At 51.3% G+C, this 271592-nt stretch overlaps 3 protein-coding genes, 1 long non-coding RNA gene and 2 other non-coding genes across 36 annotated transcripts; 4 read left to right on the top strand and 2 right to left on the bottom strand.

Moving 5' to 3' along the window:
- Nucleotides 1–1915: 1915 nt before the first annotated feature.
- Nucleotides 1916–14411, bottom strand: LOC132345352 (uncharacterized). The gene is made up of 4 exons (XR_009494670.1): nucleotides 14250–14411; nucleotides 11510–11704; nucleotides 10516–10774; nucleotides 1916–3161 (listed from the first exon to the last, which is right to left on the bottom strand). It is a non-coding gene; the product is annotated as an uncharacterized lncRNA (long non-coding RNA).
- Nucleotides 14412–37018: 22607 nt separating this feature from the next.
- Nucleotides 37019–194024, top strand: MICAL3 (microtubule associated monooxygenase, calponin and LIM domain containing 3). Of its 14 annotated transcripts, none has more exons than XM_059887146.1 (38): nucleotides 37019–37506; nucleotides 117846–118183; nucleotides 119551–119758; nucleotides 122027–122143; nucleotides 122552–122653; nucleotides 123167–123322; nucleotides 124236–124336; nucleotides 126336–126593; nucleotides 126852–126967; nucleotides 127989–128115; nucleotides 128927–129023; nucleotides 131121–131268; nucleotides 133154–133350; nucleotides 134465–134577; nucleotides 134664–134726; nucleotides 135151–135324; nucleotides 136705–136788; nucleotides 139331–139429; nucleotides 141059–141115; nucleotides 143091–143198; nucleotides 145358–145465; nucleotides 145913–146099; nucleotides 149392–149480; nucleotides 150179–150266; nucleotides 162286–162481; nucleotides 164458–164702; nucleotides 167657–167794; nucleotides 171565–171678; nucleotides 172096–172233; nucleotides 172319–172401; nucleotides 173152–174856; nucleotides 175243–175337; nucleotides 175993–176103; nucleotides 177587–177680; nucleotides 189229–189294; nucleotides 191196–191295; nucleotides 191438–191511; nucleotides 191600–194024. In XM_059887146.1, the coding sequence occupies exons 2-38, from the start codon at nucleotides 117920–117922 to the stop codon at nucleotides 191782–191784; spliced, it is 6405 nt and encodes a 2134-aa protein (XP_059743129.1). In that variant the 5' UTR covers nucleotides 37019–37506; nucleotides 117846–117919; the 3' UTR covers nucleotides 191785–194024. The 14 variants fall into 14 exon arrangements, with proteins under 14 accessions (XP_059743129.1, XP_059743130.1, XP_059743131.1 ...); XM_059887147.1 differs by lacking the exon at nucleotides 37019–37506 and adding an exon at nucleotides 37804–37886; XM_059887148.1 differs by lacking the exon at nucleotides 37019–37506 and adding an exon at nucleotides 38438–38743.
- A 4970-nt stretch (nucleotides 194025–198994) lies between these two features.
- On the top strand, nucleotides 198995–219991 carry BID (BH3 interacting domain death agonist). 8 transcript variants are annotated; one of them, XM_059886270.1, is made up of 7 exons: nucleotides 199099–199167; nucleotides 200049–200141; nucleotides 211141–211198; nucleotides 213011–213215; nucleotides 214385–214524; nucleotides 214976–215188; nucleotides 216220–216665. In XM_059886270.1, the coding sequence occupies exons 3-7, from the start codon at nucleotides 211187–211189 to the stop codon at nucleotides 216229–216231; spliced, it is 582 nt and encodes a 193-aa protein (XP_059742253.1). In that variant the 5' UTR covers nucleotides 199099–199167; nucleotides 200049–200141; nucleotides 211141–211186; the 3' UTR covers nucleotides 216232–216665. The 8 variants fall into 8 exon arrangements, with proteins under 8 accessions (XP_059742251.1, XP_059742250.1, XP_059742249.1 ...); XM_024991595.2 differs by lacking the exon at nucleotides 200049–200141 and having other exon boundaries at nucleotides 199099–199317; nucleotides 216223–219991; XM_005207316.5 differs by lacking the exon at nucleotides 200049–200141.
- Nucleotides 218143–218214, top strand: TRNAS-GGA (transfer RNA serine (anticodon GGA)). Its single transcript has one exon. It is a non-coding gene; the product is annotated as a tRNA-Ser (tRNA).
- Nucleotide 219992: 1 nt separating the features above from the next.
- BCL2L13 (BCL2 like 13) lies at nucleotides 219993–271125 on the bottom strand. Of its 11 annotated transcripts, XM_059886748.1 has the most exons (8): nucleotides 270996–271125; nucleotides 262618–262788; nucleotides 244914–245021; nucleotides 241946–242102; nucleotides 238317–238386; nucleotides 233446–233589; nucleotides 221871–222080; nucleotides 219993–221329 (listed from the first exon to the last, which is right to left on the bottom strand). In XM_059886748.1, the coding sequence occupies exons 2-8, from the start codon at nucleotides 262736–262738 to the stop codon at nucleotides 221279–221281; spliced, it is 861 nt and encodes a 286-aa protein (XP_059742731.1). In that variant the 5' UTR covers nucleotides 262739–262788; nucleotides 270996–271125; the 3' UTR covers nucleotides 219993–221278. The 11 variants fall into 11 exon arrangements, 10 of the variants coding, with proteins under 10 accessions (XP_059742731.1, NP_001421905.1, NP_001421902.1 ...); NM_001434976.1 differs by having other exon boundaries at nucleotides 219993–222080; nucleotides 270907–271125; NM_001434973.1 differs by having other exon boundaries at nucleotides 219993–222080.
- On the top strand, nucleotides 266215–266286 carry TRNAE-UUC (transfer RNA glutamic acid (anticodon UUC)). The gene has a single exon. It is a non-coding gene; the product is annotated as a tRNA-Glu (tRNA).
- Nucleotides 271126–271592: the final 467 nt, after the last annotated feature.

Below are 271592 nucleotides of genomic sequence, written 5' to 3'. Positions count from 1 at the left end.
GTGTGCCGCCTCCGCCGGTCCCCCGTCAAGCTCACGGTCAGTCCACAGTGGGACTCCGAACCTCGTGCCAAACGGAGATCTCGTGAAAAACAGAGCCGTACGGTGTGTGATGCAGTTTGCAATAAAGCCCTGAGACAGAGCACGTATTCCTTACGTTATGGCTGTAATAGTAATTATTAAGTGGTTGTACGCAGACACAAGTTACATTTATTACTGCGCTTCACTCAGGTTTTTCGGGGCCTCTCAAGTTTGTACTAAACCCTAGGTTTTCCAGTTCCTACCCTGAGGTCTCCTGAAGGGACTCCTCTTTGATTACATGAGACGGGCCAGGCCAGGAGCAAAGTCAGCACCTGATCGCGTCAGCGTCCCCTTCTCTGGTCACCAGCCTGGGTCCTCATCTCTACATGAAGTCCTCCCAGAAGGCTGAGGCAGAAGCATCAGATCCTTCAGACTCTGCGGATGAGGAGTATAGAGCCATAACCATATAAGGCCATAAAGCCGGGACTTCACTCACTCCGCATATACCTAGCACCCTCTAAGTGCCAGGCCTTCTTCTAAAGGCTGAAGACAGAACGTGAACACAGGAGACAAATATCTGCCTCTGTGGAGCTTCCATATAGTGAAAGGACGCAAAATTAAAAATAAGTAGTATGTCAGATGGTGATAAATGCTAAGGACAAATAAAATAGGAGAACTTGAGAGTGACAAGACTGATGACACCTAACCTTGTTTCTAATAGTAAATCCGGGGCAGGAGAAGAGCAGAGAGACAACCTGTGCTCAGACTGGCCCCTGTTGGTGGGGTCACTGCCCTTGGGACCAACATGTACTCAGTGTCTGCCCTAAATCCCTCTTCATCTCCAGGCAGTATTCATTCCCACGTGGTAAAATCCAGAGGCAAACAGGCCTCTGGGAAGTGTGGATCGGTTCAAGGCTGAAGTTACCAGGATGTGTTATCAGTTATGCCTGAGGTCTCACAGCAGATAATGAAGATCAGTAGAAATAACATAATTATTGGACTTCAAACAACCAAACAAAAAAACCTGTTTCTCAGAGCTGGTTTTAGACGTCGTCTTCAGGGAAGCAGTAGTAGCGTCAAGAAACAGATGTGATCAGGCCTGGGCTAGTTGCGACTAGCACAATCAAACCTTGGCTTCAGGAGTGCCACCTGAAAAAGGCCCTTTTCTTAATCCCTAAGGAGAAGGCTCTTGCTATGCCCAGGCCTCTCCAGGAGACGGCAGCACAGCCTTAAAAGAAGCTGACCTGCCAGTAGGTAGGTCTGTGGCTGCCAGAATGAGGTCAACGTATTTAAGGAAGTGGAAGCTTGCAAAAAATAATTTAAAAATAGGATTGTGTTCTATTTCTGTGTTTCATCCAATCTCTGACTGTGCAGGGCCACACAGTGGTCTGTCATCACATACCTTTAGCACTGCTGTGCCCACCAACTGATCCCTGAACACCAGCTCTGTGATACTCCCTAGCTCCATCTGAATGTATCCAGAACTTCTCAAGCTAAGATACAGCAATCCTAATTTATTCCACCTGAAGTAGAGTGAACAGATGTCTTAACGACTTGGGGCTCATGAGTCAAGAGCTTTGAAACCACCTCGGGACTTCACTGGTGGCCCAGTGGTTAAGAATCCACCTGTCAGTGTAGGAGATGTGGGTTCAGTTCCCGGTCTGGGAAGATTCCATACACTGTGGAGCAGCTAAGCCCAGTGGCCCAGTCACAATTACTGAGCCCACGTGCTGCAGCTACTGAAGCCTATACACCCTAGGCCCAGTGCTCTGCAACAAACACCCAGGGCAGCCATAAAGAAGTAAGTAAATATATTTAAAAATAAATAAACCACCTAGCCTCCCCTTGGGATAAATGAGTAGAAACAAGGCAGTTCTCTCAATCTGTAAGGCCTGAGCCGTGTCAGTATTTGTATTGGTGGAATCCTTTTGGGAAAACTAGTAGAGTAAATGAGACAGAAAAACCCACATGATAGCCATCCCCCAGCCCACCCAAGCTCTGGGACCTGCTGCTCTCCCTTCTGCTTGTAGAGTGCTCAGTGTATCTTGCCTGAGCAGGGTCCTGAGGGTGTCGATTTGCTCTTTGCTCATCTGCTCTGAGCAGGTGATGAGTCCGTGTTTCTGTAGCAGAAAGGGCTCTGGTCTAGGAGTTGAGCTATGCCATCTAGAATCCTGGGGACCTCTGCAAAGTCAGATGAGTCCTCTGACTTTCAGTTTTCTCATTTGAGGACATTGACACCAACACCTGCCATGTGGGGTGGTTGTGAGGATCAGAAGAGGTCATATGACAGCCCCAGGAATGCTTTAAATCACTGGAATAGTTCAGGCCAAACAAGGTGAGATGATACACTGGGAGGTGGGTAAGGAGGAGAAAGAATCCAATTCCTTCTTAGAGTTCTGTAATCTTAACTTTCTGACACGGAATCTGACTCTTGACTCTTCCTTACAAAGGTCAGTTGCCAACCTCTGGAGCCAGCCCAGCCTGTCTGCCCTTTCCAAGCTGGCTCTTTTGTGACAAGAGACAGCATCCACACAGCTGCCCCTCTGGGCTTATCTCCTCCAGTCAGAGCCCCTCAGTACAGGGACGTCAGTGGTAAGGCTCTGCAAGCAGTAGAATCACGCCTGGTGTGGACTTTGGCCAGAAGCAAGCTGAAGAGATAAATATTGGCAGGGCGGAGGTGATGTTTTTCCAGGGTGGTCAAGGGCTCCAGACCTTCGTCAGTGAGATGGCATTTTTATGGCTCCTTTTTTAAAGCCTGGACTTGGAGTTCAGGGCAGAACTGAACTGGGCTGGCTCCTCCCCTCCATGTAGACGCAGCAGAGCCCTCACTCTGCCTCTGCGTCCAAGGCCTGCTCCTTGTCCTCCTCCTTGTCCTGTGCAGCACCTTACAACATAGTGACAATGGCTGCTACAAGTACTGTGCATCCACCTCCTCTTAATCACCAGCAACCCTGGGACCAGAGTCCTGCTGTCACCCCCACGTTGCAGATGAAGAGGCCAAGGCAACAGGTAGTCACACAGGAGTGCAGAGCGGGGCTGGGACTTCAACAGGGCAGTGTGGCTCAAGCCTTTCTTGTAAGCTGATACATGATTCTGGTTCTGCAAGGTGCTCTCACTCATCCTGTGCGAGCTTGACGGCAAAACTCTGAGCAAAACAACACAGATATATTAGTGTTCCTAATGCTACGTGGGAAAGTAAAGCTCAGAAACTGTCTAAGTTCAGAATTCATGGTTTCAGCGACAAAGCTGGGGTAGTCACTGGAGATTTATCACCAGAGCCTGTGCCAGGACATTCTCCAGATGGCCAGAAACTTCTCCTCCTCTGCTCTCAAGGGGACCGGTACTACCCCCAGCCTCTGCCCCGGGCAGACCTGCCATCCAATTTCCACATGTTCCCACCCACCCTAGGAGCCAGAGGGTACACCTGAGCAAATCCTCATGATGCCAGACCAGGTGTGATGTGAAGTGAGTAACGGATGCTCCCTGGGTACTGGTCAGCCCTGTTCCGTCATGAAGGCGGAAAGACACTGGGCCCTTCGGAATTTGTCCTGCTTCCATGCAATTCAAGCTGATCGCTCCTCTCTTAAAACTCCCCACTGTGCTTTGCTCTTTTCATGCCTCTCTTGTGGGTCCTTCCCAACATCCATGTTTTCTTGTAGTTATTTGTGTCATTCCCCTACTCAACCATGCCCTTCCTGAGGACAGGACAGGGCCCCCCATCTCAGGATCCCTGGGCATCCGGCGTGGTGCAAAGTGCTAGGTGTGGGCTGCTCCAAGGGACCCACCTGCCCTGAGCTGTCCTGCATCATTTGGTCTTGATTTCCAGGTATGCCCGCTGGTGAACACTGTGAAAGATTGGAAGCTGAGGAGATCGTGTGCCAATGCAGCCCCCCAGAAAGGAGAGACGCATAGTATTTCCAGATCCTGGGGCCCCCACCTGCCTTCTTGTCTGTGCTTTCTTCCTTGTTTCCTAGGAAATAATCTAATAAACTCAGTCACCCCAAGCGATAGAATTTCAGGATTGAACAGGGCCTTGTACTGGAGCTGAACTGAGGCTGGGGAGGGGAGGCGACAGCCACTGTCCCCCACCTGAAGGCCACAGAACCCCTGCCCCATTCCATGCCAGAGAGGAAGGACCTCGCCCTGCCTTAAAACGTTTCCTCACCAGCCCAGCTACTCCCAAGCTTTGGGGTAGGTCGCAGCATCCAGAGCTGCTATTCATGCCCAGATCCTGGCTAAGAAGAGCCACCCCTGTCCCAGGGCTCCCTTCCTCCCCTCCCGGAACAGCTCTGGTTCCCAAAAACCTATGGTTTCCTGTACCGGGCCGACCCTGGGAGGGGAAAACTGATGGAAGGGCTCTCAACATAGTTTAATATTCTAGGAAGTTGTGTATTTATCTGAGATAATGATACAATTGTTACCGATCAATAGATTTTATTTACTAGAGAAATATTCCAAAACAGGATTGATGCAGGGGCAATTAAAGTAGTCTTTGGGGACTTCCCAGGCGGTGCAGTGGATAAGAATCTGCCTGCCAACACAGAGCATACAGGTTCAATCCTGGGTCTGGGAAGATCCCACATGCCACAGAGCAGTTAAGCCCATGAGCCGCAACTACTGAAGCCCACTCGCCCAGAGCCAGTGCTTTCAACAACAGAAACCATTGCACGGCAAACCCACAACAAAGAGCAGCCCTTGCTCTCCACAACTTGAGAAAGCCCTTGCAAAGCAATAAAGACCCAGGGCAGCCAAAAATTAAAGTTTTTAAAAGTGGTGTCTTGTATTTAAAAGCCTAGGAACCACTGACAGAATCTGTATGTCCCAAGTTATTTCGGGAAGTTATTTCCCTAAATGAAACTTGATGTCAGCAAGTCCTGATTCAGGTATATGGGTAGTGGGGGAGGATGTCCAGAAATCATCATTTCACACCTGGCCCAGGTGAGGGCAGTAGAACGGAGAGGGAAGTTGAGAAGCTCGAAGAAGCAGAGAACAGCCCTCTGAGCCCTGGCAACCTCAGTCAGTCCTAAAATTGGGTTTCTTACTCAGCCAACCACAGCAAGTAAAACAAACATTTGCCCAACATTGTCCCATGGGTCTAGGGCCTAAAAGTAATAACTAGAAAATAAACAAGGGGAACTACAGTTGCCCTTTGCATTGGCTTAATTATTCTATTTTTTTGGGCTCCAAAATCACTGCAGATGGTGACTGCAGCCATGAAATTAAAAGACGCTTGTTGCTTGGAAGAAAAGTTATGACCAACCTGCTGCTGCTGCTGCTAAGTCGTTTTAGTCGTATCCGACTGTGCGACCCCATAGACGGCAGCCCACCAGGCTCCCCCATCCCTGGGATTCTCCAGGCAAGAACACTGGAGTGGGTTGCCATTTCCTTCTCCAGTGCATGAAAGTGAAAAGTGAAAGTGAAGTCGCTCAGTCGTGTCTGACTCTTTGAGACCCCATGGACTGCAACCTACCAGGCTCCTCCATCCATGGGATTTTCTAGGCAAGAGTACTGGAGTGGGGTGCCATCGCCTTCTCCGATGACCAACCTAGACAGCATATTAAAAAGAAGAGACATTACTTTGCCAACAAAGGTCTGTCTAGGCAAAGCTTTGGTTTTTCCAGTAGTCATGTATGGATGTGAGAGTTGGACTATAAAGCTGAGCTCTGAAGTACTGATGCTTTTGAACTGTGGTGTTGAGTAAGACTCTTGAGAGTCCCTTGGACAACAAGAAGATCAAACCAGTCAATCCTAAAGGAAATCAGTCCTGAATATTCATTGGAAGAACTGATGCTGAAGCTGAAACTCCAATACTTTGGCCATGTGATGGGAAGAGCTGACTCATTAGAAAAGACCCTGATGCTGAGAAAGATTGAAGGCAGGAGGAGAAGGGGACAACAGAGGATGAGATGATTGGATGGCATCACTGAATCAATGGACATGAGTTTAAGCAAGCTCTAGGAATTGGTCGTGGACAGGGAAGCCTGGCGTTCTGCCATGGGTTGGCAAAGAGCTGGATACAACTGAGCGATTGAACTGAACGGAACTCAAGCTGATTGTTCTATATCTGCTCTTTCAACTGCTTTTGTTAAAATGATGCACACACGGGGGCTTCCCAGGTGGCCCAGTGGTAAAGACTCTACCTGCCAATGCAGGAGACATGGGTTCAGTCCCTGATCTGGGATGATCCAACAGGCTGCGGAGTCACCTGGGCATGTCCAACTCTTTGTAACCCCACGTGTTACTGAGTCCAAGCTCGCTGTGCTTGCTATATGACAGGCCAATGAATCTGAGAGACAAGGTGTTGAGGCAAGGAAAGGACTTTAGTTGGAAAGCCAGCTGACTGAGAAGACAGTAGGGTAGTGCCTCAAAATAGCCATCTTGTCAGGATCTGGTTGCCAAGTTCTTTTGTAGAGTCAGAGGGAAAGAAACAATGAGGAGCTAGAGTCAGAAGGCAGCATAGAGAGGGAGAGGCGGTGGGAGCGTAAAGAGAAAGGGTATTCAGTCTTGCAAAACATTTCCAAGGGAAGGGTCAGCCTTTGGAAAGGAGTGTTCATCTCTTCTGTTCACAGGTGGGCAGGGACAAACTCTCTCTTTTTGAGCTGAACAAAGGTACTTTAGTTTACAATCAAGCAGAGAGGCACGGTCCTCTGAGGCAAGCTATTAAGTATGATTATAATAACAAAAGCAACAAAAAGCAAGTCAAAGAGTTTCCAACATGGAGTCAGAGTTGGCTTCATCTCTGTAACATATGGACTGTAGCCCTCCAGGCTCCCCTGTCCAAGGGATTATCTTGGCAAGAATTCTGGAGTGGGTTGTCATTTCCTCCTCCAGGGGATCGTCCCCACCCAGGGAATGAACCCTCATCTCCTGCGGCTCCTGCATTCAGGCGGATTCTTTACCACTGAGCCATCTGGGAAGTCCAACTAAGCCCAGGTGGAGTAGCGTCCACTTGCCACAACTAGAGAAAAACCCATGCAGCAACAAAGACCCAGTACCACCCAAAACAGTTATTCTTAAAAGTGATACATACACAGAGTAAAAATAATCCAAACAAGACTAAAAAGTATGAGAATCATCTGAAATCCCACCACCTGTAAGTGAAAACTTCCAACTCTTTGATGACCACCCTCCATAAACACACACATGTGTTCATGTATGGTTAGATGTGATCGTGCCGCCCCATGAGCTAGCGTGCTGTGTGTTACAGGAGTCCTTGTTACTCTTCGAGAGGACATTGTTACTACTCACATGTAAAACAAGAAATAAATAATCCTGCTGACAGTTTACACGCTTGCACTTCTTTGTACTAGAAAGCAATTGTACCTCCTTGATGCCACGGAAACTTGAGGCTGGGAGGAGACCTCCGAGGAGTCCAGAGCCCTTCTCTGGACTAATCACTCCTCGTCATTAAGCTGTAAAGTGTAGTACTATACAGCTTGGTAAGCACCTTTACGTTACTTTGTTATCACAAAATGAGGTGATGAGAAGTGAGACCGGTAATCACAGTGCGATGAGAGTGTGTTAAGAGTCAGGACTCTGTGTATGCAAGGCACTAACAACAGTCACAGCGGTGTTTACTGAGAAGCTCTGTGCCAGGCTCTGTGCAAGGTCCTCACATGGTCTCATTATCCCCATCTAGAGAGAATTCGCCTGAGGATCAGAGAAGTCACATGTCCACAGCAGACCCTGGCGGGATTCTAGTCCAGACGTGCCTGGCTCGAGCCTCCCCTTGGGCAGCGTTTGACAAAACTCTGACCTCGGTGTCATCTCCTCTTCACGAAGGAGGGAACCAAGGCTGGGGTGAGCCACTTGCCTCAAATCCCAGGGCCAGGATTCTAGCCATTTGCTCTAAGCTGCTGCCTCCCTGATGGGATCAGTCCCTTTCCTGGGCAGAAGAGGTCTTCTCTCAAGTCTCTGGAGAAGGGGTTCTTATCAAGATCTTTCAGGGACTTCCCTGGTGGTCCAGTGGTTAGGGCTCTGCAGTGGTCGGGGAACTAAGATTCTACAATCCAAGTGGTACAACCAAAAAAACCCAAAAAACCTTTAAAAACTCCTTACTGCTGCATTGAAACCTCTGTCCCTTCTTCAGAGGGAGCAAAGGTCGGCCTCGTGCAGAGAGGCAGGGAGACTGGACTCGCCACCACGCTCAGGCAGCAGTCTTGATCAGAGAGCAGGCCCAACCCATCCCTCTGTGGTGACTTTCCTGTGCTTTCAGAGCAGGGCACAGATGTCTATCTCCTCCGCTCCTTTCAGAGAGGAGAGAGAGCGAGAGCATTTATTCTCGGGGATATGAAACTACAAATGATGAGACAAAGTGTATTGAGATGCAGGGCTGGGCGGGTGGAAGGCTCATACAAGGAATTAAATTGCATCTTTTTGGCGTGTAGGCAAAGGGTTGGTTTGTGGAGGGAATTGGGCAATCAAAATTAGTGTTTTCGTCTTTAAAGACAACAATTTTTATTTATAAAGCATTCCTTGCTGGCATGAGCTCAAAGCACTTACTGAATGCTGGCTAATTACCCCTCCCAACAAACAATCTGGCAGTTAGGGAAAGAGATAATTATCTGAGTTTACAGGTGGGGAGATGGAACCACAACAGAAACCATCCCCAGAGACCTGAGACCAGAAGGTGAGCCTCCGCATGGCACCTTGCTGAGAAGGGACAGCCCACTCCCTGGCCAGCACTCGTGTGGAAACTACAGCTCCCGGCAGACACCGAGAGGGGACGGCCGTGCCCCTGGTGCCCGTTCCAGATCCCCAAATATGGAGAAGGACTGGGTTGGGGAGGAGGAACCAAATGTTCCCCCTTGAGAGAGGGAGAGAGGGGGAGGATGAGGTAACTTTGGAATATTTAACTCCATCACCTAATCGTCTGCCTGGGCTTGAAACACAGCAGGCAAAGCCATGGCCTCGGTAAATCCCTCCAGATCTCCCCATAGCTCAGCAGAGTCCTGTTTCCTCCTACAATTAGGTGCGCGCTGTTCTAGGAGGTCAGAACCCCTTCTCTGAGTCCAGTCAGCTTGGGAGGCGATGCTGGCAGCACTGGGAAAGGAATCTGAGTGGAGGAAGCTCTGCTGCCCCGGAGTGACATTCCAGGGACTGGGCTGACCGCCTGAGTCCAAGATGAGCCGGGAGGAGGAGGGTTACTCCTTTCCTGCCCCAGAGGCAGTCGAGCCTGCCTGGTGGGAAAGGCATGAAAGGACTCTTTCCCGTTCTGTCCACAAACATTTCTAAAAGCAAGCCCGCAGGAGGACTTGGGCTGGACACTGGGCAGGATGCTACGATGGGGGAGGGCAGCCACACGAGGGGATGGTGCCAGGCAGCGTATTATTTACTGCTGGGTTACATCCAGTACTGTCACCCACCACCCGCCACGTGCCAGGCACTCGGAATCTGATGGGGAGGACCGCAAAAGCAAAGCCTCTGCTCTTGCAGATTTACGTTCTGGGAGCTCTGGTTGTCTGGGGGACAAGTCCTCTGAGCAGAGGGAACAGCAGGTGCAGGGTCTTGAGATGGACTTGGTGAGGCTGAAAGGGACCAGGTGAAGGCAAGAGCAGGAAGAAACAAGTCCAAGAACCAGGCCAGGTCGAGTCACGCCTGAAGAGCTAAGGATGAGAAGCATGCACTTCATTCCAGTCCTAACAGAGCTGTTGTTTTTGAGCAGTGGTTTGATGTCATGTGATGTAAAGAGCCAGATGAGGGAACAGACTTCCAAAAGAGTTTGGGGAGGCGAGGAGAGGTGTCCCTGAGTTGGGTGACAGGGAAGAATTCCGGGCAGAGGAGGGAGCTGAGTGTCAGTGGGCAAATGGGAGAACTCTCAGTTGCTGGCAAACTGATGTGCTCGGATCATCACCCTGTCACAGGTATGGTCATGGTGAGGTTGTAGGGAAGGAGACTTCCGGTCTCCATGTCCCAAGGTTCTGGAGCTCAGTGATGTGGAGTCTATCCACAAGGTTTGAAACTGTGTAACCCACAGTTACGGGGGACTTGAACCCAGGATCTTTTAACTGAGGTTGCACCTGGTCTTGGGACTTAAGGAAGCTCAGGTTCTTGATGTCTTACCATGGAAAGAATTTAGTAAGAGACAAGCTGCTAGGTAAGAAGTGGATTATTTAGAGAGAAACACACTCCACAGAGTGTGGGCCATCTCAGAAAGCAAGAGCAGCGCCCGGGTACATAGGTTTCATAAAAGTGAAGTGAAGTGAAATCGCTTAGTCGTGTCCGACTCTTTGAGACCCCATGGACAGTAGCCTGCACCAGGCTCCTCCATCCATAGGATTTTCTAGGCAAGAGTACTGAAGTGGGTTGCCATTTCCTTCTCCATAGGTTTCATAGGGCTGGGTAATTTCATATGCTAATGGGTGGGAGGGGTATTCAGCTCTTTTGGGCAAGGGGAGGGGATTCCAGGAATTGGGCCATGGGCCCACTTGCTGACGTTTTACGGTTGGTCTGGGAACTGTCATGGCGCCCCTTGCTGATATATTAAGATGAACTTACTCTGAGGCTCAAGGTCTAGTGGAATTCTCATCCAGCATCTTGGGCCTCATTGGTTCTGTCCATTTCCGTCATGTCCTGTGGCTGTGTCATTCTTCCAAAGGTTGTTCCCTGCCCGTTTTCCTCCCGTGTCAGCTTCAGAGTCCAGTCCAGGACATGGTCTCCTCCAGGGACCAGCATCTTCCTCTAAAAGGCTCTTTGCTTTGAAGGCTTTTGAGTCCCACGTTGAAACTGAGGTGACTCCCGAGAGCACTCTTTACACCTGAAAGGCACCCCCATCGAATGACACAAACCGCAGGGGGACGGTGCCCTCAGGGCCGTGCCCAGCAGAGGGGCTGGTCCAAGTTCCGGAGGAGAGAGCGTGGGAAAGTCAATACATGGTGCTTAGGGGCTTCTTGTACCTCTAACACCACAGCCTGTGAGCGGCTGCAGAGAAAGCAGAGGAAAGGGTGTGCAGGATGTGAGAGAGGTGGGGTGGAGGATGGAAGAGAGAGGGGCTGAAAGAGGAGGCCAGAGAGAAGTGTGAGAAGGGAGGAGAGCACGAGAGTGGGGAGCGGGGGTGGGGGTCTGCTGTGGTCCCAGGAGCTGGGACCGCCCTCCTCCTTATGGACCTGGTGCAGCGTTGCAGGTCTATGGGCCTCAGGATGGCAGCTGGCTGTGAGCCACACTCTGCCCCAGGGGGCTCATGAAGACCCTGCCCCCAAGACAGTCAGTCGGCCCAACCACCAGTTTCTGGAAAGCAGGACAAGCTGTACACCTACAGTGAGCACCTCAGAGGAGACTCATCCCAACCGTTCCCTTTCTACTGGAGTCTGAGGGAACCCTGGTAGATCAGGATGTGCTCAAAGCATGTGGCAGTCCCAGCCAGCCCGTGGCAGCAGGCAGCAGGGCGCCTGTCCGATCAGGGGCAGCAGGATGTCCAGCAGCTTCCCTAGGGAGGAATGTCGGATCATTTTATTCAAAGATAGGATGAAGCGGTCATACAGAAGTTGCTCACCTGCTGGGATGTGGGAGACCCGGCAGGTCCATCGTGAGCGTGGATCCCAGCCACATCTCCTCCAGCCTGTCCCCTGCCTCCCAGCCACATGGTCATTGCGCGTGGATCAGGGCTGCCCCTTATTTCCTGCCCTGAGTGCAGCCTGCATCCAGGTTGAGCCAATCTGCAGGCCCTGCCCCGCCCAGCGGATGCCAACTGTCAAGAAGAGTGAAGAAATCCTGACTTCAGTGTGGTGGTCTCAGTATATGGTAAGAAGCCTTGACCTTCTCCAGGGGACCCCAACCTCTGGAATCTAATGCCTGACGATCTGAGGTGAAGCTTGTGTAATAATAGTAGAAATAAAGTGCACAATGCATGTAATGCACTTAAACCTTCCCCCGTCCCCCCACCTCCACTCTGTTCAGGGAAAAATTGTCTTCCAGGAAACCAGTGCTTGGTGTCAGAAAGGTTGAGGACCTCTGCGTCCAAGCTGTCTGAGTGGAGAAGCTCTGCCCTCTGCCGCACGATGGCCCAGCTGCCTCTGAACTGGAGCTCTGGGACCAGGTGCAGCAATGTTGGGGCCTTCGGTCCCTGGACACACGGACCTCACTGGAGACTCCTGACTGCCAGGTGGGTCCATCCCCTCTGCCGGAAGCAGCCTGCCACCACCTGTGGGACCCCGCCCTGCCCACCTCCTCAGCCTCAGCTCTCACAGCCAGCGCCAAGACGGCTTCCTGAACAACCCTGCTCTCACCAACCTGGGCCTTGAGCAGCTATCCCCTCTTCTTGCGGGCCCTTTCTTTCTCCTGGACAGGCTCACCCCCGGGGTTCAGCACAGTTGTCACCTCCTCGGGGAAGAGTTCCCTGAATCCCTCTACCTCCCCAACCCCAGCCTCACGTAGATTCAGCAGACTTGCCTGTACTGTATTGGACTGACTTGCCTGTACTGTATCAGACTGACAAGCCATCTGTTCACTTCTGTGAGTCCCCCACAGAAACAATTAACTCCAGGGTAGAGAGCCAGGTTGGTTTTTTCCTTTCTGTATTTCCAACTCCAAAGCCAGTGAGGTGGTCGTGTTTGTTAAATGAATTAGTGGCCGTGGTCCATTGGCCTAATGAGTGAGGTCAAATAAAGAACTAAGGAAGAGGACTTCCGTGGTGGTCCAGTGGCTGGGATTCTGCTCCCAATGTGGGGCCCGGGTTCGATCTCTGGTCAGGGAACCGGATAAGATACCACATGCCGCCATTAAGACCTGGCACAGCCAAATAAGTACTTTTTAAAAAAGAAGTAAGGCAGGATCTCCGTTTTCTAGGCCAACTAACACTTCACCTTCTGGAAACTTGACTTCACCCACACTCTCAGGGCTCCCTCTGCCTTCCCCGGCCCCACCCAGTCGTCACCCCCACGTCTTGCCACTCTCTACCCTGAGGCTCCCCTTCCGGGCCTGTTTGGCTGAGAAAATACTAGTGACCTTCCGGATTACCAAAAAGAGGGCACCTGTGTCCATGGATGTTGGCCTTCCTTTTCCCTTCTCCCAGGTGAGGAGAGTGTTGACGGCTGGCACCGCATGTCTGTTGGACATGGCAAATCATGTCCGTTGGGCCTTGTCCGTGTCCACCCCAGATCCCCCTGAACCAAGGAGGGGCTACAAAACCTCAGAGATGGTCTAGGGGCGAGAAATAAACCCTGTTTGAGAAATAAGATTTGTGCAAGCAAAGCACAGGGGTTGAGAAGATCAGCATTTAGAGGGAGCGGGGGAACTCGGGCCAGTCCTGCCCTGAAGAGCTCTTGCAGGCAGGGTGGGGGGTGGTCAAAGAAGTTAGCTTCCACACAAGCGCCTCCTTGATGTGCTCAAGGTTTTCATAGACTTTCACAGCAGGAGTGTCTGTGTGGGGTCAGGGTTAGGGGTGAGTGCAAGACCCTGGGAAGCCCTTCCTGCCCTGGAATTCCACCCTCAGGGCTGGCTGTGGGCTTCCTGGGATCCAAGTTCCATTCATTGGAGCTATTTTTGGTCTGTGCGGTCAGTTGGCCAGTCTGAGGAGGCTGGGGCAGCTCCCTCTGAAGGAGGTGAGTCACTGGGACAGGATGCCCTGAGGCATACTGCGAGCCCCCAGGATCCCAGAACAAGGGCCCCCAGTGTTCTGGCTGCCCTGGGTTCAGAGGTAACCTCTGCAGGGCCTTCAGCAGAGAGCGGGCAGGGAGGACCCACAGATGAAACGGCAGAGGCTATGAACTCCTTCTCCCCTTCCTGAGGCCAGACCATGACCCAAGCTTAACCGCGTCAGCCATCCTACTGATTGCTTATTGGTGTCCCATTTGACTGAGGCCCAGAAAGTTTAAGAAACTTGCCTGAGGTTGCCAGATAGCATGTGCCAGAGTCAAAATTCAAACTGTAAACATTGACACCAAAGCTTCTGCACCACGCACTCCATGTCTGGGAGCCCCTCCCAGAGGGACGGAGCCAGTGACCCCGGGGAAGGCAGGGGACGGATGGGGGAGGACCGAGGTCTCAGTGCCCAGCAGTCACACTGTGTGGCATCCAGAGGCCTCTGAGCACCCTCACACAAAGCCCAGTTGTCCTTTCTTCCAACCCCATCCCAGGGTCGGGTCATCTACAGGTCATCCCACAGGGCCAGCACTCAGAAGCCTGGCAAGAGGAGAGTCTGGACTGGAGAGGTGACCCAAGGTGGTGGACAGAGCCCCAGTCTGGGTCAGGGTGTTCAGATTCTTCCTCTGGTTGATGTAGGACAAGTCACTCACCTTCTGATCTTTAGCTCCTTTATCAAGGAAAGGGACTGGGGTGGGAGAGAGGAATTAGGATAAGTGAATGCCCACTGGGCTGACCTCACTAAGTTACAAAGAGGAAATGGAATCACTGATGTAATAGAACCTTGAATAAATAAGGCACCATATATAGTCATGTTATAAAAGTCCCAAGTTCTTATCTAGTTGACTCTCCAGCTCAGAGTGTTTTGTAGCTATTTTTTGGTGCTCAACGGTTCAGCCCAAGTCCTGAGGCGTCCTGGTTTCTCTGTGACTCTCACTGGCCCAATCACCCAAGATCATCAAACCCTTGACTGGTTCTATACTGACATGGACAACCTCAGTTCCACTTCCTGAAAAGTGAAAGAGCCCAGCTTTTTCTCATCGCCAGACCTTTGCAGAGTCCATGTCCTCAACTTGGAGTCCTTGGTCTGGTCACACCGCCCTCCCCCACCCCGCCCCCGCCGCACATCCTCAGGGCACACTCAGAGGCAACTGCGTCTTGTTCACATGGCATCTTCATAGCTGATGGCACACAGTGGTGCTCAGTGAACCTCAGGGATACATGAACTTCCCTCTGATTTCTCTCCCATCCCATTGACGTTTTCATTGCTATGGAGACGGTGATCTTTCTGATCTCATCCTTTGGGAACTTAATAGAGATTAGCTAATTAATAAGGCGGGAGGGGTGAAGCTCTCCTGGCACTTAGTGTAGAACAGGAATGGCGGGGAGACTGGGGTGGAACCCGGGGGCCTTCTCTGAGCATCGCCATAGCCAGCTGCCGCAGCCCTACCCAAATATACCATGGAAGGCCTGACCTTTGATGTCCGTTGCTCTGGGACACTCCTCTCTTCTCTTGGCAGGCACTCCCCGGCATCCATCCTAGAGGCTGACCCCTGTCTCCCCTGGAGATGCTCCCTCAGGGGACCCTTCCTGCAGCTGTGCAACAGCTGCACCTCTGGAAGCCCTGCAGGGCCCAGAGGCCACAGTCACCTGCTGTCAAAGTCCCGCCTTCCCGATCCCAGATGAGATGGGCGGGGTGGGGTGTGAAGAGGGGCAGTTTACTCCACCAGCACCCTCTCCCAGGGGATAGAAAAGTGGAGTGGAATGGCCACTGGCTGTGAATAAACCAGAGCAAAAACCCATGCCAGCTGGCAACCATTGGAAGAAAAGCAGCAAATTCATGAATTACCCTATTTACACCAGAAATAAACTAATAGTTGGGACTTTTGCTGGATGGATTGTGCCGGAAATAAAGGCCAATCATGAAGACAAATGGGTGAAGCTGGTTTCCTCCTGGCCTCCGGCGTTGGCGGCTCTGGCACTGAGCTCCTAGTGCTCCCTCCACGGAGCCGTGCTGGCGTCAGCATCAGACAGACCAACTGTTCACAGACCCGGGATCACAGCTGGTTAGCGTGTCACGAGACTGACTTGGAGCATTGTGACTAGAATCTTTATATTTAAGAAACAGAATAGAAACAAAATATCAGTATTTCACATGTAGGAAGGGTAGTTTGGGGGTAAAATGTTTATTAGTCTGTGTATTATTATAAATGATATATGCTAAAAATATAACATTTCAGTAACATAATACACACGTGTTCTAGGTCATGACACCAAATAAACTTTTTATTATGGACCATGGGGACTTCCCTGGTGGCCCAGTGGTTAAGACTTTACCTTTCAGCGCAGATGGTATGGGTTCAACCCTTGGTCAGGAACTAAGATTCCACATGATACATGGTGAAAAAAACCCCAACAAAACAACCATAACATAAAACAGAAGCAATATTGCATTATGGATCATGATTGAAAATTTCCAAGAGATAAGAGTATATTCAAAGGAATGCTATTCAGCCTTAAAAGGAAAGGAAAGTGTGAGGCAGGCTACAGCGTGGATGGACTTGGAGGACATCGTGCTCAGTGAAATGAGCCAGTGACAAAGGGCAGACACCGTGCGACTCCACTTATGTGAGGAGCTGAAATGGTCACATTCAGACAGGCTGAAGGCAGAGAGGTGGTCACCAGGGTCCCTGTGGGGGCGGGGGCTGGGGAGTCTGTGTTCAGTGGGGACACAGTTTCAGTTCTGAAGATGAGGCATCCCGTCGACAGCCACGGCCACGAGGGCAACAGCATACTCAGGGTTCTCAGTACACCTCCAATGACGACGCGGGCAGATATTAGGTTTTGTGTGTTTCGTCTTTTTTAAGATGCTGTAGGGGAAAAGCCCCTGATGCTGGGTAAGATTGCAGGCAGGAGGAAAAGGGAATGACAGAGGATGAGATGGTTGGATGGCATCACTGACTCAATGGAGATGAGTTTGAGTAAACTCCAGGAGTTGGTGATAGACAGGGAGGCTTGGCGTGCTGTGGTCCATGGGGTCGCGAAGAGTTGGACACGACCGAGCGACTGAACTGAACTGAATCGAGGGGAAGCCTCCTGGGTTGTCGCTGTTGGAGGCTGTCACCCCACTCTCTTTCAGCTCCCTTTCTCAAGGGCCATCCCCAGGAACTGGTCACCACTGTTGCGCCTCCGCCTCTGGCTTTCTGTTCTCTGATTCCTGCTGCGCCGACGCCCCCACCTCTTCGCATTGCCCCTGGCCCCCAGCTCTTTCCTTCTGCGCGGCTGCACCACCTCTGTCCTGGGAGCCCTGCCCCCTCCACACTCCCCTCGGCTGCACCTGGAGTGAAGTGTCCGCGTTTCTTTTGAAGCCCCCAGTGGCCTCTGTTCCTCTAGAGGGGAAGCCCTTAGCCAGGCAGACTAGCCCGCTGGACGTGGCTTGTGGCTACCTTCACCCCCTGCAACTGTCCTTTAAGTGTACTTGCAGTTCCCCAAATTCACCCAGCTTTCATCTGCTCTGAGTCTTGGCCTGGGTCTCCCCCTCCTCACTCTTGTATGTGGGCCTAACTCCTATTGCCCAAGCCTGGACTGGCACCCAGCCCCTCTGGGACGTGTCCCTCCCTCTGCCCTCTGGGGAGATCCTGGGCACCGTTGGCCTGATGAGAGCTCTCGCCATGCTGCACCCCCACTCCACCTCCTGCCTGTACCCTGTTGTGTCCCATCACTAACTGCCCCCCAGCAGGCACTCTTTGAGCTGAGGGGTGATGGGGTAGACAGATAGGAGGACGTTCGAATGGATGGATTTCACAGGTTTTGAGATTCAAACCTGGAAATCAGTATCAGTCAACACTGACAGCTGGAAATACCTTTGATCAAGGCCTAATGAACAGTTTATCCAAATTAATAACAGTTGCTATATTTGTGTAGCATTGAACATTCTTTAGAACACTGTCATTTTTTCTCTTGACACTCTTAACAACTTAAGTAAGAAGGAAGGCCTTTGTCATCACATGTGACCCTGTGAGGAGGCTGTGGGTTATCTGAGGTCAGCAGGTCAGTAAACGACAGAGTCTAGGACAGGACTCACATTCCTCCCACTCATTCATCAGGATGCCTTAACCATCAGAAATGAAAATAGTCAGAGTAACTGGCCCTAAAATCAGGACATTTCAGAAAACAGGGAGGGTACATTTTCTGGCTTCCACAGGATCTTACTAAGGTCCTAATCCACATGTACTTAGTAATCACAGTCCAGCTCCACTCTCGAAACCATTCCTGCTGTGTCTTGCCTTTCCTACATTTACAGAAAAAGAAACAAAACCAAGCCCTCTAAGGACCAATGTCTAACGATGTACGTGGCTTTTCCCCTTGTATTCACTCTACATCTCTGCTTTGCGAAATCAAGCCTGGTTTCTTATATTTGATCCTCAGCAGTGAGAATGTTATTTATACCCCATCTATATCCAAAACCTCGTCCAAGGTAAGGAGCAATGGCTACGCTTTGCTGGAGCAGCCGTGAAGAGATACCCAAGGCCCAAGGTAAGAGAAACCCAAGTAAGACGGTAGGTGTTGCAAGAGAGCATCAGAGGGCAAACACACTGAAACCATACTCACAGAAAACTAGTCAATCTAATCACACTAGGACCACAGCCTTGTCTAACTCAATGAAACTAAGCCATGCCCGTGGGGCAACCCAAGATGGGCAGGTCATGGTGGAGAGATTTGACAGAATGTGGTCCACTGGAGAAGGGAATGGCAAACCACTTCAGTAGTCTTGCCTTGAGAACCCCATGAACAGTATGAACAGGCGAAATGATAGGATACTGAAAGAAAAACTCCCCAGGTCAGTAGGTGCCCAATATGCTACTGGAGATCAGTGGAGAAATAACTCCAGAAAGAATGAAGGGATGGAGCCAAAGCAAAAATAATACCCAGCTGTGGATGTGACTGGTGATAGAAGCAAGGTCCGATGCTGTAAAGAGCAATATTTCATAGGAACCTGGAATGTCAGGTCCATGAATCAAGGCAAATTGGAAGTGGTCAAACAAGAGATGGCAAGAGTGAATGTCGACATTCTAGGAATCAGCGAACTGAAATGGACTGGAATGGGTGAATTTAACTCAGATGACCATTATATCTACTACTGCGGGCAGGAATCCCTCAAAAGAAATGGAGTGGCCATCATGGTCAACAAAAGAGTCCGAAATGCAGTACTTGGATGCAATCTCAAAAATGACAGAATGATCTCTGTTCGTTTCCAAGGCAAACCATTCAATATCACAGTAATCCAAGTCTATGCCCCAACCAGTAACGCTGAAGAAGCTGAAGTTGAACTGTTCTATGAAGACCTACAAGACCTTTTCGAACTAACACCCAAAAAAGATGTCCTTTTCATTATAGGGGACTGGGATGCAAAAGTAGGAAGTCAAGAAACTCCTGGAGTAACAGGCAAATTTGGCCTCGGAATACAGAATGAAGCAGGGCAAAGACTAATAGAGTTTTGCCAAGAAAATGTACTGGTCATAACAAACACCCTCTTCCAACAACACAAGAGAAGACTCTATACATGGACATCACCAGATGGTCAACACCAAAATCAGATTGATTATATTCTTTGCAGCCAAAGATGGAGAAGCTCTATACAGTCAGCAAAAACAAGACCAGGAGCTGACTGTGGCTCAGACCATGAACTCCTTATTGCCAAATTCAGACTTAAATTGAAGAAAGTAGGGAAAACCACTAGACCATTCAGGTATGACCTAAATCAAACCCCTTATGATTATACAGTGGAAGTGAGAAATAGATTTAAGGGCCTAGATCTGATAGATAGAGTGCCTGATGAACTATGGAATGAGGTTTGTGACATTGTACAGGAGACAGGGATCAAGACCATTCCCATAGAAAAGAAATGCAAAAAAGCAAAATGGCTGTCTGGGGAGGGCTTACAAATAGCTGTGAAAAGAAGAGAAGCGAAAAGCAAAGGAGAAAAGGAAAGATACAAACATCTGAATGCAGAGTTCCAAAGAATAGCAAGAAGAGATAAGAAAGCCTTCTTCAGCAATCAATGCAAAGAAATAGAGGAAAACAACAGAATGGGAAAGACTAGGGATCTCTTCAAGAAAATCAGAGATACCAAAGGAACATTTCATGCAAAGATGAGCTTGATAAAGGACAGAAATGGTATGGACCTAACAGAAGCAGAAGATATTAAGAAGAGATGACAAGAATACACAGAAGAACTGTACAAAAAAGATCTTCATGACCCAGATAATCACGATGGTGTGACCGCTGACCTAGAGCCAGACATCCTGGAATGTGAAGTCAAGTGGGCCTTAGGAAGCATCACTATGAACAAAGCTAGTGGAGGTGATGGAATTCCAGTTGAGCTATTCCAAATCCTGAAAGATGATGCTGTGAAAGTGCTGCACTCAATATGCCAGAAAATTTGGAAAACTCAGCAGTGGCCACAGGACTGGAAAAGGTCAGTTTTCATTCCAATCCCAAAGAAAGGCAATGCCAAAGAATGCTCAAACTACCACACAATTGCACTCATCTCACACGCTAGTAAAGTAATGCTCAAAATTCTCCAAGCCAGGTTTCAGCAATATGTGAACCGTGAACTTCCTGATGATCAAGCTGGTTTTAGAAAAGGCAGAGGAACCAGAGATCAAATTGCCAACATATGCTGGATCATGGAAAAAGCAAGAGAGTTCCAGAAAAACATCTATTTCTGCTTTATTGACTATGCCAAAGCCTTTGACTGTGTGGATCACAATAAACTGTGGAAAATTCTTCAAGAGATGGGAATACCAGACCACCTGATCTGCCTCTTGAGAAATTTGTATGCAGGTCAGGAAGCAACAGTTAGAACTGGACATGGAACAACAGACTGGTTCCAAATAGGAAAAGGAGTTCATCAAGGCTGTATATTGTCACCCTGTTTATTTAACTTCTATGCAGAGTACATCATGAGAAACGCTGGACTGGAAGAAACACAAGCTGGAATCAAGATTGCCGGGGGAAATATCAATAACCTCAGATATGCAGATGACACCACCCTTATGGCAGAAAGTGAAGAGGAACTCAAAAGCCTCTTGATGAAAGTGAAAGTGGAGAGTGAAAAAGTTGGCTTAAAGCTCAACATTCAGAAAACAAAGATCATGGCATCCGGTCCCACCACTTCATGGGAAATAGATGGGGAAACAGTGGAAACAGTGTCAGACTTTATTTTTCTGGGCTCCAAAATCACTACAGATGGTGACTGCAGCCATGAAATTAAAAGACACTTACTCCTTGGAAGGAAAGTTATGACCAACCTAGATAGCATATTGAAAAGCAGAGCCATTACTTTGCCAACAAAGGTTCGTCTAGTCAAGGCTATGGTTTTTCCTGTGGTCATGTATGGATGTGAGAGTTGGACTGTGAAGAAGGCTGAGCGCCGAAGAATTGATGCTTTTGAACTGTGGTGTTGGAGAAGACTCTTGAGAGTCCCTTGGACTGCAAGGAGATTCAACCAGTCCATTCTGAAGGAGATCAGCCCTGGGATTTCTTTGGAAGGAATGATGCTAAAGCTGAAACTCCAGTACTTTGGCCACCTCATGTGAAGAGTTGACTCATTGGAAAAGACTCTGATGCTGGGAGGGATTGGGCGCAGGAGAAGGGGACGACAGAGGATGAGATGGCTGGCTGGCATCACTGACTCGATGGATGTGAGTCTGAGTGAACTCCGGGAGTTGCTGATGGACAGGGAGGCCTGGCGTGCTGCGATTCATGGGGTCGCAAAGAGTCGGACACGACTGAGTGACTGATCTGATCTGATCTCCAAAAAGGTAGACAAAAGAGAAGAGTTAATTACTTGTCCCCACAAAATAACCTCTTTCTCTGCCCTTCCTAGTCCAAGGTTAACAGTTCTAACTGCATTCTGCAAAGGATCTGTTTTCCAGTCATTTTATTTGTTCTTATGCAGACCCTATCTAATTGTTCCCAGTCTCTTTCTTACTTTTAAAGCCAACACTTGACATAGGTCACTAGTAAGATTCTAGTTAAAGCCAAGAACTGCGGGAGGGTGACTTTGAGGAAGTCGGGCTAATTCAGGGAATCTCAGGGACATAAATCCAGCTATCGTGCACATGTGGCAAGGTCTGCACAGGGTGAAAGAAAGAGGCTGCGAAAAGCCCTGCCTCTTGCTGCACACGCACCGCCACCCTCCCCTTCCCACGCACACAAGCACCGCCGCTGCCCTCCCATCTAACCCGGTTAGTTAAGTCTTGCAAAATAAAAGTGACCAAATCCAGAAGCTCTGATTTTAGGGACACTGAGAAGGCCTCGATCTAGGTGATCACAAGCTCTGGAATTTTCAGAATTTTCTTGACTTCAGAAAGACCATTAAAAGATCCTAGAAGTTGCACCATTTCTTTATTTCTCCTTTTTTTTTTTTTTTTGAACTGGCTATATTTTATTTATTATTTTTTAATTGGCATGTAATTGCTTTACAATGTCGTGCTGTACAACTCGAATCAACTGTATGCGTACACATATCATATCCCTCTTGAGCCTCCCTCCTGGGCAACCCATCTGCCTGTAGGTCATCACAGAGCACCAGGCTGAGCTCCGTGTGCTCTACAGCAGCTTCCCCCCAGCTATGGTACACGTGGTTATGTACACACGCCAATGCTACTTTCTCAACTCGTCCCACCCCCACCTTCCCCAGCTGTGTCCACAAGTCCATTCTCCACATCTGGTCTCTTCCTGCCCTGCAAACAGGTTCGTCAGTACCATTGTTCTAGATTTCATACATATGCATTAATATACACTCTATGTTTTTCTCTTTCTGACATTTCACTCCGTATGCCAGACTCTAGGTTCATCCCGTTCACTACAAATGACCCAGTTTTGTTCCTTTTTATGGCTGAAGCTATGTTTCTATTTCTAAAGCGTACCCAAGAAGAAGCTTCCTACATATAAAATTGATTATAAACAAGATCTTTTGGCAGGCAGTTTGTCCAAATTTTTTTTTAACTTAAAAAGCTAGTCAATAAATAAATCCAAGTTTCTCAGAAAGCAGCCTCCTCCTGCTTGGCCCAGGCTACAATTCCATGACTAGATCTTCATGGCTTTTTATCGGAAGTCATTGTTGGGGCTATCAGTAAGCAAATATCCCTATGAGCAGAGAAGGCAATGGCACCCCACTCCAGTACTCCTGCCTGGAAAATCCCATGGACAGAGGACCCTGGTAGGCTGCAGTCCATGGGGTGGCTAAGAGTTGGACACGACTGAGCAACTTCACTTTCACTTTTCACTTTCATGCATTGGAGAAGGAAATGGCAACCCACTCCAGTGTTCTTGCCTGGAGAACCCCAGGGACGGGTGGGCTGCCGTCTCTGGGGTCGCACAGAGTCAGGCATGACTGAAGTGACTTAGCAGCAGCAGCAGCAGCAGCATCCCTATGAGAGATGCTGTTTTAAACTTTTATCAGACATAAATTAGAGGGAATGTGTTTTAGATTCTTTGCTGAAAGACAAGTTTTGATCATGAGAGGGGAAGGCAAGAGCTAAGAGTGAGATGATGTTGTTCAACCTCTGTGTCTTTAAACACTTAAAAGTGAAGTGAAGTAAGTCGCTCAGTCGTGTCCGACTCTTTGCGACCCCGTGGACTGTAGCCCACCAGGCTGCTCCGTCCATGGGATTCTCCAGGCAAGAATACTGGAGTGAGTTGCCATTTCCTTCTCCAGGGGATCTTCCTGACCCAGGGATCGAACTTAGGTCTCCTGCATTGCAGGCAGACGCTTTAACCTCTGAGCCACCAGGGAAGCAAAGAGTGTTTTTAAATACCTTTTTCCTGATCATCACTCCCCCGAAGAAAAGTGCCATAGATACACTGGATACCTGTTTGCATGCCGTATGATCATCAGGGTTCTATACGTAAAAATAATGAGGTCTTGGGATTTCCCTGGTGGGCTAGCGGTTAAGAATTTGCCTTCCAGTGCAGGGGACACAGGTTCAATCCCTGATTGGGGAACTAAAAAATCCCACAAATCAGATCCTAACCGGAGAAGCAGTCCCACTTCTTAAAGGCAACATGGCCTGCGAGCGGGGACATGGGGAAGGCACCATTCCGCCCAACAGGACTAACACACCTTTAGCTAAGAAGTTGTGGAACCAGAGTTAAGCTCTGAGGGCAGATCTGTTGGCCGAACTGTCTGCCCTCTGCATCCCTGTCAGTAGGGCAGGCTCCAGGCTGCACAGGAATCCCCTAACCCCCCACCCTCTCCACTCCCAGGGTCTTGTCTCGTTCTCCTGGCCCTGACAGGACCCAGGGTAAATGGGCCCCTGAGCAAGCCAGAACGTTGCTGGCACGTAGATCTCCAAGCGGCAGAGGGTGCGTGTCCACAGGGCTGCAGGGGCGGGCTGCGCTTCCCACCCAGTGGGGCTGAAGGGAGGCCCGTCGCCAGGAAACATGTGACTGGCAGAACCGGGAAAGGAGAACCAAGTTTTCCTCCCGAAGGCACTGAGATAACTGCTAGGAGAAACCATCACCAAGTGCTCATCCATAGCCAATGGTGTCTATTTTTTTTTAAAATTAATTCTAGTTACTGTCTTGGTAACTGGAAATTCCAAACTGTTTGATTTTAAAAGAGACCCACAGATGAAAGCTGAGAAGCAAAACAGAGGAATTAGAAATCCAAGGCAGCAAAGAGCAGCAGATAAAAAGCCGCCCCCCACAGATACAGATCTGGATGGAAAGAAAGCGAACAAGATAATGCCAGCTAGGGTTGTCCAAGGAAACAAGGAAAGGTTCTATAAATACAACCAGAAAAAAATATTTGTCTTAGCTGATGAGATCATCATCACACATGGCTCATGATAGAGATCTTTTGTTGCTCCCTTAATTGAAGCTTGGAGGAGAACAAAAATGAGGCAGAAATCAGACTACTGGCCACAGGGTCTGGGTTCCAGTGAGCCAGCCCACTTTTAATGAAACGCAGCTGGAGTCATGAAGCTGTGATGCTGTGGAGCTGGGCTGTGGCCTGTGTTTTCTCTGAAGTGCTGGCCCCTACTCTTGGCACCCACCCTCGTCCCCAGCCATAAGGGGGCTGGTGGCTTAACCACACCCAGCAAATGGGGTCCACACAGGAGGAAGCAGGGGGCCATGGAAGCAGGCCTAGCGGCGAGAAGGACTTCCCAGGGACCCCCTTCCTCTCTGGAGGGATCATCGTGGGGGCAGGAATGGGAAGGGGGCTGGAGTCCTCCCCCGATGTCTGCCCCTACTAGGGGCCAAGCCACATTCCAGGCTGGGGACCGCAGTGAACGGACAGGTCCCTTCCTGGAGGAACTTCTGTTTGGAGTGGTGGTGGGAGATGGGGCAGCTGGAGACAGACAAAGAACGAATATGCCAGAGGATTTCACGTGCTCATAAGTGCTCTGAGTCACACATAAAACCAGGCAGAGTGACTGGAGGGGCTGGTTGGCTCAGCACGTTTGAGGAGGTGTTGGAGGAGATGTTGCCACCCGGAGACTGAGGAGGCACAGAGCCCCGGGAGGAGCGTGTTCAGGAAGGGAAAGTACTGAGCACGTTGAGAGGAAGGCCAGTAGGTGGGCGGGACCCTGTGGACCACAGGAGAGTGGGAGATGCCCAGGGAGTAGACGGGCCAGTTAAGCAGGGCTTGGCAGGATGCGGACAGATATAGATCTGGAGTCTGGAGACATCTTTAAGGGGAAGAGCGACATGATGCAGTATCTGTTTTAGAAAGAGCACTCAGGCTTCCATGGAGGACGGAGCAGGCCAAAGGGGCCGAGGTTGGAGACAGGAAGAGAGGCAGGGGTTGTGGTCTGAGGCAGAGAGAGGATGGTGGTTTAGATCTGGTGGAGGCGGTGCACTAGTTAGCTGTGGTCCATTGTGAAATGCATTTTGAAGGTGAAATGGAGAATAGGATTCACAGAGAAAGCAGAATTAAGGATAACTCTTTGCTTTTGTCCTGAGTGACTTGGTAAATAGTGGTTTTCCTTCAGTGGTTTGAATAAGACAAGGAAATCAATTGCTTTGGAGTGGGAAGCAATCCAGTGCATTAAGTCTGAGATGCCTGCTCTTTTTTTTTTTAATTTGTTTATTTTACCATGCCAGGTGTTAGTTGCCGCATGTGGGATCTAGTTTCCGGACCAGGGATCGAACCCAGGCTCCCTGCATTGGGAGTTTGGAGTTTTAGCCACTGGACGACCAGGGAAGTCCCCGGACTTCTGGATTTTTGTTAGGTTTTTTTTGGGGGGGGGGTGGAGTGAATGTGTCTTCTGAAACAAGAAGTTTCCTTCCATCTTAATTGGCTTCAGTCTTCCTAATACCATGTGGGATAGCACATTGAGAGAGATTCTGGTGGGAAGATAACCAGGAAGGTCACGCTGAAAGGCAGCCACAGCTTCCTCCCTAGCGGTGGGGCCACATTCTTCCTGCTCTTGTGCCAGGGAACAGTCTGTCTTGTTATCAATAATTGTTAGCCTTGTCCAACTCTGAGGCCAGACTTTCACCGAGGCCCTTGGGACCTTCCCCAGCTAAAGGGTTCCACGAGCCTCTGCTGTCTCCAGTAACCAGCAGACTAAGGAGGGGCCAGAGAGACTTGTGGCTGAACCCCAAAGACATGTTCCTCGTCGTAGTTCCAGGCAGAAGGAGCCAAGACTTGATCTGCGCTGGCAAAGTTATTTTTTAAACTGGAATTGCTGGTAAGGCTGCTTCCCTAAAAGGCAGCCCCAGTCCTGGCTCCTGCTGCCCTTCCTGGAGCCGTGGCTCTCTGCCATCGCGTGCTGTCATGGTTTCTCCAGACTCCCCTTCCGGTCCACTCCCCCGTCTCAGTCCCTTACCTCCCAACTCGGCTACCCGCAGCCCCTCCAGAAGAAAACGGAATGTTTGGGAGGTTTCCCCAGTGATGCTCAGCTACACACGGTACAGCCCACAACCCACATCTCCAGACCCCAGGCTGGTACAGGGTTTCCTGGACTCACTTCCCAAAAGGCCGCCTCAGTACCTGCCACCCTGCGGTCCAGCCTTATCTCGGCTCCTTGTCACTGCTCTGTCTGATCTGTTAAGTCAGACCAATGTGGCTGCCCTGCGCGTGTCCTCTTAGTGTTTGTGGCCCATTCAAAGTACAGATGTTTGTCACAGCCTACAAGAAAGACAGGTTCACGGGGACCCAGGTCTCATTTGCCCAGATTTGTGAACTGGAAGGAGAGAGGCCCGTGAGGGTTCCGTAGGTCTGCATGTGGGGTCCCACCTGTGCAGCCATACCTGGCCACCGGCCTCACTCGAGACACCGCCTCCCTCGCGTTCTCTGTCGGCACCCTTGAGGTGACGGCCCAAGACAAGGGGTGGCAGTGAAAAAGAAGAGTGGATTTAAAAACCCTAGAAAACATGAAGCAATGAAATGCCTGGAATATGAAGGAGGATAGGAAGGGGTTCCATTAAAGGCGTAATAAGATGGACCCGGTTGGAAGGTTGAGAAGGCAGGTGAGTGGGAGGAGATGGGGGGATGTTGCGGGGGTGGGGGATGAGCAGGTGGGAGCAGCCTGATCTGAGACATATGGTGACCACCTGGCTCGTGAATGGAGGGCCTAGAACCCATCTGTTTGCCTTGGACAGAAGCAGCGAATCTCCTTAGGAAAAGAATGGGTTCTAGGAGGGTCAAGGGACATGACTAGAGACTAACAATTTATCACCTCCCTTTTGATCAGGAGGATTAAACATCAGGTTTGTGCTCTTATGCGTGTGTGTGGGCTCAGCTGTGTCCGATTCTTTGCAACCCCATGTGCTGTAGCCTGCCAGGCTCCTCCGTCCATGGGATTCTTCAGGCAAGAGTACTGGAGTGGGTTGCCATTTCCTTCTCCAGGGGATCTTTCTGACCCAGGGATTGAACCCACATCTCTTGAATCTCCTCCATTGGCAGGCGGATTCTTTACCATGGAGCCACCTGGAAGCCCTGTGCTCTTTGTATTACTTAACGCTGAAATCAGTGTTCTCTGCTGGAAAGCACTGTCAGGGTTAATCAAGACATTTTGGGAAGACCGCGGGGTCTCCTGAGCACCTCTGTGAGGGCCCAGCAGAGTGACTAATCTCCTGAAAAAGAGTCTCCATCTTAAAAAAAAATCATTTTTAGTGTATTTGTTGGCTGTGCTAGTCTCTGTTCCTGTGCACAAGCTTTCTCTAGCTGCAGCAAGCAGGAATTACTCTTTGCTGTGCTGCACAAGCTTCTCTTGCTGGGGAGCACAGGCTCTAGGTGTTCAGGCTTCAGTAGCTGCAGCACTCGGGCTCAGTAGTTACGGCTCTCGGGCTCTAGAGCTCAGGCTAAGTAGTTATGGTGCACAGGCTTAGTTTCTCTGTGGCATGTGGAATCTTCCTGGACCAGGACCTGTGTCCCCTACCCTGGCAGGAGGATTCCTGTCCACTGCACCACCAGGGAAGTCCCCATTAGTTACTTTTTAAACCCCATTTTATCCTTGAGAGAGAGAGAAGGTAGGAGTTTTTTTTTGTTTTTTGTTTTTTTAAATCAAGGCTCAGGAAAGTTAAAACGTCTGTTTAAGGTAATATGTGAATTGTGTGTAGTGGGTCTGAAGTCATCGAAGCAGAGGTCTTGGTGTAGGACCTGAGGCAGAAAGGAGGGACAGGTGGAGGGCTGATCTGGAGAAGCGAGGAGAGGGAGGAGATGGGTCTACTTTCTCCTGGAGTCCTGCTGGCAGAACCCAGCCCAGGGGCAGGAGTGGCATCGCACAGAGGAGGGGCACGAGCTGTGCTGGCAGCCTGGTCTGAGCTGTGCTGAGCTGGCCCTGCGCTCTGTCATCGGAGCTCCCTAAACATCCACCTCCCCACCCCAGCTCCCCAGGAATCCCCCCTGCCCAGCTAGAGCAGCCCTTGGACCTTCCAGGGAGAGACAGAGGAGCGGCCTGTTTCCCGGGACTGGCGCTTCAGTCCCGGGGTGGGGGCTGGGCGGTCCCCGGTGGAGAGTGACATTGGATGCAGTCTCACGACTGTTCATGTGTCGCCGTGGGGACTGGGGCTCCTGGCAGCTGGCGTGGCTGTGCCTGTGGCCTTTGTTTCCCTGCCCTCCTCCTGGTGCCGTCAGAAGCTGCAGTGCTGTGCTTGCAGGGTCACGTGCTGGTCTTTGCACAGCTGTTGGGAGGAGAGTGCGGGAGAGACTGAGAGACGGCCTGTTCTGTTCCTGCGTCTGCAAGCTTAAGAGAGTCTACCCGCTCCGCTCACTCTTCTGAGCAATCTCTTTCTGACCCTTCCCCTGGTTAAGCAGCAAACCCTTCTCACTCCAATTCTGGACTCTTCACACTCAAGCCAGCCTCTGCCCTTTGCACAGGGGCTTCCAACCACATCCTTGAGCATGCACACACACACACACACACACACGTGTACATGCGCGCGTGCGGGCGCGCACACACACACACACGCACGCACACACACTCACCCCTGGCCTTTTCTGCACCATTGTAAAGTTTCAGCGCCTTTGTGCATACTGCCCTTTCTTCAGTGTGAGTTCATGCGCTCCATTCTCCTCTTATTCACTAAGGCTGCACTTTCTCCTCTGCAGAGTTACCTGCTGCCATCAGACTTAACACAATTTTTTTCTTTTTTTTAAAGATTTATTTATTTATTTGGCTGTACTGGTCTTAGTTGTGGCATGGGTGATCTATGGAGCCCGGCCCCTTGCATGCGGAGCGTGGAGTCTTAGCGACTGAACCACCAGCGAAGTCCCCTTATAACAAGCTGTTTTTCTTTTGCTGCTTTTAAAATTCTCTCCTTTTAATTTTGATAACCTAGCAATACATGCATTCCTTGTTCTATTGTGCTCCACTTAATTGTACTTCACAGATACTGTGGTTTTTACAGATTGATGATGTGTGTGGCAACTCTGCCCTGAGCAAGTCTGTTGGCAGTTTTCCCAACAGCACTTTCTCACTTGGTGTCTCTGTTACATTTTGCCAATTCTCACAATAATTTAAACTTTTTAATTATATTTGTTATGGTGACCTAGGGTACTATTGTAACTGTTTGGGGCACCCGTGTAAGACTACGAACTTGATCAATAAATGCTGTGGGTGTTCTGACTGCTCCACTAACTGCTCCTCTCCCTTCCTCTCCTCGGTCTTCCTGTTCCCTGAACAGAACAGTATTGAGTGTAGGCTAATTAATAACCCTATAAAGGCCTACTAGTGTTCAAGTGAAAGGAAAGGTCACTCGTCTCACTTTAACTCAAAAGTTAAAAATGATTAAGCTTAGTGAGGAAGGCATGCCGAAAGCTGAGATGGGGGTACCTTCCTGGTGGTCCAATAGTTAAGATTCCACACTTCCACTGCAGGGGGCGTGGGTTCAACCCCTGGTGGGGCACCACAATCCCACATGCCATGTAGCATGAACAAAACGAAAAAAAAAGAAAGCAAGAAAACTGAGACACGATACGCTGAGAGCTGGGCCCCTTGCACCAGGTAGCCAAGTTGTTTTCTTGTTTGCTTTGTTTGCTCTGGGTCTCTGTTGCTGTGTGCAAGCGTTCTCTAGTTGCAGCAAGCAGGGGCTACTCTTTCTCGTGGTGCTTGGGCTTCTCACTGTGGTGGCTTCTATGGTTTCACAGCACAGGCTCTAGGGTTTGGGCTTCAGTGGTTGCTGCATGCAGGCTCAGCAGTTGTGATTCGTGAGCTATAGAGCACAGGCTCAGTAGCTGTGGTGCACGGACTTAGTTGCTCCGAGGCACATGGAATCTTCCTGGACCAGGGATCCAACCTGTGTCCCCTGCACTGACAGCAAATTCTTATCCCCTGCACTACCAGGGAAGTCCTAGCCAAGTTGTGAATGCAAAGAAGTTCTTAGAGGAAATTGAAAGTGCAAGTCCAGTGAACACACAAATGATAAGTAAGGAAAACACTTGATATGATATCTGCTTATATGGAGAAAGTCTGAGTGGTCTGGATAGAAGATGAAAGCAGCCACAACATTCCCTTAATAAAACTCTAATCCACAGAAAAGCTTTAACACTCTGAATGGTGAGAGAGATGAGGAAGCTGCGGAAGAAAAGTTTGAAGCTGGCAGAGGTTGGTCCATGAGGCTTAAGGAAAGAAGCCATTTCCATAACATAAAAGTGCAGCGTGAAGCAGCAAGTGCTAATGTAGAAGCTGCAGCAACTTAGCCAGAAGATCCAGCTTAGATCATTCATGAAAGTGGTTACACTAAACAGCAGATTTTCAGTGTAGATGAGATAGCCTCTACTGGGAGAAAATGCCATCTGGGACTTTCACAGCAAGCAAGAAGTCAGTGCCTGGCTTCAAAGCCTCAAGGACAGGCTGATTCTCTCTCTCTCTTTTTTTTCAGACTGATTCTCTTCTTGGGGCTGTTGTGGCTGGTGACTTGAAGCCAATGCTCATTTACAATCCAAAAATCCTAGGGCCCCTAAGAGCACATACTCTGCCTGTGCTCTACAAATGGAACAACTAAGCCTGGCTGACAGCACTTCTGTTTACTGCATGGTTCAACTAATATTTTAAATCCTCTGCGGAGACCTACTGCTCAGAAAAAGAGATTCCTTCCAAAAATATTACTGCTCAGTGACAAGGAACCTGGTCACCAGGAGCTCTGATGGAGATAGATGTACAATGAGATGAATGCTGTTTTCCTGCCTGCTAACACAATATCCATCCTACAGCCCATGGATCAAGGTGTAATCTTGACTTTCAAGTCTCATTATTTAAGAAATACATTTCAGGACTTTCCTGTAGTCCAGTGGCTAAGACTCCACACTCCCAATGCAGGGACAGGGAACTAGGTCCCACATGCCTCAACTAAAAGATCCTGCATGCCACAATGAAAATCGAAGACCCTGCATGCCATAACTAAGATCTGGAGCAGCCAAATACATATAAATAAATACTTAAAAAAGAAAACCCAAAACCTTCCCCCCCAAAATCATAGAGAAGTTCGGTGTTTTTGAACATAAGCCATCTGTTCTCCATGTTGGGCTCTGCAATAAACATCCCTCTGCTTCAAACTCCGATCTTTCTATTTGCCCTCACTGTGCACATGAACTTTGTTTGGTAACAGCAACAGCAGCATCCTTACTGCTGGAACTCTTGTCCCGGACACAAAGGCATTGGGATGCATAAAGGATGGTTTCTGATACCTAAAATGTAGGCTTCTTTTCTGTGAGCCAGTGTTGCCTGCTTGGGAGTCTGAATGGAAACACGGGGGCTGTGGATACTGAAGAGATCCCAAGTCCACCAGTGAGCTGCTTCCAAGGTCGTTGCAGTCAAGGTCCAGAGTAGAGGTGACCAGGGTTTTCTGAGCAGCCCAGGGCAGGGAGCCCAGTGGGTAGGGAGGCTTGTCAGCGGGTCAGCATCCACTGTGCTTCTCGCTAGGTGATGGTCAGCTCTGTGGGGGGCTGGCCCCCTCCAGCCCACCCTAAAGTCTGTCAGGATCCAGCCCCTGACCACGACGAGTACACAGGTACGTGTTTCTTTCCTACCCGTTGTGTGCCCTGCAGGTCTGCGCCGTGCCACCCGCCCCCCCACCCCGACCCTCAGTGCCTGCTGCTCCTGCCTGCCTGGGGCAGAACGTGGACTAGAAAGTGAGAGAAAATCAAAGCTCACCGTTGTTTACTGTTCACACTGTTCTGGTCAAAACTTGAGTAGAGGAACAAACTACTTAAACTATCATTTTTAACTGCAATAAACAGCATTTTATACGACCCTTGACAGTTCCAGAGATTACAGTTTACAAAATGTTTTCATGTGTGCTGTTATTTGATCCTCACGTGCTCCTGTGTGAAGGAAACATGTTTCCATTCCCATTCGACAGATAACGAAATTTGTGCTTTGGAGAAACTCATTGATTTGCTCAGGGCCATGCAGTTAATAGGTAATCTGGCTGGAACTCAAATCCAGACCTTCTCAGTTTAGGTCTAAAGACATTTTTGAAGTAACCTGGGTGAAGTAACCTGTTCAATGGGGCTTCTCTGGTAAAGAGAAGTTTAGATGGTAAAGAATCTTCCCGCAATGCAGGAGACCCAGGTTCAATCCCTGGGCCGGGAAAATTCCCCTGGAGAAAAGGAATGGCTACCCACTCCAGTACTCTTGCCTGGAGAATCCCATGGACAGAGGAAGCCATGGGTCCTTGCACTTCCTGCCACCCTGTAACAGAGCAGATGCTCTCTGCGTGACCCCTGAAATCCAGCCTCCATCTGGCCTTTGTCTCAGCAGATTTGACAGAGTCCACGGGGGAGCCTGGCTGCTCCCAGGCCCGCAGGCCCATGGTGTCCAGGTGGGAAGAGTATTGACTTGCTTGCTTGTTGCTTCAAGCCTGGGAGCCTCCTACAGAGAACATTCACGGGCATGAGATTCATATGACTCCAGACAGTGTGCTTGGTGCCAGTGACTCGGCTGGGCTGAGTGGAAGAAAGGGCTGACTCTTGGCTGTGTGGGAAACTTCACAGGAGGGCGTGCCTCCTGTGGGCACGCCCTCAGTGTCTTCTTGCCCTTGGGCTTAGCTGAGTCTACCAGGAGCAGAAGCAGGAGATGCCCAGCACAGACCTGCTCCTGCCGACCCAGGCCTGGAAGCCACACCCAGGGCTTGATCTGGCCCTGTTCCACTGGACCTGAGACAGCCTGAGACAGTGGGATCAGGAGGTTCCTATTAAGTGTCTACCTACAGGTCACAGGTGGAGAGCGACCCAGGCCTTCAGGGTCTGCAGTACCTGCCCAGGTGGTTGTAATGATCCCAGGACAGTGGGAGAGATGGAGGTGAAGGGACGAGTTGTGCTGACAATCACCCAAAGAAAAGTCTATGAAAAAGTCTATTTACTCTTTCTTTCTTTTTTTTTTCTTTTAGCTTCACTGGGTCTTCATTGCTGTGTCTGGGGGATTCTCTAGTTGTGGTACATGGGCTTAGCTACCCTGCGGCATGTAGGATGTAGGATCAAACCCACATCTCCTGCATTGGAAGGCAGATTCTCAACCACTGGACCACCAGGGAAGTCCCCCTGCTGATTTTAAAATAAAATATAGACCATCTGGCATTTTTAGGAAAAATGGAGAAGGAATGGCTAAGTGGCATGAAAGCCCTCCAAGCAGAGGTGAGTAATCCCTCCAAGCAGAGGTGAGTCACTCCTAGGAGCTCAGTCTTGTGTCTTTCATTCCAAAGCCCTGAGCCAAGCAGAGCTGGGGGCAGGCTGGAGAGCAGCCCTCCCAGGAAGCTGGGTGGGGAGGGAAACACAGGGCCACCTCAGCGCCTGTCTCCAGGGAAGAGAGGAGCCTGGAAAGAGGAGGGCAGAGAACACAGCACCAGCAGTCTTTTCACCAAGAAAACCTCACTTTGGATCTTGGTCCCAGGGTGACTTGATTAAGGACATACAGATACCTGCCGAGGGGCAGGGGGTATGTGGTTGGGAGCACAGACCTAGAGCCGGAATGCTAAGGTCGCCGTGGGGCTTATGACCTTGAGTAGGTCCCTGAGCCTGTGTGCCTCCATTTCCTCACCTGGAAAAAGAGCTGAGAAGTAAGTAACTGCTTAACAGCAGTGGCAGGATGAGCACCTAACAGGGGACTTGTGTTCTAAGCAGGAGAAATAGCGGTGTTGGTTCTTGTTACTACTGGGCATGACCACAGCTCCAGAGGGAAGCAGGCCTGTGTGTGGAGCAGCTGTGCTCTGCAGCACAGACACACTGAGGATGGAAACCTGCTCAGAAGACATGAGCAGGGACCAGTGGGCGCCACCACGGCAGCCTGGGGCCCACTACAGCCAGGTCCAGCCTCCCTTCCACCCTCCCCGGAGAAGTATCATGTGAGTTCAGAGCCACGGCTGAGAGCCTGACCAGGACACTGCTTCTACCAGGCCCCAGGGAGAAAGCATCATAGTCCATCTTTAAGAAAAGTGAAAAACAGGGGCTTCCCCGATGGCTCAGTGGTAAAGAATCCACCTACTAATGTAGGAGACATGGGTTTGATCCTTGGTCTGGGAAGATCGCACGTGCCATAGAGCAACTAGGCCCGAGCGCCCTAGAGCCCATGTAGCATATCAACAAGAGAAGCCACCGAAATGAGAAGCCTGAGAACTGCAAGGACAGAGCAGCCTCAGGTTGCCGCGACTAGAGAAAAACCCCTTGCAGCATTGAAGACCCATTACAGCCAATAAATAAATAATTTTGAAAAAAAGAAAATAAAACAAACAAACAAAAAAAGGGATTTCCCTGGTGGCCTAGTGGTTAGGATTCTGGGCTTTCACTGCTGTGACCCAGGTTCAATCCCTGGCTAGGGAACTGAAATTTCACAAGCCTCACAGTGTGGTGAAAAAAAGTAAGTCAAGTCAATTAGAACACACTAAGCACCAACTCTGTATAAAATGTTCCCATGCATGTTATTGAAGGGGAGGGCATAAAGGCAGGGAGGGGCCTTCCCTGGGGGTGGCTAAGACTACGAGCTCCCAATGCAGGGGCCCAGGGTTCAATCCTGGGTCAGGGGACTAGATCCCACGTCACAAGTATGAGATCCTGCATGCTACAACGAAGACCCAGTGCAGCTGAATAAATAAATGTTAAAAAGTTTTAATAAAAGTTAAATAAAATGAAGGGAAGAACTTGTTCCTGTCGTTCAGGGCTTCTTAGTCCCAGTGGGAAGTTGAGGCCAGTGGAGTGTGGGCATCCCCTTCCTGAACAGTGAGAACCAATAACATCACACTTGCCTCTATTTGCCCAGACTAGGAGCAAACATGGGCTTTCCCGGTAGCTCAGCTGGTAAAGAATCTGCCTGCGATGCAGGAGACTTGGGTTTGAACCCTGTGTTGGGAAGATCCCCTAGAGAAGGGAACGGCTACCTACACCAGTATTCTGGCCTGGAGAATTTCATGGACTGTATAGTCCAGGGGTTGCAAAGAGTCTGACATGACTGAGCGACTTTCACTGGAACAAATTTTGCTTTTCATTTAGTGCCTGAATTCTGTAGCAACTCACTTTTTCCTAGAGATCCTCCTGGATTCAATTTTTTCATTAAAATTTTTGTTTTTTTAAAAAAATATGCATTCTAATAGTACGAACCATTCTGAATTGTTTTGGGAGTCAAAGAGTCAAAAGCACTAAAAACATTATCTACTGGAGTGAAATAGCAGTACAAGAAAAACAGACACTGACAGGTCACAGAATCTTTGATTTGAAAGGGAACTGGAAGTCACAGAGTCAACGTTTCCCAAAGCAGGTGTCTGGTGCCACCCACATCAATTTGGGCCATACATGTGGAGGATGGCCTTGGAGAATGAAGGGTATCCTCCTCCAAGCTCTTGGCTGCACGGACCCTGCATTTTCCTGAGCTCACTTGCGGATCACCCTGTTGTGAGCCAGCAGTGATGGGAAATCCTCAGACTGAGCAGAGAGCTGGCTCCACTGACCTGCGTCTCTAGTGGCCCTGCTCCTGCCCTATGGAGGGCCACATTCCTCTCCTTCCTGGGACAGTCCATCAGAGATTTGACAGCAGAGGTCTCCAAGCTAAACTGGCACAGCTGCTGGGCCCCTCATCCCTGGGAGCAGAGCTCAGGCCCTCTCCATCTTCTGGTGGATGGACTCCAGTGTCCACGGTGTACCACATGGACGGCCCCAGTTGTGTGGGCAGCACCAGGAACCGCAGATGGGTCCCTATCTCTCTGCTCCTGTGGCTCCTGAGGCTGCAGAGCTGTTGGAGCAGCTGTTGCCTAGCCGGGGGCCTTTACTTTCATAAATAAGTGAATGAAAGGTGGGATTCTAGATATTCTAGGAAGTTTTCCCCAACTTGGGCCAACCCCAGATGGCCTCCTGCCTTCAACTGTGTGTCAGTTCTGTGTGTCAGAGAGGACTGGGTGGGAATTCCAGCTTTACCTTGATCTGCCTGTGTAGGTTACACAAGTAAGTAAATTCTTTGTGTTCTTATGTTCTTAGCTCATAAAACAGTGATGTAAAATCTCACAGGCTGACCCAAGGATTAAACGAAATAACCCACGAATAGCCTAGGCACAATGTCAGAGCTCCATAAAAGTGTGTTTCCTTCCCTTATTTTGGAACTGGAGCAAAACACCTGCAGATTGAGGTAGAGCAGACACGGAGGCAGAGTGCTGAGACGAAGAAAGGACTCTGGGTGCTAAGTTGGAACACCTCTGAGCCACACAGGGATCCTGGAGCTCAGGCAACTCACATTAATGGTTGTGGACAACAGAAGAGCCAAGGTGGCAGGGAGGGAGACTGCACCCACGGTCCAGTGGTCGAGAATCCGCCCTCCAAAGCAGGTGACACAGGTTCCATCCCTGGTTGGGGAACAAAGATCCCACAGGCTGAGGGGCAACTAAGCCAGGGCTGGCAGTTCCGAAGACCCAGTGAAGCCAAAAGATAAAATAAATATTAAATAGGACACTTGTGCCCCAGAATACTATGCAGACCTTAAAAGGCCTGAGGTGTTAACATAATCTGATAGAAGGTGGTATTACCAAAAAAAAAGGAAAAAGAGGTAGGGACGGTGGGATTATCAGGCAGCAACAGAGACACTCAGGAGTCGCGGGGCTCTTGGAGGCATCAGCCCTGTCCTGAGGGTGCTGCTGGAGTCGCTCTGCTCTCCGCCACTCAGCTTGATGTATGTCTTACTGAAGCCAACGATCCTTGAAGACGCGATCATCGCTAAGGCTTCTTTCTGCTCCGATTATAATAGGCAAATGCTGAGGAATTTATTCCGAGCTCTCCAGCCTTCCATCTGCCTTCCTTAGGGCTTGGCAGATTGCTTTCCAGTCCGCGGGCCGCTGCAGTCCAGTGCTCGTGCAGAGTGAGGCCGGGTCCGGACCCCAGCAGAGGCGCAGGTCGCTGAGCAGCCCAGCGTCCGGGGTCTCCGACTGGAAGAGCCGGAGAAGAGCCAGCATTTCCACGGAACCGAGAGGACTGAGGTGGGGCTGGGGAGGGGGCGAGGGAGGAGGCCAGGAGGACGGGGAAGGGAGGGTCTGTTTGCGGGTGGAGGGGACGTTCTGAGGGTGCGGCCCGGGAAGCCCCACCACCGCAGACCTGGCCCGGCCCCGCAGAGGCCGGGAGGGCCCGGGGCGCCTCTCTGTGTCACCTTTCGGGCTGCGCCTGGTTTCCATAGCGACCGCGGAGCCGGGCGCAGAGGAGGCTGCGGCAGGACCGGGCCTCCTCCTCGCGCCGCGCGAGTCGCGCTCTCCGGCCGCCGGAGCCGGGCGTGGACTGGGCCTGGGGCCGGCGGGGCGCGCTCAGCACGCGAGCGGCCGGAGCACCTGCGCGCGCCGAGGACCGCCGGCCCGAGGGCCCGCGGGTGAGTGCCGCCCCGTCCTCTCCTGGGCGGGTCTCCGCACCACACGGTCAAGCGCTGTTTGGACTGCTGCTGCGTTCAAAAGTCACACCTTTAAATCGCTTGTGGCTGGGAAGGCTTTTCGTTTCTGACATCTTGGTATTATTATCTCGTCTCCTAAACGCGCCCTTAGCGCAGCTGCGCCGTCTCGGAGCCTCCATTACCGATAGCGCCCCACCGCGCGGGTCCCCGCAAACGCCCCCCCACCGCAACCTACACGAGAGCCGGCGGGGCTAGGGCTCCCAGCCGCCTCCGCGCAAACAGCGGCTGCCGGATGCCCTTGCCGGCGCTGGGGGTAGCGCGTCCATCACCTCCGCAGCGAGGCCGTGCCCCCTCCCCCGACCGCGGAGTCTCCTTCCGGCCAGCGGAGGCCGCGCGCTCAAGCCCGGAGCCCCGGGCTGGACCCGGCGCGCGTGACCGCACCGGGGGCCGCGGTGGCTGCCGCGCAGGTGTTTCTCTCGGATAGCTCTGACAAAGGGTGTGAAGTTCAGCTGCTCCGGAAGCGAGGCAGGGGCCGAATGCCTTCCTGGAGACTGGCTTTGTTTAGAATCCAAGGATTGTGATTCCATGGTAAAATATCCTCTGGATGTAAAGCCCTCTCCTTGTCTGCTCATCCGTCCCCATCATCCCATCCCCCCACCCCCAAAGTTCTTCTAATTGGTCTGTTACTGTGATCAACGGTTTAGAGGTTTCGCTGTTATAAAGGTTCCTTTCGAGAGAGGGGTGAAGTCTTGCTAAATGAGAGATCAACAGAAGGCTGCACCTTTGGGAGCGGTTCTCAACCCGGCCTGCATGTTGGAACACCTGGGGAGCTTTAAAAGGTACTGATGCCTGGCTGTGGTCATTTTGTAATATATAGAGATACCGAATCACTATGTGGTGCACCAGGAGCTAAGATAGTGCTGTAGGTCAATTATACTTCAATTTGTTTTTTTTTAAATATATATATTTTCAATTTTATGTGTTTATTTTTGGCTGTGCTGGGTCTTCGTTGCTGCATGGGCTTTTTTCTAGTTGGGAAGAGCCGGGTATTCTCTAGCCGTGGGGCGCAGGCTTCTCATTGCAGTGGCTTCTCTTGTTGCAGAGCTCAGGCCCTAGGGCATATGGGCTTCAGTAGTTGCAGATCCCCTGTTCTAGAGCACAGGCTCAATAGCTGTGGCACACGGCCTTAGTTAATCTTTTGCATGTGGGATCTTCCTGGGTCAAGGATCCAAACGCTGTCCCCTGCATTGACAGGCGGGTTCTCTACCACTGAGCCACCAGGGAAGCCCAGGAATATTTTTTATATATTGATTTATTGCTGAGTGGTGCAGCTGAGAGACATGGTGTTAGTTCCCCAACCAGAGATCGACTCTGTGCCCCCTGCGTTGGGAGCACAGCATCTAAACCACTGCACTGCCAGGGAATTCCCAGTAAAATAAAATAAAATATTGATGCCTGGGTCCCATCTCCAGAGATTTTGGCTTAATTAGTCTGAGACACAGCCAATTTTTGTAAGCTCCAGGGTGATTCTAACGAGCTAAGTTTGCAGCCCACCATTCTGCTCAATCGGGATGGTGTTTTCCCAGGTGAGCTTGGTTATGGCTTTCTCTCTCCTGTGAGCAGCTGTCTAGGGCAGGTGTGTGACTGCTGCGCCAGTCCACATGCTCAAGCCCCTCAGAGAGGCTCAGGGTGAAGGTGCCGTTTCAGAGGAAGGAGGAAGCATCTCTCTGAGAACAGGTCTCCTCACTAAATGAAATGCTCTGATTTGTATTCCAGGGAAAGCGGGGGAAGAGAAGCATGCTTTTGCAAGTCCGCAGGCTGAGAGCTGTGTCCTCTTGTAGGTGATGGACTTCCTGTTAGTAGTTGTCAGGGTCACGTGTAGATCTCCCCCCTGCTGCGAGGAGGCTGGACACTTAGAAAGAAGGATGGACACCACAATTAGGAATGTGGTAGCCACTCTGAAGAAGGGAGAAGCAACTTAAGAACACCTAAGAGTTAGAAATTCTTATCTTTCTCAGGCCTGAAACCCTTCAGCATAGCTTGAACTCCTCCTGAATTTGAGGGATTTCCCTGAATATCTAAGGGCCAGGGTCACCTCTTCTCTGCAGTTACTACTGCCCACAGGAGAGCCCACCTGTCGGAACAGGTTTTTCCAGTGCTTTCGGTCTAAGGACACCTCATGAATATTCATAAGTGCTATGAAGGGGGTGGAAGGCAAGTTTGAGTTTGCAATGCCTAAGGTGCTCAAGGAAATTAGGTAAGGCCGGAAGGTTCTGATCATGAGACATTAGAAATGTAGACACACTAGAAAGCATAATTTACTGACCTGGAGCCAGAACTCCACCAGTCAACAGCTTCTCAAGGTGCTTGCTGTAGTTTTGGCTGATAGAGATTGGTTATGGTCTCCCTGATGGCTTGGCATAAAAGTACTGTCTCTTCTGAGACCCCTGGCAAGGCTTGGTCATTCCCCTCATCCATAGGCAAGAGAATTAGGACCTGTCTAAAGGTCATACAGCCACCTGATGTGGATCACTGTGGGAGTGGCTGGGAGACGGGTGTCCCCAGGATGACCTCAGCTCTCCCACATTCCTGCCTGGACTCACCCTCCAGCATCCCTGGGTGCTGACCTAGAGGGGCCTCTTCCCAGTGCCTGCCTGGTCCACGAAGCACTCTCATGTCTCTTTCTGGAGTGATCTGACCTCCTGAGACAATGCCTTTGCTTACCCAGCCTGGGCCTCCTTCTGGTTCCCCCGTAATCACTTGGCACGGCCAGGGTGTGGGCATAATTCACCCGCTGCTCTAGCCTCTTGGTTGGACTGGAGATGCTCTGGGCTAGTCCACATGAAGGATGGCCCCCAGGGGTTTCTGTGACCTCAGGCCCAAATGCCCTTTCCCAACATGACACCACAGAGCTGCCACATCTCAGGGAAAGGCCAGGCAAACCCTGGGAAGGCAGCTAGCCCCCGGATGGCCACTTGCGACAGCGACAGCACGTCTTAGTCCTCACTGCCACCTGCTTGTCCATGACCACCAATATCTAGTCTCTGAAAATGGGCGATTTATTTCACAGGCCTCTGGGGGCAGGTGTCCAGTTGATTTGGCTTAATCCATGTGTATCAGTTCATTGGAGGGGATAACAGAGACTGCAGTGTGAAATGAAACCCTGTTTTACATTTTTTTCAGACTGTGGATTATGACTCATTAGTGGGTCATGAAATCAGTTTGGTGGTTCATGGCCAGCATTTTAGAAAGAAATAACGAGGGACTTCCCTGATGGTCTGGTAGCTAAGAGTCCACGCTCCCAGTGCAGGAGGCCTGGGTTTAATCCCTGGTCAGGGAGCTAGATCCCATATGCCACAACTAAGAGTTCTCACACTGCAACTAAAGATTCAGCATGCTGCAACTAAGACCTGGTGCAGCCAAGTAAATAAGTAAATAATGATTTTTTTTAAAGAAAGAAATAAGAAATGTATTCAGATGAGTAAATGAATAAGAAAAAATACACAGATAATGTTCCTCACTGACAGTAATCAAAAGTGAAGATCATAGCAACTCTGCTTTACTTCTTGCTGATGGAAGTAACAATTAAAAACATAGCCTCTAATGCTACTAAGGGTGCTGTAAAATTGTGCTTTTTACTGTGGGTTGCATGTAAATTGGTAAAATTTGGGAGGAATGCAACATGATACTAGGAAAAGCTATAAAAGTACTATACCCAGGAATTTTTCCCAAGGAAGTTATTTAATAAAGATTTTAAAAATTCTAAATACATTAAAGATATCCTTGACTGTGTTAGTTATAATAGAAAAAAAATAGAAATAACTAAAATGTTCCCACATTAGAGGAACAGTTTAAAAATTTTGTGGTGTATCCGTATAATGGAATATTTTGTGTTTCAGTGAACGCTTACATCCAGACACATACAGAGAGAAATAGGGAAAGACTTATAAAATGAAAAAGAATATAAACTAGCAAGCACACCATGTTTGTAACTTTAAATAATCTGTGTATCTGTGGAAGACAAATGCCTATGTGCAAGTTGCTAAAGTGATGGGTCATAGTTTTAAAAATTCATTTGCTGTTGGGTATAAACCTTTCAAGACTGGAAGGAATCAATGTAAAGGAGAAGAAAAGAAATCCCAGAAATTATCTGGGTATTTGTTTTCTTGGCCCTAGAAACCAGAAAAATCACAAGGATCAAAATTACGTTGAATAACTTCATGCTGTGTGGATTTTTTTTACTCGTTGTAAGCTGGTGTCAATTTTGGTAAATTCCTTGCTTATGGCGGATAGTTTGTGAATAGCTGTTGACTGATCTTTACACATATGTGTGTGTGTATATATATATATTTATAATTTAATTATTTATTTGGCTGCGCTGGGTCTTCGTTGCTTCTTGGGGCTACTCTCTGGTTGCGGTGTACAGGCTTCTCCTTGCAGCGGCTTCTCTCGTTGTGGAGCACAGACTCTAGGGTGAGTGGGTTTCAATAGTTGTGGCTCCCACGCTCTGGAGCACTGGCTCAATAGCTGTGGCACGTGGGCTTAGTTGCTTTATGATCTTCCGAGATCAGGGATCGAACCCTTGTTTCCTGCATTGGCAGATGGATTCTTTACCACTGAGCCACCAGGGAAACTCTGGTTGATCTTTTAGTTATATGTGCTATAATCACAGTCCTGGGAAAACTTTAATTTGTCTCTAAAGAAGCATCAGAAATCTTAGTGGAAATAGCACTCTGTCTTTAACTGTATTTTCTAAGGGAACTTTAATTTTTCCAGCGTAGGGAATACAACTTTGGGAACTTTCCCCCCATTCAAACAGTTATAAGAACAGTTTAAATAAGTCACAGCCCTGAAGGGGTAAGATGTGTGATGGACAGAGGTCTGGGGAAACTTTGTTAGAAATCTGCCCAACGTGGACGTGTAAATGATTTATTTGAATTGGGACAGAGAGTAGGGAAAGAGGGGAAGCAGGGATCAGGCGGGTTCCAAACCAGAAATTTGGGACACCTGTTCTGTGGAATTTTCAGACCAGCTGGCCTGGGGTCACCTTGCCTCTGAGTTTGCGGTGTAACCTCAATGTAAACATTTAGTGTCTCTGTGTTTCCATCATCCTCAAGAGGAATGAAAACTCTTGCTCTCTTCTTTCCAAAGGCATATTCGGTGGAAGGTTTAGGTTTTATGCATATTTATGTGCCCCTTGCACTCCTTCCTGGAGGGTGTCTGCGTTTTCTTTTCTTTTTCCTGCATTCTCTGATAGGCCTTTCAGGAACAGAACACCAGGACATGGGAGGGGGATAGAGATGTAGGGGAGAGCCCCAAAGGGCAAGAGAAGAGAGAGACACAGAGAACATTGTACTTGGGTAGACTCAGAAGGCCAATATCAACTCTCAATAACTCTGTGAAGTATTACTTTCTCCGTTTTTCTGATTTGGAGAGGATTCCTGCTATTCAGAGACACTGATGTGATCAGAATTTTTCTGCAGAGACCAGGGAAGTGGGCTCGTTTTAGTCTCATGATGAAACCCGCACTCCTGTCGTGCCTCTGAGTCAGATGACTTGGGTTCACGTTCGAGTGCGGCACTCGTGAGCTCTGGGTCCCTGGGCAAGTCTTTTAACTTCTGTGAAGCTCAACTACCTTACATTAAAATAGGGATAATAATGACAAATGAGGTTGTTATGAGGGTTAGAACTTATACCTTTTGGGGGTTTTTGGTTTCCAGTAATGGAAGTAGGCTTTAGGGCTAACTTTGGGGAAGGGTGAGGACATTTACTGGAAGAATAGGAATTAGTTCACACAATGGAATGAAAAGTAAACAGGCAGGCCTCGGGAAGGATGAGAACCCAGGCAGCTAAGGGGCCCGAGAAAGCAGACAGACACTGGTTTCCTTCTTTAGTGACTCGCGACTGGATGAATCAGCTTCGGTTATTTTCAGTGTGTGTGTCTCTGCTCAACACTCAAATTCCAGGGGGAGAAGTCAGCCTGCCTGGCCTGGGCTGCCTCCAGAGCAGGGCACCTGATCACATGGCCACCCACAAAAGAGGTTGTAGGTGCCGTTACCCCACAAGAGGCCCTGGACGCTGGGCTGGCAAGAGCCACAGACGTCCACCCGGAGCCCTCCTGTGGGACGGCAGGCCCGGACCTGCGCACCATGGGGCCTCAGTGCTTTCCACGCACGTTAGGCTGGGACACCCTGGAAGGCGGTGTCGAACAGCACCCTGGGTGGACCCTCAAGTGCTCCTGCAGGAGGTTGGCCCACCACCCGGTAGAGCTGAGGCATTAACCCCCGGGGCAGCTCTGCCCTGCCCGGTCCCAGCTCAAGGTCCAGGCAGGTGGGCAGGGGAGTGGTCAGGTGTCACCTGTCCCTACTCTTTCCTCAGGGCTTTCATGGTCAGGAAGTAAACATCTCCAGGAAATCAGGGTAACTTCTCCTCTAAATAAGGTTAGGGGTGTCTGGCCCAAGTGGCCCAAACTATTTACAGGCTTCTCCTCGGCAGTTCTGCTGTAACAATCTCCGAGGGCACCATGCTGACATGTCTAGGCTGGGCTTCAGAGCAGGTGAGCTTTGGCTAAAGACCTGTGCTTGTGGGGGGATCAGGACCCAGAGACCATAAGTCTAGAGGAAATATGGGGCGATATGGATGCTTTCAGAGAAGGCAATGGCACCCCACTCCAGGACTCTTGCCTGGAAAATCCCATGGACGGAGGAGCCTGGTAGGCTGCAGTCCATGGGGTGGCTAAGAGTCGGACACGATTAAAGCGACTTAGCAGCAGCATGGATGCTTTTCTCATTAACTTTCCCTTTTTTGGGGGAGACTATTATGTTAAAATACAAAAGGAGGTTCCATAGTCTATTTTCTCCCAAAATGAAAGAGCACAAATAAGCCAAAGAAGGTAATTTCAAAGACTCCCCATCCCATCCCTCTCTTCACTGAGATGTTAGCATGTTCGTCTTTTCCCTCTTGAATTCCCTTTCTTCCTAACCCACCAACCTGCCTCCCCCTGGGGCAGTGAGATGGTCCTTGGGGAGGAACTCTGCGTGTTCTTTGCATGTGGGAACCAAGACAAGTTAAAAAGTTTCAACTCTTAAAACACTTCTCTCTCTCTCTCTCTCTCTCTGAGGGGCCACTCAGCCCCTTCTCCATAAAACCTCCCCTGACGTCTTGAATGGGCCCTTCTCAGTCTCACAAGATAATACTTCCTACCTGGCAATGATCCTTTCCTATCTGAACCCAATTGTCAGCTCCTTGAGGGCAGATCCTATGTCCTGTTTTTTTTTTTTTTAAACATTTATTTATTTATTCGGTTGTGCTGGGTCTTGGTTGAAGTGTGTGGGATCTAGTTACCTGACCAGGGGTTGAACCCAGGCCTTCTGCATTGGGAGCACAGAGTCTTAGCCCCTGGACCGCCAAGGAAGTCCTAAGACTGGCTTGTTTTCAAATCAGTCTTCAGTGTAGAAGAGAAGCAGGACATCAAGCTTTTCAGACCCTCTTGTCTTCAGTAGGTCCACATGACAGCGGAGGTTGCCCAGGAATCAAATTGTACCACACCCTCCTGTTCTTCCCCCTTGACTCTCATCCTACAGGTAGATGGCGGGCTTCTGAGTCCGTCCAAGGCAACCTGGAATCCTCAGGCTCCACTCATCCTACAGGTAGATGGCGGGCTTCTGAGTCCGTCCAAGGCAACCTGGAATCCTCAGGCTCCACGTAGCTTGGTTTTTCCTTGATGGTCCTTGCATTAGAACACTCTTGGGGTCATGATGAACTGAACTAGTGGCAGTGACGTTGAGAACAATTGAATTGAATGGACTGAGTTCCTACGGCACCACAGAATCCATCCACAGGCAGTGTTTCGGTCAGCATTCTTGGCTCGTGACAGAAAGCTGGCCAAAACTGGTTTAAGTTTTGTAAAGAAAGAGGGAAGGTATTGTTTCACACACAGGCTTCCCAAGAGACTTGAATCAGGGCTCACAGATTTGACCTGACGTAGCTCCCCACTCCGCCGTCTATGGGGTCGCACAGAGTCGGACACGACTGAAGCGACTTAGCAGCAGCAGCTCCCCTCTCACTTTTTCAACTACTCTCCTTCTGGTGCAGGTTCAACCTCATGGCTCAGGATGGCTGCTAGCAGCTCCCAGAGCTTCTTGCATCCCACATCAAGTCCAGAGCGGGGTTGGACTCAATCCTGACCAAACACAGCTGGGAGTTGGGGAGGGATAAGTTCTTCAGTGGGAAATTAGGATACTAACAGCTGGAGGGGAGAAGAGGCTGTGGAGAAAGCCACAAGACAAAAACAAAGCCAAGGGACCAGAAAGTTAGGCAGGAATTGAGAGTCATATTGGGTGGCTTGGCCACTCGATATGGAGGATGGCTCGTTGTGGACTCGCCCCATCACAGAACTGGGTGTTGTTGAAGAAATGCAAATGATTTTCGTATTAGCCAGTACTAAATATAACTCAGAGGACTCATCTCCTTTTATAGCTAAAAAAGTTTCTATGTAAGGACTTGTTACCCTTTTCAAAATTGTAATTTAGGGCATATGTGCTCTATTGAGCCATCTGTTCCACTACCTTCTTTACTGGTTCAGGTGCCATGGCCCTGAGCTTGTCTCATCATTTGAGCAGATTTTACTCTTGATTTCTCTATCTGTTCTCAGGGATTCTGGAGAAGAGTGGTTGAATGGAGAGAAAAGGAATCACTCATTTCACTATTCAATTCAGGGGACTTGGAAGCAAGGATACATATTTATTACCTTGATGGGTTAAACATACACCATAATAATCAAAACAACAAGATATTGTTTTTCATCTGTCAAATGGCAAGGATTACAAAAGAGATGTCCAGGATTGGCGAGGGTTCAGAGAAATAGCCACATCTTAGATGGCTGGTGAGGATAGAACTGCTGTAAACTTTCTGAAAGGCCACTGGCAATATGTGTGAGACATTTAAAAAATGTGCATACGTTTTGACCAAGCAATTCCATTTCTAGAAATATATGCAGGACAGTGAGGGAGACACAGATGTAAGGAACAGACGTTTGGACTCCGTGGGAGAGGGCGAGGGTGGGATGATTTGGGAGAGTGCCATTGAAACATGTATATTACCATAAAATGGATGACCAGTGCAGGTTGCATGCATGAGGTGGGACACTCAAAGTGGGGGATCTGGGGTAGCCCAGGGGATGGGGTGGGGAGTGAGGTGGGAGTGGGGTTCAGGACGGGGGAGACGTGTGCACCTGTGGCTGATTTGTGTTGATGTGTGGCAGGGACTACTGCAATATTGTAAAGTGATTAGCCTCTATTTAAAATAAATTAAAAAAGAAAGAAAAAAAAAGTGCATAAATTTTGACCAAACAATTCTATTTCTAGAAATATTAGGAAATAATCGTAAAATATATAAACATTTACATATATGGATAATCCTTGAAGTTACATATAATAATGAAGAATTGAAAATAATCTTAATGCCTAAAAACAGAATTAAATAACTTATGGTATAGCCATATGATGCAACCATTTAAAATCATCTTTTAGAATAATCTACATGGCATGGGAAAATTCCTGGTCTTGTTAAGGAGAAAGTATTAATAGATTACAAAGCAGTTTGATCAATTTTTATTTAAAAAAAGATATACGCAGGGGGCCTTCCCTGGCAGTCCAGTGGTTAAGACTGCAGGGGGCATGGGTTGGACCCCTGGTTGGGGGCAGGGGAGATATATACAAAAAAGAAAATACACATGTACACACAAAAAAAGTATAGGAAAAAACATATATCAAAATTGTAACACTGATATGCTGGTAAGAGGAATGGCTAGATTTTATTATTTTTGTAATTTTCCCTATTAAACATTTTAAAATGATGGACATGTATTACTTTGGAAATTAGGAATTTTCCTTTTCTTAAAAGTGAGACAGACCACACCACAATTCTTTCAATGGCCACAGTATGGATGGACATCATCCTGCCTTCTGTTTGGTTCACGTACAGGTATTCCTGGGTGCCTTCAATCTCTCCACCTTCCTCCCCAACACAGGCCCTGTCCCCAAACCCCACCCCATGCTCCTCCTGCCCTGGGGCAGGAGCCATCTAATGCCAGCTTGTATGTTTAGCTGGGGATAGAGTCCTGGCACCTGCTGATCTGATCCATTCCTCACCAAGGGGGTCTGATGTTTTCCACACTCATCTAATCAGTAGGTGCAGGCTTCCTGGACGATCCATCAGGATTACCTCAAACAGGTGCCCAAGAAATACCTGGATGCATAAATAAAACACCCAGATAAGCAGAGACGTTTTAGAGCTCTCTGGGGATGGGACAAGACAGAGGCACTATGGGAGTGAAAATTAACTGGATGGGTAAGGGCTGGATCAGGCAGACAGCAACTTGGAAATACTGACTCCAGGGTGGCCATGCTCAGCCTTCTCAATTGATATCTAAAGTTTACTGGTTTCCACGCCATTTTGCTGGCCTGCCCATCCCTGTGACGGTTTCAGCAGTTTAAAAAGAATGAAATCATTAGCCCAGCTTATTTTTTCAAGCTGTGGCACCACTGTCAGTGGAGCAGGATAGTTCACTCAATGGCAAATCAGGAAGTTCCCCGAATTAGAGTCAGCAACCCCACACAGGGAAGCCCCTTTGTCACGGGCATGGGTTGATTCTGTCTCCAGGCACCATAGGGAGTGGGGCGCAGTTTTTGTTGCCCTTTTCTGTGGAATTTGCCAGATGTGTCAAAGACATAATCTCATTGACAACATATGAACAATAAGCCAGTAAAGTGAAGTAGAAGGTGTTTCTCCCAGTTTACGTAAGTCCACTGAGAGCACTTGCTGTACCAGGCTTCTCTGTTGCATGGTGTGGGTTTTTTGTTGTTGTTGATGTTGCTATTTTGTATTTCTTCCCCTATTGCTTATAAGGTTCTCTACTTGCTACATATGAAAAGTCTGTGTTCACTTAGGGAGCAGGGGTTGCAGGGGCCAGTCCACAACTTGGAAAACTAAATGCCTTATTCAACAGCGTTGTTACAGGAGGCAAGTGCATCAGTTCGCTTGCAGCTTTGCCTGTAACAGACTGCTCCTAACCTTCCTGACGTGACTGAGGCTGAAATATTACAGGTCCAGGGATCAATGTAAAACACGATACAGGTGCATCACATTCTCTTTTGTATGGAATGCAGTTGGTTCTGAAGAAACAGGAGATAGCCTTGCGTTGTGGGGGATGCGAAGGTAGGCACTGTAGTTAGACCTCCACTGTGTGTGCCTTGCGCAAGTCAACTTCTCTAAGCCTGTCTGAGGCTGAAATGAGGTGATACATGCAAAGCACTTCCAAACAGTACCCAGCGTATTGGAAGCATTTATTAATGCTAAATGTAAGCAGAAGGAGCTGCTGCTGTAAATGAAGGAGAGAGGTAAATGTGTCAATAAAAATTGCATAGTATAGGGCAGAAAATCAGGGTTTGCGGAACACAGAGTAGAAGTAGGAACTCTATAAGCCAGAATCTTCTGTTCATCAGACTGGGAAGGCTTCATGGAGGAACTGGACTTTCTCGAACTCTGCCTAATAGTTGGAAGATGAGTTGTCTGGGTGGGGAGTGGAGCTACTAAGGGTACCCCAGACACCTGATACAACTTGGAAGAGGGTTGAGGGGTGTAGGGAGGTTGAAAAGTTTTGGGACTTCCCTGGTGGTCCAGTGGTTAAGGCTTCAGGCTCCCAATGCAAGGGGCCTGGGTTCTATCCTAGCCAGGGAGCTAGACTCCATGTGCAGCAACTTAAGAAAGATCCCTGGTGCTGCAGCTAAGACCTGGCACAGTCAAATTAAAGAGTTCTGAAAAAAGAAAGTGGACTTGTCAGGAGGGTTGTTACCAAAGTGCAGGCCTGCTGCCCGTGTAAACCTCTAAAACAGAGTAGGTGGGACCCTTTCAGGATGCTTTCAAGTCTTGAATTTGACAGGCAGGGAGACTGAGAGCTCACTGTCCTTGTAGAGTTAAATGGCTGCCACAGACTTGAGGTAGTGACCAGCATTTTGGCAATTCTGATGAGGCCTGACCAGCAAGACCTGTTGCTGAAGCCAGGGGCTCTGGACAGTTCAACACGCAAACGAATTATTAACTGAGGTGTTGTCTGATTATGTGGAGAAAGAGAGAAGATGAGGAGGTGACTCTCAGTAGAGTCAAATTAGAGTAGAAATTATTGGGCAAAGTGTGGCCCTCCACATATGAAAAGAACGCTCTGCTTTCAGAGAGGGAGTCAGAAAGGATATTGACTTTGTCTTCACAAAAGCTGGGGTTAATACTGTCTGAACAAAGGAACTGGTGTCAACTTTCAATCAAAGTTCTTTAGCTGATGTCCCAAATTGAAGAACATATGTAAATATTGCTAATCACAAGCCAAGGATTATAGACTTGCAAAGTATGAGAAGGACTACGAGAGATCAATTCTACTCCAATATCCTTATTGGATTAGATGAGACAACTGACAACCGGACGGCGGAAAGGCACACGCAGATATCTTCTTCAGTTCTCTCCATATTTTCTTTTCGTTCTCTTAACTCCAAAATTTGAGAATCCCCAATCTCTTTGTTTCCTGTCTGGATTGGATCAGATAGAAAATTCCAGTTGTGTTGTGCGGCGGCTACAGAGCGCAACAAATAACGTGCCCTTTAATCGCATCCTCTCTCCTCCCTTTCTGGCCGGCTTTGATGTGCCCACCATGCTTTTCCATTGGTCATTTCGTGCGGTTCCTCGCCCCCGTCCAAGGTTCTCAACCAATCAGCTTCTCCCTGGTCCCTCGGGGCGGGCTTTGAGGAATATACCACTGAACCTGCGGGGGGAGTGGAGAGAAGGAAGGGTGTGGAGGCGGCCCTCTCTTTTACCTTCTGCATAGAACCATGAGCTTCTGGCAAAGTCTGAGCCAGCGGGTCGCGCCGGCGGCCCTGGGGACGGGCGGCAGAGCGGGTTCCGGAGGCGCGCTGAGGTCAGCGCCCCGAGGCCGGGGTCCGGTGGTCGCGCCCCAGGGGCCACAGCCCCGCCCTCCCATGTGCCCGCCCCACCCGGCGGCAGCGCCGCTACCACAGCAGCAGCCGCGGTGCTGCTCGCGCGGGACGCCGACTGCTGAGGGGGCGGCTGCGGGGCTGAGGCGCCGGCCCGAGTGGGAGTCGCCACGGGGCTAGGCCGCCGGACGCCACGGCCGAGGGTCTGGACTGTGGGCTGCGGCCGGGACGCTGGCGCAGCGCGGCATGAGGCGGAGGTGAGACGGGCTCCGGACCTGGCCCGGGACCCGCGCGGGCCGGGCGCCTCCCTCTGGCCGCCGCTGCAGCCCCGGAGCGGACGGCAGGCCCGGGTCTGGGGCCGCGGGCGGCGGGCGGGAGGCTGGACGTGCTTGCCAGGAGCGCCGCCGAGGCCGGGCACGAGGGGACCCGCGAGCGGACGCGCAGCTGAGGAGCCGCGCCGGAGAAGGAGGGCGCGGCGGGACCTCGACTCCCTCATTCCTGCGGTGGCCCTCCGTCCCCTCAGGTCCCCATGTGTCTCCCCTTCCCCCGTGTCCCGCATCTCCCCTCTCCCCCCATGTTCTTTGTCCTCTTGTCTCCTTGTGCTCCCATTCCCCCGTGTCCCCCCCCCCCCAACTCCCCCGTGCCCCCCAACCCCCGGGTGCCCCCATCCCCCATGTGCCCCCTGTCCCCGTGTCCCCCGTCCCCTGAGGCTCACGGACCGCCCTAGTCTTCCGACTCCCCGCAGACTCACTTGAAGGAAGGCGTCTGCAGCCCCGCACACAGCCTGTGAGCTCTAAGGTGGCGGCTGTTTACCGCAGGCATCGGTTACGGTGACATCAGTGCTTAGTGCTGAGAAATGCAAGCCAGTTGTGAGCAGTGTTTTCCTCGAGGCTTACACCTTCTCATTTTCTGGGACGTGGATGGGGAGATGGCGTTTAAACTTGGCGAGTCCCATCTGACAGTCTGCCTGGGAGACAGCCGTTTGGATCGTACCCCGGGGGTGCGGGTGAGGTGCGATGGGTTTTGCAGTGAGCACAACCTTCCGCGTCTGCGCTGGGCTGGCGGGGAGGCCCTGCCCTCCTTACCTGGCCACGCAGATGGCAGCTCCTGGTGCTGGCTCTCCTCCGAGCACCTCTGTAAAGGGCCCTCCAGAGGCTTGTATACATGTCTTACTTCATTGTCAAGTGGACTTGGTCAGAAACTTGGCTCAGGTTGTTGTGGCTCTAGAGTGAATTCTCCTTGTGTTCTAGGATTTTAAATTGTTTTTATTTTTTGGATAGGATACTAAACACCATGGCTTAATTCCAGAATTATAGGGAAAACAGGGTTTAGATGGTCCTCTTGCAAAGAATCTTCAGGAACTTAGACCTGGTTCCTAGCTAAGCTGCCTTTTTGTGTTCACGATGCTAGCCTTTGAAATGTCTAGAACTTGACTGCTAGATTTCGAGGTCCCCCCACCCCATACCTTATGGTTCAGGTGATCATGGTGTTTCTAGGTGTGGGGCAGAAAATGGGCTCTAGAGTAATGTGTACCAAATATTCTGTGCAAGTATACCTAGCACATAGTAAGTGTTTAATAACCATAAGTAATTTTTTTTTCTTTCCTGTTTGAGTTTGGGAGACCTGTGGATGATGAAATTGGATACAGCTTTGTTTGCATGCTCCCTTTTTAAGTTAAGACTAACCCTCCAACCCCCGATTCTTCTTCCCATCCCAACCTCTAGCTCTCACACCAAAATTTTTATGGTCCGTTAAAAATGAAACTCAGACCTCTGAACCTTGAAGTAAATATCAAACAAGAAACAATTGAGCTCTTCCTTCCAGCTCACATGTGCTTTTTTTTTTTTTCAGAAAGGATGGTACATACCATAGATGAGATCTTACTCAGCACAGGAGAATAAAGGGTCAGAGTGGACCCTTTCTTGGGTCTGTTGAAAATTCCTGTGGGTAAGGATTTTGGTTGCTGTTGGTTTAACCTGTCCAGGTGGAACCATAAGCCTTTCCTAATTTCTGTTGGCACTGGCATCTAAGAAATGGCCTGGGTGGATGACACCTGACCAGCAAACAGGGCACACTCCTAGATTTGATGGGCTGTACCTCTGAACTGGGCTTTGCAGGGAGCAGCCATGTACCCCCCTCCTACTGTACCAGGCTCATTATGACCAGATTAAAAGGCTATCAGAACTAATGTTCTTGAAAGCCTGAGTAACATCAGTGGTTTATGTATGTCCTGTTATACTGGATGTGACGTTTCAGTAATAATCATACTCTGGATTTCCTTACTGCTTTTCTTTGAGAAAGTGAAAGCTTTTTTATCGCCTGTTATCTCACTGATTCTTTTTTGTCTGAGGTCATCAGGTTTAGTGCAGTATATTATTTCCCACTTTATGGATAAAGAAATGGGGGGGACATTATTTGCTCTAAGTTGTGAGTTGATGGCTAAGTTGGACTTCGATTTTTCCTTCCTATAGAATTTCACTAATACTTTCATAAGGGAAAAAACCCTCTTTTTTTGAAACATGGAAGACTTAAAGATACCAAACCATTATGCTTTTCAGATTACTAGACAGCTGAGAATAGTTGACATTTGTTGGGTGCTTATGTGTGCCAGGCGCTTCACGTACATCACCTCATTTGTTCCCCATGACAGTCTATAAGGTAGGACATGTTATTTTCCCTGGTTTTACAGTTGATGAACTAGGGTTTGGTGAGATGGAGGTCAAGGCAGTGACAAGGCAGGTCAGGCCTCAAAGCTGGGCTGATTCTGAAGTGTGTGCTTCTAACCTCCCTGGGTGTTAGTGGAGACAGGGAGCAGACAGCAGAGCCCCTGACACCTGTTGTCGCTGCTTGCCTGGCTCTGATGGGCTGTGCTTGTACAGGGGTTTCATTTTTCATTGAAGTAGAATAGTGGAAAAGATTCTGGACTATTCCTGGGCCAGAAGCATTCTTTAGCCAGGTCATTACTTAAGAAAAAAATAAGAGTTGAAAAAATATCTGTATTTGGAGAGTGTGAAATGTTTTATGAGGCCAGATGGGGAACATAGAAAGGGAGACAATTGAAATGGTTTGTGGACGAAAGAAATGTGTGATATTCTAACCCAGGTAACTCCTTTAGTACCCAGGCTTTTAAACTTAAGCTGCAGGTTGAAATTGTAAACCTGGAGGCCTGGCACTTGGGCTAAAATCTGTGCAGTAAATAGACTCTCAGTTTCTACTTTAGGTGGCAGAGTTGAAAATCTGACTCCTTTTTGGTTTCTAACTTCTACAAATAATGTGGTACACTGGGCGTGTGGGGATATTGTTCAGAAATTTACCTAAACTCTCTCTGGGCTTTCCCTTGCCTCCACGCACTCTTCTGTCACCTTTGGTTCCACTCTTCAGAATTCAGCTCTGATTCTGTGGAGTGGCTGGTGGAGGGGACAGAACAACATCTCTTCCCTCTGGGGCTCAGCTGCACATGACTTGCTGTTTTCTTGGTGTGGGCTTTAACTGTCTTCTGGTGTTAAGGCTTATTATGATAATCAAGAAACTGGGGAGGGAGGACAGGGAAACTGTTGCCCTAAAAACTCTGCAGTTCATTCACTTTTTGTCAACGTCAGTCTTCACAGAGAAGAAAAAAATCACCACAATTAAAAAAAAAAGGAATAAAGTGGTAATAATCAGATTAAAGAAGGGAGAAGTAGGATTGTTGGTTTGAACACTGGAGGAAGGTGGAAGAGGAAAGGCAGGCGTGTCTGCTAAGTGGTCAGTCCTCAGAGGTGCCTCCTCACTGTGGAGAGGAGGAAAGAGCAGGCGTGTGTGTGTGTGTGTGTGTGTGTGTGTGTTTGGCTGAAGGCCAGGAGGGGGTCTTCTTGTGTTAGGCCGGTCTACAGAGGTCTGTTTAACCGTATATCCAGGGATGGATCTGGTCTGGTGGACTCTGGAAGGAGGGGAGCAGCATTCCATCAGGCGGTTGACTAGTAGCTTTTATTGATTTTTCCTTACTATCTTGAAACAGCTAACTACACAAAAGGCAGCGTGGAACTTTGGTTGGTCTGGCTTCGTCCTGTCTCTTCCCCTGCCTCTTTTCTGTTGCTACACGTCAGCATTGGAGCTTGAAGACGGGCAGAGCAGCCCAGAGGTAGGACCAGGGGTGGACGATACTTCTCTACCTGTCACCCCCTGGGTTGTGACAACACACCGCCGCAGGCTGTCCCGGCCTACAAAATGCCCACTTATGAAGGCCCCAGCGACACCCCTCCCTGCCTTCCCTCACTTTACCCCCTCCAGCTGCCTTGTGATTGAGTCGTTGGGGTTTGTGAGTGGGAGAGGAGGAGAAGTGGGTAAGCAGTGTCTCGATGGTGGTCTCTGCAGGAGCGCATGGAGGAGGGTGGCTGTCTGCTGGGCCTGTTCTGAGCGGCTGCTCGGTGGGGGCGGCACACTCAGTCCTCATGGCACCCCTGTCTCCTGCACGAGGGCCCTGAGGCGGACAGCTCAGTGATGGCCCCGTTGGGAACAGTGGGCTCAGCTTCAAACTCAGGCGTTCAGGTCCAGAGCTGTGCTGTCACTGACCAGTCAAAGGCGACTGACTGGGGTGGACTCACCTCCGTTCTGGTGGCCACCCTTTCTCTCTTCCAACCATCCCTGCACTGTTTCACATTGTCCTTCTCTTCACTTTTGCATTATCTGCTTGAAGTGGTCTATGAGAGGTGCATTTAGATTAAACTGACGTATTCCATCAAAACGGGCAGAGTTGGAGGAGATAACTTTGAAGCATCCAGAGGGGAACACCTGTGGGTGCCCCAGAAGGTGCACTTAGCACAGTGTAGGGTCTTCAGGCACCTCGGGCTGGGCCATGGGATCTGGAAAGAGTGTTGATTACAAGTCTGCTCCCTGAAAAGCTCAGGAAACCTGTCCCCTTCCCTCCTGTACTTTTTTGCCTAGCGTGGGTTTCTGATTCCTAAAACCAAGAACTCACGCAAACCCTATCATTGTCCTAGCTCAACTACTTTATGGATGATTTTTATTTTATTCTGTTTTTAAATGAACTAGTGTGGGATCCTAACCACTGTTTGGAACAGAACCTTTTACCCAGTTTGGTCATCTGGTCAGAGTCATTTGTTTCCCTATGAAAAACGAATAGGAAGTATTTGAACTCGTGACATGGACCTGTTTCAGTTTGTTTCCAAAGCAGAGAGGCTCGTCTCAAAACCAGACTTGCATAGGTAGGGGAAAAAACAACCTTCTGCCTTTGGCATTTTAAGCACCTTTCAGTTCAGTTCAGTTCAGTCGCTCAGTCGTGTCCGACTCTTTGCGACCCCACGAATCGCAGCACGCCAGGCTTCCCTGTCCATTACCAACTCCCAGAGTTCACTCAGACTCATGTCCATCGAGTCAGTGATGCCATCCATACCATAGGCAATTATATAGGATCAGCTATCACTCAGTGAGTCTTACTGTGGGCCAGACACTGCCGAGTACCTGTGAGCACACACCACTTCTAGTCTCCTGCTTCCCATTCAGGAAACTTCCAGAGAGGCTGAGGTCCAGAACCATAGATACTCTGCGGAGGCTGGATGACTGCAGATCCTGTGCATTTAATCACCTTGCTGTGAGGTGATGTGTGGAGGGAGCAAAAAGAAGAGGAAGCAAGGAAGAAAAGGACAGTAAAGGGCAGGGGAGAGAGATTGGTGAGATGGCAGCATGTCTGGGCCTCCAGGGCTCACTGGACTCTGTGTGCCTCAGTGGGCTGAGCATACCCAGAGATGCTGCTGCCTGGACCACCCTCAGGGAGCCTGGGGACAGAGGACCCAGAATCTGAGAGCTTTGAATTCATGCTGGGGCTTCTTCTTAGCATGTGATTATGGAGCAACTACTATATGTAAGGTGAGTGCTGGACAATAAGATGCTGTTTGCCTGCAAGCAGCCTGGGGCGGGGGTGGGGGTAAGGGTGGAGGTGGGGGTGGGGAGAGTAGGCACAGATGCAGAAAACTATAACGTGTTGTGATTCGCAACTGCACTGGCCAGAGAGCCCTGAACATGGAGTGGTAAGAAAATTTATATTATCAGGCAAAGTATTTTTTTCTCCATTTGGTTTTGTTAATTTTGTGCAGGTCAGATTGAGAATTTCTAGAATTTACCCCCATGGCTATTGTTTCAGTAATGTTTGTATATTTGCAGACAGAGGATCTCTTTGCTGCTGCTCTCTGAGGTCCAACTAGGCAGCTTGGTTGCAGGAAAGGCCGGGCCCACCTCCTCTTCCTGCCAGCTGCCCTTCAGCTCAATGCCACTGCCATTTGTGGCCTGTGCTGCTTGCCTTGGAGGTACCAGGCTCCAGGCTGCCATTTCCCTGGTGCTCTGATGGGTGGGAGCAAACCTGAGCAGGAGGCGCTTAACCAATGCTTTGGGAATTAGATCAGGCCACGTTATCGAACCTCGGAACTCCGTGGTTACCTTGTGCTGGTACCCGCCAGCTCTCCCACTCCTTTCTTGAGTATCTCTGTCATATGCTGTATTTGGAAGCTGATCTATCATGGAAAAGGCCTGTGAGGACTTCTTGCTGGATATGCTCAGTGAGATAGGGTTTTTGCTTATGTTTAATCTTTTATTTAATAAGACCTTTGGATCATGTATCAGAAATGTATCAGATAGAAATTGCTACCTCTCCTGGAAATGGTTAAGCATCTTCCCCTTTGCTCCCTGCTATGTTACTTGAGTTGGCTCCATTTGGTAATAACATTTAGGACTCTTTCACATGTTGCTAACGAAACTCCCTGTGTCCAGGACCAGTGACCTCAGAGAAGGGTCCATTAGCTTAAAAATATCCTTGCTTCAAGCAAAGTTGGTGTATGAAAATGTGGAGTGACCTCCAAAGTATAATTGTGTGTGTCTGTATTTCTTGAATTCTCCATAGGATAGGAGTTTTGCAACCGAATCCCTTCTTGGGGAATTCAGAACTTTGCTTTTCTGTATCAGCTTCTCCTGTGAGTCTCCTCTTCCACTCTTGGTGGAAGTGGCTCCCCGTCATCTTTACCTGCCTTGCCCTCTCCATGCCCCACATAGGTGCAGCCTTAGAGCTGTACTCGGTCCTGGGCCCTGCCTCTGCGGGCCTCCAGGCGCTGTCCTGGCTGTGGTCAGGGCGTGTCCTGGCGGCGCCTGGCCAGCCAGCCTCTCCCCATGCAGTATTCATTGGCACCCCGGGGCCATGGACGGTCTGCCCCTGTGCTGCCTCCTTTGCTCTGGATGCAGTTGCTCTCCTGTGCTTGTTTCCAGGCTGCTTCTGCAGGCTTTTATGAAGCCCAGATGCGTGGGCATAGGTACCAGCCAGGCAGGAAAACCCAGGGTAGGGTAGAGGTTATTCCCTGGTAGGACATAAAGGAGGGTAAGGGGTTTGGCTTAAAACCTTGCTTGTGTTGAGCTATGGAAAAGGTGGGAAGGGAACTAATTTATCAGGAGCGTGCTTTATCAGTACACTGTATGATAAGACGTCCTTTAGGCCTTACAAGAGTCTTTCATATATGATGCCCACCCAACTAACTGGTTAGGAGCCATGAGGCTCAGTGAGGTTAGTTGGCTTGCCTGAGATCTCTTAGCTGGTGAAGGGTGGTGCCAGATTAGATTAAAACTCAGAATGTGGGATTGAGTCTCTCTTTTTTTGGTTCATGCCTGTGCTTCATGATCTTCTAGCTCCGCTTCATTACACCTAGCTTTCAGGGATTGCCTGAATAATCTTACCTGAGAAAGAAATCCAAAGGAAGAGGAAAAGAAAGGAGTGACATTTTCCTGGATTCCATGTCTCTGTAAAGGAAAAAATGTTGCCACCATTCCAGTTCTACAAGGATCAAGGCATTAGTCACTGCAGTTGCCCCCTGACAGTGCAGCCTGAGAGGAATTCACAGTGGAGAAAAACCAGCATTCTGTGCTTCGGGCATGCTGGGCCCTGGATAGAGAAGATAGCTTGGATACTGAGGGAGAATTTCAGTGAGCCCAGATTCCTGCATCCTCTTGTACGTAGAAAAGCACTAAAATCATTAACTTGAGATGTCTGTTCTTTGTGAGTAGTAGTAATCTTTTTATGCTTGACTACATGTTTTTCTCAGCAAAAACGTTCATACATATCCTGGCTCCTTCCTTTCTCCTTTGGAGCAGTCCCTCTGAGCTATCTGAGAGGCTGTCCCCCGGGCTACAGTCCTCAGAAAGGTTCCCAGGTGACCGTGACACACACCCTCTCTCTCACAAACAAACTCACTCTCACACACATGCCTTCTCTCTCCACATACACTCTCTTGCACACATACTTGCACACACATATCTTCTCTCTCACACACACAGATACACATTCTCTCTCATACACACACACACACACACACCCCTTTTTCTGTCATATACACCCTCTCTCTCTCTCACATACTCTCACACACACTATACCTCACACACATACCTTCTCTTTCCATACACACATATACACTCTCATACACACACCCCTTTTTCTCTCATATACACCCTTTCTCACACACACTCTCACACACATACCTTCTCTCTCACACACACTTGTACACATACCCTCTCTCACATACATATCTTCTCTCTCACACACACACACCTTTCTCTTACACACACACTCCCTTTCTGTCTCATTACATCCTTTCACGCACATACTATCACACACATACCTTCTCTTTCACACAAACTCTCGTGCACACACACAACCCTTTCTCTTACATACTCTCTCTCACACACACACACACACCCTTTCTGTCTCATTACACCCTCTCACACACTATCTCTCACACACATACCTTATCTCTCACACAAACTCACACACATACTCTCTCGCGCACACACACACCTCTTTCTTTCTTATATACACCTTGTCTCTCACGCACAATCTCTCATACTCATACCTACTCTCTCTCACACACATACACCCTCTCTCACACATCCCCTCTCTCTGCCACACACTATCTCTCTCATTCACACTCACACACACCCTCTCAGAGACACACCCCCCAAATCACACACACACCCTCTTTCTCTCTCTGTCTCTCACACACACACCCCCCAAAATGTATAGCAGTAAGGAACTTGAACTCTGGAACTCCTTGTGCATCATGTACTAGGGTATGTGACCTTGTATGTCTATTTTAACCCCCGTGGGCCTCAGTGTCTCCGTCTGTGCGATGACATGACAGTCGTCTGTGCTTGGTGCGGCTGTGAGCACTGAGAATCCTGCTGACACTTGGTAAGCCGCCGCGAATGCCATGACAGTCGTCTGTGCTTGGTGCGGCTGTGAGCGCTGAGAATCCTGCCGACACTTGGTAAGCCGCCGTGAATGCCACGCGTGGAGCTGGTGCTGCGGCTGACTGAAGGGGCTGTCTCGGGTGAAGTTGGCTGGCCCCACACTTACCTGTGTGAAGCGCCCGATGCAGCCCAGCCGTACTCTCAGTCTCAGTGTCCCCTGCTGCATCCTTGGCTCTGCCTTGCTTTTCCTGTTAGCACCTCTTTGGACTTCCTGGTAATTTGTTCATGACTTTGTCATCTGCTGGGCCCCTTCTCTGCATGTTGTCCTGCACTGGGTACCAGGCAGGCCCAAGTTCCAGGGGCATTCGACGTCCCTGCTTCAGAAGAGACGGCTGGGTGAAGGGAGAAGAACAGCAGTGAGGTGCCAGTCGGCACGGGCAGATTCCTCCAACCTTTGGGGAGGACGAGCGCAGGCACTTGCCATTGAGCTCTTATGCGCGCAGCGCTGGTGTAGATGCTTCGCATGCCTCCTCAGCTGTTCATTCCAGATGCTGCTCTCGCCCCTGCTCCTCAGATGAAAACAGACACCCAGGTATCTTGGCCAAGGGCACACAAGTGAGAGGAGGCTGGCATTTGGACCCTCGTCTGCTGACGCGTGGGCCTGTGTGGGCTGCGTCTCAGGCCCCGTGCGGTGCAGGGGTGCCTGGAGAGAGAGAGAATGCAGTGCGCCAGGTGCTCGGCAGCGAGGAGGCCTGCCTGGCAGAGTCGGAGCTGAGCTCAATGTGTATGGGCCTTGGGGCCCCGTTTGGTTTGGGTGTTGGGAGATGAGTGAGACGTGTTCCTTGGCCTCTGGAATCTTCTGTAGCTGTGGAGACAGACACACAAATAGATGCTTGCAGTGTAGTGTGGTGGGAACTGTGATGAGGGTAAGTATAGGGTGCTGGGGAGCAGAGGAGAGGAAACTGGGAGACGCTCTTTCCCAGGGTCTTAAGAGGCAAGTTAACGGTGAGTGTGCCATTGAAGGCAATAAGAATTTTCTTTTGTTTGTTCCTTTTTTTAAAAAATTTTTGTTGGCATATAGTTGACTTACGATGTTGTGTTAGTTTCTGCTGTACAGCAAAGTGAGTCAGTTACACACATATATATATATCCACTTTTTTATTTTAGATTGTTTTCCCATTAGGCCATTACAGAGTACTGAGTAGAGTTTCCTGTGCTATACATAGTAAGTCCTTATTTAGTTATCTATTTTATATATATTAGCGTGTGTATGTCAATCCTGATCTCCCATTTATCCCTCCATACCTTCCCCCTGGTAACCATAAGATTGTTTTCTACATCTTTAACTCTGTTTCTTTTTTGTGAATAAGTTCATTTGTACCTGGATTTTTAGATTCCACGTATAAGCAATATCAGATGATATTTGTCTTCCTGCGTCTGACTTTACTCAGTATGACAAAGAGGAGTTTTCTGAAAGGCAGAGGACAGTGTGAGCAAAAAGGCATGGCACTGTGGGCTCTTCTTATTCAAAGCAGGTTTGTTCACCTGGTCTGATGAACGCCAGGAAGCGCTGGTGTTTATGATCAGTTAGTTCATCAGAGGCTTGTGGACACAGAGAAGCAGCACAGAAGCTGTGTTTTGTGTTGATTAACCTGATGGAGTGGGGCAAGGTGAAAGTTGGCCAAGACCAGCTACTGGAGAAGTTGGCAGGTTTTTCTCTGTAAGGGCCAGAAAGTAAATATTTTCTGTGTCACTGGGCCATAGGATAGCTGATGCATCATGCGGCTGCTGTTATAGGTAGGAAAGCAGATAATTGGTAAATGAATGGGTGTGGCTGTGTGCCAGTAAAGCTTTTATGCCCCACCCCCAAGTTTGAGTTCACATGTCACAAAATAGTTATCTGTCGCTTTTTTTCTCCAACCATTAAAAAAATGTAAAAGTCCTTCACTTGTAGGTTGGATTTGGCCCACAGGTCATGGTAATAATTCAGGTGTGAATGACCAATTAGAACAGGATGTTGGCGATGGAGATAGGCAGGGACTTGATGCCAGAGACATTTTGGGAAGGAGACCCTGATTAGAGGGAGGAGATGAGGAGAGGGGAGACACCCAGGTAGCACGGTAGTGTCAGGTTTCATGTCTTCCCAGCCCCTCTTCTGGTGAAGCTGGTCTTACTTTCCACGCACCCTGGTGGCTTCCCTGGTGGCTCAGATGGTAAAGCATCTGCCTGTAATGCAGGTTCCATCCCTGGGTCGGGAAGAGCCCCTGGAGAAGAAAATGGCAACCCACTCCAGCATTCTTGCCTGGAGAATCCCATGGTCGGAGGAGCCTGACAGGTTACAATCCACGGGGTCGCAAAGAGTCAGACGCAACTAAGCGACTTCACTTTTTCCATGCGCCAAAAGTACGGCTTGATTCTGGAGAAAAACCCCAGAGACAGCGAGCCCTCGTGCTGTCAGCACCGAGTTGCTCTAACGCCTCCACGTGAAGTCACTGTGCTGCACAGCTGTGCTGCCTGGGCCTCCAGGGGCCTCACTGGGTCAGTGTGCCCACCTGTTTGTCGGGGCACAGGAAAAGTTTAGCTTTTGGATAACGTGATGTAATTTCAGACTTACAGAGAAATGGTAAGAGCAGTACTGGCAGCTGCTTTGTATCTGTTCCCTAATCTGTTTGTTAATGAGATTTTATTACTTAGCCTTTGTCCCGTTTGCTGTGTCATTCTCCCTCTACTGACCCAGGTTCCCATCCCACTCTGCCGTTAGTGGCTGTGGCGTCCTGGGCCTGTGTCTTCGTCCTCTAGGCCTCAGACTGTCCTCCCTAGCAGAGCCCTCAGTAGGACTGGGTGAATAATACACACTGAGTGCCAAACGCGCTGTCGCCCGGCTGGCAGCAGATGGTCGGGAGTGTTAGTTCCTTTCCTTCCTCAGTCCCCCTGGAAGCAGTGAGTCAGTGAAGGAAGCAGTCGGCAGGGAGGAGCAGGGGAAATCCTGAGTCCAGGTGTAGAGAGGGACAAAAACAAGACATCAGAGATGTGACCGTGAGAAGGAGCTCTTATTATCAAACTTTGACACTAAGATGAGGGTTTAGGGTTTTTTTTTTTTTTTTTTGTAATCTTATGTTGATATAATTTCAGAAAAGGCAAGAATGGTACAAGGAGCTCTTGTTCCAGAAGCACCCATTGTCTTTTGTCCCATTTGCTTTTTCATATTTTTTCCTTCTCTTTTTATAAACTAGGGACATCAAGCCCTAAATACTTGAGTGTTTGTTTTGTAGGAACAGAGATACTCTCTCAAATTGTGATAGGGAGCCTGAGGTTCTGAAATAGGGATGTGGCATGGTGTGAAGATACTTGGGGAGGATGGGCTGAAGGCCAGGGCCCTGTGGGTATGCAGTTTGGAATAATTTTCGCTGCAGGGTGATGAGAGCAAACTGACCAGAAATGGGAGGGATGCAGACCCAGGAGACTTAGGACAAGGGAGAGGGTGGGGGGAACCGTGCTGCTTTCTGGGGAGGAGAGCAGCACGCATAGCTGAAAAAGTACATTTAGCTTTAGTTTATACTTGGGAAAATGAAATGGCTCTCTCCCCTTTTATTCACAGTACAGTCTGTGGAAGGCAGAGGCCCACCAGCTGCTGGCCAGTGGGGCTGGAGTCTGTCTGCTGCATCTTTGGAGCAACAGTTCTTCAGGCTTTGTCACGAAGCTGGTCGGTAGAGAGGAGGGTTCAGGTTAGGGTGCGGGTGAGGTCTGATGGAGACCAAGGAGTCCTTAGTGACAGGCAGATGGTGGTAAGCGGGGAGGATGGGGGGCCAAAACCACTCTTGGGAAGGCAGCTGGGCAGGACCCACAGGGAACCGGGCAGAGACATGCAGACCAGAGACAGTTGAGAGGGAGGGAGAGGACCAAACTGAGCTCCAGGAACCTGGATCAGTGGGTGCTTGTTTGGCTCAGTTTTTTCCAGTGTGAGAGCCAGAACTTTAAGAGAGCTTTAAGGAATGCCCTGTGAACAGTGCCACCCAGGATGCTAAACCAGGTCAGACTGAGGGGTTTAAAATTAGCCTCCCACTGCTGAGTGTGTTCTGAAAGAAATACCTCAGGGAGAATAAATGTATCGAAAAAGGTGTCATAGATTTGAGCTTATGTGAAAAAGTGTACTCATTCAGTCACGTCTGACCCTTTGCGACTCCACGGACTGCAGCCCACGAGTCTCCTCTGTCCATGGAGTTCTCCAGCAAGAATATTGGAGTGGGTAGCCATTCCCTTCTCCAGGGGATCTTTCTGACTCAGGGATCGAACCCTTATAATAAGGATTAAAAGATCCGCCCCCTGCCCTTTGTGAAAGTGTGTTAGAGGGAAGATTGTGTTGGTCTCTCTGGCTTTCAAAATTCCCAGCTCTGGGAAAACCTTGTCATAGGAAAGTCTTGATTCTCTCTGGAGTCTTAGGGGTGAAGTTACCGCAGGATTATACTTTGTTTCCACAGACATGCATGAGCATCTTTTGTGTACTAAACACCGGGAGTGTAGGAGTGAACCATGGCCTGCCAGAGCTTGCTCATACCTTGTGGTTAAATTTTCAGAAATTTTGCAAGTTGGTTGTTAAATACAGCTGTTGTTAAAAATTAATTTTATAAGCTTAAAGTTAAATAAATTGTATTGGAAACAAGGGTAATATATTCTCAAAGTTCATTCCTTCCTCATTATTTTAGCGTGAACTATGCTCTCAGGACTCTTGCCCACATATGGTGGAAATACTGTATAATTACAAACTATGGTACATCTCCTCCCAGCTCTGTATTCAGAGATGTCAAGTCCAGAGCTTGAACTTGGCCATGGTGGGTGTATTTATACCATAGAAACCAACAGACTCTACACATTGGGGCTTGATTTGTTGTTTTGTTCATTGTCTAAGAAAGTGATGGAAAAATGTTAATATTTTGCATTTTTAAACTTAAAACTGTTTTGTGTCCATATCCAGTATATTGTGAATAGCACAAAAAAATTGAGGAAATAATTCTTTTAGTATTTGAAAAGCTAGGGTCCAGTTCAGAGAGAAGTTGCTTATGTCATGTTTGATACAGCTTTTTTTTTGCTATTAAGTGCAGCACATAGGAGCCTAGTTCCCCAACCAGGGCGAAATTGCCCCCCTGCAGAGGAAGCATGAAGTCTTCTCCACTGGACTGCCAGGGGAGTCCTGATATATATCTTTCTTGTCCCGTTTTGTTTTACTCCTTAAGGTAAATGATGATAACCAACATTGACTTATCTATCAGTTGAATCTATGGATTGGCCATCAGTTCACTTCAGTTCAGTTCAGTCACTCAGTTGCGTCCGACTCTTTGCAACCCCATGGGCTGCAGCATGCCAGGCTTCCCTGTCTATCACCAACTCCTGGAGCCTGCTCAAACTCTTGGCCTTTGAGTCGGTGATGCCTTCCAACCATCTTATCTCTATTGTCCCCTTCTCCTGCCTTCAATCTTGGCAGCATCAGGGTCTTTTCCAATGAGTCAGTTCTTTGCATCAGGTGGCCAAAGTACTGGAGCTTCAGCGTCAGTTCTTCCAATGAATATTCAGGATTGACTTTAGGATTGACTGGTTTGATCTCCTTGCAGTCCAAGGGACTCTCAAGAGTCTTTTCCAACACCATAGTTCAAAAGCATCAGTTCTTCAGTGCTCAGCTTTCTTTATGGTCCAACTCTCACATCCATACATGATTATTGGAAAAACCATAGCTTTGACTAGATGGACCTTTGTTGGTAAAGTAATGTTTCTGCTTTTTAATATGCTGTGTAGGTTGGTCATAGCTTTTCTTCCAAGGAGCAAGTGTCCTTTAATTTCATGGCTGCAATCACCATATGCAGTGATTTTGGAGCCCAGAAAAATAAAGTCTGTCACTGTTTCCCTTGTTTCCCCATCTATTTTCCATGAATTGATGGGACTGGATGCCATGATCTTTGTTTTTTGAATGTTGCGTTTTAAGCCAGCTTTTTCACTCTCCTCTTTCACTTTCATCAAGAGGCTGTTTAGTTCCTTTTCACTTTCTGCCATAAGGACCTTTCTGTGGATTGGCCATAGATATGAATTAAACAAACAAACAAAAACTTTGAGAATCAGTTGACTATATGGACTAAAGAGCATTATGTATTTTATACTTTATTACTTATTACTATGGGCTTCCCCGTGGCTCCGTCAGTAAAGAGTCTGCCTGCAATGTGGGAGACCCGGGTTCAACCCCTGGGTCAGGAAGTTCCCCTGGAGAAGGAAATGGCAACCCACTCCAGTATTCTTGCCTGGAGAATCCCATGGACAGAGGAGTCTGGCAGGCTACAGTCCATGGGGTCACAAGAGTCGGACACGACTTAGTGACTAAACCACCACCACCACTTCTTACTATATATATATTACTATTATATATTTTCTACTCTATTACTTATTACCATATATTTATTAATATTATGTATTTTATTGCTATTATACGTTATACAACTTTATATCAGTAAATTTTAGAATAAATGTACGTGCATATAAATAACACAAAAATGGTTTAGAGAATGGGTTGTTAGGCATTTACCTGCACAACACCATGGTGAGTTAAACACTGCTTTCACGGAGTTCACAGTTTAGTACAGACAAGCCATAAATCACAGACGTGCTTAAATGTGCAAAGGGCCTGGAGGAAGGCCCAGGGCAGGGCCTGGGAAACTGTGACGAGGTGCTTAGTCTGGCCAGAGCTGTAGGCTGGGGAGTGGAGGGGCCTGACCAGAGGGGCCAGCTGCTGTGGAGCCAGGGAGGACTGTGAGGGCTTAGAGGGTGCTCAACGATGGGAAGGAAGCAGGCGGGGCTTTTGGAAAGAAAGGTGGGCGTGGACCAGGTGGCCGCCTGCTGCAGGTCATGTGAAGGTCGTGTTAGCAGTCAAGGATCCTGCTTTTAGGCCGATTGGCCGCTTAGCTGCTACAGGCATGTAAAGGTGACTCCCTGTTTGGCTTTAGAAAATAGGTATTAATAATGTTTTTGTGAAGTTGATACTTAAATTTAACATGTACAAATTATCTATTTCCTGTGTGCAAGACTTTGTGCTAACGGTTTTCAAGGAGACATAAATTGTTAACGTTGTCCTTGTCCATTAGGAATGTGTTCTATGGGAATGTGTTATATGGTAGGAGAGCCAGATATATGTACAGTGAACTGTAACATAAGGTGACTTTGAACAAGTGCTGTGCAGAAAGCAGTTCATTCTTGTTGTGGAGCAGGAATGCCATATAGACAAAGCTGGGAAGTTGTTTTCAGTAATCTGGGGAACCCTGGAAGAGTGTCCCTGCATTTGACCAAAAGCCCTTACTGTCTTTATTTCCTGATTTATCCCCATTGTCTAGGGATAAATGCCCTGAAGTCTTTGATTATTTCATGAATGCTGATTCTGCTTGTATAACCAGACTGCTGGAGGGGTGGGGATGGGGGTGGGGGCTCTTCCTCGTGGTACCTGACCAATAGCTCATGTGCTTTCAAATATATATATATATATTCTATATTCACCAGTAAGGCATCCTAGATTTAGGGGTTTAGAAGAGACTTTAGACAGAAACTATCAGCCTGATGTTTAGGGGTGTGCTGGGCTGGGAGAAGGAGCTGGAGCAGACTCGCTGTCTCCCCTAGGCTGAGGCCAGCTCACAGAGGTCCCTCAGTGTGGTGGCGGAATTCCTCTAATGAAATCTTCGGTGAAAAGACTCAGCGCTCCTGTTCTCTTTATTTTAACATTTGCTTAGTACCTACTGTGTGCCAGAGCCTGTGTTACTTGTGAGAATACAAGGACACAAAAGACACGGTACTGCTCCAAGCCGTTTTATTATGTAAGTCACGCACCACAGAGTTCATTCATTTAAAGTGTGAGTTCAGTGGTTTTAAGTATATCCTCAGAGTTGTACAACCATCACTACAGTTAATTTTGGAACATGTCTATCATCCTGTAAAGAAACTCTGTACCCATGGCAGTAACTCTCTTCTCTCCAGTCTCTCTCCTCTGAGCCATAGGCAATCACTAGGCTACTTTCTGTCTCTCTAGATTTGTTACTGTGGACATTTCATATAAATGAAGTCATACAATATGTGGTTTTCTGTGCCTAGATTTTTTTCACTCAGCATCATGTTTCAGAGTTCATCCATGTTGTAGCCTGTATCAGAATTTCATTTCCTCTTATGGCCAAATAATATTCCATTTTATGGATCTACTGCATTTTCCTTGGAGAAGGCAATGGCACCCCATTCCAGTACTCTTGCCTGGAAAATCCCATGGACAGAGGAGCCTGGTGGGCTGCAGTCCGTGAGGTTGCGAAGAGTCGGACACGACTGAGTGACTTCACTTTCACTTTTCACTTTCATGCACTGGAGAAGGAAATGGCAACCCACTCCAGTGTTCTTGCCTGGAGAATCCCAGGGACGGGGGAGCCTGGTGGGCTGCCGTCTATGGGGTCGCACAGAGTCGGACACGACTAAAGTGACTTAGCCGCAGCAGCATTTTCCTTATCCATTCAACAGTTGATAGACATTTGGCTTCTGGCTGTTTTGAATAATGTCATGATGAACGTTCATGTACAAGTTTCTGAGCGGGTGTGTGTCTTCACTTCTCTTGTATGTATACGTACCTCGGAGTGGAATTGCTGGGTCACGTGATAACTGTGTCTAACATTTTGAGGAGCTGCAGAACTTTTCCAGCGTGGCTGCACTGTTTTCCACTCCCAGCCTCATTGTCCGAGGATTCAAGCTCCTTCACATCCTTGCTACCTCTTGCAGTTATCCTTTGGTTCCAGCCATCCTAGTGGGTGTGAAGGAGTAGCTCAATGTGGTTTTGATGGGCATTTTTGAAATAGTTAATGACGTTGAGCAGCTTTTTGTGTGCTTATCGACCATTTGTGTATCTTTGGAGAAATATCTCTTAAAATCCTTTGCCCATTACAAAATTTGGGTTACTTTTTTATTTATCAGGTTGTAAGACTTCTTTATATATTCTGGATATGAGTTTCTAATGAGATAGATGGTTTGCAAACATTTTATCCTACTCTTGGGTTGTCCTTTCTTGATAGTTTTGAAATATAAAAGTTGTTAATTGATGAGTCAAATTTGCAGTCAGGTCTTGAGTAAACTCAGATTTACATGACAAATTTCTATGCGTTTAGGTGTTCCTGTTTTATTTGACAGGTTTCTACAGCTGAGTAGTCTATAACCAGTTTCATAGCCGTTACTAATCAGACTTTCTTCCCATGGACAGAGGAGCCTGGCGTGCTGCAGTCCGTGGGGTCGCAAAGAGTTGGACATGACTGAGGGGCTAAGCATAGCACTTCTTATGTTGGTGACTTTGTTTTAGTTTTTAGAAACTTAAAATCTTATGAAAGCAAAGACTAAAGCATACAGGCTCTTCATAGCATTTTACTAATCATGTTGCTGATAAAAACAGCCATAAGCTGATGGCTCTTAAACACAACAGTGGGGACCAGGCTTCTGGGAGTAGCTTAAGGTTGAACACAGTATACTGAAGTTGTATTTAAGCACAAGGCAGGAAAGTAGAGCAGTGTCCCTTCCCACTGTAACCTTAACTCTCTTGTGCTATCTAATGAGATTTTCAGCTCTATTTACTCTAGTGTAAGACATAGAATTTAATAACTAGAGGTGTATCTGGGTTATGTAGGTAAGTTACCGTAATGAAAAATGTGAACTGTCTCCTACCCTGCTCCTGCAAGATATTTTAGCAGTCCTTCTCCCAGTGTTGCTCAGACAAGACCGAAAAGAAGTAGGCGTCTGACTTCCGTGTCAGTGTTGTGTTGGCTGAACCACGTGCCCCCTACGGCCTGCAGCAGTAAGGAGTATGTCCCCTGTGAGCCAGCCAGCTCAGGAGATGGGCTGTTCCTCGTCCAAGATCACATTCCCAGTCGGTGGGAATGCTGGGGTCTCTTTGGGGAGATATACTTGGGATTACTTGCATATGTGGTATTCCAGTGCCTCATTTGTTCTGTATCCCTTTCTTAATTGGATATTTCCATTTCTAAGTTGGGCTAAATGAATGTGGCTTTTTTTTTCCTTTGCATATAATCTGAACAAGTAGGTATAAACCATGTAGCTGGGGTCTGGAGGGAGTATGGAGCATAGGAACAGGCCTGTGATGGAGAGGAGACCTGGGTAAAGACAGTGGAGAAGGGAGAAGTCCTGTCTGTCCAAATGCAGGACAGTTGTGGGGTTTATGAAATAGGGTGGGAATCAAGTAGCTTGTGATGAATCACAAGCTGGAATCGATTTTGCTGGGAGAAATATCAGTAACCTCTGATATGCAGATGATACCACTCTAATGGCAGAAAGTGAAGAGGAACTAAGGAGCGTCTTAATGAGGGTGAAAGAGGAGAGTGAAAAAGCTGGCTGGAAACTCAACATTAAAAAAACTAAGATCATGACATCTGGTCCCATCACTTCATGGCAAATAGAAGGGGGAAAGTGGAAGCTGTGACAGATTTTATTTTCTTGGGCTCCAAAATCACTGCAGACAGTGATTGCAGCCATGAAATTAAGAGATGCTTGCTCCTTGGAAGAAAGCTATGACAAACCTAGGCAGCATACTAAGAAGCAGAGACATCACCTGTTGACAAAGGTCTATATAGTCAAAGTGATGATTTTTCCAGTAGTGTATGAATGTGAGAGTTGGATCATAAAGAAGCTGAGCACTGAAGAATTGATGCTTTGGTACTGTGGTACTGGAGAATATCTTGAGAGTCTCTTGGACTGCAACAAGATCAAACTAGTCAATCCTAAAAGAAGTCAACCCTGAATATTCATTGGAAGGATGGATGCTAAAGCTCTAATACTTTGGCAACCTGATGCAAAGAGCTGAGTCATTGGAAAAGACCCTGATGCTAGGAAGGATTGAGGGCAGGAGAAGAGGGCGACAGAGGATGAGATAGTTGGATGGCATCACCAACTCAATGGACATGAGTTTGAGCAAACTCCAGAAGACAGCAGAGGGCAGAGGAGCCTGGCATCCTGCAGTCCATGGAGTCGCATAGAGTTGGACGCCACTTAGTGACTGAAAAACAGCAGTAACAAGTAATGTGTGAGGCAGTTTGAAATTCCCAGGCTCGTTTGCTGGTGTCACCTGTGAGGCATTCTAGTGCCTGGATGCCTTAATAGCAAGTGTACTTGTGAATGAAGCCTAGTCCCGCATTCCCACTTTCAGCAGAGCTACCTGTGATCAGTAGGTGATGGTTGTATCTTGGATTGTTTCTGGCCTTTCTCTTCTGTAGAAGAGAACCCTCCACATGGTTCTGCGATCACTGGATCAACCTGAGACTGGCAGTTCTTTCATGGAAGTCACCCTTGGGTTGTTTTTGGAAGGTCTTTGCCTGCTTTGTTCTTGATGAGGCAGGTGCTTGAAGATGGCTGCGGTGTGGTCACATGTCGGGCTGCAGAGTCAAGTGGCTTGGGTTTACTTCCGTCTTTACCAGTTAGCACTGTGTGACCTCAAGTACATTACTGTCCTATTTCTTCACCCAAAGCCTGAATGATAACATCTGTGTCATAGGGTGATTGTAAGGATCAGTGAAATCTCGTGTGGAGTTCTTCACAGAGTCAGCACATGCTAGAGTCAGCCACAGTTATTGCTGCTGTTCTGGTTGCTGAAGCAACCACATCATTAGTTTAGACCCAGCTCTTGTAAGTGAAGTGGGTCATCAGGTTGGGTGTGAGAAGAAATAGCAACACTTCAGTGATTCGCATGTGCTGAGCTCCTGTGTGTTAGGGCCTCAGTGTGGCTTTTACCTGCCTTAGTCCGGTCATCTCTCATGACATCATGGAGGGCTGTGCTCGGGTCAGACAGCCGCTGGGAGCGGAGCCCTAATGCTTTTCTTGTCTGTGGCCGCCTTGGCAGCCACAGGAACAGGCCAGTCATCCTTTGCCCGGAGCCTGTAGTTTCAGCTGCTCACATATGACGTCACCTGAAGAGAGGAACGATTTCCAGGATGTCAGCTTTCTAGGGGTGTGTCTTTTCTGTCGTGATGATTGAATGGTGAGAAGAACCTCAGGAACCCTGTCCTTTGAAAAGGCCCCTGATCACCAGGTGCCTGTTGGTCTTCTGTCCACCCACAGGCAGGTACCCGCAGCCTGTACTGACCCCAGGCTGCGGGGTGAGGGTAGAAGGGGAACTGGGGCACTTCCTCCACTGTCATGATACAGGCTGCTTCAGAATGCCGGCAGGGCATTGGGTGGCCTATTGGTGGCCGTGCCTCTCTGAGGAAGGAACATGTGCTCAGTTACATTTTCTCTAGAGATGAGGCCCTTGTCAGGGGAATAGCATGCAGGAATCTTCTCCCATTCTGTGGGTTATCTTCGCACCGTTTTGATGGTGTCCTTTGAAGCTGACATTACCTTGCTGCCCTGGTCCCACCCTGTCTCCCAGTTGGTTAGGTTTTGCAGGTGTGGGATGCGCAGGCCTAGGAGGGAAGGGGCGCAACCCCTCCCCTGAGCACCCTCTCCCCCGTCCCTCTCAAGGTCACCCAACCCAGAGAAGAGCTGAGTGGGCACAGGGTCACGGTGGAGCTCCGCCTCAAAGAATCTGGAGAATCTGGGCCTGCAGCCTGGTGTGGCCTTGCAGGTGACCTCGGAGCAGTGGCCCAGGACCGCGGCAGGTACCGCTGGTGGCCTGTGGCCGCAGGCTGAGCACTGAACACGGTCGGGCGGGCGCTTCACATTTGGCCTGGCTTGCCAAAGACTCCACGGCCGGCGGCTCAGGTTACAGTTGCTGTGGGAACTGTGACCTTTGAATTTCCTGGCTTATGCATGGAATTTCAGTTGCATAATTCTACAACAATTTGGATTTTTTCCTCTTCTCACTCTCCTTCTTGGCATTTGATTTTTTTTTTATCCCAGTGAATGAGATCCATCGCTCTCTGCCTTCCTGTCTCCTCCTGAGGCAGACAGTCTCACTCACATTCCTGTCCCTGCAGCTCGCCCGGAGTGTGCCAGGCAGGAGACCGGCTGGTGCAAGGCTGTGGGAACCTTCCTGTTGTTCCCTGCAAGGCCCCCGGGGGTGGGCTGGCTGGGCTGGCTGGACTGCTGTCCAGGTGTCCAGGGTGTCCAGCTGTGCCCTGGAGGTTACCCCGTCTGTGTGCCCGGAACGTCCTCCCAGCTGGCGCCGCTGAATTCTCCCAAGCTTCAGTTTCCACTTGGAGTCCTGCCTTCTCTGGGAGACCTGTTGTTACTACTGAGGCCTAAAATTGCTCCCTTCCAGGGACCGACATGCGACCTGAATGTTTCACTGGGCATTTAATCAGATGCTGTGGTCTGGTTTTTTTTTCTTTTCTAGAAGATTCTTGAGGGCCAAGATTTTAAGTGATTGCATTGCCTGTTAAACGGTCAGTGGTTTATAAAGAAGTGTGTGCGCTTTTAGTGTCTGCCATGAGGAAGGCATTGGGCCAAGAACTCAGAGGGACACAGGAAGAAGCAAGGTCCTTAAATCCACTTTCCTCAAGAGGCCAAGCCTGGCTGTCCGTGACGTGGTCTTGCCTGTCCTGCCATCCTGCTCGTCCTCTCTGGGGAGCTCCAAACCCGGGGTTCCTGGGGGGCCGCGCACCTGCGCCTCTCGGCCCCTGCAGAGAGCTCCTACCCTCCCTCAGCTCCCTCCTCTAGTCTCAGGCGACATAGCGCCCCACCACCTGACCCCCAGCCCAGGGGGCCTTCTGGTATTTCCTCTTCCCTTCTCTGTTCTCTCCCCCCACAGGCCTCCTTACACTGTGTAAGTACGAACTCGTTCGTGTGCTGACATTTTATCCTGACAGTTGTGTCCACCACCGCATTCCCTTCTCTGGGGCGTGGGAGACGTTTTGTTCACTTCTGTGCTCAGACCCAGCACGATGCCTGCTGTTTGTAGACTCACAGTCAACGCTGAACAATTGCGTATTCATATAGAAAGAGTGTGAAGTGACTGGCCGGTGATCCCGCAGCTTTTACTGCTCTGGTTGGCTTGCAGTAGACAGGCTTGTGGAAGCACCCGGTGCCCTCTCTTGAGATAAAAATGGATCTCAGGATATCTGCTGTGACCTCAGCACAATGCATGAGCTTTTTTCTTCCTTTCCTTTTCCTTCTGTTTCCCCCTCTCCTGTATTCCTTCTTTGGTTTGTTTTAGAGATAATTCAAGGCCCCTTGGGCTCTTGATTTGTGCTGTGGGTGAGGCAGGACTGTGACTCTGTTCTTTGTCATTCTAGATGCCTGTTTTGGCACCTGTGGGATACTCAGTTTTCCCTAAAATCTCAGAATCCTTTTTGAGAAGCAACCTGTGTTCCTGGCCAGGACAGCAAGGAGCAGGGGTGCTTTGAGTCTTGGTGCTCTGCTGATTCCCCTCCAGCAAACTGGTATGGGTGTGTGGGCCCTTCGTAATCTTTTAGAGTGGACACGGCTTTCTTAGGTGCTTGAGATGTCTGTGACTTGCTGGGAAAATGTTTAAATAAAGAACCTGAAGAGCCTGGTCAAGTAGTGTCTCCAAAGTACTTGATGGAAGAAAGAGGCGCCGTGTAAACTCAGAGTGTAGTTGCTAATCGGACTTTGGTTTGGTCCTCTTTTCTGCCCTGGGTTTCCTTCTGTTGGCGCTCAGGCTCCCAGGATCCACAGCGGAAAGTCCCTGGGTTGGTTCTCCCACCCCCCTGGCACAGTGGCCTGGGTGGCACAGAACCGCTGCTCTGAGGGCCTGGCGTTGGTGTGCTGGGCAGCTGTGTGACAGGGCGCTGGTCCCGTGGCACCTCCAGCTGCTTTTCATGGGGAGGGGCGGCTCTCCTGCTCATTGTCTGGTGGACTAGGGCCTAGTTCTGTGTCCTTGAGGGGTAGTTCACCGGCGTGGAGCCCACCTGGGGGGGTCTCCATCCCCCACCTCAGGCCACACTGGTCGGAGCCCCCTTTTGGGGGACAGATAGAGAAGCTTCTGCAATCAGAACTGTGTTCTTCACTACAGTGGCATGTTGTCTTGTTTTTAAGTTTTAGTTTTCACTTCTGAAAAAGCATCTGATTTCTATAGTAATATCATGTATACATTTTTTTTAAATCCAAATTTTAAAAACAGGCCAAATTCAGAACAGAATTTGGTAATTTTCCCGTCCCTGCCTTGTCCTGTGTCCCATCGTCTCTCCCGAGATGTCCTGTCCCCTAATGCCTGTCGTATTCCTGGTGCACCATAGATGTTTTCATAGTCCTTACACTGGGGGTGGTGGGAAGAGGCTCCCAGTGCTGTCCTGTAAACCGTGTAATTTATCAGTGTTCACACAAACATAGAACACTACTTGTGTGTCTTATCATTCCTGTTTTATCTTGTCCTCTATTTCAGCTCCACACCCGACTCTGAAGCAGCACACGGACTGTTATGAAATGATCTGGAAGAAAGTAAAACATATTCTTAAGATGATTGAATTTAACTCAGTTTTTTGGTAGGGAGAGATTTTATTTATAAAGCTTTTAAAAACTAGTCATTTTCGCAAAAATTTTGCAGCATGAGACCTTTTGATTTGTGATTAATAAAATACACAATTAATGGATAAAATAGTTTAAGAATTTACCCAAAACGTTGAATTCATAGTTTGATCCTTAGGTGTTTTCTGCTTTGCCGTCCCATGCTAGTCTGCATGCCTCGTGCCTTTTGAGCTCCTTGACTCTTCCTTCCGTAAATTTCTGCTTGAGGGACACTGGGCTCGGTCTTACCTTCGCACTGGTGTGGTCGTGAGAGCGTGGTGTTATTTGCTTCTGGGACACTGTGCTCACTTCATGATGATTACTTATTTTAGCCTCACTTCAAAACCCTTCTTTCCCTGTGAGGCAGGCGGTGCTGGTCTCTGTTTTACAGCAGAGACTGGGCTTAGGAGCCTGCCCTCACTAACCAGACCCAGTGAGGGGTGGGTCCCAGGTTCAAGTCCAGACCCATGGACTCTGGAGCCCGTGCTCTTTGCACGGGAGCTCCTGGCATCTGCCCTGCTTGTGTCTTGAGCAGATGTGTCCCTTCCGGATGGCAGGTTGACTCTGTGCCCAGGTTATGACCACCTCCTCCCTCCCCTCAGTGGGCCGCTGAGAAGGCTTCAGGCTGGGCCACTGCTCACATTCCCATCCCTCCGCCCAGCTTCATCCCATCCATCCTCCACTATCTCTTATTCATTATAATATTTAAATGTTTGTTGTAATTAAGTTAGCTAAATTTTCATTGATTTGAATCTGTTAGAAGTTTGTCATCTAGTCTCTACCAGCTTCTGAACTGTTATCAGTAAATTTCTTTGAGTGATTCCCCATGCGTTGGGCAGAGATTGTGTGTGTGTGTGTTTACTGTCCATTGGCCAGGCTTGTGAATGTGTTGAGTAGATTCATCACACATCAGAGCTTGAGTTAATGACGTATATATGTTCTGCTTTTTTGCAGCGCACATAGATGCTGTAGTGATTAACAAAATACAAATTCATTGAAAAATGTTAAGAGTAGATTGTTTTTATTGTTAGGCATTTTTTTCAATCAACAAGGTGTTGTAAGGAATACCTTATATCACATAATGATCAGAAGTAATAGTTGATGGTAAAAGGAGTCATCACAACTGAAAAAAGCTGGGAACCCCAGCCGTACCATTTGTTTAGCAGTTATGTACTTGCTTGTGTTTTTAGTTATTTTATGCGTTAACTGCTTAGCTAGATTGTAAGCCCTGTGAGTGGGGGCCTTTGCTTACGCTCCCGTGTCCCCCTTGGAGTGCTTACACAGTCAGTACCCAGGAGGTGTTTACCAACTTGATTTCATCCTTGGATCCTATTTTTCCTGTTCCACTCTACTATTTTACTTCCTTGAGTTCCCTCTTTCTCTTGTCTAGTTCTAACAAGTAACCCCTAACCTTCACTAATCGTCCGTCAGTGGATTGACGCTGCTTGTCACACTCCAGCTGCACTCTCAGCAGGTCTTAGGCCAGGCTCTGGCCTGATGTGTTATCGTTGAAGCAATTATTTATGGAGCATTTTTGCCAGCATTGTGGAAAACAGTGTCAAGATGCAGTCTCTCATTTACTTCTTAGAAGTACTCTGAAGGAGGTTCTGTTCGCACCTGCATTTTATAGGCGCCTGACTGGGGATTGGACAGCTGGGCAGGGGCAGTCAGGATCCAGTCTCAGCCTGACTCCCAAGCCTGTGCCTTCTGGTGGCTGTGCCTCCTGAGGCCCTGCACGGTTGGCTGTTCCCCTAAGGAATTTTCCATTGGACAGACAGAAACAATGGCAAACAGTGCTGCTTGGATGTGAATAAGTGTGAAATTGTTTGAAAATGCGAAGGCGCTCAGAGGCGGAGGAGCTCAGGCAGGACTCAAGGAGGCGAGGGGGTCTGAGATATGGAAGAGAGAAGGGCACCGGCGAGTTCAGGTGCCAGGAACCACCGAACCACATCCGAGTGAGTGGGCGGTGCTGCGGGGAAGGGCCGGGGTGGCCAAACTGGAGGGCTGGGCTTCTCGGGGAGAGTGGGAGATGAGATTGGGTAAGTCTTGCCACACTGGAGATACCATGGGAAATAATAAGCACATCTGTGGGTCGTGAGCAGGATATGACAGAGTAGGTTCTGTTTAAGAGCCATGGGGTGGACAGCAGACAGCAGATTGCCTATGGCTCGATGGTTCGTCATTCTTCCCTACTGGTATTATGCCCTCAGGACCAGTGTTACCTCTCTGGTCCTAGGAACTGCTGTCTCTACAGACGTCCTGTGTTGGTTGGTCAGACTGCCCTGGACTGTGGGGAAGTGGAGAATGTAGACCTTGGGGGTTCAGAGACCCAGAGCGGACTCCTGACCCTGTAGCTTACAAGCTGGACAGATTATTTGATGGCCCTTCTTCATTCTTTTTCCCCATCTGTAATTTGCAGATGATAGTGATGACTCAAAGGGCTGTTTCGGGATGAAGATGCTAGCAGATATAAGGACAGAGGCTGTTCAGCTGGAGGTTCCAGACTTCCTGGGGTTAAGCGCCAGCTGTATCACTTACTGTTTGACTTTGGGCAAGTTACTTAACCTCTCTGTGTTTCCTTTTTCTCATCTGTAAAATCAGCCTGATACTTGTACCTACCTCACAAGGAGAATTAAATGAGGAAAGATAGATAATTGGCTCTGAGATGTGCCTGGGCATGTGGTAATGTGATTAATAAATTGCAGCTGCTATTTTCAGTAGTATCATTACCACCGTCATCACAGTATTAATACTTGGTTTGGAGTGGTACTTTCTTTGAGGCAGGAGACCAAAACATAAAGCCTCCCTAATATATGGTAAGAAACTGGCTCTGATCACTGGGTAAAAGTGATGTCACTTCAGAGCTTCCCTTAAACACTGAAATTATAACCATCTGGTGCCAGTTTAAGGATCTTTTAGAGATCCCAGGTATTACTGAAATCCTTTAAAAAAGTTAGTCATCGTTTTCTTTTTCTTCTGAGAGAAGGAAGGATTTATGATTACTTTCAGCGGGTAAGTGATAATCCTGGAAATTTTGCCAGAGCAATGTCTCAGTTGCTGTTTTCTGATACAGGACTCTTGCAATCACATTTCTTAGGCACAGAAATACTGCCCTTCTTTTTTAAATAAAAAGGAGGAGGGAGGGAAAGGAGAGATGAGGATGCCTGGGTTTCCTCTGGCCGCGGTTTCCTCCGACATTGGAAGACTAGCTGCCACAGGGTGGGAGATGCTCGCCTGTGCGGGCGAGGTCAGCTGTGCTGGGTTTGGTGTGCCTTGGTGGCGCAGAGGCCCCACCGCGAGCCCCGCATCTGCTCTGTGCTGCTGCAGTCCAGGGCTTCTGCTTAGGGCCATTCCCTCCACTCCACCCAGACCTCGACTAGCCGTGTTTAGTATTAGCAGAGCAGGTAAAACTGCCTGCCTTCTGGCCGCTTTGAAAACCCCCAAGCCCTGTTCTTGAACCAGCGATTGTGTCCGAGTCTTTATCTGTGTGGAGCAATTCTTTCTTATCCTTTAATTTTTTTTTTTAAACAAAACTCAAATTGTTGGACTTTGTTCTTTATGGATGAAGTGAGAGTTGCTTTCTGAGGACTGGTTCATACCAGAAACCAGCTGCTTTTAGGTTGCTGAGGATCTTTAAAGGCGCAGTTTATTTGTGGATCCACGTTCCCTGCCCATGGAACCTGGTGTCTGCAGGATTCCGGTGTAGGCTGCGATAGCACTGAGGTGGGTGATGGCTGGCAGAGGTGTGTGAGTCTGGTTTTAAGACTTTAATCTCAGTAGGGTCAGAGTCTTGTGGAGCTAATCCCTTCGACTCCCCCGCCCACCTTCCCCCCCCGACCCCCGCAACCCATTACAGTCCGTAATAAGTATGGACATGTGCCATGTGCAGAGCTGGTGAACACAACCCAGATGCATGCATGAGCCACACGGGCAGATGATCAAATAGAAGGCGCCTCATTTGGGGACAGCGATGTCTTCCGTGGAGCCGTACCCTCCATTAGCAGTCACATTGTGCGTCGCCAGAAGACTGGGCTTGTGCGTGTTTCGCTGCAGTTGTGCAAGAGGGACTTGGCAGAAGGATGTGGCGGGAGGACAGCCTGTCAGAGGAGGGCTAGGTGCTGTCAACCAGAGTGAAGGCCACAGACTGTTCTTCCTCCATCCTTGCCCTCCTTGAGTCTCTCTGGGGCTGCGGAGGAGGCTGGTGTTTTGGCTTCTTCGTTCTTGTTAGGGCACAGGGTTGCAGCTCCAGCGGTCATACCATTTTGAATGTACTCCACGTATAGTGTCCTGTGGTTGGGGCTAGGAAATATGCCTCCACCTGCCTGGGGACGTGTAGAAGGAGTCTCTGCTAGCGTCTTAGTCGTCCTTGTTGTTGTGCTGAAGAGTCTCTGAGGGGCTCAGAATTGCAATTGCCCTGTGTTGTAAATGCAGCAAGAGAGGGGCCACGTCCTTGCGATACACCCCGAGGTATCTGACCCCCAGCTGGGTGCTCAATTGTCTGAAGCTGGAGCATCTGACCTTGAAGGCTTATGTTCAGCCTGTGGCGTTTTTGGGGTTTGGGTTAGGATGAGAGATGACAGAAGACATTATCAGGCCCCTAGTGCGTGTGGCTGTGTCTTCAACGAGGCCCAAAGTGCCAGCTTTGTCATGACCCTTGAGGCTTTGGGGGCGCTTTGAGGGTGAAAGGGGGCTCAGATGAGCAAAAGCCTCCCTCAGCACCAGGTGTCAGAGGTCTTCCGGCCCCACCTCCTCAGACTCTTGCAGAGGGAAGGTGAGCTTGGCAGTGGCAGGGTGAGGAACAGTGATGGAGGCCCATCGCGTGGTAACAACAACCTTGCTTTACTGCTTGGAAGATGGGGATTTTCAGATCTTTTCATCCAAACTTATGCAAAACACAGGGGAGCAAAAATACTGATAATTCCATGAAGGATTAAAGATGGCTGTCCTTTCATCTCATGCGTGTGTGTCCCTAACCAAGGCATCTTAAACGTTCTGTTTTTAGGGAAGTTGTAGATAAAGTTAAGCCACTGACTGGGGTATAAAGTATTTGTCAGCCTTCCCACCCTTGAACAGGTTGCAGGTAATGAAGTCAGCAGTTGGTTTGTATACCTGCTATAGCTAATCTGCTTTGTTATTTCTTTGTTCAAATTGTCTTTGGAAATTGCTCATGTCCAGCGTCTAAAACTATACCTGCACAGTTGGCACTCAGTATTGTAAGAACGTTTCCTTTTAAAATTGCGCTTCCCATTGCTGTCATTCTAGTCTATTCTCCCTTCATTTCATGCTCAAGTGCTTGTTCAGGCCTCCTGGACATTACCTGGCTGCAGTTCCATCCTCCGTGGTACCACTCTCCTGTCTGTGGCCAGCCCGTTCAAAGGCTGGGCTGCCCTGCAAGGCCCCAGTCAGCTCTTCTACCTGGCTGTGAATGTCCACAGGCGGTTGTCACCTTGCTCCCAGCCCCCTGCATGTGCTGGGCAGAATCCTGCCTCCAGTCTTGTCTGTGCCTCCTCTGTGTCTTCTCACCCAAACCCCAGTCATCCTCGCCCCGGTTGCCTGGCCCCCAGTACAGGAAGACAGTATTCGCTTGTTTGCTGTAGTGCCTGTGGTTATTTCTTCCATAATTGGATTGTAAGCTTCTGGAGGGTAAGAATACTATCTTTCTGCATGTCTCTCCCAGGGATTGTTGTCTGTTGGCCACTTCGTGAGCAGTCAGCAAACACTTCATTGACACATTTAGCACGACTTACAGTCATTGACCTAGAAAATAATCAGTAAGAAGCACTTTCCTACTTTTGCCCCATTTTGAATTCTTTTTTTCTGTAGGTCTTACTGTCTCAGGCTGAATGTTCAGGACATAGCTTATATGGGTTTGGCTAGGAAAAGAAACCCCAAACAGTATACTTCTAAACCTGAATCTCATGGAAATGCCAAATACTCTTTTGCTCTTTGGAAAGTTGGGTGGAAGAGGAGAGGGCTAGGTCTTGATGGGTGATTTGGTGATGGTGGTGGTGGCAAGCGTGTGTGGGGACGGGAGGCCTTCCCTTGAACAAGAGATGCTTTTGAATGGCTGAGGGCAGGCACAGCTCTAGGGTAGGTTTGGGGTGCAGACCTTCCAGCCTCTCTTGTTTTCCCTTTCTTATCTCCTGTTCTTCCACCTCCACCCCCAAGTCTGGGCCACCTCCTGCCATGTTGGAGATGATGTTGCCTCCTTAGGTGGCACAAAGTATGGGGAAGAAACTCTAGCAGTTGGTGAACGTGCTAAGAATGTAGACCTTTTTTTATCAAGAGCTGCACTGAGCTGTTCTGGACCTGTTCAGCATTGATAAGGGAGCAGATTCTTTGGCTGTGAGACTGTGTGCCCATCCACTTAGCGAAGGGTCATGGGGCCTAGAGTGTTGGAAGTGAAGTAGGGGTCAGGGTGAGAGGCTGGATCTGAAGGTACATACCCCTGACCCTGGTCAGATCTGGAGTGTGGGAGAGAACCCGCTTCCCTGGGGCAGACACAGCTGCACAGTGCGAATGGCCCAGGGATTACTCCATCTGCCATCAGTGGGACCCAACAGGAAGAAAGTTTGTGTTTGTTCTTCATTTATCTTTTTACCTCCTCAGGCAAAAACTCTTTGGGTCATCCTCTCTTATGCTCATCCCTCACACTTTATCCATTAGCATATTCTGTCTACTCCACTTGTGTATTTTGATCCAGAATCTTCCTACGGTCTGCAGTGATAGTTCTTTAGCCAAGTCACGGTCATGCATTCCCTCGGTTTTTGTAGTTAGCCTCCTTTCCCTCCTCCAAACTGCTTTCCCTGCTTCTTCCCGTGTGCCCCAGGTGTCTGTCACAGCCAGAGTGGTCCTGGTCCCGGACCAGCCGGGTGACAGCAGCAGCTGCCGCAGCCAGCATGGCCCACTCCCGCACTGCATTTTCCTCCGTGGCGCGTGCTTCCCTCTGATACGTGGGGTTTGCCTGCATGCTCCCTCCCCAGGATGAAAGCTACTTGAGGACAGGGGTATCTCTTTTGTTCGCTCTGGTCCCGGTGCCACGCACACGGGGCGCGAACAGCAAATACGGGTTGGCTTCATTCATGTCTATTTGTTCTGCACGCATCGTGTTCAAGGAACTAGGCTCTGGGGCCCACAGTGTGTGCACACGGGTTCAATCCCAGGGTCCGGAAGTTCCCCTCGAGGAGGAAATGGCAACCCACTCCAGTACTCTTGCCTGGGAAATCCCATGGACAGGAGCCTGGCAGTCTGCAGTCCATGGGGTTGCAGAGTTGAACAGGATGCGCACCCACTAACGCACAACAAACGGTGAATGCCCTTTTGCATGCAGAGTACTCTTCTAGGCATTGGGACACTAGTTGCTCTTGAAGGCAGGGAAGGTGTCCTGAGTTTTTTCATCTGCATGTCAAATGACTCTATTTCCTGTAACCTTTCCTTATAAGGTCTGTCTTACATAAAGTTCGTCTTTTTTTTTTTCTTTCTGTACCCTTTCCAGTTTTTTTTCCTCCCTTAATTGTTTGTTTTTCTGCCCTAGAAGGATTCTGTCCCTACTCGGGGGAATTTATTTCCTTAACCTACTTAATGTTTGACATGAAAAAATCCTCCTGCCTTCTCCTCCCCTCTGCAAAGGGTAGGCAGTCACTGTAAATCACACGTTCTGCAAAACAGGCCCCAAGGCCACCCACCACCGCCTGAGCCCCATTCTCTGGCCTGTTCTGGCCCTGCCGATTGCAGTGTGGCCGTAGTACGGTCTTTCTCACTCTTGGACAGTTCAACTTGATCTTGGCTCTGGGGCAGAGAAGTGCGTCTGCTCCTGCTTTAGCAGAAGAGGGTGAGGTTGGGCCAACAGGGGCGACACTTTGCGGGGAGGACAGTTCCGTTTCCTTCTTCCATAACTGCCTCCAGCCCTGTTGTCCCTGTCAGCCGTTTGCATTTTGGGGACAGAGCAGCACATGAACTGAGCACCACCCCGAGGAAGGCTGTGTGCTAGTTGGTGAGTTAACGAAAGGGTTCGAGGTTTGCTGGCTCTGTGATGGTGAGGCTTTTCTGCAGAAGGTGGTAGGAGATAAGCTGGCCTGAAAGCATTAGAAGTTGGTGGTCATGGGGTTTGCAATATTTTAATTGCTGAGGAATATCTATAGGTTAATATCACCCAAGAGATCAAATCCATGCCCCCTCACTGGGTCAGTTTCTTCTGAGAGTTCAGTTATGGGTGATGTGGAATATTTGGTTTCTTGAGGATGAAGCTTCCTTCCTCTAAACTCCAAGAAAAGCTCTGCTCCTTTTTCAGTAGCAGGGCTTCCACTTAGGAACGTCCAGCCAAGGTTGCTCTGTGTAAGCAGACCCCAGTCAGAGTCTGTCCTGTCTCCATGCAGGACCGTGCACCATTCTGTCTCCTTCAGAGCTTCCCTTAGTATATAAAGGTCAGTGCAGAATAGGGCCTGAACGTGTAAGAAGGTTTTCTCCATTACGTAGAGAAGCTCGGAGGTGGGAGGCTCAGCCAGTAGCCATTTCCATGGTCATCAGGATGGCTCCTTCTGTCTGAAAAGAGAGAAGTTCTGGCCCGCTTAGCTGCAGCATGTGGTCCACCCCGTGGATTGCCAGGTGAGAGTGTAACGGACTTAACTCCACTGCCCTGACACGTGATCGCCTTCCTCTAGGTTACCATGTCTGGTCAGACATGGCTGCCAGAGCTCCAGCCATCATCTTTCTGTTTCTAGGAAAAACACAAAAGGGAGGAAATGGAGAGAAAGACAAAAAGGTGCTCTTCTTTGAGATGGAGAAGCTCCAGGTGAGAAGCTCCCCAAAAGCAGTCTTTCTGGAAGGCTCACATACTTCTGCCCACGTCTTGTTGGCCAGCACGTGGAACACACGGTCACAGCAGCTTCGAGGAGGGCTGGGAAGCGGGGTTTTGTAACGTTGCTGGCCCTGGTGGAGCTGGGGGTCTGTTGCTCAGCAAGAAGTCCTGCTGTGGTGAGCGCGTGTGTCTGACCTCTTTGCTGGAGCTGGTGTGTCTGACGAGTGTGCCCTGCTCCCTGCGGGTCCACCCCCTCCTGCCCTGCCTCCCACGTGCGTAGAGACGGTCACGGATTCTTTCTCTGGGTACTAACTGCCGTCCTTGCGTCTCTCCTTCCAGTTGAATGATAATCCAGGTGCGGGAGTCAGTTGGCAGCGCGGTGGGTGGAGGGGTGTGTTGTTTCTGAGGTGACGTCTTCGTTGGCAGCAGGGGCAGGGAAGGCAGGCCTGCGCACACCTGGGGGGCTGCTCCTCTCACATCTTGTGCTCTCCTCCCCTCCCTAACCCCTGTTTGTTCAGAAGTTGTGATCCTGATGTGTGCCCCCCCGGCTTTGCTGCTTCACTCACTGCTATAGGACCTTGGTCCTATAGTGGTTTGGGGACCTCGGAAGAGAGAGTGCAGTGTCTGTCAGGGTGCAGTGTTGGGACCTTGGACGAGTGGGTGTGATTTCGGGACCTCGGATGAGAGGGTGCGGTGTCACTAGGGTGAGAAGCTGACGTGTGTCCCTCTGCAGCTGTGTCTCCTGGGAGGTCAGCAGTGCAGAGGACACACGCAGGAGTCAGTTTCCTGCTCGTTCCTTCCCCTTTTGCACGTACCCATTCACAAACACCACCTAATGGTCCAGGATTTTGGCTTAGGACTATATGTCTGAAATTCCTAGGTTCTCTGCACATATGTCCTTAGGAAACCTGGATCCTGTGCTCAGCTCAGTGAGTTAATTGGGGCTCTCTCAGATCTTCTTCCAGTTTGAATTTTCAGCAGCTCTGAGATGCCAGCTGGGGGCCCTTCGGGCAGGAGCTGTTTCTCCCTCCCACCCCAGCTGAAGTTGTCCGGCAAGTTGTCCTGATTCCTTGAGCTGTGGCGCGAGTTTCCGTGGAGCTGTCGGGAGAATTGTGCGGCTCAGCTTAGGAAATGGTGGTCTTAGCAGCTTGATAAAGTGCTAATTTGTAAAAACCCTGTGAGTATGTTAGGGCCGCTGGTGGGGGATCCGTGTGGGAGTGGTGGGAGGCAGTCCTGGCTCTTGGCTGCAGCGGGCTGTCGGCTGGGAGCCTTTTCAGACGACGTCTGTCTCTCGCGCTGCACTGGCTTCTCCCAGGGGTCGGGGTGGGGGGTGCCTGCTGTCTGGCTGTGCTGATGTCCACCTCCTCGGGACAGAAGGCGCTCCCTGTGGAGAAGGGACGTGTGGGCACTGGTCTCATGGGAACAGGAGGGCAGAGAGGCTGTTGGGGGCGGGGCAGACACACATGATGCGGGTTAGGCTGGAGCAGGTCCCAGGCCAGCGCTCTGATACTCTGCCTCTCTTTTCTCCCTCCGACCAGGGAGTTTGAGGAGTGGGGCGGGAGAGAGGAGATGATTATATTAATAGCTGAGCCACCATTTACCGAGAGCTTCCTGTGTGCTAGGCATTCTGAGTGGCTAAACACATTGTCATTTAATCCTTAACAAAAATCCTGTGATGGGGGTTTTGAATTTCCGAGAGGTTGAGACTTAAGTAACAGAACCAGGCAGGATTGGAATCTAACTCTGTTTGACTCATAGTCTGTGCCCTTAATCATGTCGTATAGATGCCACTTCTTCCTGTTGTTCACTCGACAAGTGTCTGAGTGCCTCTAGGTTCCAAGCATGGTTCTAGGTGCTGCAAGCCAAACAGATAAAACTCCTTCCCCTTGTGGAGCTTGTATTACAGCAGGAGGTGAGTTCCCACCTCCTTTCACAGTCAGTTTCCTGACACAGCATTTTGTCTAAACACTGTACTTCTTTGGTACTGCTGCTGCTGCTGCTGCTGCTGCTAAGTCGATTCAGTCGTGTCTGACTCTATGCGACCTCATAGACGACAGCCCACCAGGCTCCCCCGTCCCTGGGATTCTCCAGGCAAGAACACTGGAGTGGATTGCCATTTCCTTCTCCAGTGCATAAAAGTGAAAAGTGAAAGTGAAGTCACTCAGTCGTGTCCAACTCTTAGCGACCCCATGGATTACAGCCTACCAGGCTCCTCCGTCCATAGAATTTTCCAGGCAAGAGTACTGGAGTGGGGTGCCATTACCACTCTCTGCTGCTGCTGCTGCTAAGTCACTTCAGTCATGTCTGACTCTGTGCGACCCCGCAGATGGCAGCCCACCAGGCTCCTCTGTCCATAGGATTTTCCAGGCAAGAATACTGGAGTAGGGTGCCATCGCCTTCCCCGCTTCTTTGGCACAGTGTTCTTTAAATGACTCTTCTTTTTCTCAACACTGAAACTAGGGGTTTCTTGTTTGTTGGATATTGGAATATTGATCCCTACCACCCCCTGCTCCTGCGTCATAGTAATTACAGGGACAGCTAAGATATAGTGCCTCATCAGAGGCCTGGTGGCTCCTCGGGAGGTCACGCATCCCTGGGGTCTGGCCTGTCATGTCCCTTCTTTCCTGGGGAGGGGTATTCTTGGCTTGTGTAGAGTTGCTTTATGTCCCCTCCTTCTCTACTTGTCCTTGAGAGTTAGCTTCAGAGAGGCTCTTGTGTGCGGTTTATTTTAGCTAGCTAAGTTCCTGTTTTCTTCTGCTGGAGTCTGAGTCAGGCCTTGTGGATGTATGAGAAATTTAACTGGATGTATTTGTCTGCCTTCAGACCTGATGCCCAGGAAAGAGCAGGGAAGATGTCAGAAGACTGCTTTCCACTGAGAACGGTGCACTCACGAGGTCTCTTGAATGGAAGTGTTTGAATTTGACGTTGCCGTCAACTTCCTGATGTAAGGCTGGCAGGCAGAGTCCCCACCAGCACTGCTGTCTTCTGAGGCCTTTATCGAGTATTTGCTGTGTGTCTGGCCTTGTAAGAGGCACTTTATGTATGTCCCAGCCTTAAGGAAACAGAGGCTAAGAAGCTCCCCCAGGGTCACATGGATGGGGTGGGACAGAGTTGGGTTGAATGAGGCTTCTTGGTCTTGTGCAGGCCCGAAGGGCAGTACCTTCTGCTTGCTGGGGGCTCTGCCGGGACCCTGGGTGTGCCCCTGCTTTGCAGGATGTGCCAGCTCATGTGCAGGCTCCTCTCTTCACAGCAAATCATGGAAGCTCAGGGGGTTTTGGTAGACTGACTGACTGGTGGTTTGATTTTTTTTTCCCTCTATTTCCACTCCTCCCTCTGTTTCCCCCACATGGATCCAGGGTAGATTAATTCTGCTTTCTCCGTTCTAGAGCTGGGCAGACTTTAAAGGCTAGGAGAGCGGAGAGTGGCGGGGGATTGGAGGAGGCTGCTGGGCAGGTGGAGCTGCCCACCTGCTCCAGAGCTTTCTCATCTAGACGCTGGGGCTCGGTGATACTTTAAGGAAATGAGGATGCACGATTGTCTGAAGGGTCTGCAAGGAGGGGTGCTGGCCTAAGCTTCCACCGCTCTGGATGTGGGGACTGGCTGCCACCAGGAGGTCTAATCACGAAGCTAGTCTGGGCCTGTCTACAGAAAAGGAAGCTGCCTCCTGTGTGCATGGCTGGGGTGACCCATGTAGCCATCGGATCAGCTCCGCAGTGCTTGGCACTGAGGCTGTTGGGTGGCCACGCCAGTGCCGTCCCGGGGCGTGACTGCAGGGCACCTTTAGGAGGGCCCAGAACATTGAACCTCTAGTGGCGAATTAGGAGATGGCTCTCTCATTCTCCCACACCGAAAGATGTTTGACTTCATGACAACCTTGAGCCGTGGCTTTCATTCGTCCAAAGTCATGTATTTGGTGTTTGACCTTGACCAATAAGTCTGTGGTTTCTTCTTTGTGCTTTGAGTTTTTCCTTTGGTGAAAAGGATATTAAATACCAGATAGGGATGGTGGGGTGCTGACAAGAGAGGAGGAGTGTCGTAAAGGGCCTCTGATTTCTCAGACACTCTAAGAGAAGAATTGTGTTCAGCTTACAAAGCATTTCCCAGACATTGCTGAAATTGATGAGCACTGTAGGGTGGGTAGGGCTCGGGTTGTGGCTTCCACTTTGAAATTGTCCAGGTGGGTTGAGAGCGGCTGTGTTACTTATTAAACAAGCCCTGTGTCACAGCCCTGTTCCCGAAGGGGAGCGCAGCTCTCACTGGGCCACCCTGCCTCTCCAGAGTGTGCATGCTGTCAGGACGCCCGGTGACCTCTCCTGCATCTGGGCACTCACGTCTGTTTGCTGAGGACCTTACTGGGCACGCAGAGCCACTCGGTCTGAGACGGCAGAGGAAGTGACCCAGCCGGGAAGTGGGGCCACGTCAGCAGATGGCACAGTTGGAGCCCACTATCCTGGCTCTTCTTCTGGGAAGCCCTTCTTTTAGGAGGCTGACACAGGGTGGAGCTGACAGTGGGATTTCCTTTCCTGTTCATTATGGGATGAAAGTGTTTAAAAATGTCTCATGAACATTCTTTGGCTGGTGGCTGGGTGTGTGCCCAAGTTCGTGGCCGTAAACCTCAGTCACCAAGTAGCTGAGTGGCTGGGCCCATCTTCTGTGGATGTGGTCACGGGTGTTGCCCTTCACTGGACCAGCACACTGAAGTCACTCCCTGCCGCGAACTTACTCTCAGGCCACTCAGGGCTCTTCCAGAGAGTTGTCTCATAATCCCTGTCACCTCAGTGGTCAGGCAGTTTAGGAATAGTTTTATCTTTTTTACACAGACAGCTGTCCTCTGAATGACCTGTGTTTCACAATTCTCCTTTGCCTGAATTTTTTTTTGCTGCATTTAAAATGCTATTTTCTCTCATCCCAACACTGTATTGCAAACTTCTCCAATTCTCCTCATTCCTCTGAGTCTAAAGGCTGTTTCTGCTTCACCTCTTTACCTTTCCAGAGCACTGCAGCCCAACTCACCCTTCAGAATTCTTTGGCCCCTTGCTGATAGGGAGCTTGTTCAGAGCTGTGGCGTCTGAACCTGCGTTGACGGTTCCTGGGTGGTGGGCGTGTGCAGAGGAGCGCCTGCTCGCAGGCCTCTGGTCGTGTTCGTCACCGTGTGTTAATAGTAACCATCTCGCTCTTTCTTCCTCCCCTTTACAAATTTATCTTGTTTTCTCTTGGCAGTATCTGATGCGATCGTAGCACAGAGCGGGCACTACTCAGTGCCTGTGGGTGGACTGGTTAGTCGCTCTTCGTTTAAGAGATTGTCAGCATGTAGGAGATTGTATGAGGGGTGACGTGCACGCTCATAAAAATGTGCTGCTCCAGGAGCAAGAGGACCAAGAGGGCTCACGGTGAGTCTGCATCGCCACGTGGGTGACGCCTGTGCGAGGGCACAGGCGCTGGAGCCACCCGGCCTCCGGACGTGGGTGACGCCTGTGCGAGGGCACAGGCACTGGAGCCACCGGCCTCTGGAGACAGGCTCCCAGCCTCACCTGTGTGACCTTGGTGATCCTCTCAAACCCGAGTTTAATGGTCTGATCTCTAAAGTGAGGGCGGAGTCACGCTTTTAGCGCTATTCTGAAGATAAGAGGAGATAATGTAGGTGAAGCATGCCCCAGCGTCTGGCGCATATGCTCAGTATGTGGAGCCAGAAGGTCCAGAGTAAATTGCTGATGGACTTGCCAGTCACTGTAAGTTCTGAAGCTGCTTGCCGACCTCTGAGTGGTCTCCTGTTCTGCAAAAGGACTGGAATGGAGACAGCTCTCCAAGGATCATGTTCCATCTGCCCCCTTGTTGTCTTGTGGTTTCCAGGATGTGCCCTAACCTCTGGGGACACGGTTCCTGTCTTGTGTATTCAGTGTCCCCCAAAACACCACTCTCAGGGAGGTGCCTGGCTGAGGTGTGAGGTTTGGGGGGAGCAGCTGCCTTGGAGCACTGTGTTCCCATGGCCCCCACCACCCAGGGTTTACACTGCTGCAGACGCATGGGCAGAACTCCTGAATGGTGCAACCTGACCTAAAGGGCTGCCCTGGGAACTCTCAGAAATGCAGTGAGACAGTCAGCACAGTTGTGACTCACAGTGGACTGTCCTTCCCCAAGCTCTTACACTTTCTCTGGTCAGGGATGGGCAGGGGGACTTGGCAGGTTACAGAAGATTTCTAATTCTAGGGCAGGTGGTGGGAGGGGAGAGGGGTGGCACAGGCCTCGGGGGCTCGGCTTTGGGACCTGCTGTGATGCAGTGCATACGGTACTCAGAGTCGGAGCAGAGGCTAAAGGACCTGGAGACCCGGGTCTGTCTGCTGGTGGCCGCGGGCTGTCTGCACCTCGAGAGGCAGGGTGTAAGTACATGTGTGGGTGAATTCACAGATGTCAGTCTCTCTGAAGATGGAAATCACTGAGTTTATCAGCTAGACTGTCATTTCTAGGCTCTTTTTTAAAAAAGTGATCTCATTTCTTCTTCCTCCACTTTTAAATTGAAGTATAGTTAATTTACAGTGTTGTGTTACTTGTGCTCAGCGAAGTGACTCAGCCAAACCCACACATACACACACTTTTTTTCTGATTCTTTTCCTCATTTTCTTTACTCTTGCTTTAAAATAAAATAGAGGATTTACCTTGTCTTATGCATTGGATCTATTTCACCTGCTTCGTTTGAACCTTGTTCCGAGTCATGTTAAAAAATTTAACTTTTGAGGGATTGAGACTTCTTCCTATACTTGTAATTTACAATGACAGGTCAGTGGAAAACCAGAATTAGCAGAATTCACTCTTCAGTAGAGGTTGGCAGTTCTGTGACAGTTACAGGGATGAGATAGCACGAGGTCTCGTGAAAAGAGGCATGTCCTGGAGTTTAGAGGGAGGCAGGTGTCCGCCTCTTTCCTGTGTTCCCCACGTGGTGAAGCTAGAAGGCTGACCGTCTCAGGGGAGCTGTGGTCATGCCCATGGGCAGGCATGGTCACTGCAGGGTGAGGAGCTGTCTTGTCTGGTTCAGCCCGCCAAGAGGGCTTGTGGGCTGCAGGATTACTATGCCTGAGAGACAGAGAAGACAGGCGTCCAGGCCCGCTGCGTGGCCCAGAGCAGTGCTCCGGTCCTAGACGGGCGAGGACAACCTTTCGTATAGTGTGTCTGTTCTCAAGAGACAAGATTGTCTTGGTTTATTCAGGTGGTTCCGATGTAATCACAAGGGTCCTTATAAAAAAGCAGAAAGGTCAGTCAAAAGATATGACAATGCAGATGAATCTGTCTATCAAACAGAAATAGAATCAGGGACATAGAGAACAGACTGATGGCTGCCAAGGGGGAAGGGGGTGGGAGAGGTTTGGGTTGAGAATTTGGGAGTAGCAGATGCAAACTGGTATATGTAGAATCAATAAAACAATAAAGTCCTACTGTACAGCATGGGGAACTGTATTCAATATCCAGTGATAAACCATAATGGAAAATAATATGAAAAGGAATATACGTATATGTTGTATAGATGTACAGTCAGTTTGCTGTGCAGTACTAATTAACACCACACTGTAATTCAACTATTTTTCTTTAGTTGCTAAAGACTCTTTGTGACCCCGTGGACTGTAGCCTGCCAGGCACCTCTGTCCATGGGATTTCCCAGGCAAGAACACTGGAGTAGGTTGCCACCCACTTTTCTTTGTGATTTAAAAAAACGTCTTCCCTCCTGCTCCTCCACCAGGCTCCTCTGTCCACCTCTTTGCTGTCTGACGTGTGTGGGGGAAGCTCCAGGGCTCCCACACCATCCCGCTTGGTATGAGTGCCCTTTGCCCTGGCAGAGCTGTTCGCAGGAGGGCAGAGGGAGGAGCGCTCCCTTGGGAAGAGGGCAGGAAGGACCAGAGGTTAAAAATAGGCAGCTTCTAAGAACCAGTTTACTGCTGCCTCAGCTCAGATGTGGTCCTCTTGTGATAACTGGGCTCGAAGCAGAGTGTTGCTTTTGGAACAAAGGAGAGAAAGTAAATCAACCCTCATAAAAAGGAAGAAAGAAACAGACATCACCACAAAATGTAGGCTTTTAGTCTGTGTCCCAGATAAGAGGAACGCTCCCAAATTGCCTGGGGGTTTTAGATGCTGTCCCCTGGTGATTCTGGGTGTGTGCGTGTGAATGTATGTGCGTGTGTCCACGAGTGTGACACTCAGATGGTTCCTTGTGTCAGGTGCTGAGATGTTCCGGGACTGTGGGTAGGTGTCCCACAGAAGCTCTTCCCGAGAGATTCTTGACATGTGTGTCCCATTTACAAGGAGCTCTTGTGGCCCTAAGTGGAAGGATTTACAAGGAGCTCTTGTGGCCCTAAGTGGAAGGATTTCCCTTAGTCTTGTCTGTGCAATAAGTACCCAGCCTGGACCCTCGCTCACACGGGAGGCGTACCAGCTGCAGAGCCAGGGTCAAAGCCAGTGGTGCCAGCTCTTGTAATACGATAGATAAGCTGCCTCATTCCCCTTTTTGTTCAAAGAGTTCCCCCCCACCAAACTACAGAAAACCGAATCTTCCGTGCCTGCAGGCGCTAGAGCAGATGGAAGTGGCGCTGCTGTGTGAGAGCCGGTGAGGGTCCCACTTCCTCTCACCACTCCCAGGGTGGCCAGAGGAGCTTCCAAGGCAGACCTGTGGCCTGAGATGCCACCTGCCCCCGTTCCTCTACACCTGCGGCTGCTTCTTCCTTCTCGCCGGCAGCACCTTCTTTAATGGGAAGGACTTTCTGTCTTGTCTAGATCCTGACAACTTCATAAGGGTATTGCTGTGTGTCCCTCTGACCTGAGAAAGTCGTGCTGTCTCCAAAGTTGCCCCTGGCCGTGACCCTGCCCTGGCATGGCTCATGGCCAGACCTTCCCCTGTCCCGAGGGGCAGCGAGGAACTTGCTGGGTGCTTGGCTTTTATGACTTACGTCATCCCTTTATCTTGGTCAGTCAGTTAAGTGTGGCCTCTTCTTTTGTCTCTGTGGTCTCTGATGTGGGTGGGCGGGGCTGGAACGGTATTCTTGGTTGGGTGGGGAAGCATGTGGTGGGCTTGTTGGGAGGGGGGCCACTGCTCTCTGAGCCCCTCTTCCCCTTGAGCAGAGGGGGGGGTCCACATTACCCTCGACATCCAAGCCTCAAGGAGTAGCTTGTCGGGTAGAAGGGAACAGTTTCTTCTGCTGATCTTCTTTGCTTTCTTGGGGAGTTGTGGGGTATAAATGACAGAGGACAGGTGACTGTCCTGCCTGGGGGCTCACTGCGTGCTGCAGGGTGTGCCTCTGGGTGGGCTGGGGCCAGGGAGTCCTCTGAATGTCCGTTTCGTGTCCCTCAGTGGGTGAGGGACAGGGAAACACAGCGTGGTTCTCAGACCTAGGCTGTCAGCTCCACTCCACAGCTCCTGGCTGTCGGCCCCAGGGAAGCCTCTCGGGGAGAGGAGAGGGCAGGGCATCCTGGGGAGGGGAGCAGGGGAGTTCTGGCCCGACTAATGTCAGAGCACATACTGATGAAAGTGAAAGTCGCTCAGTCGTGTCCGACCCTTTGCAACCCCATGGACTATACAGTCCAGGGAATTCTCCAGCCCAGCATACTGGAGTTGGGTAGCTTTTCCCTTCTCCAGGGGATCTTCCCAACCCAGGGATCGAACCCAGGTGTCCCTCATTGCAGGTGGATTCTTTACCAGCTAAGCCACAAGGGAAGCCCATGTGCTGATGGGCTTACCCTTTAGTCTGAATTTTTCATCTAGTCATGCTGTTTAAAAAGAAAGGAGAGTCCCAGTGCTCTGAGATGTTTATGTTTCCTGGCCTCTGGTGTGTGTGTATCGTTTATATCGACGTGTAGCGGCTCGGAGGGAGCAGTGACACTGTCAGCAGTGAGCCATGCGAGATCCAGCAGCCTGTTTCCCCTGACGTGTGCGGCCGCCCTGTTTCATTGAAAAATGTGTCTTGAAACACCTGCCTCGCGCCTTCTCACAAATCGGTATGTGTATGGGTGCAGTATCCGCCTCTGGAAACCCGGTCGCTTCGGCCTTTAATCCGGGTGAGGGCTTGTCTGGCTGTACTCAGCACTCCCATGGTGGGTGCCCAGGAGAGCTGTTGGCACGGACCATCGCTGGGGCGGACTTGCATGGAATGTGGCCCTGGTGCCACCCGCAAAGCAGAGGCTGGGTCGGCTGCTCTCCCTGCCTCGATGTCATTGTTTGGGACTTAATGTAATAATTTGCTCAAATAGGCAGAGAGGGCACATTCGCCAGGCTGCGCGGCTGTAGACAATGTTTGCTCTGTTAGTTTGCTCCTTATCCCCACTCTCGGAGCCCTGTGTCCTCTGCCACCCCCATCTCCTCGCATATTCTAACCTTGGCTAAACGGCTTCATTCATGAGCTGGACAGTATTTTCTGGGACGAAAATGGACTGAAAATAACCAAGTATCAAGAACCAGCCGTGATGCACAGGTCAAAACTGTTTAGTCTCTGGATAGAGATTTTTTAATTAATGTCTGGACAACCAAAGTATTTTCTTTTTTATTCCACGTTCCCTTCACTACTTTGGAACCCTATTTGAAAACATGCACACGCGTGTGCACTCAGGTTAAAAGGGGGGGCTAAAAAAGCAGACACTTTTCTAACCCTCTGGCTGTGTTCCTGGCAGCGGCCCTGGGAAGATTGCATCCAGCGCCTCACAGACAAAGGCGTCCACTTTCCATCCTGGCCCAGGTACAGGGTCCTATGTGGGCTGTGCTAGTACCTAGGGAAGTGGGGGGGTTCTTTGTTTTTTCCATAAAAAAGGTTTCCCCCGTTCTTCTCACTTTCTGTGTAACGAACACAGGGTAAAAGAAAGCCATCTCTCACACCTGCACTGCCTTCTGCGGTTTGACAGTCTTCTGCAGTTCGCAGTGGTTGGTTCCGTAGACAGAACCTGACCTTCTCGCCATTGATGGGTGGCTGATGTCATGGCACAAAGCTCGGACTGCCTGTTCTCGCGGTGGGACGGGCCCCCAGAAGGCAGACTGTGGAGCTCTGGCTCTTCTGTCGCTTCTAGTTCATGCTCTCAGAGGGAAGAGAAAGAGGTCGGGGCCGAACCGAGGCTGCAGACAGCTCTGATTTACTCCGAAGGCTCAGCCCAGGCCCGGAGTAGGGAGCCTCCTTGTGCCTGGAAAGAGCCTTTGTTTTTCGTGAGCGCACAAGAGTACTTTCTGCACTGAAGGGGTTTTGTTCTTTCTGCCTTAATCTTCTCTGATAAAAGAAGGATAGAGGCATTTTCAAGGAACCTATTCTAGTGGCCCAAGAAAGCGTAGGAAGAAGAGTTAATTTCAGGAGAATACACAAGAATTGGAAAAATTTCACTTGGTTCCTCATAGAGATTAGGGACTCTTGCTGTCAACATGCTTTCGTCATAGAGGTAAAACTTAGCTAGATCGCCAGCTCTGTAGTGTGCATTAAGGGGATGGTGCAGCCCCAGAGTGTCACCTCTGGTTTAAAGACCCCGGGGAGCAAAGGTTACTTGTGACTTTACTCTTAGGGGCCTGATGGGGCGGGCCTTCCCTTGGACCTTCTGGCCTGCTGTGGTGCAGGTGGGCTGCTGGGCTTCCAGCAGAGTGGGCCCAGCTTGTCAGGACTGCTTTAGTGAACACTGGGCTAGGCTCGCCTCATACTGGCCAGAAGGGAGGATTGATGGAACTACAGGGCACTCGCCACGTCCAGCTGCTCCGGGTGTCTGGGTGCAGAGGCCAGGCTCCCTCAGGGTTCTCTGCAGCCAATGGCTCCGGTGAACGGAGCCTCTGAGTGAAGCTCTCCTTTCCGTCAGGGGTCCGTTGCTGCCTGTCCCTGAGCATCGGAAAGCCTGTCTTAAGAGATTTTTCATATGATCACAGCCAAAGAACCCAAAAAGTTACTTCAGGACACATTTTTTTCCAATCCATTTTTTTCCCTTCAGACTCACGGTCAGACATGAATTAACACCGACCTTAATGACTGTTTTCACGAAGCTTGACCGGAAAGGGCTCACCGCTCTGATAAGAGGGACAGGACTGGACTGGAGTCTCTGCCAAGCCACAGAGCAGGAGTGCTGGTTGGGATGCCCGGCCTCGTCGGGCCACGTGGAAATTAGTCCTTCAGGAAATTGCAGCACGTACCCCTGGGTCTGCCTCACGGGGCTCAGACCATGAGTGTGTGCGGTGGGGTCCGAGGCTCCCGGTGTCTTTCCAGTGGGTGTCTCTTGTTTCCACGTTGCCTTGAGGGACGTGCCTGTCCACAGGCAGTAGTGATGGGACTGTTTGCGTTAGAGGAGCACGGCTGCTCTAATGTAATATGAAGATGGGATCCTGGCATCCCGAGTCCCTCTCCAGCCGGGAAGGGCCTCCGTTTCTAAGTGTGGAAATGACTGTCCAATGCCACCTTTCAGAGCTGCATAGACAGGAGGCTGGGTCTGTTCTTTAGTTTTTGTTTGGTTCTTCACAAGGTGTACGGAGTGAGTCAGAGCCCTTCCCCTGGCTGAGCCCACTGTCCACGATCCAGACAGCGCTCGTGAGCCTCGGTTGGCAGGGATGCACGGCCGTCCTTCTCCCTGCTACCCCTCTGTGTACCCCCCTTTCGTGTGGACGCTGCTCCTCGCCAGGTGTGTGGGCTTCAGCCAGTGCAGCCCTCCCCTGCTCTGGGAGCCACACTGCCGTACGCGGTGGCCAGGGCCAGGGCAGGAGGCGCCTCCGTTCAGAATCATGGGCTCCAGTGCCTGTGTGGGTGTGTCTTTGTCCTGTGTTACTGGTTGCCCATCCAAAGCCGGGGCACTGGTGGGGAGAACAGTCCACTTACCTTACAAATGAGAAGTAGCCCCACCCTCTGCTCGGCTTCGACTCAGGTCTTTCAGATTCTGGTCATCAGAGCACTGTCTTAGACCAAGGAACTCAAACCTCTCGACACCCAGATCTTCTGTGCAAAATTGTACTTGGCACCAGAGTTCAGCACAGTTATCTGCCGGATGTAATGTTGGCAAGGGCAGCGTCGTAAAGGAGCCCTGCTCGGTCCCAGGTCTGTTCCTTAGAAGTGCGCGGAGCTGCTGGTGTAGAGCTGAGTCTGCTGATCTCGGTGGTGTGTTAGTGATAAGTCAGATACGGAGCATCCGAGGCTCAGAATGCTGGCCTTTCCCATCGGGTGTTTGGTCTCCTGTGGACACGTTAGAGTCCTTTGGGAAGAGGTGGGGTAACGTGGGCTTTAGAGTGAGGCACTCCTGTGTTTAGATGTTGTCATTTTCAGCTTCCGAGCTGGCAGGCTCCTGACTGTCTGAGGCTGAGTTTTCTCGTGTACACAGTGAGATCATAAGAGTTCTTTGTGGGACCGTGTGAGGACCACGTGTAAAGATTGTTGTGACGTGCCAGTGCCATGGCTGGCACATGGGGAAGTTCAGTGAATGGTGATAGTTACTACAGTCAATAAGAGATGGCCAAAAAGTCTCTCGAACCTTCTCCTTCCAAAACAGGGAGTGATTGTAGAGTCTTGCATTTAGTTTAAAATGTAGTTGCTATAAGTGTTTACAAGAGGGGAAAGAACAGTGCTGGTTTTTTTTAAGTGGCTTGTTGGGTTCCTTGATGTCTTGACCACTTACAGTCCTGGGAATGAGATCTGGCGTGGTCCTTGCCCCTAGGGACTCACAGATCTGGGGATGGTCATGTAAACCGGCTCCTGGAGTGTAATTAAACCTGCGGGCACCGTGTAGACGTCCCTGTGGTGCATCTTTACCTCTTAACCATAGTCATCCTTTTTTTTTTCCTCCCTGTTTTGGACTGAACTTGTCTTTTTACAATAAGTGTGGGACTGAAGTAGATGTGGGAAAGCTAGACTTTGGCGTTTTCCCACTTAAAATAATATCCTTAGCGGATTGATGGGTCCTTGGAAGAAGTAGTCAAAGAGTTCCTAACTTAAAAGTGATGGTGAAAGGAAGTGGAAGGGAGGCAATGGAGGGAAATTAATCACGGTGCCGCTGATAGCTCATATGTGACTAGGGACAGGTGGTGACATGCACTCAGACTTGTGTGAGAAAGTAGACGACTTGTGTGGAAATGCCTTGTGAAATGTGAAGTGGAGAGAGTCTGGAATGGACATTGTCCACTCTGGAGGAAGGCTGTGTTAAGAACTCCAGAGGGGAGCTTGTAGTGGTGGGGGCGGGGGGCTCCAAGCTGTTCTCTCCTGTCTGTCGACTCTGCTGTGACTCACTTGCTCAGAGACGCTCCCATGACCAGCCTGTCTCAGGTCCCTTCCTGTTAGTCACCATAACCTGTGCCTTTCCTTCCTGGCAGTCATATTTTGTAATTATCGTTGACCCTTGAACGATGTGGGGGTTAATCTGCGTATAATTTGTATTTGGCTCTCCGATCTGTGACTCCTCTGCATCTCCAGGTTCTTACTGTTTTGTTTTGTTTTTCTCTTGCCGTGCCATGCAGCATATGGATGGGGCTTCCCAGGTGCACCGGTGGTAAAGAACCCGCCTGCCAGTGCGGGAGATGTAAGAGATGTGGGTTCGATCTCTGAGTGGGGAAGATCCCCTGGAGGAGGGCATGGCAACCCACTCCAGTATTCTGGCCTGGAGAATACCATGGACAGAGGAGCCTGGCGGGCTACAGTCCATAGGGTTGCAAAGAGTTGGACACAACTGAAGCGACTTAGCATGCATGCATGCAGCGTATGAGGTCTTTAGTTCCCCAACCAGGGCTCAAACCCCCGCCCCCTGGAGTGGACGCACAGTGTCTTACTCACTGAACTGCTAGGAAGTCCTAGCATCTGTGGGTTTGCCCGTCCACAGGCTGTGTAGCTCTGCAGTATTTACTGTTCTCAAGCATTACGTGTAAGTGGGCCCATGCAGTTCAGACCTGCACTATGAAGGTGTCAGCTGTATGTGCTTGTTTTCTTACTTGTTTATTGTCTGTATCCTCCAGCAGACAAGGGCAGGCTTGCATTAATTCAGTTCACTTCAGTCAGTCATGTCCGACTCTTTGCGACCCCAGGGACTGTAGCATGCCAGGCTTCCCTGTCCATCACCAACTCCCAGAGCTTGCTCAAACTCAATGTCCATCGAGTCAGTGATGCCATCTAATCATCTCATCCTTCGTCATCCCCTTCTCCTCCTGCCCTCAATCTTTCCCAGCATCAGGGTCTTTTCCAGTGAGTCAGCTCTTCATATCAGGTGGCCAAAGTATTGGAGTTTCAGCTTCAACATCAGTCCTTCCATTGAACACCCAGGGCTGATCTCCTTTAGGGTGGACTGGTTGGATGTCCTTGCTGTCTAAGGGACTCTCAAGAGTCTTCTGCAACACCACAGTTCAAAAACATAAGTTCTTCAGTGCTCAGCTTTTTTTTTATGGTCCAACTCTCAAATCCATACATGACTACTGGAAAAACTGTAGCTTTGACTAAACAGACCTTTGTTGGCAAAGTAATGTCTCTGCTTTTTAATATGCTATCTAGGTTGGTCATAACTTTTCTTCCAAGGAGCAAGTGTCTTTTAATTTCATGGCGGTAGTCACCATCTGCAGTGATTTTGGAGTTCCCCAAAATAAAGTCTGTCACAGTTTCCATTGTTTCCCCATCTATTTGCCATGAAGTGATGGGACCGGATGCCATGATCTTAGTTTTCTGAATGTTGAGTTTTAAGCCACCTTTTTCACTCTCCTCTTTCATGTTCATCAAGAGGCTCTTTAGTTCTTCGCTTTCTGCCATTTAGCTGGTGTCATCTGCATATCTGAGGTTATTGATAGTTCTCCTGGCAATCTTGATTCCAGCTTGTGCTTCATCCAGCCTGGCAGGCATGCATGTGTATGCACTAAGTTGCTTCAGTCATGTCCTACTCTTTACGACCCTATGGACTGTAGCCCACCAAGCTCCTCTGTCCCTGGGATCCTCCAGACAAGAACACTGGGGTGGGTTGCCATATCCTCCTCCAGGGGATCTTCCCCACCCAGGGATCAAAGCCGCATCTCTTATGTCTTCTGCATTGTCAGGCGGGTTCTTTACCACGAGAGCCACCTGGGAAGCCCACAGGGACAGTCACCGTATTTTTATTCACCTTCGTAATTTCAAAGCCAAGTATCAGACCTGATATATACCACTCATTCAATAAACGATTTGCTGAATGGAGTTGGTTGGTCGGTTTAGTCGCTAAGTTATGTCCGCCTCTTGCGATCCCATGGACTGTAGCCCGCCAGGCTCCTCTGTCCATTGGATTTTCCAGGCAAGAATACTAGAGTGGATTGCCATTTCCTTCTCCAGGGGATCTTCCTGACAGAGAAACTGAACCTGGGTCTCCTGCATTGCAGGCAGATTCTTTACTGACTGAGCTATGAGGGAGTAAAAGTCAGCAAAACGTGTGGGTCTTCTAGAAAACAGTGAGTCTGGGGACTGACTCTTGTGTGGTACCCCAGGCCGCTGTAGCAGCACCTCGTGTGGTTCTGGACAGGCTGGACTGCTGCCTTGTCTCTGCACCCCCTGTCCCCATGCCTTCCCGCCCATTTGAGACCCCGGGTGCACAGGGACTGTGCTGAGTCTCCCCTTCAAAAGGGAAGCCCCCTCTGGACCTTGGAACTTGGTGCTAGGCCGTCGGCAGCTGCCAGGCAGGGAGCACATGTTCTGTTGGTGTCCAGAAACACACCCCTAGGCTCTGGGCGCACCCGGCGGGCTGCCCTGGGTCTTGGCCAGCAATGCTGCTTCAGGTCCTTCACTGTTGTGAGGGGTGCAGTGCAGATTCCAGTGGCGTGTGCTGCCCAGAGTCTGTTCTCTCAGGACATGGGCAAAAAGGTCCTGGTTTTGTTTGTTTCTTGACTTTTTTTTTTAATGGTGGTATGACGGGGGAGAAGGCTAAGTGCTGAAGAATTGATGCTTTTGAACTGTGGTGTTGGAGAAGACTCTTGAGAGTCCCTTGGACTGCAAGGAGATCCAACCAGTCCATTCTGAAGGAGATCAGCCCTGGGATTTCTAGGGAAGGAATGATGCTAAAGCTGAAACTCCAGTACTTTGGCCACCTCATGAGAAGAGTTGACTCATTGGAAAAGACTCTGATGCTGGGAGGGATTGGGGGCAGGAGGAGAAGGGGACAGTAGAGGATGAGATGGCTAGATGGCATCACTGACTCAATGGACGTGAGTCTGAATGAACCCTGGGAGTTGGTGATGGACAGGGAGGCCTGGCGTGCTGCGATTCATGGGGTCACCAAGAGTCGGACATGACTGAGTGACTGAACTGAACTGAACTGAATGATGGGGGAGCCTGGTGGGCTGCCGTCTATGGGGTCGCACAGAGTCGGACACAACTGAAGCAACTTAGCAGCGGCAGCAGCAGCAACGTATGTTCTTAAAGTGCACAAATCTTAAGTATTACAAGTCCTGTGTGTACACACATACACACACACACACACACACACAGATGTGTATGTATATATACACCTCTGCATGTGTCCGTCGCTCAGCTGGGAGCCGATCAGTATAAAATCTGGGAGACAGGGATTTCTTACAGAAGTCGGACCTTCCCCACCATGGGAAGTGTTGGGGCAGTGATGGTCCAGATGAGGGGTTGGAGGTCACAGGGGAGTCCCTCTTCAGTCTGCCCAAGTCATCAGTCTGGGTGGACAGGTCAGAGCTCCTGGAGACCTGCTGTCCAGTGGGGCTCACCGGGGTCTGGTGCTGGCGGGGCCTGCTGTTGGGCAGCAGGGTCAGCGGCGAGAAGGGAGAGCTGGGTGGAATGGAGGGAGAGCGAGGATGAGCTGGAACCCCGGCGCCTCTGTCTCTGTTCATCTGCACATCCGACTGTTGAGACCTTCGGAAAGGTGTGGCCTCCAAACCTTGTACGAGTTGCATTTCTGACCAGTTCTAACTCAGAGCTCTGGGGGTTCTGGGAAACATAGTTCCCAGCTGAACCAAACTGACACAGTGCTGCCTGGCCACCCATGTGACACCGTCCAGATCAGGGTCCCACTGGCGCCCCTTGCCCCTTCCCTGACAGTGACTCCACCCCACCAGCCCCAGCCATTATTCTTGATGGACTTCTTCAACTCCATAGATTTGGGGGCTTTTGTTTTTGATTTTTTGGCTGTGGCTTGTGGCTCTTAGTTCCCTGACCAGGGATTGAACCTGGGCCCTTGGCAGGGAAGCACAGGGTCCTAACCAGTGGACTGCCAGGGAGCTGCCTCGCCCGTAGATGTGACTTGTGTTTGTCCTTGGTCTCTACAGAGAGGAGCCTGGTACTGTGTTCGCTCCTGTGCCCGTCTGCCTTCTCGTGCTCTCCGTTGGTCTGTGCTCGGCGTCCGCGTTGCTGCGTGAGGCGGTAGTTCATAGTAGTATTCCGTTGCTGCTGCTTATTTCTCATTTTGTATTTGGGTGACTTGCGTTTTAGAGTATTGTGAACTATAATGCTATATACAATAAATGCGTGTGTCTGTGTAATGCCATAAGCATTGTTGTACTTGTCTTTGGGTTAATATAGACATAGATTTCTTTCAGAAGTATTCCCAGGAATAGAATGTCTGAGTTTTATGGTAGAGTTTCTTCAACTTCCGAAACTACTACTGAGCAGTTTTCCAAAGTGGTTGTAGGTTGACACGCTGGTTGTTGAGCTTATATTCTGAGTGTCTAGTTGTTGGTCATTCTAATGAGTGGGCAGCGGTTTCTCACTGTGGTTCTGACTGAATTTTATTGATGACTAATAATATTGGGTACCTGTTCAGATGCTTTTTGGCAATTTGGATGTCCTTTGTGAAGTACCTAGTCAGGTATTTTGGTTGTTTTTCATTGAGTATCTGCTGGTTTCTTATGGGTTTGTATAAATCCTTTAAATATTCTGAATATGAGGCTTTTCTTCATTACAAGTAACCCTTTGGCTTTAAGGAAGTGTGTTCCTTCTTAAACTGGAAACAGATCAGGGTCCAGGCATGTTTGAGAAAGGAAGCCTTTGGGAAAAATGTGGTTATTTGTTGCTCCTTTCTTGGGGAACTAATATGTTGTAGGTTTGGATGTTAGCAGCTCACGTCACTTGTGGTTTTAAAAATAAAATATTGGACGCACAAGTATTTCTACGGCTTTTTAAAAATGGAACTTATCTTGAACACTCAAAATATGTACTCATAAACCAAAAATCCATTCCATAGGGATCTGCATACTTGTCGTGGCTCTGACACTCTGCTAAATTCTGGTGGTAGAAACCTGAGAGGAACTTGCTACCTCCAGGAGCGCCGGGTGGGAGCAGGGGAAAGGGGTGTGCCCAGAGAAGTGAGGAGCGAAGGTGTCCAGAGGGCCTCAGACGGGACGTGGAGCCGAAGCCGTCATGGGTGGTGAGTGGCCTCACGGCTGTGGTGGGCCTTGTGCAGAGACGACCCGAGGGGGTTGGCTGTGTGTGTGCGATGGGGAAGCATGTCCTTGACCATGAACCACGCTGCACAGGGAGGAGTGAGGCGGCTTCCTGAAGCAGCAGATAGATAGATAGAGATAGGTGTGTGTTGGCAGTGGAGAGTAGGCTGCTACTAGCAGCTAAGGAGTTCAGTGTGTCAGTGAAATGATGAGCTTTGCTTAGAAAGACCACTTTGGAAGAAACACGACATGCAAATTGGATTACAGAGTTGTGGTGGGGTCTACAAACTCATACACCCATGTCCATAGCAACATTATTGACAATCAGAAAGTGGACACGACCCAGGTGTCCCATTCGTGGATGAGCACACACATGCAATGTGTAATTAGTGGAACAGTTTTCAGGCGTGTTAAACAGCGCCAATCAGCATTGGAAACATTGTGCTCAGCGAGACAAGCCAGGCATAGGAGGACAGATGCTGCATGACTCTGCTTTTCTGAGTCGCCTAGAGCGGGCAAACTGGCAGCAACGGCAGTGGGCACTGCCTCCCATTCAGCAGCCCAGCACCTGTTGGAACAGGTTCATCTTCAGACTGGGAAGTTATTAAAACACCGCGAGATTGATGGAAATGTTCTTCTAAAACTGCTGTGGCAATGGTTGCATAGTTTGGTGAATTTACTAAAAAACCATTGAATCATACACTTAAAACAGATGACTCTTATGGTGTGTAAGTTATACGTCAGAGTTGTCTAGAGAACCACTCCCTCCGGCCCTGAGCGCTGCACCACGCCTGCCTGGGTGTGCTCTCGTGGGCAGTGGGGGCCCGCACAGAGCTCTTACGGCTCTCTGCCAAGCCCCGCAGGTTGTGAGTGAGGAACTGGCACAGCCTGGGCTCTGCCTTGGCTCCTCTGATCTGGCTGTGCCAGGGCGTCCAGCCCCTGACCTGGCTGGAGCATCCAGCCAGGGAGCAAGCCCCACCCGTCTGTTTCTTGCGCGGGGCTGAAAGGGAGGCGCCTAGAGGCCTGTGACCCAGTTAGTCCTTTATGTGGATCCCATTACTTTTCCCCCTCTAGCTGTTTGGCCATTTTATTGCTCTGTTATCACTTGATTTCAGGGTGAACAGGAATTTTAGTGAAACTCAAATCTTACAGTATGACTGTTTCTCAGCGGTTCCATTTGAAGGGTCATCGGGAGAGGTGGCTATCTATATTCTCTCACTGCTTATCATCTCCTGCCTTCTTTTCCAAATTCCCCAGCTGATTGAAAAGGAGGTAAACAGATTTCCCTGCCTTCAGCGTAGTGTCACTCTGTGCATTTGGACTGCAGCACACGAAGCGGGCGTGGTTCACCACCTGACTGTTACTAACTTCCTCTTCAGGAGCCGGACACTTCTGGACGGCAGAGACCTGGCCCACCTGTTGTATTGTCAGCGCCTGTTGTTAAAAAATACACTTGCTGTTAGACGGGATCGTGGCCTCAGTGTGAACAGGCGGGTTGAATCGCCCCACAGGAAGTAGGCAGTGAGCACAAAGAGAGGCTGCCCTTGGCCGGGCGTCGGGTGGTCATCCTCGTGTAACAGTTACTGCATCCTGCTTTGCTCATGCTGTGATACGAGAAGACTCTGGGGCTTCTGGTCAGATGTCTGAGACAGAAGGCTGCTTAGTTAAGGCCCTTTGCAAGGTCTTTGTGTCTGATGTCCAGTCTCTGCCTCAGATGTGTAATTAGTGGAACAGATACAGTCCCTTTTCCCTACCCACAGGGAGTGTTATTTCTGAAGGTGAAATACGCAGTTGGTACCCAAAAGGGGGAACCTCAGAGTGAGATGCTCCCAGATGACCTGGTCATGCTCGGCATCGAGTGGTCCTGTCTCAGCTGAGGTACTCAGGTCCCCCAGCTTGCAAGAGGGCTTCCTGGAGGCAGGCCCGCCTCAGCCACAGGGGGTGAGAGGGTTGGGCAGTAGATCATGCCTACTGCCACCCCTAGGGAACACTTGGTACAGCACGTCAAGTCCCAGTGACTCAGCCAGTGAGAGCTTGGGCACGGGTCTCAGAAAATCTGGCTGTGGTCAGGGAACAGCATGTCACCCGAAGCTTGCCGCTGCTGGACCAGAGCAGGATGCTGAAGGCGGCCGTCCCCCCACGGCCGTGGGGTGCTGCTGGTGTTTAGGACGTGGGCAGATGTGGAGCAGAGCCTTCAGGCCCTAGGGGGGCCTCGTTGCCTAATGTTGTTGGTGCTGAACTAAGTGAAGATTAATTAGTCCTCTGTGGAGAAACCTTGGTTAAGTGTTGGCCTTGAGCCCAGAGTAGTTGGAATTTTGGAGCCCGAAGGTCTCATGGCAGTTGATTTTTGGCAATTTGTCTTTGGGAGAAAAGAAACTCAAGTCTTGGCTATACTTCAGCATCCACCGCCCCCCCCCCCCAACTAGACAGGAAGGGGGTCATCCCTAGGGCAGGGGTGGCGTAAGTAAGGAGGAGTTGTGGGCTGTGCCCTTTCAGGAGCCTGCCAGAGTACAGCTTGAGTTCACAATATTCCTTAAGCGTAAGGAAATGAAGTTTGTTGTTACCTCCCCCCGACCTTTTCTGTTTTTTTTCTAACCAGATGGACTCTTTCTCTCCTGAAGGGGTTGGGCTGTAGCTGCAGGAGTGATTGTCGATGGTCAGAGCTCAGTGGAGTCAGTAGGATGAGAGGGCTGCTTTGAGGAGTGTCCGATCCAGAGAAGATTGTGTTTTGCTGGGGAATTATGCCTTAGCCCCATGCCCCACCCCACCCCCACGTTTTTAAAGATTTTTTTTTTTTTTATTGTGGGACCAGTTTTAAAGTCTTTATTGAATTTCTTACAATATTGCTTCTGTTTTCTGTTTTGGTTTTTTGCCCACGAGACATGTGGGATGTGGGATCTTTGCTCCCTGACCAGGGATTGAACCTGTACCCACCCCCTGCATTGGAAGGTGCAGTCTTAACCACTGGGCCACCAGGAACATCCCAGTCCCATGCCCTCTTAAGCTAATTGGGAAGGGAAAGTATATTCTGTAGAACTGGTTTATGATTAGCCCTCATGGTTAATTTCTGCTTTGGAAACAGCTGAGAGGAGCGGCTAGTCGCACTCTCTCCCGAGGCCCGGAGCTGAGGCAGATCGGGTCATTTTGCCTGGTGTGTGGGTGGAGGTGAAGAGGTTGTCATCGACATGTGAGAGATCTTTTTCCTCCTTTACCTGCTGGCCTCCTGAAACAGCTCTGTCAATCGCACTCCTGTTTTACAACCAGTCTTAACACCTGCTTTATCGCCTCCTTCCTTCCGTGTTTCCGTCTCCAAGAACCATGTGGGTAGCCGGTGAGTCTTCTCCTTTAGACCGTCTAGCCCCCGGGGAGCTTAGACATCACCGTGTTGGTGACCAGGGACACTGTAGTATCTGAAGAAGCTGTAAATGAGGTCCTAAAACGTCGACTGAAAACAAAAGTCCTTTTCTTCATTGAGAACTGTCCAGAGCTGCCTCAGGTACTCCCTTTGGCCACTTCCGAGTCCTGCTCTCCGCCCCTTAAGTCAATAACAAGTTAGTAACAGACGGATCGTCACGTGTCCTTTTTCTCCTTTCTGGATTCTGTGACAGTAGACTCTGTGGCCCACATGAGCCTCTCATTCTCTCTCTCCTCCTTCCCATTGCCACATGTGCTGAGTGCAAAACAGAAATGAGTGCCTCTTCCTGCCAGCTAGCACCCCTGAGCTGCCGGGAGGCAGACCTGGGCTTTACCCCAGAGCAGTGGGGAGTGTGGAGGGGAGGAGGGGCGGCCCAGGTGAGCAGGAGCACGGGGGTGGAGGGCAGGGTGTGACGGCCGTGCTGCGTGGGGGAAACACACGACTGCACGTGGGGCTCCGCGCATGTGCGTCCAGGGCGGCTGAGGACGGCGGTCTGTGTGTGGGTGGGAGGACGCGAGGTGGCTGCTAGACCTCTGGGGCCTTGGGAACCTTGCTGAGGCTTTGGATTACTTCCTGGAAACAGTGGGCTAGTGGGGGATGTAGCAGATCACATTTAAGGGAAGAGATCACATTTTTTCTTTGAAAAGTGCGCTCAGCACTCCTGTAGGGAGTTTAAGATTGAGAGGCAGTTGTAATGGTCCAAGCTGGAGACCACAGGTGTTCCACCAGAATACAGATAGGGAGGTCCTAGAGAGTTCGAATCAACAGGTCTTTGCTCTGAGGTGATTGGATTAAGGGGTGGACACAGAGCAGGGTCTGAAATGACCCCCAGTCTTCGTTGGCGGGTGGACAGTGGTGGCATCTGAGCGCGTAGGGGGAGAGGGCCGGGGAAGATTGGCGGGTGGACGGTGGTGGCATCTGAGCGCATAGGGGGAGAGAGCCGGGGAAGAGAGCAGTGTCCCGTGTGCACTGCTTAGTCGGGGACCCCATGGAGTGTCTGCATGAAGATGTCCAGTAGCGTTTGGCTGTCAGGAGCAAGGTCAGCAAAGATAGAAGTGTTGTGGGGGGGTCGTCCAGTTTATGAAGAGAGGGGGGCAGCCGGAACAGCTGTAGCCGTGTGAGGGAGCTGAGGAGTGTGAGACCAGTTAGTGGCTGAGAGCAGGAGGCCGAGCCAGGGAGAGGAGGGTTTCCAGGAAGAGTTCCAGAAAGCGAATGAGTGAGATAAGGACTGAAGTGTCAGCCTTTCACGCCGCCCTTGGTGGAGTGATGGAGACAGAAGCCAGACTGAGAGGCAGGGGAACGTGACAGGGCTCTCCAGGGGGTCCAGCGATGGGGACAGGCGGGTAGAGGGGAGTTAGGAGGACGGGGAGGCAGCAGAAGGGAGGGGCCCCAGTTGGAGATGTGCACGGGGAGGAGGTGTGGGAAGGCGGGAGTGGGGAGTACGGGCGGGCGCACAGAACGTGAATGACCTGACGCCCTGAGCTGTACACGTAAGGATGCCCCAGACGTTCGATCGTAGATGGGGCCAGCTTCAGAAGAGAACGCAAGGCCCCTGACTGGCGGGACATCCCGAGGGGCGCGAGGACAGCGAGTGCAGGTGGAGAGGCAAAGGCGCTGTCTCTGCCCCTGAAGGCGGGGTGCCGAGAGTGGGCAGGTGGGCGCGGATGGGGGCCTGAATCCAGCCAGCCTTGCCCCCACCCAGGCTGGGTCCCGGCTCAGTGTGGGCCGCGTCAGTGTGCGCTGCCGGCTTGTCTTCCTCCTGCAGCTCAGAGGAGCCGCCTCCCCACCCCACTCCTGAAGCTGTGGTGTCAGGTGTCTAGCTGTCTGTTGGTGCCCCCCACCTTCTCCACTCATCCCTGGGCACCTTGTCACAAGCTGGTGGGCGGTGCTGCTCCCCCTTGTCGTCAGCCCCAAGTGAGGGCTGCAGACACCCTGGCTTATGACAGCAGCATGGATTTCTGAGGCAGATTTCACACACACACACACACACACACACACACACACACACACAACTTGGATCTGGAAAGCTTGTAGGTCCTTCACTTTATCTTTTGGGGCAGGTGGGCTGGAGCTGCCATGTAGCATTTCCTGACACTGATAAATTCTTCTCTGGAACCAGATTCTTTGATGGGGGCGGGGGGACAGTTACTCTGAAACTGTTTGGCTGTGAAAACAAAGCTGCCTCCAGGTCTTGGCTCCTCTCCTGCTGGGTGGGGCCCGTGTGAGCAGGTGTGGCCTTGGAGAAGGCCTGGGTCCCCTAGTAGGACCCCTCATAGGACTCCAGGTGTGCATGTTCCTGCTCTCAACCTGGTGGCTCTGAGCGCATTTTCATTTGATTCCTCTTCATCTCATGTCCCAGCAGAGTTCTGCCTGAACCCCAATGCCACCCGTCCGTGCACTAATCTGAGAGGTACTTGTGTGCTGCTCTGAGTCAGAAATGGGTTCTGGGTGCGACGGTGCAGCAGGGAGCAAAGGGCAAAAGTCCTTGTTCTCACAGAGTTCACATTCTAGAGAGGAGGACCGGCAGTAAATAGCATTTACAGTACGTCGGATTGCGGTGAGTGCTTCAGGGGGAAGCAAAGATGAGCCGGTGCGGGTCAGGGAGGGCCACACCAAGGAGGCAACACCCGAATAGCAGCCTGGGGTGGTGAAGGTGCGGCACACACGTGCCAGCCTTTCAGAGAACGGGCGCCCCGTGTGGAGCGAGGTTTTCCTCTGTTCCCACCATGTTTCTAGGACCTGACACAGTGCTCGGCACGCAGCGGCTGCTCAGTAGTGTGTTCTGCATGTACAACTGGACCTGGGGGACAGTATTTCAGATGAGGGGACACTGAGGGCTTGCAGGCAGCAAGGAGGCCCGTGTGGCTGAGGGGCCGAGCATGGGGGCCACAGGAGGAGAAGCGAGAGGGTGAGGTCAGGGGTGTGGGCTCCCGGGACCTTCTCGGGGGATCCGTGAGCTGAGAACTCTCACGGTAACACTAGGCTGGAGGGGCTTGTCTGCTCACTAGCTTATGGTGGGGTTTTCTAGAGCTGCGTGATATACGCAGCAGATGGAGGGTGCAGGAAGCAGGTGTGAGAGCCCAGTTGTCTTAAGTCAGATGTTGTCACTCTAATCGCTAAATTTTTGTTTTGGAAAATATTTTATGAAAGAGAATCTTAATTGTGTTACTGTGTTTTAGTTCAGTCTCTCAGTCGTGTCTGGCTCTTTGCGACCCCATGGACTGCAGCACGCCAGGCTTCCCTGTCTGTCACCAACTCTCAGAGCTTGCTCAAACTCATGACCATTTAGTCAGTGGTGCCATCCAACCATCTCATCCTCTGTCATCCCCTTCTCCTCCTGCCTTCAATCTTTCCCAGCATTGGTCTTTTCCAATGAGTCAGTTCTTCGCATCAGGTGGGCAAAGTATTGGAGCTTCCGCTTCAGCATCAGTCCTTCCAATAAATATTCAGCACTGATTTCCTTTAGGATGGACTGGTTGGATCTTCTTGCAGTCCAAGGGACTCTAAAGTATTCTCTAACACCACAGTTCAAAAGCATCACTTTTTCGGCACTCAGCTTTCTGTATAGTCTAACTCTCACGTCCATACATGACTACTGGAAAAACCATAGCTTTGCCTAGACGGACCTTCATTGGTAAAGTAATGTCTCTGCTTTTTACATGCTGTCTAGGTTGGTCATAACTTTTCTTACAAGGAGCAAGAGTCTTTTAATTTCATGGTTGCAATCACACTGCAATTTGCAGTGATTTTGGAGCCCCCCAAAATAAAGTCTATCAGTTTCCATTGTTTCCCCATCTATTTGCCATGAAGTGATGGGACTAGATGCCATGTGGGCCATTGTAAAAATGTTGGCTTTAATGCTGCTTTGGGAGCTTTGTCCATGTAGGGGGAGGGGTCCTGAAGGGGTCTCCGGGCAGCCCCGCTGCCATCCTTGTGGGGTTGTCATGTCCCTTTGGGCTGCCACAGGGCCTCGAATCAGCAGAGCCTCTTGAGCAGCTGCCCTGTGCCTGGAGCCTGGTGCACGGGGCTGAGCTCCAAGGAGCGGGGCCAGCCTGTGTACAGGTAGACAGCTTTTGGCTGTGCTTTTCCACAGCCTCAGTGAGCGTCTCTGTCTCTTTCCTCACCTGCCCACCTGGATCCTCATGGCCCTCAGACTCTTGGTCTCTGTCCCACAGCTCTGGACTCTTGGTAGTGACTAGGCTGAGGTTCCCCTCCTGTCCTGCCGTGAGTCCCTACGCCAGCCCGAGTAGTGCTGGGTGACTCACAGGTGCTGTGTGGTCCATCACTCCCTGCGAGGTGCCGCTGCAGGATGCAGGCTGGGGAGCAGAAACTCGGAGTCCCTGTGACACCAGAGCACCCTGGCCTTTATTGACTGAAGGGCTCCGTCTCAAAGAGGCAATACGGTGATACATTGTAAGAAGAATCCTGGTTGTGTATCCTTGCTCACGTCACCTGAAGCTGCCTTTCTGGAGGCTCTATGCCTGGCGGCCGTGCATTGTTCTGACGGCACTGTTTCTCTAGCTGTGCCTCGAGTGGTTCTTCCTTCATGGCAGCTCGGGTCTTGGGCTCTAGGGCCGGAACCTGGCCGCACTGCTCTCCTGCTGTGTGACTCTTAAGTGTCTTTAAGCAGCACTTTCCTGTCTGCAAAACGCAGGTGGTAGATTGCAGTGGAGGCTGAGATGCTGTCTGGATCTGACCTCTAGTAACTCCTCAGCATTGGCCGCTTTCACGACAGTCCTTGTATCTTCCATGTGAACGTCGGAGTTTGGCAGGAACTTGCTGGCAGGCCTTCTCCTCCAGCCCCTCCTGCCCAGTGCCCTGGTCACACCCTCTGGGACAGGCAGGGGTGGGCGGCGGGCACAAAGGAGGCTTCACCACATTCTTCTTTCTTTCAAAAGACAGAGCGGTCTTGAGTTCTCTCATTCTGTTATGTGAGTAGCCACTTACTTAGCTTAATGTAACCTTTTGTGAATGGGATTATCAACTACTAGTTAATAGTAACACTTCTGTCATTTACTGGGTCTGGCTGTGTACCCAGCAGTGCTAACATTTTGCATTCATTACCTCAATTCCTGCAAAAAACCCTTTGATTCATTGAACATTGCCTTCATTTTGCAGGTGAAGATAACTTCCTGAGATCCCGGGCCTGGGGCTAGTGTTCTTTTTGATTCTTTGTTTTTCTGGGTTGTCTGGGGGCAGGCATCTGCATTTGCATTGGCATCAGCTGTTATGTTTACTGGTGTTTGGTTCTGACTTGGACTTTCTTTCTAGTATTTGCTTGGGGTGACAAAGGGCAGGGGTCATTTCTTTTTAAAGTTCAGTTTTATATATATTTTATTTTTTGATCCTTCAGTATTTTATTTTTGTGATCTCTCTCTATATATATTTACAGAAATGTTTGATTGACATGTGGCTGACCTGTGCTGTAGAGCGCAGTGACTCAGTTGTACACATAGATACTCTTCCTGTGTTTTCTCTTCCCTCGTGGTCTATCACAAGGTACTGAGTGTGTTCCCTGTGCCATACAGTAGGACCTTATTGTTTGTCTGCTCTGAGTATAATGGTTTGCATTTACCAGCCCCAAATTCCTTGCCTATCCCTCTCCCTCCCCGCTTCCCCCTGTCAACCACGGGTCTGTTCTCTACGAGCAGAAGTCCTTTCTGACTCATTGGTCAACTGTGTAGGTGTTTTTCCTGAAGAAATAGATTGCTATTGAAGAAAGTAAAATAAAAGGTTTTGAGAAAACACAGTATTGGGGATGAGTGTTGTTCAGAATTGGAGACTTAGAGGAGAACCCAGAGGTCATGGTCCAGGCTCTTCCTGGCCCCCTCTAGAGAGGGCTGTTTCATAGCCAGAATAAAGTGGTCTGAGGGCCCATAGCAGAGTGCTGCATTCATAGTTGCTCTTCCGGCCCAGCCGTCTGCTCTTGCATAGCCCTCACGTTAGATAGAAGTTTTCTCTGTCACCTCCATCCACTTCTCCGCCTCCTCCTCCCCAGCCACGCAGGGACCCCAGACAGATGCCCTTGTCAACTCCACAGACACTAGAGTGTTTCTGCTGGAGCTGCAGAGACTCAGTCCCTGCCCTGAGCCGGTGGGGTGGGGGTGGGGATGCTCAGTCACGTGCTTGCGGAATTAGGACTGGTGGGCAGGACTAAAGATCAGAACCAGGGAATGGGGAGGGCCACCTGGAGGCTTCTGTGTCCTCAGCATCCTGCCAAGTGTTCATCTGATGCTAAATAGGATGGAAAGTCAGAGAACAGGGAATGGAGCGAAGTCAGGAACAAGGATCATGAAAAGGTCTGCTTTCCTTCTTGTGTTGTGAGCTGCTTCCTGGGAACCAGAGAACCTTATCCCAGGGCCGTGAGGGATGAGAGGGCTTTGGGACCAGAGCTGGGAAGCAGTTGGGGTGACAAAGAGCTTCATTTCCAGATGGTCTGATTTAGTTAGCCGCCCCAGGCAAGGGACTCAGTGTCCCCATCCACAGATGATGGTGATGGCCTGGGCGGTCCTTTTTAGAGAGACTGATCAAGAACGCAAGGCGTTTGGCCACCTTGGTCCTTGTTTCCGCAAACACGAAGAAATCTCTGTAAGTTTCCTCCTAATGACATTCTAAAACAAGCCTTCCTGTTTGCCTGCCTTCTAAGGTCTGTTCAGACAAGCAGCGCCTCTGAGTGCACTAGGAAGGGAGCATTTCATAGATTCCTTCGTACGAGTCAGCTTTGCACACATGCTGGTATATTAGTGGTGGAGAAGCTCAGGAGAAATTTAACCAAACTTGGCTCTGATTTTTTATCCTTGAAGTATAACTGTCATTTTGTTGTTTTGATTCTCTTTCCTTTTTCTATCTTTAAAAATAAATCTCCTCCACCCCTCAAGTAACCACCCATCTATTCTAAGAGCCAGAGATTGAGTGTTCTCAAACCAGCCCTGAGTCAGTGACAGCCTCTTGCTCTTATAAATAGAAACATAGACTCTGTTCCCGCGTGTTCTTCATAGGCTGTCTCTCCAGCACTTTCCTTTCCACAGCCAAGGAATGTGCTTCTGAGTCAGCAGTCAGCTGCCGAGGTTGGAGCACTCAAGGCAACGCCAGCGGCAGAAACCGCACCGCCGCGGGAGACTGGGCCTCCCTTACTCCTCCAACCTCCCTCCTCAGACTCCTCACTTTCCTTGTTCCTTCCTTCCACACCTTGGCTTTTCAACCCCCTGGATTTCTGGCACCTTCCGGCTAGGTTTCCAGGTCTGTAGGTTCCTGCGATCACGACTGTTGGTTTTCCCAGGCTGCTAGGATGTACACAGCCATGGGTGGTTCAGGAGAGGCTGGGGGAGCACGACCTGGGTTTGACCTTAAGGAATGAGGGCATGGGGGCGATGGTGGAGGGCCTTCTGTCTGCCCAGCGGCCGTCAGCGTGGACCAGCGCTGGGCAGTGCCCAGGCCGCACGCGACGTCCCGCCAGCAGAGCTGCAGAACAGGCACTGGAGTGTCTCTGCTGTGGCCTCTTGGCTTGTTGAGGAGGAAAGCTGAGGCAGCCCGAGGGAATTGATCTTGTGTAGTCTTACCTCGGGCGGCTGTCACACTGTCCCAGGAGCCACCTTTCCTCCACTTATCTGCTGTCATTAGTGACCTGGGGTGAACTCCCGTGGATGGGCACTTCTCCGCGTGTGCCTCCGACTGGAGCCTGTTCATTTGAAAGCGCTTTGCATCAGCAGAGGGGGTGGGGCGGCAGGTGTTAATGAAGGAGTTTGTGTGTGGTGAGGTTTGAGGAAATGGGCAGCTCTTTGGAGGTATTTATTTCAAACATACAGCCAGCCAGGGAGTGTTGGCCCATTCTTCAGAGTTCTTTGAAAGTAGATGCCGAGACTTCGGGAGAGGGAGAGGCTTTTAGAAATGCATGTTGCAGGATCTTGAGTGTGTTGAGGTCAGCTGAAACACAGAGGTCCCTCGGGCTCCTTGCTCATCCTGGCAGGGAGTGGAAGGCGGCTCCTGCTCTTTAGGAACAAAGAAAAATCATCCTCTTTCTTGACGAGAGGCGGGACGAGAGGTGGGGCGATTGGAGTTGGTGCGGTCAGTGCTTTCCAGACACTGTGGCTGGAGGAGTGCCAGTCACCTGTGAACACAGGTAGGCAGGCAGGGGCCGGATCACGGGAGCCCTCTGCTGCCTCAGGAATGGAGCAGATACAGCTGCAGAGGTCCCGCCCCGCCCGGGGCAGGAGGCAAGGAGGGCGCCCACGGAGCACACACCCTGCCACCTTGGTTTCTAGTCGCTGGCTGGCTGTTCCCCTTTCCTCCACCTCTGGACAAACACATCTGGTTTTTTCTGCCACTTAAAAACTTTGACCACCTGACATTTCTAAGATGACCACTGGCTTGTAAGAAAAATAATGGATTCTTGAGAAATTTTAACGTATTTCTCTTGCTGCGTTCTGCTATCTAGAATAAGCTTGCTTTGGGGAGACTGAAGGTTAGTTCCAGTTCCATTTCTCGCTGAACTCTTGGCCCTGGGGGTGCTGGGAAAGGCTGTGTTTTTAGCAGTGTGTATAGGAGGTTGTTGAGTTAGTGATGTATTTGAGATGAGAAGCAGATCAGCGTGTGTCAGGTAAAGAATTACCACCTTTGGTCTCCACAGAACAGGTCACGGCATCTGGGCCCATCGCTTAATGGCACGTAGATGGGGAAACAGTGGAAGCAGTGATGAACTTTATTTTGTTGGGCTCCAAAATCACTGCAGACGGTGACTGCAGCCACGAAATTAAAAGACACTTGCTCCTTGAAAGAAAAGCTATGTCAAACCTAGATAATGTATTAAAAAGCAGAGACATTACTTTGCTGACAAATGTCTGTATAGTCAAAGCTGTGGCTTTTTCAGTAGTCATGTACGGATGTAAGAGTTGGACCAAAAAGAAGGCTTAGCATGAAAGAATTGATGCTTTTGAACTGTGGTGTTGGAGAAGACTCTTGAGAGTCCTTGGACAGCAAGGAGATCCAACCAATCCATCCTAAAGGAAATCAACCTTGAATATTCATCGGAAGGACTGAAGCTGAAGTTCCAATACTTTGGCCACTTGATGTGAAGAACTGACTCATTGGAATAGACCCTGATGCTGGGAAAGATTGAACGCAGGAGGAGAAGGGGATGACAGAGGATAAGATGGTTGGATGGCATCACCGACTCAATGGACATGAGTTTGAGCAAGCTCCGGGAGATGGCAATGGACAGGGAGGCCTGGCGTGCTGCAGTCCATGGGGTCACAAAGAGTCAGACACGACTGAGCGACTGAGCAGCAGCAACAACGAGAACATGAGGACTGTTGTGTTTGGTGACGAGGGAAACCCTGGAAATGGCAGTTCCTTGTATCTAGAGTAAACCGCCCACACCCTCAGTTGATCTGGTTTAACTTTGTAATACATGGCAAGGTGTGGGGAGAAGCAGAGTGTTACTAATCCTTTCCAAGGGGCTTCTCACCTCCTGAGAGCTTTAGGACGGAAGGCGGGTCTCTTCTGTGGCGCTGCTTCTGGACGGAGCTGGGAGGCAGGCAGGTGGCATCTCAGCAGACAGTTGGTGGCTCCCTTCGCCCTCGGCTGCCTTGCTGGGTAGTGGGTCACTCCCGCTTCTACAGAGCTGAGCTCCGGTGAGGCCCTGTGTCTCGCTCAGTGGGAGGCGGGGACGCACCGGGTGGCCGCTCACCTGGAGCCCCAGCAGTGAGCCCTGTGGCGGGAGGGCTCCTCTCACCTCCTTACTCGCTCAGGGGAGAGTGGGGCTGAGGGAGGCAGCAGTGTCCTTGGGGTGTCTGCACGTGGACCCTGGGCCACGCCGCTGCTCGTCCTGTTGGCCTGCCCTGCTCCTCTGCTGCCCCACTACCCTGGCCCTTGGCCCCTTGCCTCCCAGCTCTCACAGTACTTCTAGGTGGTGATGGTGCATGAACGTGGTCCTCTGAGACCTCCCCACACCCTCCCCTGCGTCTGTACCGTGTCCACTTACCCGCCCCCAACCCACCCCGTGCCTCTGTATCTCTCCAGACAGCCGTCTGTGCTGCTGCCCCTTCCGTCCGCGAGTCTCAGATCTCAGGGGTGGAAGGGGCGGCAGCACAGACGGGTGGCCGGAGCCCTGGGCCGTCCTCTTGCCAGGACTCTCTGTGCAATCTGGCCAGCCTCGAGTGGGCGGCTCCCACCTGGACACCGGGCCCCCTGGGCCTCAGCCTTGGCCGACTGGCCAGTGTGCCCCTCCACCAAGGCAGGTCAGATGTACCAGGGTCAGAGGGGAGCTCGCCGCGCCCCCTGCCCCAGATGAGTGTTTCTCTTTGTCACGCCTTGGCCTGGTGTCAGCATTCACTGAGTCCTTTCCTCTGTAAGTCTCCCTTGCAGGCCTTCCACTTTCCTTCCTCTCCATGTCCTGCACTTCTCCCCTGCTGGCTGACACTTGCTCCTCCTGGAAAGCTCAGCTGTTGTCCCTCAGAGGCCCATCTTGGGTGAGGACCCTTTCCCTGTGACGGGGCCTCTGCCCGTGTCCCCAGCCCCGTGCCTCTCTCTCTGATGCTCAGTGTAGTGCAAGCCTGTCTCACCTGCTCAGCTGTGATGTCCCTGACAGCAGCGGTCTTGCTCCTCTCCATTCCCTGGGCCTCAGATGGTTCCTGGCGTGTGGAGGGCAGGCCGCGTGTTACATTGTCGAACAAATGACTGCTGCACTTGGAAACTGTCTCCTAGAAGATGTTTCTAGATACCGACCGGGATGTGCTAACCAGCCCTTTTTCTTTATTAGGTTAACGTGACGGCATCAGGCGGGTCCACAGCCCTCCCCCTGCCCCACCTGTCCAGGGCGCTGAGAGTGGGGACATGGAGGAGAGTAAGAACGAGGCCACGAATCGGGCCCACGTCCTCTTTGACCGCTTCGTGCAGGCCACCACCTGCAAGGGGACCCTCAAGGCCTTCCAAGAGCTCTGTGACCACCTGGAACTGAAGCCTAAGGACCATCGCTCCTTTTATCACAAGCTCAAGTCCAAGCTTAACTACTGGAAAGCCAAGGCCCTCTGGGCAAAGCTGGACAAGCGGGGCAGCCACAAAGACTACAAGAAGGGAAAGGTGTGCACGAACACCAAGGTAGGGCCTGGGACTCGCTGGAGAGGGAGAGGGCATTGGGTGGAGGTAGCCTATGAGGCCAGGTGGGGTCATCTACTGCCTGGAGGGGTATCGGGCTGAGCCTGCGTGCCGGTCCTCTGCCTGTGTTCATTCGACCGTTCCTCCTGCCCCGCTCTTACCCCTGAACTGACACAGGAACATGGGCGTCTCAGCTGCTGAGAACTACCCTGCAGTCAAATGATACGGGGGCTGTTTGATTTTGCTGCCACTCTGGCTGACTCTCATGCTGTTAGAGGACGCAGGCCACTGAGCACAGAGGTAGCCAGGCCCTGTTGGGGTCCTGTCTGCCTGGGTGGCCTGGTGCTTGGCAGAGCAACCTCTGGACTCAGTGTCTGGTAAGGTGTGCAGAGTATTGGCCAACTTGGGGATTTCCCACAGGCTTCAGACATCCTTTCATCCATTTTCCAGAGGCCTGTGTTGATAAGCAAGGGCTTTATAAACCAAAGAATTTCTTTTGCTTGCTTCACAATCTAGAGAAATCTTAGGCAAAGACCGAAGATGTCCACTCAAGTGTGCTGTAGGAGGCGTGGGGAGTGGAGAAGGATAACACATTCTGTGTTTTCCTCATTATGTAAGAGCCCTTTCTGTGAGAAGCTAGAAAAGCTAGCTTTTGCAGAAGTTGGAGATGATGTTAGGACTGCTGTTACTATTTCATGAGCCTTAACTTGCCCTGTGTGGGTTTGTATTTGGGTAGGTATTCATACACAGAATTCAAGTAATTCAAAGGCATACTTTTATGAGTGTGCTCTAGAGTTTTATTAAGAATGAGGAGAATCTGAAGCCAGAGGCAGTGCCTGTCTCTCCTCTGGACATGCATGTGAACTAGTTCAGTGTCAGCCAGAGTCCTTCTCTAGAACATGGATCTTCAAGAACTCTCTTCAGCACAGGAAGCTCTGACTCCTGAGGATTACCTCCTGGGAGTCTTTCAAGCGGTAGGTCCATCCAGGACCCAGGCTTGCTTGGCTGTGTGTTTAGTGATCTGTGTCTCCTCAAGCAGACGGAGATCTGCTTGACTTACAAGCCTTCCAAAAGGTTTTCTCCTGTTGATGAGAGATGACATGTGAGTTTCATCCTGTGTTGATGTCATGGCCCAGGTAAAGATCTGCAGGTGCCCTGTCTGAGTTTCTGTCCAGTAGTGAAAGTCAAGTCTTCCTCCATCCAGAGCGCTCACAGCTTCTCTCTGAAGCCATTGTGGGCGCTCCACTCTGACCCAGATGGGAGTGAAGGTTTCTTGGTAATGGGGAGAATAGCCCTGTGGGAGTTTTAGGGAATGGTAGTCATGAGATCAAGAGTGCTGCCTTTGCCCTGAAAGCAGCCATGTCTTTCAGTGTCTCATCATTGGAGCCGGCCCCTGCGGTCTCCGCACAGCCATCGATTTGTCCTTGCTGGGAGCTAAGGTGGTCGTCATTGAGAAGCGAGACGCCTTCTCCCGCAACAACGTCTTGCACCTCTGGCCGTTCACCATACATGACCTGCGAGGTCTGGGTGCCAAGAAGTTCTACGGCAAGTTCTGTGCTGGGGCCATCGACCACATCAGTAAGTAAGATCAGCACTCCTATGGAATCCTGCCTCTGCCCACTTCTCAGGGGACAATGGCAGGCAGATTCTAGAAGCTGGTGGGCCCTGTCATCGTTCGTGTCTGTTGTGTAGAGAGCACACTCAACTTGGAGTTGGAGTACCTGCCCTCCAGGGGTTCTGTAACCTGAGATTCTTAAGTGCCAATGTGTCTCCTGCAAAATGAGTTTAGCTTAAGGAGCTCTAAGATCCTGGGCTCTTACTGAGCACTGGCAGTGGGCGGGATGGGTGCTGGGGCGAGTCCAGGAAACAGACCTCCAGTGTGGGCTTTGACCCTCTGGTGGTTCATAGTCCAGAGGGAGAGGCCCGAGGTGTGGGCTCGCTGTGACACACTGCTGTGGGTGCCTCCTGACGAGAGGGCACATGCTCTGGGGGTGGCCCTGGGTATCAGAAGGACGAACTCCTGGTCTGGCTGTGAGTGGCCAGTCGATAGTGGGATTCCTTCGTTGGGTGGTTCTTGTGAGGTCTGCAGCATGCAGGGCTCCTGCTGGACTCTGGTCCCCTCCAGGCTCGGCCTGGGCCCGTGCTTGAGTCAGTAGACATTAATGCAGACACTGCTTTTGTTTTCATGCTGATCTGAAAAGTGGTTCAGAACAGACTGTCTACTTTATGAGGCTGAAGTCTTGTCTGTTGATTGTCACTGGTGGTTTCAGGGGGGCCTTATCAAGGAGCTGCTGTTCGGAGCTCTTCAGGTGTGTCCTGTAAACATCGGCTTCAAAGCAATTGCGCCAGTTTATCACCTGCTGGCCGACAGAGGCCACGTTCCACTGGTAGCAGAAGCGCTCTGTCGGTTGGGCTGTACGGTATAAAGCATCTTGGAACTCAGCTGTGTACAGCTATAGCGTGTGCCAGCAGAGGATTTAAGGAGCCTGGGAGTGTGACTCGGAAGGGTGGGCGGGGAAGGAAGTAACTGAGATGACCTCAAGGAGGGTTAGCATGTTTCCTAGCACGTTGTCACAGCCTGCCGGCATCTTGGTCTTAGCAGAGGGCAGGGTCGTCACATCAGTGGACTTGTCTGCCTTGTGCGTGGCAGGGTTTGTCATAGAGCCCGGACCCGCTCTCAGTCCCGGGCTGCTGCCGTGCCTGGCACCTGGGAGGCACCCACTGGATGCTGAACAGATGCGTAACTCACTGTGACCAGGAGCACGATTCCTATCATTCTGAGCCTTGGTTCCTACACCTGTGGACCAGCGGTGGGAGGGGGACAGTAAGAGACTGAGGTTGGATGGAAGGTGCCCTTTTCAGCGTGTATGGATGTGTGGCCATCAGTGAGGTACGAGGTGAGAAAAGCCGTGGGCAGTTCAGGAGGCAGTGCAGCCCTTTGTGTCCAGTGGGAGGTGCCCCTGGGGCCCATCTTTCATCTTCTGTGGTGAATCCTGTCAGCGTCACAGGTTCTGCTCAGTCACTGTGACTCTGAACCCATCAGGGAGGATGTGGGGCTCTGAGCACATCAGGGAGGTTGAGGGGCTCTGAGCCCATCAGGGAGGATTGGGGGACTCTGAGCACATCAGGGAGGATGGAGGAGCTCTGAGCACATCAGGGAGGATGGGGAGCTCTGAGCACATCAGGGAGGATGGGGAAGGGCTCTGAGTACATCAGGGAGGATGGAGGGGCTCTGAGCACACCAGGGAGGATGGGGAGGGGCTCTGAGCCCATCAGGGAGGATGGGGAGGGGCTCTGAGCCCATCAGGGAGGATGGGGAGGGGCTCTGAGCCCATCAGGGAGGATGGGGAAGGGCTCTGAGCACATCAGGGAGGATGGAGGGGCTCTGAGCACATCAGGGAGGATGGGGAGGGGCTCTGAGCCCATCAGGGAGGATGGGGAGGGGCTCTGAGCACATCAGGGAAGATGGGGAGGGGCTCTGAGCACATCAGGGAGGATGGGGAAGGGCTCTGAGCACATCAGGGAGGATGAGGAGGAGCTCTGAGCACATCAGGGAGGATTGGGGAGGGAGCACGTCTCCTGCTGTCTCAGTGCTCTCCTGTGCTGGGAATACCTAACCCAAGAGGTGGGCATGGCCCCATGTGTGTCTCTGGAACATCTGCACTGAGTTGTATTTGCCCTGGGAAAGGAAAGACGCTACAGGCATGGCTGGGAAAAGCCTGCTGCCGGTGACTTTAAGCAGCCGAGTAAACTCTGCGTGCATGGGTGGGTGGGGGAACTGGGGTAGTGATGCTGACTGTCTGCCCCGCTGAGGACCCTCACTTGTGCAATCTTCTGCCCACTCAGGTATCCGTCAGCTTCAGCTAATACTTTTGAAAGTAGCCTTGATCCTAGGCATTGAGATCCACGTCAATGTGGAATTCCGAGGACTTGTGGAGCCTCCCGAGGATCAAGAAAATGAACGTGAGTGTACAAATAAGGAGGGAAAGGGGCTGGAAGGAGTGAGAAAGATTCGATCTATGGGGGAGATGACAGGCGTCTCGGGTAGTTTTCAGAGCTGGTTAAAGGGCTTCTCCGTTTGTACAGCCTCTGGAGGAACTTTGACTTAATGAGGAGGCCCTGACATAGTATGAGACATGCCGGGTGCTTGGATCCGTTACAGAAGGTCATGTGCTGGGGGACGTTCCTTTGTGAGCCTTCCTCAAAGCTTCTTTCTTTCTTTGGTTTGTGCCCCATGCTTTTACGCCTGCTATGTTTGACATGGGATTTTGTGCCATCTGCACACCTGGATATCTAGAGATCTGGGTGTATGAATATCTCAGGTGTATGAATGGGTCTGGTGACGACCTTCATTCTGACTTTGGTCCACAGGAATAGGTTGGCGGGCCCTGGTGCACCCCAAAACGCACCCTGTGTCAGAATATGAGTTTGAAGTGATCATCGGCGGGGATGGCCGCAGGAATACCTTGGAAGGTACTGGGCAGTCTCCTCCTCCTGCTGGTTCACAGCCAGGGAAGGGTTGCCCTCCCCAAGCCCCGTAAGAGCTTGTGTCCTCAGAGTCCCCACTCCTGAGACCTCTCCTCTGGTCCGTGCCTGTGCTGGTGGATGGCAGGCCCCACCAGCTGGCTCTCAGGCACTTCTCTGGGTGCAGGGAGACAGGCTCTCATGAGCCGGGTGCACTGCAGATCTAGACCTGACTTATTCAAGCAGATGGAGCCTCACACTGAGTGCTTCTCTGGCCCGTCGGATTTTGAGGCGTGTGTTAGCTGTGGGTGACTTTGACATCTTGCTGGATTGGGAAGGCTTTGGGAGGTAGACACCTTACTTCCAGACAGAGGAGAGCTGCCCTCAATTTCCCGTGATTCCCACCCCCAACACTCTTCCATGTCCCCATCAGAACCCCTCCTATTTCTCCTGTTTGACGTGAACTTCCTGCTTCTCTGGCCAGCTTTTGTCACCTCTGAAAATTTCTTCCCCACTTCCCAGGATTTCGTCGGAAAGAATTCCGTGGCAAATTGGCCATTGCCATTACAGCGAATTTTATTAACCGAAATACAACAGCAGAAGCCAAAGTGGAAGAAATCAGTGGTGTGGCTTTTATATTCAACCAAAAATTTTTCCAGGAACTGAGGGAAGCCACAGGTTGGTGTTAATACTTCCACGGCGGAAGGAAAGACTCTGAACACCGCTCTGGTCCTCGTCTGGGGGGCTGGCGGGGCGGGGTTCGTTGCTCCTGCTGCTGTGCTGTGGCCTCTGCCCTTTCTGCACTGCTGTGCTTCGCTCTGAGCGTTGTGCCGTTCATGCCTCTGTCTCCTGCTCTGCTGTCTTTTGTGCTCATCGCTGTGGCTGGGCTGCTCCTCCTGCTTGAACCCCTTCCCCTGCCTGGCGCTCAGTCACTGTGGGTGGGGAGCCCTGGTTTGTTGAGAAGCAGACTGTAGGTGTTGAGTGTGTTTTCTTTTTCCTGAGTTCATTTGCTTCTGAAGTAAACCACGTGCCAGATAAAAACGAGGCTGTTGTATGGTAGCTTGTGAATAGATTCACTTGGACATTCACTGCAACAAAAATGTGTGACAAATTGCAGTTAGCTGTTTTCTAGAACACAGTTTCTTACCATTGCATCTAATTTTTTAGGTTAATAGAGTTAAAGAGCCAGTAGCGCACTCTCTGCTTCCAGCATCTGGTTGTCTATCTTGCTCGTGAGCGTCTAGGAGATTCCCCCGTTGCTTTGATGAGTATCAAAGAGGCTTAACCTGAGAACTGACTCAGACCCTCTTCCTCAGGGTTAACCTCTCCCTTCTTCCCATCCTCACGTTTCTGCTTCCTGTTGATGGCTGTTGTTGGGATAACAGGGTGTCAGGTAAATGCAGAGCAGTGTGAGGATGGCCAGGCTTCCCCCTCTTTTTGTGAACAAACGGGCAGGGTGTGAAGATCGGGCTCAGACACCTGTTTTCTCTTTCCTGCCTGGGGTTCCAGGACCCCGGTCTCTGTGGACTGATAGCAGTCATCCCCCCACTTCTCAGCAGACCCTCACGTGTGAGTCTGTCCTCTGTCGCAGGGATCGACCTGGAGAACATTGTCTACTACAAAGATGACACACACTACTTCGTTATGACTGCCAAGAAGCAGAGCTTACTGGACAAAGGGGTGATACTGCATGTGAGTCACGGATTTCTTTTAGACCTCTTTTTATGTATCAGGTCATGTGATTACCAAGATAAAGAATTTTATTGTCTGATCAGTTTTTCTTGCAAAGTCATTAAAACGAGTACCTCACTCATCTTCTGCTGATGTTTTGTATTTTGTAATCCTCTGATGTTTTTTAGTTTAACACTTTAAAAAATCTCATTTTGGAAAATATCAAGTGTGAACAAAAGTGGAGAGACTTGGGTAATGAACCCCCGTGTGCCTCTTATCCAGCTTCACAGGGATCAGCACGCGGCCAGCACTGCCTACTCCCCACTCCTGCGTGGGGCTGTGCAGAGCAATCTCAGGTAGCATTTTGTGCATAAATATTCAGTGTAATTTTAGTGCTTAGGTTTGTGGCTTATGGTACATTCCCATGTGGCTGATTATTGGTTGGTTAATAGGTCGTCCTTTGGGAGAGGGTTGTAGAGCGAAGGGGCTTATAGAGGGAAGGGAATTTGGTGTTTCTGGGATCTGGTTACAGAGGCCCAGGGAACAGAGCCTCAGTCAGGCTTTATTTGGACCTCTTTGTGGCCTGACAGTGAGGACTCTTGTTCACCTGGAGTCAGGGCCAGCTAAGCCTTTTTTCCAGATGACTAATTGTGTGACATTCCCTGAGACGATGACCTGGAAATGGAATCAGAGAGCCACAGGTGGATGGTTCCTCCAGAGATGGTTCCTCAGGAGAGTTTCTTAAGTCTTGCTTGGTCTGGCTGGTCTGGGTTTGAGAATTACTATTGCTGTGCTGACGTGCTGACCGAGGCCCCTGCGGTCCCAGCACAGACTTGCGGCTGAGTGTCAGGGCGTCCCAGGTCTGCAGGGTGGTGATGCGTTGACACTGCCGCTTTGCCTTGGGCAGCGCTGGGGAGCAGGGAGCTTGCCCGAAGCAGTCTCCTCCTCGGGGGCCTCCTGTCTGTGTCTCAGCCCCGTGGCCTTTGTGTGAGTCAGGAGAAGGGAGCAGAGCAGTGGATGCAGCCCGTGCCGCTGGAGTATATCCAGGGTGGGATATACTCAGTTGAATGTTTCATCGGGAAGAGATACTCATGAGCCTGCTGGTGCGCCTTGGGGCCAAGCTAAGACTTGACATCTACCGTCCTCTCAGGACTGGTAATCAGTTGACATTATGTTGGAACAATCTAGATTGGCGCAACCTGATGTACTTTTCCTATTTGTTTTTTTTGTTTTTTTTTAGCACACAGGGTGTGTGCCACTGAATCCTGAGCCCATGGTGGCTACTCACTAAGTATTGAACAAACCAACTTGAGTGTGCATGTTTGCCCTTTCCATCTTGTCTGGGCAGCTGGAGGTGCCCTCAGAGACACTTGGGGAGCTCTGGTCGCCCTTGAGGAGGAGGCCTGGTCGGTGTGCAGGAACCTCCAGAGCAGAGGAGTTTCTCAGTCCTCTCTGTGGAGAGCCCTTTTTCTCTCATCATTTTTCTTTGTTGGTGGATTACTGTGGGGCCTTCCAGAATCCTGTGTATTGTTTGGAAAGCTTCTGTTCCATCCTCAGTGTATCTCTTGCCGGTTCCCTGGGCTGCTGGTGCCCCCACCTTCTTATCCGTCGGGCATGGAAGCTTTTGGGTTCTTCCTTTGGGGTCGATGGGAGACTCAGGTTGAGTGTCCTGTGTCGTCCAGTTGCTGTCAGAAGAGGATGCTTGCTGATAGCAGCCTTAACTGGGGATGCTTTTCAGTTTACAAGGCGCCATCCCATGAGCCATTGTATTTGGTGTTCAGAGCAGCTCCGTGAGGTGGAGTGGATTAGACTGCACAAGTAGTGACTTGTTCTAAGAACGATGGAAAAGCAGGGACTCTGTTTCTAGGTGGCAAAACCTGTGTTCCTTTAGAAACAAGCCCCCCTCCCTTCCCGAATTTGTGTGGAGGACTTATTTATTGGAACAGGAAGCCACTCTCGGGGCGGGGAAGGTGGTGTGGCCGTGGCCTTCCCTTGAGCCTCCCCCCGTCTCTGGAGACAGGACTACGCTGACACGGAGCTCTTGCTCTCCCGGGAGAATGTGGACCAGGAGGCCCTGCTGAGCTACGCCCGGGAGGCAGCCGACTTCTCCACCCAGCAGCAGCTGCCGTCGCTGGACTTCGCCATCAACCACTACGGGCAGCCTGACGTGGCCATGTTCGACTTCACGTGCATGTATGCCTCCGAGAATGCGGCCCTGGTGCGGGAGCACAACGGGCACCAGCTGCTGGTGGCTCTGGTGGGGGACAGCCTCCTGGAGGTGAGAGTGGGTGTTGGGGGCGGCATGACTAGGAACATGGGGTCCCAGGCTGGGAGCGTCTGTGTCATCCTGCCGTGTAGAGTCCAACCTAGGGGCTCAGAGCCTGCTGAGTTAGGTTTAGGACCTGCCAGGTTGTTGGGGGGAAGGGCAATATGTCCTGCTAGAACGTCCTCTCAGGTCCAAAGGCTTTCTTTGCTCAGGAGTTTAGTTTCCCTCTATTAAAAGGTAATTAATTCTCTGTTTTCTATCTCCTTCTAGCCTTTTTGGCCAATGGGAACAGGAATAGCCCGGGGCTTTCTGGCTGCTATGGACTCAGCCTGGATGGTGCGTAGCTGGTCTCTGGGGACAAGCCCCTTGGAAGTCCTGGCAGAGAGGTAACCGCAGGGCCCCTCCGTGATGAGATGGAGCGTCAGTTGTAGGCTGGGCTCAGGTTTCTCCTCCTTAATTGATGATATATTCTTATTTAGGAGAAGAAAGGTAAGATAGGTATTCATAAAATCATAGACACCTACCGGTTATCTCAGGGATGTTCTCCTGTCACTCTCCAAAGCAAACTCTTCCAAGCGGTGTCTGAATCTTTGTGTAACACTGCTGGGTGTTCTCTGATTCCTCTGTGACAGTTATGTAAACAGGGGTATGAAAATCCTGTGTCAAGTCCTTCTTGTCTTTGAACTAGAGAGACTTATACTAATGAAATCAGTGTGGTAGCTGGGGATGTCCTAACTTAGAACTAATTAAAGATGCCTTTGAATTCAAAGGGAAACACCAAACTACTTGTAAACATTTCTCAAATGTCAGATATTTTGAAGCAGATAATTGCAAATGAGCTAAGACCTGGGATTTGCATGCTGATAAAGAACAGGTGCCTTGACCAGAACTAGAGGAAGAGGATATGCTGGGTGAAATTCGGGGTTCATATCATTTTAAGTCTGTTACATAAGGTCCTCTGGGGTCACAGTTACCTAAGGGGTCACAGCCAGGAAATGGCAGTCCTTCGAGGGTGGGACACCTGGTCTCAGGGGTCACGAGAGTGTGGAGAGAAGCTGGACACGTGGGCGGGGTGTGTGGGAGGGGGCCTTTGCAAGTGGCAAGTTTTTTTCATCAGTGACTTTCTTAAAAATTTGGTGAACTTGCCAAAACAGAGCACAGTAGTAAATTAGATTCAGGCTTTGCTCCCGCCCACAGCAGTGTGCTTGCCCTTCTTTCTGGGGCGTAGCAGGCTGGGGCCTGTGGGATCCTGGAGGTGGAGGGGATGGGAAGCAGGGCTGATGTGGAGGTGGGGGAACCCCATCCAGGAGGAAGGCTGGCCCTGCCCTGGGCTCTCAGAACATAGAAATATCATCAGAGGTGTTTCTGTTGCTGTCACTGCTCTGAGCGTATTGTTCGTTGTTGCAGGGAAAGCATTTATAGGTTGCTGCCTCAGACCACCCCTGAGAACGTGAGCAAGAACTTCAGCCAGTACAGCATCGACCCGGTCACCAGATACCCCAACGTGAATGTCAACTTTCTCCGGCCGAGTCAGGTGAGAGTCCCTGGCCAGTCGGGCATGACCTGGCCACTGTCAGGCCCAGTCAGACCATGTGGATACGAGCATACACAGCCTTCCTTAAGAACCAAGTGACGTCTCCCTGAGTTGGCTGAGAAGGCGTTTTCCATCAGCAGATGGAGCCCCCAGGGAGGCGGGTGTGCAGTGACGAGCAGGGCACAGCCCTGGCACCCTGGGCAGGGCGTGTGGTGCACACCTGCCTCACTGCCACCAGTCACTGTGCCCGGGCCCTCCCCTCCCCTGCCCTTGTCTCCTTGTCTGCGCCATGGAGACCACCGCCCCAGCTCCCCGGGTCTTTGTGCTGCAGACCGACTGGTCCCTTGAGAGGACTTGGGAAGATAAGACTCTGCAAGTGAAAAATACTGTCGTCCAGTTCAGAATGTCTGAAGCCTTGTTATTGCACCAAGAGTGACATTTCACAAAACACAGTAATTCCAAAGAGTCCAACAACGTTGGGAAAGCAGCTCATTCAAGATATCTGTGTCCTAGACTGTACACTGGGCCTCTGTGTTTAGGGGTGAAACCTGCTGTTACTGGGCAGGAGTCATGGCCCAGCAGAGACTAAGCAAGCCCCTCCTGCCATGGCCAGGTGTCTGTCTGTCACAGGTCCTCACAGCGCGCATGTTTGTGTGTGTGACCCGCTGCGTCCCGGAAGGGGTGAAGGCTGGCGTTACCCCTTCTGACCACACATTGCCCAGGTTTTCACTGTGGGCATTCTGTTCTCAGGTGGGCCTTGGTTCCTTGGTGTGTGATTTCCCTTCTTCACGACTTATAACCTTCCTGCCAGGTGCGCCATCTGTATGATACTGGAGACACAAAAGACGTTCATTTGGAGATGGAGAACCTTGTGAATTCCCGAACCACCCCAAAGCTGGCCCGCAATGGTGAGTCCCGGTTCGGCCTTTCAGCCAACTCGGCGTGTTCTGTGTGAAGGCTGGGCTGTGGTGTGCACAGTGCTCGTCAGCACTGGACGGGACGGGACGTGACTGCTCTGCCCTGTGATACACAAGTCAGCCCCACAGCCAGGAAATAACAGTGCTTCAGGGCTGGGAAACCTGGTCTCAGAGGTCACGAGGGAGTGGAGAGAAACTGGATACATGCTGTTGAGAGGGCGGGGTGTGTGTGCGGGGGCCTTTGAGTGCACATGCCAGCCCAGGTTTGCGGGGAAGGTCTTATCGGAGAAGCCATGGCCTCGAAGCTGAGGACCACGAGCCTGCAGGACACGATGGTCGAGGCAGAGCCCGTGCTGTACTTTGTGTCTGGTGAGGCCTCTGAAGAGTTCCTCGGGAGGAGAGTGACTGGTCACTGCAGGTGAGCCAGGCGGAGGAGGGCACCGGGCCGAGTGGGTAGTTAGGGCTGCATCCATGTCAGGCTCACTGGCCTGACGTTGAGGCCGTGGATGAGAAGGGAGACTGTGTCCAGTCTAACCGTGCCCGTCAGTGAAGGATGTGCCTTGCCATCTGAACTTGGGTTTCTGTGTCTGAAATGGGGGTGCCTATCGTGCCTCACTCCGGCTATGAGGACCTGGGGGCGTGGTGAGGTGTTCACTGCAACACTTGGTGTACAGCGGGGTGTCAAGAGTGGTAGCCGGGAGTATTAAGGAGCCAGAAGCACTGAAGAGCCTGAATAAGGAAGTGGGGCTGAAGGTTCTGTTCTGAGGTTTGAGTTCTGTCGTGGGCATCTTGAAGTTGACGTGCTGTTGGAATATCAAGATCATCTTCCTTGAAAGCAGAGAATGTGTCTTGTTTGGCTGCCCCATATGGCTTGTGGGACCTTAATTCCCCGACCAGGGATTGAACCCGTGCCCTTGTCAGTGAAAGCAAGGCATCCTGACCTCTGGACGCCAGGGAATCCCCTGGAGAATGTGTCTTTGTTCACTGCCGTTCTGGAGCCTGAACTATTGAGGTTGTCCAGTACACACTGGGCCGATGGACATAGACTTGGGAAACGCCTGAATGAAGTTAGTCTAGGAGCCAGGAGATCAGACGAGGATGCCAGCAGCGCTTCTCTGTGTCGTTTCAGGATTTGTTTCCCCGAAAGACTTAAAACAGGGTTTTCAGAAATGCGGTTTTTATCTTATGTTCACAAAGCACTTAGTGATCAGTACAAGGTTAAATATTTTCAGCTGCCTAAGGTAAGGAACAGACTTTTTTGGACACAATAGGAGTTACCAGATTCTTCTAAATGCTCTACGTCAGGACTCTTCTGATGCAGTTACAAAAAACGGATTTTTATAATGGCTTTTCATATTTTAGGAGACACATCAGTGACTGGAAAATGTCCCCGGATGTGTGTTGTCTCTGTGTCGAGTGTTTCAGGGCATGACGGCTTGTCTTGCTGAGGGCTCAGCCTGCCGCTCTGGGGTCCTTGGCTCCGCCTGTGTGATCCTGCGGAGTTGCTTTTACCTGGAAAGTACAGGACCGAACCTTTCTTCTTGGGTCCTCCAAGTGTTGATTTGGAGGGAAGGCGTTTCCTCCCCCAGCTGCTGCCAGCTCTCCAGGGAGATCTCAGGGCCGCTGGTGTGAGGGTGTCAGCAGGTGGTCATTCCCTCCACAACCCTGTCCTGGAGAACCGCCGGGACCCTGGGCTTCAGTGTGCTTGGGTCCAGGTCACCCACGGGTAGTCTGTCATCTGGGGCATGGATGTTGACCTCAGAGTCTGTATAAATTGGGAGTTTCTTGCCTACCTAAAACTTCACGGGAATTCCCTGGGGGTTCCATGGTTAGGACTCTGCGTTCTTACTGCTGTGGGCCCGGGTTCAGTCAGCCCCTGTTGAGGAACTAAGATCCCATAAGCCACACTGTGTAGCCAAAAAAAAAAAAAAAAAATTATGTAATACCAGTTAAATAGCTTCTTACTTTTGAAAACCAGTGACAGCTATTTTGTCCCTGCCTTCAATATGTTTTCAGACTGGTTATGTGATTCTCTGTCAAGGCTCCCAGGTGACCACACCTCCAATAATAACGTTGTTGTTGTTCTAGAGTCTGTGGCTCGTTCCAGCAAGCTGCTGGGTTGGTGCCAGCGGCAGACCGATGGCTATGCTGGGGTGAATGTGACGGACCTCACCATGTCGTGGAAGAGTGGCCTGGCCCTGTGTGCCATCATACACAGATACCGCCCTGACCTGATGTGAGTCCAGGCTCGGCCTCATCCGTATTCCCCGCGCTCAGGTGGCCTTTTCCTAGAACGGGACACGTCGCGCAGTGCTTCCTCTGCAGCTTGTGACTGGTCTTGATGTAGCCGTGTTTAAAGCTCTGTCTCTCGGGCGCTCTGTGGCTCGGCCCAGTAGTGGCCAACTGAGTGTATAAGTCTCCATACTTGCGAAGTGGACCCCCTGAGCCTGCTAACATCCCATGAAGGGAAGCCCTGTTTCCTGGCCCCAGCTGAGCTCTGCATGCAGCCAGCTCTCTGTCCAGTGCTGCTGGTCACGAGGAGAGTCTGGCTGGGTGGGACCTGAAGCACGTGTGTCCCTCCTGGCAGAGCACCTGCTCCGTTCACGGGGCTTGCCCGCATTGTCTCTGTCTCCTGCACTTTATGCGAGTGTCAAGCTCGTGACACTCAGGTGGCCTTACCTCCCTGTGTGGTGCCATTTCCTCTCTTGGGCGTCCTGTGCTCATCAAACGCAGACTAGCGCAGCAGGACGACCCAGGTCAGCTGGTGCCTGATGCACCCAGCTGCCCCTGCAGGCGGTCCTTAACCATGGAAGCCAAGCAGAAAGATCCAGAAGCGAGCAGAGCACGTGGGATTATCTTGACTGACTGTGTCCTTTCATCATTAGGTCCACTTACGGGCCCATTTTTGTGTCTGTTTTATTTTAAATGATTACCGAAGGAATCCTGAAAGACCTAGTTCCCATTTATGCTAATAAAGCAGCCTCACCTGGTATTTAGAAATGGGGATTTCTGATTTGCTTGGATAAAGTAAGTGACCTCTGGTGCCCGGTCCCTGGCTCATGTAGAGGCAGATATAAAGCGAGTGGAAGTCACCTAGTCACCCTCTCTGGGGGGCAGCTTGGGGACAACTGTGGTAATGGCACGGGAGTGCTGCAACGAGGACCAGGCGAGTCACTTCTGCTCCAGAGCGAGAGCAGGACAGAGGGCCGGGGTCACAAGCGCCAGAGGGAGCCTGGCCGGTGCATGGGGCCGCACTTCTGATGGACGGACCGAAGGGGCTCCAGGGGCCTGGGGATTTCCTCCTGATGCACACAAAGCCCGGAGTCGTTAACTTGGCACTGTTCAGGCTGTAGTGACTTCACTCAGGATGAGGCCTCCACAGTTTAATAGGCTTAATATACAGAGTAAAGGAATTTAGCAAGTGAAAAAGTTACACAAGTGAGTAGGTTAACATAAAATAAGGCCTTCTCGGTTAGTCTGAAGTCCCTAATGAAGGAAGCTATCAGTCTTTACTTGACTGAATAGCAGGAAGCCTGAAACCCAGTGGGAAATGTTCGTTAATCTAAGTACTTAGGGAAACTCAGGGACCTTGCAATGAAATAACCTTTTGAGGAAAGTTTTGGAATTTCCCTGTGAGCAGAAGGCCGAGTATGATTCACTAGAGCCGACCTAGTCTATCAACAGCTTGTCAGCTCTGTGGATGTGGGGGTGATGGCTCCAGGCTTTTTAAACACAGCCTCATCCAAACAGGACCTGTTCCCTGTTGAGCCCGAGGTTACTACACGCAGACCACGTGCAGGTGCAGGGGAAACATAAGAAAAACAGCTCCTCTCCTTGAGCCTACATTTTAGTAAGAAGTTTACATTACTGGAGAAATGTTTTGTTTTCCAACTTTTCCCTCTTGTCTTTTGTGGGTAGATCTTTAATCTGGAGTTCTTCCTGAGGGTGATTTGATTTTATTAGTAAGAGGAAGCAAGCTGAGAAGTGAGATAGGTTTGCTGTCCAATTTCACTGAGGTCCTAAACTTGGGCTTTTTAATGACTACTCCATGATACACTGTGTTCTGGTCTGGGGCTCTGTCAAGCATGGTCTTGACATGTCTTCTTCATCTTATTCCTCAGAGATTTTGACTCTTTGGATGAGCAGAATGTGGAGAAGAATAACCAGCTGGCCTTCGACATTGCTGAGAAAGAGCTGGGCATTTCTCCCATCATGACAGGCAGAGAGATGGCCTCAGTAGGGGAGCCGGACAAGCTATCCATGGTTATGTACCTGACCCAGTTCTACGAGATGTTCAAGGACTCCCTCCCCTCCCGAGGTGAGGGTCCCCGGGGCTGCTGGATGGGTCCCTGTGCCCCCTCTTCCATCAGACCCGCTTCTCTGCGGGTGTTGGCAGGCCCTCCTTCTGACCCTTTTTGCTCAGCACACCTGCGAATGTTGAATCCTTGAGCATTCCTGTTCCCGCGTCGTTCAGTGCTTGGAACGACGTCTGTTCCCTTGAAACTCTGTCTTGCTCTTGGCTTCTGTGATCCTGGACCACACTTGCCTCGTTCTCGTTCCTCTGTGACTGTTCTTTTTCTGGCTGCTCTTCCTTCTCCTGCTTTTTAGTGTTTCCAGAAGTCTTCCCTTGGCCCTCAGGCTGCCGGGAGGCAGATGAAGTAAGCGTCGTAGTGCTTACGCATGCTGACCGCGGTGCCTGGCCTGGTTTGCACCCCGTTGCCTCCCCTGTTCAACTGGAGGCAAGTCGCTAAACCTCCCTGTGCCTCAGTTTCCCCTTCTATAAAATGGGGGCAACGTGTAGATAATTAGATTGTGAAATGCTGAGAAGAATGTTTGGCGAATGGAAGCACTTACATAAATGTTAGTTATTTCAATTATTATCTCAGCGTTACTGTTGTCACTAATAAAACGTTGGAATCCAGAGATTTGAGGTGCCATTCTCCAGCGTCTTCTAGCCATGTACTTGTAGACCTCTGAGGCTTTTTCTTGTTAGCGATACAGTTCTTGCGACAGAAATCCACAAGTCTAACATCAGTATGCCCGTCAGGGAGAGCCCCCCTCCGTGTGAAGCTAAGTACAGCTGTCTGCACACCCCAGAACGATGGCTTGGCTTGCACCTTGTCTTCCCCACGTCTCTCCCATTCTATCTCTGCTTGAACTTTTTATCCTCAAAGTGAGGCTTTGGCACTCTGCTGTGACCCACACGCACAGGCAGATTGCAGTTTTTGAAAAGCAGAAGCGGAGGGTTTTGTGACTGAAATTGATCGGAGCAAGTATTGGTCCTGTTTGTGTGCATGGAGAAGAGAAGGTCTCGCGTGCAGGCCTCTGTGTGCGTTTTCTCGGGCGTTCTTGCTAGGTTCAGAGCGCCCTGGCCCTCCTGCGGGGAGGCGCCCTCGGGGCTGTCCTTGAACACTGCTGATTTCTGCCCTCAGACGCCTCAGACCTGAATGCGGAGGAGAGGGCTGTCCTAATAGCCAGCACCAAGTCCCCCATCTCCTTCCTGAGCAAACTCGGGCAGACTATTTCTCGGAAGCGCTCCCCCAAGGTAAGCGGATGGGATTTCCTCCAGCTGCAGAGCTAGAGGTGAGGTGCAGAGTGAAGGAACGTGGTTTCCCTCTGTTCTTGGTGCAGGACAAGAAGGAAAAAGACTTGGATGGTGCTGGGAAGAGGAGAAAGACCAGCCAGTCAGAGGAGGTGAGAGAAATGCCTGGGATTTGCTGGAGCAACTGTAGTATGCCTCTTCCTGGCTTAATCCCCCAATGTCCGAGTTGGTATTGCTGGATCTTTCCAGTTCATCCACGTGAGGAGGGTGGGCATGGATGTTTCCTGTGGCCTTGTGCCTCTGTTCTCTGGAGAGTATTCCCGGAGCACACTCGTGTGCATGTAGCCTTCCTTTCTCTGTGGGGTCACACACATGGTGAAGGGCAAGGGGCCTTCCCGGGATGTGGCCACACCAGCAAAAGCCGGAGCGCCTCTTCATTGCTGCCCCCGCCCTGAGTCCATCTTGAGATGAGAACCGCAAGGAGCGCTCTAACCTTGAGACCAGCCATCGCGCCAGGCCCGGGGGGGCAGGGGGGCTGCTCTGACACAGGCGGCTCTCGGGGCCCATGTTCCTCAGGAGGACACGCCCCGGGGCCACAGAGGAGCAAGGCCCACCCTGGTGAGCACGCTGACCGACCGGAGGATGGACGTGGCCCTCGGCAACCAGAACAAAGTGAAGTACATGGCAACCCAGCTGCTGGCCAAGTTTGAGGAGAACGCGCCTCCACAGTCTGTGGGTGTGAGGAGACAGGTAGGCCCCACTCACCCGCCAGGACCTGGTCTGACCTCAGAGGAGGGGGCTGGTGAGATGGGGAATGTCCCAGACCCCCCGAGGGCTCTGGACTCGAGGCGGCGTCTGTGTGGGGAGGGACAAGGGTTATTGCGTCACCAGGCAGGTCTCAGGTGTCTGTGACAGACGCCCACCCGGGCCCTTTGCAGTGTGGTGGGATCTCAGTCTCTGCACGTAGGTGTGTGTGCACACGCATACATATATGAGTAATAAACCAGCGCTTGCCCTGATCAACCTCAGTCACAGAAACCTCTGCTTCTGCTTATTGAGGAAAATGCTGAAAAGAATAACGTTGGTAATTAAGGCCCCTATAGTGTTACTGATGTTTTGCCGTGTCTCTTTCGGGTCTTTCCTCAGTGCGTCTTCGTTTCCATAGTTGAGGTCATTGTTGTACACTTTTCTGTTCTGCTTTCTTCCCGTAACTTTGGGCAATATTTCCATGTTCTGAACTCCTTACGAGTCTCTTCCAAAGTGTGCACTCTACACCTTTCTTAACCCTTCTTCTGGTGCTGAGTGTTGACTTGTTTCTCATCGCTGATGATAAGCATGGAGGTGAACACTCTGCTGACAGAGCTGCCTTATTAGACTGTCCTTGGCGAGGTCAAGAGTGGGCGTGTTGTCAAGACACTCTGTGGACTGACCTCACTCCCCCGAGTCCTGCTGAGGGCTGGCCGGCGATGTCTGTCCCGTCTCGTCTCTCCTCTTGCTCGTCCAGAAGTCACTCTGGCTTCTCATGAGAGGAGGTGCTGGCATAGTGCGGTCCACACCGAAAGCTTCTTCCCAGACCCCTGGTGCTTAAGCGCGCGTCTCCTCTTCACCTCCTCCACGTCATCAGCCCCTGTTCCTGTGGACCAGGCCGGGCCCACCACCTGAACGTCTTCTCACGCCTGGTGCTCGCTCAGATCCTCACGCCTCAGGCGTCCGTGCTGAGGAGCCTGCAGCCCAGGCCCCGTCCCACCTCGGGAACATGGGATGCTGTCTGCCAGAGGAAGTTTGTCCTCGAGATGCACGCCTCATTTTCCAAGTGGCAGTTAGTGGTTTAGGCTCAGAGCAGTGAGCTTGGGAAAAGGATACTCAGAATTACAGCTCTGTCTGTCTACTCCTTTGCATTTGTTTTTGACCTAGTTGAGGGTTTGTTTTTTTTTCACAAGTGTAACCTACATATTTTTCTTTATAACTGTAACTTTGTAGAATTAATTCTCTGAGCCCTTCTTCAGTTCTTAGATGTGTGTCTGTCTGCTGTGAGGGTTATCTTTGTGTCTTCTACCTTAATGTGTGTTTTTTTTGTTTTTTTTTTTTCTCCATGTGGTGTCCCTCCCCACACTGGCCTGTGTGTCACAGCCGACACAGGAGCGTGGGGTCAGCCAGCCGTCCAGCTGCCTGCCCGAGCAGGGTCGCTCTGCTCCCACCCCCCAGTGGAAACAGGTAAAGGAACTGCCCGGGCCCAGGCCTTCCCACCCGCTCCTCCTCTGAGCCAGCTGGGTGGAGGCCTCACTGGAGCCCCGGGTAGGGATCTGTGCGCATTTGAGTAGACTCCAGGAAGATCTAACAGAGAGTACGGACAGTATCAGGCGTCCCTAATAGCTCAGTTGGTAAAGAATCTGCCTGCAATGCAGGAGACCCTGGTTTGATCCCTGGGTCGGGAAGATCTGCTGGAGAAGGGATACGTGACCCACTCCAGTATTATTTGGCTTCCCTTTTGGCTCAGCTAGTAAAGAATCCGCCTGCAATTTGAGAGAACTGGGTTCGATCCCTGGGTTGGGGAGATCCCCTGGAGAAGGGAAAGGCTACCCACTCCAGTATTCTGGCCTGGAGAATTCCATGGACTGTATAGTCCATGGGGTCACAAAGAGTCAGACACAACTGAGCAGCTTTCACTTTCACTAAGAGTATCACATGACCTCTATAACCCCTTCGGTTTTGGGAATCCAGTGAGCAGGCTGAGCTGTTTGTTTAGTGTTGAAACCAGCTGGGACTGCGTGGTGAGGTTCCAGAGTCTTTGGGGTTTTGCTCTTATAACCTTTAAACCCAAGTTGACCTTTAGCTGACTCATGTCTGCATGACCCCTGGAGGACCATCCTGAGTTTGGGGCTCGGGGCAGTGGGCCTTTCCTGTTAAACAGGAAAATGTTATCCAGGTAATAGTTTCAAACTATGGTTTGTTTTCCTTGTTTCAAACCATGGACATGGATCTGTAGGCTTTATTGGTGTTTTTGCTACATTTAGAATATCCTTTTTAGAAATTTTCACTGAAATCTCTGCAGAATCTCCTGTAGAGCGACTTCTACATGGTAGAGTGGGGCAGAGAGAGAGGAGGTGGCGCCTGGCAGTCACAGGAAGCCCGCCGGCCACGGGAGGCCTCTGCTCCGTCCCTCCTGCGTCAGGAGTGCGGCCTGGGTGTGCTGACTCGTGGTTCGGAATCACTGAGGACTGGGGTTCTGAGCGGTGGTCGCTGTGTGGCCATGGTGCCCTCCTGTGCTGGGAAGTGCTGGGGGGTGGTGAGTTAGGTTTAGTTTAATGACTTTTAGGGCAGATTGTTTCTTTGTTAACCTTTCTTTTAAGAATATGCACAAAAGGCAGGCCTGTGAGGCTGAAATGGAAGCTTCTGAGCAGAGTCCAGACTCACCACAAAGCCAAGCTGCCTCTTCATGTGCCTGGGGAAGGGTGGTCTTCTGAGAAAAACTCGTTAGCAATTGATTTCTGTTTTACTGACTTACCCTTCGCCTTGAGTAGACCCTTTGATTTAAAGATCAGTCTTTAATGGAGGATCTCTGAAAGGGAAGATGAGCTACTTTGCCAGGTTCTTACACTCGTCACAGAGGTGGCCTGAGACAGGAGTCTCTGGGTGAAGAGATGGCCTTGAGTGGCACATCCTGGAGCGGTCCAGGGCAGGGACTCCGCCAGGCTGCAGGGGCGCCTGGAGCCTCAGCCCGTGCGGGTGCTGCCTGCACACATCCGGGTGGTCTGTGGTCGCGGTCAGTGGAGTTGAGTACGTACTGCCAGCTTCTCAAGGCAGAACAGAACCCTTACAGTGAAGTCTGGTCTGGGAAGGGGCAGCGGAGATGCGGGTTAGAAGGCGCAGGCGGGTCTCTGCAGCGTCAGACCTGTGCTGTGTGTTGTGTGAAGCAGAACTGTCAGCCTCCCCGCTGTGGGGGCCGGGACCCCAGTTCATGCCCTCATGGATGCATCGCGTCCCGGATGACACATCCCCAGCACTGACTGGGGGGTGTCACGAGCCTTACACCTAGTCCCTGAGGGAGAGAACACTGCCAGGCGCCACACAAATGGGGACACGGGAGGACTCCTTTGGGGGGTTGGGGGTGCAGACAGGAGTGGTGTCCCTGCCTCCCCGCTCCCAGGCTTTGCAAGCAACACCCCACACGTCGGTCTGGGCGAGAGGAAGCTGAGGCCCCTCTGACCTAGGAAGCTGGTGGTTTGTTAAGCACCAAAGGGTCCTACGCTAGAGACAGCCCCCCAGGAAGTGGACGCCGTGGAAAGGGGCATCTGGGGAAGTGGTCTGCGGACACTGCAGTGTCAGTTGGCAGAGGTGCTCTTTTTGTCTCCTGTCTCCTGCTCTTTCCTGTGTTTCCTTGGTCATCTCCCAGAACCTTTCGAGTGTGAGTGAGGGTATGTCCTGGGCCCCTCTCTTCTGCCCCCAACTTTCTTGATAAACCAACAAAGAAGAATGTGGTCCAGGTCTGTGGGATTTAGAAAGTGCTGCACTGTAGGTCCTGAGCCCACAGCGGCTGCACGAGACTCAGATCTGCAGACAGTGCGCCTCCAACCAGAGGCTGACGGCAGGCGGGGCGGGCGCTCCCTGAAGACACGGGTTTGTGCTGACGGAGGCACCGGGTCGGGGAGGGGTCTCAGGATGCCTTTGGCAGGAGCCTCTCGTCCTTCCAGAACCAGCCTCAATGTGGCCGTCTTTTCACCTGTGTTCTCTCTGTTTGTGTCTGTTGGTGTAAAAGCGACGGGACAAGGAGCGTTCTCGGACCTGCCCCAAAAAAGTGATCACCCTCTCTCCTCCCCCTACTCCGCCTCCCTGTCGGGCACATGGCGGCCAGCAGGTGACCCCCTCTGCATGCTCTGCCTCCTGTGTGCCTGCCTGCCTGTGTGGGTGGCTAGGGTGGAGACCAAGTCAGAGTCCCCCTGTTTCCGTGGTGACCGGTACTGGTGCACCTCAGGGTAGCAATTGTACGGTCAAACCCTGGGTGGTTTAATCTAGTCCTGTATCATAAGAAGATGACTGTGCAGCTGTAAACTAAACTTTAAACTACACTGACCCAGACACAAGGTCTGACAGCCTGCGCACACTTTCATGCAGCCCTGCTGGAGTCAGCCATGTTGGTCTTGCTGCCCAGGGAGACTCAGTTCAGGTGGACTTTGGAAGCTTTTGGACTTTGGAAGCTTTTTCTAAGGCTTCACTTTATGAGTTTGGTTCCTTTGGATTTTGCGAGCCTGCCTCCTGTTTACCTGGCTTTTGCCAACAAATGGCTGCCCTTCCATCCACCCCTCTCGCTCTCCAGGCAGACACTGGAGAACTGCTTCATGGCAAGTGGGCCACACATGTGTTTGTGGCCAGCACGCCCACTGAAAGTGCGTTACAGAACAGTGTTTTTGACTTGTGTTGCACGTCCCTGTAAAATAAAACAGTGATTTTAAAGAAAGGCAGGATCTATGGAAAGACATTTCCTTAGCTATGGTAGCCTGTTCAGGAGGTGACCCTCTGCTGTGTCTGATGAGCAGGCCCAGCCGATGTCCCTGGGTCTGGACCCTGAGCCCTTGTGGGGCTGTGACTGCCCTGGGCCCTGTCCGTGTCAGAGAACAACCACAGGCGTTTCCTGTGAGCCAGGCAGAGTTCTGAGCGCTTTCCTGTGTCGTCTCAGTCTCTTCTCACAATAAACCTATAAGGCAGGTCCCGTTAGCGTCAACCTCTTATAGCTGAGGAGACAAAGGCGGAGGGTCAGGAGGCCAGGTCACGCAGTGAACAGTGATCTAAGAGCTGAGCCCGAGTGTGTGACTCTGGAGCCTGAGTCCTGGCCTCATCCAGCCCTCAGGGACCCACTTGCTCATGGGCTCCAGAGAAACTTGGAAGCTTTGGGTCAGTTTTGCACAGGCACAGGGCCATACAGTGAATCCTGGGTTATCCAGAGTGACCAGAGGCCTCCACAGCCCCATGAGTGCTCCTCAGGACAGCAGGGGCCTGTGTACCGGGCCTGTCCTTCCGTGCACAGCTCTTTGTTCTCTTCACCCTGTCCTGTGATCCTGTTCAGGGACCATGCCCCACCCTGGAGTTTCCTGTGGACTGTTGTCATGGTCATTTACTCCAGCCGATTTCCACCTCCCCACCTTTCCTTCCTAATGTCTTGTTGTGGAAAGCTTCGCCCCTCTAACCTGCCTCTCCTGTTAACCTCCCATTGAACGCCTGGCCGTGTGCTGCTCTGTGGAAGAAACGTGTCTGCTCCACCTTTGTACTAACCGTAGCCCTTTATCCATGTGGCTGGCTTGTAGGAGGACAGCTGTGCTGGGAGTTGTCCTTGGGTGATGGGGGTTTGAAGTGGATGGGGTTGTGGTTGCTGGGGGCAGCAGGCCGCAGGATGTGTGTTGAAATGAACTCTGACTCTGTTGCACTGTCACTCAGTAGGTCCAGATAGAGAGTTTGGATGGAGCTTAAGTTTCTGCTTTGTTGCCAACAGACACACAGGGATTTTGATGCCGACAGCCGTGGCAAGCAGAGCCCCCAGCACGAAAGGGTAAAAGCATGCCCATGGCATGGGACGCTGGCAGCCACACAGACGCGGCACGCTAGGGCGGGGGGCAGGGGGGAGGTGGGCGTGGCCCCTGGCCCTTGCTTTTTGCACTCTGGTCACCCAGCCAAGAGCCAGAACTCTTTGCTAGCAGTGATGACCCATGGGAATAGCATTCCTGGAGAGCATCTGTCCACTCCAGAAAAGAACCCTCAGATGTGTGCTTCTATGAAAGGCCTCTTCCTCCTGCCCTCAGCCCCCTTTCCCACCCATAAATACGTGCCTTTGACTCCAGGGCAAGGGTCAGGTTCCAGAAGCAGGAGGAATTTGCTTGGCTCTTCCGCGAGCCTGGGATCTCGAGGTAGAAATCCCGAGGAAGCCAGAGCTCTTACCAGCGTGGGGAATTTTCAAGGATGAAGAGGACAGGGCAGGGAAGGAAGGTGACAGCGGAGTCTGTGATGCGGAGCTGTCGATCCTCTGTCTGAGAAACTAGGGGGCAGACCGCCAGTCACACCTGGCCATCGAATAATCTGAGGAGTAGCAGAGATGCCCGTGTAAAAAGCCTGCTGACTTTATGGAACGGTCTTGGTTGTCGTTACCCTTTAATTGATCCCTGAGTGGATGCCTCTCTGCAGCCAGAGCGAGAACCAGCTCTCGCTGTTCATTTCATGTGGGCCTTCTCCTCTTTTTTTGGCTTCCCTCTGCCTTTGCTCTCTGAGAAGTGTGCTCGTGACTGAGCAGTAGTTCGGCTCCCCCGGGCCCATCAGGAAAGTAGCAGTAGCTCTGTGTCTCGTACTGTCACCAGGGCAACGGGAGCAGGTCCCTGGGGCAGGAGGCGGGGCTGGGTGGCCTTTCCACGTCACCCGTGTGACCATGGCCTCTCTGCATGTGCCCAGCCTCTTTCATCCTTCTTCCCAGGCTGGTTCCTCTCAAGAAGAAGTCTCAGCCTTTTCACTGAACAGGGCCAAACCCTCTGCTTTGGGGAATGCATATTTGAGGGGGGGTCACGATGATTTTGATTGAAGCAGAGCCTTAGCAGGAACAGAGGGAAGAGTGGTGAATGAGAGGAGAGACTGGACAGAGCAGCAGCTAGAAGCTTGGGGCTGCGGGGCGCAGGGGAAAACGGTCAGGTTGGCAGGAAGCTCCTTTTATCATCCCGGGGCCAGTTTCCAGGTTCCTCAGTGCAGGGTTCCCGTCCAGATGCTCTCGAGGGTCACTGCTTATGTCCCTGCCAGACTGTTCCTCCACCACCCCCATCCAGCTGTGCATTCGCCTGCTTCTCTACTGTCCAGGGAGTTTGGTCTTTTCTATCTGAGCCTCTAAAGCAGAGGCTGATGACACTCTCCATCACCCCATCACACCTGAAGCTTTGCAGTTAGTGTGAGCTGAAGTAGGGGAGCTCAGAGCCGAGCGGTGCCTCTTCCCTGCACCCCGCAGGTATCTCAGCCCAAACCTGCAGGAAACGAAGCAGTTACTGCTTGCTGAGTTCTCAGCCCCTTCTCGCTGGGGCCCGGAGAATCTGGCTGCTGGGTCCCCTAGCTCCACGTGCTGCATGGGGACTGCAGAGGGTTGGGGGCTGGCTCCAGGGTCAGCTTGGCTTCTCTCAGCCCCACCAGAAGAAGGAGGAGCCACTTTCCCGGCTTTTATGTACAAAGAGCGAGCTTCAGTGCAGATCTGCTGTCCCTGTGGTCCCCTCCACATCAGGCTTGCAGAGTGCTGTGCTGGTGGAATCCCCTCTGCCCAAGAGAGATTCCAGCTCAGGCCATGAAGGGCTCGGCAGGTTGCACAGGACGTGTGGGCTGGACACCGCCTGGAATGAGCCATTGCTGCTTCTGGAACTGAGTGTTTTTGTTTTTGTTTTTGTTTTACTGCATTTGTAATCCAGATGGGTCTGAAACTGCCAAGTTGCTTGTGTTCAGGACAGTGTGTGACTTTTCATTTCACATTTCCTTTGGTTTTTTCTCCATCTTGTATCTTATAGCCAGAGCCTGAGCCTTCTCGTCGATTTTTGGTCGATCAGTGGGAGCTTTCTCTAAGCCTCCGCTCTGCCAGCCGCCCCGCTTCCCCCTCTTCCGACTCCCTCCGACAGGTAGCTCGGCCCAGTCGGGCAAAGCTGCTTCCTCTCCAGCCTCCACTCTCTTCTCCCACACAGACGTCCTTCCTGTCTCCTTAGGGACCCAGCTGTGTGTGTTCGTCATGCATGTGAAGGTGGTAGGCGTCCAGCTGAGTTCAGGTGGCTGCTCGCTTCACTGCAGCAAGTTCTGTCCACTTTGGCCCACATTCGCCATGTTCCAACCACACCAGTTAGTGATAGAGCGTTTTTAACTCCACGTGCCTTCCTATTAATGCATTATAAAATAAGAACTGTAGTGTAATTAAATCTCCTAAAGGGAGTGGTGGCTACCCAGTATTCCAGGTGCCTCTTGAACTGTAATCATGTGAGGAATGAGCCCTGCTGGGTCCTGCGATGGAGCTGACCCAGACGTGCAGGGTTTGCAGACAGGTGGCAGGGCCTTCGGCCTGTTCTGTCTGTCCCTGTTCCTGAGCTGCTGGCAGACTGTGCAGAATGGAGTGCATGTGTGGTGGCCACAGCGTCAGTCCAGAGATAGCTACATCGCAACAGTTTCTTGAGAGTCGGGAGAGGAAAACCGTCTGCTGTTCATGCTCAAAAACAGAGAACTGAAGGTGGCAGGTGCTTTTGTGCCAGGCAGCCCTGGGCTGCGCTTGCTGAGGGTGCTGGTTTCTGATGGGAGCACAGGGTCCCGGCTGAGCCGGGATGACCCCGAACTTGCTCCGTGTCACAGCCTTCAGCGTGGTGTCTGGTCTGTGCGCTCACTCGTCTGCTGCAGGGGATGTGCTGTTCTCTGCCCCTGGGGTTAGCTTGGCTGCACCTGAGTGTCTGTCTGTTCCAGGCTTGCGCTTCCCTCACGTCTCTATCTAAAGAGGGCTTCGATCCAAGAAGCACTTGTGTTTCTCGACCACCGATGGGTATGAGCTGTGAGTTAATGAGCAAATGGCACTAATCTTTGGAAATCTCCCTATTTTAAATTGAAAATATAATTGAGCCCTCAGCTCCAGCTGAACCTTGGGAACTGCTTGATGCGCCACTGCTGTCCTCGTAGTCCATGGAGCGTTTCCCCGGAGCGTTCCTCTGGTCCTCACCCCAGCCGGGATGTGCTGGTGCTCAGGCTGGTGGTTCCCTCCCATATGGCCGCCTGCCGGGGTTGCTGGCATCCCCAGCCCTCCTGCATGTTGTGGGTGCAGAATGAGAGAGAGGGCTCCTCAGGCCTGCAGACACATGGCTGCTGAGAGTGTCACACACAGGCTGCAGGCGAGGCTTGGGCCTCACTCCCTGCAGATGAGCTCAAAGCAGGGTTTCCACAAGAAGGCTTGCCATTGAAATGCGTAGTTTTCTCCTGTGACTTCTTCAGCTTTGTTGGAAAAAGGATTGAGGTGGTTGGATTTTTTTCTTTTATCTTGTTTCAACTTAATGAAGGACCCCTCCTGGATGGAAGCACATCTGGCTTCCACAGCAGCCCTGCAGACTCCTGCAGCGGCTTCAGCAGTGGCCTGGCCGGCCTGGACAGCTTTGGCCTCAGGGCCCAGGGGAGCACAGAACTCTCCATGGGACAACGGGCAGAGGAAGGTCCTTCCTGGTAAAGCCAGGGCCTCTGATGCCCAGCACAGAGGCTCTGAGTGCAGCAGTTACCAGTGAGGAGGGACGTCATCCCCGGGGACACACGTTACCCAGGCGGAGAGTTGGCCTTGCTGTCTTTCTGTCAGGAAATGAGGAAGCAGCACCCCAAGCCCTCTCCCAGGCCAGGGATGTGCCCGCTGTCTGGTGCCTGCTGTCTACGAGGTTGGGCGGGGTGGGGGGGTCCCCTCGAGTTCTTCGTATGCAATTTGAGCCACTGGGCCGTAGGCCCTTCCCACTGCTGTCTGCTCACATCCACCGTCCTCTCGCCTGCGCGTCGCCTTCACTTCATCCAGAGACGTGAGAGAGGCCAGGTTCTCCCTCCTGAATTTCGCTGTCCCTGCAGCCACTGCCCCCGCCTGTGCTGGCACCAGCGTGTAGACATTGACACCTTGTCCCCTGCTCGTGGGCACTGTGTTGGCATGTTTGTTGCTGCACCTTGTGTTCATTTTATACCTTTCAAACATCCCCCCCCCCGCCATCTTCTTAATTTATTTATTTATTTCCTTCTCATTTTCCTTCTTTCTGGTCATTTTACAATCTCCAACCAATAGAAGTATATAAAGATGTACACGGGCGGAGTGAGCTCATTGGCTGAGCAGATAGCCAATCAGCTTCAAAGGAAAGAACAACCCAAAACCCTTCTAGACAAGAAGGAACTGGTAAGATACGCTAAGGGCACTGTCTGTCTGGATAAGGCAGCTCTGGAGAGCACGCCTGCTTCGCTCTAAGTAGCTCTAGTGACATACGCAGCCACTATGTGCCATGTGGTGTGGTTTTTTTTTTTTTCTGAGGTGTCTGTATTTTGCAACTGACCTTTCAGGACTGAAATTGTTGTTTAGAATGTTGTGTGAACGGCATACACAGAATCTCCTAGTGAGTGCTCTAGGGTCCAGGAGCCTGTGTCCATGGAGAACCACAGGAGCACCTTCAGATCAGAGTCTGTTGAAAGAACTTGGTTTGATCGCTAATAAATGGCAGAGAACAGACTCTGTGCCGAGTGCTGGGTGGGCACGAGGCTCTGGTCCCCAGGCTGAGCCGCTTAGTGAGGGTCGTGCACCCGGGGAGTGCTAGGAGACCTCTCCCTGACCTGTGCCTCTGTCCCCCAGGGCTCCATAAAGAAGGAGTTCCCGCAGAACTTGGGAGGCAGCGACACCTGCTATTTCTGCCAGAAGCGGGTCTATGTGATGGAGCGGCTGAGCGCCGAGGGCAAGTTCTTCCACCGGAGCTGCTTCAAGTGCGAGCACTGCGCCACCACCCTGCGCCTGTCGGCCTATGCCTACGCCCTCGAGGACGGTGAGCTCCCTGCGCCGGAGGTGCACCCGGACACGGCCCCCACTGCTCGCTCACACAGATGCTTTTCTTTCTGCCTCTCGTGAGCATTCCCACCCCGTCCACAGAGTCACCAGGCAGTGTCACAGATGACTTGGTGACCATGGAGAAGAGAAGGGCATGTGTTTACCTAAACGCCTGCCCTGGCTTCACAGATAACGTGCTCTCCTACCTCACGGCAGGATCTTAAGATGAAAAGGGCCCAAGGAGAATAAGTCTTTTTATCTTTGCTTTAGAGAAGAAGAATCACAGTCTCAAAAAGCCACGTTTCTTGCCTGAGGTCAGTGGCAGCACATTGAAACTGCGTCCTTGGCTGCTGTTCTCGGACTTTGGTTCCCGAAGGTGCCCGAGTTGTGCGCATGGTCACCCGTTCTCTCTTGCATCCGCATCTCTGTGGAACTGAGAACACGTGGCACAGGCCTTCATCTGGTTTACTGTGCTGGTCAAGCCCTGGCCTTTTGCGGTGTTTGTTGATTTCATAGTGGGATGACCTTGACGAGGCAGAAGGTGGAGGATTATGCAAACTGGTAACAAAGCCTAATGGAGAGGGTGTCTGCCACCTGAAAAACCTTGGGGTTAACTGCAAACAGTCACCCAAGACATTGATGATTTCTACACCCGTTCCTACAGGACCCCAGAGGGACTTTGTGAGAGGCCATCTTACTGATCCAACAGTGATGAAAAGACACAGGTGAACAGGAGGGGGAGTGAATCCTTGTGGGGTGGCCCTCACACAGGCGGGGGCCGCCCTGCAGTGAGGAGATAGTCCCTCATCCAGGCTCTTTGAATAGTGATGAGAGGAGCTGAGGAAAGCTGGTCCCTGTTGTGGCCCCTGGTCCTCTGGTTACACGAATGGAAAGCGAGGGCAGGGGTGCAGCTCTCCGTACCGCACACACTGGGTCTTCAGAGAACGCCTTTGATCTCCCTGATGGGCTTGGTGAATGAAGCCCGCCCCGTGTTTCTGTCTGTGAGGTTTGCCTGGAAGGATCTCTCCAGGTCCAGAGAATTGATCCACAAGTATTTTTGCCCCTAGATTCTGTGCCACACCTGGAGACACATTCTCTTGTGGGGTGGATGGAGTGTAAGCAGGCTGGGTCCTGCGTGGGGTGCCCTGGCAGCATTCAGTGTGAGAACGGCTGTGGGCTCCAGGGCATAGTGCAGACTCTGACTTTGGACAGTGCAGAGGAGGAGGGAGCCGTGACGCTCAGGGTGTCAGGAAGCACCTCACCTGTCCTGGGTGGACTCTGGAGAGCGGTGGGTGAGGCTTCCTTGCCTTCCTGGAATAAATCCCACTTGATAATGGTGTCTGATCCTTTCAAAGTGCTGTTCAATTTGGTTTGCTAATATTTTGTGGATAATTTTTGCACCAGTGTTCATCAGGGATATTGGTCCATAGTTTTCTCCCAGTCTCCTTATCTGGCTTTTGGTATGAGGTTGATGGTGGTCTCATGAATGAGTTGGGAGTAAGTCGTCTGGATGCATTTGAGAAGGCTTGTTGTTAGTTCTTTAAATGTTTGATAGAATTCACCAGTGAAACCATCCAGTCTGGGGCTTTTCTGTTTTGCGAGAATTTTAATCCCTGATTCAATCTCCTTACTCAGTACTGGTCAGTTCAGGTTTTCTGTTTCTTTATGACTAAGATTTGATAAATTATGTTTCTAGGAATTTATTCATTTATTCTAGGTTATCTAGATTGACAAATAGTTGTTTTTAGGAGCGTCTTAGGATCCTTTGTATTTCTGTGGTGTCACTTGTAATGTCTCCTTTTATTTCTGATTTTATGTATTTGAGTCTTCTCTTTGTTTTTCTGAATTAGTCTGATGTCAGTTTTATCTTTAGAACAATCAGTTTCATTGATCTTTCCTATCATATTCTTGTTAGGTCCTCTTATTTTTAACTTCAAGAATAGGAAAGTTAATTTGTTAAAGGAGCCGCTCTCTCCAAATGAGAAAGATGAGTGGGATTACTCCAGTTTCAACAGTTTCTCTAACAGGGTCTGTCCTTTAATTTTCAAAACCTTGACTATAAGTGGGAGTAAAGAAAGGGTTGAGGAAAAAACGCCCCTCTGTGACTGAATTCCACTACGAGTGTCATGGGAAAAGCCAGGGTTGGCATCAGTCAAGCTTGTGATCCCACACGCAGCAGGACACACGCGTTACGCAGCAGGACACGCGTTACGCAGCAGGACATGTGTTATGCAGCAGGACATGTGTTATGCAGCAGGACACACGCGTTACGCAGCAGGACACACGTTATGAAGCAGGACACGCGTGTTACGCAGCAGGACACACGCGTTACACAGCAGGACACACGCGTTACGCAGCAGGACACGCGTTACGCGGCAGGACACACGCGTTACGCAGCAGGACATGTGTTATGCAGCAGGACACACGCGTTACGCAGCAGGACACACGTGTTATGCAGTAGGACACGTTATGCAATAGGATACACATGTTACACAGAAGGACACGTGTTATGCAGCAGGACACACATGTTATGCAGCAGGACACACGCGTTATGCAGCAGGACACGTGTTATGAAGCAGGACACACGTGTTACGCAGTAGGACACGTTATGCAACAGGACACACGTGTTATGCAGCAGGACACACATGTTACGCAGCGGGACACAAGGTTACACCAGGACCCAGGCAGCCCAGGTGGGCACAGCTGAGCACTGGGAAACACTACTGGACCCTGAGGATGCCGTGTGCACGCTGATGCTCTTTATTAGGCTTAATTCTGTTTTGTTCTAGTCACAGTCGATTGTAGGGTTTTTTGGTTTGTTTTGCGTTGTCTTTAATGCTGATCTGACCCACTAAGGATCTGAGCTGCAATCTGACCAGCGCCAAGTCGCACATGGCTGCCAGAGGGCCGCGGCAGAGCTGATGTTCGGTGCTGCCCCGCCCGTGGCAGCCTTCATGCCTCCAGCACTTGTGTTCACTCTCGGTTCCCCCAGAAATGCTCCTCCAGCCCTTCATGTGACCACATCTTTGTTCTGCACACACAGCCACTTTGTTTGCTGGCCCCGCTGTACAGGCTGCAGTCTCTGCTCTGGGCCCTGATTGGGTGATGGCTCCGTGGCCTCCACACATCCGGGCACAGGGAAGAGGAGGGCCTGGCCTCCCTGGACGAGAACCCTGGCTTGGGCAAGGTCGGGCTGGGGCGATGGGGACGCATGTGCCAAGACCAGCGGTCAAGTCCGGCATTTCAGAGACTTGCTCACTACCTCTTCCCCTGCTCCCTGATGCCTGCAGGTAAATTCTACTGCAAGCCACACTACTGTTACCGGCTGTCTGGCCCTGCACAGAGGAAGAGACCGGCAGGGGTGCCTCTGTCTGGAAAGGTAACAGGGCTGGGCTGCAGGGGTGGGGGCACCAGGTGACCGTCCAGTGTGGTGGCAGCTCAGGCATGGCCAACAGGCCCTGAGTGACCACTGAGCAGCCCTTCCTGTGAGTGGGAGGGTCTGAGAAGTGGTCTTGGTCTGATTTGGGGAGGGGCAGCATGTCAGGACTCATCGAATGTTGGGTTTCACTATGGAAGTGTTCTTGCCAGCACCTGAGCTACATTGGGAAGAGCGTGTCCACCCCTCCCTTCTGTTTGTTCTGTATAAAAAAGCCTTTTGCCTTGAAAGCTGCACCTTTCCTGAGAGGAGGACGCTGGAAAAGGACTTGGCTTGAAATAAATGTTCTGCAGCCAACTCCTTTAACTTTGTTTATTCTAGGGACCACTCATCTAAGAACTTTATTTTAAAAAACCGAGTGTAGTCAGCTCCCTGCTTATCTTTTCAAGTGAGCTTGGTATCCTCTCAGATGGGGTGTCCCTGTGTGTGTCGGCAGCTGACCATTGCTTCCTAGAGGGCCTCTGGGATGGCAGAGAGCCCACGGGAAGGGCCAGGCACCTCTGGACCGTGACTCCTGCGATCCCCATGATATGTATCCTGGCACGTCTCTGGGTTGCCTGGTGACAACAGCCAGCCGACCACAGCCAGGTGTCACTGTCTCTTGAGACGTGGTGCCTCACTCAGTCATCTTCCTCTCCTAGGAGGCCCGGGGACCCCTGCAGGACAGCCCCGCCGCAGACGCCAGTGGACGGCCCAGCACCAGTGCCAGCCCTGCCGAGAGAAGCCCAGGTAGCCTCACTTCCTTGTTTGGCTGGGTGGCGCGTCACTCGCTCGGCCTCTGCGACAAGGCCAAGGGGATGAGCCAGCACCTCCAGTGCAGCATTTCATCGATTGGGCATCAGGCGGCCCAGAACCCTCCGGACTCCTTTTTCATGTGCCAGCTGCTTGCATTCGGAGTCCCCTTCCTCTATGGGCTGTCGGAGGTGCTGGTGCAGATCCGAGGGGAGTTTCACTGGCCCACTGTGAGTCAGTAGGGCACCATCAGGTCAGCGGCATCGCCCACACTTCGTGCCGTCTGTTCCAAGTCTCAGAGTTTTATTGCCGGGCCCTGGGACCTGCCCACATCCATCAGACACCTGGGGGCCAAGCCCAGGCCTGTCCAGAGAAGAGGAGTTCAGAACTGGCTACTTTTAGCACTGACCCACGTGACGAGCCAGGGCGGCAGGGCCTTCCCGTAGTCCCTCGTGGTGGGCTCCTCAGGCCCAGCGTGGAACTGTGAGAAGGTCCCAGGGTTTGCACACAGGCCCACCTGCACTGGATCTCTTCTGTCCCCTTCGCCGCCCTGGTGTCTGGGGCAGCTGCTGCTGCTCTCCCCACATCTGTGACCGCTAAAGGACAGGCCCTGGCTGGTTCCACTTTAACATCTTCCTGCATCAGGAGGCGAGTGCCACCACCCCCACTTCTGAAAACACTTTTATTCTGATCTTGGAATGCAGGAAGAGAAGGGCTCACGGAACCAGCTTTGTTGTGAAAAATAGTGTTTTTTTCCTTAAAGCCACTTCTCCCTACTCTCTGCCAAAGCAGCCTGTGTGGTGTGTCCACAGTCCCACACTGTGGGTGGTCCTGGGGACCTGTGCAGCCCCGCCTGGTCACAGGCCAGCTCATTGCAGCCGGCAGGAGAGGAAGTCATCAGGGCCCTGCTCTCACCTGTCACAGGTGTCCTCCCGTCCACAGAAATCACCCTGTGGAAAGGACAGGTTATGGGCTAGATGGAGAGGAGCTGGGCGTAGGATTCCCAAAGGGAGGAGGGACAGGGTGGTTCTCTTGGTCCTCAGATGGGAGGCTGGGAGTGCTGCTCCTCTGACCGCGCTTCGCAACTGCCTGAGCCCCGGGGGTGGGACGTAGGCGAGCTCAGCTCTGCTGCTGCGTGTGGCTCTCTCTGATCCGGGCAAGTCTGCAGGTGCCCTGCAGGTTGGACCAACATTTTATAGCCATGTTTAAGCCACGAAGGACTTGCTACCCCTTAAACCCCTTATAATCCATCTTTCTCATGAGGTGCTGAGGGCCCGAGTCAGGGAGGGGCTGGCAGAGACGGGGACGTGTGCCTTTGAGCAGGTGAGCACCACCTGGGGCTCAGCACATAGCCAGGGCGCTCAGCCTCTCGCGAACATCTGCAGAGGAGTGAAGCCAGCAGAGGTCAGGCCGTTCCTGGTCACGCACTTGATCTGGTTCAGTTTGCTGTCCGACTGTCTGCTTTGGAAGCGTGGTGGGCTTTAGGATTTTAGGAGCTGTGGAGAGAAAAGGGTTCCGTAGAGAAGAGGAACCTTCTTTGAAGTAGGGATAGAAGATGAGAGCTGGGCGTGTGACTAAATCAAAGGCTTGTGGGCCCTCTTGATTTTGAGGGAGATGCACCTCTCCCAGCACGCGGGTTCAGGATGTGAGCCTTGGTTGGCGGTACCCTGTGGGCAGCAGTGAGCCAGTGCCCAGAGCACTGGGGTCCAGTGGGTAGCTGTCTTTGGAGACCTGGGCTTTCAGAAAGACAGCTCTGAGTGTGGACACGCCCCAAGACACCAGCACTTCCCCTCCACAGGAGAGGAGCAGTACATGGGTCCCCGTTACACATGGCATGACATTGATTTCTTCTGCTCCTTTAATAGAAAAAATCCCAAACTAAAGTTTTGGTTAACTGGAACCTTGATTTGAAAAGATTCAGAAAAATTCAGGTGTTGGAGGGCTTCAGAATGTGTGCTGTGGACGGCAGTTGTCAGGCCAGGTCCTGGCACGTGCCCTGGGCTGCACTCTGAGCAGGAGTGAGTAGTGCGTGGAGCATGGCTCACACCCGGGTCCCCATTCCCCGGGAGGTGGGGCCAGGGGAGCCGTGACTGGTCGGCTGTTGTGCATCTGCCCCCTTTAGTCTGGGGCATTTCCCTCCTTTCCCTTGTGTTCGCCTCTTCCACCACAATTACTGCTGTTGCCAAAAATACAAACACAGCCCGTGAGTTAGAACCTAGTCCAACGTCCTCTGTCTCTGGCAGCCTGGCCTGCGGCTGCTACCTGCTTTAGCATCTTCGTATGTGATGTGCTTTTGATGTAGAAACCCTCTTTTCTATTCTCAGTCTGTAACTAGTTTGTCTCAAGCTTCTTACACTGGCTGCTGCAGGTTCGTGGGCCTGGCACAGGTTTCCTTACCCTGACCTCAGAGCACCTGCCCATAGGAAACATTTGGAGAACAGGTAGAGAAAGAAAGAAAACCCCAGATGGTACGTTTTCCCCTTGAATACAAGACCCTCAGTTGCGGGTTTTGAGGCCCTTTCTTCATCCAGAGGACTGCCCTTTACACCTCGTATGGTGGGGAACCAGAACTGAAGTGTACAGGTGGGGGTCATGGGGATCAGAAACGCTGTCCTTCCAGTCCCTGCGACAGACATGGGACGGGAGGAAGGCTTCGTTGTCTGTCATGTTACGGAAAGATGATCTTAACACACAAGGCTGTCTGGCTGGGCGCTGCCTGCCCCCATCCCTAGACAGGCCCGCGTGGCACTCGGGTTCTGTGGTGGGCCTGCCGAGTGAGCACTGGGAGACCAGGTGTTACTGCACCAGCCGGGACGGTTGCACGGTAGGACGCCTCTGACCCATCCTGGGTTCCTGCCATCAGGAGGGGGTTATTACCAGATCTCCCACTGCTTCCCAAGTCTGCTTCCATTTCTGGAAAACCTGTTAGTGAGGCAGAGACTTCTGCATCCAGCTTCCCTGCCCAGTCCCGAGAGTCGTAGCAAATGTGATGTATGCACGTTTACATATATACACATACGTGCTTATACTGCTCTAGCTTCGTGTGTATAAGTACACGTTTACATATTGTGCCCTGAGTAATAATCACAATCCTAGTGGAGCTGTTTCTAAAGCTTCTCTTTCCTTAGTTCTGGTTTACCTGGGGACCTAGCCTATCTTAGTGTTCCGGTCGGGGTTTGGAGGGAGCAGAGAAGCCAGGCTCCTGGTGGAGGTGGAGACTGCAGGGTGAGTGTCTCAGAAAGCAAGCAGAGCATACTTCCAGCACCAGAGACCAGGGGCACAGGGCTCTCTTTCAGGGGCCCTGAGGACCGCTTCGCTTCCAAGGCATGTCTGACTCCCTGGGCCTGTTACTGCAGCTTCCTGCTGTCTCTTGGTGTTTAGTGTGTCTGTAGACAGTGGAATCCTGTAGTCTCTCCTGACAGTGGCCTCAGCGTGGCCTTGAAGGCCTGACCAGTGAGTTAAGGGGTTCCACACCCCACTTTTCCTGAGCCGTTAAGCAGCAGTGGGTCTCCAGGCATGGTACGGAGGCCAGAGCTGTGTCAGGGATGCCCGCGTTTCTACCTCCGGCCTGCCTTCTGTGAAGCTTCATGCTTGCCTTTAATCTGTGCTGTTGTGAGTTTTGGTGTGTTTCTTTGTGAGCTGTTTTTATTTAATTGTGTAACTTTGTTTTTTCCGTGAAACTTTGTTTTCTGTGAAACTAAGGTGTTGTGCTTCTAATTTTTTTTTTTTTAACAAATGTTACCGTTCTTATTTAAGAGAATAAATTCCAAACAATCTTCAGGTTTCTGAGTATTTCTTTTCCTCCCCTTTCTCCTGATTGGAGGGTGGGAAGGGCCCACTCAGGCAGGTCTCAGGAGTAGGCTTGACAACGCTGTGCCTCAGGACGCTCGCTCCGGGGCCAGGTCGGGGGAGAGTGTAGGTGTATTAAAAGGGCGTTTATACCTGAAGTAAAAGGTCCCTGTCAATGGAAAGGCCCCTGTTCTGGGGGTGGGGGAGCGTGGTGGAAGACGTTTGCTTGCTTCGTGGAGGAAGATGCCACCTGTGCCCCCCATCCAGTCAGCCTGCATGAAGGCCCTGGGGGGCAGGCAGGTGAGGAACAGAAACTCCCCCCGAGCCAGCGTCTGCTGGGGCCCCAGGCCGCTGTCCTCCTAACGAGCCGGTGCCAGGCCCAGGAGCACGTAGGCACCTCTCCTCTGCTGGAGGCTCTCAGGCGACAGGGGTGGTCCAGGTCTGTCCTCCCGACTCTGTTTCTTTTTGTGACGTGGACCCTGAGCCGGGGGACTGGTTCTGCCTGACCGCTGGAGCCTGGAGGGCTGAGCCTCCAAGACCCTGTCACATTTGCAGTGACCTTGGCGGTGCAGCCCGTGGAGCCGGGCTCAGCCAGTGTGGGTGCTGAATCGGGCCCCGAGAGGGCACCGCAGTGGGGCGAGGGGCACTGAGCACCCCGTCTGCACAGCTGTGCTCTAGGAGACGGGGTCTGGTATGAAGAGCCTCTCCCCTCCACCCTTGGGTGCCCGCATGGCTGCAGCACCTTGCTGGGTCCAGAATTCTTCTTGCTCTTTCTCAGAAATCAGTCAGTCGGGTCTGTCCTGGCCTCTGCAAAATACTGGGAGAGAAAGAGTGGGTGAAGACCCTGGAGAATTCCCTTTGGGTCTCAGTTTCTTCCCGAAACTTCTTGAAACCCAGCCTCCCCTGACCGGTCCATTCTCCGGGAGGGCTCTTGTGTGCAGACGGGGGGACACGGGACAGACCCTGGGTTTCATCCTGCCCTTGAGGGACACACTGGAGACAAGCCCGCACACAGCCTTTCTGGGGTGTAGTGACTTGCACAGGGCTTTGGGAAAACTCGTGCCTAGACCCTAGGCTCTTTTGTAGAGCTCTGCAACTTCCCCAAGACTCCCGAACCAGGGCTCACCTTGCACCTCAAGGTCCAGCCCTGCACCCAGTGAGTGCGGGCCTGGAGACCATCCCAAGGACCTGCAGGGATGAAGGCGTGGCACTGGGTCATGCCTCCTGCTCCACAGGTCCCCTGGGGGCAAGGCTTTGCTCCAACCCCGAAGGCGTGGCACTCGGCCGTGCCTCCTGCTCCACAGGTCCTCTGGGGTAAGGGTGCGGGCAAGGCTTTGCTCCAAAAAAGACAGTGATTGAGAGGGCAAGTCTCCCCCTCTCCCACCCACCCACCCCCTAACGCAAGCCGAACAAACTTGATCTCGCCCTTGATGATGTCCACAGGTGAGGTCAGAGTGCCCCCATCACTCACAGACACCTGTTGTTGGTGCAGAGGGCAGTTTGGGGATGCCTTCCGGGGCTGCTGGGCTGTGCAGGTGATGAGCAGGATCTCTGTTACCTCTCGCGTGTCCACCTCTCTCTCTGTCCTCGCCAGCTCACTGTGGACTGTACGTTGACCGCATGAGCCTGTCCCTGGTGTGTGCCTTGCGTTGCTCTTCTATGCTTGTGTAAGGTGTCAGGGTTATTTCCACCGTGCCACTGCTGTTTCACACTGTCCTCGCCTGGAACTCTGGCTCTTTGGTAGTTGTTTTGTGTTAAGGGGCCCCGGTCTCCAGAAGAGCTCAGGCCCTCCGCTCAGGGACCTGCTTGTCTTGAGTTCCTGCACCTGCGGTCCCGGTGTGCCTGAGCCTCCATCACAGCCAACTCCCTGAGAAAACTTGGCCCCACCAGGGGCCCTGTAGACCCAGGCTGCCAGGCGAGGCCCGGAGCGCTGGGAGGACCTGGGCCTCAGACACGTGACAGCATCGGGGCTGTTTCCATGCAGAGGCCCAAATAAGCGTGTGTCATTCAGCTCTCGTGTTCTTCCACGGTGGTGAACCCGCACATCCTTGGAGGTGAGTTCCCGAGAGGGCGACCCTCCTGGGATTAGGTGGCTTCTCCTGTAAGTGTGAGTCGGGGGACCTGAGGGCAAAGAGCCTGAGACCCCGAAGGGGAACAGTACGGCTGAGGTGGTCCCAGCACGGCTACAGCAGCCTGTTTACTCTTGTGTCCCTGTTTTCTAGAACCGAGTCAGGATCTAGAAGAATCTCCAGGTAGGAGAGACCTGTTGTGAAATTTCCCTCCCAGCATTTGCCATCAACAGACTTCTCTGGGTCAGTAGATTCTTCCTTTAAAAGAGAAGGTTTTACCCTTGGTTCGGTCTCCCATGGGTCACTCTGCACCAGCTCCCTGCCTGTCTTCAGTGAGGCAGAGCTTTCTTGGGGGCCTCAGTACAGCTGGAGGCCCAGCCCCAGGGGGGAGCGGGTGCAGGTGTGGGCAGCCAGCCCCAGCGTAGGCTGGAGCCCTGGAGCCGCAGGGCTCGGTGGCTGCCGCGAGCTGATGGCCGTGCTCCCTGCGGCTGCAGACACCATGCCAAGGGCTGTGATGTTTACAGCCAGGATGGCCCACGTCTGCCCTGGAGTCCCCGTCAGATAAAAACAGAGTGAAGCTTGGCGCGTCAGGCTTCCCCAGTGACTGTACCGGTCAACCTGCTGTTGGAGCTGGTGTCACAGAAACTCAGAGCACAATTCAGGAGGACTTGTAATGTTGATGCAGCAGTCATGCAGCACTTCCGTGTGCCAGGTGCTGTCCAGACGCAGCACTCCCCTGTTGCTGCAAGGAAGGCAGCATTTTGCAGACTGGATCGAGGCCACGTAACCGACCCGGGCAGAGCCGGTGGAGTCTGCACCCAGGACACAGTGCCACCTCGGCACTGCCTGGCCTCCAGCCTCAGCTCGTCTGCTGGGGAGAAGGAAGAGCTGCGTGTCGGCTCCGCAGAGATGACTCGTTAAAAGACATTCCTGAGCGCCCTCTGTCATCCGTGAGCGTGTGTTTGGTTATTCCCAGGAAATACATGTTTAGCTTTTTAGCAGTGACCCCCACCCCCTGGCTGGGGATGTGCCTTTGCAAAGAGAGTGGATTCGAGAGCCAAGGGTATTCATCCCGGGTGTGTGCAGGGGGTGGCCAGAAGAGACTAGGCAGGAGAGCAGTGGCGTTGAGCCAGCTCCTGTTTTCTCCGTATCAGCTCTCTTTGATGAATTCTAATGAAACCAAGCCTGAAGTCGTGTCAGTGAGAATAGACCCGGACAGCCTCTCCCCGTGGCCCTCCGTGGAGACTCTCCTGCCTGTCAGTCCCAAAGAGACGGGCTTGTGTTCAGGGGGATGATCAATGCTGCTCCCTGAGCCCCGGTTTCTTCTCAAGGGTGGTGGAGCTGATATACCGCTTTACAGTTCTCAGCAGTGGCCCGGCCTGGCCCTGGGTGGGGTTGGCTGAAGGAGAGGGAGAGACGGGGTCTGCCTGATTCTGTACTGACAGTTGGAGCAGAATCATCAGGACAGGAAACACTGACCTCCTTACCTGTCTTGAGTTTGGGCCCCTCCGGACTCCACTCACATCAAATGACCCTGAAACCCGGCTGAGCTGGGAGCGTGCATCATTGCCATCTGGGCTTTGCCGTGTCGGGTCAGCTCAGGTTGGCACACGAGCACTCAGAGGCCCGAGCATATTGGGCCCAGCTGCAGGCAGGCGTGCTGCGACGGGCCTTGCAAGCCCGCAGAGGATGTTTTGGGAAATGGAAAAATGAAGAGAGCTGGGCACACAGTAAATGAAGCATTGTTTTTCCACATCGTGTCTCCAAGTCTGGTTTTCTCCCTGGGCTAGTGAGCGGACGTCCTGATGTACCTGTGGGCTTCTGTTCCCCAGGCCCCATGCTGGAGGGCCAGGCGGGTCTGTGGGCAGCCCTTGTGTAGACGGTAGGGATGGACAGTTCCTGTGAGCCGGGCCATACCGGAGGACTGGGAAGGGTGGGGTGCTGTGCCCAGCGCGTGGGCTTGTGCGCCTGGTGTGGCCCTTCCCAGGGGTGGGAGGGCTCCACGCACTGCCCTCTGGGGTCAGGATGCCTCACCTGAGCAGCAGAGGGGAATGTCTGAGCTCACCGCTCCGTCCTAACGACCTTGCCTGTCGGGCTGCGGTCCAGCGTCTGGTCGGCGGCTGGCCCCTCGAGCACGAGGTTGGAGACAGTCCCTTGTGACTTCCAGGCAGCGCTCCGGGCTCGGTGCTATTGATGTCTGGGTAGATACTTCTGTGCTGCGTGTTGTCGGCTGTTTGTAGAATCCATGGATGTCAGGACCCCTTCCCAGGTTGTGATGTTGCCAGATGACCCCAAAAGAGAAGGTCATCTGGTTGACAACCACCGTTGTAGCCTAGAGTCAGAAGTGAGCACAGGGTGCATGCGTGAAATCAGCTTCCACAAGGTCGTTCCCTGTGGGAGACCAGGCGGAGGGCGTGTGAGAACCAAGGCAGTGACGCAGGGTCTCCACCCGGGCAGGCTGTCAGCCCACCACCCCGTGTGCGAGCAGGCGCTGCAGACACTGTCAGATGTTGAGGACACCTTCTGGAACAGAGGTCCAGAGGTCTTTCATGACCCGCAGTGGACCGCCCTGCACCCTGGAACACGGTCATCAAAGAACAGAGCCGGGCTAGGGAACACGTGCAGAGAAGACACTGACTTGGGCTCCAGCCCTGCGGCCTGTCACCCTACCGTCTCTGGCCAATGGTCTCTCTGAGGTTCAGCTTTTCCATCTAATGAAGTTAGAAAACGTGGACAAAAGGTTCCCTGCTCCCCTTACCTCACAAGGCTGTTGTCAGGAACAAATAAGCTAGAACACGTGGAAGCTGGTTGATCTGACAGGATTTGGGGACAATCAGCAATGATTGTTGGCGGGGCTTCCAGAAAATGCTGGGGTCATCAGAGTAAGCGTGAGTTCAGGTTGTTTCTGCTGACTGGGCGATGCATCCTGCAGGGCGAGGACCGCACGGCGCACTGGGCTGTGTTCCCAGACGGCAGAGGTTTGGAGCAACAGAACAGTGAGAAGGGCCTGCTTGTCTGGGCCTGGGAGCTGGCTGGCATAGCACGTTAAGTCCCTGCAGGGCTTGGCTAAATTTGGCCTTGCTTTTTTCTCAGCCTGCATGGATAGGCTGTGAGGTCACCTGCTGACTCTGTGACCACCAGAGGCTCTTCACTATAGCAACGAAAGGAAAGCAGTCACAGATGGAGTTTAGTGAAGCTGAATTTCAGCACCCACGTGAGAGTCAGAGGAACAGCAGAGTCACAGCTTCTCAGGAATGGGGCTTGGGCTGCACTCACGGGGACTGGGGGTGGTCTGGCTCCACCCACAGCCTGTGCCCCAGGGCCTTCTGTGCCGCCTCCCAGCCCCTGCAGGATGGAGTCCGCACTGGACGGTGCCTCGTGGTGCCCAGCTGGCCGCTGGGAAGGGCTTTGTGCTCGCTCCCGTCAGCCTCACAGGGCCCCTGACCAGTCTCCAGGCCGGTCGGCAGACGAGAGCCCGTGTTTCCGACGGTGGCGGTGGGTCTGCTGCTGGAACTTGGCTCATTTCCAGAAACAAATCTTGGGCTACCTGGGGGGAGGGAGATGTTGTCTTCAACAGGAGCCTGCTGCAGAGCAGAGGGCCTTTCGTGGAAGGTGGGGGTGGGGGTGGGCAGGTTTGTCCCTGTGATGGCTGGATTACGGGCAGTTTCTTAAAAAATGTGCCCAGGGGAACAGACGACTGGAAGTGCTCCGCATCAGAGGGTGCTCTCCTCCCCAAGTCCCCATCCCCGTTTGAGGTGTTCTCAGGGGGTAGTTGGCGTGATAAAGATGCACTTGAGCCCTGGGGGCCTGCAGAGGGTGCCCAAGGCAGGGAGAGGAGAGAGGCCTGGGCCGGGCTGACCTATGGGGCCATCCTTCTCTTTACCTGCTGCGTATGTGATTAGCTACACGAGTGGCTTGGTGGACAGATCGCTTCCCTTGGAGAGATTGCTTTCCTTGGAGAGATCGCTTCCCTTGGAGAGATTGCTTCCCTTGGACAGATCACAGGGGCTTTCCTGTTTTGTGGGTGGCCCCTGTGACACCCGTGTGTGCACAGGTGTGTGGAGGTGGGTGGCCAGGTGGGGAGGCAAGAGTTTCAGCTAGAGCTCGGCTGTCAGGGACTAAAGAGCACCAGCCAGCCCCAGTGTGCTCATCACAGCTGCAGCTTCCCACAGGCTGATGCAGCAGGTGGTTGGGCCAGGCCAGGGTTCACCTGTGGGGTGTTCCAGCACAGGAAAGACGTGTTAGCTAGAGAGCTACACGGAGCCCTGGGACGGTCTTTTAGTGGACACCAGGGTATGTGCCTTAGAGAGAGTGACATGTGCCAGGATTCCCACGTGCCTGAAAAGCACCCATGGGAGATGCTGCAATAATAGCAGCAAAAGGAATTTAACTAGAAAACTAACATGAAAGCAAAAGTTCCCTGGGATCCTGCAGCCAGGGCGCATAGGGCAGGCTGTCCCCTCCCACCGGGTGGGTCTCCTGGGACCGCTCTGATTCATCCCTGTCGAGTTTCCCCTGCTCGGTCCCTCTGTTGCTGCTCACTCCTGGCAGTTCAGTGTCTCCCCCTTGCAGCCACACATTCTTTTCTCTGTGCCTCACGTAAGCATACGGTCACCCCGGATGGACAGGTAGACAGTTGGTCTGTGAGGAGCGGTTATCAGTCCTGTCCTTCAATCTTTCCTCAAGTTCTGAGCTTCTCTGGAAGACCACCTGTCCCCCGAGACTGGCAGTGTGCCTTCACCAGCCAAACCCAGTGTCATTCTGTAGAGCCTGGGGTGTCACAGAAGCTGGGCGCCTGCCTTGGCAGGGTGCGAGCCCCATGGCCTGCCTGCCTCCACCCGGGGTCCCTTTGCTGTGCTCTCCCTTGGCTTTCTGTGTGCAGTAACTGCTATTTGCAGTCCAGGGCAAATGGATACAGGAGACCCATACAACTCAGCAGTGAAAAGGTTGCTGGACCTCAAGATGTATCCCCTAGCTCCCGTGCAGAGTGCTGCCGTGTGCATGGCGAACGTAGTAGAGGAGGGCAGTGTACACGGGCACGGGGATGGCCCCTGTGCGCGTGCACGCGCGTGTATGTGTGTGTGAATATAATCCCCTTCACATGCACAGTAACCCTGGGCACGGGGCTGTCCTCATTGAGGATCAGGAAATGCACTCTCCGTGTCGTGTGATTTTCCTAAGATCTTTCAGCCAGTCGCTGGCGGGGTCCAGTGTCTCGGTGGGTCTGTGTGACTGCATCCACACGCAGCGTCTTGTCACAGTGGGCAGAGGCAAGAGTGGTCGGGGGCCTCTTTTGCCCGAGCGTGGGGTCACAAGGTGTGTCAGGGCGTGTGAGGACGGGGGTGGGGTGGAGGGGGCGTGGCGGCGACTTTGGACGTCTGAGCCCTTCAGAGTCCACGTGCCCAGCGCAGTCCTCAGAGCTCTTCACAAAGGAATGCTACAATCTAGAAAGCACTGCCGTGGGCCTCCCAGAGCAGCAGCCGACCCAGGCAAGGTCGTTAGTGATCTTCAGACCGTGGACGCAGGGGTGCTGGGAACAGGCAGTCCAGGGTGTCCACACATAACTGCACAAATCTGCTTATTAATTCCAAAGGGGAAAGGTCCCTCTACAACACAGAGCTGACAAGCACCAGCTCAAGCAAGCTGTCTAGCTGGCATCACCAGGAATGAGGGGGCCTGACTGTTCTGTGTGGGTGTGGTTGCCCATGCCGGGGGATCCCACGGAACAAAGAGCCTTTACCATGAATCTCAACATGAGACAGATAAGTGCGCGGTCACACCGCAGCACAGCTTCTCTGGACCCCCCATAGACCAGCCAGATGCAGCGCTCGAACCTCAGCGGGATCCTGGACCAAGGGGTGGGGGCAGTGGGAGGACTCTCCCCTCAACAGGCTGCTTTCCCTCAGGTCCGGCCTGGCCTCTCCCCCCACCCAGTGTCCACTGCTCCCCAGGCTTTCCTGCAGGGAAGATGGGGGCTCTTCTGCACGCCCCCACGCACACCAGCCTCCTCTGGGCTCTGCAGGCCCCAGCCTTGTTGACCAGTGCGGTGTCCGGCTCCCCAGCTTTGCAGGACGGCTGCCCCTCCTTCCAGGGGAAGAAGGCTCCTTCCGTTGTCCCCATCGCTGACCTTAGCACTTTGCTTCTTGATTGTCGTGCAGGCCCAAGCGTGAATGGCCTGGAGGAGCCGAGCGTCGCCAAGAGACTGCGGGGCACCCCGGAGAGGATCGAGCTGGAGAACTACCGGCTGTCGGTGCGGCAGGCGGAGGGGCTGGAGGAGGTGCCCGAGGAGACGCAGGCCGAGCACAACCTGAGCAGCGTGCTGGACACGGGCACAGAGGAGGACGCGGCCAGCAGGTCAGCCTCTGGGGACCGCTGCCTGCGGGGGGCGCTGCGGAGCCCTGGGTCTGCGTGCTGGCTGTGACCTTTGACAGGCAGGTCGTGTGGCCTCCCTGTCTGTCTCCTCGGCTGATGTGCTGTGAGGAGCCTGGCCAGACTTGAAGGGCTGCTCCAAGGGCCCATGGACCGTGAGGCCTGGGAGGAACTGTCTCCCCTCTGGCCTTCACAGAGGCAGGGGGTGGGCTTGCCTGCTTCTCGTCTCTGGAAGCACGTGGCGAGACCACTCAGAAAGGGACTGAGAGCCTGTAGCTTGTGGCGAAAGGTGAGGCTTGATCTTTCTGCCCAGTTTTTTATGCCGTATGCGTCCCTTGCTCTTCTTCACAGTCCTTGAGCTGCTGCAGCTTTGAGTAGAACCTCATCATGCTGGCCACCCTCGTGACATGGCCCAGGGATGTGCTGCCCTGAGGTCCCCCCGACCCCTACAGAGAACTGCAGCCCACGACTGGGGTCCCAGAGCGCTCGGCTCGAAGGAAGGGCAGCCTGGCCTCCGCTCTCCCACCTGAAGTTGTATAAATTGACCTGAGGTTAGGGATGAGCACAGGGGGCATTCTTACCCTGATTTCCTGTTTTGGAAGATGTTAAATGACAAGCACGGGGTTGCTCAGTGTTGTTAGTTAATAAGAAAGGAAACAAATGAAGTCACGGTGATGAGGCAGAAACCGTAGCTCAGTCAACACTGAAAGCTAATCAGACTCACAGAGGGCACGCATTCTGTGGTCCACAGTCTTAGTTGTCTGTTGTTAACTGCCTCGCACCGACCCTCACCCACTTCAGTTATCGCCACCCTGTCTAGTCCTGGTGTTTGTGTCTTGTCTCCCTCGAGACTTAGGATCTTTTCTGTGGCAGTTTAGTGTTAGTGCCCTAGGAAGGGCATTGTGAGCAGAAGACACTTGGTTAGTTTTAGTGGCACGAATGAATGAACGCATGAATGGAGGAGGATTCACCTGATTGAGCTGAGCAGTGAGGACCTGCTTTTTTCTTCCTGATCTACTAACTAAACTTCAGTAGGTGCTCAGAAGCATTTGCTGAATGACAGAATGGCTGTAAATGGGTAAAACAAGCTAGTGGATGGCTGGAGGACCCACGAGTAGCACAGGCGTGGTGAAGTCAAGTACATCTCCCACTCCACAGCTCACCCGACAACCAAGTGTTCACACCCCCTTCCTAGCGTGGACAGGGCTGTCGTGGCAGAGCCATTTGCCCCGTGAGGGCTTAGGGGAACACAGCCCAGGAGACCACCCTCGCTTCTGACCCAGCGGAAGTGACAGCCTTCCCCCATCACCCTTGGGTGGGGTGTAATTTTCTATAAAGACGATGATACAGAACCCTCTGAGGGGCTGTGCTCACAGCTGTGCTCAGGCAGAGCCACTCTCCTGGTGCTGACATGCGGCGATACCCTCGGAGCCTCCGGGTTCACGTTCCCTCTCGGGGGTAGTTGTGGTTGAGCCCAGGCTCCAGGTCAGCTGACGCTGTGTGACTCAAAGCCTTTGCCCCAAACTGCATTCTAGACTCTCCACCCTGACTGGAGGCCGCAGGAAGTCAGACTTCCCCCGTCAGGCGGGGCACTGAGGGCTTAGGGTCTCCCTCCCAGACACAGGCAGCTGGGCTGGGCCCTCGGAGTGAGGTGGGGCACGCTTATCCCTGGGAGCGGGCACCCGGGCCCGGCCCTTGGAGCGAGGTGGGGCATGCTTATCCCTGGGAGCGGGCGCCTGGGCCCTCGAGCAGTGACTGTCTCTTGCAGGGTGGGGAGGCTTGCAAAGGCAGCCCGAGCTCCCTTCTTGCCCTCTGCTTCCCCTTCTGTCCCCTGTGCGCTGGCCCCTGAGGCATCCTCTGTCCCATCCTGCCCTGCAGTGGGCGGCTGCCTTTCCAGCTCCTCTGCCTGTGCCCCTGGCCTCCAGACGTCTCCTCACTGGATTCTCTGGTCGTTCCCACAGCAGTTCGGAGTCGGAGATGGAGGAAGAGGAGCCTCCGCTGCCCACCTCGGACCTGGGCGGCGTACCCTGGAAGGAGGCTGTGAGGATCCATGCGCTCCTGAGAGGGAAGAGTGAAGAGGAGCTGGAGGCCTCCAGGAGCTTCGGGGCCGGGGAGGAGGAGGAGGAAGACGAGGAGGACGAGGAGGAGGAGGAGGAGGAGGAAGACGAGGAGGACGAGGAGGAGGACGAGGATGAGTCTAGTGAAGGTCAGTGGATGCCCTCTCCTCCTGACCCTGACGTCAGACCACAGTGTGGGGGTGGGTTTCTGTGGCCGGGGACCCATGACGGATGCCTCTCTCACAGGCCTTGGGGGACCCATGACGGGCCGTCAGGTAAAGCTGGACATGGAGGTGGGCAAGAGCATCCTGAAGCTCAGGTCACTGGTCTTCCTTTCCTCTTCCAGCCGAGGGAACTTAGCTTTCTGGGGTTCCCTGGTCCTGGGTGTCGGGGGCTTCAGAGCATCGAGGAGAGGGCCCCCAGGCAGGCTCACTCATGGAGTGTGGGGACGTTCTGGGAGTCGTGTCCTGGCGGGTCGGTCGGGCTGGCTCTGAGATGCCTCGTGGGGCACTCGAGGTATTGGTCCCGTCCCGTCGGCTGTGTGTGTGAGCCCGAGTGGTGACAAGGAGCTCAGAGGACCGTTCCCCCATGCCGGCTTGCCCTGGGTCTGGAGTGGTGAGTAGGGGCCAGGCAGGCAGAGACCAGAGCCCCTGAGGACTCGTGTCTGTTAGGGTTGTGCTCTCTCTCCAGGCATGTGGACAAGGCACGAGGGTGTGACTCCTTGGCCTGGAGCCTGGCCCCCAGGGCTGGCCCTCTATGGCTTTGGGACCTCTGCCCCGCGCGGAGGTCCCTGTGCTCGGCGGCCAGTCCCAGCTCGGGGACTGCAACTCAGTGAGGGCCGGGCGCTGGCCAGGCACAGTGCGAGTTACTGGGGGTCCTTGGAGCGCTGTGTGTCCCCTAGCCGGTGACCCATGATAGATGAGGCAGGGCTTCCGTGGGCATGTGGGCACCCCTTGGGCCCAGGTCCTCCTACAGGCCTCCCTCCCTCCCACCCGGAGGCCAGGGTGGGGCTCCAGGGTGTCCTTTGGGGCCTGAACACCCGTCATGTGAGAAGTTGGGGGAAGCAGCGTCCGGGGTTCCTTCAGCTGCCGGCCTGCCTGCAGAGCTGATGGCCTGGGGTCAGTCCAACGGGACTGCGAGGGCACAGCCTCCCTGGAAGGTCCCTTGGTGGCTTGTAGCCCAGACACAGCTGAGGGTCAGGGTGCGTCCCCTCTTCCCTCCAGAGACCTGACTTCCTGGATGTGGAAGTAGGGCTGGGCTTTAGCTGGAGGAACCGGGGGTGACGCTTCTCTCTGTCCTCCTCCTGTCTGCCCCCATGGTGCTCCCGCAGAAGGAGAGTACTGGCCCTGGGACAAAGAATGCTTGCAAGGCCAGCTCCTACAGGGGGATGAGGACCTGAGTGCAGGTGAAGGTGCCCCTGCTGCCTCCGCCCTGCCCCCAGGAGCAGGTCCCACGTGAGAAGGGGGCTTTCCTAAAGTGCAGTGGTAGGAGAGGCAGCCGCCCCAGGCCCGCCCTACTGACCCCTCTTGCCCCTTGTACGCCTGCTGCCTGTCCTCCATCCAGTTAAGACTCTGCTCCTGCTTTGATGTGAGCCACTCACCTCACATCACAGAGTGCCAGAACCCCTCCCCATGCCCAGGCAGTGTGTCTCCAGGCCCCCCTGCTTGGTGGGACCCGGGCAGCTCCAGGGAGAAGCCTTACTGTCTTTCTCTGCTCGCCTGGAAGCTGGAGGAGGGGCCTGCATCTCCTCTTGGACTTGTCCTGGTCCGGAGATGCAGCCCATCCAGCTCCGCCAGGGACCCTCGACCCCTGAGAAAGCCCTTAGCAGCCAGCAGCTCCCAGGAGAGACCATGCCAGCCCGGCCCAGCGCCCCTGCCCACATCTGGTGGCCTTGTCGGTGGCCTCTGCCCCAAGCACTCTTCCTGTTGCTTGAAAGTTAGGAGGTTGTGGTTCTTGTGGTGAAGCCAGATTGCCCTGGTAGACTGCGGAGAGGCCTTCAGATCAGATGCTGCTGAAAAGCCACCCTCCCTCTTGTGGTCCCTCTCCCCAGCGTTGCTGGCTGTCCCCTGTTTTGACCCCAGCGTATGGTGTGGTCCTAGTACTGACAATGCAGAGCCCGCAGGGTGGGCATGCATGCGTGTTCCTTGGACGCCAGCAGCAGGGTTCTCACCTGGCTGAGGAGCTGGGTCTGGTGTCCAGGGGGGACCAGTGGGCCCCTAGAGGAGGATCAAGGGAAAGGGCTTTGACTGCAGAAAAGGCACAGAGGGATTGGACTCTTGCTCCTGTGAGCCCCTGAGCTGTGGTGGTCTGCGGGACGAGCCCCGCCTGACTTCTCCCTGGCTGCAGCCCCTCTGAGCCCACCCCTGACGCAGCCCAGCGTAGAAGGGGCAGAAGGCGACTGAGAGCCCCGCGGAGTCATGTTGCGCCTGTGTGAGCCGCTGGTCCCTGCAGGACGGCCCAGCCGTCCACATCTCTGTCCACGCGGCAAGTGGCAGTGGGCACAGGCTTGGTGGCCTTGGAGCCACATGTGTGAGAGGTTGGCCTTGCAAAGGCCAGTCGTGACCTGCGCTTGGGTCCCTTAGAGGCAGTTGAGGTGGTAAGAGCGGCAGAGAGGAAGGGGCTCTGCACTGGACAGGGAGTAACACTCTTCATGGATGACAGTTAGGCTCCAAGGGGTGGGGTCTCAGTGAACGAGTAAGAGTCAGGGGTGTGTGTGTGTGCGCGTGTGCATGTGTGTGCACTGTGGCTCCAAGGGACAGAGTCACACTGAACGAGAAGTCGGGTATGTGTGCGTGTGTGTGTGCACTGAGGCTGCAAGGGGCGGGATCTCACTAAACCAGGGGCGGGTGACACTGACAGGTAGGAGGCGTGTGTGTGTGTGTGTGTGTGTGTGTGTGCGCGCGCGCACTGGTTCTGATTTTGCCTGCCTCTGCTTCACACTGATCCTGGCAAATATGGTGACTTTTCCTCTGTTTCCTGTCCTGTGGTGTCTGCTCCCTCCATCCCTGGACTGTTGACATTCCCCTGGCTTCCTTCCTTCCTTCCTCCCTCCTGTCCTCTCTCCCTCCCTCGCCTTCTCCTCCCCTGGAACCTGGTCTCCTAGTCGGGAGCCCAAGGAGGCTGCAGCAGCTGCTGAACCCGGCCGACCCCCTGGAGATCCAGGCCGACGTGCACTGGACGCATATCCGTGAGAGCCAGGAGGAGCGAGCGGCACTGGCGCCCAAGTCCCCCCTTCCCGGAGGTAACTGCTCGGGGTGCAGGGCCCCGGGCACCTCCACCCGCTTTCCCTCGGGCTGCAGAGCACTCTCCTGTAGGGCAGGGCTGCCCGGCTCCACGCAAGTAAGAGCCAGCGAGGCGTGTCTGTTTCCTGGGCTCTCGTCAGTGGGGGGAGAGGGGGTTCTCCTCTGACTGGAAACAGTGGGGTGAACTTGACCTTGGAAGAACTGAGAATCTGCCGCCTTTGCCCTGTGTCACTAGGTAGGGCTCCTCTTTGTCCACTTGCGGGAACGTCCTCGCTCTTCTTCATGCTGTGTGTCTGGGTGTGAGTGTGCGTGGACAGAATGGGGTCAAGGGACCATATCTCGGAATAAAATGAAGTCTTAAGAAGACATTTGTGTCAGGGGGGCCTCTGAAGCAGCGTCATTTCCAGCTCTGGGTTTTAGGGGAGGCACTCTGCATCCCACAAGAGGATGACGATGACCCTTGTTCTGGCTTCTTTTAAGGAACAAAAGGAAACCCTAGAGAGCGCTGGGGGCATCCTTCTCCATGCCCAGCCTCGGCGTGCCCACCTCGTGTCTTCCCCTCTGTCTCTTGCCCTTTTGTTTCCGTCTTTGCATTCCGTGCCCACAGGGACCAATGTCTTTAACCATTTTTGCAGCCACGTAAACACCCAGGAGCTCTTTGAGAGCCGAGAGAGAGCCTGCTGCCTGGGGATGCCACTTGGACTCAAGCTGCGTCGTCCCCCAACCCCCAACCCCTGTTCTCTCCTCGCCCAGCACACGGGGCACCGCGGGCCTTGAGCTGTTAGCGTCGTCTGTCTCTCCTTCATTGTAGACTCCAGGAGGAGCTCACTGTCCTCACCAGGAACACTTACTCCCGTGTAACTGTGTCTCTGTTGTCTGTTTTAAATTCAGTGCCCGGCCTCCCCTCCGTCCGCCGCGCAGCAGTTCAGGCCTGGCTGGAGTCGGTCTCCGGAGGTAGTCTGGTGATGTTTGTTCTCTGCCCACTCACCGTAACCCTCTCTCGGCAGCCCTGCTGGTACCTTAACACGGGACTCCAGTCCTGCCGCTGGTGCATGCGCGGCAGAGGGTGGGGGCACATGCATGCCTCACTCAGGCCGCCCGCCCTTGCATGGACCAGACACACACCCCACGCCCTCCTGGGAAGACCCAAGGGGAGAGAGCAGGAGTGCAGGCGGCAGGGAAGACAGACACCAGTGTTAGTAGAGATCGGCGAAGGCTGAAGCCGAAGGACCGTGTGTAGCACTCAGGTTTCACGTCTGTGAAAGTGAGGGCTGGGCGGAGGCTGGAGGAACCACGAACAGGAGCATCGTGGCAGGAGGCAGTCAGTACTGGTGGGGGGATTCAGCTGGAGGCGCGGGACAGGCCGGGTCTGCAGGCTGAGGTGCGGGGCTCTCTGAGCACTTGGGCCACAAGGGAGCCACAAGGCTTCACTTGTCCTCAGTGAACTGCTCTGGGGGCGTTTCTCAGCCAGGGGCTCTGGTATCCAGGAAGGTCATGGCACTCCATCGTCTGAAGGTCCTGGCCTCAGCTGTGAAGTGCAGAAGGACCAGGGCACCGCTGTTGGGTGGGCAGGACAGGAGCTCTAGCCTGCCCCACCAGCCTCTCTCACCAGCCGCCCGGTGTCCTCAGCTCATGTGTCAGGAGGCACGAAGCCGTAGGGAGGGCTGCTGGTCCCCCCCCAGTTAGTTTTGTCCCCAGGATGGTTGGACAAGTCTGAGGTGTCGGGACGTCCCAGCAGCAGCGGATTAGACCAGAGCCAAGTGTGTCGGCGACGCCCGCTTCCGCGTGTGGCTGCTTCTATCCCGCTCCGTCCTGCCCTGGACTAACCCTCAGTTTCTCCCTCAGAATGTCTCTCTTTCAGCGCTGCTGCGGCCACATTGAAGCTCTCGCTGTGTTTTGATACATGTGATACTCCTTCCTTTCAGGGTACCACTGAGGACTGTAGATGACTCCCCATCCCGCGTCTAGGGCACAGGCGTGTGTCTGAGTAGGAGAAGCCTGGGGGCTGTGGGGCCAGGACTGGGATGGGCAGCTCTAGTGCACTGTGCCCGGAACCCCGGCTGGCTAGGGTCCGCGTCACGCTTGCTTCCAGCAAACATGTGAACTTAACCTCTTGATGCCCGGCCGCTCACAGACGGATTCGAGCACACATGTGGGCTTGGGGGCGGGGGGCGCCCTCTGTGGGGCAGGCCCAGGTTCTGTCCCCGTCAGATCCTCTCTGAAAGGGAGCCCTGCAGCGGCCAGCTCGCTGTCCCACAGGCAGCGAGGGGTGGGAGGGTTGCTTGCCTTGGGAGGCCCTCCCCTCGTGTTGGGTGAGTGCCCAGCTGCACTGTGAGCACATGGACGTCGCAGTCAGCGGGAGTAACTGAGAGGCCTTGCCAGGGTTTTCCCAGCAATGCCATCATCACAGGACAGTGTTCAGGCCCCACCAGCTCTGTGGCTGCTCAGAAGGAGCGGTGTGGGGCTCCCAGCTCCCACAGCCGTCCCCACCTCACCCACTCCAGATGGATTTTTCTAGCACTCTGTGGAGTGGGTGTATGTCATCACCTTGTTCTAATAAGCTGAGTGCATGGAAGAGGTGGTGAAAACAACTCACGGCTGAATGAAGTGTTTAAAACACCAGGGCCCCCGGGTCAGGAGCTGCAGGCCCAGCTCCTAGAGGTGCCCACCTCCAGTGGCCGTCACGGCTGTCTCTTGTCCTTGGCTTCCTTTTGCTCTGACCCCATGGCTGCTCTTGGTCACTGCTGGTCACTGTACATCCTGGCCACGGGGGATGCAGCTTCCAGAGGCTGGGCTGCTGGTCCCTGCGGGTTGTGGCCCCGTGGCCTGGCCTCGGGTTTCTGCAGGGCTGGACCCTCGGGCCCAGGTACGTGCAGGTCAAAGGGTAGCCACTCTCCTGAAAGGAGACCCTGAAAAGAGCCTCCAGGCACCTCGGCAAGAGGGAAGTAGGTCCTGGCAGTGTAGGCACTCCCAGCCTGGCATCCCGGGCGGCTTCCCGCTGGCCATCTCTTGCTCAGCAGCTGGCCGTCTCTTGCCCAGACTCTGGTCTGAATGCTTTGTGTGCAGGGGTGGGGACCAGTGTGAGTGTGTGAGTGTGGGCTGCTTCCTTGGGAGAAATCACACTTTGTCTCATCCTGTGGCACAGAGGGGCTGGTCTTGGGTCCAGAAAGGACCTTTACCTGTCCCTCCCCACTCTCCCGTGTGCTGAAAGAGACGTGTCTGAATTCTCCCAGCGAGGCTACAGCCCTGCCCAGCCGTCAGAGCCCTGCACACAGCCCTGATCCAGGCTGAGTGGTGCAGCTGCGAACAGAACCCCCCGCTGCCTGGACTTGGTCCCCTCCCTGAGAGGCAGGGCTGGCCACAGCCCCTCATCCTGTTCCTCAAGGGTCTAGTGGTCGGCGCAGGTCCTAGCTGCCATGTGTGCTGGGCACCTGCTGACCTGGGCCTGAGAAGCAGCGTTCTCCCCCTGCCTCCCCCTATTCTTCTCAGACAGGCTCTCCCAGCAGCTGCTGGAGGAAGAGGAAAAATGGCCGGCCCAGGCCGCTCCTCCCCTCCTGCTTGGCCGAGTCATGTGCTCAGGAGGCCCAGCCCGGCTCCCGGCCTGCTCTCAGCTCCCAGCCCTCTGACTCCTGCCCCAGCCAGCCCTCTCCCTTCTCCCCGCGGTCTGCCCATGGACAGCCCCGAGAACCCAGTGCCACTGTCCATCCCCACTGCCAGTGTGTCTGTCTGTCTCTCTGTTTGTCCTTCCTTTGACGTTTCTGCCTTGCAGTCCCATTCGATGAGGATGACCTGGAGCGAGACGTGGACTCGGAACCAGCAGAGATCGAAGGGGAGGCAGCGGAGAATGGGGACGCAGGGGACACTGGTGCCGAGCTGGACGACGGTACGGGGCCGCAGAGCTCTGAGCTCGGGGAAGGCGGGACAGCACGTTAAAGTGAAAGCGAGGCGCTCGGAGGAGTGGCTCTTAGGGCTCGTGGTTCCTTCCTTGCTCTGCACTGACCTGAATGCCTGTCGTTTCACCCCCCGCCCCGGTGGACAGGGGCTGTGTTCATTCAGTTATGGGTTGAAACCAAGCAGATGTGGGACTTCCTACAGGGCCTCTAAGGCAGCCGCTGCCTCTGGAGGCTGGAACAATGAGATGATATGGGCAGTCTGGGGAGCAGGGGACCAGCGGGCAGGGCCAGGCCGGGACGGGATGCACGCTGCCACTGATGTCCTGGCAGCTGGCCTCCAAGGGGGGCGGCGCCTAGAGGGGAGCACAGCCTCACTGGAGGATTGTGCTGCTGCTTCCCTCGGCCAGATCAGCACTGGTCGGATGACGTCCCGTCCGAGGCCAACACGGAGCTGCACCTGCCGGCAGTGGGAGCAGAGCTGGAGCTGAGGGTGTCGGATGGCGAGGAGGAGCCACCGCCGGCCTCAGTAGGGCACCCAGAGAGAGGTCTGTGTGCAGCCCCTTCCCCTGGGCTCTCCATCCAGCCAGAGGGGGTGGTTTTTCGTGCAAATCCTGCCTCTTGTTTTTTCAGGTCCCTCCCGAGTCTCCAGCCCCACCCGGTCCCCTGAGGAGCCCACGGGCCTGTCCTCCCCAGCCCGCAGCCCCGGGGCACAGGTAAGGGTTGACCTCACTGCCTCCGGTGCTGACGGGGCTGTTGGAAGCAGGAGTGGCTGGGGCTCCGGCCCGGTCTGGCCCACTGTGTCCCGGTCCCACAGCAAGCTGAAACAGCAGGATTTGTGGAATCACTGGTTTGAGTAACAGACTTGTTTCTTCTCAGTGTTACTTTCAAATGACTATGCTTTTCTGAATAAAAAATACGTGTCTGGGTTACCAGGGGTGTTCATACCACACAGTGCGAGATGCTCCCTAAATACAGAGTAACACTGTTTCCCGCGGAGCACGTTTTAGGGGAGTCGTCTGCAGGGAGGCCAGAGCTGGAGGCCGGGAGCTACTTGACTTGGTCTTTGGGTCCTGAGGAGCCCGGTGACTTGGGTGATTTCCCCTGAGATGAGCCCAGGCGTGGTTGGAACGAGTGTCTGGAGGCAGAGTGTAACTGACGCTGTTTCCCACCTCACATCAGAGACCCTGGCAGGCTGGGGTGGGTCGTGGCATCCTTTGGCTGGTGTCATTTCAGGGCTCGAAGAGCAAGGTACACTTGGGATGAACCCAACCTGAAAGCTGCCTGTGTGCACTGGGTGAGGGGCTCCAGAGCTGGACAGGGCAGAAGAGGGGGCGTCCTGCTGGCCCTCGATTGTGGCCCCGAGGGTAGAGAGGCCGTTTCAGGAAGCTCAGGCCCTCGGTGGGAGAGAATGCCTGTCATAGCCTTGCCTTCTGAGTGGCTCGTGTCACCTTGCTTTCCCACAGAGCGCCCATCCCCCACTTGCCGCTGTGGCCACCGGGGTAAGGTCACCCGCCGAGAGCCCTCTGCCGGAGCCCTCGACCCCGCCAGCGGAGCCCGAAGCTCACCCTCCCATCCGATCGCAGCCTGAAGCCAGGACGCCACCCTCGCCTGCCAGCCCCCAGCGCCCATCCCCGCCCACCCAACTGCCCATCTGCTCCCAGCCTCAGCCGTCCCCTGAGGCCACCGTACCGTCCCCCACCCTGTCCCCCATCCGCTCCCAGCCCGTGCCGGCCAGAACCTCCACTCCTCTGGCCCCCCTCCCCGTGAAGAACCAAGGGGTCACGAAGGACACACTGGGCAGCTCCCTCCCTGGGGACGAGGCCCTGAAACGCAGCGACCTGGTGGCAGAGTTCTGGATGAAGAGTGCCGAGATCCGCCGCAGCCTGGGGCTCACGCCTGTGCACCGGAGCCCGGGGTCTGAGCTCGCCTTCCAGTCCCCGCCCCTGAAGGCCTGTCCAGCAGAGAAGGCCCCCCAGAGCGAGGGGCTCCGGCTCCTAAAACCCCCACCTGTCCCCAGGAAGCTGGGGCTGCCAGCAGCCGAGGGGGCCCAGCCCTGCCCACCCACCCCTGTGTCCCCGCCCGACAGGGAGCCAAAGGGCCCCCGGGAGGAGCACAGAGACCTGTCCAGCAGCTCGGGGCTGGGCCTGCAGGGCAGCTCCTCCCGCACCAGGACACCGGGCAGCCAGAGCTTCAACACCTCTGACTCCACCATGCTCACGCCTCCTTCCAGCCCGCCGCCCCCGCCGCCTGACGAGGAGCCCGCTACCCTTCACAGGAAGCCAGCCCTGGCAGGGCAGCTTGTGGCCTCAGCACCCCCACCCCCGGCTGTATGTGTGAGGCCCCCGCGGGAGCCCACCCAGCCCCCCCAGGAGGAGGCGCGGAAGTCTTTCGTGGAGAGCGTGGATGAGATTCCCTTTGCGGATGATGTGGAGGACACGTATGATGACAACACATGTGACGACCGCACGGAGGACTCGAGTCTGCAGGAGACCTTCTTCACACCCCCCTCCCACTGGCCCCACCCCAAGCAGCCCTTGGCTCCGGAGAACGGCCGGGGGCCAGAGAGTGCGGTCCCACTGCAGAAGCGGGGGCTGCCGCTGGTCTCGGCCGAGGCCAAGGAGCTGGCGGCCGAGCGCATGCGGGCCCGGGAGAAGTCGGTGCGGAGCCAGGCACTGAGGGACGCCATGGCCCGGCAGCTGAGCAGGATGAAGGAGATGGACATAGCAGCTGCAGCCCCCAGGACCCCCAGGACCCCTGCACCCCGCAGAGCCACTGCCGTGCCCCCCAAGGGCCCCGAGGAACCTGCCCCGAGGCACGAAGCCACAAGTGAGGAGCTGCTGTCCCCTCCCTCGGACTCAGGGGGCCCGGACGGCTCGGTCACCTCGTCAGAGGGCTCCAGTGGGAAGAGCAAGAAGAGGTCGTCCCTCTTCTCTCCTCGGAGAAGCAAGAAAGAGAAGAAGCCCAAAGGCGAGGGCCGGCCCCTGGAGAGGCCCAGCCCCGGCACTCTGGAGGAAGCGGCCGCCAAGCCCAGGTCTCTGTGGAAGTCTGTCTTCTCGGGGTACAGGAAGGACAAGAAGAAGAGTGATGGCCGGTCTTGCCCCAGCACCCCGTCCAGCGGGACCACAGTGGACGCCGGCAAGCCCAGGGCATCTCCCGTCTCAAGAGCAGGTTCGGCGGTGCAGCCCCACCCCCGCCCTGGGCACAGCTGGGGGTACAGGCTCTCCCGTCCCCACGGTTCCCTCCGAAGACCCCCTGCCTGTGCCGCCCTGCCTCCCCTGGGGTTTTCTAGGGAGGAGGCAGCTAAACTTAGGAGGTTCCAAAACAAGCGAATGGCTGGGCAGGGGCCGCAGGTGGATGTGCTTTCTAGGGAAGGCGCTGCAGCTGGACACAGCCTGTTGGTGCATGTGGGCTCCTGCCTGGGTGCGTGTCAGCATTCAGGCCTGTGGCTCTGGGTGCGGGGACAGAACCAAACTGGGGAGGACCACACCTTACTCCCGACCCGGGCCGCCAGGGGGTGGGCCCCCTGGTCATGATCTGCTCGGCCCCGCCCCCAGAGCTGCGGACGCGGCGCCAGCTGAGCTGCTCGGAGGACTCGGACCTCTCCAGTGACGACGTCCTCGAGCGGACCTCCCAGAAGTCCAGAAAAGAGGTGGGCGGGCCGCGGGCGTGACTCTGTCCCTTGTTCAGCCCCCACCCCCACCCCTGGACCCCAGCCAGCCCAGTGGTCACCCCCTGCACCCGCACTCACTGTGCCCGCGAGGCACACCTTTGCAGGAGCAGCTGTTGCCCTGCCAGAGCACGTCCCCCTTGCTCTTGGCGCGTAGACCCCCGAGTCCATCCAGTTCACCTGTGCCCTTCCTCCAGCCGCGTCAGTTAGTGTGGCTTCATTCAGAATAGAAGCACCTGTTTACTTCAGGCAAGACTTCCTCCAGGAGCCTCGGAAGTGGTGCTCATCCGAAGAAAGGGGCTTTTGATTCCAAACAGAAAAGTAAAAGGACCCTGGCTTTTCTTTTTCCTTATTTGTGTTTCCCCTACAAGCCAGAGGCTTGGAGAGAACATGTGACCACGTTTACCCCCAGAGTCTTAGGAAAGCAGACGTCCTTACATGGGAAACTGTAGGATGGTGGTCTCCGCAGTAAAGGCTGCCCCACGTCCTAACTGCCCAGCAGTCAGTGTGCAGCTGGCCTCCATCCCTGCCCCGTGGGGCGCGTCTCCCGTGGGGCTCCTGCAGGGATGAGGGCTGGGCGTCTCTGCACACCAGCCCAGCCAGCCACTGACCGAAGAAACCCTCTTGTCCCCTCCAGCCGAGAACTTACACGGAGGAGGAGCTGAACGCCAAGCTGACCCGGCGTGTGCAGAAGGCAGCTCGGAGGCAGGCCAAGCAGGAGGAGCTGAAACGGCTGCACCGCGCGCAGGTAAGGGCAGCAGAGCCTCCCAGCCTCCCAGCCTGCTGTCCACATCCACACAAGGGCAAGAGAGGAGGCGGGGTGGAGCCACTGTCCCCTGGACTGTGCCTCTGGCTCGATGCAGCTGCAGAAGCCTCGCCTTGGGGCAGCTGTTGGTGGAAAGGGAGACGTCCAGCTTGGAGTCTTCCAGGTTCCCAGCTCTGGAGTAACCACTACAAACCAGCCAGTCCAATCTCTGTGACCGGCTGGCCTCTGACGCAGCTGGGTTTACAGGTTGGTGCTGTCCTCAGGCCCAGGCCTTTTGATGTTTGTTTTTTCCTTTTAACAAAAAATAACTTTTTAATGTAAATTATTCCCTGGTGGCTCAGTGGTAAAGAATCTGCCTGCCCATGCACGAGACGCGAGTTCGATTCCTAGGTCCGGAAGATCCCCTGGAGAAGGAAATGGCAGCCCACTCCAGAATTGCCTGGAAAATCCTATGGACAGAGGAGTCTGGCTAGTACAGTTCATAGGGTCACAAAGATTCAGACACGACTTAGCAACTAAATAACAGCAGACTGTGGCTTCCAGGTGCAAGGTCCTCCCAGGGGTCCATTATCCTTCAGAAACCTTGTTCCTTTCAGAGTGTGGCTGGTCCAGCCACGTGGTTGCTGGTGTTTTTTCTTTAATTGAAGTATGCTTGTGTGCTAAGTTGCTTCAGTCTTGTCTCACTCTTTTTGACCCTATGGCCTATACCCCAGCAGATTCTTCTGTCCATGGGATTCTCCAGGCAAGAGTACTGGAGTGGATTGCCATTCCCTCCTTCAGGGGGTCTTCCCGACCCAGGGGTCAAACCTGTGTCTCCTCACGCCTCTTGCTGGCGAGCGGGTTCTTCACCAGTAGTGCCACCTTGGCAGCCCAAGTGAAGCGTAGCTGACTTACAGTGTCGGCCAATTTCTGCTGCACAGCAAAGTGACTCAGTTATATGCACATAGACATTCTTTTTTTTTTAATCTTTTCTATGAGGGTTTATCCCAGAAGATTGGCTACAGTCCCTGTCTGTGCAGTAGGCTCTTGTTATATCCATCCTATATGTAATAGTTTGCACCTCTTACTCCAAATTCCCAGTTATTCCCTCTTTACTCCCCACCCCCTTGGCAACTGCAAGTCTGTGCTGGGTGTTTTTTAATCTTGTGGAAGCAGGGTTTCCAGACTGTTAGGAAGCCCTGCTGAAGCATTCTCAGCCTCTCTGTGTGCCCTGGACACCCACCCAGATCCCAGCGTCCTGGCTGCCTGAGGGTTCACCCACCTACTTCCTCCCCTACCCTCCCCTGCCCTCCCCCCTCACTCTCCTCCCTCCCCTCACACTGTGTCCACCCCTCGCCCTCACTGTGTGTCCTCCCCTCCCCTCCCCCTTCAGTGTCCACCCCTCCCCCTCACTGTGTGTCCTCCCCTCCCCCTCACACTGTGTGTCCCCTCCTCGCCCCTCACACTTACCGTGTGTCGCCCGCAGATCATCCAGCGGCAGCTGGAGCAGGTGGAGGAGAAGCAGCGGCAGCTGGAGGAGAGGGGGGTCGCCGTGGAGAAGGCGCTGCGCGGGGAAGCAGGTACCACTGGGCCTAGAGGACAGGGTCCTCGGGAAAGCCCCGTCCCACCCACCACGGGAGGCTAGCTCCCGCCCTACGCGCGGAGTCAGTGGGTCTCAGCAGGATTCTCTGGTCCCCTCGTCACTGGGACCTGGGGCTTCCTGTGAAGCAAAGGAGGAGAAAGGCCTATGCATCTGGGGCTGGCCCCCACCCCCCGTCTCAGGGCTCCCCCTCATCCCCCGTGTCTGCTGGTGATGCCCTGGGTCTCTCCCTCTCTCCTCCCCATCGTCTCCCCAAGAAGACAGTGGCTGGGAGCAGGGCAGGCTGTGCACAAGGGGCCATCACAGAACTGCACACGCAGCCCCCCCACCCCCCACAGGCCCTGCTGAGGGTGGCGTCACAGACGCCCCAGGGTGGACCAGGCTCTGTCCTAGAGGCGGTCACTTGGGGCAGAGCCTGAGCAGGGCAGAGCAGAGCCTGGAAGGAGGCTATGAGGGCCGTGTGCTGGGGCAGACCATGGGGCCCGTGCGGTCAAACCACTCTCCCCAGAGCCTGCAGAGAAAGCAAGGAGGCACCCAGTGCCCAGGGTGGCCTCTTGGTTCAGGACCTTGAACCCTCGGACCGGCCCCATTGCAACCCCACCCCGACTCGAGGGACTCTCCCCTGCATTCCCCAGCGTCCCCGAGGCTGGAGCCTCCACCCTTTTGTGGAGAGCACTGCAGCCAGGGTCAGAACGGGCTCATGCAGCCTGCAGTGAAGACAGGTGCTGTGGTGGTTGTGCTCCTGGGCAGGGTGGAGTGAGTCTCCAGGCAGGTGGGCTGAGGATAAACCAAAGAAGCAGCAGGAAGAGGTGGCTACCTGTACAGCCATCGCTGCCTCTGATCTTGTTGGAAGACTGACCGACGGCTGGCCTCCGAGTGAGCATCTGGTGTCAGGACGCGTCTCTGGGGTTCTGGCGGCTGGCGCTCGGTATGGAGCCAGGCAGGCACAAAGAAAGTCTCCTGTTCAGGGCCTTCCTGCACGGAATACAGCCAGCAGTCAACACAGGGTGACCTTCAGGTGACGAGGGGATGAGGCAGAAAGATGAGCTGTGACGTCTTGGTCTTGCACGATCTGGACTCTGTGCCACCAGGGTGAAAACTGGACCCTGTGTCCAGGAGTGGGGGCTCAGGTGCACAGGCAGTGCCCCCAATGCTGCATGCCCTGACCCAGCCTCCTCAGTCAAGCCTTGACCGCCTGGAGGGAGCTGTCCTGTACCTGGTATGAATGGGCACCCGCAGCCCTGCCCTTGCTGCTATCTCTGCTGGCTGAAGGTGCCAGGAGGGCCCTGGGCCCTCGGATCCCGCCTGCCATGGCGGAAAGTGGTCCCTCACAGGGACCTCGTCCTAGCATATGTTCCTCACGGCACTCATGGCCCTGCTGGCCACCCATGGTGTGTCCTTGACAGCCCCTCGGCATTTCCTTATCGGGCTGCTGCCTGCCAAGGAGCCAGAGGAAAGGGCCCACGGAGACTGGTCTGGGATTTTGCTGAAATTCCTCTTTCTAGTTGTTTAGATAATTACCTCTTTGCAAACATGTACAACCAGAGTTTAATCTCTGTCAGTGGTTTTCAAGCTGTTTTATCAGCAGCAGAACCCCTTTTTACATGATAAATTATGGTTTCAAGTTTAAAGTGAAAAAGAAAAAAAGTTACTCTTAAATGTGAATGAACACAGGTGGAAAATGTAGGTTGTGGTAGAGATCCACAAGGCTAAGAACCTCAGTGTCCAGTCCAGCCCTGGTTGCAGGGTGGGCACCCTGGTGTGCAGAGGTGGTGATTGTAAGTGAAGCAGGTCATGTACAGCCATGGGAATTCAGCATGTGCACAGTGAGAACGGTCTAGGGGTCTGAAGCTTAAAGTCGGAGCTGCTATCGCAGCAGAATCGCTGTGGATCCAACTGCAGTTTAGATTCCTGGTGAAGAACGGACCTCAGATATATGCTCCCAAACGCGCGGTGAGCCAAGAGCCAGCTGTACAGTGTGTGGAGTCACCCGGAGGGCCGGCCTGTGCCTGCAGGGTCAGCCTGCGCCTGGAGGGTCACACTGCGCCCGGAGGGTCGGCCTGCGCCTGGAGGGTCACCCTGCGCCAGGAGGGTCAGCTTGCGCCAGGAGGGTCAGCCTGCGCCTGGAGGGTCACTCTGCGCCAGGAGGGTCAGCCTGCGCCTGGAGGGTCACTCTGCGCCAGGAGGGTCAGCCTGCGCCAGGAGGGTCAGCCTGTGCCTGGAGTGTCAGCCTGCACCAGGAGGGTCAGCCTGCGCCTGGAGGGTCACTCTGCGCCAGGAGGGTCAGCCTGCACCTGGAGGGTCAGCCTGCGCCTGGAGGGTCACCCTGTGCCTGGAGGGTCAGCCTGCGCCTGGAGGGTCACCCTGCGCCTGGAGGATCACCCTGCGCCTGAAGGATCACCCTGTGCCTGGAGGGTCAGCCTACACCTGGAGGGTCAGCCTGCGCCAGGAGGGTCAGCCTGCGCCTGGAGGGTTACTCTGCGCCAGGAGGGTCAGCCTGCGCCTGGATGGTCACCCTGCGCCTGGAGGGTCAGTCCGTGCCTGGAGGGTCAGCTGGTAGGATGCTTTGAGAGGTGGGTTCCCTGAGTGAGACTGCTCACAGGCTAGGACTTAAGTCAATGAATGAAGTGTCCTGACAGGCTGGACGGACACTCACACCCACAGGGCAGAGGAAGCCTGGTGGTCCTGGGGCCACATAGAAACAAGCTGACCTGACAGCACAGGTCAACGTGGTGATGGGCTTCCATGGGTCACAAGCTGGTGGATCACAGATTCGAACGTGGTGTGTCCTATTGAAATTTATTGCTGAATTAGAAGTAGTTGTGAGTCAGGTATTGGGAGAGCCCAGAACACCACCTGTAGAGCTCGGGCATTCCAGAGAGCAGGGTGAAAACCAGAGTTCTGATCCAGAGTCCACTAAGCAAGACTTTCCAGCACTTTTGTGCAAATGTGCATCTCCGGTTCATATACAGGCAGTGGTCCCTCTGTTGGGAAATTCCCACAATGGACACAGGAACTCGGAGCTTTGCTTTCTTCATTTCAAGCACCTCACTTCCTGGGTTGTGTTCCCACCTGGCGATATCACCTTCTCTTGGGCTTCGTGTCTCTTTCCTCTTGCTGGTGTGCTTGCTGGTGGCCGAGCCCTTGAGGAGGCCTTGTGGGCTGAGCAGCACTGGTCAGCTCCTTTCCTGAACCGGCCATTTGGTCTCAGTCCATGGGTTCTCTGAGGTGCCACTGGTGGCCGAGCTGCCCTCCAGAGAAGGCTCACGTGCATCTAGACGGCAGGTCTGGGGTCAGAGCCTCAGAGAAGACCGAGATTCCTGAGGTGTGTGGTCTGGAGCAGCTGGGAAGCCCTCTTTGTTTTCGGAACCTACTGGGACAGCCTCGTTCAGCGTTGTGGTGTCTGTGTCCCCCAGGGGGAGCCCTCGTGTGGAACTGGAGGCTGCTGGGTTGTGAGATGAGGAGGAAAGGGTGGTGAGCTGCAGCTGACTGCGCTTGCATTTGTCACGGTCCTGGGGTCACCCTCACCGCGCTGTGACGGACAGGAGTGCTGGTGGGCAGCTGTGGAGCGAGGTGCCACTGTTTTCTGCTCTCTGGGGACCTGGTGACCTTGAGGGCCACAGGGCCTCCTTCACTCAGACCCGTTTAGCAGATGTGGTTCTGCTCCACTTGGGGTAAGTGTGGACAGGCGAGCTGAGGGCTAACATATCCTCTTTAGGCATTCGCATCTGGCCTTCAGCCTTAGTCTGGGGCGTCTGATATGCGAAACTAGGGAAGTTCATAGCCTTTGACCTGCCCCTCACATTTTCTAAGTCTGAATTAGATGAGGTTGAATCCCAGCAGGATCTCCAGCAGAGCCAAGGCCCTGTCCCAGCTGCTGGTTGGCTACACGCTGCCCCCTTCCGTCCCCCAACCCCCCACCACCACCTTGGTTTTCGGGACCACCCCTGGCACCAGGAGGCCTGTGGCTGAAGCATGTTTGTGGGGGTGCCTGGGGGAAACGCATGCTTTCTGCTGCCTCCCTGGGTGTTTCTTATGCTTCATGCCCTTGACTGCCAGGGACTGGGGGGCCAGAGGGTTACCTGATCCAATAACGCTTCCCCGATTCCTTGTTGTAGACTATTGGGGAGAGTCTTATTACACTGACCTCATCGACTTGCATCTGGGTGGTATGTATGCAGACCTGTTACAGAACTAACCCTGCTGACTCCCCCACCCCCCGCCCCCCGCTCACAAACAGCAAGAAGTCAGCCTGATAACCATAACCGGATGGTAAAGCACAGGCCCTTTTCCAGCTCAAACAGAGCAGTGTGCTGACTCGGCCTCACCCATATGTGTGTGCCGGGGGAGACCTGAGACAATCCTTGCTGCTGGGGTATTTTAATTCTCTATAAATTTAGAGATTCACCAGCCACAGCATCAGCCTCTGATTCGATCTGCATCCCAGTCCCACTGACAGCGTTTGGTCGTTTGATGGTAGCAGCACATGTGCGTGCACATACACACTCAGGCAACATGCACATGCTCCACCACAACCTTCCCAAGCCCCCTCCCTCACACCTCCCCCAGGATGCCCATAGCCTCCGTCAGCGCATGTTCATGCTGACCTGAAAGGTCCAGGTGCCCGGGGGAGGCGTCTGAGAATGCCGCCCCCCCTACTCTGTCCTGGGACTACTGCGTCCTCTTTTCACCAAACTCAGGAGAAGTCGAGGCTGGTCCTGTGTGTGTGGTCCCTGCAGCCTCTGAGCCTCCAGACTGGGCCTGTTAGAACTGCAGAGTCTCACTCCCTCCTCCCACCCTCACCCCCGACCTTCTGAGTCAGGGACCCTGGAGGTGAGGCCTGGTCACCTGCGTTAGCAAGTGTCCCAGGCCACTTCTACAGTGGAAGCGCTGCGTCAGAGGAGTCCAGTCTGTGGGTGTCTTGCCGAACAAGGCTCACCGCTTGTTATGACCAGAGAAGCACCCAGGCAGCCCTGTCGCCTCTAGACCTGGTGGTGACTCTCTTGGACAGCCGCCCCCGCATCAGGTGCTGAGCCAGTAGCTACTCCCGGGGCTCCCAGGCCCAGCGCTTTCTTGGAGTCCTTCATCCTGGTCGGGCGGTCAGACTTCTGTCTCCCAGGCAGGCTCCGTGCCTGAAAGTGGTCTCAGAACGGAAGAGCGGGCAAGATCTTTCTCTCTCATTTTTTTTTACTGTAATTCCATTCTTCTAAGAGAGTCTCTTCCTGGCCCATTCATTTAAAAACCAAGCATGATTGTAATTGCAACTCAAGATAAAGCCCTGGTCTTAGAGAGGCTACACCAGTAAGGAGGCTTCCGGCCTCCTTGGGGTGGGTGTCCTGGCCTCCCCTCTGCTTTCTGACCCCGGGTGTCTGGGTCCACCCTCTACACGGCCCTCCAGGGCTTGAGCTTCCAGTGTCCAGGTGCTGCCACCCCATAGCCATTGGTGCTGTAAAAGGGCTCATGCTTACACCCCAACTAACAGATCCCACCCTGACTAATGTCCTGGGCTCACTTTCTGCCTCTTCCTGACACCTCTGGGAACGTCTGTGTCGATTCCAAATGAATCTCAATTGTTTTGTTTAATTCAGAGTCTCCTGGGAAGGACTGTCAAACCTATTTCTTTGACATTGCATTCAGCCTCCCCTCCCAGCTTGCGAACAGCAGCCACACGGATGACCCCGTGTGGCCAGTTCTGTTCCCTTCACTCCTGATGCTTGAGTGATAGGATGCTGGCCATTTCCATTTCTGTGTCCCTGGATTCCAGCTTCCAGCCTTCGGGATAGAATTCCAACAAGTTCCAGGGGAGAGTGCAATATGTAGAAAGAGGAGCTCAGTGTATCTCTGAATTATAAACCCCTGCTGCCTGATATGGGTCCTCGCACATCAGCCCGCTGTGGCTCTAGGGGCTCTGCCCTCCCGTGGCGGCTGCCGCTACCCACAAGTCTGGAAGGAGAAGGTAGATGTCAGAAGCAGCTCCCGTTTCAGTTCCTGCTGATGTCTCCTCCGCAGAGCACTTGGCAATCTCATTATTTGGTGGAATTTTACCCTCTTGAAATCTGGAGCCTGAGATGTAGAGCCTGATTACTTGTCTACTGCGTGTGCTCAGTTGTAGCCAACTCTTTGTGGCCGCATGGACTATAGCCCACCAGGTTGCATCCCCAAAGGGCCACAGGAACTCAGCACCGATTGTGCTTCCTGTGAGGTGAGAGGGAGAAGTCCAGGCTGAAGTCCCTGCCCAGCCCCTTCCTGTCTCACTGTCATGCCCCCCTGGGGTCTTAGAGTGGCTCTCAGCTGACTTTTAAGGGCTCCAGACCTGTTGAAAGTCTCCTTTTGAGCCAGAGAGTATCAAGACTCCTCTTCCCAGAGCTGCACCTTGTGATTCCAGAGGACCCATTAAAGAACAGAGACAGGGTCCTGCTGCCCAGCCACTGGTCTTGTTGCTCTAGACCAGGGAGGAGACTTGGACGTGTTCAGGAGAAGACTGCATCTCTTCTGGAGAACTTTGAATGAGAAATATTTACACCCAATTTCTGGTTTCCAGACTTCACCTCTTGATTTGTACATCTCCAGGGGAAATGGAAAGAGCATGAATGGTTTAGAAACAGCATAAGGGACTGGGGAGGGGGTCTTCATTTTTTGCCATGGCTTGTGATGGGAGGTGGGGAAGCCCCCCACCTACCCACCCCGCTCTGAGCCTTCCTGTGTGGTCCGCTCCCCTGAGTTGATGCTGGCAGATTGTTGGCTGATCTGTTCCGTCTGAGCATGAGCCTGGCTCGGTTCTGCTTTTAGGATATTTCAGTCCTCAAAATTCCCCAGCATTCCTGTGTGTGCGTGTGCGTGTCCCAGCCCGTGTGTGTACATGTCCCAGCCTGTGTGTGTGTGCGTGTACACGTGGGTGTCTCAGTCTGTGTGCGTGTGTGCACATGTGTGTGCACGAGCATGTCCCAGCCTCTGTGTGTAAGCGTGTCCCAGCTTGTGTGTGTGTGTGTTAGAGCTCAGTTTTCACGTGCTTTTCCCTCTTCATTTCCCCCCAGTCCAGAGGTTTGTCTCATACTGAACTTCCCAATAAGACATCTCCCCAGCTCTGTGCTTATAAGCACAGACAGGCCAGGCCTGTCAGGGAGAACCTTCTATCCTGTCAGAGGCAGCACACCGCCATGCAGCTTGCAAACCAGCCACAGTGTTCTAGCTACCCTGAGGGTCCCTGTAGTGAGGCGACGGGGCGGGAGGGAGGGTGCAGTGCTTCGGACAACGCCTGTATGAGAAAATGGGAGGTGTGGAAGCATAGAAAGAAGGAGCGGAGACGAGGAATTGCCACCAGACTGGCCGTGACTGCTCACTGTCCACAGCCCGAGGGGTCCTGCCGGCCCCAGGCCACGAAAGAGGCAAGGTGCTGTCAGCGACCCTGAGCAGGGAGATGAGACTGGCTTCAGGCCTCTCTGTGTCCCCAGCCCTGCCACTCACCCTCTCTGGGCCTCTCCATTCGGCGGGGAGGGGCAGCGCGGTGACCCTTCCAGGCCTGGCGCCCGCCCCGTCCTCGGGCTGCCTCCCTTTGTCGGGTTTGCTTCCCGAAGGAAGGCCCTCTGCACTGGGTGGAGGGCGAGGCAGATCCTGGCCAGGGTGTGCACAGTTGACCCCGAGCCTCGGGGCCCTCCTTGGATGGCAGACCTGCCGATATTGTCCAGGCAGCCGCTGGGGCCAGTGCTGGGGCTCAATGAGGCCGCCCATGTGCCCGTGTTTTGATCTCTGACACACTCTCACGCTCAGTGCACACAGCCCTCTGGAATCCATGGGATGTGCCTGGCTGCACGATGATAAGTTGCAGCTTTTCAAACTCTTGACTGGTGGCCTGCTTGGGTGTCGGGGTTGGGGGGTGCTGGTGACTGTCACGCCCTGCGGGCCGCGGGCCGTGGGTGCTCGAGGTGGTGACTGGGGTCTGCGAGTGATGCGCAAACAGAAGCGCGTCCCCGACGAGACTAACGTAAGCGACTTGTTTGCTGTGAGAGGGGCGACCACTCTGCCTCCCGCGGTGAACCACATCTGTGTCTCACATCTCCAGACGAGGCGAGGTTAGCTCCAAACTGCACCTCTGTGCCTCCCTTGCAGTCTCACGTCAGCTTCAGGTCTGGGGTGGAAACTCACCTTGTTTGGTTGGTTTTTCTTCTTAAAACAGTATTTATTGGTTGGTTTTCTGATTGTAAAGTATACACTGTGCAAACACCAGAGCACTCAGGAAGGTTAAGGAAGAGCGTCACAACCCACCCTTCGGGGCTCTGGCCCTTTCGTGTCTGCACTGCCTGTTGTCACCGGGGAGCCCCTCCAGGTTTCTGTCCTGAGTCCTGTTCTGTGGTCTCACGCTGGCTTCTGTACGGAAGGGCGTCTGGGACGCGCTCTGCATAAAAGGGTCCAAAGCTGTGTTCCGTGATGTCTGGAAGGGGAAGCACAGTCTCACTGCACCTGCAGGCAGACTTCCTTGTTTGGATGCGTGTGACTGTGTTGAGCCCCTGACCTTGCTGATGAGCACGGATGCTGCTCCCCTGTCTCCACAGCCTGTTTGTGTATAACGTCTGTCCCAGGGGGCAGCAGAGGTGGGGACCCTATCGCTTGAGGGTGTGTGCAGGTGTCTGAGCACCAATTTTGAGACAGAGAAGGCTGGATGTAGACGAGTATAAGCCGAGGGTGTTTGTAAGAAAGGAGCTTCTTGCTTGCCTCAGTGACCAGCTGGTCATGGCCCCATCTGTCCGGAACACTGGATTGCTGTGATTGTTGCACACGCACCACACATACAGCCTTTGCACACACCCACCACACACACACACAGCCTCTGACACACCCACCACACACACACAGCGTCTGACACACCCACCACACACATATGGCCTCTGCACATACCGTACACACACACACACATGGCCTCTGCACACACACAGAGCCTCTGTACATATCCACCACACAAACACAGCCTCTCCACACACACCCACCACACACATGGCCTCTGTGCACACACACAAACACACACACAGCCTCTGACATACCCACCACACATGTGGCCTCTGCACATGCACACACAGACACATACACACACAGCCTCTGCACACATCCACCACATACACACAGCCTCTGCACACTCACCACACACACACACATGGCCTCTGCCCACACCCATCACACACACACAGCCTCTGCACACCCACCACACCCACACACGGCCTCTGTCCACACCCACCATATACACACATGGCCTCTGTCCACACCCACCACACACACACAGCTTCTGCCCACACCCACCACACACAAACAGCTCTGCACACCACCACACACACACAGCTCCGCACACCCACGGCCTCTGTCCACACCCACCACACACACACAGCTCTGCAGACCCACACACACGGCCTCTGTCCACACCCACCACACACACACAGCCTCCGTACACCCACCACACACACACACGGCCTCTGTCCACATCCACCATACACACACACGGCCTCTGTCCACACCCACCACACACACACAGCCTCTGCACACCCACCACACATACACACGGCCTCTGTCCACACCCACCACACACACACAGCCTCTGCACACCCACCACACATACACACGGCCTCTGTCCACACCCACCACACACACACAGCCTCTGCATACCCACCACACACACACAGAGCCTCTGTCCACACGCACCACACACACACAAGGCCTCTGTCCACACCCACCACACACACACACAGCCTCTGCACCCGCCCACCACACACACACAGCCTGTGACATACCCACCACACACATGGCCTCTGCACATGCGCGCACACACACACACACAGCCTCTGCACACATCCAGCACACACACATACGGCCTCTGCCCACACCCACCACACACACACGGCCTCTGCCCACACCCACCACACACACACACGGCCTCTGTCCACACCCACCACACACACACACGGCCTCTGTCCACACCCACCATACACACACACGGCCTCTGTCCACACCCACCACACACACACAGCCTCTGCACCCGCCCACCACACACACACACGGCCTCTGTCCACACCCACCATACACACACACGGCCTCTGTCCACACCCACCACACACACACAGCCTCTGCACACCCACCACACATACACATGGCCTCTGTCCACACCCACCACACACACACAGCCTCTGCACACCCACCACACACACACAGAGCCTCTGTCCACACCCACCACACACACACAGCCTCTGTCCACACCCACCACACACAGCCTCTGTCCACATCCACCATACACACACACGGCCTCTGTCCACACCCACCACACACACACACAGCCTCTGCACCCGCCCACCACACACACACAGCCTGTGACATACCCACCACACACATGGCCTCTGCACATGCGCACACACACACACACACACACAGCCTCTGCACACATCCAGCACACACACATACAGCCTCTGCCCACACCCACCACACACACACGGCCTCTGTCCACACCCACCACACACACACACGGCCTCTGTCTGCTTTAGTTCTGAAGTCTCGCCTGATACCTGGCTTACGCACGAAAGCCTGTAGAGACCACACGGCACCTGCACGCACCCCGCTGCAAGGTGAAGGGCCTCTCGGTCAGCACGGTCTGCTTGGCCCTCGTGTTCACCTAAACAGGACTGTCTCTAACGGCCCAGCCCCTGCTCCCCGCCCCCGGGGCCGTGGCTCCTGCGTGTGCCTGTGGTTCTGTGATGGTCCCTTGCTGAGCAGTCGCCCTCCCTTGAGAGCCCCAGGCCCCGAGTCTAGCCACGTCCCCTGCACGCTGTCTGCTCTCAGTCACCCCATCCATGACGCCCCAGCTTTGTTTCTGTGAGTTTTGGACTTGTCCACAGTGTAGCAGTGTGCCCGCTGTGGTGTCGACCCTTGGAGGAGAAGAAGGGGCAGAAGAGGGGTGGTCAGCGCTCTCCGTGGCCGGAGGCAGGCTGGTGATTCATACAGACGGGGGCCGCCTCTGGGGAGCTCATTGGGCCGACAAGTCCTTGCTCAGGGTCAGAGCAGAGCGGGTGTCAGCCCTAGGGGCCCATCAGAGACTGGGCGCTGCCTCCGTGGGTTCAACACCAGGAGAATCCCAGCACTTAGATTTACCCACACGGTGATCTTGAGAACTCTCACTCAGGCAGGCCTGCTGGCACATTGGCTGTTTACAGGGAGGGTCCCCAAGCCTCAGAGGTGCCCTGTGGTCATTCCTAGCTTCCCACCTGCCCCCCCAGCAAGGACTTGAGGAGGACAGAGTGCCCGCCCGCCTGGGCCCAGGGCTGCTCCCGACCAGTTTCTGTGCCGGATGAAGGAAGGACTGAACTCATTTGTAGATTGTGTTTCCCTTGCTTCTGCTTTTCCATTTCTTGTATTTTTTTCTTTTCCTCCTGTTGTTCCTTTCTCACTTTTATGCTTTTTGTCCACTTCACCTTCTCCCTGTCCCTCCCCACTTCCGAATGCCTCCTCCTCTCTGTCCGTCTCGTCTCCTCCTCTTCCTTGTTTGGCCCTTTTTGAAGTTGAGCCCAGTGGCGGGACTCCACGGCGTAGACCTCTCTCCTTCTGCCCTTGCTGTGTCCAGGAAGGTAACGTAACCCCCGCCTCCTCCCTGCGGCCTCTCAGGGGTGTAGCGACACTAGTCAAGCAGGGACCCGAAGCCCAGCTCTTTCTCTTCTTCCTCTGACACCTGGTAGCCCTGTTACAAACCCCTGATATGTGGCAGTCCCTCACAAGGTACAGTATCCCTTCGACTGTCTCGGGGGGACTGGGGAGTGGGGTGAAGCCAGGGAGCAGGTCCAGCCCTCGGGCCGCTCAGGCTGCAGTGACTGCAGTTCCAGGCCACCGCTCGTGGTCGGGCCCTTCCGCCTCACATCCCGGGACGCGGGGGAGCCCCCACCCTGCGGGCAGTGATTTGTGCTGGTGGAGTCGAGGAATACTGTCCTTACAAGACTGGTCTACGCAGATGCCCCGTTCTTTCCAGACAAGCACTGAAAGCAGACTTCTTTCCCTGTGTCTTGCCGAGTGTGTGTGTTAACTCTGTCTGGTTTGCAGTCCGTTGTGGTGGTGATTGTCGTTGACCGCATGCGGGCGGGGCCGGGGAGTGTGGCTCCTGCTAACCCGCTAACCTTCCTCTTCCCTCCCTGGCGCTCGCTCCCTGCTGACCGCCACCAGCCACGTCCATCTCGGCCATCCTCTGGAGCTGGCTCGAGCAGTGAGGGAGGTGTCCTGGCGCCCCAAGACCGCCCTCCACGCCCCATGGGTGCCCCGTGCAGAGCCGCTCAGGAAGGAACGGGCACAGCTGGACGGGGCTGCTTTCGAAGCCAAAGAGTCGAGTTGCTGGGAGGGCAGGGAGAGTTGACCCAGCACTCAGCTCGTGCTGCACAGCAGCCAGGGCCCAGGATAGCGCATTGCAAACGTGTCCCACCCTTGCATGGGGTGGGAGGCTGGGTCCCTGGGTTTGATCTTCCTGGGAGAGGACTTCCGACCCATGCCCCCAAAGCTCAGAGAGACCTCTTAGCTCAGCTGTGAGCAGACTTCAGGGCCCGTGAGCACATGGTGTCCGTGGCAGAGGTACTGGCTGTGCTCACGCAGTTCCCTAGGAAGACGGCCCCCAGCTTCCCTGAGACTGCGGGCGGCTTGTAATCCGAAAACAGCCAAGAGCCACCACAGTCTGGTTTCTGCACCGGGGCAGGACTCACCACGGCCGTGGGCTTCCTGGTGTCCCCTCCGTGGTGTGGCTCCTTGGAAGGCTCTTCCTTCCCTCCCCCTGCCGCAGCTGAGCCCGAAGTGGGTCAGGCCACTGCTGGAGGAGACGGGTGTCGGCCGAGGGGGTGCAGGCAGCTGAATGTGAGCAGCTGCGGCCCCGGAAGCTGTGGCTGGGCTTGGATCAGAGCCGGGAACCTGTAGTCGCCCTGCCCTGGGAGAGACCCCCACCCCCATGCCTCCTGGGGCCGTGCTGCCATTGCAGTGGGTGTGGGGAGCACTTGTCAGGAGCCTGAGGGGCCACAAGGTTGAGAGAGGCACCTCCCTGGTCAGGATGTCAGAAATGAGGCGGCCTCGGGTCAGCGGCCACAGCGAAATGCTGGCCCCTCACTCAGTGTGCAGAAAGCAAGGCTGAGTGTGCTTCCGGTCTGCCATCTGCCTCTTCATTAGACTGGTCTCCTCAAAGCAGACCTAGGACCCAGCAAGTCCCAAATAACATGTGAAATGAATGGAAAAGAAAAAAAGAGGGCAGAGCACTGACAACCTCCCCCGGAGAAAGCAAGCGGTCCAGCAGGAGGCTCCAGGCGAGCCTCTGGGGGGTGAGGGCTGGCCGAGGGGGACAGAGGAAGGCGCAGGCTGCCCTGGGGGGAGCGTGGCGCCCTTGTGGCCCCAGACACCCTGGGCCTGGCCTGGGCGCGGCAGGCAGCCCTCCGCATTTGTCCCCGTGTGACAGTCCTTGGCGGGAGACAGCAGCTCTGTGGCCTGACACGCCCTCTCTCGGCAGGCATGGGCAAGAAGGATGACCCCAAGCTGATGCAGGAGTGGTTCAAGCTGGTGCAGGAGAAGAACGCCATGGTGCGCTACGAGTCAGAGCTGATGATCTTGTGAGTTCCCCGGGCAGGGGTGGAGGAGGGCGTGGGCCCAGGGCCTGTTGCAGCAGGAGCACAGCCCCTCCTAGTGTGGGGGACGAGGGCTGTGCCACCCCCACCAGTCAGCTCCTTGTTTCCCTTCCCCCCCAAACCCCAGTGCTCGGGAGCTGGAGCTGGAGGACCGGCAGAGCCGGCTGCAGCAGGAGCTCCGCGAGCGGATGGCGGTGGAAGGTATGCGGCACGGGGCGGGCGTAGGGGCGGTTGGGGCAGGCCCCCTGCCTCTGCCCTGTGGAGGACTCACCTGTGTGGTTCTGCCCAGACCACCTGAAGACGGAGGAGGAGCTGGCGGAGGAGAAGAGGATCCTGAACGAGATGCTGGAGGTGGTGGAGCAGAGAGACGCCCTGGTGGCCCTGCTGGAGGAGCAGCGGTTGCGGGAGAAGGAGGAGGACAAGGACCTGGAGGCCGCCATGCTGTCCAAGGGCTTCAGCCTGCACTGGTCCTGAGCCCAGCCCAGCCCTGGCCGGTCTGCGCACTGCCCAGATCCCCCTCCCAGACCCCCGGTCTGAGAGGGCCTGGGCCTCCGGGGAGTTTGCACTCAGGTCCATGTGGCTCTGAGAAGGGTTCAGGCATCCGAGCTGTGGGGAGCCCTGGGTGAAGCTGGTTGTCCAGCGGTTCAGCCTCCTTGGAGGAAGCCCTCTGCCCGCCCACTCCAGAGCGTGAGAGTGTGGGGGCGTGCCCAGGGAAGGTGCCTGGGAGGACGCAGTGACCACGCTCCCCTGGCACCACGCAGAAGTGGACGAGAAGCCCAGCCCACACCCCAGGCCTCCTGGCTGTGCCCTGCGGCTGCTGCATTTGCTTTTAATTCTCAACACTGGAAAATACTGACTTTGGGGTTGGGCGGGGCCCCAAGTTCTGGCCCCGCCAGCAGGCTGGCCTTGTCATGGACGCCTCGCGGCGGGTGGGAGGCCGTCCTCCACGCCTGGTTCCTGTGCTTGCACCAAACGAGGCTGACAGCCTGGGAGATGCAGCCTCTGGGGACCCTCTTTGTCAATTAACTTATTTTTTTATACTTGAAGCAGCTTCACTTTTGTATCTTTACTGGGACCCTGATGCCCCGGCACCCGGTTCGGGGCATGGAGCTGGGTCCCAGCTGACCGCGCTGCCCTCCATTCATCACCCCCTTCTTCCTGGGGCTGACCGGAGCCCTCCTGTCAGAGAGAACCCGTGTGGGCCCCAGTGCGCTGCTCCCATCCCCTGTGCCTGGCCCCAGGTGTCCGTGTCTGCACCGCTCACTCATCAAGGATGTACTTGAGCTGCTAGAGGCCAGGCTGCTGGCCAGGTACTGCTCAGAATCCTCCCTGTTGAAATCCCGGGTCCACAGGACCCGTGTTTCTCTCCGTTTTGGAGCCAAGGTCTCATCTCCCACATTGACTGAAGACGGTTTAGGCCACGGCACCAGCATGAGGTACCCTGCTTGGTGAGGCCCGGACCCACCAACCGGAGCTGTGGTGACAGCACGCAGACGGGACTGTGGTCGGGGAGTCACACACACACACACACACACGCGCGCGCGCGCGGCAGCTTCTGCTCAGCCCCCCGCTCACACCTCTTTGTGGGGAGGCACGGAATGAGAAGCACCATGGAGCCAGCTCGAGCTGCGGTTTGGCCAGGGGCTGACCGTGTCCAGCTCCCAGAGCCGTCAGAATCTGCAGCAGCCGTGCCCGTCTGCAGGGGAGCTCGGCCTGTCCTGAGGCCCTCCAGCCCACCTGGTGGAGCAGGACCACACGCTGGAAAGGGAAGCTGCAAAGGCAGGATGAGGGGCATCCACACCAGCCTCGGAACGTCCTTGGGGAACCACATCGTGCCTCAACTTGAACACATTCATTCTCACTGCAAAGGAGCGGAGAACTGTCTTCTTGAGTCTGTCCCAAAGCGGTCATCCGTCACCCCCTGGAATCCAGGGGGCTTGTGGCTTGGACCCTCACTTCCTGCTTGTTGAAGCAGAGCCTCTATTTCTGTTCTCCTTTCTTAACAGGGGAGCAGAGGGTGTTCTAGATTCCATCTTTAAACCCCAGCCTTCCAATAAAGCTGGGCTTGGGACAGGATTCATCGCCTGTGTGGCCTTTGCCAGCCCTTCCCACCCACCACCCGGTGCACCATGACTGCCAGGCCTGTCCCGCAAGCCCCTGCCCACCCGGGACAAGGACGGGTTTATGAAGTAGCCAGAAGGGACGCGGCACCGCCCCGCGGAAGCGCACTGTGCCTGCCAACATGGGGAAGGCCCAGAGCTGCAGAGAAGCTCGGAAACGCTCCCCAGCTCCCTTGCGCGGTGCTGCGCCTTCAGGCTCCAGTAGAGCACTTTTCCTGAACGCTCCATTTCATAACCACTAGTGTGCAGGTTGTCACAGTGCCTGCTGACAGGCTGCTGTGGTTTCCAGCTCTGGGAACGCATGGCTCCTGTCGCGTCCCCACGTGGGCAGGGCCGCAGGAAGTCTCCCTCTGCAGCGCTGGGTGTGAGTGAGCCCATGCCAAGGCCAAGGGCCCAGCCTGCTCAGATGGCATCTTCCGGCCTTTGCCCCAGGAGCCATCCTCCAGCTGCCCTGACCAGCAATGAGAGGCTATTCCCGATCTTTCCAAAGAGCAGGATTTTTTTCAGTAGGGCAGAAAGTGGAGTTTACAGAAAACAACTGACCTACAAAGGGGAATGGGCCATTTTATGCGCAATAAAAGTTTCTAAAAGAAATGCAGAGTGTATTTCTTAAGTCGCTCTCCTGAAGTTGGTAGGACCCCAGGCACCGCCCTTCAGGGATGGTGTCCACACGGCTGCAGTGTGCCTGTGGGTTTGAAGAGTGCACCCTGTGTGCTTTTTCAGCCAGCTTTATTTTTGTTCATATTATCCTGTCTTGGTCACCCACTGAAATCCCTTGAGCGGGTGTGTGGAGCGACCAGAGGGTACAAGGCTGCCCTTCAGAGCGGGGCCAGCAGAGTGTCCTCCTTGTCAGGGTGACCCTGAGGCCCACAGCCCAGTGCCAGGAGGGTCTGCAGCCCCCAGGCCTAAGTCGTTGAGATGTGTTGACCTCCCCAAGTGCATGTGGGGCACAGGGCCTGGGAGAGGCCTGACATCCTGGCCCCTGTGCACTGCTTGGTGTGCTGACTGCAGGGTTGTGGCGCCTCGTTCCTCCCCGTGAGTCCCCAGGGCACAGGCTGCCCTCCGCAGTGGCAGTGGGTGGGTCAGCACTGAACAAGGCAGCTGCTTCCCAGAGCCTCTGGCCCTGTGTGGGCGTTGGGCAGAAAAGAGTCAGCGTAGCCCGAGGTTCTGGGCAGGAGGTCTGGGTTGGGCCGGTGCCTGCAGGGGAGGGGCCATGCTGACCCCCTTTGGTTCCTCAGGGCCCTTGATTAGAGCTGGAGACGGGCAGGGTTGGCTGCGGTTCATAGGTGCCCGCATGGCAGGAGGCGGTGGTGGCTTCAGGCTGACAGCAGAGGGCAAGCCGCCTGGAGCTGCTACTGTTCCCCTGCAAGGACCCACCTCATCTGTGGCTCCGAGTCTGTCTACAGCCTGGTGCCCACGGCCCTGTCGTAGGAGCTACAGTGGGAAGTGGGAAGCACACACGGGCTGTCTCTCTGACCAGAAGACTCTCCCCGTGGGATGCTCAGTGAGGAGGGAGGAAGCCTTCCATCCTGTTAGCTGGGCCAGGGCAGGACACATGGGCCTCCAGCGTGGCTCCCAGATGGCCTGTGGCTGCGGGCTTGGCAGGTGGCGTTTGGTGGCAGCCCCACCTCCAGACTTCACCTGGCAGTGGAGCCCCAGATGCTGTGGGCCTGAGGAGGCACCTGTTCGCAGGAAGACACAGAGGGAGACAGTGGCCGGAGCGCACACCACCCCATCCCCACGCGGCTTCTCAGAGCCAGGTTCTGGTTCTCGGGTGGGACCGGGCTGGATGGGATCCAAGCCAAGGACCTTACCCCAACAGTGCACAGCCTGGTTCCTGGAGACTAGTCCCCAGAGGCCCTGAAGGGCTGAGGCTCCTGCATCTTGCAGATGCCTCACCTGGCATGACTTGATGTTCTTGGAAGGTCGGAGACCCAGGAGGACAGAGGAGCTGGTCCCTCCAGCCCAGGGCTACCTCACATGGTCTGTAGAGCCCGCAGAGTTGCAGTTTCTTCGTGATGATTTTAAATGTTGGCCTGAATCTCTGTTTCATCCCAGGAACTTAGTTTACTGCTCTGCACAGACAGCGTCCCAGGACGTTCCGAGGGGCCACCACCAGGAGACCGTGAGGCTGGATGATGCTGGGCCTTCCACAGTCAGCTGGAGGGGACCCCCAGAAGGCCTCCATCCCCCTTCCTGGAAGCTCCGGAGAGAAGCCTGGGCTGCCAGGTTCTCCAGTGGGGAGATGTCCGAAAGAGGCCTCCAGAAGAGCCAGGTGTCCAGGGAGGGTCGCAGAGGTAAACAAGGATGAGGCCTGTTGGTGGTGACCATGTCCTTGGCCGGAAGGAGGGGGAGCAGGGAGGAAGTGGCAGGGCTAAAGGCAGGTGCTATTTCTCCTTCTGTGTGGAAGAGGATCTCTTTCCCACTCAATAAGCAAATGCACACCCTCGGGGCAGGACTCCCCCATTAAAGCCCCTGCGGGCCCCGCTACTAGTGGGCGTCCAGTGGGGCCAGGCTGCCATGTCTCAACAGCCCCCAGCATCCCCACCCCCAACAACCTCCACTCCCTCCTCTGCCGCAGGTCTGGAAGGAGTGGGCAGAGGAACAGGGCCTTCTGCCCCGAGCTCTTTGTCCAGGCTGAGGACAGCCGCTCCTCCAGCGTCGCCCAGGGGCCCTGGGGGGGGGTGGTGGGAGGAGGCTCACCTCTGTTGGTGGAAAAGCTGGGTGGGAGGGTGAGGGGTGAAAAGACGTGTCGGAACAACTAGGCGCCCGCTGGTGTCACCTGGGCTCTTCGCTGGAGTCTGTTCTGACTGTAGCCAGGCCACGGAGCCCGGAGGGTCACGATGGAGTTTTCTCAGGCACCAGGCAGTCCTGTGGAGGTGACTCTGCTCTGGTTCCCAGAGTGGAGGCCTCCCTAGTTAATGTTGGTTGTTGGCTGGAGCTTTGCCCACTCCAGGGCCGGCAGCTCTCCTCCCCGTCTCCACCAGCAGGATTTGCACTACGGTCCTCTCTCCTGACTCTGCTGCCTGTCCTTCAAGATCCAGAGCCTCGACTCTGTCTTGGTGGGAAAGCACCTTGGAGGTTGGGAGCTGGTCCACCCCCTCCCAGCCCCAGACCTTTCTCCATGGACGGGGTAGTGGCCCCTTCCAATCAGCCACTCGCCCTCAGCCTCCACTCCCTGGCCTCCCACAGTGGCCCCTCAGAGCGGGGCAGGGAGCATAGAGGAGGACCCTGGAGGGCCCTGGTTCCGGAAAGTGCTCTCCCAGACTCTGCTGGTCTGGTTGATGGTCAAGAGCTGAGAGGGCCCAACCTGCAGGAACTGCCTGTCAGTCCTGATCCCTGCAGTGAAGCGCTGGTGTGGCAGAAATGGAGGAAGGCTTGACCCCACAGATTAGGAGTCAGCTGGGTGCCAGGTGTGAGCAAGTGGTGTCTGGGATCCCTAGAGGCAGGACAGGGGCATCTTGGGAGGGGCACCCAGGGGTGGGGCATGAGCCCGGCTGCCGTCTAGAGCCCCCACCCCAAAGAGATTTGTTTTCGGGAAGTCAGGCCTCACTTCCTAGGTTTCAAGGGACACGAGCCCATCAAAACAGCAGCAACCGTGTGCATGGCCCCTCAGAGTCCCAACCTCAGCCCTGCAGGCTCCCAGGGCCCTTGGCTTGTCTGCCCAGCCCAGGCTCCATGGTGGAAGCAGCTCAGGAGGAAGGTAGGGGACGTCCCTGTGTCTCTCTCCTCTTCCTGTCCCTTCAGAACCCAGCGCCCTGTGCCTGGATCACCTTCTAACCCTTGCTTCTGACTCCTGGCCACCCACATAACAGCTTGATATTTGTACACATTACAAATTGATCACCAATTAGTCTAGTTAACATCCATCACCTCACATCCTGAAATTTTTTTTTCTCTGGATGAAAACCTGTAAGGTCTACTGTCTCAGCAACTTTCATGTACACAACACAGCAGTGTTAACCGGTCCCCACGCAGAACATTTCATTCCCGGGACGTATTTGTTTTATAACTGGAAGTTTGTGTCTTTCGACCCCCTTCACCATATACCACTCACACCCACCCTGCCTCTGGAAACCACCAGTCTGTTTTCTTATCTAAGTTCAGGTGTTTTTAGATTCCACATGTAAGTGAGATCACACAGCATTTGTTTTTCTCTGACTTATCTCACTAAGCATAATGCCCTTACGGTCCATCCACATTCTTGCAAAGAGCAGGAACTCCCATTTATGGCTGAACAGTATTCCATATATATACACACACACACACACACACACACACACACACACACACATCTTCGTTACTGGTTTATCAGCCCTTGGACATTGAGGTTGTCCCTGTACCTTGGCTATTGTAAATAATGCTACAGTGAATGTAGAGGTACAGATAGCTCTTCAGGATAGTGATTTCATTGTTTTGGATAAATACCCAGATGCAGAATTGCTAGATCATATAGTAGTTCTGTTCTTAATTTTTGGAGGAATTTCCATAGTGTCTGCACCAACTGACATTCCCTGCATCAGTACACAGGGGTTAGTACACTTTTTTGAAAGTGAAGTCACAGTCAGAAGCCTGGGTAAGGAGACCGAGAGGCATGTCGTCTGTCACTCAGAACAGGTGAGTGCGAGCTGGTGCTGAGGCTTGAAGGACGACTGGTTGTATGCACTGGTTAGAAGTTATACTCCTGACAAAACTGCAGTGAAAGCCCGGGAGCAGCTTTTAGGGAACATGATTGGGCCTGGCTGGACCCCATGGCGTACTGGCAATGCATTTGTTGCCCTAGAATGTAGTGGAGGTGGCGGTTGGGGTGGCTAATGGCTTATGCAGGCGGCCTCAGCGGCAGGTACCGGGGTCTGTTTCCAGCCACTGCGGGGAGAGAGTGCTGAGCTGGGGCCCCGACGGGTGGCTTGTGCTGTTGTCCCTTCACACAGTCCTGTGTTGATTGTCATGAACGTGCCCTTGTTCAGATTTCCTAGATCGTCCCTGTTCACACTTCCTTCACAGGTGCACATAAAAGTCAGAGAGTTTCTTTAAAGTTAGGTGTGAGATAAAGCCGGTCTCCTGTGCAGTGGAAATTGGCAACTTTGTCCTTTGCTTGTAGGATGTGAAATCTGTCCCTCTGTCTCTCTTGTGTTGGCTGCCAGGAGCTCCATTTTAAAGAATTACTTGCTGTGTATACTTTAACCACTTGGATACGCAGCTCTGATAGAGAAGCCAAGCTGGGACGTGGATAACACGGCCTACATTTGAAACCTGCTCCATTATGTGACCTTTGTTACATAGCTTTCATTCATTGTAAAATTGGGGCCACAGTCATTTAAGAAAAAGTGGAAAGTACAAAAAGGAAAATCCAGTGACTTTGTAACTTTACTGTAAGCATTCGATGGTTTCTGGTTATATTTCCTTCCTGTCTTTTTGTTTGTCAAGTTTGGTTTCTATTCCTGAGTTCCTGTCTAGCGACTGCCCTGGTCCCTCTCGGCCTCTGTTCCTGCTTCTCGGCACTAAGCCTCCTGGCACCGGGGGGCGGGGCGGGGCGGGGCCTGGAGGCGGGGCGGGGCCGCGGAGCTCTTTGGGGAATGATGATGGGTTGGGGCCGTGGCCGGTGTGGGCGGGGCGGGAACTACAGGAAATGGGCTCACGGCGGCTGCGCGCCCCGCCCCCGGGACGTGGTCTTTTCCCGCGCGCGCCCGGTGCGCTACGTCGCGCTGCTGTCCCGCCGCCTCGCTCTGCGGTGGAGGTGAGTATCGCCTGCCGTCTGCGCCCCCGGCCCCCTGGCTCCCCTCTCCCGACCCCACGCTCCGTCCTGCTGCTCTTTCCGCGTGGGGCGGCCGCGGGTCCAGGCGCCTCCCCGGCTTGCGCCGCACTGGACGTGCTGCGGGCGGTGAAGGTAGGTTTATGGAGTGAAATAATGACCGGAAACCCCGGGAGGGCGAGACCTCGGCCGGCAGGCCGGGCGCGGGACGCCCTGCGCTGCCGGGGTAGGAGAGCCCTCACGGGGAGGGTGCTCGTCACCCGGAGGGATGGTCTTCACTGAGGGGGCCTCACCACGGAGACGTTTCCGGGCGACTCCCCCCTCCCCCCACGGCTGTGCCCTATCTGCTGGTCTGTCTGCTGCCCAGGCCTCCTCGGCGGCCTCTGCGGGGGCAAGTGGTTCCAATCTCGGTCCCGCCGTCGGGGCCCGGGTGGGTCGGGAAGGGGGCGCTCTTGGACCTGCGTCCCTGCCATCTCTGGGCAGAGCCTGAACCCGGGCCCCCTAGTCCTGGAAGAGAGTCTGTGGTCGAGCCGGGGGAGGGTGGGAGGAGCCCGCCGGCTGCCGAGATCGAGGTGGCTCTAGGAAGGCACCGGGAGAAGCGGATGGGGTGGCCAGAGGGGCGGCCTGGAAGGGTCGGTCGTCTCTGGGCGGGGCTCGGGGGGCTGCGCGGACCCCGTGCTGTGTGGTGGGAATGGCGACCTTGGGACTCGGGGATATGCAGGCTCTGGAGCAAAGAGCTACCCGAACAGGGACTGGGTTACTGTTGTCTTGAGTCAGTCCATCTGAGATGGACTCTGAGGTGCTGGGGAGGGGGCTCTGCTCCCAGGCTTTCCCAGACCCAGGACTGGAGGTCCCACTCATTGCAGAGGAGAATGGCCCGCCAGGGAGCCCCAGCACGGAGGAGGAACGATGAGGGTGACCGGCCTCCCAGGGCCAGGGTCCTGGCAGCGCTGGAGGTGGTGAGCGATATTGCTGCTGTTTTTTGCCTGTTGCAGGGAGAGGGCCTGGGTCCTGATCCCGGACCGAGTGCTGTGCTGGGGTTCTGGGACACTGCCTCTGGGCAGTGGACCCTCAGAAGCCTTGCTCCAGAGCTGTGGCCAGTGCTCCTGTGGCTGCATCTCTGGTGGTGGGTGTCGGGTGGAGGGAGTGCGGGCGTGGAGTGCCTGCCCCACTGGACCTCCAGTGCTCACCTGGCTGGGCCCCCAGAGGTCACGTGAGTGCTCACCTGAGGACAAGCCTGGAGATGGCAGCTGTGACAGAGTTCACAGTGCCACACACACACACTGATCCAAGCCTGTGACCTCAGAGTCCAGCTCTTCTGGTTGGAGTGGGCTGCCTGGGTTCCCCATGCTGCCTTGCCTGGTACCTCGACCTGTTAGAGACGGGGATGGGGTGGGGGGTGGTGGGATGTGGGCAGGGCCCTGCCTTTCTGCGCACCCCTCCCTGCTGGCAGCTGTGGGGGTGGGGAAAGCATTGGGCTGGTGCCTGGACCCTGGACCCTTGTTGGGGCTGTTCTCCAACAACTGTCCTGGCCTCCCGGTCCCCAACCCCCACCCGGAACCCAGCTCTTCCCTCCTTCCTTTCCTCCTTTTCCTGATGTGTTTCCTTCCTCTTTTCTTCCTGCTGTGCTGGACTGAATGGGAAAGTTGCCCGTGAATAGCAAACGTGAGCACCTGGATGGACCACAGAGCAACCACTTCTGGAGGTTGTGTGAAAATTGAGTTCTCATTGGCTCTTGTGTACAGTGCCCAGCGTCCTGGAAGCCACCCACTTAGATGGCAAGGAAGTGGCTCGTTTGCAGTCACCCTCTGCCTGCAAGTGTCCTGTCAACTTGGGCAGGGGAGGGAACCAGTGCCCTCTGAGTCAAACGCAGCAGGGTTAAGAGGGGCTGGTGACCTTCAGGTGCACGAAAACGTTCTGTCCTTGGGGAGGGAGGTGGCAGCCAGGAGCAAGCTGCCACACGTGAGGAGAGGCCTCTTCTGGGTCCAGGGCTCCTGCTCACCAGAAGGCCATGGAGGCATCCCTTTGCTTTTCTGTGGCTCTAAGGGGAGAGTAGTTATTGCAGAGGTCAACCTTGACGCCCCAGGGGGGCTTCAGGACACCTGGCCCCCCACGGGTCATCTTGCCGCCCCCTCCCCACCCCCCGGGCACGCATCTCTCTGGGGCCAGGGAGGGCAGGGCAGCGGGAGACATGGACACTGGACTTGGAGCACCTGGTGGGGTGGGGGAGTTGCACTTCCAGGGCCTGTGTGTGGGGTGGCTCCCCCACTTATCTCACTGTCCCCTCCTTCATGCTGCGTTTTTCTAAAACTACTTTTTTGAGATATTTCCTATGCTATAAAATTTGCAAACTCGAAGTGGTTTCCAGTGTATTTGCAAAGTTGTGCAACCATCACCACAGTCTAATTTTAGAATGTCTCAACAGCCCCAGAAGAAACCACGCACATCATCGGTTACCCCCAGTCCCTTCATCCCCACAGCCCCAGGCAACACTTTTTCCTCTGTGGATTCACCAGTTCTGGGAAGTTCACATCAATGGAATCATACCATGAATCATTCCAGGAATGAACTCTGGTTTTCTGTGACTAGATTTTTTTCACTCAGCCTCATGTTTCAGAGTTCATCCATGTTGCAGCCTGTATGAGAAATTCACTCCCATTTTTATGGTCAAATAATACTCTATTTTATGGATCTGCTACATTTTCCTTATCCATTCAACAGTTGATCGACATTCGACTTTTGGTTATTTTGGATGGCGTCGTGACAAACGTTCATGTGGGCGTGCGTCTTCATTTGTGTTGTGTGTATACGTAGCTAGGAGTGGAATTTCTGGGTCATGTGGTAACTCTGAACATTTTGGAAAGAGTGAAGAGTCTTCCCGACCCCGGGATCAAACGCGGGTCTCATGCATTGCAGGCAGACTGTTCACTGTCTGCGCCACCAGGGAAGCCTAACGTTTTGAGGAGCTGCAAAACTTCAAAGCATCTGCACTCTTTTCCACACCTGCCCTGCCCCCCGGAGATCTGTGCATGTGATGTGGGGTCCCGGCTGAGCCGCGTCTTTGCTGCCTCTTGCTGTCAGCTTTCGATTCCAGCCCTCGTGGATGTGAAAGTGAATCTTCGCATTCACTTTTCTTTCTTTTCTTACTTCCTCCCTCCCTCCCTTTGCACTTTATGCTTGGCTTTTAGTAAAGATTTTAGTTCCCTGACCAGGGAGCCCTAACCACCAGGAAATTCCCCTTCATTGCGGTTTGATTAGCATTTTTGTAGTGGGGTCACACAGAGTCGGACACGACTGAAGTGACTCAGCAGCTTAGCTGTTGACCATCTGTATGTCTTTGGATCCTGTTAAAATCTTTCACCCAGTTTGCAATTGAAATGTGTTTTTGTTGTTACAAGAATTCTTTATATATATTTGAGTACTAGTCCCTTGTCTGATGAATTACTTGCAAGCATTTTTTTCCCCCTATCTGGATTGTCTTTTCATTGCTTATGTCCTTTGAAGCGCAAAGGTTTAATTATCAAGTTCAGTTTATCTATTTTTCTCTTTGTATGGCTTGTTCTTCTCTCATATGGTGTCGTATCTAAGAAATCACTGCCTCATCCAAGGCCGTAAAGTTTTATGTCTTTGTTCTCTTCTATGATCTATGCTGAGGTAGATTTTGTGTATAATACGAGGGAGGGGCCTCAACTGATGCTTTTGCTCCCAGGTGTCTCAGTACCGTTCGCCGAGGAGCCTGTTCCTTACGCGGCTCTTGACCCCTTGGTCAGAGGTGGATGCGCCGCAGGCATTAGGCTTTGTGTCTGGACTGTCACTTCTGCGCCACTGCCGGTACCACACGGTCTCGATTCCTGTCACTCAGTCATATGTCTTGAAGTTGGGGAGTGAGTCTACCAGCTTTGTTCTTTTTCTCATTGGCTATTCTGTGCCCCTTGCATTTCCTAATGAAAGAGGAACCATTTCTCTCTCTCTGTGAAAAAGCCTGGTGGGAGCTTGCGGGGATCCTGTTGAGTCCATGGGTGTTCTTCCAGCTTGTGGACCGGAATGAGCCCGCTTATTTGGATCTGTGCTTTTCTGCAACGAAAAGCGTGCGCACTTTTCAGGGTATAGCTCTTACGCTTCTTCTGTCCAACAAGTGTTCCGAGTATTTAACTTTTCTCGCTGCCATCCTAGTTCTGTTTCTCTTTCGGATGCTAATCGCTGGCACACACAAGTACAGTGGGCGTACACGGTCTGTCCTGCAATGTTGGTGAACTCACTTGTTACTTGCTGGGCTGTTTTAGTGGATTCGTTGGGCGTTTCCACATGTGAGCTCTTATCTAATTGGGATGTCTTACAGCCTCTCTGTTGATTCCAGTGTGTGCAGCCAGGGTTGAAAACCAGTGGTCCTTTAAGATGGAGCAGGGACCAAGTAGGGGAGCAGGTGAGCGAGCGGTGGGGTCTGTGGGGAAGCCTGAAGGCGGGAAGCCCAGCACAGAAGAGGCAGAGATTGGCGTCCCACACTCCAGCGAGTCCAGGCAGTGCGTGGTGGAAGTGGGGCCCCAGTGTGTCCCGGGTGCGTCGTCAGAAGGAGCTCACGCGGGCGCTGGGCTGGGCTCCCGCTCGCTTCCATTCACTCGCTTCAGGGGAAGGACTGGCACAGGTGATCTGAGTGGAACTGGCAGCTGCCATACAAACCCATGTTTTCAGAAACTGGCTGAATCATCTTACTGGTTTCTTCGTTAATTAATGAACTAAATAAAATCTTGGACATATTTCATTTTATTATTCTATATTTGTGGGGAAATCATGGTTTTGCGCTTTCTGTGTTGGCAGTTTTGGAGCCATCCCCAAAAGCGTGCCTGGTGGACTTGGCCCCAGAGGCCGTGTCTCAGGCCAGTGGAACAGCTCTGTCCAGACAGTGTTTGGCTGGGTTTCAGGTTTGCGCGCGTGGACAGGTTTCTCCACTGGTGGTCTTGCTGACCGTGTCCTTGTGCGAGACGTGGAAGGTCTGCTCTGTGTCGAGCACGAGAGGACAGAGAATCCGGGTGGTCAGACGGCGGTTTGTGTCCTTGGTCTTTTGAGCTCAGTTCATAATTTTGTGCCACCACAGGGAACCAGTCCTTGCATCTGGACGCGTGAGCCTTGGTGTTTCTGTGTTTGCTCTTGACTTGGCGCTGAACTTGTGGGACCGAAGCTGGGTGCTGTCTGTGTGTCTGCTATTCAGAAAGACCTTTGCCTCTTGGCGTGTAAATGTGGGAAGCATTTTTTTCATCACTGAGGAGTTTGGTTGTGAAGTATCTTAAATTGGAAGAACTGTGTCCTCACTGGCTTTTGGACCTAAATAAATATGCTTATGTAAGTCAAATTTATCTAAAATTTCCATGAAATGAGGAAATATCATTTCTAATAGTTTAAATACATTAGACTTTCAAAAAATTAAAAATACACCAAAACAAACTCAGAAATGTTTTAAGAACATATGTTCACAAACACTCACAGATACAGAAAACAAGCCAGTGGTTACCAGTGGGGAGTGGGCTTCCCTGGTGGCTCAGATGGTAAAGAATCTGCCTACAAGGTGGGAGACCCAGGTTTGATTCCTGGGTCAGGAAGATCCCCTGGAGAAGGAAATGGCAGCCCACTCCAGTACTCTCACCTATAGAAACCCATGGACAGAGGAGCTGGGCAGGCTACGGTCCACGGGGTCACAAGAGTTGGACAAGACTTAGCAACTAAACCACTGCCAGTGGGGAGAGGGAAGGCGGGGCACGGTGGGGTTAGGGGGTTAAGAGATAAATAACTGAGTGTAGAATACGTGAGCTCAAAGGGCAGTGCCGCACACCACAGGAACATAGTATCTTATAGTAATTATGAAGCCGTATAACCTTTAAAAACTGTGGATACTATGTTGCATACCTGTAACTTATATAATACTGTATATCAACTATATCTCAATATAAAAAGAGTACAGGTTCACATAGTTAAGGTAAATCTTTGGCAAATGAGAATAAATTAATTTTGGATTTTAAAAAGCTGTGTTTTCTCTGATTTATCAATATTACTGATAAATCAATACTTAATATTGATTACATGTAGTAATCAATATTCACTATACTAGTAAATTGTGTATTATATGCTAATTGGTTCCTCTCTGCCCCACCCCCCACCCCCTGCAAACTTCTATAGGTTTCCTTCTCAAATCAACTGATACTATTCTTAGTGTTTAAGGTTACGAGAAATGTAAATTTGTTTTCACCTAAACTGAATAGAATTCTGACAGTGTTTCTAACAGTATTCCAGATTACAGCATGAACACTGAATTAATGATGGCAATCATTGTATACCCAGGCGATTTCTAAATAAGACAGGATCCAAAAGCATTGGGTACCAGGTGTATTTTAAGTGTTTTCAGTGTTCTCAGCAGGGCTTTGTCGTTGGCTGGCATCACTGAGTGTGTGTGCGCCTGGGGGAAGCTCAGGATGTGTGTGGCTGGGAAGTGACATCTGAACCGTGTGAGACCTAGTCACCTGATTCTCTGTGAAAGAGTCAGTCACTTTGGTTAAGTCTCTTAATTAAAATGGATGGCAGAGAAAACTGTTGTGTTAATAGATATGCTTTTATTTTCAAGGGAAAGGTCTAGTTCCTCCCCCCAACCTTTTGGTCTCTAAGACTTACACACAAAAATGACTGAGGACCCTGAAAAGCTTTTGATTAACCAGGTTTTATCTATTTTCTGTGTTAGAAAGTAAAACTGGAGAAAATTTTACAATATTGTTGGTATGTTTGGACGTATCAGTGCACGTTGCTTGTTAACGTTTTTAACACAGTGCGTTACAGGACAGAGCTTTTAGTGACAACGTGGTTTCATAATGTTGCAAATCCCTTAAATGTCTGAGACTGAAAAGAAGCTGTGAAAGTTTGCTTGGTTTGTTTGTTTTTGGATTTTTGGCCTCACCGCATAGCTTGCGGGAACTTAGTTCCCAGACCAGGGCTTGAGCCTGGGCGCCCTGCGTTGGAAGCATGGAATCCTAACCACTGCACCGCCTGGGAAGCCCTAAAATGATAATTTTTGATGCTTTATGTTCTAAAGGGAAAAACAGTCCCACCAAGAACAAAGGTTCGTCACTTATGAGGAGCTAAGGGGTTCTTAGTTCACTGACAACCGTGCCCTGTTCCGCAGGCTTCCCTGACCCCGTCGTAAATGACCAGGTGGGCTCTGATGGTGCTTCTGGAGGTTGGACCCTGAATTGAGAGGAAAAACGTTGTTTTCAGGATATGTTTTACACCTACAACTGTCATTGAGACTTCCCAGAGAATCCCACAGGCCATTCATCTTCTAAAAAGAGCGATTATGTAATCAGCTTTGTTTGACGTGTTACTGTGGGAAGAGCAGCTGTCTGAAGAGGTGCTGGCTCACGCTTCCTTGGTCTAGTTTACAGGAAAATGTAACACGCATGTGAGTGTTGCAGAAACTCTGTGCTCCGTGGGGACGCCGTCGCTGTCCATAATCTGTTTATTCTCAGGGGAACACAGATCACAAGAGACTCTGACCCTCTCCCGTCTGCTCTTGTTGGAGAAGTCTGTGAGTCACCGCTGGCAGGCCCTGCCCTCTGGAGGCGACTCGGGGCTGTTCGGTGTGTGTCCGCAGTAGAGGACAGACTCCGAGGCTCATGCCAGTGGTTATACCGGCCACTTGGAACTAGTGCTGCTGCACAAACGGGCTTCAGGAGCTCAGAGCTGTGCCTGGGGCTGCGGGAGGGCTCCGGGCTCTTCTGGAGGCAGCAGGGGGCGAGGCCACGGCGGGACCTGGTGGTGCGCTTGCAGTGGTGCTGAGATGGCGTTTGTTCCCTAGACACATGAGGAACCTTTCTCTTTCTGAAACTCTCTGTAGCCCATACACATCTGTTAGATGGAACTGACATCTGGTTCCCCCCGATAGAATTAAGTTTCCTCATTTTGTGTGGTGGCTCAACAGTGAAGAACCCACCTGCAATACAGGAGACCTGGGTTTGATTCGTGAGTTGGGAAGATCTCCTGGAGGAGGAAATGGCAACCCACTCCAGTATTCTTGCCTGGGGAATCCCTAAAGACAGAGGAGCCTGGCGGGCTACTGTCCACGGCGTTTCAAGCAGTCAGACGTGACTTAGGAACTAAATAACAACAAACTGTTGCTTGCATAGGTTCAAAAGGAAGTTTTTTTCAAACATTTTTGATTGTGGTGGAACAGATGCAAAATTATACATATAATCATTTTATGTGTGCAGCTCAGTAGCATGAATAAGGAATTAGTAATTCTCTAGAAACGGACATGATTGCTCGTGTAAGTGGAGCCGGGCCATGTGTGTCTTCCTGTGTCTGGCTTGTTTCATTCGGTGTGACGTCTCAGCGTTCCTCCATGTTGCCACAGTTTCCCTGTTTTTTGTATGTGGGGGAAAATGTATGTCCACCTGCAGTGAGACCCCCCACCCCCACCGTCCCGTCCAGAACCCTGCGTCTTACCACCCGGGCCGCCGGCCACTTGGGGTCTGCCCTTGGGGTCTGCCTCCTGTCACTTGGCACAGCGTCCTCAGGGTCCCGCGTGCAGCAGGTGCCAGGATTTCCCTCTTTCTGAGGCTGAGTGAAGCTCACTGTGATGGGCACAGTGCTGTCCGCTCACCCGTCGTGGACATTTGCACTACTGTCCCTTGTTCTTTTTACTGGGATGTAGTATAATTTGACAAAACAAGAACTTTCCTGGGAATGTCCTATCTCTGAATGGTGCTTGTGTGAGCTGCTGTGATATGCCACTTGTCTCAGAACTGAGCTGCCTTTTAGGGAGCGAAGCCTGTAGAGCCTCTCGGGAAAGCCAGTCTGGGCCAAGGGTCCCTGCCTACTGTGATGGAAAGGAAGGTTGCCTCCTGCAGGCCAGGGAACCTGAGATGACCAGAGTGAACATACAAGTGGATGGTGGCGGAGCAGCCGGCCCAGTCCTCACCCACAGTGACCAGTCACCCACTCACACAGAGTGACCAGCCCAGGGAGGTCAAGTCAGACTGCTCTCTGGGACAGTCCAGACACGATCAGTGACAGCTCCCTAATTTTTGTTCCTGCCTGTGACGTGCAGCCAGGCTGGCCATCACATAGGTGGCCCTGGCCAGCAGGCCCCCAGCTCTCTCCACGGCTGCCCCACAGACCTGCCCCCTCCTTTGTCTGCCACGTGTGAGTGTCTGATCAGTGTCCCTGGTCCCCTGCCCGGGCTTGCTTTGCTCCAGACAAGTCCCACACGTTTAGGGGAGCTGCAGGTGGTGGACCCCGCACACTGCTTCACCTGTCTTCTGCCCTCAGGGTGGCAGAGTTCAGCCCAAGGTTCCTGGTGAAAATTTCCAGACGGAAGGTGATCTTGTGACCTTGTGTTGTTGTTCAGTCGCTCAGTCGTGTCCAACTCTTTGCGACCCCATGGACTGCAGCACGCCAGGCCTCCCTGTCCTTCACCATCTCCTGGAGCTGGCTCAAACTCATATCCCTTGTGACAGTGATGCCATCCAACCATCTCATCCTCTGTCATCCCCTTCTCCTCCTGCCCTCAATCTTTCCCAGCATCAGGGTCTTTTCTAAGGAGTTGGCTCTTCACATCAGGTGGCCAAAGTATTGGAGCTTCAGCTTTAGCATCAGTTCTTCCAATGAATATTCAGGACTGATTTCCTTTAGGATTGACTGGTTGGATCTCCTTGCAGTCCAAGGGACTCTCAAGAGTCTTCTCCAATACCACAGTTCAAAAGCATCAATTCTTCGGCGCTCAGCTTTCTTTATGGTCCAGCTCTTACATCCATACATGATGACTGGAAAAATCATAGCTTTGGCTAGATGGACCTTTGTCAGCAAAATTATGTCTCTGCTTTTTAGTATGCTGTCTAGGTTGGTCATCAGAGAAGGCAATGGCACCCCACTCCAGTACTCTTGCCTGGAGAATCCCATGGACAGAGGAGCCTGGTAGGCTGCAGTCCGTGGGGTTGCGGAGTCAGACACGACTGAGCGACTTCACTCTCACTTTTCACTTTCATGCATTGGAGAAGGAAATGGCAACCCACTCCAGTGTTCTTGCCTGGAGAATCCCAGAGACGGCGGAGCCTGGTGGGTTGCTGTCTGTGGGGTCAGACACAGTCGGACACGATTGAAGCGACTTAGCAGCAGCAGCAGCAGGTTAGTCATAGCTTTTCTTCCAAGGAGCAAACATCTTTTAATTTCATGGCTGCAGTCACCATCTGCAGTGATTTTGGAGCCCAAGAAAATAAAGTCGCTCACTGTTTCCATCATTTCCCCGTCTGTTTCCCATGAAGGACCAGATGCTGTGATCTTTGTTTTTTGAATGTTGAATTTTCAGCCAGCTTTTTCATTTTCTTTCACCTTCATCAAGAGGCTCTTTTATTTCCTCTTTGCTTTCTGCCATAAGGGTGGTGTCATCTGCATATCCGAGGTTATTGATATTTCTCCCTGCAGTATTGATTCCAGCTAGTGCTTCATTCAGCCCTGTATTTCGCATGATGTACTCTGCATATAAGTTAAGTAAGCAGGGTAATAATATACAGCCTTGACATACTCCTTTCTCAATTTGGAACCAGTCCGTTGTTCCATGTCCAGTTCTAACTGTTATTTCTTGCCCTGCATACAGGTTTCTCAGGAGGCAGGTGAGATGGTCTGTTATTCCCACCTCTTTAAGAATTTTCCACAGTTTTTTGTGATCCACACAGTCAACGGCTTTAACATAATCAATGAAGCAGATGTTTTTCTGGAATTCTCTTGCTTTTTCGATGATCCAGTGGATGTTGGCAGTTTGATCTCTGGTTCCTTTGCCTTTTCTAAGTCCAGGTTGAACATCTGGAAGTTCTCAGTTCAGGTACTGTTGAAGCCTGGCTTGGAGAATTTTGAGCATTACTTTGCTATCGTGTGAGATGAGTGCAATTGTGTGGTAGTTTGAAGATTCTTTGGCATTGCCTTTCTTTGGGATTGGAATGAAAACTGACCTTTTCCAGTCCTGTGGCCACTGCTGAGTTTTCCAAATTTGCTGGCATATTGAGTGCAACGCTTTAACAGCAGCATCTTTTAGGATTTGAAATAGCTCAGCTGGAATTCCATCACCTCCACTAGCTTTGTTCATGATGATGCTTCCTAAGGTCCCCTTGACTTCACGCTCCAGGATCGTGGTTATCTGGGTCATTAAGATCTTTTTTGTATAGTTCTTCTGTGTATACTTGCCACCTCTTACATCTTCTGCTCCTGTCTCCTGGAGGTGAACTGGTTTTCTTTTCTGTTTTTAATCTCCTGTGTATGTAGGAACCATATGGAATTGCCAAGTTTGACTTTGCCCTACAAAGCAGCGATTCATTGGGTTTAGCCTAATACTGTGTATAAACAGAGTATGCTGTGCATACATTTTAAAACGGGTTGTTCTGTTGAGACTGATCTGCAGACACTTGTTACTCTGTTTGGGTGTCTCTACGATGCACACAGAGCTCTCAGTCTTCTATATTTTCCACGTCGGGGGCATAATCTTCTAAGATTTGGTCTGGTGAGCTTTCACCTACGCAGTTGTTTAGTGTGGAATTGACGCCATCCCAAAGCCTTAGTCTTCCGTGACTGTCAGGTAGACATTCTTTCTCCTCCTGTTACACACCTTGCCGTGCAGCCACGGTGCCTTGGGGCCGGCAGCCAGGTAGGGTCTGCAGTGGGACAGATCTGTGGAAATGTCTAGGAATTGCTCGTGGAGGGAGCCCAGTGCTCTGAGTGTTCACTTAGAAACTGTCTGGGAGCCAGATGGCCCTGCCTGCCTGACCAGTGAGCTCAGGGTGGGAGGCTGGACCTGAGGTGGGGGGTGGTCTTGGTCTCAGTTATGAGGAAACTCAGGTGTGTGGCCCGGGATGCAGATGAGGGGAGCCAGGGCCCAGATGACTCCGTTATCCCCTGCGGGGCTCCACGCCCACCCTGCATGTCCTCTTCCAGGCCGTCCACCGGAATCCTGTGAGCCGGAGCCCGTGAAGCTTAGGCCATGGATTTGAAGGTCAGATGATGCGGTGGTCATGGCGGGGGTGGGGCGGGCCTGGGGTAACTGGAGCACACAAGCCCCTGTCTGCTCACTGCCTGCGCCTGGTCGATCCTGGAATGCAAGATGGGTTCAAGGATGTAGGGTCCTTGAGCAGGTTTAGGGTTCAGAAGGGAAGCTGCAGCCGAGCCAGTCAGGAGCTCTCATCCATCTCCTTCCCACCGTGGCTTGTATGGTGTCTTGGGGCGCCCCCTCCCCCCGGGCCCTCCCTCTACATCCCCTCCAGCCCTTCGGGTGCGGCTGCAGGTCTGGGGCCCTCCTGGTGACTTGTGAGCTTGGGCCAGCTTTCTGAATCTGAGCGGACAGCACTGGGGAGGAGGTGTGCTTGGTGGGAGCTTCTGGAACAGCGCTGTGCCAGACACGGGGCCTTATGCTTCCCAGCCTGGCGGGTCAGGAGCCACTCAGGCAGGAGGGTTTCGGGGAGCTGCCCCTGTGCGGCTTACCTCAATGGCCTCAGGGTGAGGGGGATGCAGAGACTCGCTCCCGGGGTTTGCTTTCCCCTTTTCCCTCGACACAGGAGTGCCCCATAGTTGGGTTTGTGGGGAGACATCCTTCAGCTTCCTCTTTCTCCCTGCCGTCAGAATTTTCATCCTCTTACAGATTTTTCTGATTTTTCACCTTTGTTAAGCGCTCAGCTCAGCAGCATTAAGTTACTCACGTGGCCATATCCCCACCGGCTCTCCCTCAGCCCTGTCCAAGAATAGAGCCCCGAATCAGGATGACCTGGCCTCAGCATGACATCTGCAAAGACCCCCCCTTTCCCAGTTAGGTCCTGCTCTCAGGTTCTGGGGGATGCAGTCCAGCTGCCACAGCCCCCTCCTCCCCCGAGCAGGACGCCTCCTGAGGTAGAGGGAGCACCTTCGGCAGTCTCTCAGCTGCCATGCTGCCTGGCCTCCCTGTGAAGATTTAGTAGAGCTGTTAGGTGCATTTCCCCTTTTAGGACGAATTCTGGAGAAGTAGAGGCTGCATAGCAATACGTATGCATTTTATTTAAAACACTTTGCCCTCTAAAAACTATCCTCTAAGCGTTCTCTGATTTTTTTTCCCTCCCTTTTCACACTTGCTGCACTGATCTTTGTTGTTGTAGCACGCGTGGAGGTTTTTAGTTGAGGCATGTGGGATCTAGTTCCTTGCCCAGATTGAACCCAAGCTGGACCCCCTGCTCTGGAAGCTTAGAGTCTTAGCTACTGGGGCACCAGGGAAGTCCCTCTGATTAATCAGAGTATTTTTCTAATCTTTTCTAATGAAAAATATTAAAGACTCAGGAGTACATTTTACTAGGATCTTTACTTTCTCCCCTTGGCCCTCCCGGCCCAGGCTGTGAGCTAGGCGTTCCTGGCCTCTCCAGACGCCCTCTCACCCCAGCCCTGCCCGCACATGCTCTTCTGGTTGTAGCATCCCGCCTGTCCCGTGCTGTTTGTGGGCCCGGCAGGGGCTCACCCACCTGAGGGTGGCCAGGCCTGCTCAGAGGAGGTGGTGTTTGTGGTCACCAGTGCCCAGGTGTGCTGAAAATCTGCTTTAGCACAGCGCCATCCTGGGCCCAGGAGACGATGGGAGCGGAGGCGAGCAGGGGTGGCCCCGACCCGTGCGCCTGCCCAGCCTGCCTCCCCTGGAGGCAGCAGCTGGATCACCTCTTGCACGGTTGGAGCCTTTCTCGATGTCTGCAGGAGGGAGGCTCTGCGCACTGGCCGCTGCCTGCCTAGAGGGTGCTCAGGCCTTGGACCAGTGAGGCCAGCCCAGGACCACATTCCCACAGTCCTCTCCTTGCAGGTTAGCAACGGCCCCGGCCCTGGGGACGAGCGCACCACGAGCCTGCTGCTGCTGGGCTTCCTGCAGAGCTGCCCCCACTCCTGCTTCCAGAGGGAGCTGGAGGCGCTGGGTCACGAGCTGCCTGGGCACCTGTTCCATGATGACGAGCTGCAGACGGACGGCAACCGCTGCAGCCACTTCCCCTTGGCAGCGGAAGCGGAGACAGGTAGGCACTGGCCAGCCTCCTCGGCCCTGGGGCCTTCAGGCTCGGCCCCCCATGTCCAGTGGAACAGGCCTCTTGGAGTCTGATCGGTGAAAACCCACTAAGCTTCCGGAGGACTCTGGGCATCAATGTCCCCCATGGATTCACATCTGTGTGCTACAGCCATGCCGACCTCCACGGTCACCAGGCAGTGGGGACCCCGGGCTCGTGCCTGGGGCCGGGCTGTTCCCCCAGCTTCAGCTTTTACCACAGTGCTGCCTCCACGGAGGCCGCTGGGAGCCCCTTGGGAACTCCCCAGGGAGCCTTTTCCAGTTGTGAGTCAGCCTGTTCCCAGGAGGCCTGGCTTGGAGCCACCTCTTAAGAGGTCCCCACCAGCCAGGGCCCCCTTGGGGACAGAGTAGGAAGGTGTGGGGGCAGGAGGAGCTTTGCTAACCCTGGGGCCTCCCCCCCCTCACCACCCCACCCTTAGACTTCAGAGCCTTGCTGGAGGCACAGGGCAGGGCCCTCAGGTAGGAAACTGGCCTGTGGGTCAGGAACCTGATGTTTGGCAGTAAAGCGCAGGACAGGCCTGGCCGTGTTCACTCGGCTGGATGGGGAGGCCGAGGGGGCACTGGGGGAGGTGGCGGCAGCTGGAGCAAACCAGAGGGGGGCCAGGCTGCAGTGGCATCTTGGGGGTGAGTGGTCTTGTCAACCAAGTAGTCCAGGTCAGAGGTCGTGGCTTATCCCCGAGCAGAGGGCGGGCACGTGGGGGATTCTGGGGGCAGGAGGGGACTACATGCATGTCTCCAGGTCCAAGCATCTCACTGGGCCGTGTGGGGCAGGAGGGACGCAGCGCCTGCCCCTCTGAGTGTGCGCTTGCCTGTCCTGCACCCACTGAGCTCTGGGCTGTGTGGCTGGGAGTCAGCCCCACAGCCGAAAATGCCCGAGCCCGGAACCTTCTCTTCTGGTAGGGGGAGCTCAGAGCACTAGGAAGGAAGTGCGGAGTTGGGGGGCACTGTGCCTTGGAGCAGACCCAGGGACAGCGGCTGGGGCGACAGATCACTGCCGCTTGCTGGACGACGGCTATTGGCTGTGTGTGAGCGCTCTGCTGCTCTAGTCGCCCTAGTAGTTGTGGGGGCCCCGGGGGAGGGTGTGAGCAGGCGTCACCTCAATCTGCCTCGTCTGGACGTTAGATTCTGAGCGTCAGGAGGAGGCAGTCCGCGAAGTCGCCCGGCAGCTCGCCCAGATTGGGGACAGGCTGGAGGGCAGCATCCACCCAGGGATGGTGGCCGGCCTGGCCTCACGCTTCAGTGTCAGGAGCCTGTCGGAGGAGGTGAGTGGGGAAACCACGGGGCCACTGAGGTCTGTCCTCTGCCTCCTGGCAGACAGACCAGCGTGAGCTTCCACAGAAGCTGGGGGGAGAATCAGCTTAGAGAATTGTCTCCCGGAAGAACTGTCACCCGGCCTCTGAAAACCTGAACCTCCAATCAGGCTCAGGAGTTGGGAGACAACACCCTCAGTGTCACGAGTATGACTCTTCCCAAAACGGGGCCTGAAACACACTCGTGCCGGGCCCGGCCAGTCAGCTTCCTGCCCCCGGGAAGGCCATCCACTTAGGGAGCCTCCCGGCCATTGTGGCTCCCAGGCCACTGGCGCCTGGCGCCCACCTCACTGTTAGTGCGGAAGGTCCTCTGGGGTTCAGGGGTTCACGGAGGCCTCTCCCTGCACCCGTGTGCTGGCCCCAGCCCTGGGTGGGTAACCACACCCCGCTTCCACGTGCGCAGGACAGGAGGCAGTGCCTGGCGGCTGCGCTGGAACAGCTCATGCAAACCTGCCCTCCTGACGTGGACCACGAGAAGACCCAGCTCCTGCTCACCATGCTCTTGGCCAAAAAGATAGCCGACCACTCGCCAGCCTTGCTCCGAGATGTCTTCCACACAACGGTGACCTTCATCAACCAGAACCTCCTCGCCTACGTGAGGAACTTAGTCCGAAATGTAAGACCCAGTGGTGGATGAGCCCAGCCTTGGTCTCCCTTCCCCCTACCTGCCCCCTCCCTGAGCTCTAGGATCCTCACTGCGGGAGTCATGGAGGAGATGGTTGTGGTGAATGCCTTGTTTCTGAGGTGGCTGCTGTCACAGGCTCTTGGGACGTGGGAGTATGGGGGAAGGGCAAGCACAAGCGATGTGCCAAGCTGGGCTTCCCTGGTCTGCTCTCAGCTCCACCTTTTCACAAATGAGCATCAGTTTAGTTCAGTCGCTCAGTCGTATCCGACTCTTAGCAACCCTGTGGACTGCAGCACGCCAGGCCTCCCTGTCCATCACCAACTTCCAGAGTTTACTCAAACTCATGTCCATTGAGTCCATGATGCCATCCAACCATCTCATCTTCTGTTGCTCCCTTCTCCTCCCACCTTCAATCTTTCCCAGCATTAGGGTCTTTTCAAATTAGTCAGCTCTTCACATCAGGTGGCCAAAGTACTGGAGTTTCAGTATCAGTCCTTCCAGTGAATATTCAGGGCTGATTTCCTTTAGGATGGACTGGTATAGTTTAAATTAAAAACATGCTTTACCTTGGGTGAGAGGTCGAAAGGGGGTTAAAAACCACACCATTTGTCCTCCAACCAGGGTATTAGAAAGTCTGGTTTCACAGACCAGCTGGAAGGGAAGTAGACATACCTTGTCTGTAAACTTGAAGATACTGGTGAGTGGAGTTTTATGTGTCGGCAGCACTGCTCAGGTATCTGACCCTTTCTTTCACTATGTACTGATGAGCCTTGAAGGCATTCTCTGTGCGTGGCTCTGAAGTTACATAGGCATTTACAACCGGAGGGTGGCACCAACTTGGTGTCAAACCAGGCTAACTGGTGGAAGGAGAGAAGCCTTTTCTAACAGCTTCCAGACCCTGCAGGGCTGCAACAGAACCTCTCGGTAGAGCCGCTCGGGTGCTGAGTGTGGGCCTGGAGGCCCCGGTGTGGGGTCCTGGTCTGCGACCCTGGCCCACCCCAGCTCCTCCTCTCTCGCTCCAGCAGATGGACTGAGTGACCACTCGGCAGAAGCAGACTGTGAAGACGCAGGCGGTGTCAGCGTTGTAGCTGCCGCCTCCACGGACACGAGCTTCGGCCACTGATCCAGGCCCAAGACGATCACGGAGTGCCACCTCACCATTTTAAAGCCCGGGGCTGTTTAAGACTTGCTGCGCTAGCGCACTTGGACAGAGATGTTCACGTGTGCCTGTGGATATTTCTTCTGCATCCACCCCCACACTGTGCCTTTGTCTACTGTTGGCCGGGAAGGTCCCCACCTGAAAGTCACCCAGAAGCAGACTGGGACTTCCTGTGGTCCAGTAGTTAGGACTCTGCACTTCCGCTGCTGGAGCCTGGGTTTGATCCCTGGTTGGGGAACAGATCCCAAAAGCCTTGTGGTTCAGCCAAAACAGAAAATAAAGGCAAACTGTTCAGACAGAAAACAAGAACACACTTGTTGTTGTTAAAACAACCTTACTTTTTACAATAGTGTGGGACTTACCAGTGGTCCAGTGGTTAAGACTCTGCTTCTACTGCTGAGGCCTCCATCTGATCCCTGATTAGGAACTAAGATCCCACCTGCCTCATGGTGCAGCCAAAACCAAGGGCCACTGCCTGCCATGTCCGAGGAGGACCAGAGAGGGCTGGAGGGGAGTCCCTGTACTCCTTAGAGTGGGAAACTCCCCTGTGAACAGCCTTCATACCAAGCAAGTGCAGGCTTTCTGTTTAAAGACCAAACACCACAAGAGGTTCTGGACTCAAATCAAGGTATAGAGGTGATTTAGAGGCCCATGGTAACCAGTCTCCAGTGTAACCAAATGCACCCTTTTCTCTGACAGAAGTCAAGATTTTGATACGAATTTTAAGCCGCTGGAGCAGCTACTGCCTATCTGTTAGTGATCTTACCTGTGCACCTTCCAGCCCTGCCCCCCTGCTCATCTGTGCCTAAACTGCTTCAGGCAGAACACGTTTCTAGGCGTGAAAGATGTAAGAACAGACTTAAACATTCAGCATCTATGGCAGTTTCCTTTCCTGGAGACAGAATACAAGAAGTACCCAAAGCAATCGGGACTTCCCTGGTGGTCCAGTGGTTAATCACCTGCCTTGTAATGCAGGGGACACGGGTTCAGTCCCCGGTCAGGGACCAGAGACCCCACACGGGGTTGGGGGCGGTGGAAGCCCTGCAACTACTGAGCCCACGTGGCAACAAAACAGCCCATGTGTTGCCAGTAAGACCCAGTGCAGCCAAGCAAGTAAACACCAACAAAGCGATCACTGCCCACCAAAAGAAACGGAAACAGGGAGCACTCACGCTTAGAACAGCACAGCCTCGTCTGCTCCCGGCGACAAGCGTCGCCTAGGACCGGTCTGTGTTCCACGTGCGTTTGATGCTGGGTGCAGCTCCAGATCGCAGGTCACTGGTGACAGAACACCCGTGTTAACTGAACATGGTGTCCTGGGGAAGAACGTGAACACGAGTAACGAAGTACTAACACGTTCTTGTTGCCAAAACCACTTCTCTGTTCCATGAGTTCAAACTTACCAAAAAAACAGCTACAGGGTTCGGCGTCAAACGCACAGCACCCGAGGCTGGGCCTCAGGCTGACAGCTGCAGGGGGCGCAGAGTCAGTGCAGGCAGTGTGGTCGAGCGCCCGGAAACACATCTCCCAGGTTTAAAGGGTTCACCTCAGTGGGAACAGTCACACACACACGCACCAGTCAGTACATCTCAGCAGGGAGATATTTTCTCTCAGGAGGGGGATGATTCTCTTCCAGGAGCAATTAAAAGTGTTGTAAAAGAAGCTCTAAAGCACCAAATAACCCCACCATCTCTTAGAACACTTCACCTTACCTACCACTGTTCTGCTTATGTTAATTCAGTAATCCTCTCTTGATAAAGTTCATGCAGGTTTTGGTGTCGGGTTTTCCCTGGTGGCTTAGAGGTTAAAGCGTCTGCCTGGAATGCAGGAGATCCGGGTTCGATCCCTGGGCCGGGAAGATCCCCTGAAGGAAATGGCAACCCACTCCAGTACTCTTGCCTGGAGAATCCCATGGAGGGAGGAGCCTGGTAGGCTACAGTCCATGGGGTTGCAAAGAGTCGGACATGACTGAGCGACTTCACTTTCTAGACCAAGTGAGAGATACTGTCGGTCACGAAGCAAGATGCATGGTGCGGCTCTTCTCCCCGTAGCGGTCTCTCGTGTGGACGTCCCGACCCCGAGTGTGTCCCAGCCGCCTCACTTGGCCTGTCCAAGCAGCTGGTGCCTCTTAGGTCAGGATCCTTGTGGACAGAGGGGGACGTGCATGATTACTTGAATTAAGCAATGGTTACAGAAAACAGAAGATGCTCAGTCGCTGAAGTCTGGAGGCGGGCTTGCTGTGCACATGGGCTCCTGAGGACCCAGCGCACACGGCTCAGCTGCCTCTGGGGTCACAGCCCAGGAGCCACTTGCATTCTCAGCAAGTTCACCAGCTGTGCCCGCTGGGTCTCGGGCTGCTGTCAGACAAGGCTGGTGGTCTGGAGGGAGCCCTGAGTTACCATGTGGACAGAGTCTTCAGTCCTCACTGCACTTCACCTCCAGTGCATTCTCCCGACACTGCTTCCAGCAGAGCATGCTCTTCCCAGAGCCGAGCTCTGTGCCTCCCGACGACAGGCACAGACGCAGGTGAGGGGAGAGCAGAGGGGCCTTGGGCAGGAAAGGGGCCACGTCTCACCTCAGCACTGAGGAAGGGTGAGGGGCGGAATCCAGAACACGCCAACCTCCGTCAAGGAGGCACAAAGAAGCACTTTTACTCTGAGGAAATGGACAACTAAGACATCAGGAGAAACAGGAGGCCCAGGAAAACCGTGAGCTGCTGTCTGTCCCTTTGGAGCTGGCCAAGGATCCAGCCCCTCCAGACTCAGTGGGTGAGGAGGTGTCAGCCCGCCCTGGGCGGGCGGCGTCAGCACGCGCTCTGACCGTGGGTCACACTTCAGCCGCGGTCTCCCGTGAGCGTGTGCCCCATGCATTGGGAGGGCCCCGCAGGACACACCAGTGCCGCATCTGACACCAGACACAGGCGGCGGTGCTGATGTCCCGGAGGCACCCTGGGACCAACCAGGCTTTTGCGGGCCAAGACTGCTACCATTTACCACAGAGAACATAAATCAGCATTCTTTAATTCTGGTGTTTTCCTCAAGAAACCGTGAGTGGCTTTCGCCAAGTGATCAGAAGTCATGACATTCAATAGCACATTAAGAGTGCTGGAGACCCACCAACCAGAACCAGCAATGGCTTGGCAGAGAAATCCCCGCTCAAAGGCAAAGCCGCCTGGGTCACCACTGAGCACTGCACCCAGCCCCGCCTCACTCCTCCTGCCGTGGAGGACGTGGACCCCAGACCCCAGCCTCCGCCCGCTGCTCACAAGCAACCCGGCTCCCATCGGAGCTTCAGCACCTTCAGCCAGTGGGTTTGAGGATCCAGAGTTTAAAAATGTAAACGCTGGAAGCAAAGTGTTATAAAAGGGAAAAGGACAATGCCGATGCAGCAGACCACACGCGAGGAGGAAGACAAGCGCCACGACACGAGCCCCACCTGCTCTCCGCCGGCTCCTCAGTCCAGGTGCAGAGCTCAACACCTCCCTCCCCAGGAGTCACAGGGCACGCCTGGGGCAGTGCACACACGCGCACACGGACACACACGCTCCAGGCCCTTCTGCCCAATTGTAAACAGTACTGCTTTAGGAGGATTTAATTTCAAAAAATGAAAATAATAAAGCGCATTTAAAACACCAAGTTTTGGTGATGGTGATAGGTAATGTAATTTTATTACAAATTTCAGGATCTAAAAAGTAACCTGTTACATTGACTAAGGTAACTCTGAGATGACCCGTCTCAGGCACGGTCCTGTTAGTGACTCAACCTCGGGAGAAGAGACACAGTCCCCCCGCCCCCCCTGCCATGTGAGGCGCAGGCCGTGCACGGGGCTATGCCGTATCCCCAGCACATGCCGACCACAACCTCCGTGGCCGTCGCTCTGGCATCTGGGCTGTGATGAGCTCTGTGTGAGCCTCCTGCTGGACTCTGAAAGACAAGCAGGAGCCTCAAGGGTGGCCCCTCTCCTGCTTTTTAACTTCAATGGTATTTAGGAGACTGTGCTGAAGAAGAGTACGTCCCCTGGGCTGAAGCCCAGTATGGGAGCTCTTACTACAAGCAGGTGACAAAGAGGGGCCATGTGACCAGTGAGAAATCTGCAGCCAGAACCCAGGCGAACCCAGGCTACAGACAGTGACCGCTGGAGAGACACCCCACCAGGTGGCCACCAACAGAAGGGCTGCAAGCCACCTCAGGGGGTCAGCCAAGCTACCCTCCTGCTTCTGTACAAGAGACAGCTTGCCCACAGTCATGGGCAGGGCCTGGGTCTCGTCTTATATTTACTTTTTAAAAGACTACAGGCAGCATCTTTATGAGGGGAGCCGAGGGAAGCATTGGGCAAGACCTCTCCACGGGCCGGCAGGGACCCGGGCGCGGAGGGCAGGGCAGTACCTGAGAGGCGGTGGAGACCGCAGAGCACTTGGGCTGCGGGACCAACGGGAAGAACAGAGGAGCCCAGAGTAGGGGTCGTAAAGCGCACGCTCTTGGCAGAGGGGAGGCTCCAGGCCGGAGTGCGTCAGCAGCTGAGGGGCCCACAGCCAAGCCCTCCTGCCTGGACCCCCAGGTGCCCACGAGAACCCTCTGCCTCTGAGGCTCTCACGGGACCCATTACCCCGGGGACGTTTGGCACATCGGGGGGTGCTGTCACCAAAGGGGAAGGTGCTACGGGGGCTGATGGGGGAGGCTACGCACCCTCGGGGGCACAGGTGCTCACAGCCGGGGTTGCCCAGATGCCACAGACAAGACTGAGGAAGCACTTGACACCCTAGACCCTGAATCTCAGAGGAACCCAGGCCAGGGACCGCCCAGCAGACCGCGTGCACAGCCTCTACCTCAAGCCCCGGCAGGTGGGCCGCCCCTGCCCTGCTGACCCAGCTCCTCACCCCAGAGCGTCCTGCGGATGTCCAACCAGCTGCTGCCCATTCGGATTCAGTCGAGACAACTAAAACCCTCCTTCTTTCTCCTGGGTCCCGAGTCCTGGCAGCAGGTCACGGTGGACCCCGAGGAGGAAAACCTATTTCTTCCGCAGAGCCAGTGCCAACCCGACCGCCACTGCTAGGATGGCCATGGCAGCCGCCCCTCCCAAGAGCAGGAGGGACCTGCCCTCGGGCAGCGGGCCGGCCTTCTCGAGGTCGCCTGGGCGGGGCCCTACCCTGAGTGCCCCCTGCCCTCCAGTGGCCTCTTCCCGGCTCGGCGGGGCTGAAGGGGGCTCCGCTGGGGACTTGGGTGGCAGGACCCCCTTCCGCTCCGGTTCAGAAGCTTCTGCTGGGGCTGCTTCTGCCTCCTCTTCACCGAGCTCCACAAACAGGGACGTCGTGGGACTGGCCCTGGGGACGGCCGCCATCAGGGCAGGGGCCGGCGCGGCCGCCTCCCCCACGCCCTCGGGGATCTCCTCCCGCTCCACGTGCACGATGTCGGAGTTGGAGGAGTTGTTCTCGCTCTTCTCTGCGGCCCCGTTGCTATCCAAGCTCTTGACCTCCTCGGGGTCCACTGTGACCTGCTGCCAGGACTCGGGGCCCAGGGACACCGGCAGGCTCTCCGTGTGCCAGCTCTGGCTGGCGGACAGTGACACGGGCAAGCTCTCGGCCTGCCAGGAAGCCGTGGCCGTGGAGGGCGACTCCGGGGGACTCACGTGCGTGGAGCTGTCGCTGGGCAGAATGTAGATGTCGTTGCTGTCCTCCGCGGCACCCGCGGGGCACTCCTCCTCTGACTCCAGGTTAAAGACGGTGCCCTAGAAGAGGAGCACGTGGTCAGCACAAGGGCACTAAAGCAACCTCTGCGAACACACATCAGGAAAACTCCCTCCTAAGTTGAGCCTGAGGAACAAACACATCATTTACAATGATGGCGTTTCTGGACTGAACACACTCGCCTGCAGACCAACGCAGAGGAGGAGTTTCCAACAAGATGGTTCTCTAAGCACGTCCTGAACGCTGCATCAGCAGAAAGCTGATGCACATCCCATTCGACTTCACACACACTTAACACAGTAAATAACACAGCCCGGCAGAGGAAGAAGCACAGGCAGGCAGCTGGTGCTCCAGGCTCACCACTGGCTCAGCAGACCAGGACAATGTTTTGGCAGCGGCTGGGGAGGCAAGGGTGAGTGGGAGCCTGGCCCAGGAGAGGCCCAGAAACACGGAGCAGGGGACTGAACAAGCCTGGAGTGACCAGGGAGGGGCTGGCAGTGGACAGAGGGCTCAGAGCTACGGCCTGAACTCCGCTGCACGGGACCGCTTGGTCACAGATGGAGCTGCCCCCATGGGCGGCACAGGCTCCTGCCCTTCCACTGGTGGGAGCCACAGAGAGGCAGCGTGGCCGTGGCCACGAGCTCCGGTCACAGGGAAGAACGGACTCAATTTTGGTGCTTAACAAATTGACTGTCTAGACATGAAGACGAGTCACGCGTTTCACGTGACACCGGCAGCCCTGACCAGGGGCTCATGTTGGAGATGGACGGGAGGTCTCGCCGAGCCTGGACGACACCACAGATGGTGACAAGAGGCTGCAGAGTGTATGCGAGCACACTGGCTCCCACTCTGTCAAGGAGAATAATTCTGTTCTTCAGCCAAGACCAGACCCTTTCTGGTCAGACATGGTTAACTCCCTGCGTCCTTGTCCTTAGAGTCACATCTGCTGATGCTCTGCGCACCACTGGTTCTGCAGTCACAGGAGGCATGGCTCCACTGGGCTTGGAGCAGCCTCATGACGACTGTTCAAGCTGACTCCAGAGGCCCTGAGAGTCAGCGTGCTCCCGGAAGGGTACTCCCAGCAAGGGCTGAAAAGAGACCCTCTCACAGCAAAAAAAGTGAAAACAGTGAAAGTTGCACAGTCGTGTCCAACTCTTTGCAACCCCATGGGACTGTAGTCTGCCAGGCTTCTCTGCCCATGGGATTCTCCAGGCAAGAATACTGGAGTGGGTTGCTATTTCCTTCTCCAGGGGATCGAACCCGGGTCTCTTGCATTGCAGGCAAATTCTTTACCAACTGAGCTACTAGGGAAGCCCAAGAGTTGGTTTAAAAAGCAAAAGCAAAAGAAACATAACAAAAAAGGTAAAAATTTTAATCCTCAGAAAGGAGACTTTTGCTAATTTTTGTTTTTGGCCACTGGGCATGTGGGATCTTAGCTCCCCAATCAGGGGTTGAACTGCATCCGCTGAAGTGGAAGTGTGCAGCCCTGACCTCTGGGCCACCAGGAAAGCCATCCTGTGATGGTACTGTTTTATTAAAGGCTCGAAGCCCAAACAAGTGAAACGGGAATTTCAGAAGTTCCATTATGATGAAATGAGGGAAAAGTTAAACTAAGACCGCATTTAGTACAGTTACTTTTCTCTTCATTTTTAACAACTCAAAGCTGAAAGTTAAGAACCTTCTGTCGTTATCTAGTAGACTTCTTCACCACACAGCACTATCAGCAGGGCTGTCAAGACAACAGCTCGGCAAGAGCCAGGGGCTCAACACCAGTCAGGCTCAGCCGCTTTTTCCCTGCTGTCGCGGACTCCTTACAATTTATTTCTGTATATTGGTCGTGACATTTTAATCATGATTTACCCAAAATTTTGTGCTTTATGTAAGAAATTTTAAAGAAAGAATAGATGATCACTGAAACTTTTGCTTCTGGTCAGCTAAAGCAAGAATCTCAATTGGAGGCCCCTCCGGCGACAGTCACGGTCACTACTGGAGGGCAGGCTGTCTCAGAGAGAAGGCGCCAAAGAGAAGCGGGGGAGGTCTTCACCTACACGCAGCACAGCAACAACTTCAATCACTTTCAGCACAAAATACTTGTATCACTGCAAACAGCGGTATCTTTAGTCCCACTGACACAAAAACACAAAGGAATAAATTCAAGGGCTCAAAAATATAAAATTAATTGGGACCAACAAGAGTTTAACAGAGAACTGTGTTCTGTTTAAACAGATGGCGCCCAAGAAGTAGGAACTCGCCCAAGGTCCCTCAGCTACTGTGAGAATCGGGCAACCATGTCCTTCTGAAGACCGGACTTAATTCATTTTGCCGTCAAAATAAGGAAACCGAAGCACCGAGGAGGGTGCACACCTGGCCTGAAGCCCACGGCGGGGGCTGGTGCTGACCGGGCGGCTGGCTCGCCTGGGGGTCCGAGCCCCCGCCTCCCACGTTGGTGCTTTTCCTGAGTTTACGGCGAGAAGTAACTGGAAAATGCTATTCTTGGTGTTTCCGTCAAGCAAATACAGAAGTTATGTTCAGGAAATTCTTCAAGTAAAAAGGAAGGCAGAGAAGAAACTGAAATATCTGAAGGGACCACAGCGGAATAGGTGGGTACAAGTGAAGCGGACTGGGATCACCCGGAGAAGCACCTCGAAGCTGCAGCAGCGCTCTGCCGCGTCTGCATCCGCCGCACTGCTTCCCTTCTACTCCCATTCACACAGGTACAAGCTGCTGTGCCACTTCAGGCACTGCTTCACTCGCAGGGCCACAGCTGCCGAGGAGCTGATCCCCTGAGGACACGGGGCAGGCTCTCAAGACCACGCTCCCCGGGGAGCTCATTCAGGGACTCACCCCACCTGTCACCCCAGCCCTTATCACCAAGAAGATAACACAGACGCCTGCTCCTCTACACTCGGTCACAGGGTACTAGCAATCAAAAGGCTCTGAGATCACTATTAATCTAAAATTAGAAAACAGAGGGACTTCCTGGCAGTCCAGTGGTTAAGACTCCACAATCCTGAGGCAGGGGGCCCAGGTTCAGTCCCTGACTGGAACTAAGACCCTGCATGATGCAGCCAAAATAATAAAATAAAAAATAAAACTACAAAAACAGAAAAAGAAAACAGAGTGTGAGAGAGATTTATATTAAGGTAACTTTCCACCTTAATATGATGACTAAGACCCACAAAGGACACATTTAAACACAGTGCAGTAAACACCCACACTCACACATGAAACGAGCAGATCTCGCGAAACACTGAGCCATTAATACACTAAAATTATTTCAGCTGCACAACCCCCTGAACTGACTTTAGATCACAAACCGTATGTCACCTCCCACAGTGTGAAAATTCAAACAGATTCCGACCTAAAAGTTCCCAAGTCTTCTGATGTCCTTGATTCAAACAAAACCTTTTTGAAGTTTGCAGTTCTTAAAATAGAAATGGGAAGCTTCAAATCAAAGAAAAAAAGACAAAAATTAATTTTATTCAAGCTATTTATTATTATTATAGATGACAAATCCCCCCATGATCTAATCTTTCACAGTGAGGTTTGATTCACAACACATTGTACAACCCCAAGGAGAAGCCTGTCCCACAGTGACCCTCGCAGGCGCAGAAGCTGGGGCAGGCAGTCCTGCTCACAGCTGGCTGTGCCCTGACCACTGCCCAGCAAAGTGAGAACCAACACTTGAAGGAAACTTCTATCAGACTTGGGAAGAAGAAGAAAACACACACACTAGAGATGCGTCTGAAAACCTGATACTTGTAAAAAACATCACGTGTTCACAGAATACTCTCATACCATCTGCTCCTCCATATTGTAACAGATGACACTGAGGCTCAGTGACATTAAATGAATTCCCCCCAAACTCAGGGCTAATGACTGGCAAAGCTGGGTCCACAAACAAATCGTGATTCCAACCTCCCCTTCCAGAAGCGTGTGCGCGCACGCACACACGCCCCCACCCTACTGTCCCAGTACAGACCAGCAGTCACTTTCCACATCTCTCTAGAAAGCTGCTGCCGGTCCATAAGATGTGTGCTCCTGACTGTACCCCAACTGACCCCACCTTCCCAGCCTCTGAATACTGTGACACTCCCCACAGCACAGAACGTGCCGCCCAGCCCTTCCCATCTGCCTCCTCAACCAGACCTGAGCTCACAGGAGGCCTGCTTCACTCAGCACCCAGAAAACCTACCCTGTAACTGAGGAACTAGTGGGGGCTCAGTGAGAACAAAACAGAAAACCTTCCCAGGGGCTCAGACGTCTCCACTCTGCCCTGCAGTGGGTTAAAAAGCTCAACCACCAGAAATCTCAAGGACTGTGCGAGAAGAGAGGAGATGACACAGGGCCAAGGGCTGCCCTGGGGCTGGAGGAAGCCAGGCGGGCTGGGGGTGGGGGCACAGGGACTGCCAGAGGGAAGCCCCACAGTTCTGGGAGTCACCCCAGACCCCTGCTCTGGGTGGGCGAGGGCACAGGAGCCCCTCTGAAGCAGCCAAGCACCCCGCTCTCCCTGACAAGCTCTGCCGGCAGGGGAAACCGGTTAACCACCGCCTGACCCCAGAGGAGGGAAATGCCCAGCACTGCCCCACCCTGGCCATCCGTGCCATCTAGGGAGGAGGGAGAAAGAGAAGCTCCTGTCAAGTTCAGGGGTGGGGGACCCCACAGGCTCGCTCACCTGCAAAGTCCTATTTACAGGCCTGCAAACTCATCTCCTCCTGATGCCTCACCACATCACCCAGACCTCCGGACGCAGTTCCTTCTATCTGGGACAGCAAGCCTGGCTATCCAGAAAAAAGGACAAGGCACAGCAAAAAGAGAACGTACACACACGCCAGAGCCAGACGTGGCAGGGATGCAGGAGTTATAAGCAGGCTCTTTCTGGGGACTTCCCTTGTGATCCAGTGCCTAAGACTCTAGGCTTCCAAAGCAAGGGGCAAGGGTTTGATCCCCAGTCAGGAAACTAAGACCCACCTGCCTCATGGCACAGTCAAAACTTTAAAAAAAAAACAATAAAACATCTGTTTTACAAAAATGAACCTAGGCACCTATTCACTCAAAACAGGTCACAGGGAATCCCCGGTGGCCCAGTGGGTAAGGCTCTGCACTTTCACGGCTGAGCGCCTAGGTTCGATCCGGCGTCAGAACGAAGATCCCACAAGCCATGTGGTGCGCAGGAGCAGGGGCGGATCGTACATCTAAATGTAAAATGCAAAACTCTGAGAAAATGCCACAGGAGAGAAGCTAAAAGATCGTGGGCCTGGTGATGACTGTTTAGAAAGAAGGCACAATCAATGAGAGAGGTGAATGAAAAGCTAGACTACTGAAGAGATAATTCTGAGAGAATGAGAAGAAAAGGCACAGACTGGGAGAAAATACTTGCAAAAGACACATCCAATAAAGGACTGTTACCCAAAATAACACAAAGAACTCTTAAAATTCAACATTAAGAAAATAAACAACCAATTTAAAAAATGAGCCTGGGACTCCCCTAGTGGTCCAGTGTTTAAGACTTCGCTTCCAATGCAGGGGATGTGGGTTCAATCCCTGGTCAGGGAACAAAGGTCCCACAAGCCACTTGGCAAGTATTCAGTGCTAACAAGGAAAGGAGGAAACTCAAATGCATATTACTAAGTGAAAAAAGCCAATGTGAAAAGGCTACATACTTTGTGTCTCCCAACAGTATGGTCTTCTGGAAAAGCAACGCTATGGGACAATTCAGAGGTCAGTGGCTGCCAGAGTTCAGAGGGAGGGAGGACAAACAGGGGAAGCCCAGAGGGTTTCTAGAGCAATGAGACCAGCACTCATGGGACACATGTCACCATAAATTCATCCCAACCCACAGAATGCATAGCCAGCATCACCAAGAGGTCTGGACCCTAATGTAAACTGCGGACTCTGGGGGATGCTGGCGTGCCTCTCAACAAGTGTAATGGAGGCTCCATCTGGCCAGGGCTGCCAGCGGGAGGCTCTCCTGTGTGGAGGCAGGGAGTTAATGTGAAATCTCTGCACCTTCTGGTAAACATTTCCATAAACCTAAAACTGTTCTGCTGCTGCTAAGTTGCTTCAGTCATATCAGACTCTGTTCTAAAACCTCTCAATTCAGTACAATGGCAAATCATCTCAAACACAGTACAATGGGGGGGGGGGGGGGGACACTTGAAGACAAAATATTCATAAAACAAGACCTAGGACAAGCAAAGGAGAAGGCAATGGCAACCCTCTCCAGTACTCTTGCCTGGAAAATCCCATGAATGGAGGAGCCTGGTAGACTGCAGTCCATGGGGTCGTGAAGAGTCAGACACGACTGAGCAACTTCACTTTCTCTTTTCACTTTCATGCACTGGAGAAGGAAACGGCAACCCACTCCAGTGTTCTTGCCTGGAGAATCCCAGGGATGGTGGAGCCTGGTGGGTTGCCATCTATGGGGTCGCAGAGTCAGACACGACTGAAGCGACTTAGCAGCAGCAGCAGGACAAGCAAAACTCCCTGCAGACCTCCAAAGACATTTATCCCAGCCATTTCTTTCTATGATTCAGACAACAAAGAATCACTTTTCTTTCTTCAAATCTCTAAGGCCAACACCTGCCTTACAACTCACTACACAGGGTCACCCCACCGACTACACTACACAGGGCCACCCCACCGACTACAGCTCAGTACACAGGGCCACCCCACTCACCCCAAGTCACTGCCTCCTTCACTGCCTCTCCTGCAGGTTTGAGAAGCCAGCTCCACTTCAGGAGCTCACGTTCAAGCGGCTGCAGACAGACACAGCCGGGGAAGTCATATGACAGACCTTATGTAACAGACATGCACCACCACGTGCCCAGTGACCCTCCTCCGGGCCGGTGTTGTCAGGACCTGTCAATGCACGTCCACACCAAGTGCCTGGAAGGAGATGCGTGCTGACGCTTTCTGTCAGAGGATGTATTTTCCCCAATTAGCCAGAAAAGCATGCTCTTGGTTTTAAATACAAAAACACAGGGTGCTCAAATGTAACAGTGTGAAATACAGATTGGGCACTCACATTTATAAAGGACACATTTTAAATATTAACACACTAATCACTCATACATACTGTTCTATTTTAAGCGTACAGATTTTAGTTGAATAAAATATTTTATAACAAATTATAATTACTACCAAAGTTTGAGGCACTCCATCATAAAGAAATAGAACACTGAGAAGGGGATAAACAATGCCCCCTCTACGCTCCTCCTCCTCCATCACAGAGCACCATCCAGGCTAGGAAGGTCCCTGGGGGAGCCGCCCACGGGCAGCAGCAATGACAACAGCAGGAGGGCACTGGGAACCCGAGGCTGGAGCAGGGCATCCTGCCTCTGTCCACGAAAGTCACGGGAAGGGCAGGCACGCGGGGAGGGCTCTGCTGGAGGCAGTGGCAAGAGAAGCGGCTGCCACCGTGACAGCCCTGCCCCCAAGGAGATAGCAGCAACTGTGTCTGCCGTGAAAACCTCACCAGCAGAGCCCCCACTCCCACAAGGGGAGGCCGTACAAGGAGGGAGGGAAGGTGATGCTCTGAAGACACGTGCTGACAGTATCTGACCCAAGGAGCTCCATCAGAGGCGCCTGAACACTCACATCTTTACAAAGGAGAGAGGGAGCCGTGAAAAAAGGGGGCACCATCTCTGCAGAATCTCTCAAGGTGTCTCCCCTCTTCCCTCCTGGTGTCTGCTTCAGGGCTGGGCATCTACACTGGGGATGTTCCTACAGCACCCACCCAGGGCAGGAAAGCTCCTGGTGAAGAGAGGAGGGTCTTGTCACAAAAGTCTCTTTGAACCCAAGACCACTGTCAGCATGATCTCACTGACCTGACCCACACCATCTACTTTGATGGTCCAAGTTCCAGCAAGCTCAAATCCAGTATTTCATTCAAACTCCGAGAAGCATTTTACTAACCTCATTCCCTTTTCAGCCTGTTAAGACACTCTGAATGCTAAAAGGTTATCTGATGATATGAAGGAATTATTTTTAATTTTTTTGTGATGCAATAATGGTATTGTAATGTAAAATTTTAAATGAACCTTATCTTCAGAGATACACAGTGAAATCTTTGCAGAGAAAATTATAGGATGTCTGGATTTCGCTTCAAAATAATATTAAGATGGGAAGTGATTAGGCCAAGACTGATGCATGACTGGCAGTAAGTCAATGGTTGTTAGGACTAAGGGATGGGGCTCATTACATGCACTTCTCTGTTTCACATATACTCAGAATTCTGCAAAAGAAAACTCTTTTTATAAAAGTAAGTAGTGTAAGGGATCCTCTATGACCCACCTCCCAGAATACTGGAAATAAAAGCAAAAATAAACAAATGGGACCTACTTAAACTCAAAAGCTTCTGCACAACAGAGGAAACTATTAGCAAGGTGAAAAGACAGCCTTCAGAATGGGAGAAAATAATAGCAAATGAAGCAACTGACAAACAACTAATCTCAAAAATATACAAGCAACTCCTACAGCTCAATTCCAGAAAAATAAATGACCCAATCAAAAAATGGGCCAAAGAACTAAATAGACATTTCTCCGAAGAAGACATACAGATGGCTAACAAACACATGAAAAGATGCTCAACATCACTCATTATCAGAGAAATGCAAATCAAAACCACTATGAGGTACCATTTCACACCAGTCAGAATGGCTGTGATCCAAAAGTCTACAAGCAATAAATGCTGGAGAGGGTGTGGAGAAAAGGGAACCCTATTACACTGTTGGTGGGAATGCAAACTAGTATAGCCACTATGGAGAACAGTGTGGAGATTCCTTAAAAAACTGGAAATAGAACTGCCTTATGATCCAGCAATCCCACTGCTGGGCATACACACTGAGGAAACCAGAAGGGAAAGGGACACGTGTACCCCAATGTTCATCGCAGTACTGTTTATAATAGCCAGGACACGGAAGCAACCTAGATGTCCATCAGCAGATGAATGGATAAGAAAACTGTGGAACATATACACAATGGAGTATTACTCAGCCATTAAAAAGAATACATTTGAATCAGTTCTAATGAGGTGGATGAAACTGGAGCCTATTATACAGAGTGAAGTAAGCCAGAAGGAAAAACACCAATACAGTATACTAACGCATATATATGGAATTTAGAAAGATGGTAACAATAACCCTGTGTACGAGACAGCAAAAGAAGACACTGATGTATAGAACAGTCTTATGGACTCTGTGGGAGAGGGAGAGGGTGGGAAGATTTGGGAGAATGGCATTGAAACATGTAGAATATCATGTATGAAATGAGTCGCCAGTCCAGGTTCGATGCACGATACTGGATGCTTGGGGCTGGTGCACTGGGATGACCCAGAGGGATGGTATGGGGAGGGAGGAGGGTTCAGGATGGGGAACACATGTATACCTGTGGTGGATTCATTACGATATTTGGCAAAACCAATACAATATTGTAAAGTTTAAAAAAAAAAAAAAATAGTAGTGTAAGGGACTTCCCTGGTGGTCCAGTGGTTAAGAATCCACCTTGCAATGCAGGGGATGCAGGTTTGATCCCTGGTGGGGGAACTAAGATCCCACATGCCATGGAGCCAGTAAGCCCGTGCATGGCAACTAGAGTCCGTGCGCCTACATGAATGATCCCACATGACTAAACGAGGACCCAGCAGCTCAGATCTGACTCAGCCAGAGACCCACGGGAGTGACCAGAGACTGACAAGAAAAAGAGACCTTCCCCCAGAGAAAACACCAGGTGGTTGTGAAGAAATGTCATGGGAAGCAAGGCACAGATAATCCGAATCTCATACAAACTGTTCCAGTGTACAGGGGGAAAAAAGGAGACATTCTTCCCAACTGCAAATTCTTTTATGAAGGCTTAAAACTGAAACACAACAAGGAAAGTTACAGACAAGCCTCACTCACGGAGGCTGATATAACTAAATGGTGACATGTTAAAGGCACTCACATTAATATCAGGAAAAGGACGAGGATGGATTAACACCAAAGCTGTTAATACTGTGCTGGAGGTCCTGATTAGTACAGTGCCTTTTTTAAAAAAAAAGACTCAAAGGGAAAAAAAAAACCTGATATTATTCACACATGGTGCGGTTTTCTATGTAGGAAACCCAAAGGAACCAGAGATAGTCAGACTCATAAGATAGCTGAGCACATGTGCTGGACAGAAAATCAACATGGAAAAATCAATTTGACAAAGGAGCCATAGTTATGTAAGATGCTAACGTGGGAAACTGGGGGAAGGGGATGTGGGATTGCTTTACCTTTGTAACTTGTAAATTTACAATTATTCCTAAACAATCTTATTTTAATAAATAATTATTAAAATTAATAAGTCTGACAATAGTAAGTGTTACGGAAGAGACAGAACAACAAAATTTCTCACATTAAAAAAATTTTCACAAGCTGCTGACAGAGGACAAGTCGGAAAACACTGTGAAAACAGTTGGGCGTTGTCTTGCAACTCAGAACGTGTCTACACTGCTGGAACCGGAAATTCCTTCGCAGGCGTATGGCCAGAGGCACTCCTGCACGCGTGCCCGCCAGTGTTCCAAAGAGCAGTGCTTCCAATCGCAGAGAGGTGGACCTGCCCAGCGGCAAGACTGTCGTTGAATAAACCACCGATAAGCTGGGACACACTTAAAACCAAACGCCCACCAACACGTGGACTCAGATTGCGCATTCGCAGAGGGAATCCACAGAGGGTGAAAACTGGTGTGGACAGGGGAGAATCGTAGCCACGTCAAAGGCCTTGGCCTCGGCACACAGACAGACTTGGATGTGCACTTTGAAAATCTCTCATGGGGAGGGAGATGATAAGAATAAACATGTCTAAAAAGGATCCTCAGGAAGGAAGGAGATAATGAAAAAAAGGTGAGAAACAATGACCTAGATGAATCTCAAGAATATAACAGTGAATGAAAAAAGCAAGTTACAGAGGAATACATATGACACTATTTACATAAAGTCCAAACAAACAAGATAATACACTATCTGGGAATACGTGTATATTGAAGCTACAATTCAGACAGGGGCCGCCCCTGTATGTGGAAATCCAGGGGCGAAGAGGAGACCCCGAGGGCTGGCTGTGCTCTTCCTTCCGCGGGACGGTAGACACACAGTTGCTCATTTACTAGTCCTCATCCCTTGGTTACATCTGCGTTCTGTGCTAGTGTAAAATGTTTCATAAACACTTTTTAAAAATACCACATATGTACTCAGAAGTATTGCAAAATCTTAGTAGATTAAACTGCATGAATAGCCTTTCCATTGATCGCCATTCAATCACAATATTAATACTGAATGATAATACCAATGAATTTAACCTAGGCTGTTAAAAACAACCATGAAAGACTTAATTTTTTTTCCTTAAAGAAAAAATTTAGAACCACCACAACAACTTGCAGGCACGTACCCAGCCACCCTGCTGGATGATGTACTCGGCCGCGTGGTCCTCCAGGAACGTCACGCCGAACTGCAGCAGCGCGCCCAGCGGCTCCTGGCCGCGTTTCGTCAGCTCCAGAAGCATTTGTCGTAGCAAAATCAGAGGCACCAAAATCTTCAACACAAAGATGAGGGAGTAAAACACAAACTGAAATTCGTACAGGTCATTCTACATGTTCAACTACTAGAAAACACATTTCGGTGCATCTCTATGGAATCCCCTTTTTATTATAATAAACAGTGACCTCAACATGAATTTTGGAGAAAACTGCATGTACGTTTTATACCACAGGGTGGTACAAATGTCATTATATGAAAACAACCAGGCCTCCGTGTGTGCACACACGCATGTTATGTGTAATTACATATGTACAGGAAATTCACTGAAGCATTAAAACAGCTAAAGACTGGAAATGACCCAACAGGCACTGTCAAATTTTGGTCATCCAGAAAAATATCAAGAAGCTGTTAAAATGAATTAGACTGTGCACTGCCCAACTGCCAAGATTTATCTTCAGTGAAAAAAGATAAAGCAGGGTGTGTACAATGATGGCACCATTTGCGTGAACACTGTAGAACCCTCCAGTATTTTTGGAAAATACCTAAGAAACTGGCGACAGTGGCAGCCTAGGAAGAGCGCAGCGGGGACACGGTGCCAACGCACTTTCAAGTGTGCATCTTTTGCACTTGGTGCACGCTGTCCTTGTCCTTTTATTACCTAATTGAACACAACACTTTCAAAGTCATGAACCATCTTACACAAGTCATCAAAAACCAGAGTTGTTAGTATCACTAATAACCTTATGGCTCAATATTAAAAAGTCATTAAAATTTATGACAGAGACTAACTAGAGTCCTTTTCCTTCCCCAAAATGCCCTGCATACTGAAGAGAACTAAGTACTTTCAGCTAACCATCTGCCTGAAATCCTTCTGACTACAACAAAAAGGACCGCCAAAGGAAATGAAACCAGTTTCCTGTCACTGACCTGCCAAGGTCATAGCTGAGGGATTACAATATATTTCTGCAGAAGAGGACAAACAGAAAAGACAATGAGTTTATATCCTTACTAATATTCTTTGTTTTTTTTTTTTAAGTAAAAGCGGCTCCGAGGGAATCTCTATTAAAAAGTCTGAAAGAAAAATGTGGCAAACACACATCTTCCTTTTTGGTATTCTCAAAGAACTCTAGCCCCAGGTGCAGTCAAAATCGCTTCTCAGCACCAGCAGAGGGGTGCAGGGCTACAGACAGGACTCCACAAGGCTTTCTGCACGAGCAGACACCTGCAGCACTCCTGAAAAGAGGAGCACAGCTGCTCGTCCAGCTCCATATTCAGTCTCAGCTGGGGCAGGGAGGGGAGCTGTGAACCAGCCCAGCAGACACATCACACCAACCCCTAGGGCCTGGGGCCCTGTAGGCCTCAAAACATTCTCATTTCCCACAGTAATGTACTACATGCAATGTCTTAAAGTTATTCACGTTTAAGCTCTACTGCCTCTCAGAAATGAGCCGCAAATGTTTCAGACTTGCCATATAGAGTAATACTCTTATTGTTTAAAATTCACCTCTTTCACGTATCAAGCGTAGCTGCCCTAGTTTTATGATACAATAATCTAGAGATAAGCCTGTAATCCTCTCACTGTCTTAACGTTAGTCCTTAACCGTATTCCCTCTGATTCACTATTACTTTTTACGCTGAAATCTAAGCTTCTAGTCCATTCTTCATATAGCAACTGCTCCACCGCTTTCATCATTTGCTACTCTTTCCTGAATCTTCTTCATTGCAATTACATACTCCTTGAAATGCAGTGAGTGCAGAGGCTTCCTTTTGTAAGACTAGCATCTTCTACTTGGTTGATGACACTCTCACAGTTTATAACTTAGATCGTCTTTGTACAGTCATACCCACTGCCCTCTAACTGCTGTGGTCACAAAGCTTCATGGGTATTTCTACAACTGTTTCCATCAACTCCACATTTCACTATTCACAAGAGTTCTATATCATCTGTACACCTAATGGACAGCAAGGACATCAAACCAGTCAATTCTAAGGGAAATCAACCCTGAAAACTCATTGGAAGGACTGACGCTGAAGCTGAAGCTCCAATACTTTGGCCACATGATGCGAAGAGCTGACTCACTGGAAAAGACCCTGATGCTGGGAAAGATTGAGGGCAAGAGGACAACAGGGCAGAGAGGATGAGATGGTTGGATGGCATCACTGACTCAATGGACATGAACTTGGGTGAACTCCGGGAGATGGTTAGGGACAGGGAGGCCTGGCAAATACTATTCGTGAGCTTTGTTTGGATCTCAATTCTCAAACGAGCTTAGGAAAATATCTTCATGAAACTGGGAAGATGTGAATACTAAACAGGCTGTCTGATGATATTAAAATTACTGCTAATAATTGAGGTGTTGGAAATACACACTAATGTATCTACAGGGTGTGCGTCAAGATAATCCAGGGTAGAGTGGGGAACAGACGAACAAGACCAGACACAGGCTGACAACTGCTGAGGCTGAGGGACGGGTGCAAGTCCATCACACTGCGTGCTCCACTCTGTACACCTGACGTTTCAGTACAAGATTTTAAAAGATGAGTGATGTAATTTGCACTAAAAATCAACCAAAGCAAACGAACTCTTCCTTGCTATTGCACTTCCACAGTCTACTTGTTACCATGTGAGCACCAGGCACTAAACACTCTAGCTTTCCTCTCTCATGGTCATTTTCTTCTTTTCCTATAAGCAGATAAGTTCAGAGAAAAAAACCAATCGCCATGAGGGATAATAAAGAATTAAAGAATAACCCATAATTCTGAGATAACTACTATGGATTATTTAATATTCTGGCATACATTCCAATTATTTTCCTCAGTATATACATTCTACACAGCCTACATTTTACACGTATACTTTTGAAAAAATCATTCTATTAATATGGGTTTGTGACCAGCTTTTCTTCCTCCAGTTACTTTGATTTAAAGAGCATTTTACCGAGATGCTTTTACAATCTTTACTCAGATGAACTGACATTCAGCTTGGAAACTGGGCATGCTTTGTGGACACTTTTTCATTTGCGCCTCATTTACCTACCAGACAGCCACTTCATATAGTGATGTTATATCAAAATTTTGCAAATACTTGTGCAAAATATAAAATACAAGATATGGGCTAAATGCTTAAATTAGCCAATCTGATTTTGACTGGGGTGGAAGGAGGCATTTCAGCTGCTTATGACGACAAGCTGGGCTCTTTTCTGCCCTAAGGGACTGAGAGAGCAGTGCGGGACCACAGAGCAGGTCCTATTCCAGGGGCTTCACTTCCACGAAGGCTCAAGCCTCGCGGAGTCTGGCCTGTGGTTCAGGTAAGGGACTGAAATGAACTAGAGAATGGGGTGGTGGGGAAAAAGGATGGGTGAAGAGGAAACATGAAGACTGGGGTTACTTTCATTTTTTTGGATAACCATAGGATGCGGAAAGGGAGACAAACAAGAGCTGACTGTAACAATCTTAAGGGCAATAGGATAAAAACGTAAGACAGGGGACAAGGCTAGTGATATTAGGGATCTCAATTATTTGCTGTTGGATATACAAAGAAATACATCATAACCAAGCTCACTTTTATTTATAAAATCTATTTCAAGTGTTCATAAGAGAGGTTTGCTTTATTCCATAAAGTAAGTGAAACAGATATTCTAACAACTCTTTCACAGTAACATAATATAACTCTAACAGCGACTGTTTGGGAACAAGGCTCCATGTGTCAAAGCTAACACAACAGCCACTGTTTGCGGAGTGCTCACTGTGGTGCCAGATGATGCCCTAAAACAAGCACTCAACACACATGATGTCATTCAGTTCTAGTAACACTTCTGAGGTTAGTGGTATGGTCTCCATGTCACAAATGTGAACATCAAGACCTCACCTGCTTAACTAACCTGCCCTAAGATGTGCACCTAGTCAGTGGCAAAGCTGATACAGAAACAAGTCCGATTACAGGCCCATGATGCTAATGATTATGCTCTAATGCCTTCAAAGCCTGTATTGAGGTGAGTAAAAATATTATACATCAATTAGATATATGAAGTCACACAGTCTGGCTTATAGCAGTATAATTCTCAGTAGAGGGGCTACTTATAAAAATAACTGTATTGCACTTTCTCATCCCAAGCACCACATCACTAAGGGCCAGACCTCCTCCTGGTGAACTGGATGAGCCTAGACCACCTCTCCCGAGACTATGCCTCAACAAGGTGACAAGTGGACCACATGGCCTGAAACAGTGGGTGAGCAGCAAGGGAGAGCAGAAAGACACCAAACACTAAAGTGGGAATCAGATCTCAGCTCCAGTGCTGGTTCTAACATGTACTGGTCAAGGGGTCTTAAGCAAGAACTTTTCTTTTATAACTGATTCTTCACCTGACCTAATAAGACAAAAGCTAATGAAGTCCCTTCTGCCCTCTCTGAGGGGACAGCTGCAACACTCAGATGAGACATGGCATGAGACACCTTGTCAACATCAGCACAACCAAGGCTCCGCCTGTAAGAACCCCAGAAGCCGTCCCAAATGGAGCCTGTGCTTTTCCCCAAAAACATACTCACCTGTGCACAAACAACCGTCTGGAGAGAAATGAAGAGATAATGGGGATTCAGGACAGATGGAAGGAAGATAGAGCACGACAGCACCCTCGGTTCTGGGCCAGCCTTCATCAGACACACCCACGTAACACAGCTGGGTTCATGGAACAATGAGCTCTCACACGATGCTAACAATCCCCTCCTGGACTTTATCATTAACACACTACAATCTTGTAACAGAAAAGATAACTTGGTTGATACCTTATTCCAGCCGCTGGCATGAACTGTGGTCTCCAGTGTACATTCCCGATATGCCTGATATGTCACTGGCCTGTAGGGATTTTTTTTAAAAATCTGTGTCACAAAGAAGGAAAATTCTAAATTTCCAGATGAATAAATATACAGTCACTACTCTGCTGTAGAACTTGCACTAAAGTAACACAGATGATTCAACAGATAATTTTCTATGAGACTGGCTTTTACCATTTGCTATGCATTTTTCTTTAAGCATTCTCTACAGGTAAGATTTATGCTACCAGCTTGGGAAAGCAGTTCACAACATAAGAAAAATAACAATATTTTTGTAATTGAATCTTATCCAATAAGATTTCTATGTTGCAGATAAATATATACAGTTATTAATAGAATCAAGTAAGAGCAAACAATAAAAATGATTTTGTTAATATAAAAGAACAATATAAACTCCTAAAGGCAAAAAATGTAAAGTATTTAAAACTTACAGAGATATTGTCACTGGAAGACTGTTCAAATTGGAGGCATAAGAAGGCAAATAAACATGCTACTTTAAATCTGGAGTCACTGACACCAGCTCCAGGCCAAGGCTCTCCTGCCCATTCCAGTCACACAGACACTCATCTACTGAGGGGATGTGAGTGCTGTGTTCTATGCCTGGGTTTCTGTGCAAATTAACAACCACAACAGATACTTGGCAGCAAGGTGAAGGCACCAAGTGCTTGCGTAACAGATTTAATAAAAATTTACCTCCACCCACCTTTTGTGGGCAAAGAATTCACACCCATGTTAAAAAAAGGAGAGGAATCTTGCTTTTAAAGGATTGTAAAATTCACTCCAAAGGCATTTTCTACTTTGAACAACCTGATCACTTCAGTCTTTTGAACAGTTAAGACTTATAACAGGTACACTTCCTGGTAGCTTACTGTGATGTTTTACATTTTAATACATTTGTGCTTTATATATCCTAGTACACACTAGGAAACTGAAGCTCAGAAAAGCTAAGAGACTATCCTAAATCCACAGAGATGGCAAAGAGCAACACAGAATAGGAATTCACACCCAATGAGCTCTGGCTCCAAAGGCCACAAGGTCCCTGTTTTGAATCAGGGTTTTGACATGGTCACGATGGCAGTGATGCCCCTGGTAGCTGGCCAGCATCTGGACTGCAACGGGAGAGGAACCACCGGATGGCAGAGACTCGCTAAGAAAAAAGACCCTACGACAGCTCACCAATGATTTCTGTAATGGATACATGTTAAAACTAGAATATTTTTAACACACTGAGTTAAATACAATGTATTTTAAAATCTACATTTAATTTTTTTACACAGCTGCTAGAAAATGTCAAGTTACATACGTGTGACCTTCATTTCCCGTTGGACAGCGCACAGGTCTGGACGTTACACAGAACAGCTCTGACACACGTGTGGCCCTCTTCTGTAAGTCTGTGCGACAGCGTACCACCAGGACACTGAAGTACCAAGACCATGGGTGGCCCTTCTAGTAAGATATTATGTACGACCTTCCTGCTGTCACATTTCCACTGAAGTACCCGGAGAACAGCTGGAAGACTTGGGCCGACACTGGACTCCAGCAAACAGGCTACCATCTGCTGCCCACGTGCTCCCTGCAGCTCTACTTGGGCATTCAGTCCCTTCACGTCCTTTCCTGAACTGAACTGTCTGCTGCTGCTGGGCGGCACAGGGGTCCTGACGGGGAGTTTATCAGGCTAAATGACGTTAGCATCCGCCAGAATGAAACATGATTTGAAACGCTGTATGTACACACATATATGCACATTAGAGATTCAGCAGATTAAAACGCTCCAAGGGAAACTGAAACACAGAAAAACAAGCAGCCTGAAAAACCAGCCCGATCTAATGAGCGACCTGACTCTGCAAAGAAGAAGACTGAGGGGAGGAACTTTTTAAATTTAAAGATCTTTCTTTTTTGCCATGCTGTGAGGCTTGCAGGATCTTAGGGATTGAAGCTGTACCCTTGGTAGTGAAACTGCAAAGTCTAACCACTGGACAGCCAGGACAATTTGGGGAAAAAAAAACTTCAAATTGCTGGTGCTTGGCTATGTGAAGAGTTCACAATTAATTTTCTACTTCAACAAAACTGGAGGAATAAGTGGTATTTTCTACCTTCAAAGATACTGCCACCAACCTGTATAATACTTGTAGTTCACCATCAGTTATTCTCAAGGTATTAGTAACTTTTTAGAGTTGTTAAGCTACTGGGAAAACAAAACAAATATTCACCCAAGACTGTGTTTTTTAAAAATATAATTTACTTTGCAGTGAAAAGGTACCATCTTTTCCTGTAGATCATGAAAAGGACTCTGAAAACATATAATCCTGTCCTTCACGTAATTGTACATATGTAAAACTATACTGTTTCTCAGAGAACTAATAATATCCCAGTAAAGTTAAAATTAACACAGAAACTGAGATAGAGGGAAATGATTGATACAAATAATCTGCATCAAGGTTGGGAACAGGTTTTGTCTCATGCTTCTCAGTTACTTTAATCCCAGTCCTAACCGCTTTTGTAAGTTTTCTATGTTTATTTTGGCCAAAAAGCAGGTTTCTTCAAATCTAAGATGAAATCTCCACACATAAACTAAATCAAAGTATGGCTCTTCTCGCGTCAGAAGCTTGGAAATTGCCTGACCGCGCCCGCCCCCAACAAACACTCCATAAGCCACTGCTGGGCTGCACCTCCACATTTTCTGTGGAAGTTGTAATTCCCACACCCAGGATCTTGTCCCCACATTTATTTTTAAAACTTTCTATGTATAAAGTTAAGAAAATCTAGATATGATTTTCATTTCACTGTTTCCTATGTATAGTTTGGATTTTTACATTTACTCATGTCACCAGAATATGAAGAAACAAACGGAATTCACCTTAAACCCAAATTGCTTCCTTCTAACAAATGGCAACATACACACTTTGCTTTGTCAAGGTAAGGGATCACCTACTACAACAGTGCTTGGCACCTGAATATTGGCCCTTTTAGTAAAGGAACCGTCTTCACCTTGTGTTAACTGCAGTCAATCTTTATTAAGACAGACATTTTTTTTCTAATTCATACCAATTTCTTAACAACTCTAAGCAAAGAATTAAGGAAAAGGAATTTTTAAGATTTTCAATAAATGACTTGGCTTTCTGCTAATAGACTTTCACGATGAGCTTCTTGCTTCTGGCTGACAGCTGGAAGAGAAGTTCCCACAGCAGGAGTGTGGCAGAAGCACCACGGGCAGGTGTGCAACCCAAAGCTGAGCCACATCCGGGCGCCCCAAGCTGACACAACGCCAACCCCACCGTACAGTGCGTGAGACCCAGCCATTCCAGTCATGCTGGCCAGGACAGTGGTGGTAAAAAGTGGTTAGGACCAGTGAAACAGCCTGCAGTTACAACCAGGGAAAGCATCTGTTGAAACCAGACAGTCCAACAAATAAATACAGTCAAATTCATGCTGGAACAATTACATCACTGCTCAAAATGAAAAAGGAGAGGATTAGGGAAAGCAAAAAAGGAAAAAATGAAGGCAAGTGAGAAAAGCGACACTGTTCACCTAAATAAGGCCTTCAGAGCGTGGAGCGGTGGGGACTTGCCCGAGGCACTCACCGGCTGAGCAGCGTCTGCAAGGCCCCGAGCAGAGGCGCCCGCAGCTCCTGCGCCGCCTTCTCCCCGAGGTGGGCCAGGCAGTCCTCCACGGAGCTGTCCGGGTTCGCGGGGCTGAACACGGGCGAGGTGTGGCGGTCGAAGCCTGTGCTGGCGAAGGCTGAAGAAGCAAAAGGTGCACCCTCATGAATGAGCAGGTGAGAAGTTGTGCTATAAGCCCAGGGGGTTAGGATGAGGACTACTGGGAACCATAGCATAGTATAAGCCACTGAAAACGTCAGACGATCGTTACTGGGCATTAATCTTTCTTTCAAGAGGCCCTATTTAAAGATTTTCTTAAAGAAAGATTTTTATGGAAAATCTCAGTTTCAAGAGAAGAAAAGGGCTAACATGACATGTCAAAATGCGCAGACCAGTTTTGTGAATGACTGCAGACCCGTTCCAACCAAGATGGCAAAGGAGAGCCTCTCCCAGCCCATCACCCAGGGGGGTCTGACGATTTGTTTTCACCTCTAGAAATGTGGCTCTTCTTAAACCAGATTCTCATCAGTTTTTCCACCTCAGAGGACCTCGTGACCTTCATTCTCTTTCAGAGCAAACTTTTAAACTCACAGTCATGCACTCTGCCTACCCACAGAGCCAGCCCCTCCTCCATTCCTCACTCCCTGTTACACAGACGCAGCCCTGCTCTGACTGCAGTAATAATCCATGCTGGTCCAGGGAGCAGACAGGACATATAACCCCTGGTTGTGGGGACAAGCGGCGTGCTGTCCCGGGAATCTGCCCTGCATCCTGTTTGAAGCATCAATCAGTTAAATGTAAGGAAAGGAAAATAAAAGAAGATTAACGTTAAGTTTCTAATTTTCTATAAATTTATACTTATATTCTTTCCTTACTAACAGGGAGCTGATTTATAGACATGATTTCTATTTCTTCTTTTTAAAAATTACTGGGCAGGGAATTCCCTGGTCCACTGCTGCTGCTGCTAAGTCGCTTCAGTCGTGTCCGACTCTGTGCAACCCCACAGACGGCAGCCCCCCAGGCTCCTCTCTCCCTGTGATTCTCCAGGCAAGAATACTGGAGTGGGTTGCCAATTCCTTCTCCAATGCACGCTAAGTCGCTTCAGCTGTATCCGACTCTGTGTGAGCGCACGGACAGCAGCTCACCAAGCTCCGCTGTCCACAGGGTTCTCCAGCAGGAATACTGGAGTGGGTTGCCAGTTCCTTCTCCTCCTTGGTCCACTAGTTCCAACCAATACTTTCACTGCCAGTGGCCTAGATTTAGATTTGATCCCTAGTTGGAGAACTACGATCCTACAAGCAGTGAGGGGAAGCAAATCAAATCAATCAAATCCCATCAATACGATCCATTCATAATCCAATCTAATCGATCTGAATTAATCCCATCAATAAATCAAGTAAATCCAGGCAATGCTACTGCACAATTAGTGTAACACAGTATGTTGCCAACATAACTCATATGCACTGAGAAGCCAAAAATGCATGTGATTTTTTATTAAAACATCTGCTCTACTGCGGTAGCCTGAGAGCAGACCCACAGTGTCTCTGAGGTGCCTGCTGCCAGCTCCAACCTGCTCTAGCCACCCTATCTCACCTGAGGGGGAGGGGAAAAAACCCAGAAATCGGCGTGAAGTTCTCAGTCCAGAGGCATAAGCCCACTGAAGACTGAGATCTACCACAGGGTCCCAGAGAGCTTCCCCCTCCCCACAGCCCACCACCACCTCACTAAACACTAATTTACAACAGTCCCTGTTATTCAGTCAAATCAAATCAATCCGATCCCATTCCATCAAATCAATCAAAATCAAATCACTCAAATAAGTAAATAAAATCTTATCAAATCAAACACGTGGGTATGTGTGGATGACCCTTGAAAACACTGCTAAGTGACAGAAGCCAGTCACAAGCTGCTGCTCAGTGTGTGACTCCACGTACATACAGACCCTGACAGGAAAATGTATGGAGACAGGAAGCAGATTAGTTGGGGGATGATATGGCTGGGGGAGCGGGGGCAGATGGGAAGTCACTGTTACCTTCTACAGGGTTTCTTTTGGGGATGTGAACAATGTTCCAATTTTAGACTGTGGTGATGGCTGTACAATTCTGTGATTATACTAACCACTGAACTGTGTACCTTTAAATGGATAAATTTTTGGTATATATCTCAATAAAGCTGCAAAAATTATTTATGGAAAGTAAAGGAAGATATAACCCAGGGCTGCTCTGGTGGTACAGTGGTTAAGAATCCGCCTGCCATGCAGGGGACATGAGTTCAATCCCTGGTCTGGGAAAATTCTACATGCCACAGAGCAACTGGGTCCCTGCTCCGCAACTGTAGCCTGCGCTCTGTAGTAAGAGAAGGCACCACAGTGAAGAGCACGCCTTCTCACCATAACTAGAGACAGCCTGTGTGCAGCCACGAAGACCCAGCAGAGCCAAGAGTAAAATAAAAATAATTAAAAAAAAAAAACAAACCCAAATGCTTCTCTCCACAAATAAGGGAAAGACTGAGTAAATCTTCGTTTGATATATGGATTTTTAAAGTTTACGATTTAATGTTAAGCACAAAGTCTGTGCCATAAAATCACAGGCACAGTGCTGCGACCACCATCTACAGTACATCCATGAGAAGGAAGGCAGCACACTGACAGCTCTCTCTCTAACGTTATTAATATAAAGATAACAAATCACACTGAACGGAAAGTACCTTAACATGACTGTTTAATCCAATACTTAACACCAGAAAAGGGTCCATCTCATCTGCTGCGTATATTTTAGAAACTTATCAATATAAACAGATCCCCCAGGAAAGGAAAAGGTACCTTCTAGTTTCACCACTATAATCCTAGACCCAAGGAGTTATGTAATGCTGTGAACACTTGACTGTAAAAAAACAAATGAAACCACACCAACAGAGCCACTAATTAACTAGGAAATAAGAATAAAGAGACCTTCAGAAATTTCTTTGTCCAGGGATTTGAGCTCTTCTTCAATTTCAGTTTTAACTTTTAATAAAACTTCTTGATCCAGAGATTGTGAAACTGTATCTTGCTGAACCCCTGAAAGCAACAAGAAAGGTTACAGAAAACATTAGAACATGGATAGGATGTTTAAGCATTAAGTCAGAAAGTACAAAATCAAAACTCATTATCATGGCCAAGGGCTAGGAGAACTGTAAAAATGAGGAGGCTGAGGCCAGGCAGGTTGCACCACTAGCCCACCCCTGGAGGAGCCGTGACTGGAGCTCAGGCCTCAGGCCAGTGTGAGGACAGAACCACCAATTCAGCCTGCATCCCGTCTTCCGGTTGGGCTGCTAGGAAGAAGACAGCTCAGAAACATTTCTGACATAATAGAGAAGAAAACCTGAAAGGTTATCATGTTCCCTTACCTTCGTATCTTCATGCAAACTGCGTTCCAAGAGAAGGCCCATGATCAACAAAGCATTTGTATCTTCCAACTTAGGAAAACCACGAACACAACCAAGTGTGAGGCAAAAGCTACTCTCACGCAGTAAAAGGAAAGAAGGGCTTGGTCTGTAGCACACAAAGGAGAACAGAGGAAGCTAACCAAAATAAAACTCAGATCCTCAAAAGGGTTTCTGTCGTGGGAAATATACAATTCCTTAGGTATTTGTACCAGAAATGCAACAGAAAGGATCCCCTCATGGTCCCGGTTAATATATATCTGGTTAAATGACATTTGATTGAACATTTCTGCCTATGTAAATATCTTAGTTGAAACTACATAAATAAAAATTTTAAAACATTACCTACAACAATATGCTACTAAGCAACCGATGGATCACTGAAGAAATCAAAATGGAAATAAAAATACCTGGAGACAAGTGAAAATGGAAACACAACAACCCCAAATCCATGGATTAAAGACTTATAAGACCTGAAACCATACAATTCTAGAAGAAAACAGGCAGTATACACTTTGACATGGATCTCAGCATTTTTTTGGCTATGTCTCCTCAGGCAAGGGAACAAAAGCAAAAATGAACAAATGGGACTTCATCAAACTAAAAAGCCTTCGCATGGTGAAAAAAACCATGTGCAAAGTATAAAGGCAGCCTAATGAATAGAAGATATTTGCAAACAATAATATCTGGCATATATAAAGAACACATACAGCTAGACATTAAAAAAAAAAACAACCAAACAGAAAAGCCTCAATTTAAATTGGGCAGAGGACCTCAATAGGTATTTCCAAAGAAGACACAAAGATGCCACCAGGCACATGAAAAGATGTTCAACATCACTAATTACCCGGAAAATGCAAGTCAAAGCCACATTGAGATTAACGCCTCACACCTGTCACAGCATCTATTACCAAAGAGGCAGTAAATAACAAACACTGACAAGGTGGTACACTGTCGTGAAAATGGAGATGATACCTGTGGCTGTTTAACTGATACAGTCAATACAGAAACCAATACAGAGGCTCCTCAAAAAGTTAAAAACAGACCACCATAGTATCCAACAATTCCACTTCCAGATATCATGCTAAAGAAAATAATTCAAAAAGATCCAAGTGTGTGTGTATATATACATGGCTTCCCTTGTTGGCTCAGCTGGTAAAGAATAGGCCTGCAATGTGGGAGACGCCGGTTCGATCCCTGGGTTGGGAAGATCCCCTGGAGAAAGGAAAGGTTACCCACTCCAGTATTCTGGCCTGGAGAATTTACACACATACACATACACACACACACACACACACACACACACATCCCCCAAAGAAATGCAAAAAGGCAAAATGATTGATTGCCTGAGGAGATACAAATAGCTGAGAAAAGAAGAGAAGCAAAATGGAAAGGAGAAAGGGAAAGCTATACCCATTTGAATGCAGAGTTCCAAAGAACAGCAAGGAGAGATAAGAAAGCCTTCCTCAGTGATCAATATGAAGAAATAGATGAAAATAATAGAATGGGAAAGACTAGAGATCTCTTCAAGAAAATTAGAGATATCAAGAGAACATTTCATGCAAAGATGGGCACAATAAAGGACAGAAATGGTATGGACTTGACAGAAGCAAAAGACATTAAGAAGAGGTGGCAAGAATACACAGAAGAACTATACAAAAAAGATCTTCATGACCCAGATAACCATGATAGTGAGATCACTCAGCTAGAGCCTGACATCCTGGAATGTGAAGTCAAGTGGTCCTTAGCAAGCGTCACTATGAACAAAGCTAGTAGAGGGAATGGAATTCCAGCTGAGCTATTTCAAATCCTGAAAGATATTGTGAAAGTGCTGCACTCAATATACCAGCAAATTTGGAAAACTCAGCAGTGGCCACAGGACTGGAAAAGGTCAGTTTTCATTCCAATCCCAAAGAAAGGCAATGCCAAAGACTGCTCAAACTACCACACAATTGCACTCATCTCACACGCTAGTAAAGTAATGCTCAAAATTCTCCAAGCCAGGCTTCAACAGTTTGTGAACTGTGAACTTCCAGATGTTCAAGCTGGATTTAGAAAAGGCAGAGGAACCAGAGATCAAATTGTCAACATCCGATGGATCATCAGAAAAGCAAGAGAGTTCCAGAAAAACATCCAGTTCTGCTTTACTGACTACACCAAAGCCTCTGACTGTGTGGATCACAACAAACTGTGGAAAATTCTTAAAGAGATGGGAATACCAGACCACCTGACCTGCCTCCTGAGAAATCTGTATGCAGGTCAGGAAGCAACAGTTAGAACTGGACATGGAACAACAGACTGGTTACAAATAGGAAAAGGAGTATGTCAAGGCTGTATACTGTCACCCTGCTTATGAGTACATCATGAGCAATGCTGGGCTGGATGAAGCACAAGCTGGAATCAAGATTGCTGGGAGAAATATCAATAACCTCAGATATGCAGATGACACCACCTTTATGGCAAAAAGCAAAGAAGAACTAAAGAGCCTCTTGATGAAAGTGAAAGAGGAGAGTGAAAAAGTTGGCTTAAAACTGAACATTCAGAAAACTAAGATCATGGCATCCGGTCCCATCACTTCATGGCAAATAGAGAAACAATGGAAACAGTGACAGACTTTATTTTCTTGGGCTCCAAAATCACTGCAGATGGTGACTGCACCCATGAAATTAAAAGACACTTGCTCCTTGGAAGAAAAGCTATGACCAACCTAGACAGCATTTAATTAAAAAGCAGACATTACTTTGCCAACAAAGGTCTGTCTAGTTCAAGGTATGGTTTTTCCAGTGATCACGTATGGATGTGAGAGTCGGACTATAAATACTGAAACGGATGAGATGGTTGGATGAGTCTGTTTCTGTTTTGTTACATTTGTTCATTTGTTTCGTTTTTTAGATTCCATATATAAGTGAAATCATACGGTATTTGTCTTTGTCTGACTTCCTTCACTTACCATAATACCCTCTAGGTCCATCCATGTTGTCACAGATGGCAGGATTTCCTTCTTTTTTAGTGGCTGAACAGTTCAGTTCAGTCGCTCAGTCGTGTCCGACTCTTTTCGACCCCATGGGTCCCAAGGCCTCCCTGTCTATCACCAACTCCCTGAGTTTACTCAAACTCACGTCTATTGAGTTGGTGATGCCATCCAACCATCTCATCCACTTCAGTGTTCTTGCCTTGAGAAGCCCATGAACAGTATGAAAGGCTGAACAGTATTCCGTCATGTATGTGCGCCACACCTTCTTTATCCATTGATTCGTCTGCTGATGGACACTTAGGGTGTTCCCATGCTTAATTATTGTCAATAGTGCTGCAGTGAGCATGGGTGTGTGTGTATCAGTTCAGCTCAGTTGCTCAGTCGTGTCCAACTCTTTGTGACTCTTTCAGACCCTTTGAACTGAACCTAACTGAACTGTTCAGCCACTAAAAAGAATGAAATCCTGCCATCTGTGACAACATGGATGGGCCTAGAGGATATCATGCTAAGTGCAAGAAGTCAGACAAAGACAAATACCATATGATTTCACTTATAAATGGAATCTAAAAAACAAAACAAGTGAACAAATATAACAAAACAGAAACAGACTCATAGAGAACAAACAGGTAGCTACCAGAAGGGAGAGGGGTGGGGATGATAAAAAAAAAAAGAATGCCGATTAGCCTGCTTGTGGCGATCACTTCACAATCAATGTTTATATGAAACCATCACACTGTACACCTTAAATACATGCAATTTTTGTTAATGATTCTTAATAAAGTTGGTAAGTTTTTAAATTACATAAAACAAAAACAATCTTATGCAAAATTTCAAGACAATGTATCCTATGAGGAGGGTAGTCTTTATAAATTCTCGTCAAGCATAAAAATCTATCTTGGCATATGGGCTTTTTGTTTTATTCTGGTAAAATACACCTAACAAATTTTACCATCTTTATCATTTTTAAGTCTACAGTTCAGTGGTATTAAATACATTCATAATGTTGTGCAGCCATCACTGCCATACACCTCCAGAACTCTTCATTTTGTAAAACTGAAACTTCAGACCCATTAAACAGTAACTCTCCATGACCTCCTCTCTTCAGCCCTTGACAACCATCACTGTGCTTTTGCTATAGAATTCTGACTACTCAAAGTACTTTACCTAAGTGCAATCAGACAGCGTTTGTATGTCAGGGACTAGCTTAGTTCACTTACAGACAGACTTATAATAAATTAAAGTTGGTTATAATTAAAACAGGTTTTCCTTTTTAAAGTAATTTGTAGTTCAGATGGCTCTACAATGGCACTAATATAATTACACTAGTCAGTAAAGTGACTTCTAGAATATATGCAACATTATTAAAATAAGGCAAACACAAATCAGAAAATTATTGTGGGTCGATCATTTCTTTCGAAGAAATTCTCTCTCTTCCTTCTGGCTTTCTGGAAGGCATCTCGATAGAAGGGAAGGAAAGCTTTCCTGCCAAGCACTCCAGTTCATTACCCAGGACCTCAGGCAAGGAAAACAGCCTTCTTGAACCTGTACTGTTACTGAAACAGGGAAACAATACCTGCCACAAAGGGAAGCTGTCAAGGGCAAAGAGATAAGCAAGTTAAGTTTCACCACATCAAAAATGCTCAATAGAGGGCTTCTCTTGTGGTCCAGGGGTTGAGTCCGCCTGCCAATGCAGGGGACGTGAGTTAAGTCCCTGGTCCAGGAGGATGCCACGTGCTGCAGAGCAGCTGAGTCCGTGCGCCCCAAGTGCTGAGCCTGCACCTAAAGCCGGTGTTCTGGGCGAGGAGCCCAAGCACCGCGACTGGAGAGCAGCCCCCCGCTCACCGCAGCTAGAGAAGAGCCCGCTCAAGGCACCAAAGGCCCAGCACAGCCAACAAATCAACATCACTTACAAAAAGCGCTACCAGCACTGTTTATAATAGCCAGGACATGGAAGCAACCTAGATGTCCATCAGCAGATGAATGGATAAGAAAGCTGTGGAACATATACACAATGGAGTATTACTCAGCCATTAAAAAGAATACATTTGAATCAGTTCTAATGAGGTGGATGAAACTGGAGCCTATTATACAGAGTGAAGTAAGCCAGAAGGAAAAACACCAATACAGTATACTAATGCATATATATGGAATTTAGAAAGATGGTAACAATAACCCGGTGTACGAGACAGCAAAAGAGACACTGATGTATAGAACAGTCTTATGGACTCTGTGGGAGAGGGAGAGGGTGGGAAGATTTGGGAGAATGGCATTGAAACATGTATATCATGTAAGAAACGAGTCGCCAGTCCAGGTTCGATGCACGATACTGGATGCTTGGGGCTAGTGCACTGGGACGACCCAGAGGGATGGTATGGGGAGGGAGGAGGGAAGAGGGTTCAGGATGGGGAACACATGTATACCTGTGGCGGATTCATTTTGATATTTGGCAAAACTAATATAATTATGTAAAGTTTAAAAAAAAAAAAAAAGCGCTACAGACAATGACCCCACTCACCACCCCTTCCAAATCTCTAAACGTTGTTAACATTGCACAGTGTGCACAGAATCAGCTCACCATGGATTTCTAATTAACGATGTTCACACAGAACCTGCTTTCAGTACACTCCAAGTCTGGACCAGCAGGAACAACCTTCAGTTTACATAAAGCCAAAGCATCTGTTTTAACACCAGCAGTTAGTCTTGTTCTCCAACCGCTGCAACAGAGAACAGCCTAGGGCTTAATATCAATTGATCTAAAACTAAAATGTATCTTTTCCTGAACACATGTCCAACAGAACTTAATTAATTTATATCAAAAAATGCAGAAGAAAAGTTAACTTTTTAACTCTAAGGGTACACTTCACAATAAATTCGTCTGAGACATTTCACCAGGAAGCTACAGTCCTAAATACCAGAAGGTCCCTGGTGTTCTACCTTTCCCAACGTGACCTATCTCTAAGGGACTTAACTTCAAACTTTCTCCAGGCTCAAATAATCTCTGCCATGCTCAACAATGTAAGAATTTTGGTCAGTCACTGCCATGAGCTACAGCGAACACAGTGCTTTTAACAAAAATTCTTCAAACATAATTCCACAACAGAAGCAGAGTAAACACCAGGCTGAAAAGCTTGAGTCAGCCCTTTAAGTTATGCAAAATCATCTCAAACTCAACATCTGCTAGCTTGCTCCTGACCTGTCCTTACTCAGAAACAGACTCTTGCCAGTCAATACAGCCTGCCAGGTAAACTTTTTATAAGGTTTCCTCACATAAGAGGCAGTCCCTCCATTCCACACATTCTAGAATTTATCCTCAAATTAAGCTGGATCATCAGAAAAATCCCCAGACAGTATCAACTATCTGTTTCAACTGAGTGCACTTTAGTGTCATTTCCTTAGCTTTTATCCAGAATTCCACAAAAAGACAAAAGTTTTGAAATGTAACACTGTATTTGATATTGACAGTTTTTACTGCATTTCTTTGTGTCCTATGTAATAAAGCTCTATGTGAAAAACAATTCTCTTAAAGAATAACATTCCCCTTAAAATAGCATAGCTTCTTCTGGGAACTAAATATAGTAGTTCCCTTTGTGGTTTCAGCTAACCGCATCAGCCACGGTCCCAAATACTGCACAGAAAATTTTAGAAACAAAATTCATTAATTTTACACTGCACACCATTCTGTCTAGTGTGATGAAATCTGGTGGGGTCCTGAGACCTGAGTCATAGCCAGCATGTCCAGACCATGTAAGCTACCCACCCATTAGTACAGAACACGCAGCGTCTGGTGGTAGGCGGCCCCACCCGAGAATCCTGGAGCACACTCCCATGGACAGGGGGAGCTACTGCCCACCTCCACTTTGCTTTGGCTTTGCCTCAGAACCAAGTTCACTGCTCAACGCTGAGATGACTGCACAGGACCCTACAGACAACGTACCTGTGATCCACTGCTCCCACTATGGAAACGTACAGTCTTCCTATTCTGATTCCATTACAACTTACTTCCATTATGTTCTAATTAAAAGCCACATTAAATGATACATGGTGTAAAATTTAAAAAAATTAATTCTTCTTCCCACCCAGTAGGAACTCACTGCCAATTTACTCACTAACAAAAAAAGACATTTTTACCTAACCTGGACTCTTCCTTTTCCTGGTTATTTAATTCTGTCCACCCTGCAAGAACCAATTTCTCTTTTTTTGGTGATGCCAAATGGCCTGCAGGATCTCAGTTCCCTGACCAGGGATTGAACCAGGCCCTCAGGAGTGAAAGTGCCAAGTCCTCACCACTGGACCACAAGGGAACTCCCTGCAAGGACCAATTTAAGTCTACTTCACTGACTACTTACGTATCATTGACACTGAACATGTGTATCATTTAACCTGTGCCTCACAGTTCAATACTTAAATATACACTGTCTTGTACCTATGATTTTGTAGTTTATTATCATTAGTCTGACCTGATCACAAACTATTTGAGCTAGTCCCTTGGTCCTAGACTTATGTCAAGTAAAGACTAAAAAAACACACAAATACTTGACATCAACAGCTGTCACTGTCTCTGTGATGAAGACTCAAAGGATTACAACGTATAACCCGACAACCTTGCTGGGAAGAAGGGACACAAGAAAGGAGGCAACAGAATGAAACTTATTAACAGATTCAGAGGGATTTGTAAAAGTTATCAGCATATTTTGAGGCTACCTCAAATATTTTAAAAAGTTAAAAGAAATAAATAAAATGAGTAGTCCTTTACTGGAAGAGAGTAGGAACACAGGCCAACCACATACACAGGCCAGTAACGAGAACATTTACGGTGCCAGCCTGTGACGGAGGAGACCGCAGAGGAGGGACGGCACGAGTAAGACCTCAATCACCAGCTCACGCTCACGAGGGGCTTCACCAACGTCTGGATCACAGAACTTTAGATCCGAAAAGGTCAAGGTTAGTCCACCCATCTCATACGAAGAATATGGGACTTAGTAAATTTAGATGACTTGCCCAGGCACAAATAAATTATACAGAAATCAGATTAGAAAGTAGATATTCTGATAAGAAACATTATTACTAAATTCAAAAACATGATTACAATTTCTGAAGTATAATGAATGAAAAATAAGGAATATATGAATGCTTTATTTGCCATCTGCCTCTTTTAGGAAAATCTGCATGCCTAAAACATATACACATCCCCACACCCATCACACCACTCCCAATTCCACCACCATGCCACAAAGAAAATGACAATAATGTCTTGGTTACCACATGCCTCATCCTGTCAGATTAAAGAAAAGCAGCTGATTAAAGGCGTACCTATTCTCATGAGACTAATGTGACGCTAATTACACACGACAAGTTGTCATACTTGATAATAAGCCATGTGGAAAACCTAAACCAGTAAAAAGTCTACTGCTGTCAGGATACAAAAGGCTATTTCTTCAGCTAACCCATGACATAGACAGATTCACTGATTTTCTTTTAATCAACCCCCACTCCACCCTGACTTTGAAAAAAAACAGAGCTATACACAGGACCAATGCTGCATAAATCCTGCACTATAAATCCAGAAAAATATTTCAAAGATAAACAAACTTTATCACACTTAAATCCCACCCACCTCAATGTCAAAGAAAGGGTCAGGTGACTCAGCAACCATCATATTCCAGCCCCGGAATGCACTCAAAATGAGTATCAGATCAACAAGCTTAGAAAAGTTTTATGTATGGCCTAGACCTCTGAGAGCAAGAATGTTTTCTAAATCTATGGTTCCCCAAACTGGGGCACATTAGAAGTACCAAGAGAATATTAAACAATAATGAAGCAATAATTAAAGATACAGATTCCCAGGCCCCATGGAGCACCTGGTTCAGCAGGTGTGGGGCAGTGCTCCATGATCTTTGTTTTGACAGGAATGCAGATGTTCAGACTAGACAAGAAAGTCAAGTGAGCATCCACTCAAAGTCCGGGTTCATAGTACTCAGGATCAAACATCTCCTGTTCCTTATAGAAAGACTCAAGAAGAAACTTAAAAAGCGCACATCCCCAGAAAGAGGGAACTGAACCAGAACCTGGGGTCACACAAGACTGGCCTGAAAGCTGACCTGAGATGGTGATACTCCCCAAACTGACCTATGGAGTCAGTGCAATCCCATCAAAATTCCAACTGCCTCTGGGAATGGACAAGACAGTCCTGAAATTCAAACACAACTGCAAAAGACAGAACATGGTCAAAGCAATTTTGAAAAAGAACAAGGTTGAAGGATTACTCATACTTCACAATTTCAAAACTTACTACAAAGCTGTAAGCAGTCAACATAATGTGGTAATGGTGTAAGAACTGACATATAAACAAGTCGAATCTGAGAGCCAGAAATAAACCCATATATTTAAGGTCAACTGATTTTTGATAAGGGTAAAAAGATATTCAATGAAGAAAACTATAGCCTTTACAACAAATGGCGCTGGAACAACTTGATATTCCCACATAAAAGGATGAATCTGGACCCCACACTTCACATAAGAAAATTAATTCAACAGACAATAAGGTGCTACTATACAGCGCAGGGAACTACACCCAATCTCCTGGGAGAAATCATAATGGAAAAGAACATAAAAAAATAATGTATATATGTGTAACTAACTCACTTTGTTGTACAGCAGAAATTAGCACAACATTGTCAATCAACTAACTTCAATTTTTTAAATTTTTAAAAATTCCTAAATGGTAATAAAAAAATTAATTCAAAATGGATCAAAGATCTAAATTTAAGAGCTAAAAAGTGTAAAGCTCTTAGAAGTAAACCGGTGAAAATGTGTGTGACCCTGGATTAGGCAACTGTTTCTTAGATACAATACCAAAAAACTAGAAATCAAAGAAAACATAAACAAGATTCTATAAAAATTTAGAACTTCTACATGTCCAAGAAAAGACAAAGCACAAAATCGAAGACACCATCTGGAACTATCTCTCTCTCTCTCTCTCTCTCTCTCTTATAAGGGTCTGCTATAAAGAATTCTAACAATTTAACAACAGAAAGACAAATAACCCAATTTTAAAATGGACAAAGTATATGAATATTTCTCCAATTATACAAATGGCCAGTAAGCACATGAAAAGATGTTCAGCATCTTTAGACATTAAGTGAAAGAAAGTGAAGTCGCTCAGTCGTGTCCAACTCTTTGCGACCCCGTGGACTGTCGCCCACCAGTCTCCTCCATCCATGGGATTCTCCAGGCAAGAATATTGCAAATTAAAAGCACAGAGAGCTATCACTGCACACCACCAGGATAGCTATAAGCAAAAAAATATGGACAACAGGGACTGCTCTAGCAGTCCAGTGGCTAGGGGTCTGTGCTCCCAATGAGGGGGCGTGGGTTCAATCCCGGGTCAGGGAACTAGACACCACATGCCTCAACTCCTGCACTCGGCCAACTAGGGCCCTGTGCTGCCAGATCAGTGAAGAATATTTTAAAACAAACAGCAAATTTGGTAAAGAAGCAGAGAAACGGGAACCCTCATGTACTGCTGGTGGGAATAGTACAGCCGCTTTAGAACACAGCTTAGTAGTTTCTAACAAAGCTAAACATACTCTTACCATAAGACCTAGCAATCATGCTCCTTTGTATTATCCAAGTGAGTTAAAAACTTACATATATACAAAAGCTGCACAGGATGTTTATCAGAGTTTTATATGTAACTGCCCAAACTTGGAAGTAACCAAGATGTTCTTCAATAGGTGAATGGATAAACAAACTGTGGTACATCCACACAATGAAATATTACTCAGCAATAAAAAGAAATGAGCTATCACAAGGAGATACCACTTCTTATTCATTAGGAGAACTGCGACAAAAGGGCAGAAAACAGCAATGTTGGTGAGGGTGTGGTGAAATGAGAACCCCTGTGCACTGCTGACCGGACGGTAAAATAACGCAGCAACTGCGGGGGAAAGGCTGGCACGTCCTCAGAACACTTAAATGTAGGATGGCCCAGCCACTTCACAACTGGCTATCTGCCCAAGAGAACGGCAAGCTGACACTCAGACCATTCATGCACCGATTCCCATCACTGCGTTATTCACCACCGTCAAAGTAGAGATAACCCAATGTCTACCAGCCAGATGAATGGGTAAACAAAACAAGCTTTCTACACACAAGGCAACATGAGTCAGCCTTAAAAAGGAGTAAAAGTCTGAAAAACGCTGCAACACAGGTGACCCTTACAGACACGACGCTAAGCAAAACAAGCTGGACACAATAGGACAGACACTGTGCGATTTCACTCCAATGAGACTCAGAGACCGGAGGAGAACAGTGTGTGCTGAGGGGGGGACGGGTGAGTAGAATGGGGGATTAGTGTTTTAACAGCTGAATGAATATCCAGCCAGCACCACGACGACATGCATTCGACAGTCACATTACTAATTAGCAGACACGAACCTACTCTCCTTCCTAACCTAAGACACGTCTTATTGAATCCCTATTAATGACTACAACATCAAGGTGCTCCATATTAACACAAGCAAAGTTGAACGTAACAAGTTCTTACTTGGGATCACATACACAAATCAGCGGGACTTCTGCTAGTCAGAATATATATAACGTTGAACTTATTCAACACGAACTAATGGAGTCCAGTCGAGCTGACAACTTCTGGAAAAGCACAGAGTTAACTATTTAAGGAGAAGTTATGTACCCAGCACATGACTCACTGAGGAAAAAATGAAAGCCATTTCATGTGACAGAAATCTTGAGTAATGATAGGGCCACCTTCTTTAGCCTCCTCTTCTCACACCTATTGCTTCATGAACTTGGAACCAAACCCTAACCACACTGCACCACTGCACGCTGCAGAGGCTCTATTTGTAGGAGCACGCGCAGAAGGGAGCTCTCCTCAGGCTTTAGGTAACAAACTGGAGAGCAAGGCAGCAGAGAGAGCGATTAGAGCCCAAGTTTTCCACCCCCCGAAGAGGTTAGCACACACATTTGCATACGATACTGTGTACTTGGGCTTAAGGAAACAATACAAGGATAACAACCAAATTTCAAAACCAAAACAGAAACATCGAAGCAGGTAAACCTCTCAGATCCTACAAGATTTGGGTAGGAAAAAAGTTCTATGCTCAAGCAGAAGGAAAAAAAAAGATTAACACAGGCTTATATAGATGCGTAGGTCTTTACAAACTGAATAAATCACAGGGCTTGAAAAGGCCTGGTTTTTGTGGACCATGAAGTTTGTTACAGTTAAAAAATATTGTGAATAAGTGGAATCTGGGTAGATGGGAACATATGTATGTATTTGAGTAACCAACTCATCTAGTTTGCCCGGGACTTTCCCAGTTTTACTCAAGCCTGGGCAAACTGGACAGCTGGTCACCCTAATGTGCACACAGGGCAGATACATTAATGAGGACAGGAGTCTAGGCTGCAATAATAAAGCGGTGGCTTCAGCAACTTAACCCAAAGGTGCTCCCCTCCTGTGTGCGCCGTATCTAATCTGGGGACTGGAGGCAAGAAGCCTGTGCCCTACAGTGACTCAGCAGCCCCGCCTGAGGGTGGCGGTGCTCTCCGGAGACTGCATCCTCAGGAACACCCCTTCCCCTTGAATCAGCCTACACACACCACAGGCAAGGGAAGCACGGGGAGAAGGCACACTGGCCCTTAAATGCCACAGCCTGGCAGTGACACAGGCCCCGACACCCGAGTTTCACCCGCTGGGACCAGTCTCATGGCCCTGCTTAGATGCAATTTCCTTCATGCCTCAGATAGAAAGGGAAGCAGGTCTGGGGAATCATCAGGAACCACTGTCACAGGAAATCCAGAAAAACATCCACTTCTGCTTCACTGACTATGCAAAAGCCTGTGACTGTGTGGATCACAAGAAACTGGAAAATTCTTAAAGAGATGGGAATACCAGACCACCTTACCTGCCTCCTGAGAAATCTGTATGTAGGTCAAGAAGCAACAGTTAGAACTGGACATGAAACAACAGATGGGTTCAAAATTGGGAAAGGAGTACAACAAGGCTGAATATTGTCACCTGCTTATTTAATATATGCAGAGTAATTCAAGCGAAATCCTGGGCTGGATAAATCACAGGCTGGAATCAAGACTGCTGCGAGAAACATCAACAACCTCAGATATGCAGATAACACGACCCTAAAGGCAAAAAGTATACGAACTAAAGTCTCTTGATGAGGATGAAAGAGGAGAGTGAAAAAGCTGGCTTAAAACTCAACATTTAAAAAACCAAGATCATGGCATCTGGTCCCACCACTTCATGGCAAACAGATAGGGAAAAGTGGAAACACTGACAGATTTTATTTTCTTGGGCTCCAAAATCACTTCGGACAGTGCTGCAGCCATGAAATTAAAGATGCTTGCTCCTTGGAAGGAAAGCTATGACAAACCTAGACAGCGTATTAAAAACCAGAGACATCACTTTACCAACGAAGTTTTGTTGAGTCAAAGCTATTGTTTTTCCAGTAGTCATGTACGGATGTGAAAGCTGGACCATAAAGAAAGCTGAGTGCTTAAGAATGGATGCTTTTGAACTGTGGTGCTGGAGAAGACTCTTGAGAGTCCCTTGGATCAAACCAGTCAATCCTAAAGGATATCAACCCTGAATATTCATTGCAAGGACTGATGCTGAAGCTCCAATACTTTGGCCACCTGATATAAAGAGCCGACTCACTGGAAAAGACTGTGATGCTGGGAAAGACTGAGGGAATGAGGAGAAGATGGGTTAACAGATGATGAGATGGTTAGATGGCATCCCTGACTCAACAGACATGAGTTTGAGCAGCTCCGGGAGGTAGTGAAGGACAGGAAAGCCTAGTGTGCTGAGGTCCACGGGCCTGCAGAGTCAGACACGACTTAGCACCGGAACAACGGTCACGGGGCAACTCAGCTCAAGTGAAAAACTAACAGGACTAAGAATGGCTCACGGACAGTCTAAAGCAACAGCAGCCAGGAGACGCAACAGGTAATGGGGTCTTCTGTGGGGGAGACTGAGGGAAAAAGAGCACCTGTGGGTTCCTGCTGTGAGAGGTAATGTAAGGAAGGGCAGCGTGCTTGTGGCCTTCAAATTACATGATGGAGAACACAGGAAAAGAAGGAGAAAAGTCAGGAGACATTTCTTTCAAATCCTGAGGCAGGATTTAAAGGAAAATGGGAGAATCGTCATAAAACTGTAACAGTTAATAATAGTAGACAAAGAAAGAGGGAAAGAAAGAGGAAGGAAGCAGAGATGAGAGTTAAAGGATGACTCTAATGTTTCAAGCCCGGAGAGCAGGTGGTTAAGACTCTGCATTTCCAATGCAGGGGGTGTGGGTTCAATTCCTGATCTGGGAACTGAGATCCCACCTGCCGCATAGCATGGCCAAAAGAAAGGAAGCAATTATCTGAAAAAAGACCAATTGGTCTGTCTGGGACTTACTCACTTGGCTGAATCTGGGGTGCTGAGGTCAACACTGAAAAATTACTATCCCTGCTATGCTAACTGAGATTCTACTGACAATGACCTCAATCAGGTGTTACATGAAACAAGGGATGGCTTTCACAGCATGTAAACTGGAGGGGTGGGCGGCTGGGAGGGGTGGGCTGCAGGAGCCCCAGCGTCCCTGTGTGTGCCCAGCATGACAACTGAAGGCGAACGTCCTCTGATCGAGCCCTCTCCACGGCTGGCAATGAAATAACTAGGCAGGTGCAGCGGCCACATGACTGCTCGCTCCTTTTTGGTTCTGCAGTTTGACTCTGGACAATTTACAAAGGTAAATAACCGTTAGAGGAGGGGGGAAGCAACATGCAGAACGGCTCTTCACTACCCTCTCTACAAATCATGTGCTGAAAAAAAAAAAAATCATGTGCTGAGTTACCAGACCCACTGCAGGTTGAGCACATGCAGACAGATGGCAGATGCCACCCAGCACCCGTGTACAGGGCGTGTGCCTGCCAAGAGTCAGGTATCGTTCTCCCAGCCTATTTATTATATTGGGAATACTGGGACTTCCTGGCAGTCCAGTGCTTAGGACTCTGCACTTTCAATTTGAGGTCGGCAGGGTGGGGGCAGGTAGATCCAATATAACCAGTAAACCAGTATACAGTATAACCAGTAAAGTTATACTGGTCACTGAAATGATGCAATTGACTGAAAATTACAGATATCACTGAAGTATGATATGTAGTGAGGCTTGCTAAAAGCGAAATTATGTTTTGTGAAGCTGCTTTTGAAAATACGACCTCAAGTTAGGTGTGAGAGAAACAACTGTAAAAGATCAGAGGGGAAAAAATCATGAAAATCTAGAACGTCTCTTCACTGAAACTACAAGTGCTTCTGCGCGCTTTCTCCACTTTAAGCATAAATTTTAAAGTGCACGTAACAGGTATGGAAGTACAGCCTATGGAGAAAGAGGACCTGGAATTCCAACCAGCAGACTCATATTCAGAAGAAAACTGCCTTACCATACAGCAAAATTACCAAGAAAATGTACATTTATTAACATTTTAATTGCAATTTCTTATAACCACCACTTTGTTTAGAATTCCTTCTTGCCTTGACTTCTTCAGTAAAAGCCCTACTACCAGTGTGAGGGACCTGGATAAAAGGGGTCCTATGGTAAACCAAAAACTGTGTCGCAGTCTATCAATGATTGAAAAGATGGAAACATTCAGACATGCAATAATGGAGACACAATACAGAAACATGTAAACATGATAAAATGGTGGGGAAAAAGATCACCATAATCACTGTAACCACTTATCACAACTATTTGAAAACTTTGCAGTAGTGCTCACTCGTGTCCACTTTTTGTGACCCCATAGACGGCAGCCCGCCAGGCTCCTCCGTCCATGGGATTCTCCAGGCAAGAACACTGGAGTGGGCTGCCATTTCCTTCTCCAGGGATCTTCCTGATCCAGGGGTCAAACCCGTGTCTCTCTAATCTCCTGCATGGCAGGCGGGCTCCTCACTACTAGTGCCACCTGGGAAGCTCTTAACAACTATGTGAACACTGAGCAATATCGGAAGACAACACAAAGTAAGACAGCTGCTGAGTTTGGTGAAATAATAAATTAAATACTTGAAATATTATTTAAATATTTAAACAATAAATAAAATTTTAGTAGGAAAAAAATTTTCTTTTATGGTGTCTTCGAAGCTATTTTGATATAATTTTGTGTAAACAGCTACTGAGCTCAGTGAATTCAAAATATGATTCAATGTTTAAAACACAACACACCCTCGAATTATATGTCAGCATTTACAAGCTCTGTTAAGACATCTCTGGTCATCCCTATAGTTGGAATGGCTACAGGAGCCCATCTTTTCTGAATCACAACAGGAAACTTTCTTGAGCTAAAATAGCAGCAGATAAGAACTACCTCCATAGCTACAGTAAAATCTGTGATGAGAATATTTAAGAAGATGATGTTATATATTAATGAGGAAGACTAATTCAGACTCTAATAAGCTTTGTCTGCCAAGTTAAAATATACACAACTCTACAATACAAAGAATTGTGGTAAAAACTCTCTAAGCCTGAGAGATTAATCCCGTTTAAATCTAACATCCTCACTACTATATAAAGAATAGATAAAGAAGGACCTGCTGTACAGCACAGAGAACTATGCTCAGTTATTTCGTAACAACCTAGAAGATGGAAGAGTCTGAAAAAGAACTGACATGTGTCTATAACCGAATCACTGCTGCACACCTGAAGCTAACACAGTACTGTAAATAAACTACACTTCGATCAAAAAAACTTAATATCCTTGAAAAAACATAATTCTAAGAGCTTGTTATAAACTTCAAAAATAATTATTTAATTCTAATCTATATCCTGTTAAGTAGGAAATCTCTAAAGGCAGATGTAGTTATATTTATTACATGTATTTAGTATGTTTTTTACCTCTACGAATGGCAATCATTCAAATATTGAGCTCGTGGGCCTCCCTGGTGGTCCAGGGGTTAAGAATCCATGCTTCCACTGCAAGGGGCACAGGTTCAATCCCTGGTTAGGGAACTAAGATCTCTTAAACCAAGTGGTGCAACCAAAAAAAAAAAATCAACTTGTTAAAAAAAAATTAAAAGTCATGCTTCTGGGAATGGATCAGGGGTTGGGAAGGGACAGAGTGAAGGGTTAGTCTTTAAGAGCTGACAGCATTATTCAGACTCACAGCCACGGCTATACAGTGCTCAGACCCACATTTTGGTACACATTAATTATTACTACTTAATTCAACCACAAGCCAAAGACGATACCTTGGGGTGAGGAAGCAGGCTGCTCCTGCAGCTTCTCCTGAGAGAGGAGTCCCAAGTAGCTGAGAACCACGTACTTCGTTTCATAGTGAAATCCTAGAGGCACGGTAGTTGAGGACGCCATGGGGGTGGCCGGCAGAGCTCCGAAAATGTCTACTTACAGATGTACAAAACCTAAAACCAGAAGAGTATTTTTTTAGGGTACAGTTCATTACACGCCAGAATGTCCCGGGTGGCCCATGGCTGGGAATCCACCTTGCAACACAGGGGACTTGGTTCCATCCTGGGCGGGGAACTAAGAGGCCACATGCCTCAGGGGCAACTGAGCTCACAACACAACTAGAGCCCAACTCGAGTCCCTGCGCTGTACCAGAATATCCTGAGTGCCGCAACTGAGACGTGATGCAGTCAAGTAAACACAGAGTTTCTTTTTTAAAGTTTGCTACATGCCAATACATTCTCCCATTAACTCCAATCATTCAACTAATACCAAAATAAACATTTCTCAGACTTATCCTTGGTAATCTTTAAAAAACGTAACTTCAGTTTACTTACAGTAGGAATGCATGTATTCAGATTTCAGGTCAAAAGCACACTTCCCTTTCTATCTCCCCCAGTTACCCTACTTTCACCTGTGTGGCAAGAACAGCAGCTCTGCCCTCTCTTTATGCTGCACCACGCCCCCAGCCAGTACGTCTCATTCTTCTACTATTAAAGCCTTCATATTCCAGCAGGGTCCATGGTGCACAGCTGCAGGTGACATCTCTCGTTTCCTCCACAGCTTCGTGTGCCATACAACTAGTCTGAGCCCGAGCAGTGAGAGAAGCAGCTGTGTGTGCAGTGGGGTGGTGGCGGGTCCTCTCCTTGCAGACTTCCTCTCACCTCCTCTCTGGACTTGAAATGTGACGATGGCAGACACCTCCAGGGGGCAGCACAAGACAGGAGAGACCTGGGCCTCTGAATGACGCTGCAGAGCACAGCCGCTCTGCCCACTTTTACTGCCCGCCTCTGAACTCTTCCTCAAGTCAATTTTATTCTGATTCTCTTCAGGAGGTACTTTAACTTGTACCCTAATCAGTGCGAGTCCAACTCCACTTCTCCACCTGGACCCAACTGTTTTACCTACCACGTACCCCTGTTTTAAAGACCTATTCTTTTGGCAACTTTCAAATATATCATGCAGAATTATATATACTATGTTCACCAGGCTGTAAGTTACAAACTCAGGATTTATTTATATCATAATCAGTTTGTATCTTTTAACTCCTACTATGTATCTTAATAGTCACTGCAAACCAAAGTGTTTTATTAAGGTTTCCAAATAATTGTTTTCTACTTAAAGCAATGATACAGACTATTTTAAGATCTTAAGAAATATCTGATAAAAGAAAAACATTCAGATAACCCATAACAGGAAAAAGAGACAGGGAATGTTGACAAAATATAAGATCTGTACTGCTGCTGCTGCTAAGTTGCTTCAGTCGTGTCCAACTCTGTGTGACCCCATAGACGGCAGCCCACCAGGCTCCCCCGTCCCTGGGATTCTCCAGGCAAGAACACTGGAGTGGGTTGCCATTTCCTACTCCAATGGATGAAAGTGAAAAGTGAAAGTGAAGTCGCTCAGTCTGTCCAACTCTTCGCGACCCCATGGATTGTAGCCCACCAGGCTCCTCCATCCATGGGATTTTCCAGGCAAGAGTACTGGAGTGGGGTGCCATTGTACTAAACTAAGATAAATGAATAAACAACGAAACAAAGTATGGAGAATTTGAAATACACAGAATAAAAGGATGACTATATAAAGAGATTAAAAAGAATGAACATAAAAGTCTGGTTTCAAGGGGAGAAAGGAGTCTGAGAACAGAGACAAAAGGTCTGACAATTCTTGAATTTTGTCACAATGAAAGAGACTTAAGCATGCTTACATTCAGTGAAAGCCAATTAGAAATAAAAAGAGAGCAAGGAATAAATTAGTAAGTAAAGTTCCGAAAGAGAGGAGAACAGAGGAAATCAATAACAAAATTTAACCTTTGAAAAGTCTCAGTTGTTTTTGTTAAGAGGAAAAAAGAAGTACTCATCTTCTGAATAATGCTTTAAATTAAAAAAAAAAATGAATTTTCTAGAATTTGTTATAATCAAATTTCTTGTATTTATCCAGGCACCCCAATGCAGCACTATTTACAATAACCAAGCCATGGAAGCAACCTAATGTCCACTGACAGAGGAATGGATAAAAATGATGTGGTGTTTACACAGACACACACACACGTGTGCATGCATGGACTGGAATATTACTCAGCCATAAAAAAGAATGAAATAATGCCATTTGCAGCAACACAGATGCACCTAGAGATTACTACACTAAGTGAAATAATTCAGAAAGAGGAAGACTAATGGCATATGACATTACACGTGGAATCTAAAATATGACACAAATGAGCTCGTCTACGAAACAGAAACAGGCTGGCAGTGGCCGAGGGGTGGAGGGAGGGGCGGGCTGGATCGGGACTGTGGGGTTTGCAGATGCGAACTACACTATAATGGATCAACAACAAGGTCCTAGCGTACAGCGCGAGGAAGCATGTTCCCCGTGATAAATCACGATGGAAAAGAATGTGTACGTGTGCACAGCAATCACTCTGATGTACAGCAGAAATTACTGCATAGAACACCTGACTGGTTCAGTTGGGAAAAGAGTACAAGGCTGTATATTGTCACCCTGCTTATTTAACTTCTATGCAGAGTACATCATGTGAAATGCCATGCTGGATGAATCACAAGCTGAAATCAGGATTGCTGGGAGAACTATCAACAACCTCAGATATGCATATACCACTCAAATAGAAGAACTTAAGAGGAATAAAGCCTTTTGATGGGAGTGAAAAAGGAGAGTGAAAAAGCTGGCTTAAAACTCAACATTCAAAAAACTAAGATCATGGCGTTTGGTCCCATCACTTCATGGCAAACGGAAGGGGGAAAAGTGAAAACAGATTTTATTTTCTGGGACTTCAAAATTACTTCGGACGGCGACTGCAGCCATGAAATTAAAAGACACTTGATCCTTGGAAGGAAAGCTATGATAAACCTAGACAGCATATTAAAAAGCAGAGACATCACTTTGCCGACAAAAGTCCATCTAGTCACAGCTATGTTTTTCTAGTAGTCATGATGGATGTGAAAGCTGGACCATAAACAAGGCTGAGCGCTGAAGAATTAATGCTTTCAAACTGTGGTGCTGGAGAAGACTCTTGAGAATCCCTTGGACTGCAAGGAGAACAAAGCAGTCAATTCTAAAGGAAATCAACCCTGAATGTTCACTGGAAGGACTGATGCTGAAGCTCCAATACTTTGGCCACTTGATGCAAAGAGCCAATTCATTGGAAAAGACCCCGATGCTGGGAAAGATTGAAGGCAAAAGGAGAAGGGGGTGAAGGAGGATGAGACAGTTAGACAGCATCACCTATTCAACGGACATGAATTTGAGCTAACTCCAGGAGATAGTGAAGGACAGGAGCCTGGTGTGCTGCAGTCCATGAGGTCGAAAAGAGCTGGACTGACTTAGCTACTGAACAACAACAGAAATTCCACAATATTGGGAATTCCCTGGTGGTCCAGTGGTTAGGATTTGGCGCTTTCACTGCCCTGGCCCAGGTTCAATCCCTGGTTGGGGAACTAGATCCCACAAGCCACATGGTGTGGGAAGAAAAGAGAAAGAAATTAACACAACATTGTAAATCAACTATACTACAATAAAATGAATTCTTGGAAAAATTCCTTATATTTATCAGAAATCCACATCTCTGAAGACACTTTTAATTACACACCAGCCCAGACGCTACACACAAAGCATCTAGGATTTTTAATCTAGTGCTCTTCAAATTTCCTTGGAAATCCCAACTGCTTAACCATAAATGCCATAAAGCTGACCAGAGTTGGACATGACTTGGCGACTGAACAACGAATGCCATCTTAGTCATGATTTCATAATTCCCCACCTTCCAAACTCTGCATCCTGTTCACAGTGAAGTCCTCAGCTGTAGCGTACATGTCAGTAGCCATACACCCACACGGCTGATGAATGACTATTACACTTAACGATTCACACTAAGGAAGAAGACGGTCACACACATTTAAGTCATTTCAGTTTAGCACACAGTCTTTAAGCTTCACATGTGTCTCTGACGTCCTAAACACATCACACCCACAGGTTAAAACATCCGTCCAGCTCCTCTAACTCTGCCTAAGCTGCCAGTTTCAGAGCAGTGGAGCAGCTCGTTCAGGTGATGGCGCAGGCAGACCTCAGAAACACGACTATGTGTCTACAACACGGGGAATACGGCCCATTTTTATAACAGCTGTAAATGGAGTAAACCTTTAAAACCCTGGAATCACTATGCTGTGTAACTGTAACATATAATATCGCACATCAACTTCAATTAAAAAGACATGCTATTTTATGTCCGGTGCACTTGTATTCAGTTACAATTTCTCAAAGGTACTGAGGACATGCCGAGTGCATACTCCACAGCCCCGCTGCTGGATGCTTTGGGAAGAGGGCAGCCACTCCCTCTGCCACACTCTATGCAGACTGAAGTCAGCATGCCGAACCAAGGGCTCCCGCGTTTCTAACACATACCACAAATTCCCCTTGCACGAGACCTCCACTGCTGAAGGACTGTCACAGAAGATGTCACAGAAATCCTCCACACCGGAAGGAAAAAGTAGCAGTCTCAACTTTATTAATGGAGAGACAGAAGTAGACAATTTATCTGCCGAAAATCAGAAGAGCTGGTGAACAGCACAACCAGCTGGCGGAGAGCACTCTCCTCCGTTCTGACCTCGCAGGCCTGCTCCCTTCCAACACACACCCGGCAGCGTTCGGGCAGCGTTCGGGCGGGCATGAGAGGACACAAAAGTGAAAACACTCCCACTGATGACAACGGGAAGAAACGGGAGAAAAACAAGGCAAGGTCCCAAATATCAGACGCCCATAGTACCGAAAGAAGCAATTCTGTCAATTTTGAGAATGGGGTGGTGGCGGGGAGGGAGAGGACAGGCTAAAGGAAAAGGAAACACGCTCTGAGCCCAGCAGCTAGTCTTCCTGGAAGCAGGGGCCACGCTCAGGTCCAGTCCGCTACTACCTCATCCACCAGGGGACGTTCCTGTCTGAGACAGCACAAGCCTCTTTCCAATGATGAGAAAGACACAGCCACTTTTACTCTTTACATTCCATCTAGAACACCTAATTCAAATTAGGTGTAAGTATTCTTGGTGTCAAGAAATGATTAAACACAAGAATGATCTTCAATATAAAAACTCCTGTTTTTTGCACAATTCTAACAAGCTATTGAATACAGTTGTATTGCCCAGCCGTTTCTTTCTCTGCCTTACATCTTAAGTTTGCTCGTCTCTCAAGTTACAGGTAGCTGTCAGCCAGATGGATGGCCTGAGGAAGCTCAGGGTAACTTAATCCGTGTTTATACATAGGCAATCCACCTATGTTTATACATAGGTGGGTTTATACAGTGTCAAACCCACAATTTCACAATAAACAGTTTGCTTTCCCTAAAACTGGATTTCTACTATGAAGACCAGTGCAAATGCCAGGACAGCAGTATAGGAATTGGGTATTTTGTATGAAGGGTAGCCAGAATGCCTACAGCAACCATTAGATTCTGCTTTAAAATCTTATGAAAAGCAAACCTGCAGCAATTCAGGTGTCTTGCAGTTGTTTCCCAACCTTGTCTCATCATGACCACCTTGGCTGCTATTACAGACAAACTCCTAACACCAACCTCAGAAATACTGACTTAGAATATCACACCTATATTGTATTTCTTAACCCCACAGAACCCTTAACACAAACACAATTACAATTTAACACGATGTATTATATTATTTTAGGAAGCTTTGTTTTTAAGACCATTTCCTCCCACCAAAATAAAATGGTAACCTTATTATATTGTTAAATACTCCCATATGGAGTTGAGTAGATCTATAACCTCAGTTTGTAAAGAGAAATGTGAGAGTCCACAGACAGTTCAGTTACAAACGAAAACACTGCAGTTTTAAACATTAACAGACTTTCTGATTCCCAGACTCCAGTCCCATTGGTGGTTTGAGTAAAGACTTTTTTTTAAAGCTCCAGAAATGAACATGAACTCCAATAACTTCGTTTTTTTCTTTTTAACTTCATCTTTTTAATCCATACTTTATTAGTTCTTACAGAATTCCAGAACTTTCTCCCAAAGGAAAGTTACATAATCCTAATAAATATTGTGAAACTGCAGAAATTTCACTGGGTCCAACTGAGAAACTCAACTACGCATTTCATTTTAAAATTCAGCAGACACTAAATTATTTTAGTGTACAACTGGAACACACCTAATTGAAGAGGCCAGTTCAATCCCGTGTTAAGAGCCATCCACAAACGTCTCCACGCAGCAGCTGGCAAACGAAGATAATGTGCTTACAGAGTTAATGCCTCACTCTCTCTCTCCCCACAAACATCACAGTAAGTAATCAGGCTTCCCATGTATGCGGATAAAGTGCATAAAAGGGAGAGGTAACTGTCAGCTTCTCTGCTCCACTCCTAAGTATATGACAGAGAAAAGAAAACACACACTCTCCTGGCAAAAACAAGTTCACATGAATGGTCACGGCAGCAGTATGTAACAGTCAAACTGTGGAAATAATTCCCCATTAACTGATGAATCTGTAAAATGTGGTCTATTCATACGCTGCATATTATGTGGCCATAAAAAGGAATGAATTGCTAATACCTGCTACAACATGGAAATAAAAAAAAAAAGCTAGTCACAAAACCCCACATATTGTATAATTCTGTTCCTATGAAATATCCAGAACTGGCAGATCTACAGAGACAGAACCTAAAACAGATCTGCCTGGGTAGGAGAGTGTGGGGATACAGAATGACTGCTGCCAGGTAGAGAGTTTCTCTTGTGGCTGCTAAAAACTGCAGTGATAGTTCTACAGTCCGTGACTACACACGTGAACGGCTTGATGGTACCTCAATAAAGCTGTTTTTAAAAAAAATCAGCTACTCTGAAAATAGCCCCCTCCCTTCAACCCTGTTAATACGTATTAATTAATAACTCTTGGTGAACACTCATGTGGAATAAGATATGCGTCAAAATCAAGTTTGAAAAACCACGATTTTAACTGTGGCAGGACCACAGTTAAAACTTGTTTTGCATGTCTAAAATGTTTCAGAAAAGAAACATATTCCTAAAACAATCATTATTATTGCAAATCACCCGTCCTAAAAGCTTAGCCGAATAAGATACGAAGTAAATATTGAGTAACTGATGTGCTAACGAGCACCTTTTCTCTACCAAACAGGTTGGACTCAACCACATGTATCCTTCAGCTGAACTCAGCTACGGGGATACAGGACGGCATAAGTAAATTCATCATTTGGGAAAGAAAAAAAAAAAAAACAACTGAGAATGGTACCTAACCAATCAGAGTAAAAGGATTTCAAAGTCCCTAACGGTCTATTATCAAGCGAAGCAAATTCCACAATGGTTTAAATATTTGCAATTTACGGTGTTTAAGTTTATCCAGCTGCGTATGTGAGGTATCAACAGTTCACTATCAACACAAACACTTGCTTAATTTTCTGGGTGACTGAAGAAAAAAAAAAAAGAAGGTACTAGAAGGGTGTGGCAACTCATCCAAGGTCACACAACAAGTCAGGGCATAGACCAGCATTCTGGTTTGGACCAAACCTCCCGGGGAAATCGCACTGACAGTTTCGCAGGACTTGTTTGTTTTGCTCCAAATAGTAAAGTTAAAAGAAAAAAAAAGGAAGGCGGGAGGGGACCGTCTGTTTCGCTTAAAACTTGCAGAGACAACAAGCTGGCCCCGCGAGGAACGGCGCTCGTGCGGGCAGCGGGCAAACTCCGCAGGGCGGCGGCCAGGGCCCAGGACCTGCGGGCAAGCCTAGGCCTGGAAAGTTCGAGCACGAAGGAAAAACACTCAGGGACGCCCTGGGATGGTGGGAGAAAGACCAAAGGGAGAGACCACCTAGCGCGAACCGTGTGTCTCCACGGGTGGGGAAACTGAACATGTGAAATAATATAACAGCAAATGACAGCGGCGTCCGAGCCGCCGGGAGAGGGACCGTGAACCTCAGAGAGAAGCCGCGACCCGGCTGGCGGGCGGGGAGCCAAGACTCGAGCCCCGCGCACGCACCCCTCGCCCGAGGCCCACCCTCGCCCAGGCAAGTCTGCGGGGCAGCGGGCTGGCCTCGAGCCCTCAGCTTCTCACTCTTTCGTCTCCCGCGTCGGCCTCTGGACACCTCCGGCGGCGCTGGGAGAGGGCCCGGCGCGGCCTGCCCGCGACCCTACTCCCCTCACCTGGCTCAGGCCCCTGCAACCCGAAGAGGTGAAGGAGGCGGCGGCAGGTGCTGCACACACGAACCCGCGGTGGCGGCGGCGGCGGCGGCGGCTCCGACCCGCTGCCCTAATCTACCGCCGCCGCCATGTTGGCGGGTGAGGTCACCCCGGCGTGCTTCCGTCACCGCCGGCGTTGGGGCGGGGCGCGGGCGCGCCGCAAGGGGGCGGATGTGCCCTCCAGAGCGGAAGTCTGGACCACAGAGGTTTTGTGGTGGAGGCACCACCCTTCTTCCCGCAGACGTGACCCGGAAGGACCACTCTCTCCTGGCCTACTCTCCACTTGGAGAGCCGCTCTATGGTTCCGCCGCCGGAGGTGGCCGCCACGGGCTGCTGAGAAGGGGGCTGACTGGGATGGGCCCACCGTCGTGGGTGCGGAGGCGGGCAAAGCCTGCGGGAGCAGCTGCAGGCGCAGCGTGAGTGTGTGTAGGCGAGCCGGCTGACGGAGTGTCGGGTCCTGGGAGCGCCGGCGCAGCAACACTGGGGAGCTGGGTCACTGCGGATGCGGGGCGGTGGGGGCGACTCAGCGCCGCAACGAAGGCACGCTTTGGCACCCGCCCC

This window comes from Bos taurus, chromosome 5, assembly GCF_002263795.3.
Source record: "Bos taurus isolate L1 Dominette 01449 registration number 42190680 breed Hereford chromosome 5, ARS-UCD2.0, whole genome shotgun sequence".
Lineage (NCBI taxonomy): Eukaryota > Metazoa > Chordata > Mammalia > Artiodactyla > Bovidae > Bos > Bos taurus.
This window is presented reverse-complemented; position numbering and strand designations above follow the sequence as displayed.

What these genes read in the sequence shown, in the direction of transcription:
- BCL2L13 (NM_001434976.1), bottom strand. Translation starts at nt 262,738, where the DNA reads ATGGCGTCCTCAACTACCGTGCCTCTAGGATTTCACTATGAAACGAAG. An exon ending in GGACAAAGAAATTTCTGAAG is followed by an intron (nt 242,103 to 244,913) that starts GTCTCTTTATTC and finishes TTGCTTCTTCAG; the next exon opens with CCTTCGCCAGCACAGGCTTC. An exon ending in TCATCCAGCAGGGTGGCTGG is followed by an intron (nt 222,081 to 233,445) that starts GTACGTGCCTGC and finishes CTCCTCTTCTAG; the next exon opens with GGCACCGTCTTTAACCTGGA.
- MICAL3 (XM_059887146.1), top strand. Translation starts at nt 117,920, where the DNA reads ATGGAGGAGAGTAAGAACGAGGCCACGAATCGGGCCCACGTCCTCTTT. An exon ending in GGGTGCCTCTGTCTGGAAAG is followed by an intron (nt 149,481 to 150,178) that starts GTAACAGGGCTG and finishes TTCCTCTCCTAG; the next exon opens with GAGGCCCGGGGACCCCTGCA. An exon ending in AGTAGGGCACCCAGAGAGAG is followed by an intron (nt 172,234 to 172,318) that starts GTCTGTGTGCAG and finishes TTGTTTTTTCAG; the next exon opens with GTCCCTCCCGAGTCTCCAGC.
- BID (XM_059886266.1), top strand. Translation starts at nt 199,060, where the DNA reads ATGGGCTCACGGCGGCTGCGCGCCCCGCCCCCGGGACGTGGTCTTTTC. An exon ending in CGCCTCGCTCTGCGGTGGAG is followed by an intron (nt 199,168 to 213,010) that starts GTGAGTATCGCC and finishes CTCTCCTTGCAG; the next exon opens with GTTAGCAACGGCCCCGGCCC. An exon ending in GGCAGCGGAAGCGGAGACAG is followed by an intron (nt 213,216 to 214,384) that starts GTAGGCACTGGC and finishes TCTGGACGTTAG; the next exon opens with ATTCTGAGCGTCAGGAGGAG.